The sequence below is a fragment of the Eucyclogobius newberryi genome, unplaced genomic scaffold, assembly GCF_026437365.1.
Source record: "Eucyclogobius newberryi isolate DKJ021-1_F unplaced genomic scaffold, fEucNew1.0.hap1 SCAF_17, whole genome shotgun sequence".
NCBI lineage: Eukaryota > Metazoa > Chordata > Actinopteri > Gobiiformes > Gobiidae > Eucyclogobius > Eucyclogobius newberryi.
Genome location: NW_027315801.1, coordinates 8,380,281 through 8,668,638, shown reverse-complemented (window position 1 = coordinate 8,668,638; position 288,358 = coordinate 8,380,281). Strand labels below are relative to the sequence as shown.

Genomic DNA, 288,358 nt, shown 5'->3' with positions numbered 1-288,358 from the left:
CCCGGCTCAGATCTTTCGGATTGGACCGTCGCCGGCTTATTCCGGGGATAACGTCATTGTCAGCATCACCCAGGGCAACGACGAGAACTACTTTAGCACCCGCAAACTCAACACCTACACGGGCGCGGTGTACCTCCACAGACAGGTGGAGGGGCCCAGGGACTTCCTCATCACCGTGGTGATGAAACTGTGGCGTCAGGGGACATTCACCACGTTTCAGGCCCGTATGTATGTCTTCATCACAGGAACATTGCTCTAACAGCTCTGGAGCCAAGGAAACTATGGACAAGACAGTAATGCAGACTATTGATTATTTAAGTATATCCAATTTGTACCACTAATGGAAGCACACGGTTGTGATTGTATTGTTATATGTACAATATGTCTTCTAAAGAAATTCTGCAGACAGTTTTCTTTTCAGAATACAAGAAGTTATCTTAGAAATCGGGGTACGTGGCAGTAGGATGCAACAATACTGAAAAATTCCATTGTCTCTGCCAATTAATTAGACATTTTGAGAACACAAAAATATTTTTAACAACTTCAACCCAGTAAATATTGGCACGATATTGCTCATTTTTATAATGTTTGCTGTTGTAACGTTACTCTTGGCTGCACAAATAACATCACTATAGCATCTGATGAACAACTCTTAATCTTTTAGGAAGCTTTGACAACATGTTGAAGTAGTTTTAAGGAAAGTAACTGGGTATCAGCAGATACTCAAACACAAGCTAGATCGGTGCATATGCGATTGGGCTGAGAAAAAAGGACAAAAATGTATATACTTCTATCATTTTTCGGAGCTCAATATATGGTATTAGTATCTATGTTTCTTTTTTTATATGTGAAAAAGTACATTTCCCAAGCCTAGGCTGCTAATAGAAAGTAGAAATGTAAATCTCCTTGTAACATGGACAGGCTGCAGGTTCTCTGCTCCACAGCGATGTGAAAACTAGGCACAACACTATCACAGCTCTACTATTTATACATTCAATTAGCTTAATATTTACAATACGCCCAAGTGTATATCTTGCATAAAATGTTTATATCTTCATAATTTATTGCCCAGCCCTACATGTGATGATTGGAAGTTCAGTATAGCCAAAACCCATGATTTGGATTAAAATTGCTTTAGAGTTATAGCTCAAGTTACACATATCACAATAGTCAATCTGTTAGATGGAGCACTTTGTGATCAAATTATTTTCGTTAATTAATTTGCTTGATACTACCATAATAGTGCAGCAACAACTAGATGTTTTTACCACACATCCATCTCCTGTTAATTAAACTTTAAAGAGAGTTGTGAAGAATTACCTGACCTTATTTTAGTATTTTACACTGTTGATTTTACACAGTTTTCTTTTATTGTTTATTTTCATTCATACATAATTCATTGACCTGTGGTAAAACCAGAACTCACTGTATCTGACTATGCTTTTGTGTTTAAGGGACATTACTGAAGTATATGCCACTTAGTTTGTGTATTTTTGTCTATCATAACTTTCTACTTGGATGTAATATATTTTTATGACCTATAAGATTGAACATATTTTATACACAGATTTAAATTCTCAAGTGTGTTTTATTGTTACTCTTAATCATTCCATCTCCATCCCCTTTAATGATCTTTAATGTGTACAGTATATGGAGAACATCATTTTTCTCTCCTGTACTGCAGTAAAAGTATATAATCCGTTCCTGTCTGGACTTGTCCCACAGTAAATATCCATGGCTATTTACATACCTGTTCACACCTTTCCCCTGAACTCAACATGAGCTCCATCCTGTCTCACACAATTGCAACACTCACAATTTATTACACACAATAAACCAATAATCACACTGTCTTGATATGAAACCTGATTATAGTAGTTTCAAATTAATATGAACAACTGTCTACGAGCCATTCCAAGAGATTCCAAAGAACAGACATGAAGTGTGACGCTGCCCCCTACAGGAGGAGAGAAAAAGTACACCCAGTGTTTTTGATATGAATGAGTCAGAATTAAGTAGTAGACTAAAATGAACTCTGAATCAGACAGTCTTACAAATGAAGCCCTCTTTTGGGTTATCTTGTGTCCTAGCAAACCCCCTGCTCTGCCCCAAACATCGGAAAAACAGTATATGTCATGATGACAGTTGTATTGATGAGGCACTCGTATCAAATACAAGGTTAAAGGCCACTTCAACAAAAACGATTGGACTGAATAATGATTCTGCTCCAGTGCTAGCTTTTGACCCTATTGTTATGATACGGTGGAAATGTAGACTATTTTGGTACTCAAGAAATGTATTTATGAGGAATATTTACTTTCACCTGCAACTGGAATTGTGTGATGACAATGATGATGTAGTGTTAGTTTATGCTTTTTAAACCATATATAATACATAAGTTATACAATAATAATAAAAATGGCATTTGGTCTTTACATGGTGAGCACTGGTTGATATATCTGTCCTCTAATTAGCTTTATCTGTCACAGAGGGAGATTAGGTGGTCCCATGTCAAGAACAGTGAATCATATTCTGCAGAAGGAAACTGCTCTCATCCATCAATGATTCAGGCAAAAGTGCAGGAAGTTTCAGAAAAAGAAAAGCATACTGGAGGAATTATAGAAGAGACAGAGTCAGTTGCACTTGTTTTCAATAAACCATAAAATACTCAGCAAGCATTTATGAATAGCTAGAATAAAAAACATAAGGAGCAGATGTTTGAAAAGATTATTACAATTAAAAACAAAACAAAAAACTAAATTGGAGAATAGAATACACTTTTGTCTATTTGTGTTAAGATAGTAGTAACAAAATATATGTTGAAGATGTGTATATTCTTGAAGACAAAAATACAAGGCTCACATCACCAGTGAAAATGTAAAAAAATGTGGTAGGAATATATTCAGTACAATATTGAAGCAGATCGTTAATAAGTTAATAAAGCATGTTTACTGGACTGCATGATGTGTCTGGAGGTGGGGTCCTGGCTGGTGGAGGTAAAGGTGACGTATGTTGGAGGTAAAGAGGGTGGAGAGAGGAGGAGAGGAGGGGTGGGCTGCTCCTCAGACTGCGCAGGTCTTTGATAGCTCAGGTGGTCATCACCCGAGGGCGAACTCTGCGTTAATGGGCATTCTGAGAGCAGACAAGCACAGGCTCGTGCTGCTCCCCTGCTCTTGCCATAAACACTGGGAAGTATGCATCATTAGATCAGACTCTCCTAACTATCTGGGACACTTACATACAGTAACCAGCAGAGAGCGCTGGCTGAACTTAAAGGAGACGTACCAAGCAAAAACTTGTATGAACTTTGTTATAAAAGTGTTCCCTCATAATGTCATTAGTTAACTCAAAGTTGTGTTCTGATTGAGTAATCCTGTGTTGTGCTGCATTTGAGTGTTCAGAAAATGTCTGTTTTCACTTACATCCTATCTCCACCCACATTCTTGTATACTTACCGTACATCAAGCTCCGGGAGGACAAGATGGCGGTCCGTTCAAATCAATGGCGTGTGCTCATTGGTGCTATTTCTTCCGCATTACTTCCTGGTTGTGGAGTTAGCTCTGGGCCTTTCTCCTTGACGCTTTGCGCGCACGCCGACAACAGTTCATAAATGTGTTTGTTGGACTGCTTTTAGTTTAACCTCAGCTCTTTCCCAACAACAAAGGATTATGGGACAGACAGGCCTCGGCTTAGGAGATGTGCTCTTAGTGGGATGAAAGAATACAGCTAGCACAAACTGTGCTTCCTTGGATTAAACTTTTTAAAAGCACATTTATAGCTATAATTATAAGATCAAAACAGTTCTTACATTTATGTGGTCAAAGGCCTCAACTGTATTGTGTTGTGTGGAGACATTTGATTTCCTCAAAAACATTACAGGGAACATATTAAGCTTTGTCTCAGGTATTTCGTTTTTGGGGCAATTGCAAGTACAGAGCAGTGGGCGGGGATAGGGGGTACGAGACATGGCCTGATCCCAGAAGCTAAGCAGGGAAGGCCCTGGTTAGTACTTGGATGAAAGACCGCTGACATGCCAGGTGCCACAGGGGGGTGATGGTACAAACTGTCCTTGGGCAAGACATCCGCCACCCAGGAATTAAAGAGAGTGTAAATGTGGGACAAAATATGGTAAAATGTGCATGTATATCATATGGTGATGATGATGATGAAGGTGTATGTATGCATGATCAGTGGTCAAATCATAGACCCAGGTTCTGTTTTTTTGTGAAGCATACGGTCGATCCATGGTGAGAGATAAGACAGAGCAAAGAAAAGATGGAGAAGAATTTGCCTTTAAGGTGAATACAGGAGAAGTATGTACTGTCGACTGTCACAGTGAGCTGCCTGTGGGCTCAAACCACATGTCATCTTATCACACTTCTGCAGATAGGACCCTGGAGTGAACAATATTGATTTTTTTTTCCCAGCATGCTGCCTTTTCCTTCTCACTCTGACCAATTCACTTCAAATGGACACTTTTCATTCTCTTTTAACATACACACCGACCTTGGGGAACAGACTAGTGTTTGGATTCAAGCCAGAGGTGGTTAAAGGAGGGACTGACCCAGGGCTCTCTCCGGTCCAAACTCCCTGGGTGGGAAGATTTACAGGAGGCCTAATCACAGGTGACACACACACCACAGACTTCTGGACCAATGGGAGGTGAAACAGATTATGCTGTGCCTTGTTAAAAGCAATTTTGACACTTTGTAACGGCAGACATTTGTGGCATGTGTGACTTCTGACACCATAAATTGTGTTTTCTTTCTTGTACCTTACAGAGTCTTGAAAAAAAGAAAGAAAAACTAGCATTCAAAGATAAATGTGTTTGATGTGGTACAAAAAGTGTTTTTTTTTTTGTTAATTGTGTGTTAATTGAACTGCTTGATTAACAGCTGGAACAAAGAAAATCAGGTATAGACAGGATTTTAACCTGGATTAAAGACTTTAAGTGCATCTAATTATAACTGTAAGCCTGACATAACATTTTCTAACTTATACTCCACCTGACTTTTGATTGTGGCTTATTTAAAGGGGCAAGGAAAGACCAAAGAACCACCCAGCCCATAGTTTTGTTTTGTTTGTGGACCATTTACCAGGGCTTATTTATAACTGGAATAAATGGCACAACTTCAGACTCACAGTGATACAAATATGATCTGTTTTCTTTGTGATTCATGGTGATAGAAAAGACCTTCCCAATATACATAAGTGACTGAATTTCACAATATTCAGCAAATGAATTTGCAAGATGCAACAGGCAGTGCAGTGCTTTCATGATGTCTGCATACCAATGTGACCGCAGTCTAACTATTACTCTCTTTATCTGGGCCCCCGCGGCGGCTCAGCTCCAAACTCTGTGTTCTGTTTCCAGGAGAGGTCTTCTTTAAACTGGTGGATCTGTGTTCAACTGTTTATGTTGTTCCCCAAAGCAAAGGCACTTTATCACAGGAGCCCGCTTGTCTCCACACTCAATCAATATGGCAATTTCAGGAAGATTTGACTCATTAGTTTTATCTTCTAGTGTATTGCTAAAGTAGTTTTGCCATGAAATGTTATAGTTCAATTGAAAATCATATTCTTTAAAACAAGCACCAATCATCATGTCAGTCACAACGCTTCATACGCTTGACACAATATCATTACAATGACTTGATTTGTTGTTATTTCTGCCTAATTGTCAAAATTGTCACTGATGCACACACACATATGACTCAGAATCACACGCCCAGATAATAGTTTCAGGAATACTTCCCTTTAGGAACTCGCCAGAACCTTATCTGGGGTTTCAGTGCTGGAGATTTCAGACATCCCCTGACATCGTTTGAGAGACATCTAAGAAATATATGGACCTTTCTGGCTGACAGAAGAAAGACAGAGCCTCAATGGAAATTCTGATCATGTTGAAACAGCCCTTCAAAGCCACACAGAGTGTTGGATCATATGAAGCAAATACAAAGATGAGTGAAGCTGTGTCAATTTGTCCAGACTGTGTAAACTTTACCTAAGAACTTCCAGATTCTTAGGTAAAGATTCCGGGGAAGATTGGTTCATCATTATTGGTCATCTATTACAAAAGGGAGCAACTATGACTCATTCTATTTTTTAGGATTTTGTTTCACTTTGTTTACACTTAGTCAGATTTAACTCTTCCCTAAGGCCTTAGTTATTTTATTACTTGTTTTAAGGATCCGCCGCACTTAGATCATTGATTTCTACAATATGAACACATTTTTTTTTTTTTTTTTTATAAAGTACCCCCGACAACGCAAAATAGCATTAAATTAAATGTAAAAAGTGGTATTAAGTCAAAAGAGAAGAGCGCGTGAAGCAATTTCTTGACAAACTCCTGCGAAAGTCTGTGACGGAGTGGGTCTGTCTCTCGGGACGCGCGCTCTCCCTGGGACCTCGCGCGCCTATTTCCCTGCTGCTGAGCGCCTTTATATCACAAATACACATTTTAAACCTGTTTACCACATTTTCTTCAGCGCGTTTTGCCGTGACTGGGTGGGTGGGGGAGGGTGCACACTTAAGCGTCAGTTCTGTCTGTATAAAAAACGCTAAATCTACAGTTTACAGTGTCTTGGGTAAACCCTGAAGAAAACATCTTTTGAAATTGAAATTATATTTATATTTTGTCCGCCTGTGCAATATATTTCATTTAAAAACCCGTAAACCAAGTAATAAAATAACTGCGGCCTAAGTGTGATGAGTCAACATTGCGAGATAGAGGTGAATGAAACATATTCATTACAATCATCTAATATCAGAATAAATATATCATAATTTAGCATCACTCTGAAGTCCATAGTCCACTGTGAGGCTTGGGTCTGGTCTGGACACTGATTCTTTACCATTCCAAATGCCTTTATAGGGGTCCAAACCTCCAAATAAAAACACATCTGAAAACCTGTCGCTGAAAAGGCTGCCCACAAAACATCCCATTGTGACACGCATCTGTAATTTCAGAGCGTTAACGCACACGTTATTCATCAAAGGAAAATTAAAGGCACCACAGCGCAAAGACTTTATATTATGTCAGTGGTTTCACCTGTCATCTGCCGACCGCCAATGCCGTAATATCAATGAGTCACTGTGGTCTGCCCTGCTCGCCTCTGATCCACAGGTGCACCATCTTCTCTCATGTGGCTCTGTCAGCAAATGTGCAGCTTGTTTTTTCAAGTCTGTGTCTTGCGTTGGGTTGAAATGCTTTGATTGGAGCTATGATTTTTACCTTCATGGAGCCACAAAAACTGTATAATTCCGTTTACTGATCCATATTGTTTGGATTTCAAAACTGGGTGAAGACATTTGTTAATTTGTATATTTTAGAGTTAATTTACAACCAGAATGATCAACTTTATGAGAGGTTTTGTCTATAGGAGTTTTTGCTATTAAGAGTGTTTTTTAAACTTCCTATATGTTATCTGTCCTTTTCCTTTGTATCTACCTGCGTTGCAACAATGAAATTTCCCCATGTGTGGACAATAAAGGATTATCTTATCTTTATTATTAATCGATACAAATTGGAGGAGGAAAAGCTCATTGCACAAACACAAGATAAATATTTGTATAATTTTGTCATCGTAAATCATCCAGACTTCTCAGTAATATTAAATAATTTGCATGTTGATTTGCTATTGCTTTCCAATGTTCCTGATCCAACTTTATCATGGCTTGGAACTGGCAAAAAGACTACAAAAACACTTACATGAATTGTTTCCCATCTCACTTTTCATAGAAGTCCAACAAAGGCGGAACACAAAAGATCGTGTTCACATTGCGTTCCTTCTTTGTAAAACGGCGTCTTATGAATGTGATGGTTGTGTCCTTCCTTTGGTGTTTCACATCATAAAGCTCGTGGTATGCCGCCGCATCTGTTTGACCCCATCTATTCAGTTTCTTTGTTGTGCACTCATTCACATCGCCACAGCACAGGCAAACAAATACGTACACTTACAAAAGAGCACACCTCCGCTATCAGACATCTATGTGTGCGATAACCACTCAGTCCCAGTCTGGCCTCAGCTCTGTGGGAATTATTACATTTAAAAGCATATCATTCGACTCATTTTACTCGGTTTGCTCAGTTCCACCTTGAGATGTCAGGAGGTTGTGCTTCTCTGTGTTTTTAAAGTCGATTTACTTATGCCAGATTTGTACTGATTATTTCTAGCTCAAATTCCTTCACTTTAGAGCTTCACTCCGCTCTGTGCAAAGGTGTGAAGAGTAACCAAACTTTGTACTCAAGTAAGAGAAAGTTACAGAAGTATATGGTTTACAAGTGAGATACAAAAAGTAGTAGGTTCAAGAGATTAAGAAAGAGTAAAAAAATAACAATGCACTAAATCATATCTGAAGGAGCAGTGTAAAAAAACACAAATGTTCACAGTGGGAAGAGTAACCAAGACTCATTTAAAAGTGTTTACACTCTCACATATTGTATTCAGACAGGAGAACCGTAAAAGTGTAGTGTCTGAAAACTACTTGGAGAGGTACTTATGTGTCATCTGAGTACTACCCATTCCTTATTCCTGTAAATTGTGAGCTTGATGTCTCTGTACATTCTCTATTCTTCTCTCTCTCTCAAAAAAAGACGAAACCAAAAGATATTAATGCGAAAATGTATAATTCGAAGCTTTAAAACATGTAATAGCTAATATGTCCACAATTAGTAATTAATTGTGCCATAATATTACACCAAGGGAGGCTCATATTTTCTGTAGGTACTTTTAAGAGCGGAGCACTTCTATAGTTATTTATAAACCCTAATATGGAAATCCTAGCTTACATAGTCTCATTTTGAAAACTATGTTCTTGACATTTGAGCATTTCAGGTGTTCTTGGATGTCCTATGACAAAGATGCCTGAAATGGACCTAAAGCAGAAACTGTAGCGTATGGAAAGTGTATGGAAAGTGTATGGAAAGTGCATAGAAAGTGCTTGGGGTGTGCAACGCGGCGTCTCCTTTGAATCTGATGATGCCGTTTGGATGGTACCTGCAGCGATACTATGCTCAGCGAAAGAGCACTGATCAAACAACTGCCAATATGAAAAGGTGTATTCTCCAGCACCTCAGGCTGTGACAAATGAATAGAGCTTCTCTGGTTTCTCGCTTTCTCGCTGGGGTTGGAAACATTTTTCTATAATTGTGTTTAATTCTATGTTAGGTGTCCCTACACTGCCACACTATTTAGGTTAGGGCTAAGCTGCAGGAGTCTTTCAACTTTTGTCATCAAGGATTTAGCTAATTTGGCGGCATCATCAGATTCAAGCAGCGTACAAAGCGTCCTCTTATATCCTCGCTATGACAAATGTTGCTTTTATGTTTTTAATTGGATGTTTGTGCGATATGCTAAAACCCCCCTCTGGATCATTTAGGCGTCATTTAGGAGTCAAGCGGCAATTGGGAGCCAAGACAGGCTTTAGAGAAATATGCCAAAACTTCAACAACAAAAATCATCGATCAATTATGTTGAAACTGTTCTTGCTCTGTCAGCATTGGTTTATTGCTTTGTACTGTCTCCTTTAAAGTGACGCCTTCAAAGACATTTCAAGGTCTAGTGATCAAAAGAAATTATATAGTTTTGGACTGGCTGTTGGATTCAAGAGCGTATCGTTTCTCCTCACCGCAAAATGGTCCTGGGGTCAATAGGCGACATCACTTTAGTCTATAGTTTAAAAGACAAGTATTATTTACACACAAACAAAGTACTTAATGTCACTCTGGCTTTTCTCATGCTAAAAAATGACATTAAGGCTCCATCTACTGGTTACAGAGGGCAGTACATTTGAGAAAGAAACAAACGCTTGCTTGGCAGTTGTAATGATCCATGTCATAATGTAGAATATGACATCACAGATCAGGGAAATTCAGAACAGAGTGTTTTTCTGAGACTCAGAGTGGACAACAGAGTCTAAACAGAATTACGGTAATCAAACTAGCATGAATGAAGCGACTTGGAATTCAGGTATGTTTTAGAATGTTTTAACTGGTCAAAAGCTCCAAAAAGTAGATTTAACAAAACCTGTGTCCTTTAAAACATTTATCTGTAGAAGAATTTGCTGTTAAACTGTCAGATTGCACTGGACCTATAGCCATATGAAACACAAACTAGTAGAAAGTTTCACATCTTCTCTCTAAACAATAGTTCAACTAAAGTATTTTTTTTTGTCCACAATAGCTTCAGAAAATGGTGCTATTATTCAACGCCACAGATGAGATTGTATTAGTTGAAAGGATCCATTAGTGTATAGTATAGGGCGGCGGTAGCTCAGTGGATAGTGTCCTGTATGAATGTGTGTGAATAATGGAGTGGTGTCTTCATGTAAAGCGCTTTGTGTAGAAAAGTGCCCAATGTGACCATTTATTGTGCGGTTATTTCTTGCAGCACAGAGGAGTTATATAGACCCCAAACTATTTCAGAATTGTCTGAGAACATTGAGTTTGCATGTTCTCCTTGTGATTGGATGGGTTTCCTTTAATAACTGGTTCACTCCATCAAGCTGAGCTATCAAAACCTTTGAATGATTCTAACTCACTTGCTCCACAGCGAAGAACGGGTGAAATGCAGAGGAAATTTGGGAGGAAAAAAGTACTCATGAGTTTCAGAGTGACTTTGAATTAGCACAGATGCCATAGCAAATAACAATTAAGTTATCTATGAACACCACAACATTCCAAGATCTCGCCAAAGAGCCCCTGCCACACGTGTTCAGAACAAAGTAGCCTTTTTGTTTCGAAGGACTTACATTTATATAACATTTTCAAGTCCAGACAATGGTCCAGACTTTTAATTCTTTATTTAGCTTTATTTCAGACACTTACTTGGTCCATAAAGTTAGTTAATGTCAACAGTCAAAGACAGTCGGCAGCATACAGTAGACAGTAGAACATACAACAAAGACAAAGGGGACATTAGTATTTGTAGAAGCTCAGACGCCAGTGAGTCCCACATACTAGAAATGTTTTTTGTACGTTGGTCAGCATAAAAATGAACCTGTAGAGTCTGTGAATAAGGTGAGCACGTCGACATTTACAAACATTTGGCTTGCACTGCTCCATCACGGGACCCTCAGCAGCACAATTCAGTCTGCGCATGCACTTTGTACTCGACCGCTCACACTTTGACCTCACATTGTACCATCGGAAACAGTATCAAGCCACTTTGAAGGCCATTGTAAGAGATTGCATATCACTAAAACAAACCTTGATTTGATTGAGTCTTTATTTGTGCATTTTCCATCCATATGATGCAGAATATGAGCAAAATTCTGGCGCCGCCTCCTCCGTCTCACTTACAGCTCCGCCATGAAGAACTATTGAACTGTGAATTGTTTTGGTGCGGCTTGACTTCACATGAAAGGCCTGTTTAAACTCTCACTCACAGAATTAGTGGGCACTTCGCCTTAGAGCCGAGCTAAAACATCTCTGGGTACATAGAGTTTTGAGGGGGAAAAAAAAAATCGAGCGTATAGTAATCGTGCCTCTACATGCTAGGATTACACAAAACAACTTCCTTTTGCTTCCAAATTAAAAGATAGGATCAAAAAAGCAGATTCTCTGAGCGTGGACATTCTGTGGGATTACTAGTAAATCCTCGTTGAAGAAATCTAATTGCGGGGTAATTAGTGAAAATGGCATCACTCTTACAAAGCTAATATATTTATGATATCCTGGGTAATTATTAGTTTAGTCTGAGCAATGTTATATGAAACTGCAGGTAAAGCTTGTCACCATAACAGCATGTACAGTTGTGTGTATTGAGCTATTAGGTGCTATTAGACTTCTCATTGAGCTTTGAAAACATGTTGGGTGCAGGCAAAGGCCCCTGGGCCAGAGAATGTAGATGTGCATTCCTTTCTGCCTGATTTAAAAGAGTTGTCTCATCTTTTTTTATGCACAGACTCAATCACGGATGAACAAGAGGCATTTGTGGATCAAAACTGAAGCTTTAAATAGATAGCTCTAATTTTAACTAGACCATTATGATCCATGGACATTATATCTTTCATAAAAGGGCAAACTAAGCGAACGCCAAAGGTCGAATAGCAACTGAAATGCCATTGCCAATAACGACTGTATCCATTATTTGAACAAGATTGTTAAAAAGCATAATGTCATGGAGCTATATTGCCGCCATACATATCAATGGTATGATCACTGGACTGTTGCAGGCCTGTACAATTATGTTAGAGATGGGGAGATGACCTGATTTGCATCGATACACCGGCGTGCTCATGTGCGTACAAGTGCGTTGGGAGGAAAGTGATTCAGCAATGCAAGTGGCGACATTACAATGCATCAGACTTTTTATCGTTTTCTCGGTTAATCTAGATTCATCTAAAGCTGACGCTGCTAATGCTAACGATAACGCCCAAAGCAGTTGAAACACGAACTGAACGCTCATGGAGGAGGCTCTATACAGCTAAAACGTTAATATTGACAGCCATAGTATTTGTGTTATCTCTTTGTTGTCTTCACTATGGAAGCGTAGAGCTGCCAAGGGTGCTTAAATAAAATAGGCCAGTAGTTACTTTTTGAACAAAATTTTAATTATAATAAATATATTATTCTTTAGTTTCACATTTTAACATGATACTATCACGTTGTATCGTGATGGTCAAAAAATAAAGAAAAGAAAAGACACTTTTTTTTAACTTTTTAATTTTAAAACGTGATACTAAATTACCAGGAAATTACCTATAAATCAATACATCGGCCCATTGGTGACCAGATCATGAAATCCAAACTTTGTTCAAATCGGGCGATGCACAACTTTTGTTTACATGTTTATTAAGTAGCCCTGCCCACTCAGGCTTCTCTTCTTTTTAGAGACCTCAAACATAAATAATATGGGAAAAACACTGTTTTTATGAACAGAGAGCTAAAACATCACCTAATGTCTCTGTTACTGAGCGTGATGCTCTGTCTGTGGAGGAGTAATATTGCACAAACATTAAAACAAATAAGTGTTTTTTTAAGTATCAAATTACTCGAGATGGAGCCAAATTCAGGATTGCTCACCTATGTTTATAAAGGCACAACACTAAACTGTGTTCATTTAAAAAAACAAAAACACATAAAAAAACCAAGAAGATTCGTGTCATATTGAGATTGGTATTGGAGAAAACAAACTATTAAAAAGATTGGACCTGGAACCAAAAAACAATGTGGTATGAACCGGGATGCATCGCGATTCGAGCTTAGTTCAAATCTAATTGCATCGTTGGCTGTAAGAAATTATTATTTATTTATATTTTTTTATTTATGTCTATTTTGCAATTATAATGGTTTCATGTTGCACCTTATCGCCGTTCCTAGTTTGTAAAATGTTTGTTTTTGGTCACTGACAATGGCAATAAACCTTTTACTGATTTCAGACTTCAGTCAATTAGTAGAATCAAAAAGTTTCAAGTGGATTTCAAATGATCCTTATGAAACATCCAGATGGAGTGGGATTATTTTAAATCCCTGCTTTATACCTCCTTTCCCATAGGGGGCGCTTGTTCACTGTGTTCTGAATCAGATGGATTAATTACAAACTGGGCTGTTGGTTTGTGGTTTTTATCATGTCGGTTAGGTAAGTTTCCAAACATTTCAGCCCCACTAGCAGCAACAGAGACTCTAGAAAGAGGTGATGCAATCCAAACTTTGGCTGTGTGCCTATCATGAAGATGCCATAACACAGATGTCATTCTTGTGGGTGGTCCTTAAAGGTCATTACATACACAAAGACATTTGTGTCAGCTTCAGCCAGGCTTTGAGATTGTGGTTTTATCATGATCTGCACTGTACTTGTGGTCCCTGAATCTCTGCATCATGAAGCACAAGGATCAAGTTTGAAATTCAGCTTTTCAAACTCCACATTGATTTAACATTCAACAATTATAAGGATGTTTTTATTCCTCACTGAGTTACAGATGCTGCACCAGCTCTGATTTATGTTTGCCTGAAGGTTCTGTGCTTAAGGTAATGACAACATTTGACATTCAGAAGGCGTATGATGATATGAATGATCTGAATTGAGGTATTGGATTTTGATTCAGAGATTGTTCCAAATGTTCCTGCAGCTCTCAGAGGCAGAACAGAAGTGACCAGGTGACAGGAGGCTGACCACTGTGGATCAGTCCAACAGCTGAGGTCAGGGTGGTTCTGAAAGTCAGAAGACACTGTGCAATGCAGTGTGTTGCATATGGATCAGTGTATGATATATATATATATAGTCTGGAGCATGTCACGCTAAGTCTGAACATTTAGTCAACCAAAGCACTTCAATCACATGTTACATAGAAAAGAGCACCTTTTACAACTGTTTTTATCAGATTACTGAACTGCTGCAAGAAAACATGGAGTAGCTTTGACTTTAGCCTCATTTAACTTGTTTACACCAACAGGAGCGAGTTTCTCTATCCACACTTACTCGTTTTATGACAGATGACATCTATCTAAGAAAACAATTAAGCCCTTTGTTTTTCTGTCTGCCTCATTGACTTTAATATTGCTTAGTTATCACTGACTTGTCACCGCAGGAGCTGATGACTAATCATTTTGAAAAGTTTATTTTAGCTTCAAACTATAAAACACAAACTTCGAATAGTCTTCATCCAACCTTGATTGAAGGTTCCTTTTCTTGGTCAACAGTGAGATGCCACACCAGGTGACGTGTCCTCAGGAGGGCATTCCTCTGTAACGCCTCACTCGCTCCACTACCCAGCGGTGGAATGTCTGCTCTGGTTAGCGTAACACATTTCCAGCAGGTGAGCGATGGGCAGAGGTGAATAAAGATGAACAGTCGGGGCTTGCCTTGGAATAAACGATGTCACAGAGTGTAATGAGCTGGAGTGTTTGTTTTTTCAATCAGGCATTTTCCCCTCTTCAGATGTGATCATCATACGGTCAGGGACTGTGCTGCGGCATGTTGGCCTGCGGCGAAATGTGGAGCACGATTCACCTTCTAAATATAACATTGTGTAAGATCCATGGTTGAGAAATTAGGGAGTTAGAATGAAGGGGTGTTAGGGTGAACGTCACTGTTGTATGTGTGTGTTTCTTGATGATGTTTGCTATTTGTTTGCCTGCATAAATATCTTCACTCGGTCCAGAAATACACACAATGATTACTTTCTGGTTATTGTTTTTGATGATACTAATTCATTTCATGGATGATTTCATTTAGACTGAAATGGCAAAGATGTTTAGCCTAAGTCAACGCACAAAACATGTTAAAAAATTAAATACAAATCTCTTTAATCTCCATAATAAACATTAGACTCAACATTCTGTTCCAACAAACAAAGCTGCGATGGCAGAAATGTCCACAGTAAAACACTGTCTTTTTATATAAAAGTATTTTCTATTGATTTAAATTTGAGGCAATAGAATTCTCCCAAATTACATTCAGATATTTGATAATGGGCCAAAAAACTGTCACCTCCTCTGTTCCCCTTTGTATATTAATCAGTGCAGTTTTGACATTCCGGACCAGTGGTTCCCCAAAGTGGGAGTCATGATCACTGAGCTGGGGGAATTTGGAAGTAATCATTTTAAAATCATGACAGCATTTATTACATTTTAATAGATGGTTGTCAATTTCCTTTCGCAGTGTCCCGGGTCAGTTGCATGCGGCTCTTGGAACATATTGCAGTTTTTTCATTGTGCTCATTATGCATGTTCCAATTTTTTCCTAATTCAAATGCTCACGCTCACAAGAACAGGCAGGATCCGTGCAAGACGTTATGACATGCACATGACATCAGGTATGCTCAGACAAATCTGCCACGTACAAAAGCTTCACTCACAGATAAACAATAGTAAATAAAGATAATAAGTGCCTTTACCACATTTTAAGTAAGACTTTTAGATTTGATAATGATACTTAAGCATCTTATAAAATTGGGAACGTAGGTCGAGGTGGCGCCTGGGGCTGTTTGGAGCACACCTCTGCACTTTTGGCACATTCCCTCGCCATTCACTGTGATCCTGAAGGAGCCACTTGATTAGTTGATTATGACAGACGTGGTTTGTACAATCAGAGCGTAAAACAACATGTTATTTTATTTCTGATCATGTTTATCAAAGCACAATACTGATGTTTTGATTTTGTTGCAGTTACCAGCAAGTTTTTATTTATTTATTTGTAATAAATATTGGATATATTTGTTGTGTATTTTGTAGTATTTAAACAAATATACATGTTCTCGTTCAAATTCCTTGCTTGTTCTATTTGTCGCCCTCTGCTGGCAACTATGGACTATGACAGTATTTAAAAAGGAAAATTAGCAGTATGGCTATTTTTAGAGCCATTTCTAGTTTATTTTTGAGGAGGTCAAACATTATAGTACATTGGTTAAAATCTCCAAGCCTTCCTCGGGGTGCACAGAGACACATGTGGGTTCAACATTATGTAGGGAGGAGCACAAGGTCCTGCGTCACATATTGAAAAAACTGTCATATTTACAACAATTAGTAATGATAATTACTATCATAATTTGCACATGTAAATACCCCCATTAAAATGTGTATTATACAATATGTTACAATATATACAAAATGGTGCCCCATTAGACAATGAAAAAGACACAGAATCATAGAATAATGCAATACAGCTTTAATAATAAGTGAGCGTACATACATTCGAGGCCCACCTACATTCACAACTTGACCACAGTCAATTGTCCAACAAACATTAGATATTATAAAATTTTCATAATCTCTCCAAAACACGTGTTCAAAAACGTGGTGAAAAGTCTATCTCATCATTTACACCCGGCCAAGATGTTGCCTTCAATGTTACGAACCAAAACGTCTCCCTTTGTAAGAGTCGTTTAAGCCTATCTCCTCCCCTCAGAGTATTTGGAATAGTTTCAGTTGCCATGATTCTGAGGTAGTTGATGTCCTGCTATACTTCACATTCTATGAATGCATAAAATTGTAATAGTTCTTCAACTGTGCCCAGAAAACAACAAATCTATACAGCGTCCGTGCTATTTAATTGAGTTGAAAACTGGCTTGCTCTCGGTGTAGATGCCCAGGTAGAGACCTGCATAGCGGCCCCCGGCAGTTCCTTGTTCTTGTCTGTAAAGCTGATCCTGAAATGAGAAAATATTCTGTTTATGACACAATCAAATTACTTGGAAGTAAACTCTCTTCAGATCTTTGTAAATAAAATTCCAGTGCATGCAGCTCATCTTCATGTGGAATATTAGTACATAGTGCTTCAATAACAAAGAGAGCATCACCTACATGAACATATCTATGGTGTCCTTCAAATAAGAGGGCAGATCTTGTACCAATATAGTCTGTAATATATGTGGAAGTTCCGTTACAGTCCCATTTCCTCTGAGGATTGATCTTCTTGGAGGGTTGTTACAGTTTTTATGGATTTTAGGAAACATACAAAAGCACATTTTCATTCTTAAATTACTGTGTTCTGTGGTGTTAATGTACTAGGATCATCTTGCCATGATTGCAGCCCATCTATACACTGCTCCCCCTCACACGGCGCAGGGTCTGGATGTGCAAACAGTCATGCAGGTTGGCACAGAACTCGGCAGGAATGCACCGCTCGTCTTTTTATTGAATGCATAAATTTGAGGAAGTCCAAACATTGGCAGACAGAGATAACTATTTGGGTGGATTCTACAAAAGGCCAGAGGAGGTAAGTAACTGGATACTATTTCTTAAGTAGGTGACTCAAGTACATTTATAGCATAAGTGTAGTCAAATTGCATTAAAGGTGACCTATATGTAACCTTTCTTCTCATCTCTATGTCATTGTTTTGCTTAGAATGTTTCACAAAATGACCTGAAACGTATTTATCTTGCCTTTTTATTTTAGAAATGAGTCTTTCATACAGGAGCAGTCCATGGTAGCAGGACATTTGACACAAAACAGCTGACTTTTATTCATATTCATTCATTTTATTTGAAATTTAGTACATACAGCCTTGGAAAACAAAATCCAAAAGATAAAGCCGCCTGTATTTTTACTATGAGTTACAGTCAGCTCTGTATTTCTGTATACTTTTGAGTACTATTTCTCCTCTGCAGAAGGCGCTAACCGTTGCCGGTGATTGGTCTGTCAGTGCGGCTCTCTCAGCTGGAATTACTGTCATAGTTGTGAGGATGGCTCTCTTCATGATTAAATAGGTGTTGATACTCAAGCATTCGGCTCTCGACACAATCTGCTCGCACTCAAATCTATCACTACTCTCACAACATCTGTTCGGCTGCAGATTAGCCCTTGTTAGCGCGCATTGTCGCCCGCCGCAAACTTGTTCGATCTCGCTATTGTTGTTCTTGATACAGTTAGATTAATCACTCGGGAGTGCGGGTTTGCCTCACGGACACAGTAGCTCGCTCAAAAACATCTCTGATTGAGCTTTTTCCTGGACTTGCTGCTGCTGCTGCTACTGCCCAAGGCTTGTTTTTGGAAAAGGAGTTTGATTGACTACGAGGATTTGGGGAGGAATCTGTAACAATTTAACACAAATCATGAAAGAGTTGGAGTGTAAACCACAGAGAGGCCTGATGCCAGTGGCACAGGGAGTTTTACGGCGCTTCAAACAGACTTAACGGTTAAACTGGGCCTTTCATGATGTTGACAGATGTGTTAATTGAGAGTGCACAGGTGTCCGTTCTATTTCCACTCACTTTTAGTTTGAGTGATGTCAAAGAAGAGGCTCATGAATTAGTGAATGAGTTCGCAAAACTGTAAATTTAATGTAGTGAGGAATTTGCGGTAATTTAGGTGTTTGTTTGGCAAAGACAAAACAGAACAATTCAAAGTGTTGTCATGTTGAAATTTATGATGATTGAAAAAACATATCAAGTGACATTTCTATTTGAATGTTCCTCCGTGTGGCACTAAGCATTTGTATCTCCATGGAAACAAGCAGACCAGGAACAAGTAACATATTTCCTTTTTTATTTCTTCAATATAAACATCTGCAATTGAATAAATGCTATAGAAATGTATCTTTACACATCCACCAGAAGTGTTACTATAATTAATGATGATGATGATAATAATGATCAGGTTAATTAAATGTCTAAGCCTTGATACAGAACCAGAGCATGATTAAACAACAATGTATGCCTTTATACAATTGACCAAATTGTATAGCAAAAATACAATATGCAAATCTCACAGTACGATACTATCACAATATTCAATTCACCGTACGATATTTATTGCGACATTGTAGTGAGTCTAACCGCATTGCAGATACGTTACAATTTTCTTTCCGTGACTTTGGTGTGACTCATTTTTTGTCTTATTCCAAGGAATAAAGATATAAAAGTTCTTTCCATGTCGTCTGCACTGAAATGGAGCAAAGAAGATCGTGCTTTGATATATAACAGCCCACAATATTATCATGAGATTTAAAATGATCAATGAAGAATATCACAGTATTTTGTTTTTTCTTGCATTCCTACAAACCCATAATTTAAAATCTAACAGTGGTAATCAGTCTAATTATGTAATCAGTGGCAAATTACTCCTCAAATCTTAAATTAGTTACATATGTTCTGCCTTATTCCCCCTTGTCCTAACTCGTTTTATGTCTTGCAGTCATCAAACACAGAAAATGCAATTAGGTTATTTGGTATTTATGTGTAAATTGAATGTGTATTGGTGAATCATGGAATATTTTCTGTACTTACTTTATTTTTACCCTTTATTCCAGTTTAGTTAGCCTCACTTGACATTCGGGCTGGCATGACGATTCCTGCATACTTGTTATTGTTACTTCTTCATTGCTAATCCGTTCTTAATGACACAATCGCTCGCGAGCGCTCATGTTCAGTACAGAAGCACGCACATTTCTGCTGTTATTACTGTGGATGTGGCCACAATCACCCCAGGGACTCAAGTAATTTTTTTCTTCATGTAATTACTGAAACCTGCTCAACTTGCTCTGCACTGCTTTAGAAAGAAGGGAGCGTTTACATCGTTCCCTGATTGTACAGTGTGTCTATAACCACTAACTATTGACAAAACGCACTTGTTTCACTTTCAGTCATTACTTCAGCGGTTGAAAAGGTGCTTATAAATCATCTTGTCTAAATCCACAATTATAACTATTAAAAATGTAAGTGATGGAAAGCACTTTATACAGGTATTTTCCATTAGTCTCATGTACACAAATGTATCTTCTTTTGACAGTGGACTGACAGTCGGCTGTGAGAGGGGCAGTAGTGAAAGGAATTGGCCTGAGGAAACGATCGGAGCGACGGCAACATTCAGTAATGTTTGTGTGTTGGAGCTGATGCACCAGTCGCATCCAAATACTGCGTTTAGAGGAATTCTAAACATCGAAACATGATCACAGGTTTGAGCAGCAGACATCATGACAAAATGACCACACAGAATACAATTTGAATAGTGTTTTTTTATGTGTACAGAAATGTCATCTGTAAGAAATGTATTATTGATGAACAATACAAAAATTAACAAAGTATTATATGATTTAAATGGTCAAAAGTCCTCAAAATGTTGAGCTGAAACCCATGAATAGGGCAAGTTACATCGTCCATTTATACAGTCACTTAACAATGAACAAACCTCTGCAGGCACTGCTGATCCCCAGGTGGGTATTGTGGGTATATACATACTGACCTAACCTAATACTGATGTGCAATTCTGTCATATGTGCAATTGCTGTTGGAATTCATGTGCAATTCATGTGCAATTACTGTGAAATTCATGTGCAATCTATGTGCTGTCGTGACACATATTCATGTGCAATTACTGTCGGGATCACATGCAATGGTATTTATTTATTTGTCTATGGGAGTTTTTATTTATTTATCTTCTACTGAAAGTGTTTTTCAGACTTCCTATAAGTGATCTGTTCTTCTGTATCTACCTCTGGATCTACCTGCGTTGCACCAATGAAATTTCCCCATGTGGGACAATAAAGGAATATCTTACATTGTCTTGCTCAAGGGCACAATGGCAGTTAGTATTGCCTATATCGGTGATCAAATCATCACCGCCACTGAAACAGAGCTAAGGATTGTGGTCTATAATTGCTGGCACCACTTAATAATAACTACACTTTATTAAGCCTTTATAAAGCATTAACGTACACTTAATTCATAGTGAACAAATAGTTTATTCAGAATGATTGACAGTTAGTAACTACTTATTTAATACCCTAACCACACTCCTTGAGCTACTATTATGAATTAAGTCTTTGTCAATGCTTTATTAAGGCTGTTCATTACAAGAGTGGTTATTATAAAGTATTACTGATTTCTGTTGTGATATAGTGGGTTCAAGAGCTTAATGATCATGTTACACATTTATGAACAATACATATACATATAATTATAATCAATTTAAGGAAAAATATCAAATTTTCGAATCTGATGTGTGTGTGTGTGTGCGTGTGTGTGCATGTGTGTATGTGTGTGCGTGTGCGTGTGTGTGCATGTGTGTATGTGCGTGTGCGTGTGTGTGTGTGTGTGTGCGTGTGCATGTGTGTGTGTGTGTGTGCGTGTGTGTGTGTGTGTAGTGCATGTGTGTGTAGTGCATGTGTGTGTGTGCATGTGTGTGTGTGCATGTGTGTGTAGTGCATGTGTGTGTGTGCATGTGTGTGTAGTGCATGTGTGTGTAGTGCATGTGTGTGTAGTGCATGTGTGTGTGTGCATGTGTGTGTAATGTGTGTGTAGTGCATGTGTGTGTAGTGCATGTGTGTGTAGTGCATGTGTGTGTGTGCATGTGTGTGTGGTGCATGTGTGTGTGTGCATGTGTGTGTAGTGCATGTGTGTGTGTAGTGCATGTGTGTGTAGTGCATGTGTGTGTGTGCATGTGTGTGTGGTGCATGTGTGTGTGTGCATGTGTGTGTAGTGCATGTGTGTGTGTAGTGCATGTGTGTGTAGTGCATGTGTGTGTGTGCATGTGTGTGTAGTGCATGTGTGTGTAGTGCATGTGTGTGTAGTGCATGTGTGTGTGTGCATGTGTGTGTAGTGCATGTGTGTGTGTGTGTGCATGTGTGTGTGTGCATGTGTGTGTAGTGCATGTGTGTGTGTGCATGTGTGTGTGTGTGTGCATGTGTGTGTAGTGCATGTGTGTGTGTGTGTGCATGTGTGTGTAGTGCATGTGTGTGTAGTGCATGTGTGTGTGTGTGTGCATGTGTGTGTGTGCATGTGTGTGTAGTGCATGTGTGTGTGTGCATGTGTGTGTGTGTGTGCATGTGTGTGTAGTGCATGTGTGTGTGTAGTGGAGGCCTCATGTTCCCACAGGCCGTTCAGTGCAGAGCCTCCAGGCCTGAGCCGGTGTCACAGTAGACAGGGTTATTGTCAGGCTGCTCTCCCTGTCACAGAAGCCCATTCTTCTCCTCTACAGTGATTTATGATGAGGCTTTTTGCTGCTGTACCACAATGCTCCGGTCTCTTTTGTCCTCTTTGTTTCATCGGGCATTAGATCAGATGATACTTCAGATCAGATTCAATACCTGATACTGTTTTGTTGTACCGGTAGATATTGTCTATTTTCTGCACAGCAAGGGGAAGTAAAAAGTTTACCTTTCACCTTTGTCGATTTCTGTGACTTATTGTGTCAAAATTGTCAATACAAGGGACAAATTTGACGTACAAATGAGCAGTGCTGTTCTTAAAGATGTAACTTTCCTGGTGGAGGGTGTCACCTGCTTGTCTCCATGAAGATATTGCTTTAACTTGAAAGTTCCACATGACATTAAGCTCCTCTATCTCGCATAAGTTCAATTGTGAGTGTTTTATGCTAAAATGCACAAAACATCGCCTCTCCACAGATCTGGGGTGTCATTCATAAAGCGAAATTGTTACGTACGTGATTTTCCATCTTTGTCCAGTTTGTGATATATGAAAAGACAGCAACAATATAAATGAGCAGTCCAGTCCAAAAACTCACAACTTTGCTCTTCGAGGTTTTCAGATGAGGAAGAAAATGAAATGAGCTCAGAGAAATGAGAAATGAGCGAGAAGAGAAGTTTGAAGAAGTTTGTCCTTTCATAAACTCAGAATTTGACAACATTTTTTAAAATAGATGACACCTCCAATCTATAACATTAAAAACTAAATGAAGTATTTAAGTATTGGCTATTTTATTTTGTCTTGAGTAACAATAAATTTAGTTTCTGTCATTGCTGGAAGAAGCTTAGATGTAGAAGCGAATAATAAAGTATATCTGTAATTTTAACATTTCATTTTTCACTTTCAGAAATGAACTACTTACATTTGATTCTGGTAGCAGCTACACATTTCTGACACATCTACTTCTTCACTTCTTCTCCCTCTTATATATTGCGACAGACCTCCTCTTCATCAGTATTGCCTTCGGTGAACAGCAGGGACATTTCTGACTGCTTAGAAAGTGAAAGAATCTAAAGTCTTTACAATGAGCGAGAGTTTGTCTCTGTCTGTTCTGGCATCACAGTGTCATTAGCCTTTATTCTGTTTAACTGAGCCAAGAGGAGACACTCACTAATGAATAGCCCATCCTGAAGAAAGAGTCATTTATATTGCTGGGGTCACTATTGTTAGGACAACAACATGGTATCGCAACAGAATCACCATAAATCACCGTGCTGTGGCATAAAGGTGTAAAATCATTAAGGTCAGAAAACGTGAGATGACTTCTTTGTGTTATTCTTCATCTCATTACCATCTCTGAGACTGACCTCGGAGCGGGACGTCCAGCTGTGCCGCCCGGCCCCGCTCTCAAACCTTTGGCCCCGTGTTGAACCGCACTGTCATTTAGCACTGTCGTATCGGCCGAGCGCTGTTCAGCCCCAACGACACTGGAGACACAGACTATTCAACACCAGAGGGTCCAAAGCACTTGTTCTACGGGAGACACATTGCTTTATCAATTTATTTTTTGTACTAGACTGACGTATACTTCCAGAGAATAGGAATGTTTTTTAAATTGGTGAATAATATAAACTTTCTGGTGATATTTTGAGGACTTTTGCCCATTCAGACGATATAATGTTCTGCTATGAATAGTTAATGGCTATGGCAATGGTGCTAGACGACCCAATTATGATATTTTAATTTCCCAAAAATGTTTTCAATTTTTTATATGTCAAAGAGGCTAATCAACACTGTTTTAGAATGTGAGCTATAATGTTCCACTGTATGGCATTAAACAGATCTAGCTTCATGCAAACAAGCTGGTGATGCTCCCAAGCCAAGTTACAGATCAAACCCTACTGACCGCATCTTTTTGACCAATAATAACGCCTGTAATGAATACAAACCAGATCAGTTTAATGCCATAATGTGGAACATTCCAGGAAAAGCAATAACATCTTCACAAGCAGGTGGTGTACGCTCCATCAGAAAAGCGTTACCTAGAGTATTGTCAAACTGTAAAGATATTATAAAAGGTAGAATATTACTGTACTAATGTCTGATCATGCAGATTGAATGAAGTATTTTTTTCTCATTTTACTTCCTGGCTTTTTGTTATACACATTGTTTTTCTTTATATCTGATGTTGAACTACATGTGAAAATTCAGTGTAGACAAATTACACAAACCAAACTTCCCATTACAGCATGAAGAAGGCAGCTCCATGTGTACTGTGGGTGTCACCCCAATCTTGTAACTAAATATTTTGTATCTAATTATGTGATTTGAAAGGTTATCAGTACATTTCCCAATATTTATTTGACTTTGTGCAGCGATCAAAGGTACAGTAAGACGTCAGCTGGCACACTCATTGTTTACAGCCAACACTGAAGGCAGCATTCGGTGGTTATTATAGTTCAGACATCTCAAGTGCACAAATAAGTCTCTCATTGACCTCAAACATACCCAAAGCTTTGCGTATACTTCACTCAAATCACTCTCCTTCGACAGACTTCCCTGCGATGTGTTTCAATTGTGCGGCGATGTACAGATAACACGATTGAAAGCTTCTCTGGACTTCAAAACACTTTTTTTCCACCACCATTATGGGAGACATATCAAAGTTAGCAGCACATTTCAGAGATCTTTTTACTACTTGATTCCGCAGGTAAAGGTGAGGGTGTTTCCACGTCTTGGCAAAGCATGAGTGAAGAGAGACGCACAGAAGATTAATGATATAATAGGTCTGACCATGCGCTTTAGCTATTTCCAAAACTGGCAGCATCAGTTCAAATTGTTTCATGGCTTTCTGCAACGATACGTTTAAGCAGCGTGTCCAGACAGGTTAGGAGAAGTGTGTGTGAGAGCGAGAGAGCGCCACAGAGACACTGCATTGCAACTGCTTTCTGAACTGAAAAATGTTTGGAAGCTATGACACCATCACTCAAGTACAGAAGGATTGTTTACTTCGAAGTCTCTGCTAATAAAATACGGGAAAAAGCTATTTTATTTTCGTTCACGCTTGTGCGCATGATTTAGAACTTGCTATGCGCTTCTTGCTAAGGTCATGGAGTGCAAGAGCAGTCAAAATGTATGCGATGTTTGGGAATGTTTACTAAAATTCCATGGTTATTTATTGATCACAAGAACTTGGACATTTGTAATACATTGCGATTATTTGCTTTTGGCAGATTCAGACTATTACGCAGGTCAGTTGGCGGGGACTAAAGAGGTTACGTGATGCTATCGTGGAGTGACTGCGTTCTGAACTGCAACAATGTCTGGAAGCTATGACACCATCAGTCAAGAACATGGGAGTTGTTTACCTCCAAGAAGCCCCTGAGCTAGTTTCTGTTAATAGAAAACAAGTTACACAGTTTTGTTCATTCTTGTTCTGTGCTAGTGATGACTTGAACCTTCCTCACTACATTGTGTAAACAGAATGGCACTTCTTATATTAATGTGTGTTACCCCGATTGAATTAGAATATGTTTGTTGCATCACCACATTTTACAGCATTTGTTCAAAGAAACGGACGACAACATGCAAGAGGAGAATCTGCATTGCTTTCTGAACTGAAACATGTCTGGAAGTTATGACGACTCAGGGCAAGCACTGTACATGAAGACACTGTGGGTGAACAACTGTGCTTTTATTATTTTGATAATGTGACTTAATGGGAAAATGCAACACGTGTATCGGTTATGGCAAAGTTATCCCTAGATATGGTATCATGTAGTTTCCCTGACATGTATTGGCTGCTATAGCTGCCATTTTCAGCGCTGTCAGTGTTGATGACATGTTACTTATCCACAATACCAGACCACAGCAAACTGGAATAATCATATCCTCGACTGGAATGGGGCAGGGGTCAAAAGCTGGATCAAGACGATGGCTCGCAGCCGAAACATGTCAAGGAAAATACATCTCGCTAACAAAGTTGTCTGACTAAGAAACACTTGAAATGAATGCAATACCATGGAACATTCCAGGCGTTGTGTTGTTGTGTGGTGGATGGGTATCAGTGATATTTCCAAAGCGTCTCAGAGTCTTACAGGGCTGTAGTGAGCTGGGTGTTTGGGTTGAAAACATCCCGTGGACCCAGGATTACTGTAAGCTGGAGCTCAGGTGACGTCTACGGCTGGGGGTGTGAAGGAAGCCATGAGGGCCCCCCATCGACCTGCAGCACGCTAAAAGTATCATATATGGGTCACTTAGATTGTTTTAAGAGCCATCAAAGCCAGCTCTTCAACCTCTGATCATGTGTTTTTATCATTCATAACCCTTAAACTTAACTTCAACTTCAAAATTCACTATCATCCAAAATAAATAAATAAAAGGAAACCTGTCATTTGTCATCCAATATTTTTAATGTCTATGTCATTGCAATAACCGTGTTTCCTCAGAATTAGTTGACTCAAAGTTGTGTTTTGATTGGTTCCTGCAGGTTTGAGAAATCCGGTATTGTCCTGTGACTGAAGCTTGATTGCTCAGAAAAATCCTGTTTTCACCTACCTCATGTCCCCACCCACACCCCTGTATTGAGTTGTGATTGTTTGAAAATAAGGCCTCAAAGTAAAACACGTATGATTCTAAAATGTCACGTAACCACTTTTCAAAGACAAAAACACATAAATGAAAATCTTCTGTGAGATAACGTGAAATGTGACCATGAAGAGGCGGAGCTTATCAAATCTGCAGTTTTGAACAGGAAGTCAATCAACACGTTTCTATTGCTAAGAGATATTATACTATATTTAGATCAATATTGTGGTTTATAATGAACTGACTGTGAAATGATGATTTACTTACAAGAAAAAAGGATAATATGTCTCCTTTTAAAGCTGTTGTGCACCTTTAATGCCAGAATAAATGTGTTTGCCTGTTACTACATAATAGTAGTACATTGTAGGTTGTGTTGGTAAGCTGTGGTAAAAATGAGTTTAATAAAACAAAAACAAAAAATATATTTTTATTATTGTTGTGGAATTTTGTTCTTATTCACTTTTGTTTGCATTTGTATATTGTTTCATAGGGTCACTCTATTATTGTGCCTATTCTAGCGCTAGCATAAACCTCAAAAATGTCTAGAAATATGGTGACTCATTACAGACAGACTGGTATTTTCATCGTTCGAAAGACAAAAAGTCCCTCTTTGGAGTTGATTGTGTTTTGGGTGATTACCTCAAAGCTCCTGACAATGCGAGAAGCTGCTTTTGGCCCGCCGTGTTTACCTGCCAAATCTGATGGGAAGTCCGATATGGCTCTCTTGTTGCAGGGGAGTGGATTTTGTCAGCTTTTCTATCTCCCCTTCTCATCGCTCACTTCCCCAAAAGGCGCACGGCCGGCTCTTTTAACAGAGCTTGAATGAACTCCTCACTGCAGTATCTCCGGAATCACATAAAGACAACCTTGTGCTCTGCAATTTCAGTGTGCAGCCGCTGCTCAGAGGTGCTTGTGCATGTCTGAACCAGGAGGCAGAAACACAAGTATGGCTGACATAATCATGTGTGAGGAGATTTATGGTCAGAGCGATCAGGAAAAGAGGGGAAGGAAAACGAGAGAGTACGTTCAGTATGTCTTCCCTCTATGTCCAATTATTGTGTTTAGCTGCGTCCACTTGTTTGAGAAAATTGTAGAATGAAGGGACTTGGGTAATGACAGCTTTGTGGATGTATGTTTTAACAACACTTTTACGGCAGATTTTCCCACCCGTGTGCGCTCAGGACTGTCATTCCAAAAACAAGCTGCTATTGGAAGCTAATATCAGTTAAGTGCAGGCAATTGATTATGTTATTATTGGGTGTATTACAGTTGTGGTGATAGGCTGTATTAATCACAGACTTTTCAAATATACCAACATTTAAATATTACAATTACTTTAAATCAACACCCTCCAAACTTTTTGACAACATCATTTTTGCAGTGTGTCTCTTTCTTCACTCAACCAGTCTGCATGGTTCTTCTGTTGTCTTTTGGCCTTCTGGTTATAAAAACTGTTGTTTCATTGTGTACAACAAAACAGTCTCACAATAAAACTACTTTTTTATTGACTAACAAGCAAGACTTAGTCTGGCAAGTGGCCAGTTGGCATATCAAGCATGAAAATGTTAAAAGAAATAGCTCAGCATTCATTATAGTAAAACATAAAACAAGAAGCATCTTGTCTAATATGTTCTTAAAAGTCTGTTCATTCTTAGAGATAATTACTGGCAGGTAGAATCGTGCAGGTCTGATTTAAGGGGTCACAAAGGCGGGTTAAGCGGCAGCAGATCTTCAGCAATAACACAGCAAGCTTCCCAGAATCCCATAAATCCAGCTCCAACAGGTGAGAGGCCTATGAATATACCTGTGCTTCTTATCAACACACTCCAAAGGCTGAGGTAACCCCACTTTAGAGCGACATGCATATTACAGCCCTGCACACCTTGGCACTGTCCCATCACTGTTTATGGGGAAACAGGAGTAAGAGTATAATTAGTGTCCCCTTGATCCTGGGGGTGTCTGAGTTAGGCAGAACTATCAAAGAGAGGGGTGATTTACGCCGCGAGTCACTGCAGATGAAGCTGCTGTGGTCCAGGGCCCGTGAGCTGCACCTGCCAGAGCCCACTGCAGGTGGATTCACAGGATCATAGTTACATGTTCAAGGTGCAGCAAAGCTCTGATGACATCAAGCATGGAAAATGTGATAGCACAACCTGGTTCAAAAGAGCACAATATGGTAAGTTATCCTCCAGCTAAAGGTTCTCCTGACCACGAGCCAAGTCAAGATCTGGAGAAGGATTAAATGCAAAGAACACACAGCCATGTTTAAAAATACCTTATGATGTGCTAGATTATATGTAATATTTTATGCAGAACCCAATCTCTACCTTTAATAGTATAAACCTTCTTCAATATCACACATGTATTTCAATCTGGATACAGAGTGAGATTTGAGTTAAGATTGTCCCACTTGTGGTGGTCAAAATAAAAAAGTGAAAACTGGCGTGATGGGGATAGCAGAGCAGTGGCTTGAGCATGTGGCGTTGAGCAGAGAACGAGGATAAGCTGAGAGGGCAGTGTAGGCCCGGAGGTGAAGCCTGTCCAGGTGAGGGAAGGAGTCGGCAGTCCGAACATTCACTGGAGATCCGTGTCTCAAACATATGCATTTACAAATCATGTTGGGTGAGCTTAGTGTTGGGATACTACATTTCACCTTTCCCACACACAGCAGCTTCCTTAATGTGTCCGTAGCAGGCAAATATGACAAAAGATGAAAGGCGATACCAAGACTAACTTGTTCTTTACACTACAACGACATGTGACACCGCCCATCTCCTGTAAGTTAACCCTGTATTCTTCTCTCTGTATGGACTGTGTTAACTTTGAGGAGGGTGATGATGATGCTACTTGCTACACTGTAAGACAAAAAAAAAAAACAGGAGGTAGTCTGGAGCCAGGTGAAACGTTTTTACACTCCACACATTTGTCACTCCGAGATTACTGGGAGCAGATTTCCGTCAACACTCGCCTCTCGTCTCTTCCCAGTTCCCTGAGAGTGGAATCCTTAACGACTGTGGGCTTTGGCGTTGTTAACATTTGCCTGACACGACGGACCGGCCCTTTTCAGAGTCTGGCCTGCATTTTCTGGGGCCGCGCCGGAGTTGTTGTAGCAACGGGCTGTGCAGGAGCTGAATAAGGCAGATGTGCGAGTCATCTATCCCGCCTGACAGCTTCCCACTCCCCCGACTGAGCAAGCCATCAGCAGTGACAGTCTGCCCGAGTGGCCTCATCAATTACGCTGGGAGCCTAGAATTAAGGCACCACCGCATTCACAGCTACTTCCAGTCTGCAACTAGGGCCCTCAATTAAGCCCCAGGAACTTTCGCCCCTCGCTCAAAGGATATCTCTTTTATGCCACAGACTACGGCCATCAGTCATAGTTAATTTGTAGTTAAAGTTGATGCAAATCTCTCCGACAATGTGTTTTCTGTCCCATACGTTATAAAGCCCTTTACTTGTGAAACAGCGAACAACTTGGTTTCAAATGATAGATAACTTTTTACGAAGTGCTTCTTGGTGTCAGCACGGACATTAAGTCAATTACAATAGTTTGACTTGAAGCTACACGCAGTGGGTATCACACTTTGTTGTTAACAGACCACTTTAAAGGCAGAGGGAGTACTCAGTCATATTTACTCTATTTACTTTGAAGTATTGAAGTAACAGTACTCTTACTTGACTGAAAGTGACAAAAGTATTATGTTGACAGTATGAAATGATTTGTGTTTCTTCCACCGCTTCTTTAGATGTAATTTAGTTTCGCTTATGTGTGTCTATGCTTTAAAAATATTGGATTTTGAGCATTATTTACTCAAATGCATTAACTTAAAATTGTAAATCAGATGTTACGTTCAGACAGTTAACTTGAGTCGAACTTGAGAAGTTGTTTCCCCAAGTACTTTTTTACTCTTATTTGAGTACGGTTTTGGCTACTCTGTTTTAAGGTAACTTTAAGGTAACTGTGTAACTTTTCTGGGGCGAGGTCTGCCATCCGCTTGTCTTTTTGCAGATGTTATTGCTTTGCCTGTGATATTTCAAAACACAATAATGAAATGAGATGGGGATTTCATTGCGTTAATCATTTTCTGTATTCAGTAGTCATGGAATGCAGCACATGTTTTACAATGTACATCTATGGCAAGACAACAGGGGCCATAATACATTACATATTAGCTTTGTCAAAAAGATTAAAATCCAACATTTGTACAGGGAATATGCAAAAGAAAACATAAATAAAACTTTTCATATAAAAATAGCCTTTTACAAAATATACTCTATAAACTATTATTTACCAAAAGTGGTAAGTGTGCTGGCGTTTGATCAGTGAAGTCCAGGGTTAAGCTAAATCAGTTGAAAGTGAGCAATGCCATTGAAGACAGTCAGCAGAGCGGACAGTCTTCTACCTCAGCAGCCGGGCTTCTCTGGACTAGCAGCAAACAGTGGTAAGACAAACTCATGATGGGGTCAGAAGGGCACTTTAAGTATGCTTAGCCATTTTCTGACATCTTTATACAGCCCCGGATTTATCCAGTGAGGAGTTTAAACACATTTAAATAAGATAGAAGTCTCCCAGCATTTAGTAGTAGTCATCCACGTTGGACGAAATCAGTAGTTCATTTACAGAATAAATTAACATTATTAATTTTCTAAATACAGTGTTGTTAAATATTCCAGTTTATGCCATTTGTGCTCGGGATGTGCCCACAGCATCACGCCCGGTATTTAAAATGGCATAATAATATAACGTTTGTCTGTACAGCTTTACGTATGACACTTCAGTGACTTGGATTCCGATCACAGTCATCGATTGTTCCAACGTCCACGAAGATGTGCAAAAGATCCTAGTCAGCCGATAGTCCGCACCATCCAACGACATAAACATCCTCTGATCATTGTTGCAGTCTCCAAATGCCCACAAATCAAATCCATTTAATTTGGCCAATAAATATTCCTCACTTGCACGTGTACACCTCTGTCCTCTCGCTGCATGTGTTGCACTTGACGTAGCAGCACCACAAAAACTTGCAGTTGCATTGCCAGACCCGTGAATACTGGTGCGTATTATACCCCCGTCCGCAGCACATCAAGTCGCACCCGCTAATGTGCTGCATCATAGTCTTGTTGCACACCCTCCCCTGCGTGCCCAAACTGCCCGTCACCGGATCGGCTTCGCAATAGTTTGGAGATTTGTCTATGTAAACCAGGTCTGTATCCATGGGTTTGCGGTACGAGTAGGGCTTTTTTATCTTGAGGAATTTGGGGCGCTTGTGTCGGCTGGCTTTGACGGGCTCCACGTGCACGGCGTGGGCATATTTCTCCTTGAGAATGTAGCCGAGCTGGCGGAACTTGGGGAGGGTGGTCCAGCAGGTTTTGGTGGTGCACGAGCCCGAGACGCCATGACACTTGCATTCCAGGCGCATGTTCTTCTCCAGGATCTGAAGACAAACAAAGTATAAAAGTTTACAAAGAAGTCAAAACAGGAGTCAATGTTAATATTTGCTTATAAGGCTTACGGCATTTATATTTTTCTTGACTGAATGACTGAGGAAAGATAACTTAAGTTACTGGTAGTGAAGCCACTTCAGAGGTTTTCAACACAAGCCACGTCAGAATCAGAATCAGAGAATCAGAAAACGTTCATTGCCATTGTCACTGAACACAGTTCGCAAACATAGGACCTTGTCTCGACGTTAAGGTGCAACATAAAACAATGAATAATAAACTAATAATAATAGCAATCGAGTCAAATATGACATGCATAGATTAAGAATTGACCACTAAAATAAGGTGAAAAAATAAAATAAACTTGTATCAGTGTGTAACATTTACAGATGGTCGGAAATAGTGCAGAAAGTGAACAGTGCGTGAAAAGTATTGGTTGAATAGTTGTTAAAGTGGCAGGTGTTTAGAAGTGTTTATGAGTCCAACAGCAGAGGCAAAGAAACTGTTCTTGTGGCGCCAGGTTCTGGTCCGGATGGACCGTAGCCTCCTGTCTGAGGGGAGTGGCCTCCTGCCTGAGGGGAATGGCCTCCTGCCTGAGGGGAGTGGCCTCCTGCCTGAGGGGAGTGGCTCAAATAGTCCGTGTCCAGGGTGAGAAGGGTCGGCTGTGATCCAACTTGTTCGTCCCAGAGTTCTGGAGACGTACAGTTCCTGCAGAGATGGAAGTCTGCAGCCGATCACCTTCTCAGCAGAGGCACAATGCACTGTAGTCTCTGTCCCTGGCTGTGGCTCCAGCGTACCACACGGTGATGGAGGAGGTGAGGATGGACTCAATGATGGCCGTGTAGAACTGCACCATCATCTGCGCTGGCAGCTTGGCTTTCCTCAGCTGCTGCAGGAAGTACATCCTCTGCTGGGCCTTCTTGATGAGGGAGCTGATGGTGGGCTCCCACTTGAGGTCCTGAGTGATGATGGTGCCGAGGAAGCAGAAGGATTTCACGGTGATGATGGGGGAGTCTGTCATGGTGAGGGGGGGCTGTAAGTTTCCTAAAGTCCACGATCATCTCCACTGTCTTCTTGGCATTGAACTTCAGGTTGTTACTGCTGCATCAGGACACCAGCCGCTCCACCTCGCTCCTGGATAATTGCTGTCGTCATGTGTCATGTGCTTGTAGAGAGTAATAACTTCAATGTTTATTTACATTATGTTAATATTAATAAGTTTTGCTTAATGAATACAATATGCAATTGAATTTTGACAACAAACACATGGTTTCTAAAACATGATTTATAATTTCATTCGAATAGAAATTTGAATAGAAATCAAAGGCCACCATTGTAATAATGGAAACATAGCTTGAAATAAAAAAAATGCTCTTATGTTGGCTTCTTATGCTGGGTTTATACGTCAAACTATTCCCTGATGATACTGACAATATTTTATCATACTAAACTCTGGGTGACTCAATAAATGTACAGGGAATATGCAAAAGAAAACATAAATAAAACTTTTATTTTGGGAAATATCACAGACATTACATTAAATAAACCGACTAATAAAACAACAATCTCCAAATGCGTGGCTGCCGTGTACTGCACTTGAACTCACAAGCATCAAAAGTGCAACTTGAAAGCCTGAACGTGCCTGTCACACTAACTCCTGTATGGTTTAGGATTAAATGCAGCCCCACCACACAGCAGTGTGATGGCGTCCGCACAGAAGCCAAAATAGTGTGTCAGATTTCAGGCTGTGTGTATGTAGTCACACACAACACACAAATGTCAGGAGCAACTGTACAAGGCGTCGAGTGACTGGGATTACAGCTAAACCCTGCGTCGATGACACTGAGACGCACCAGGTCAAATGTACTCCGTCTTTTATGGAAATGCTGGCGATTTCACTCGTCACATAATATACAATCATTTCTTTTCAAAAACGTATATATTTTAATGAATTAAATTAAATGGTAATGGTATTTTTTTTAGTTTTAATAGTTTATTGAACTACTGCGTTAACTATAGGCAATTTTGTCACATTCTCCCTTGAGTATAGTTTGTATTGAATGAATATTAGCCAAGTTTAGCTTCTTGTAGTTTAATTTGTAAAGAAATTATCTGCTTACAATCTTGTCGTGTCTTACATCAAGTAAAAAAAATAATTAAAAAACGCTTTTCCCACCAGGTATTTATGAAAAATAAATACAAAACAAACAACAAACCACCTTGTTTTTCCTGGCATCGCCTAAAAAGATGGCTGGCTGAATCCCGTATCCATCAGCTGTTGTGTGACCAACTCCAGTGACAGCCTTTGTCTACTCTGGACCTCAGGCTCTAGTTACATTTGCATAACTTATTGATTCTTCTAAAATAAATTTAAATGTATGAGCAAAAACACGAGGAATGAAGTCAATTTGCAATTCTACATTGAAGTTGACACATGATTTGAGCTCAAAAAGTCACTAAGAATAAGTCCCAAAAACCTATTTGAAAAGGCCTTTTGAGCCATTGTGCACTCGGACGTGTGAGTGGTGAGAATCAGACTTGTTTGGCACCGGGAGAAAAACAACAGAGAAAGAAAAACAAGTTAACTCTGCTTAAGCCAATTCTAAAGGCTTCGGCAGACATTTGTGCCTCAATCTAAGAACTGTGAACTCTAACGCAGTGGATGACTTAAACTGTGAGCAAAGTAAATGGAATTACATAGCTATTACTATTACTTCTAGTGGAGAGTCTAAAGCCTGTCTGAAAAAACAGTTCATAAGTGGAGTTTCACTGTTGCATTGTATTATTTAAGTGATAATGGCACCAAAACAACACTTACAAAATGAATTCACCAATTTACCTAAGTCTTCATTGTATTAATACTGCATAGTTTACCCAATCAGGTAATGGAGAAACAGAAAGACTAAAAATGACTAAATCCTGAATTAGACATGGTTTTAATCTGGTTTAGACATGGTTTTAGGGTGCATTCCCACACTGGGTTGAGCCCGCTTTAGTCTTGGTTTAGACCTTTGTCGGTTCTACATCGACAACCAAATATAAGTGCTGCACAGCGGGAATAGTTTGAGAACAAATGTCTTAAGAAGACACTCACCTTTCTCCCAACCTCGTTATTGTGCAGGTTCATGAGCGTCCTGGCGTTCTGCTTGACTTCGCGGGCGTCGATGAAGATTTTGGAGAACCCCAGGCCGTAGCTGACGTCGGCGGAGCAGCCTCCCCACTTCCATCCCTGGTCTTTGCTGTAGAAACCCTGCTTCTCCTTGTCACAGCTGCAGTCGCTCAGATTGCCCTGCGTGCACGCCGCTGTTATGGCGTGGGCCACTCCTGCCGCGATGATGGCGTAGGTAAAGGCGGCCTCTTTACTGCCTGGACAGAGGAGACAGAAGAGGGTACTTAATTACATATTTAAAGTACTCATTACTTAACAATATTATGATTAGACATGATTTGGCCCCTGTGCGCTTAAGCTTCACTATTAGAGTTTGATGTTGTGTCAATGTTCCATGTACTGAATTGCTTGTTTGGAAGACGACTTTAGATTTTTTCCCCTCAAGTCATTTGAAACAAGAGCTTTTGATTATCTAGTTTAGACTGTAAACTGTAGAAGTAAAAGGCATCCAAAAATGGCAGAAAACTGAAAATGACTAATTATTAACTGTACAGGGGCCTTTGCTGGACAAGTGTGCTTCGAAGTCTGACCTGGAAACTAAGCAGGATGAATAAGAGGGTTGTTGAGGAGGAAAAGCTATTGATCCACTGGTTCCTGCTCTGTATGCGCTCATAGGGGGCTGACATCACAATATTCAATTTGCTGTTATCTCTAACAAATCATTTACGCACCAGGAAATAATGATGCAGACGTAAAGGTTAAACCAGCTGGATTCAAACAGGGATTCATATACCGTGCTCAGGTTGGACTAGATATCAGTGATATGAGTTCAAAAGAACGTGCACTTTTTCTCAGTCAGATCAATATGCAGTTTTTATTTGTGTAACATGAGAACAAAATCCCATTATTAAGCAGTGATATAGCATTAAACACCATTTTAGACTACATTGTGATTGATTTATCATAAGGGCATAACTGTTACTGGAGTTAGGCTGCACAATTGTGAAAATATATATAAAGATACATAATTAAAAATGTTTTACTGTTGCAGAAGCAGTGCACATTTTTTTCTCAAGAGCATTTCAATTTCAGAATATTGTGAAATATTTTAGACCAATACATAATCCAATCTAATGTTATTGGACTCTATGCATATTAAGTTCCTATGGAGACAGGAGGTATTTCATTTGTTGGGAGAATATTACAGCTCCTCTTAGTCTTTGCAAGTGGCTGATTGTGAACTTTTATATTATTATTTTAATTGAATTGCGATTAATTTACAGTCCTAACATGGAGGCAATTTGGTGAAAGGTCTTATCCACACAAGAGCATTTTGCCCTTGACCCAAATGCAACCCAGCTACCCAACAGTTTGTGGGCAAATGCTTAACCCTCTGCACCACTGATGTTCCTTAAACATAAATACACTACCGGTAATGTATTTTAAATCACTTTAAACAAATACACTTCAAACAACATTACAATGGATAAGTTAATCGCAACAAATTAAATCCAGAGATAAACATTTAATTTAATAACTGAATAATCATTATCTGAACTAAAACAAACTCAAATGTTTTATGAGGTTTTATGACTCAGAAAAAGCAGTAATGACATCACAAGGAGAGGGAAATGTGTAAAGTTAGTGTTTTTCCCCCCATATTTTATCTGTAGTGTACTCAATCCAGATACAGATACCAGTACTCAAGCGTCATCACAATCTGGTTAATTTAGATATATATATTCATATTTTTGGGCAATTTATGATCTAAACAACAAATGAATTAATCAAAAGAATCAACACTATGAATTATTTAGCTACAGCCCAACACTGGAGATAGAAAGGCCAACATTCTCTAGGAATTGATCGTTGGACTGTACTAAAGAGCTTTATAAACCCACTGTGCCACTAAATTCTTCTTTAAAAAAGGTCCACAAAAATGTTGTTTTGTTGTTTGGTGAGGTCAAATTTAGTTCAAACCAACTGCATTGTATGGAAAGGATTTTTTAAGAAATGTAAAGGCAAAGAAGTATGGCTTGCTTTATCTTTTATTCATCAACAGGAAAACTCAATATGTAACTATCTATCATATCGGAGTGTAAATAAACTGCACCAGCCTCTGTTTGTTCAAAATAAACACGGCCTCCTCCTCTTCCTTGTGGCACCAGGTTCACTATCAGACACTGCCAGGTTATTTGATAGACATCTTGGATTTACTCTCTCTATTGAAAACCAAAAAATCATATTGAGGCATCAATTATGTGGACATTTTTACAGGCTCACAGCGGGCCCCGGGCCAAAAACGAAGGCGTGTCTCGAGTTTTGACTACGCTGTTGTTAATTTCTCCCCTGCAGATCTGAGTGCACGAGTTCACCACAAGAGACGGCAGGAATCCTTCAGAAGCGTGTAATGAGAGGTGGAAGCTATATAAAAGACAGAAGACTAAAAGATCAAGACGAAGCAAGGAGCGCCAGGTGATTAGGCTCCTGCCACTTTTGTTTTCGCCTTCATGTTTTAGCCCCTTAATATCAACTTAAGTTTAATGTCAACACACAACTCAAGGCCCGGGTTAGAAATACTAGACTCGATGGCTCTATACTGATACACCTTGCATTAACATGGTGCCTCTCCATTGGTTATTGCCCTCTTTTCAGGTTTAGGAACAATTGCTCCTCTGCGCCGTTTGGGTCTTAAGCGTCTACAATGGCGTTCATTTACGAGAATTGGACTTAATCTGATCAGTGAAACCAATCTATTAGGTATGGCTGTCCAAACCGCTTGCTTCAACTTTTCACTTCAGAGACACACTGACCTAGAGAGTCTGATGGGCTAAAGACACTTAAATAGACACAATGTTAAACAAAGCAGCTTTGTTCCAAAAGCAAAGAGAAATAATCCTTTCTCTGCAATGGCAAGATGGTCCCGAACAGCTGGGCTATAAGGTCTGGGCTATTGTTAAAACCTCTACACAACTTTGTGACCCTAAGTACAAATATGTCTTTATACTACTTCCTTCCTTCGTTCATACTGTCCACACAGCTTACACACACATATATAACTATTACTAAAATTATTGATTACCAGTATCAATTCAAGTCAATTATTTTCTATTGAGTCACAGATTTACAATGTTCTTTAGCAAAGTTCAAAATTCCCTTTCCTCGTAACTGTACTTTTCCATATACACAGGTACATATACAACTTAATAACTCAATATTTTGCTGTACACGCTGATATTGAATCCTGGCTTCTATTTAAATCTGCATTTCTTGAATAGACGCACACATTTCTATTCAAATTGAGCGTGTTCTCCTCTTGTTTTCCCCTGCTACCTCCCTGTACTGTAACTTATACCCGTGGTAAGATCTACATGGTTACAGTGGGACTGTGGCACCCATCACTAGACAGGATAAAGACCAGTGAAAATGTGTCTCCGGAGACTGGGGAGACTTGAATGGAGGAGCTGCCAACATTCACGGGAGCTTTGTCAGCGCGCTGGCTTCAAATGCCTTTATACAGAAAGGCTCAGAGGGGAAAAGAGGAGCAGAACAAGGGCTGATGTAAGTGACACTGGCTTTTATAGGATGCACTTTATTTTGAAGATGCTATATGGATTAGTTAGGCTATAATTTCAACACAAGTGCTATCTGTCTATTGTACATTTTGGAAACTCCAATTATTTATAAAAGTAACAGCAAGTGTTCAGTTTGCTTAGACAAGTACAATTATGTTGGAGAGAATAAGTCTAGTGTATTAAACTGTTATGGCAATGCAAGTTTTGCTGTGAGATGTGACAAAGAATCCAAGGTTAATGCGGCTGTGCGCTTTTTACGCACCAGAGCTGAATAAAAGAGAAAAGGCCAGAACTGTTGCAATCACAATTTACATGCAATTTGAGGTTTGTATATCACACATGAACAATGTCAGAAAACATTTGAACTTTAACAGACAGGCAACATACCCACTTTCAACTCTTTGCCGAAGACAGTCCGCTCCCCGAGCGCAGAGCAGTTCCAGCGGCCGTTTTTGAACTGAAACTGACACTCGTTGATGCCCATTTGAACTCCCTCTCCGATGACGATAATGGCATCGGGGCGACTCTGGCAGATTATCCGCTGTCTTGGAGCCAAACCGGGGATCTTGTTACAGATTATACTCGCACCTAGGGCCACCACCGACGAGAAACCACTGTGAATGGAAGATGGAGGTGACTGAGAAAAAGTACCTTCTACGTCTGTCACCTGCTTGTGCTCTTGTTAGATGTAATTACCATGTGATTTTCAAATGTTTGCAAAGGCTTTGTTAAGTTTTACTGGAATCAGTCTTGTTGAAGGACTATACATTTCCAGAAAGCAGGTGTGCACTTCCCTGCCATGCATGTTGTGCCAAACTAGTCCGTGTAAAATGTAGGCACTGATTTATATTATTAAACCATATTCTAGTAGACCTTAAATAGTAGTATTACCTTGCATTACTTATTCAAACGTATAGCACACTGTAAATGTATTCGTCAGTAAAAAGTTGTGCGTAAAACACACCAAACTCACCCAATTTTCAAATAAACAATCCCTAGACATAGCAAAACTCTTAAAATCCAACGTCGCGTTTTCCGACTCATTGCGGCCCCGTGTCTGTCGAGCTGATGAGTAACTCGTTTATTCTCCGATCGATTCCGGCTCAGGTAAGTCCACGGAACAGGCGATCCAAACTCACATAGGCGCGGTGGCGGTTTGATTCTCACTGTACCGTCCAGACTGAGCGTCCCTGCGCGCGCGGCCCCCGTCCCGAGGGCCTTCTTGTCATCGTGAAGGTGACACAGGTGAACCCTGGGGCTTGTCTCTGTCTCCTGGTTCCTCTGCAACCCGCAGCTCTCGCCTTATATCTGGCTCATCTATCTGGGGCGTGTTCAGGAGACAGGCGCGGGGCCCTGCTCAAGAATTCCGCCCGGGCTGAAGCGCAGTGCAGGGACTCTCATTATTCCACACGTTCACCTTGACTAATTGAGGTGACTTTTGTTTCCCAAAGCGGCGGGGTTTTTTCCCACAGTGGATGGTGCGATTATCTACCAAGACATGAGACATTTTCAACAATACAACAGATTATTTTACATATATTTTTTTTATAATGCCGATTGAGTGAATGTTTTATGGTCATGTAAAAGAAAAAACGAATAGATAGAGCTTTGCAGGTAACATACATTATTTGTTTTATAGATATGCAATACATAAAAGTCACTATTAGGTCATGTGCGGCCCTTTTGCCTTATAAATGCACAGACTACATCATTTATACAAAGATGCCCTACCTGCATCCGTCTGTCCGCCTGTATAATGTCGCCATCTAGTGGACAGTAAGACAACTGACACATTGAACACCGAAGCAAATTGTCCTTGTATTATTTCCGTAGTTCTCCAAAGTGCTGCCGTGGGTGGGTTGGGTCCGGAGTGGATCTAATAACTTCTCACACTGGTGACAATTGAGACGATCATGGATACCTACCTCATAAAAGATTGTTTGATTCATGTTTTCACGTTCCTGACAGAAGAAGAGCTCTTTAGAGCCTCTTCTGTGTGCAAGGTAAAGCCTCCAACGTGCGGAAGTGCTCTGATTGAACTATTACTACCGCATAATCATAAGCTTTATTACTTCTTTTAGGATTGGAAAGACGCTGCGGAGACACCATGGTTGTGGAGGTAAAACTTTGCTAGTGTCACCGTGCAATTAGAACATTTAGTTGGGTAATAATGAAAGAGTAATAATGTCACCTGTTTCTGCAGGAGGATGGCTCTGCAGCGCTGGGTCTTCTGTAACCTCAGACTGGGAGGAGAAGGGGCCCCATCCTGGAAACAGTACTTCCTCCGCCGGTCCCACCTGGAGACAAAGATGAGCCAGGGCAAGACTGGAGGATACACGTGCAAAAGTCTCAGGGGACACACAGGTAAAGAGCAATACTTTAAATACTGACACCCATTCAGTTTAGTCCTGGTGTGTTCTTGGTTTATTCTGGTTTTAAATGGTAAAGTTGCACTAAAAGGCTAGTACAATAGGATGCTTCTGGGACCAGGACTCACCGGAATAAATAGATAGGGGATAATCCTGGTTAAAGGACTACTCAGAGCAGGATAAAGTTGAATTTTCAGATCTGCAGATTGAAAATGTCTTTTGATTTGATTAAAAAAAAAAAAAAAAACATTATCTAGAATAAATCAAAGCTTTGAAAACGTTGAGACTGCATAAAAGTCACTTCAACAATACAAATTACACTGCTAGCTTTGTTATTTGACTATTTATTTAGTATTTATTTATTTTTACATCAGTGTCTATCAAAGCAAATTCCTACGTTGTGACTTTTGTTACAATGGCAATTAACATTTTTCTGATTCTGAAGGCGACGCCTCTGGTCAGATTTGTGCACGGGCTTGCTCATATTTTTTAAAGATATTTTTGTTTGCAATTAAAACTGTTAAATGCACTTTTGTGGAACATTCCAGGCAAAGCAATAACAATATGCACCTTTAACTCTCAATTTATTTACGGATTTTGTCCTGTTTTAATTTACTTTAGAACAGGTTTTACAGTGTTTGGGTTCAGGTCACATTTAGTCCGGGTTTAGTTCCGGTTCTTGTTGATGTTGCCCAGTAAAGTAACCTGCTTCTTGTTGATCCAGGCAGAGTGACAGGGTTGACGTACCTGAATGGCAGTTCATCCGATTGCCCTGACTTCTGGAGCAGCAGCGTAACTGTCTGCAGCTCCTCGACTGACGGGACAGTGCGAGCGTGGGGAGCCAAAAACGTGAGCGCTAAGTATTTTGTCAAAGCGTCAAAACATTTGTGTTCAGCTCCTGGTACAAGGGATGGGTGATATTGTGCACCAGGAATGTGCTGCATGTGCCTGATGACTTGGTTGAGGTTGCACAAAATGTAAATGGACCATCAAATCATAAAATTAACAGCAACAGGGCAGAAATATCACTTTGTACTCTTGTTTGGGTGATGACACAAGATGTTACTGTCTTTCTGAGGTCATTTTTAATAGTTTTGCATATCCTCTATGGCAATCAATTTTGCAATATATCTCCCACCCTCTTTTTATTAGAATTTCTCCCACATTTCTTGCCAAAAGCTCCCACCTGTTTATCAAAATAATACAATTATGAAATATTTTGTCTCCTATAGGGGGAGCTTCTGTGGTCCAGTCCAGCTTCCCAGAATCCAATGACAGACATGATAACAGACCCACAGCATAACCTAGTGGTCACAGTCGACTCTACGGGCCTTGTTACGACATGGCACAGTCAAACTGGGCAGCAGATGGCGACGTTTCCATCAGGATTCTCACACAGCCAGTTACTCACGTACACAATCAACAACAACTGGTTTCTGAGTGTAAGTATGTTTGTGTTATAACTTTATCGTTTATGGTCTGTAATTGCAAAAGTATGTTCTGCTCTTTACAGGTGGGAGGACGTTTAGGATCTGTCATTACGTTAGCGGGACCAGATTTGACTAAAAGATCTACTTTTATGGTTTGTGACTCTTTTCAAGTTACAACGCTCCTAATTTCACCGGACAAAAGGTGGATTATAGCTGGGACCAAGGACAATAACGATTTTAGTGCCAAGGTATCACTCTATTTTGTATATTTCATTACAATACTACATTTCTGATAAACTATAACTATATGACACCTTCTAAATAGGTTATGCACACAGAAAGTTTGACTTCAGAAGAATCGGAGGATGAGGAGCCTCTGTGCCAGTCTTTGCCCGTGGCTGGGTGCCAAGCGGCTGTTTTTATACCGACACAAGCGTCCAGGCTGGTGATAATCCACACAGGGCTCCAGAGCAACAACATCCTCACTGTGTTTGACATCTGCCTCAAAAAATCCAAGTACAAAACAGAAATTATGGGTAAACATCAGAACATAAGAGCTGTATTGGCGTCACTTCATTCTCACTCGCTGGTCTGTCATCATGTCATTAATTATATCATTATATGTTTAGTTAATCAGGTGAAGTCCTTCGATTTGACCCAAGTCAGCGCCGCACAGCTCCTCCTAAAGGCCAAAGACAGCAACTGCATTCTGTTGTCGGCTGGTCATCAACTGTTTGTCTACTCTCTGAACGGAGAACTGCTTCAAAGCTTTTCAGACCACACAATGCCAATCTCTGCCATGTGGGTGGTAAGGCATTTATTACATTTCCTATTTATATTCTTTCATTATTTCCCTTCATAAAATAAGCTTGAAAATACATGTGTTGAAATGTGCAGGACAGTTTCCGTGTAGTGACCGCCTCTCGAGACCTCTCTATGCGAGTGCTCACATGGAAGAATCATAGAGATGGTAAACAAACTCTAGAGGGCCGCTATCACTTACTGGGAGGATCTCACTCCATGTCAAGGTTATTTACATTTATCTCATTATATTCAAGCAATCTAAACATATTATTTTATTCAATTATTACTGTGGCATTTTATTTCAGAGGATTCACCCATGTTGTGTGTGATTACTCCAGCATTGTGGCATCGGTCGAGGGCACGGACGGAGCAGATGTCCTGAAAGCATATTGTTTTACCTCTTAAATATCAAATCGCCACCATCACGGGATGTCAGGATTTTAAATATTAGTGTAACGGTTATTGGGCGAATAAACATTGTGATTCAACGATTATTCATGATTATTAACATGAGCAAAACAACAATAAAATCCTTAATGTTCTTTCTTTTTTACCACTCTTCAAGATGTGACCTGCTTTATGAAGTTTAAAAATCCCTTTACATTTAAGTTTATTTTTTTGAAGAAAGGCTGTTTATGTATGTATGTTTATTATGTAGGACCAGTAAATGGATTTCTTCAGCTAATAAAGTGGAACAAAATCCATATGTTACAGTTTCCTTTTATTAAAGCTTGACAAAAGCATATGTACATGTAAATCTCAATATATTGTGTTTAGAAAAATCTGTATGACATTCAAAACACTATTACGGTGTGAACAAAGGCATTACATAATAAGATGACAATAAACAACAACCTAAGTTTGTCTAAACTTGGTTTTCAGCTGAGGTAAGCAGTCTTCAGAATGACCAGAAGTAAGGCATAGAGATGAATCAGTCTGCTGGTTTTACCTGAGAATGAGAATTATGATTCTTCTTAAATCAAGTTTATTCATTTTATAACTTAGTGGACACAACGTGCTTTGACACATCAACATGACAACATGACATGACAACATATACAATGGCAAACAAACTTCCTAGTACAATTAAAATTAACTTAGAATAACTACCTAAGTAACAAAGTACCGGCGGGGATGCTCTGTTTCGATCAGTGACATTCTCTTCTCATTCAGGACACACTTCAGGACCTTAGACAGTGACTTGTACAGTTCACTTCCCTCAGGTGTGCTGTCTTGCATCTGTTACGACAACAAATATGTAACAGAAAAACATGATAATGTTGATTTTAGTGGTTATACTTAAACAAATAATACATAAATCTTAATGAGCCTAAGCCATATTACTCTGAATTAAAGTTAGTTTAACTTGCGTATACGACTCTTCTGCTGTGTACTGTGCACTCACCCCAGTGAATGCCTTTATGGTCCGATTCAAGAAAGCATTCTCAACCTTTCCCGGTACTAACTGCATATGAGTCATGCAGTCCAGAATACATGTTAGCGTTTCTTGTGCGCCCTGCGAAAAGAAGACACTGTTAGTCTTGACTTAAAGTCTTGTCTAGAGCTTGAATATAGAACTTTTCCATTTTAAATATCATGATTAGAGAGTCATCATAGGAGTTTGAGAAGCTATAATATCAAATTTAAATGCAATCGATACTACAAATATGATATAACCTTCATTTGCCACTTTTAGATCAAGTAACAAATAAAAACTCAATCAAGGCAATAAGAATTTCACACATTTCATGGTTTTAATAATCATGAAATTGGGCTGTTTTCCCTCTTCTTCTGTTGTAATAGAACATACAAACACCAGACCAAAAGGCTGCGGACCACCCAGGACCTTCTTGCTGTTAGGCGAGGGTGTTAACATATCGGCCACTGTCCCACATAATAAAAACACTAACATTTGCCATAGTGACCTCTCTACATGGGCCATAAAAACACCTAAGTCTGCCGTACTATTGATAAATACACAACATTGTTCTCTCCTGACCTGGTCCAGTGGGCTGAGGACCATTTTGGGGTTGTCGTTCTTCGGGTCCAGAGCTTGAGCGACTTCAGCAGAGATGACAGGTTCTCGGAGCTGCTCGAGCCACGCCCACATCAGCCCCGTGAGGATGAAGGGGTCCTGCTCCAGGCACAACTGCTCCCATGCGCCGCCTTGGTTTAGTTCAGCCTGTCAACACACGTTACTGCATTTACACTGCTCCCACCTCAACCACTTTGGCCACACAGGGAACACGACAAGGGAACGTAAACTAATGCTGTTGGCTTACATTTGGAACCAACACTGAACATTCTTCTAAATCAAGGGAATGTTCGTAAATAAAGATAATGTCCAAACTAAAAAAGTGAAATCAAGTCACTACAGTAGTAAACAACATGGTTATTACTAAATATATACTATATAAGCATGGATAAAACAGGATTCTAAATAGGATAAAGTAGATAAATGGATCTTTGCAATAATGTTTCCAAGGAAGAATAATATTATACATACATAATATACACAGTATTCAGAAACTTACAGTTGCTTTACAATGTCATTCACATTCCTACATTCTGTGACTACAGTACTTCTATAGTCACAGCTGCCCTGGGGTGGACTGGGCGAGGAAAGACGGCCACTCATTGCTTGTATATTGAACAGGAGGAACAAATCAGTGATAATGTTCCAATTTTTAGAAGAAATTCTGACTTTTATATGAGGCTAAAATATGTTTACAACATTTGGGACACAGTGATAAAATTGTCATTAACGATGCACAATAGATCGATATCACATTATTGGTTAATATGACGTCGCAGGTCATTCCAAGGCTCCTCATTTGACAGTTTTACTGCTTTATGTCTGAAAATGTAAATACAAACATTTCTGATTGTGATAGTGAATTTCTTTGCATGTTTTTGTCGATTAAGTTTTTATAGTGACACAGTAGCTCTAGTGAATTAAATAATGAACCTTTTGTTGCATTTAAATTGAACTTACTATATAAACTGTTGAAATATTGTTCCGGCAAAATGTTTTGGTATTAAACATAGCAAACACATATACCAAATGTGGCCTTGTTTTCTGCACGCCGACATGGACACGCCAAAACAAACGATAACGACATTCATGACAACTTACCTCCCAGTCCAACACCTTTCTCTTGTGCTGCTCCTCTCCTTCCAGGAACAGGTCGACGGCCAGAGCCTGAGCCACCAGCAGCCTCCGGGCATCCAGCGACAGCTCCGTCTGCAGCGTGATGAAGGGCACCTCAGACACCTCCTCTTCTTTAATCTCCGTCTTTCCCCCGTTCATCGCCAACTCCTTTCTCCCTTCCGCTTTCAACCAAGCCAGCAACCCGCCCTTATTCCCGCCCGTGCTCGTCCCCTCTGATTCACTGCGCTGGATGACTTCTTTCTTGTCTCTCTTAATCTGAATTGAACCATCTTTTTGATGCTCTATGTTTTTGTTTTCCCAGAGAGAGATTGTAGAGCCAAACGAGAATAGAGAAGTATTGCTATTCCAATCTTTATTCTGCACACTGGTTGGCGATTCGGACATTCGGACGTTGTCTTGTGAAAAAGATGTGAAATGCTGCGTTGAGAGATTGAGATCCGTTCCGAGTCTTCTCAAATCGGACTCGCTGTAACATAAACTTTTGCGATGGTAGAAGATTGCCGGTTCGTTGAAATGCCTTGGTAATGTGGGCGTACCCGGCAACCGCATTTGGTTGATGAATATCTCTGGCCCTAAATTCTCTATTATGCTTTGCTCCATCTCCAAATCCTCACTATCGGGGGCTTCCAAAACGTCCTCCTCAATCACTTGTCGATTTTCCGCGATGTCTATCAACAGCTTACACACCAGCTGGATGATCTTGGGCAGATACCGCATTTGCCGCCGCTCGTATCCGTGCAGCATGTGCCGTTGGCGGTGCAGGTACTGGGTGAGCGTGACTGGGTACGTGAGCGGTTTGGCGCACGAAAACACGCTCCTGAGCGGGACGAGAAACTGCACAAACTGCCTCACGCATCTCAGCTGGCTCCGGGACTGGATGGAGTTGGGACGTTTGGAGCGGACGTAAAGGATGGCCTGGTTGGCGGTCATTCTGGTCGTGAAGGTGATGAAACAGGCTATCAGCACGCCTGAAGCGAAGAAGAGCAAAACAATGCATTCATTATTCATTTCTACTCAAACATTTCCATTATTAATCATTATGTTCAGTGTACACAGTGATGGTCTCGCTTGCTTCTTGTTACATTAAAGGTGCACTAGGGGTGGACCCTCGAATAGAAAAGATACATAACACACCTTTAAGTAGAACAGAGCACATTAACTTATTAGAATGAAGAAAAATACCTAAACTGATCTGTGCCTCTTTCAGTTCAGTTCCTAATGTTTATTTGAGCAGTTTGTAATTTCTAGTTGTTTGAAAAGTAATCTATTCGTAACTATGAAATATGTGGCATTTTGTGTCACTTGTTACTTTGTTGTCATGGTTATTTTCAGTACTATTAATAGCCCAGCGGTTTTCAAACAAGTACCTTCTGAATACAATCAGATCCAAACCAGCTCAATAAAATGTATATTATTAAGACTAAACTAAGGCTAATTAAGTTCCAAAATAGGACTAAAATATGATCTAAGTAGTTATGTCCAACAAATAACCCAAAAGAGGACATGAATGTGGATAAAGTTGATTCAAAATGAAGAATCCTAAATGCAGAAAGACTCACGTACCACTAGAAGAAGCTCCTGCCACAGTTTGATAACCACCGTTGAAATATGCTGCGTTGCTATCATTCTCTGAACCGTGCGTGTTCACAGTTAACAGACGTTCGTTAGTTACTGTACCTGTCCTCCCGAGCCCAGCGTGACAGTGGATCGCTACCTTCCCCTCCTGTAGCGCGAACGCCAGGACTTTCACCAGGTCCAGCACCGCCGTGAGGGACCCCACGCTGTAATCGCTCCAGCCAAAGTTATAAAAGTAAACTAGAAATACACGGAGAAGAATGGTCAGTTATGCACCAAATACTATTGCTTTGCATGTTACATTCCACAGTATGGCATTAAACTTCCTCCATCCATGGCATCGAATGATCCACATCACTGTAAACATGCAAGCGTCGCTGTGACCAAGTTACCAGTCAGATCAGTGGAATGCAAGTCATTTTTGGCGATGGCAATAACTGAACATATCAAGTTAAATGCCGTACAGCAGAACATTCCAGGCAAGAACATCTCCATGGAGACAAGTAAGTGGAGAATAATGAAGAAGAATGATATAAGCTACAGTGCAACTTTAAACTACATATATTCAGTAAACGTTGCGTACTGTTGTTTTCCATAAAGACTTCAGGACGATATGAAAATCCACTGTCTGGTTCTAAAGGGTTTCCACAGGAGGCATGTTCACCGGGGATTTGTAGGTTGATCAGTGTTTTAATGCCATTCCTGAAGAGAAAAACAAAAGTGAAATGTCAAACACAACTACACCACAGATATTTATACAAAGTATTTACCTTTTAAACTGATCAATGATGTTATATTTTTCAATGATTTCTGTGGAGGGTCTCGAGCAAGCAAGGATGTGGTCTGTCACCCTAAAAGACAGTTGCATATGGTATATTTAGTTTAGGGTTTCATTTTGTGTACATTGTTTGTAGGAAATCTGACAAATTACACATAAAAAGCTGAAATCTAACCAGGAGGAGTAGAGGCCTTTGACAGCCTGAAGGTCGTCCCTCCAGAACGTCGGGTTGTCATATTTGCAGGCTTGTCCTCCACATCCATAAGAACATTGCATATCGCCAGGGACAACGTAGCGGATTGCTTCTCCAAAAACGGTATAGTGGGATCTGGGGGATCTGACTGAAAAGGAAAAAAATATTTTGATGATTTTTGACGAAGCTAAGATGGTGGAAAAGTTTAATATTGGGGCAGGTCACATAAATAAGCACACAGAACATATTTAACTTTTAAATATATAGTGTGATATCCAAAATATCACACTATATTTAAACGTTAAATAACCAAAATAACCAAAATATATCAGAATACTATCGAGAGCTGTTACAATGTATTGAATAACAAGTTTGTTTGCTTAAATGCATTGTTTTTAGCAGGAAACAACAAAGACCACAATCGTCTGATACATTTTATTTGAAGTCTTTGCTATATCACAGTAATTAATCATACCAAAGACATTTTAAAAGGAAACGCATAGCCACAATTCTGTTAGCCTCTTCAAAATATCACAATCAACATCACAATAAAATATCATACCAAGAGATTTGGATATTATTGCATCCCTACTTCATAATTGCCTCCATAAAATCACAATATTAATCTTGCTGTCAATCTCACAGTCAGTTTCGATAAAACCACACCTCTTTTTAGGGTTAGAGTGATGTAACAAGTGAATAAATCCAATTGGTAAATAATATAAAATATAGCCGCAAGCGGCAATGATCGGCCCTCGCCACGCCGCCGCCACGCCGCAAGAGGAGGGGGCGCTAACGCGCCCCAATTGTCCTTTTATTACATCTACTGCTGAATCTGTGACGCTGTCACATCTTCTCCCCTTTGTTTTACCATCAAAAAGCTATTTTATTTTGAATTCTTGGCAAAATGTGCGGCTTCACTGCTCAGACACCGTGACTCTTAGAATAAAAATGTGGATAACTTTTGATGGTCCTGAAGATGAGTCTCACCAAATTTCAGGTTAATAGGGCTGACGCCCTGAGGGGGAGGAGTTTGTGAAAGTCTAAAGTGTAAACATGTTCTGGCGATTTCCCCATTGGAATAACATGAAAGGTTTCGGTCATCGTTACGGCAACGCCATAACAATTATGACATGGGTCTCATTGACTTTTTTGATGGGGATGCTAAAATTGAGTTGTGTGTCAAATTTCATATAATTTCGCAAAACTAAACATTTAACCTCCATATAAAATCTGTAGGGGGCGCTGTGGCGCCAAATGAATTTATTTCACTTCAAGTAGGTTTAGGGCAAAGAGTTTAACAACTGATTCTAATTTGACGCAATTCGGACTTTATCTGCGCAAACGGCAGAAATTTTAAATATGGGAGATTTCTGAAATTCTAGCTACAGTTTGCGGCTTCGCCGCACAGAGACCGTGAGAGGTATCAATGTAATTTGGATAACTTTTGATGTCCCACTCCTCAGAAGCATTTTCACCAAATTTCAGCTTTTTAGGGCCAACGCCCTGGGAGGAGTTCGTAAAAGTACCACGTTTGGAAAAACTCCGAAGTCATGTTTAGCCATTTTTGAAGCAATATGGCCGACATTTGGTTGGGCAGACGGCGTTGCCGTAATAATATTTTTTACTTCTCTTGTCACCATCGACCTCGGCGCCAAATTTCATGATTCTACGATCAGATTTTTTTTGGGTCATTTCCCATCTCTCAATGCATTTTTGGTACATTTGGGGGCGCTGACGCGCCAATTTTTTTTATTTTAGAAAAGGGAAATAGCCAGAATGTAGAGAGGCACGATTTTTAGAGGTGTGCAAATTTTTGTGACTTTTCGTCAATGTTCACTGGGTGAAAAATAGGGGGGTTGGTCCCGAGAAGAAGAAAGAATAATATTCCGATGCAAAAACAATGTTTCCCATTTTTCAAATATCATAAACTATACATTTTCGGAAAGCGCTCGCGCTTTCCTACCTCATGGTGTGGGTCCCTGGTCACTGACGGGTACTTTCGTTAATTTTGAGTGGGCTCCGCCCACTTTGTGTTTTTGGCCCTCTATACAGTAATAATGTTAAATTTTTGCATTACATGCTTATATGCACGGAACATGCAAGAGATGGGGAACGTATTCGTGAGCTACTTAGGGCAAATGAGTGCTTTATATGGGGCAATGTAAAGTGCTCGTTTAGTGCGCACTTTTGCACGGGCTTCGCCCGTTTACAACGGTAATGTTCCATTTTCCTACTACTAATTAGTATGCACGGGGCGTGCATGAGTGAAGGAGTGCGTCAGTGAGTGTTTGGAAGTGGGCGAGCGCTTCGCGCTCGATTTCGTGCGCACTACGTGCGCACTTTCGCAGCCGTGCTTCGCACGGCCTTACGAGATTAATAGGCCTCTCGCCAGCTTGTGGCGCTCGGGCCTAACAAGGTGTATATATATATATATATATATATATATATATATATATAAGTCTTTCTCTGCTGACTGTTCAGAACCTCATAAATAATTAGATCACCCGTGACTCCTCGCTTAAGGTGACTAATCCCTGTTCTGGCAATGTGAAGGAAGTCGGGCCTTAGCTCTAAAAGGTGCATGTCAGTGTGATTAACTGTATTTCAAACTATAAATGTACGCTAAAAAAGTGTCTCTTATGACTTACAGAATTCCATCAGAGCCCCTCCTGCTGATTGTGCCATTTGAAGTGTCACTCAAGAAGTCAACCAAAGTCATAGCAGAACCTAGAAACACGTCAGATAGTTCAATCAAAGTAATAGATCACAGTTTTATAATACATAGATTATTCAGATGTTTTGTTTTTTACAGTGTGCCAGTGTACAGGCAAGTGAACAGTAGGTATCTTTGTCTACTACTCAAATATTGGTCTACCTGGCTGTGTGGTCAAATTGATAATGAAATACAACTTACCTGGAACAACTGAGCTGAAGCACCAGCGTGTTTGAATAGTCTACTATTCTCTTCTTGATGCCACATTTCTGACTTCAGGCTCTTGACGCTGGCTTGGGCTTCTCTGGAGAGTCAATCTTATGGCTCTTCTTGATGTGATTCGTCACAGATTATCGCTCTGTCGCTGGCTGGAGCGACAGCATGAACATACCCTGTGTGCTCCTGCGTGGAAGGACATGACTTTACTGGTATAATAGATTTGTTTCTCCAGTGGAATGTGAAGAAAATGAAGAGTTAGTTATACCTGAATCCCAGCACAGTATTTTCCTTGTTGTGGCCGAAGCAGAGCGGGTTTATTTTTGACTCCTCCCAGATTAGACTACTATAATCTCATTACTCTATAGGTGTATAACAGCTCACCCCATTTTCTTTAAGAGGACACTGTGTGCTATTGACCACTTAAACACAGAGAAAACTTCTTACATTTCAATTACTAAAATAACTAATAAGTTCTATTGATGCTCTGCCCCATGACCATTTATTTTAAGCACCGGGACAAGCATGCAGGACTAAAGTCATGCATCAGTAGTTAGGGGTGGTAAATAAACACAGATTCAGATTTTTTACCATTACAATATATTACTTAAGAGCAACCAGGTTAGGCTCAAACCTGTTCCACAAATAGAGAGACCTCAGTGACATACCAAGCAGATGTATTCTGATTGGCTTAGTTCTCACCTCACTAAAGCTGGTTAGTTTAAATATGGTGGAGTAACGTAGGACTGGGCCATTTCTTATCCATCATGATATAGTCTGTCATAATTTGTGTTGGGGCAAATTAAAAATTCACATATTGTGCACATACGCTGCAGCTGATTTCCGTTGCTGTGAAAAGAAGCAGACAGAGTTTGCAGCTAAATGTGAATGCCTAAATTAACACTCTGATAACCTTAAACAAGTTAGTACAAATATCATACATGCCACGATTAAGGAATATGTCAAGCTTCAATTATGATGTTGTTATAAATGTTTATTGCAGCTTATCTTTTTATGTCATAATACTATTTTTAGGTCATATGACCTTGCCCTAATGTAGGGAGGAGGAGGGATGTGTGGAATGAGAGATGTAACAATAAGACATATGGATTGATAAACGTACAGACTGTAAGCTATACAAGCAACACACTGACAAAAGTGAAATCCCTTGCACACAGAATGTAGGTGTTGGACAAATATCTACATATTATTTTATTTGTATTATTTTTTGTGTCACTCACCAGTGCCTGACGTGACAGGTCAGTTTCTATGAAGCTCCACAGTGAACCTAAAAACAAAGAATAGGAAATCATGCAAGCTATTATACAAATCAGCTTTTCCACCCCATTAACCTAACACATTCGGAAAAGATTTCCGAGCAAAACCTTAATTTGAGTATATACAACTGAAAAAGGAGAAAAGTAATCATTACTCACATCATCTCAGTCTAAATATTTATGGTAGCCACCAGATGGCAGTAGACACAACTCAAAATGCTCCGTATCAGAATCAGAATCAACACGTTAAGCAAATTAAGACAATATAACTGCATGTGTAGTTACCATAGACTATGATGAATACATATGAACTGCAGCCAGTGAAAAGTCACTGAACATATAACCCATGTGTACACTATTTGGACATGATGCATTATTATTATATAGTAATGCATAATACCATAACAGTCATTTCCTTAGTAATCTATTAAAAAGTGATTCAGACCCATCAGTCTGAAGTTATTACAAAATGTAACGGCATCTGCACGTTTACAGAAGTGAACACAAGAGGGCCTAACGGGGGCCCTCGAGCACCAGTCGCGCATAATAGATCAATGCCATCCTTAGTCGCGTCGCTGATTTCCGCGCTCCACATCGGCACCTTCGCGGGGCACGACGGGACAGTGAGTTTATTTTGCGGCGTCTATAGCTGCGGAACAGTGGGATTGGGCCCCGTGGAAAGACTGCATTTCCCATCAGACATTGCAGTGCACTTGGAGCGGCCCCCGCACGGTAGCTTAGTGCACAAACCGTCCATCAGCTGTTCCCAAAGCCGGCTTTTGTGTAGGATGAGCGCACCGGAAAACGTGAGCTTGAACTTTCAGAACAAGAGGGAATAATGCCTGAACACTCATTAAGGAAAAACATTCAACATATTCATTTAGTTTTATTTGATCACTTCTTGCACATTCCTACGTCAATTCGGCGTTTTATTTGCGCGCAAGCAACATTTAGCGCACGCTTTGCCACATTGTGTTTCGCGTAAAAGGTTGAAACCGGAAGTGGTGCATGCCTCCCCCGCCGCCTTGGCGCTGGTAAGTTTGCTGCGGAGCTGTCGACGGTAAAAGCCGGGGGAGAGGCGAAGGAACAGGAGCAGCCTCAACGATGGATCATTTCTAAAGATAACACCGGACTCTCCCCCCCCCGGAAACGTACATGACCAAAGACACCGCCGCAGCAACGAGAAACGCAAGCGCAACAACCACCATGCAATTCAAATACAGACGAATTTAAGCCGAGCGCCTCTTCTTCCTCAAGGTGAACGCCGCATCCCTCTCGTCTCACGTCGGCTTGAACGTCACCCACAGACGGGCAACGCACCATGTCCGTGGCGGAGCAGCAGCAGCAGCAGCAGCAGCAGCAGCAGCAGCGGGGATGTCTCGACGACATGCCCGGGTGGATGAGGGTCGAGATGGAGCGTCTCTCACGGGAGCTGACCGAGACCACGAGCGAGAAGATCCAGGCGGCGGAGTACGGTCTGGCGGTGCTGGAGGAGAAGCAGCAGCTCAAGCAGCAGTACGACGAGCTGGAGGTGGAGTATGAGAGCATCAGACAGGAGCTGGACCAGCTCAAAGAGGTGAGATGTGCCCACAAATGTGCTTCAGCTTGTTTAATTTGCATGGAGCTGGCATAGAGGTACTGCCCCAACACATAATGTATTGTTTTATTACTTATTTGATTAAGCAACTGTGATCCAAAGCTGTTATTATGTTGCAAGGTCAACTACGTGATATGACTGAAGGATGGTCTCCCTCTGGTCTGTGCTGCACTCCCCCTCCTCCCTTGGCTTAGGGGATCCCCCCACACTCCACTGCCACCTATTATTTATTCAAACAGCACCCTTTCATTGCCTTTACAGCTCGCCATTACCTAGTTTATGCATGCCACCACAATGAAACGTGACTGTTCTGTTGTTTCCTTGTGATTTCTGATGTGATAAGCTGTTCGAGTGCAGTTAATGTTTGATTTCACTCAGTGTGGCAATGTCATTTTCTGCCGGTGATTCACCTTCCCATGTGACGAACCGGTTAACTTCACAGAGGCGGGAGCAGATTTGAATTTTAAACCTTCCCGCTCGGCAGAGGAGAAGTTGGAGCGGAAACCAGACGAGTAACGACCCTTTGGGAATGGAAAGAATGTGTCGAGCGACGAGTGGAGAGATAAAGGAAGTGTGTTCGGGGCAGACAGTGGCCTGACTTGTCCTCTTGTGTTTGACGTCTCATCGGATGTCACTGGATGGCGACAGGGCTTGTCACCATCTTGTGACTGAGATTGACACAATGCTTTATTCACGAGTTTGCTATTATTATCGATTGTATTTAGTCATTCTCCTCTCACATCCTCTTCTGCGCTGGTTCTTCCTGCAAGCTTCAGCTGACTGACCACAGGGGCTGTGTATTTTTGGCAAGGGCCTTTTTCGCTCTGCTGATCGCTCCTACTGTGATTTTAGTCAAGACAAATACTGGAGGGCACTGAGCTCTCGTCGTGTGGTCCCGACTGCTTGTTTGTGCAGAGTTGAGGCCGGCCCGGGGCTGCCTTACCAAGTCCTTGCACACTTTCTTTCCCACGCGTTTCTTTGCCAGAGTCAGAGAGGCCCACCGGTCTTTCAGTGGAATTAATACACAAGCTAGTAAAGGGGAAATAAACCATGCAAGAGATAACCCCTGCTCACTAAATCAAAGAGAAAAGGCGTATTAAAAGAAAGTCTTCAATTGCGATGACCATGTGTGTGTTTTGTTACAGCGCACAAACACACGTGAATGGGTAATAAACTCAATTGTTTGCAGAGCTGTGGCAGAGGTTCATTCCTTTGCCGTGGGGTCGAGTAGCGGGTTATACCGGCAGTAGATCACCAGTGAGATGTCCTCTTTGAAAAGCCGTAGAAATGTGCCTTTATCGCTTGATAAAGATCGGTCTGTTTGGGCTTGAAAAGTTGACGCTATCAGCTTGAAAACACATTCTTCCAGCGACCCCCATGGCTTCCTCTGTCATGTCTAGAGGAAAACTGGAGGTCATATGGAGAAGATGAGCTACTGAAGGCTCAAATTAAAAGCTGTCATGTTGTTTTTTTGTTGACAGACATGTGAATTCTTCTGATAAAACAGAGAATTGGGCAGTCGTTTTTAATGGATTGGGATTGTGTGTGAGATCTGCTGAGTAGTTTCTCTCCATTACCTTCACACTAGAGAAAAATAATGGGATGCTTTATCACTGTGTTGAATATTGTGACTGGTGATATTTAGATTTAGAGGTTGAGATGCATTGTCGTATTTGTACAATTTCTATAAAGGATTTGTGGTTTTTTACTAGTTCTGATAAAGCTGAAGATAACTGTACCCTTTGTGAACAGTTTTAAGTTTTCATATGGCCCGTGCTGATATGATCACAATAAAGATTTGCAATATTATTGTTCTTGCACAACACCTAAAGACATTCTCTACAGGTGAGACTGGTCGGACTCTGTGGTCCATACTCAAGCCTTTTGAACCCCAGTCATCTCCCCTTTAATGATTATAATGATCTTTGGCTTGTACATCGCAGCACTGCTGGAAAGAGTGATAATAGTCACCCTCACAACCAGGAAGATGGAGGAATCCTGTTCGCGGTTGTTGCTTGGTGACGACACGGCTGTGTCCCTTACTTTGAGCAGTGGGTCCAATCTGTCTCCTCAATAATCGCTGCAGATTGACATGTGTTTGTTTTAACTGATGAATGCAGATATTTTCATTAACAGAAATAACCCGTAGTTGTATTTTCGATTTATAGAATTTTTCTCACCTGATTAGTGCTAATTCACTAATGACAACTAGTCGGATTTATTTTCTCCAAAGTTATAACTGCGTATGTTTTTTTATTTTTTTTATTTTACTAATTGTATTTACGCCATGAAGCACCTGTGGATACCGCAGGTGACAAAGTACAAGGGCAGTCACGACGTAAGCAGCTAATGACTTTACACCTCAGGTTGAAGAGTGAGTGATTCACTCAGAGTTAAGCCCCTCACAGGTGACATCACGTGCCACACCTCCAGCTGTTCACACTACCTCAAGACGTCTTTTACATCCAGAGTATCTCAGACCTCTCAGTTTCTAAGTTTATTTTTATGGTGGTTCCAGGGACCACACAGGAGCCGTTTGCACTTGCATGCCACCACGTTTCCAGCCTGTTCCCGTCCCAGCAGCTGCGTTCCTGGTTGTGGAATTCTAACAGACAATCAGCTCTCTAAATATTGTTAAGCCCAGTCAAACCTCCCATCTCTGTGCGCCGAGGGGACGGTCATTGTTGGCTTGAGCCCAGCGGGGTGAACGGGTCTTGGATGTCACCGATGTATAGCCGGTTAAACGCCATCGTTACATAGTGTTTGACAAAGCAGAGACTGAGTGCAGCGTCCCATTGTAGTACCATTTGAAAGGATTGGTCACTTTTGTTCCTGTTAAAAAAGCAGATCACAAAAGGATATATGCCAATGTACTCAACAAAGATATCTGTGGTGACTTTAAGCCCTTTATGTTTGATTCTGATTGGACATTGACAGAACCACAGCTCATGTATGGCTTAGATGACTTTTATTGGACCTTATTAGAAATATGATGTAGACTGGATGTCTGCAGTTAAATGGTAATCTTTTTCTAAAAGGCACTAAATAAAGCCCCAAATCCCCTCCCTTGTAAGTATAAGAGGATGAATCGTAGTCTTGATGCCCAGGCTTATGAAGACAGAGGATCTCTCGGCACCAGTCCTGCACTGGTCTGTCCACTCGGGGACACCGAGGGGCATTTTGGGCACCCTCATTAACTGTCCTAAAATGCTTGATTTTTAATCATGTCCTGGATAATTATTGTCACGAGAAACCAAAGTGTCTTTTTTGCAAGCACAGTGCAAAAACAGTGAGTGATTCCAAAGGTTAGAAGCCTTTTCGACAAGTTAATCCTTTTGGTAAAACCAAGTGGAGTTTTCGGCTAAATGTGCCAAAGAATGTGAGAAATGGCAGTTTACAATATTCACTTTATCTACTTTCATTACTGAAGATGAGACTCAGCACTGTGTTGTTGTGTTATTGATGGAACTACTGTACAATCATTGTGTACGTCATGAGTTACTTCACCAAATATAGATAGTACTCTTCTGTCTGTGTCCTATTGCCCTGTCTGTCGATGTTTGGTTGTGTAGTAGGTCTATGGAAGCCTGGTAGGATCATGAGTTAGACACGGTAATCCAATTAGAAAAGCCCGTGTCCAGATCCGGCAGGAGCACAGGCTAAAAGCAGAGGCAATGATGAGAGTAGAGTTCAGCGCTGGCGGCTGCTGTGGTAATTTACTGTATCATGTGTGTACTTTGTTCGTTTCATACAGTTGTTGTCACTTAATCATCAAGAACCACCTAAAATATATAAAAAAAAATGGAAATCGATTAGTATTTCTAACTTGTTTTTGAGATGAGCAAAATTAGAATATCACATATATTGTTACAGCTATCAAAAATGACTGCTAAACAAGCTCATTACAACTAATTGAGGAAGCTAGAGTAATCTTCCATACAAGAGATATTTTTACCCTTTTTATGGTCCATTCACTTTTTGTGTGATACAAGACATTTACAGGCACATTTTAGAACATTCCTGATGCATTGTGAAATTGTCTGTATATTGTTATAGATTATCCCCCCCAAAAATATCAAAATACAGTAATAATCTTGATTCACCCCTAACTAAATGACATAGTGCTGCTAATTTTAAAATCTTGATTTCTGTTCAGAATGACGCACGCTCGTTCTGTCACACACAACAAAACCTGGAGCAAAGAACATTTTCTAATCTACATAGAGGCTTTCAAACTAAATTGTCATAAAACATTAATAACAAAATGGATTAGGGTGTCTTTGCAAGATAATTAAGATTGTGAATTATAAGCCAAATAAACGTAAGTATAATAGAGAAGCTCATTTTGCAATATTGATTGTGCAGGGTTTATTTGTGTAGGGTTATTGTCTATAAACCAGCTCCCATAGTGAAATAAACCTGGATTTAAAGTTGTTTGTTTAAATAACCTGCCTCATTTCTCCATAATAAACCTTGTAGCCTTTGCCTCTGGGTCGTATTAGAGCATCATATACCCAATATTTTCTCCATATGCAAGACAAGCAGGCCCTGATATGATCCCCGCTTATGACTGGGATAATTAATGTTTGTGTTTACAGTGGCTAGAAAAGTGACCTCCTCGGACTTCCTCCTATTGTGCTGTAGTCAGTTTTTTTTTTACAGTCGGCATCCTGTTTACAGCTGAGGGCATTTATAGCAGATGGGAAGGATATGATGTAGACTTCTGCCCGGAAAGGAAGATTTAACATTCAGTAATCATTGAAATCAATCACATAATTCACCAAAAAATATGCTTTTTAAAATGATTCTTAAAACACCTTGCAGTAGACCACACATTTAAAAAAAATAAAAAATTAGGTAATGGTATAAGATTAATTTATTGCGCTCTTGGGGAAGGTATAATTTAGTTGCCCCTGGGTATATAAGCATGCCCTAAAGACGATACTCTTATTAGCATACATGACAAAAGGGTTTCTTGTGGCAGTAATAAATGGACAGATGGTGGGTGCCGCGACCCCCTCGCCACAGTCACGTGCACTCAATCAAAGCGGTTTGTTCATATAGGACATTTCTTGCATCTGGTATCAGTTTAAGCTTTGTGCAAGAGGTCTGAAAGAACTTATACGTTGAAAATGTATTGTATCATGTGTTTAAAAATACGTTTAGGTGTTTCTTTCTTTTTTTTTAAACTACAACTACTTTTTGACAAAGTAAAGTAAAGTGAACGGAGGTTATATAATGTCAGTCAAATAAATCAGACTATTTAGACATTTTCTAGCATTTTTACTACCATTTATATACTCAATATTCAAATTTTGCATATTTCAAAACTACATTCACAATATTATAAAATGTCACTATTTTTCCTACCCTTTTATATTGACAAGCATTTAGAAAATGTGCTGAACCGTCACAACCATCATTCAACAATTAATGGAACCGTCATGGGGCCCTTTGCTCAGAGGCGTCTGCTCATTTTAATAGGCCAACGATTCAAACAATTTCTAAGACTGTCCCTTCACCCCAGGGCTCCTTCCATCTAACTGTACCAGCGCAGTACAATAAGGAACATATCTAGTGTCTCTCACCAGCACCACCTCACTGTGCCACCAAACTCCCCCCTCCTCCCCCGCTGCAGGCTGCCATTGTGAGTCTAGACTGTGCTTTGAATCCCCCAGGCAGGCTTCAGAAAGAGAGGAATGGTTAAATGGGAGGTGGGTATAGAAGAAGGCGGGCCATGGTGTGAAAACTTGGGGCACGAGGAGGGTATTTTAATTGGATACATGCCAGTCTCTCAGGGGTGCCTGAGAAATGACAGGAGGGGCACTGCTTTGGTTTTCTGTGGGAACAAGCTCGCGTCCTTTTGAGAGGGAAGAATCAGCTGCTCCAATGAGTTTAAAGAGCTGGGGATTTAAATGACTGGCAACACGGAGAATGGAGCTTCCTGCATTTGTGTTGCGTTCATTGTATGTTTTGCGCTTGGTGTATTTGGGATAGAAATGGCTAGAATTCTGGCCAATTGTAGTGACCCAATTATTCTTTACGGTCAAGGTCGTCTCAGGTGTGAAAACTGTCACATTGATCTACACATTTAGCCTTGTTGAGAGGCAAAAAGTCACAGAATGCCTTTCATTAGTCCAAGTGGTGCAGGGGGCCATTAGAGTGTCTGGTTGGAGGAAGGGCCAGTCCAGACCAGGACCTCGTCATTAGGGGCAGGTCAGAACAGCCCACTGGGAAAAGCATTATGGGGCCATGGGATGAAGAATTGTGTTTAAGAACGACACAAGAACCAATATGTCAACATAAAATATGTTTCCCTCTCTTCCCCCTTCCTCCAGTCAATACCACGGCCCGATTGAAGGGCCTTGAATGTGGAGGAGTCCAACATTTATCAAGTAAGCATAATGGCTGCTGGTTTAGCAGAGCTCGCAACACACAAACAAATAGATTTTGCAGCAGCAGGGTCCCCAGCCCCCCGGTTCTTCCTGTGTTTTGACCTCACGCTTCGTAAATGTAATCTCACGTGCTTTGGGTCGTGCAGCTGAGGTGGGCCACAGCTGTGGCACAGCTGCTCCACTCCCCTGTCATTTCAGCAACAACAGAAAGCTGTGTATCTGTGCTAGTCGTCACATGATACATTTATATGTGAACAAGTCTCAAGGACCAGACCAGAAGCTGTGGGTGCTTATCATGATTAGACCTTGGTCAGATACAGCAAAGTCCAAACAGTGCATGGGCAGTTGAGAGCAGCTCAATCAACTCTGTGCAGAATGAATATAAAGTGGCTCTACAGTCAGAGCTGTGTGGCAGAGAAGAGGAGGGGTAGACTCTGTAGCTCTGATGGTGCCATCTGGGCTGGTGGCACCCTCCTGTGATACCTCTGCTGACCGTTGCCACTGTAATTGGCAGTGTAACCATAATGACGTCTGTGCCCCGGAGGCCAGACGTGTGGACCTGGGATTGTTCATCCAGACACAGGCTCTCTGTTTTGGACTAAAGAGGAACTACAGGCAACCTCTGATAAGACTTTGCATTGCAAATGATTGAGGTCGTGAAAACCAAAGCTGGAGCTGCTGTGTGATATGGGCGATAACGAACCCAGACTTAAAGCCAGACGCAGATATGGAGGTGTAGGCTATATCAAAACCATTAAACATATGCAGTCCTGGAGATTAGGTCTTTATCCCCCAACAATACACTGAGCCACATACAAACATGTGCTTCCTCCTGATTATTAACTAGAGTCTCTGTTGCACAAGAGCCAGCAGATTTGAGATACAAGAAAAACAACAATAGTAATAGAATCCTTGTAACTATATCAAAGTGGCTTTTTTGGGCAATTTTACCAGTCCAAATATTCCTCATTACAATATTATTCATGTATGATTTTCAATCTCCTGTTACAACCTTCTTACATTCAGAGTTGGCTCGCAGCCGTTTTTTTCAGTTTTTAAAATGTTTGTCTTGTGAACTTGTGATTGCCTCACATCGGGTGCATTTTCTGTTTGCAGTGGGCTATAGCCTTTAGCACTGACTGCATTCACTGCGCTGCTTTTGAAACCCCACCAGGCTTTCAGCAGTCTTCCCTTAACCAGAGATAGGGCCGACACACCAGGTGCACTCTGGGGGAATTGGGCGAGCGAGTGTGGAGGAGAGTGCGAAGTCGTCCGAGAGTTGGAATAAAAAGCCCTGCAGCTTGGTGCCTCACTGAAAATCAATATGGCTCCGTGCCAAGTGGCAACTCTCAAATATCTCAGCCTCCCTCTCACACGCATTTTAGCACCTTCTTCTGTGGCTGTTTCTTTGTTTGGCAGATGAATACTATGAAATATTTTCCTCTTTAAAATGAAGGGCGTTGGAGTGGAAATTATCACACAAAAATCTGTGTTGTATAGTCATATCAGCATTCACAAATAAATAAAAGATTTTGTACTTGCTTTGGTCTATCGAGTCCTAACATAATGACGCTACATTATCAAATTGCTCTACTTAGTATGTTGCAACTGTAATCATTCTAATTAATTTGCTGCCAGGCGTTATGGAACCAGCACGAACCTCTCATGGGATTGGGTTAGTTCTGCCTTTGATCATAATTTACAGTATTTTTGCAGTTTAAAGTCCGCTGCTCCCACTGCAAATTCCTCTGAATCATTATCTCCCGTGTTACTCATTACAGCGAGTGGCATTGCCTTGAATATAACCGTGTCTAATCAGGAGCAGCTCAGTATGTAAACTGTGTTAACCAAAACAACCACAGATCCATGTGACATACATTCCTCAGGACAATGTTAAACTGCAGGCCAAGGCAAAGACAACAGTGTTTCTTAGACAGTTTGCGCTCAGGAAATAGAGCTAAGAAATGGGACACACAGACAACAACAGCACATAGCCGTCCCATTTTTTTGATTGCATCTAACTTTTTCTTATTAAAACACAACAAGAGCTAGCTATCTTAATTTCATGAACATAAACGGGACAAAAAACAGTCCTGTTTATGCTTAGAAAGTTTCAACTCCGCTCCGAACCACATTCTTTTTCTGACAGAAGATTGGCTGTAGACCGCTCGATTAAACAGCATTTGAGGCTCGAATCAACAATTAGAAACGATTAGATCCATCACTTTTCAACATATACATCTAGACTTACATTAGTATAAATTTTGGCTAAACAAAACAGGACTAAACCCAGTTGAAATAGACGAGCACTTGAGTAAAACCGACTGATGTCTTCATCCTAGGAAATGTATGCCGGATACTGTGTAACCCAATGCCCCGGGACGTCTCTGCTATAGTCAGATGATAATAGTTGTCTAAATATAGCAGCTCAGTAGTGTGTGAATAAAACTCTGAAGCAAGGCTAAAGGGAGACGTCTCTTTCCTTTTATTACAGACGAGAATGGCTGCAGAGTTGCATCTCCTCCACGTGAGTTGCGGCTCACGAGGACGTGGATCGTGTTCAGTGGGTTGTTTAGCGCTTGCGCCTCCTCTCGCTCCACCTCTCCTCCTCTGCAGTCGCCTCCGTGGCCTGCTCCAACACTGACCAGCCTTGTATGAGTAACCAACGCAGCAGCTCTCACTACATCACGGCGCAAATATGCAGCCGCGGACACCATCACCTTCACATCAGCCCACACAAGACACTCAACATGGAGGCATTTCCTGTCTTCTCTTAATAGAAACACTCGAAGCAATGGAAATGTTTTGACTTGAGTGATGGAGATTAAACTGTAGCTTGCTTGGAAATAACTGCAAAATCCAACAGTTGAAAGAAGTTTAGTTCTGTTTAACTTATGACAGAATTAGGGATGTCAAGATTATTCAGTTAATCAATATTCATGAATATTCACGTCACAATATAATCGTAAGAACCAAAAAACAGTAATAGTGATCATTTTAGAAGCAAAATTAAGTATTTTTAGTTCAATCTATCGTCCAAAAAATAGACCTAAACGTCAATAACCTTTATCTGGTGATTTTTGTCAAATGTAACTTTATTTTGTCTCTCAGAAAGGTCAATTTTGTAAAGACGGTCACAGACTTGAGGAGGCAACAAGAATGAATGAAAATTAATGTTTTCACAGTTGATCGGTCACAGTCTGAATAATCGTGAATAATCGCTAAATTGTCACAATAAGCATAGCGCTAAAATGTTATATTGTGACATCCCTAGACAGGATGTATACAAATAGAGCTCTGTGGATATTGGAAGCTGTAGTTGTAATGCTTGTCACCTTAATAAATGACAAGGGATCGGAGTATTAGAGTATTAAGTATTAAATCTTTAGACCGGTCGACCGTCCTCAAATGGCACAGTATAACAGGAAGATGAAACCCCTGTATTTATGGTGATGGGGTTGGGAGTGCTACCACTCAACATCCATGCAGACAACAATACTCTACTATTACTACTATTCTAAAGGATAAATAGCCAGGCGTAGATGTACCTTGAGTTACGATTGGTGCTCTGTAATGACTTTGAAAACGGTTGTTCCGTAAGATCAGATGACAAAGAAACCGTTGGTCCATGTTCTAACTTGTTTTCAACCACAAAGCTGTCGTTTAATGTCAGACCAGTGACAAAGCTGTCATAGCAGCATATAAAAACTTGTGAGGTGTGAACGCAAAGACGGCAAGCAGTGTGTGTCTGAATTAGACCTGATCTCTGGAGAAAACGGTGCTTTGTTTGGTGCTAATATCATCCTTAGCAACCGTGATGCAACAGGATGCATGGTTTCCCATTTTGGCACAGAACAAGTTTGAATTTTTTATTTGAATTTTATCTCAACATCTTAACTATATATACAGCATTCTATACGTAACTTGAATAATTACTAAACAGTTTGTTTTATGGACTTAAAACGGCAAATAGCTGGTGAGGTGATATGCAAATAAAAATGTTTATAGCAATTGTAACTTTGCGGCTTAAATTGTTTTAATAAATTTTACGTGCACAGTAATAAAAAGCTGTTGAATGCATTACTGACTGATGCTGATTTTCTTTTGCTCCGCTGAAGAGGAGAGACTGTGCACTATTGGTCAATGATTCAGTTCAGAAAGCTGCCGTAAGCCTACTATCACATGATGCTTTTGATCATAGCAGTTTTACCATGCTTTGATCAGTACGCTTCAGGACGGGCGTGACTGCTTTTTCAAATACACACACAACAGAATCTGTTGAACAAGGAGAGGAACAGAGGAATTTGCTTAAACGTGTCTGTGATTAGCTTTAAAACGGATTAATACACCATATTTGCATGGATTCTGCAGCATATGGCTCCGGATGAATAATAATTTTGGTGCGGAAGCTTTTTGTGAGATTATAGGCCTGACCGTGTGTGTCCCTCATATGACCGCCCTTAAAAGTAGTGTCCCAAAGCCACGCCTCAGTCAAGCGCTGTAGATTAAAGGCCTGAGGTCAGTAGATTTTGGGTAAGTATGCAGGCTCGCTTGATTGCTCTGCCTTCAATACCACCATCCAGTTAGATTATAACCATGGGATTTCTTTTTTTTATTGAGTTGATCCTCTTTTACTCAAACAATGTTTAATCCAAACTATATCATCCTTTACTTGCACTTTTGGGGGATTAAATTGGCTAATAAAGTGTATAAAGCCAAACTCTGGTATTTGGTCCAAACTGTGGACAGTCATTGAGTCTCTTCCCTTATTTTCAGCCTAAACATCCACAATTTTCTCTGCCTCAGTGGCACGAGACATTACGCCAGCTTCTAACCTGTCATGAATTGGTTTTACACGTTTACGTTAAGTCCTCGCATCTAGGTCAGTTGGACTTGTACGAATTTCCAGATTCCCTTCCTCTGAAGGAATTACTGGGATTATTACAATATGCAGCGAAACCGGGGAAAATCCTGCAGCCGCCCGTCACGTGCAGTTTTAACGGGCTATTAGCAGGTCAGAGGGTGAGCGAGAGCAGAGAGTGTAGCTGCAGACGGGGCAGATACACAAGAGCCTCAGGTGATTTCACATAAACCATAATCACAATTTCCATCTCAACACATCACTGGTGGTTGATGTTTAGACATGTAATCACATATGTGGTTATTTCAAGAAAGAAACTCCTCTCATATGGCCAAAATGGTCTTCCACTGAATTCAAATTGTTTATGGCTTGTGATTAATTCAACTTTTACCTCTTCACGGAAAATAGCTGCCTCCATAAGTACTTGTATTTGTACTTTACTTGGTCAAAAGAATTAAAACGTGATTTACCCAAATTGAAACTCTGTTAGGGACCAAACAATGGCTCATGTATGTATTTGACGGCTGAAGCAATTATTTACACCTCATCACAGCCCAGAGAGCCCAAAAGACTATGACTGAATACATTTCTTTTTTAAATTAAGCCTTACATTAAATACACTTTATTTGAAGTACTACATAACAGTTGCAGGCGCACAACCAGTTTACAATTTGAGAAACAATAATTGATTTACACGATAGTCTCACTGCTCACTGTGTCTGAGCATACGAGAAACAGATCTAACTGGGACAGAAAAGCTGGAACGCATTGGGGAGTAACAGATGATTCTTTCCAGATGGAGAATTTCAACCGCAACGTGAATGATCGTTCATCTGGGATCCTGAGATGAACTGCTCTGGCCAAACCATACTTTTAACTGTGATATTAGAACGATTTCCCTTTAAACTTAACTTGATAAACGTGTACATTTTGGCTCACCACCGTCTTCTTTGCCCCCAGGCGTTCGGACAGGCCCACTCCAACCACAGGAAGGTGGCGGCGGACGGGGAGAGCCGCGAGGAGTCCCTGATCCTGGAGTCGGCCAGTAAGGAGGCCTACTACGAGCAGAGGGTCCTGGAACTGCAGAACGAGCTCCGTCAAAACCGCAACCTCCTCACCAACACACAGTCTGAGAACGATCGGCTCAACACCGTCTCGCAGGACATCAAAGAGGTGAGGCAGAGAGGGAACATCAGACGGGTTTCTTTTGATGCGTTTGTTTTTCTCCAGGAACTCAAGTGCTGGGACATGACTAGCTATGATACATATTTTATGGCCTAGAATAACCTTTTATTGCCCTTGTTCAATAGCAAACATCATTCACTAAATTGTTGATTACTTTATTTAATGCAGTTTGCCCAGGACATCATGCCACAAGATCTTGCAAGATAAAATTGCCATACCGTGATAAAAGATTTACAATTTTTAAACTTACAAAGTGCCTTGGATTTTTGTCTTCGGGAATGACATTTTGCATTTTTTTTTACTCAAATAGACTAAACTGTTTTCTCTTGTAACTCACCGAACACTTAACCTTTCTTGAGAAGCCGTTCTTCCAAAGAGCAGTGCTACAACGACAGCAAAAATATAGAATTATATGAAAACAAAATTGATTATAAACAGTATTGCGTGAGGATCTGCCCTTGTCTCGTTCTTGTGGACCCAATCTCGTGTCTTGTCTTGTCTTGTGGGATTTGTGTCTCGTCCCATTTCTAATCCCATGATCTTTGTTTAAAAGAGCAATTACATGTTGTGTTTCGGCCAAGATACACAAGGTACACGTAGACTTCTCATACACACCTTAGCTTTGTAAGAACATTTTGTATTTAATTTAATGAGTACACCATTCCTTATTTAGGCGTGCCATAGTAAGTGGTAAAAACAATTAAGCTGTTGAGACTGACTTGAAAATTGGACTAGCCTCTTTGCATCTGCTTTTCTATTCAATCCAAGAAGAACCATTTAAGTTAGGGCTGCACAATATATTGCAAAAGTATTGATATTGCAGTATAGGCAAATAACGATATCACAACAAACTAAATATATATCGCAACAATGACAACAAGTTCCTCCTTCAGAGAAACAGAAATGTGCTGTATTTAAAATGGAAATGTTGAAAAAGTCTGATTTTATTCATGAGTTTCCTTATTCACTCTAAACTAGCCTCGAGTTGGTTGTAATTTATCTCTGTTAAATTGTTATTTTGACAAAGTAGATGCACTCATTGATTAAACATGATAGTATATTTGAATTGCAGTGATATTGATAATGCCATCATTTTCAATACTGTGCAGCTCCAATGCAAGTCCTTAAACTAATTACAACCATAATGCGACCCCTAGTCCCAATGTACACAATGCATGACCCCCTTAATTGCCGTCATTACTATATGCTGTGCACGTAACTATATTTGACCTCATTATACGAGACAAGACCCCACTGGACACGAAGCCCGGGGGAAATGGATCAAAAGAGACGCATAGTGAAAGACTGGAGTGCCAAGTCTTTAACCTGATAGATGTGCGCTTTGATCCAACCTTCATCTCGGCAGCCATAATAATAATAATGATTTGGTTTGAAGTTGTGAAAAATATATTCCTGAAGGCCGGTAGCACTCGTGTATACTATAGTTCAGATTCCATGCCACTGTTAAGGGGAAAGCCGCTCGTGGTTGTCGCGATGCTAAAAGCCGTTGACATGTGCCACTCTCATGACCTATTTAGTCTTTCCATAATGCTCTCACACAGAGATAAACCTGTGGGTATTTTCATTCTTTACGTTTATGCATTGATGGTTTACTTCAGCTGAGTCCACTGATTTGCTGTGGGGTTATTCCGGCTTCAATAAAGCGGCGGAAAAGAAGGATAATAGCCTGGCTTAATGCGGAAAGCAAGTCTACGGGAATCTGCATTTCCTTTGCACGAGACAGATGTGAGCTTGGTGTACAGCTGGATTAGGGCCAGAAGTGACGAGTGGCGCAAAATACACATTCCTGCATAATTAGGTTGTTGTAAATTGGTAAATGGTGGTCGTATGGAACAACGTGCTCTTTCAGGTAAATGGAACTGGTGCACAGTAAAGTAATACTCGTATATTTGTGGTGATTGGTGGGAGAAACATACTAATACCACTGGAAACCCAATATCTTTCTGTAGCATTGTCAATCTAGCAATGTTAATATTGCTTGGTTTGTTGATAAGCTCGTTTCATTCAGATTAGCGCTAAAAAGATCGTTATAGTGAGGAATGTAGAGGTAAACATGAGGCCAATAAATACTACAAAAAATTACATTATCATTAATTTTCTCTTAAATGCCTTTAATTTCATGAGGATGGCCACGTATTTGAGGAATTTTAATGGAAAGGCAATGAAAGAAAAGTATGGATTTCAGTGTTGCATGACAATAATCGTGAATAATCATAGAATAATTGTGACGTTTTCTCCGCACAATAACGGAACCGTTTCAAGCACCTACGACAATTAACAAATCAACAAAATTAGCTGTCCTGATTTAGCTCCCAATTATTTCTTCTTCTTATGCAGATATATTTTTCATTGTGCAGCGCGTCCCTACACTACAATAACAGTTATAGCGCTATTATGGCTCTGCGGCCTGTTTGCGGTCCCTTATCTGTAAAAGTGCTGACATGGCTCCACTTCCATGCCGCTCTAATTGGCCCGATAGCAATGCTTGAGTGAGAATGGCCTCGCGTCTGACAATAATGCCGCTGGTCAGACGGTCCTGTTGGTGGTACGAGGAGGAGAGCGAGCAGGAGCCAGAGCAGGGCACTGGTCTGAGCACCGGAGCTGGCATTGTGACCAGGCCGACGCGCACTGAAAAGGTCCTTTGTCTTCAGGGTTTTCAAATTAGCCTGAGCGAAAGGCCGTTGGGGAAAGAATGGGGCGTGAGGATGCAAAGAATGGCACCATTGATGGAAAACGCCTGAAATCTGTTAAGAGAGTAAGAGTGGCCCAGTATGAACTTAACAATAATCGTAAGGTTGTGAAATTATTGACAAAATAGTACAACAGTGGTAATTTATATGTTACATGTTGTTGTAGAGCTGGTTCAGTCATTTCTAATCATTGTGTGTTTTTATTCTACAGCTTGTTTTTTTTATGTTCAAGAAATGAGCATTGAAAACCATGCTTATTTGGTTCTATGAGACAAATTGTTAAAAAAAAATAATATGATTGACAAATAATCTAGTTTCCCTTGTCAGTTATTTTTGTGAAAATATGTATTTCCTGTAGAAAATCATGCCCTGTTCTTTTTTCTTTTCTCTTGTGTTCTTCACTACTCAAAAATTCGAATAATTAACGGCTGTGAGATACAGGTGCATATTTTGCTCAAAATAAAGTTATTTTATTTTTTTAAAGAAGAAGAACATTTTAGCAAATTACCTATGTTTGCTTTTCTACCACAACACACAATACAACATACATTTATTATGATGTATTTTTTTTTTAAATGGCAGATTTGTCAAGCAGAAATATCACTAATGACAGTTATCTCAAGCCACTGTCCGTAAAATTGCTTTGACCATTTCCAAAGCCATGTTCTCACACAATTACTTTTACTGTCTCTGCTGCATCTCTTTTTCTCTGCATTGGCCCCCAGTCTTCAGTACTGCACATGGCACATAGCTCCCAGCACATGTACAAGTATTCTCTGCCAAATACTCCATGTTACCCCTTGGCGTTGGATAAGCCCCTGCTTTGGTTCTGTCTACAGGATTAAAGCTCCTCTAAGAGCCAGTTACAGTGTGAGGAGGCGCACGCTAACAGCCATGACATCATTAAATTAAATCTGGGCCCAGCAGAGAATGAGCTCACACTGTGTGGGACGCTATGAGAACTGATAAAACGCTGTGTAATCTCGCCCAGGCAAACGCATGGTATACACTTTTTTTGAATATTCATAGAAAGATGTGAAGATAAACTAAACAATGTCAGTTGTTTTGGAGATAGTGTGCAAAATGTGATTATCGAGTATAATATGATCATAAAACTAATGTAAAAAGTTTGCAAAAAGGGCTGATTAGAAAAATAATCTTTTATTTAAGGGTATAATGTCCTATCTCCAAGACGTTGTTAGAATATTTTCTTCATGATTTTGAAATATGCCAAGACTTATTGGACATTCATTCTTGTATTGAGTCTCGGTGATAAGTCCTGGTTTATCCTATTTTGGTCTTCAGTTCTGCTTATGCTGATTTTGCCCATTAATTTGTCCCTTATAGTCCAGTTTCAATAGAAATAAACCAGATTAAGGTAAAATATAAAATATATAGGCAACTTCCCAAATACTTCTTTTAAATTATTACAAATAATCAATTATAATTTTCATTTCCATTTACAGCTACTATGGCTGTAGTTGACTAAAGAAATTCTTTGTCGACTAAAAACCTGCCCTGCCGATCGATTAGTGGACTAAAAAGGGAACGTGGCAAAAGGACTCAAAACTATGCACTATCACAATGTGGTGACCACGTAATTAATTACACTCGCCACTATTCATACAGAAAATACTAGAAAACTGTGTATTAATGTATAAAAAGATTAAAGTCATGATTCACTACCAAATCTTCAGATGACTCATTCATTAACTAATAAAAAGCTATTAAACGGTTAACAGTTAAGATGTCTATTTGTCCAGGTGACATTTTCTTTTATTATGCTTGTAATAAATTATACATTTTTTGTTTTTGATTGATTTGATTAATCACATAAAATCTGGTTTAGATTCACAAATATGTATTTCTGCTATAATAGAAGTCATTGTTTGCATTGAATCATGTTACAGTCTCGTAGACTGTATCCAGACAAACGCATACATTATTATAGTAAATGAGAGGGAGATATTGAAATGTTAAACATGATTGCTTTTCATGCCTCATTTGCACCAAGCGGCTTTTCTCCCAACACTTGTGTCTAAAAATCAGGGGTATTTTCTATCATCTATTCATTCATCAGCTTTGAGGATTACACACCTGCCGTGGAGGAGTGCCGTGATGGCTTTAGTTTGAAAGGTTAGCGAGGACTAGGAAGTGGAAATTAAAGTGCGCCAGATGGACAGTACCCTGATTACTGAAAGGTCAAAGTTGAGTAGGTAGAAGCTTGGCTAGGTGATCTGTGATTACTGCTCCTGCCTTTATCTGACATAGTAACATTTAATAAGATGCCTAGTGGGCTTAAGGGTGCCCATGTCAAGTCCTGTATCATTTCTGGTGACAGCAATGCTGAGACAAATCGCCTCCAGAGTGCGGAGCGTGGGGATGGGGTGCAAACCGGTTTATACAGAATAAGACAAGATTTTTTGCTGTTGTTTCTAAAGGACTTAAATAATTGCCGTCTTTGCGATTTGCTAATTGCGACCATTCAAATTGCAATTTTGATTCAATTGCGATATATATGGCTGCCCTACAGTCTACACATAAAAAAACAAGATAGATATGTGTCCATAAACCCCCACTGAGCCAAATTAAGAACTAAACCAGGACCATCTGTCAAATGTAATTAAACCATCATAAAAGCTTTAGTATAAGTGAGTTAAAGACACTTGAATATCATTAATGACTCAAACCAACTTTCAAGAAACGTTCAAAAAAAAAAAAAAAAGTCTAAAATTCACACAATACTAACGTCTTTTGACCACCGACTAATGGCCCCAGTGAGTGTTTTCATTCCGGATCAATATGGACATGCTGGACTGAAAAAATCAATTCACTTTGACTAATGGATGTAAACACGTGCGTTTCCTCACTCGTCCCGATGACCTGAAAATCTCTAATTCGGCTTTATGCACAATCACAGTGAATCAGACTGTGCCAAACCCCACTTTTAATTGTGTATCCAAACGTGTGACCTTGGGCCGGTGTTCTCGCTGCTAATGGAGGCGCGTATCGTCTGAATAGAATGACAATTGCTTGCAGCGAGCGTAAAGATAAAAGCGGATCCTCTTTCACCCACACTGACGACTTTGACAGTAGCGAGAGGCCCCTGAGCGTCATTATCCTCTGTTCCGTGCTGTCTGCGGGTGTATTTGAGAGCGGGGTAGAATTGCGCCACATCTGTGAGTCATTTCTCCTCAAGCGAATCCTGGGACGACTCTGATTTTAACGCAACGTGACGTGACTTTGAGACGTGTAAAGTTGATAAAGTTTTGTCAGGGTGAACTTCGGAAATTATATCTGATACGGGAATATTTCAAACTGGCAACACTGGCCTGTATTTCTTTGATCGTTCAGGCGATTTGTTGGTTGCAGGTAGAGATTGATCGATGATGGGCCGATGGCGATACAGATCTCAGCTGATATTTTTGGGCCAATATGTTGGCTAGATTTTGTTTAATTTTCCCTACCTAAATTGAAAAAACTACAAACCCAATTGCTGTCTAGATATAATGCACTGCTCTACATTAGAATATTGTATATGAGGAAGAATAATACCTGTGGCTATGATGTATATATATTTTTCACATTTTGTGCTGTGCCTTTTTGCACCAACCAATACTTTGGTCCATCTCTAGTTGTTGGTGTCTTAGTCTTCTACACTTTGTTATTACACTACTAATAATGAGATTAAAATCATGAGTGTTTTCTCGTGAGATCCTTGTTGGGTGTGCCAGCGCCCTGTCACACCTCATTTTGGTCAAAAATATGTGCTTGCCAGACGGGCTTTTATGCCAAGACGCTTTTGCCAGTTTGCCAACTTCAGTTGAGTTGTTTGGTTCGTTGCACAAGGAACAGCAATATAAAGACAACATTTACTGCACTGTTTTTTGTCTACCTCCATGGCCGCTAAAAGCATGTTATATACAGCTGTAAGATAAAGTGTCCTCCTGAAGGACACAACCCTTAACATTGGTGGGATTGTACCGCTACTTTTCTGTCGACCCGTCCAACCTTGTGCGCTTTTACCATTCTGCTCTAATGTAATGGTTTGGATTTGAAGAAAAAAAAAAATCACGCCATTAAAACAGACACTAAAAGCACAGACTAATCTTTGGTGGGGACCACATTTAGCTTTGATTACAGCATACATTCGCATAGTTTCAATAAGCTTCTGCAATATTAAAATAGGTGTTTCCATCCAGTGTTGCATTATTTTTCACAATTGATCTTGTATTGATGATGAGAGAGTGACCACTGCACAAAGCCACGGTTGTTTCAGAAATGAGAAACCACTCACTGCATCAGTCAGGTTTAAATATCGTGTTGGAGCTGAAAGTTCATCACATGTAGCAGTTATTCAGAAGGAGTCTCGTACCTGCTGTATTTGCTTAGTACAATCCAAGTCATGACATTTTTTTTTTTTTTTTTTTGCACAGGCAGCATATATTATTGATATATGATGACACAAAACTTAGCTTTGACCTAGTTTCTGAAGTACTTTTGCGAAACATTGAGGCCAGTTGGGAACAAGTTTATTTCTGCCGTTTGCTTTCTCAATGATGGATACTTGATGCTAGAGATGAGGCAGGAAGTCAACAGGGACTGATGTGCACAGCAGAGTGTTGTGGGGGATGGAGGAGACTCGCGATGGTGAAATGGCAAAATGGAGGTCAGTGATATTAGACTCGAGCCGGCAGAGGGGAAAGGCGATAGTATTGAGCCACTTAGAAAAAACATTGCGCACGACTTGTTTTAAGTGCAGAGTGACCAGAATGCAGAGTAACAGTGGAGAAAGTGCACATTAGGATCACATTCATTTGTAGATGTTTCTATAAATAATACAAGCTTGGGCCATATGGAAATCTGGGGCTGCACTTCTGAGGGACGCAGCACAAAGAGTAAAAACCCTAGTAAAGACGCACTTAGCCAAAGTTCAAAGCAGCTTTATTTGAAGTTTGTAATAACATAGGAATACTTTTGCTTGTGTATAGCTTGTACCAAAATCTGAAAGAGAGCTGCAACTGACTTATTAGTGTATTAGTCAACTTGTCAGTGATTCTTTTCTATTAGTCGACTAGTCAAACGATTATTTCTAAATAAAAGTTGAATAATGAAGATTGAAGGCTTCTAGCAAGAGAATATTTACGAAATTACATGTATTATTAATGACAATTCATTCTGTTTTTGACATTTTGATTGAATAATGTTGCTGTTCTTGTTACGAGAGGTATTTTTGTCTGTGTTTTGATATTGGTACGGTAAGTCAATAATTGTTGCAGCCCTAGAACAACTTCTTTTCAATGTTAATCCTTCACTTACTGGAACAACTGCCCTCTTTGATTCAACTTAACACTGTGGCTTATGCCACTACTTTGCAACAGTTTGGGCGTGTATTGCCACCACCCTCGTTGCACACAAACGCACTTCTTAGTCTCATGTGGGGCTGTGTTTTTACTCCCCACGGCTGTCCAGTTTTCACCTGGTAGGGCAAAAGGCTCAAACACTGACCACTTCCCTTAAAGCCTGTACTGACGATCTGTTGGAAAGGGGCCACCTACAATGACCTTCACACCACCACGCCTCACAAGTCGCACAAACACGTCCATTAATAGATTTTTTCTGTGACATGCCTCCAGCTGAGTGGATGAGATTTTATTCCAAAAGCATGCAGTTACATTCGCAGCCCTTAAGCACCTTCTTCTGTCATAGCCCCGACTGCAGTAGTCTCCCAGTGAAAAGGGGTGCATGTGGACGCCGAGTTGAAAGGTCGGGGCCTCGAGCTTGCATTGTAATCTGATTGGAGGAGGATGTTAATCAGTTTCAGGGCTTGGCCTCTATTCATTTGCACCAAACAGCACTGACCCTCCAGCTGAGACTCCTAACCCTGACCGGGGAGGGACCTGGGTAAGCAGCTGGCATAGCTTTAATGCTTCAAAACAAGGCTCAGAGATTAGATGAATAAGAATTAATTCTATATGTTGTTTGATACAGCCAAAACAATACAACCAGCCCCCGATTTAAGGTCATTTTATTCTTTGCTTTGATTTTGCTGTCGTATTAAGAAGAGATTTGTAATGTAAGCTTTTTAATTATTCAGTGATGCACCAACATAATTTTGCACAGCGAGCACCCGCGCTCATTAAGTATGCGTACAGCAAATATGCATATTAATGTTTCTTCAAATGTCAGGCTCTAAACAGCTCTGCCTTCGCCATTAATTATTACACAGAGCAAATAAGGAGCAAGTGGACTTCCTCAAAAGGGATTCAGCAGCATATGTCGAGGGTTACTACTACGGTATTTCAGGTACAAAAATGAGCAGTTATGGAGCAAAACGACTGCTTTGCCATCTATATGTCATTAGTGTAAAAAAACAAACGTATATTTATATATAATGGTCATTGTATAAACGTCATTAAGGTCACAATATAATCGTAAGAACTAAAAACTAATAATCGTAACTATTTTAGATGCAAAATGATTTAACTTTTATCCAATCTGGAACCCAAAAAGTGCACCTAAATGTATAGTGAATTTTATGCAGCCGTTTATATCACAATAACTGTACTTTTGAATCCAGAAGTTTAATTGCATTAAGCTGTTCACATAGTTTTGGGACAGTAATGTGTTAGAATGAAAGAAAATTAAGGATTTCACTTTTGTTTTTTTATGTGACGATAATAGTGAACAATCGTTATATCATTATTTCATCTCACAATAATCGCAACACTAAAATTTGAAAATGTTTGCTACATCCCTAGACCCAAATACTCCGTCTTCTGTCTGTCAGGCCATTCTTCCAAAAGCAGCTTTCCTCTTTTTTATAGTTAAAAAAAATCCACTGATTTTGACATTTTTCCTCTGGTCATACTTATTAGAGTAAATCAGACAACAGAAGCCAAAACTAAGTGTGAGCTTCACAAAGAGCCCAGCCGTTTGTTTGAACCCAAATAGATAGATAATCACTTCAATCATTTCAAGTCCCTTAAAAAAAAACTCCATATTACTCGAGGTTTTAGTTTGACCATTTTATTATTAAAATATCCATATTCTGTCAGCACTGGGCCATACTCATTTCCTCTAGTGTTGGACTTGGTAAAAGTGCTGGTATGAAAGAAAGATTTAGTGTGGTTGTCCATGTGCTCCAGTGATGTGGCTGGTGAGGGGACACATGGTGTTGGCGTGAGAGATAAGAGACCACCTGGACAGGCATTCAGAGGCTAATTGTCTTTTGGCCCTTTTCATTCACACACCCTCTGTCAACTCCCTTAGGGAGTTGACAGAGGGTGACTTCATTTAACTTTATTTAAATATTCAAATCCTGCAAATATATGAATAGAAAAACACACTGTCCAACTTTTGAGAGCTAAAGTTAAGTTCACCTCTCCGATTACAGCCGCCACATGCACAGCAGACGCTCTCTTTGTCCGTTCGGAGGCTGCGACCCACCTGCCGCTGAACGGGTGTCACCTTTCACCTGAGCTTTCATCTTTTAACTCAGGCCCTGGTCAGCGCGCCCCCTCCGCACATCCTGCTGCGCTCCTCTGTTTGGGTGTGGGGTGGAGGGGGCAGAAATGTGTGTGACAGCGTCTTGGGGATTAGAGCATGTGTCTGGCCTGCTTCTTCTGTTTACAACTCCTTTTAAGATCCAAACAAAAGACAACTGGTCTACTTAGGGCGACAACCTGTCCATACTGACATAGAAAGGGCACAGTGTTGTTCCAATTGTATTAACTTATCTTATTCATATCTACTTTCTATTATTTATTTTGCCATTTTTGTGGTAGCCCCTATTTCTAAATCAGTTGACTATTGTCTAAATTATCGATTAATCCACTTACGACCGTAGTTAAAATTAGGCTGTAGTAGTGGTGCCAGTACTAGTAGCAAATGGTTTTGTCTAGTAGTATTATCGGTATGTTAGCGTTCTAACCTTTCTGAACTCTCCTATTTAGTGCTGGTTTTGTTTTTATCTCTTTGTTTTAATTAAATGGTCCTTATCAAAACCATTAACCCATTAAAAGTTTTATTTCATTTCACACGACCACAGCACTTCTCACGATTGAATGCTTGTTGCAATCAGAGATAAGTGTGCTTCATTATTTTTTAGTCCATTCCAGTTTATGCTCGTGGCCCACCGCCCGGAGTGGCACCTCACTGCTTTTTCTCCCAAAAGTTTTTCAGATAAATATATGCAAAACTGTACTTGGCCAGATGGAGGCCGGTTCTTATCCAGGCAAGATTTGGTGGCAACGTGACACAAATGGCCACATTAAAGCGCCACTCTCTGTCCTCCGCTCAGTTCGGGTTACTGCTTTACCGACACTTCCTCTTCACCTTTGTTGTGCAGAAAAACCAGATGGTGGAGCTGCAGAGGAATCAGCTGCGCGATGACATCAAGGAGTACAAGTTCCGTGAGGCGCGTCTGCTGCAGGATTACTCTGAGCTGGAGGAGGAGAACATCTCACTGCAGAAGCAAGTCTCTGTGCTCAAACAAAGCCAGGTGAGAAGCTGTGCCGTAAAGTAAATGTAACGATGATAACAATATTCTCATAGTATCGGGCCTTTACAATGGGACTGTTTTAATCGACATTGAACTTGTGTCTTTCATAATCGTCAATCATTTGCAGGAGATTTTTTTTATCGAGAGATCTAAAGTCAATTCTCTGCAGTTCAGAGCAGAATTCACATTTTGATGGAGGAAATGTGACAATGTTTAAAGGTGCCTTAACATGCTTTTTTCACGTTTCGTAGTCTATCCTAAGTGTATAGTTGATAATAATAAGTGTTGTGCAACACCCATAACATAATAGTTAAGAAATATCACCCAGACCTTGGACCCCCTCACCAACCCGGAAATGCAAACGGCTTGGTTTGATATTCGCCCCCACCCTTGCGAAGAGCGATCTGGCTCCCCCGCCCAACCCGTGACGTAGTCTCAGAGCGCGTGTGTGCCCCGCCCACCCGTGACGTAGTGTTTGCCCCACAGGGGGGGGTGAGGGGGGATGATGACGCGTGCCTGTGGTTATGACGCGGTCTTGTAGCCACCGCCCGTCAGTTTGGAGATTCGTGGAAAGAAGATAGTCTGTAATAGAGCTAAACACTGCGGGAATCAATCGAAAAAACACTCTGGGTACATATATGAAGCACAAATGGCAATGTAAGAAGGTTAAAAGCTCTGAAAAGTCGATTTTGCATGTTATGGGACCTTTTAAAACTGATTAAAAGTGTGTCTTTTTTAACTTCAGAAAATTTATATTGGTTACATTTTTATTTATTTTTTGATAAGATAAAATTAAAACGTGATCACTCAATATGAGGAAATACTTTTTTTAAATTGTTATTTATGTCACCTAGTCCTACTTTACAATATATAGAATGCATTTATTGTATTTATTTCAACTTTATTAATCCAGTAAGTATCCACTGAGAGGAAAACATTTTATTTTTGGTGTTATTCTTTTCTGATAATATAAAATTATCAGAAAAAACAGTAGTAGGAAAATTCCCACAATACCACAAACCTCTCTCACAATATCGCATTCAATTTTGAATGTCAGACAAATACTTCCAGCTTTGGATATCGTTATATTCCCAGAAGTAGTATCCGTCTTCCTGTTCATTATTCAAATCACGTTAGCCGACTGTACTTCTACTTCATGTAATCTTCAACTTAATCAAATGAAGCCCTGCTCTCACATCACAGACCTCCGCCTCCACTAATTATAATAAGATGAAACACAAACATCCTATGATACAAATGACATGCACAAACCACTTTTTTTCTTCTAATAAAAATGGTTCAAAATGAGCACAATCGAAAGACAAAAAGCTCAAATTGGATTTTAATTTGCGACGTGGGCGTTCTTGCTCAAACAGTTTTTCCTATGTTCATGTCTGGGATTATGCGTTTTACATTAGTCACAGAACGTTTTATACAAAAGAATAAAGTCAGCTTTCACTTTTCTCCAAGGCAATATTAAAGGATTTTCCCTCTAAAAGATTAATTAGTGATGAAAATTAAATGGATTTAAACATTGCTGAATAAGATGGACCTCAGTGAAGCGCATAGAAGCAATTTATTAACCTCTTTTTATTGGTGCCATGTTATGTTTCTTTGTGTCCTCATATCCCAGATTCATTCAAAAGTAAATCCGTGTGTGATTATGTCCAGGTGGAGTTTGAGGGTCTGAAACATGAGATCCGGCGGTTGGAGGAGGACACAGGTTTTCTCAACAGTCAGCTGGAGGATGCCATTCGTCTGAAAGAGATCGCAGAGCGGCAGCTGGGAGAGGCTCTGGAGACCATCAAGACCGAGAGAGAGCTGAAGGCTTCACTCAGGAAGGAGCTGTCCCACTACATGAACATCGGAGATACTCTCTACCACAGGTACAAGGCCCAGAGCCCCGAGAGACCACCCAAATGTTCACTGTTCAGACTAAATGTTCACTGTTCAGACTAAATGTTAACTGTTCAGACTAAATGTTCACTGGTCAGACTAAATGTTCACTGGTCAGACTAAATGTTCACTGTTCAGACTAAATGTTCACTGGTCAGACTAAATGTTCACTGGTCAGACTAAATGTTCACTGTTCAGAGTTTAACTGTGAGATTGAGTCTGCGGGGGAAATATTTTCATAACCAGACAGTTAATTTGATTTGAGGCCTTTGGAGTACACGTTTTCTTTCTGTACATCTGTATTAAGCCATTTGATCGGTTTCAAAATGTGTGAATAAATGCTTAACTTTAGATATGGATGGAAGGTTTTATGAGTGCAGTTGGTATCCATAGATCAAGAATTTCTATTTCAAGTTGGAATAAAGAAAAAAAAGTGGATTTTCTTTTCCATTTTATTGTATTATAAATGTGAGACTTCATATTTTATTCAGACCTAATCTTATAAAGTTGTATTTAGGCGGTTGATTCTCAGTGAATGTTAAGCATGACCGTCCTGACTCCCGCTTGTGCTTCAGCCCTCTGAGCATTTCCCTGGACGGCCTCAAGTTCAGCGACGACGCCTCCACTGAGCCCAACAACGACGAGGTGCTGCAGGGACTTGAGAACGGCTTCATCAAACTGGCCAACACCTTCACCGAGGACAACCGCGCCTCCACTCCCACGATCAAGGAGCTGTCCCGCCCCGCCCCGAGCCTGGTGGACGACCTGCTGAGCGAACTCAACATCTCCGAGATACAGAAGCTCAAACAACAGCTAGTGCTGGTCAGTTTTCACATGTAATGATTTGTAACTAGATCCAAAGGAGTTAATATTGTGTGTGTCATTCCATTTGACCTGGCCATGTGGTATATGTGGAAGTGTGTACCCCGGTGGGCCTGTCTGAATTGGAAAAAAGCTTATTAGATTGTTTGAACTAACCAAGAGTAATTTCAAGTGGTTGTTGATGTGATGACGTTGACGGGGATGACCCAGGGTGGTTTTGGAGTTTTTTTCCCTGCCCCGACCTGCTGCTGTATTCAAATCCCTTTAGCAGAGTTAATCCTGGCAGACACACACCCTCTGGGCCTGAAGGCTCTGAACGCAGCAGGAGGTGGCACTGAAGAGTCGCCATCTGCCTCAGATCTGCACCACGAGACCTGTGCCACGCCTGCCCTGGTGCCATGGCAACCAGCAAGCACTGGGAACCTTTAGTGGTGAATGGTGTATTTAAGATTCTTGTAAGATTATGTTTTATGCCTCAAACTGTAGGAAACCCTCCTCCCTTCTGTGTGTGTGAGCGTGCACTCATGTGTCACAAAGCGTTTGGATCTGTCTCCTCACTCTGGTTTTTGACCCTGTGTGTGTGTGTGTGTGTGTGTGTGTGTGTGTGTGTGGTCACATGTGCCACTTTGAGCACTTTATGAAGGGAAACTTTGACAGTTTGCTGCTTTGATTTTGTCTCGCGGTGTGAATAATCTCCTATGCTTATTAAACGGGTCGTTCTGTTAGTTTGTCAAAAGTAACACAGAAACTAGTCAAGCCACTCTATAAGCAGGGCTCCACTGTGCAATCTGGTGTGAGTTTATGATTGACAGCCAGAAAATAATGTGATTAATCATGATTAAATGCAATTAATCAGAGTCTTTTTTAAATCGCAAATGAACTAATTCAATAAGATAATTTAGTTGTATTGACATCTTCCCCATGCTTACTTGTAATCAAGATAAAGTACCGGGTACTCACAAATTGTACCGTATTTCTTGCACAACCATTATTACTATTTAATCAATTGTGACGTTCAAAATGAAACGCTTATCAAAGCAAGAATCACTTTACAAATAACTCAATCAGTTTCAAGTCTATGTAAAATTACCTGTATTTGATCTGTCTGATAATTTTCATCTGGAGCCTATAGACAGTACTATGTGGTCTATTTGTTAGATGAATGCTTAGTGTTTCTCAGGTGCTGTTACTCAAGAACGGTAAAGAAGGCAATTTTATTATATTAAGTATATGGTATTATTATATACAAAGAAGGATCCATGTCCAACCATTTATATTCACAATTTCAGTTATCCTGCTAATCAAATTATCAACTTCTTGACCTGTAGTAATTGTGCATTATAATGAAATGTGTTGTATTTTATGAAACTCTTAAATATCTTGCCGTCTTCTGTCCTGTCAGATGGAGCGTGAGAAGGTGTCGCTGCTCTCCACACTGCAGGACTCTCAGAAACAACTGGAACAGGCGAACGGGGCTCTGTCTGAACACCAGGAGAAGGTCAGCCGCCTCACCGAAAACCTCAACACCATCCGCAAGCTCCAGGCCAGCAAGGAGCGCCAGTCTGCCCTGGACAACGAGAAGGAGCGCGACAGCCACGAGGACGGGGACTACTACGAGGTGGACATCAACGGACCCGAGATCCTTGAGTGCAAATATAAGGTGCGGTTTCAAAAATGTGACTCAACAAAGGAGTTATTGATGTTTTGTGATTCTGAAATATCGGGCTATGAATTTTATGTTTGATTATTATGTGATTATGATTATTATTATATGTGGATGAACGCAGAAAACCTTACAACCAAGTCTAAACCAGAACAAAACCAAGCCAAGATAATCCTGTGTAAATCAGGACTGAAATTGGACTCGAAACAGACTAAACCAGGGCTAAACCAGGGCTAAACCAGGGCTAAACCAGGGCTAAACCAGGGCTAAACCTGGGCTAAACCTGGGTTTAACCTGGGTTTAACCTGGGCTTAACCTGGGCTTAACCTGGGCTAAACCTGGGCTAAACCTGGGCTAAACCTGGGCTGTACCAGGGCTGTACCAGGGCTGTACCAGGGCTGTACCAGGGCTGTACCAGGGCTGTACCAGGGCTGTACCAGGGCTGTACCAGGGCTGTACCAGGGCTGTACCAGGGCTGTACCAGGGCTGTACCAGGTGTAAGGGAACCAACTGGCACTCAAGAAAACCACGCCAGGGCTTAAACAACTTCTAAGTCTCTCCACTAGAAGCACAAATACCACGAGGAATACCTGAATCATTGTTGATTAAATAATTTGTGTGTATAATTTCTCTTATATCGTCTCTTCTTTCCCAGGTGGCTGTGTCTGAGGCCGGGGAGCTGAAGGAGGAGTTGAAGACCCTGAAAGCAGAATATCAGACCTGTCAATCAAGCTACGACGAGGAGCGCACTCGACTGGAGAATGACGTCACCACGCTCGGAGAGAAACTGGCCTCCCTGGAGAAAATAAGTAATACTGAGAGAAACGAGAAGACCAGGCTAGAGAAAGAGCTCCGCAAGGTAATTACCACCACACCTATGACTATACTATCATGAGTGAAGGCGTCACACATGAAAGTATTTTTGCAGCGGCCATATCCAATTTAATGTATTCTGTACTCTAAAAATAGTCCGTCAGTGTTTATTCATCACAAGTGACTCATATTTTTCCTGTTTTTATTTGTCTAGGTGAGTGATGTGGCCGGCGAGTCCCAGGGCAGTCTCAGCGTGGCCCAGGACGAGCTGGTGACTTTCAGCGAGGAACTGGCGACCCTGTACAACCACGTCTGCATGTGCAACAACGAGACGCCCAACCGGGTCATGCTCGACTTCTACAAGGAGGGCAAAGGCGGCCGCAGCAGCCCGGAGGGACGCGGACGCCGATCTCCCATCCTCCTCACCAAAGGCCTGTTCCCGGACCCAGGTTACCACAGCGACGGCTCTCCCCCCGTCTCCGCCTTACCGTCGCCCGTGTCCGATCACCGCAGAGAGCCCATGAACATCTACAACCTGGTGGCCATCATCCGCGATCAGATCAAGCACCTTCAGATGGCCGTGGACCGCACCACCGAGCTGTCCCGGCAAAGAGTGGCCACGCTGGAGCTGGGAACCGTGGCGGACAAAGACAAGGAGGCCTGCATGGAAGAGATCCTCAAACTCAAATCCCTGCTCAGCACCAAGAGGGAACAGATTGCAACGCTAAGAACCGTCCTGAAGGCCAACAAGCAGGTCAGTTCATCCCCTTTGACGTCTGACTTTTGCTCTATGAACTATAGGGAAGTCTTTTCATGCAGTCCAAAGCATTTGCTGGTAGTCTTCTAGTAACACGTACAAAGGGATGGGTTTGTTATCTATTTAAGGGCTATTCAGCTGCTGAAGCAAATGTGGAGCTAGACGAGACGGCAGCGTTATACCGTCAGCTGCCCTCGTTCTGAGTGGATAGAATGGCAAGATTACATAGTGTGAAGGAAGGATCGAACATGTGGTGCATTTTAGTCCTTTTGATTTTGATACCACTGTTATAATGAACATTTTTAGACCGTTTATCTTTCAACATAAAATAATAGTTGTTTCTGTAATGATATCATACAATATTACAGAAACTAATGTGTTGTGGTTATCAGCCAAATATCTGTAAATCACCAAAGTGCAAAAATATACCCAGTTTACGACATTAAGTATTTTTCACTATAAATTATATGAAAAATATTCACTATTATCTACATCTCAGTATATTGCCCACCTTTAATATACACCAGATAGAATACAGTCTAAAACTATTCAGGGAAGTAAAAGTAAAGTAAAAGACATATTTCAATATCAAATGTGTGCAATATACCATATCGTTTCAACACCAGTTTAATATTGTGGGTTTCGATTTCTTTGACAAACTCAAACGTCGCTACACGGCAAAAACTAAATATTGCGGCGGTCTTTTGCTCTTTCTGTTGACTAATAGACCGCCGAAGTTGCTCTAGCCAACCTCAAGAGCAAGTATGAGAATGAGAAGGCGATGGTGACCGAGACCATGATGAAACTGAGGAACGAGCTCAAAGCACTAAAAGAAGACGCTGCCACCTTTTCTTCACTGCGGGCCATGTTCGCCACACGGTAAGAAACAAGCAGCTCCGCCCAGTCCCACCATGTCACTGTTGTCATTTACCAAGGGGGAAAATCACCTACTCACCTAAATATTCACGTCACTGGTATTGATACTTTGACACAGGTATTGCGATATTTTAACGTCGTCATGCATGTTAATGAGGTTGAATTGTTGATTTCCAGTAGAGGGCAGCACTGAGCCTCTACGCAAATAAATGACCCCTTTAAATGATTTATATTATGTATTTATAAGAAGTGGTTAATTCATTTTGGAAACAGGACGTGCCCTGTTTTACTAAAGTATCAATACTTTCACGGATTCAGTATCAGTGTTGAAAAGAGCTGATTCCTTCAATACTTTCACTGAGAATCATTCGGGATCAATAGCAGAAGGTGTATGCAGTAGCTGTTTCTTATTTTATGACTCATCAAAACAGAGACAATACTTTTATGAAATGCCACACAATAAATCGTCCATGTCATCCGTATCAGGATATACATTGTGCTACATCATATTGTGAATCGTGATACTCTCATATCACGAGATCAGACACACTTTATAATTCATGCACACTAAATATTCAGTAACAATAGGGTCAATTTCAGATTAATCTTTGATATCAGTGTCTACCATGTGCTGTCTTAGTTTTATTACTGTATTAATTCTGTCTAATATCTTCTTAAGCCAGAAGGTGACAGAAGGTGCACGGGTAAAAGATCTTATTCAAATATGATGGGGGAGGTTTTTTGCAGTATGTTTTGTATGTCCACGTGGATTAGGTCTGATGACACACTTGCTAATCGTTAGTGATTCTGAGGGGAATGCGGTCAAAGGTCCTAATCCCACCTCAGATCTAGATTACACATTCACTCTGTAGTAGAACAATGCTCACACGCCGCTTGCGATTTAGGATCATTCGGAAATGGTTTACATCATCAAGTTGCTGTATATTTTAACAATTCAATTCTCTATTTTCCCTCATATAAGAGCAATTGACAGGAAGTGATCATTCGTCTTGGTCGCTTTGTTGAGTATTTGTAATTTCCTTTTCAGTAAGACTTCTCTTTGCTTCATTATTTTTTCATTCAGGCTGAGAAGCTGAGTGACAATTTTGGTTGGGAAATGTAATCTTTAAAATGACTCTGGCTTCAAATATATTACTTTAAATGTGTCCGCAATGTCAAAATACGGGCAAATGCTTTGTTTATGTTCCGTTTCCATATTATTACTAAGATAAAGTAATGTTTCCTGGTACTTTACGGTCTGCATCGTGTCATAAAGTATAATTTATTTTATTCAAGTAGTATATGATTGTAATTTCAATAGATTCTGTTTGTATCATTCTCAATATCGTTTGAAACTCAATGTAATCCACGTATTGTGTTCTTGCGATGAATACGTAGTCTCTATATTACAAACCAGGCTGCACATTGTAGGAGGAGAAAGAAGAAAGAAACGCATCATTTTCAGAGGTCGCTGCAGGGGCTGTGAGGGCCACTCGACGCTCTTCACGCAAGTCTATTCTGAAATCCAATCCCGCTGCCTCAAGTGCACTTCTTCAGCTCAGCCCACATACCTGCAATTCTAATCAATTAGTAACAGTAGGAGAAGTCTCCACTCTGCGATATGAGCGCTTCAGGACCAGGAGCACACGGGCAAACCAGTGTAATACTAAACTACTGCCAAAGCCAAGGCCGGTCCTCGTCTTACTGAGATGTCAGAAAGTCGGTGTAGCCTTTTTTTTCTTTGAGTACCACAACGACAATGCAAACGTAATCCACTCCGTATTCAGAATTGTACCCAGAGCTGAGGCTTTCAAATGGCAATGAATATTATTGTCTGCGCCATTATCTCTTTACAGCTCATTTGACATTGTTCGGAGCCTGTTATTTGAATTCCCCTGGTTTGATTTCGTAGTTGACGCACTTAAGTCTATTTACAGATGAGACACTTCTAATATGAATCCTTTAATAATAACGATGCACTGCTCTGTGTCATTTACTCTGCATTGATAAAGATGTTGAAGGCGACTCAGCTGTCGGAGCCTATGCATAAATTACACCAGTTTATAGTATTCTTGCATTGGTATGTAAATTCAGTCCCATATAGGCACTTTCAGGTCACGCAGTCTTCCAAAGCTGAGGGAACTCTTCAAACCAAAGTTTTCCCACACTCCCCCTCTCTCTGCACCCCACTTTCCTACCTTCCTTTTTACTTTCTTCAGCTGCTTCTTTAAAAGGAGAGGGAAGCCTAATGCAGAATCCTAATTTGACAGGCCTTTTATGGTAATTATCGCCCTGCTGGACTGTGTAAGAGTGGATTTGGAGCCTTTGGGCTTTTTCTGCCAAGAGTTTCCTCAAAAATTCTCTTCGCAGAAAGTCTTTGTGCAGGAGTTGTTGTGAGTGTGTTTGCAGCTGCAGTCTCCAGTGGCACATTAACTGTGGCTGCAGCCGCCAGCATTCCTGATACAAGCCCAGGCATGTTCCCAGCTCTGGTTTATACCCACCGAACTATTAATGTGAAAGTCAAGTTCTATTTCAAGGAGATGCATCTATTATACAGGAGATACATCCATTCATTACTACATCATTTTGTTTTTAGTGACCAGATCTGCAATTTAACGGATGTAGCAAGCTGACCTATGAAACGGCAGCAATGATTTTGTTCTGTCCCTCTTTAAATACACATAACCAATGAATAAGATGACTTTATTACCGGAGGGTAATAAAGTCATCTTAAAAAAAAAAAACAGATTTTTCCTGAAATTTAAATTGACCATAGTTTATTTGTTTCTTCTGCTGGTCAACTGCATGTCTGTAACAAAAGGAATTTCCCCTCATTTTGATTCATGTAATGGCCATAATATATACATTTTTTGCAATGTTAGCATTTTTCTAACTTACTAGAACTAAGAAGTCTGCTTATAAAACCAATATTTAACCTCAAATGACAATGAGCAGAGTTTGATTCCAAGTTTGGAACTTTATCTTTACATTGCGGGATAGGGGCCAATGTATTTGCAAAGATCTACACTACCCAATAACTTTAAAGAGCTAAGGATCCACCTTAATTTGTCTCGACTCTGCACCGCACTGCTCACATGTTGTCATTTCCTCACCTTGTCGCTCAGCCTTTTATTCAGATCCGCCCCCTCCTGCGCCTGTATCCGCCCCACCGTGACCAATCCCACGCCCGACACTGAACAGCTGCGGCTCATGAGCGCATTGTGAATCATGTCTTCATTTCTCCATCACATCTCTCGTTTCTCTCTTAACAGCAAATCTCAAGGAGTCAACTAAATGATCTGAAAATGGTCCATACATCCACCAGCCCATGTATTACTATTAAAAGAGCGCTTGTCATCCACCGGGCAGAAAGACTCCATTGTATCCCCGTCCCAAGAATGGACCTCCCTGTATTTTCCCGGGAAAACGCACACACCCTTCTTAAGTTCACAATGGCCGAGCGACTGTGATGTCGGCTGTTGTGTTGGTGGAGGGGCTTTCCTTATAGAGCGCCCCCCACATGGACTTAATGAAGCAGCGCTGATCTCCATTGTAAAGCTGTGCGTCTCACTGGGAATCCAACCCCAGACTTGAAAAGGGCCCTGTTGTTGTTTGTAGGCCGGTTTTGGGGAGGCCAGAGTTCACACGGCGTCACGTGGAGTTCAAACGGAGGCAAGAACCTGGGCTTTAACTGTCATGTGACTAGAGCCAGTCGACTGTCCATTTATTGGTCTTTTGTTCAAACTACAAATGGCATATGTGTTTTGTTCTAACACGGATAACAGATTGCTTTAGATACAGGGAATACATGTCTGCCTGGTGTTTTATTTTTTTATATTTTCATTTTGCCGGTTCATTTGGATGAAAAAGGATGAATAGTTTTTTTGTCGTTAACATGCATTATGCGCCGCAGTCTGCACCGGTCTAACTAGATATTCCGCTTTTTCATGGGGATTAGGTCAAATAAATAATGAGTTGCCAAAAGCCAAGCACAAACTGGCCTTGACAGAGCAGTGACAGTGGACGGATGAAGAGGAGATGATAGAGAGCCATGAACCCCCAGGTGCCTGACCCAGTTTTTCTACCTCTCCATCCTCACAAGGGCAGCAGGAGCCGCACTGCAGGCTCAAAGGAACAAATGTTATCTCAGGGCAAAACATATTCTGCCAACTACAAGCGCTAGACAATTTCTTAATGGTAATGTAATTTTTTTTTATGTTTGTTTTGTTTGTTTTTTTTCATTAATGCTCCAAGATTCCAACAAAGCTGTGAATTTCCTAGATGGATATCGCAAATGTCAGACCTACTGCATTATTTACCTGTTTAATTATGCAGGAGCTACAGGTCGTGTCAATGCCGCGTAAGTGTCTAACGCCATCTGTTGGTGGTTGATGGACATGGTCAAAGTAGGTAAAAGGTCACGTTTGGGTAACGCTCCAGAAATAAATGTGGAGTCAGAATAGAGTACATTTTGTGTCAACAGAAAATAACTTAAATTATTTGATATTCAGTTTATACAAAGCAAGCACACCACATAACTAAATAAAATGATAAATGACGCCCTCTGGTGGCAAATTACCGTTTTTGCATTTTTATTTTTTATTTTCTGTCCATCATGCTGGAGCTTACTAGTTGTTTGTGTGTGTTGCAGTTGTGATGAGTACGTGACTCAGCTGGACCAGATGCAGAGGCAGCTGGCTGCAGCAGAGGATGAGAAGAAGACCCTAAACTCTCTGTTGCGGATGGCCATCCAGCAGAAGCTGGCCCTGACACAGCGCCTGGAGGACCTGGAGTTTGACCATGAGCAGACGAGACGCGGGGGAAACGCGAGCCGCTCTAAAGCCCGCAGCAAAGCCCCTGGTGCCTCTTCCACCAGCTCACATGTAAGTCAGAGTCTCTCCTGCTCCGGCTCAGGACGCCCTGAGCTCAACACCGCTCTGCCTAACGGCATCATGGGAGGTCCCGTGGTGTTCTGCAGTGAGAAGTACAAGATCTACTGCGACTGAGCGGTGTGGAGCCGCGGTGGACTGCAGTGTACAGCCTTAGTGTTACAGAGCCCCACATGCTCGCTTAGCTCCCTGGTGCCGGTGCTCCTTTAGGGACCACTGTGTCTCACCAGCTGCTTGTGTGTGCTGTGTTAACCTTAGGGGAATGCCCATGTACAGTGTGCACTCGACGTCTGGACTGTAGTAGACATTTATGGCATGTGGATCGTAGGGCCCTGCTTGTACTGGGGGCTTTGTGGATTTTCTGGAGTGTCTATTCTTTCCGCTGTCATAGTGCCGTACGTATAAGTTAAGGTGGCAGCTTTTGCGCTTGTCTGTTCCGATCCCCGGAGTGTACTGCCTGGTAACAGCTACACATTACACTCGAATGGGGACGCGGATGTCATAGAAGGGTTCTGTGTCTGCCCTTCAGCTCGCTGTTGGCATTGGTGCTCCTTTAAAACAAGCCCGCTCTTTCTCTGCTGCCTCCAGGACTGGCCTGTCCAGCAGCCCTCTGACGAATCAGGTCACTCTACTATGAAATGTTTACAAGACAAAAACAAGCAACATATGCAATCCTCCTCCAGCATTCTTGCTCGGGGAAGACTAAATGAATCTTACATGATACAAAACCTTATAAGTGGGTTGGAATTGGTTTGTTGGAATAGTTTGGGCAGAAAGGAGCACTTGTGACCACAGGTGTGTTTATCAGGATCATTGTAAGCTGTGATGCTAGCACACCAATACAATAAGATGTGTATAATCGCATGGCTTTGCTGCTGAACACTAGCTTTTAACCACTTCTCTGTTGTGTGTGGTGTGAGAAACAGGCTATAGGCTCCGCACGGTAGAGATACTAATGTGGTGTCTGGTAAAACACAGGAGGGCTATTCTGTACGACCATCGTGTTTGCAATGGATTACTGTATACTCAGAGCCATAAAATAGAAAGAAAAGTTTGACAAATCAAACTCCACACCCAAACAAAGTGCACTTCAGCATTGGTGCCTCGGGTTCTACTCCTATCAAAGATGGATTTACTGTGAACGTAGATGCTAGTTTGGATCAGAATAAGCTGTTTAATGTGGGATAACTCTCAAAAGAGCACAAATCAGAAGGCACCACATCTGGATATTTAAATTGGGACACTAAACTAAAAGTGCCTGTCAGTATAACTCTAACCCGCCTGCCCTTGTGTGTGAACTCGAGCATTTATCCACCTCACTCTCTATTTTTGAAATCATGTCTGTGTGCTGTTGTGACCGGAAACCCTTTGCATTTAAAACCCACTTGTTTCTTTTTAGATGGTCAGCCGCTGGCTCCCTCCGCCTCACCACTCACCCTTTAACTAGAGTGTATTTGTCAGGTAACGTCCTCCCATCCGTGTGCTCTGCCTGTGCGTACAAGAAAGAGTGGCCCTCTCCTGTAGTATATTTTTACCTTTATCACAAAGAGAGGGCCATTCAAGACATCTTTAATGTGTGTGACGTGCATGAGGACTAAACCATGACCTCTTTCTAGTTCTTTCTATTTTTTATAAAAGCTTTAACCCTTTGCGAGCTAGCATTACGCAAATATGAAAATAATATGTGGGGCTTGTGTTTATTAATCTCTTTGTGGAAAATAGACACACTAGCTTTATGATGCTCAAAGCAGGGTTGAAGAAAGACGTTCCTATCAGATTCGTTCCTACTAAAGAAAACGTGTGCTGTGTTATCTTGACGCGACCTAATAAGAATCTTGCAGGATGGATCTCGTGTAGTATTGCTTTCTCTGCAATATGAATAGAGGAATTGTCATCAGCCCTGCTTACGTGTGCGTGTATATGTTTAGCACACAGCATGGAGACTAAGCAGTTATGGGAAAAAACTACAAGAAAGCCTCTTCGGAGGTTAGTCACTGCATTTGAGATATTCTGTTTCTATCAGTTTTGCGCTGATCGAGAAGAGATTTGGAGAGTAGGGGAAGGAAAACTACTCGTGTTAAGAGGAGATATGAGAAATAAGCTAGACATGCTGATGGTGAACTCCAGATGTCTGAAACGGTGGAGAAATGAGTCCAGCGTTTCCAAGGAAAGAAACTTCTGGACATTTGTTTCTTAAGGAGGAAAAATACTAGTCTGGTGATTGGCCAGAGGACATTGATTCAAATTAGCCCCACCCCTTTTTTCCTTGTACAGGCCCTTTTTTTAAAAACAGGGCGGTAGGTAAACCCTTTAGATGTCGTGTTAGAAATGTACTCCAGCCCCTTAAGCACAGGAGTTTGAATTCAGCTCCATCTAGTTTGTAATCAATGTCTGGACTATTCGGGCGTCAACAGAAAGGCTCCTCCTACCTCTGCATGCAGGCTCCGCCCATTTACGTCTTTACTTTTGTCATGTTTTTGTTTTGTTTTTGTTTTTTAAAAGCCTGCATGGTATATATTTGTGTCCATTGACTCGCATGACATGTGAGAAACCCCCCCACGTCCGCTAGCGTTACATCGGTGTGAAATACTACTGAGTTTCTGGCTTCCTCACGTATTGGCTTGGACTAACACCAGCTGTTTATGTGGAGTGTTTTTGAAGTGTGGAGTGAACAGCTAACACAAAAGTACAATGCCGATTTTTATTTAATTTTGTCTCCGTTTTGCAGTAATTACGGTGGCCCTGCACTGATGAGGATGGACCAACACAAGGTTCATTCACCAGTTGTAATTGGGTTCACTACAAGACACTAAAGCCTGTTTGGAGTAAACAAACAAGCAAAAAACATATATTTACACTGATTTGAAAACGTATGCTGCTATTGGAAGTCAAAATGCCATGACTCTTTCAATTGGCCAATGACAACCACCAATGCAAAGCCAGAGGTCATGGGGTCGTTTCTTGATGTCTTAACACTAACATGTTTTGTGTTATTTTTGTTTTGTTTTTTATTTTAATTTTTAATATGTGCACTTTCATCATAGAGCATTATAACTATTGTTAAACTATAGGAAAGTGTGGTAGTACTACGGTTTGTGGATGACTCGGTATCGCTTATATGAGAATAGGAAAACAAGTTGAATTCCTGAAATTTAAATTGCTATAACGATCTCAAACCATGGTTACACCACCAGATTTTATTCAGTCACAGATTTATGTTACATTACTGTTATGATGTTTGTTTATGTTCATTCTACTGCCATACTCTATACAAAAATCCAGGGTGATCAAATTCTGGGGTTTTTTCATATTTATTATTCCTAGAGGAATAGCTCAAACTAATGAAACTTGACGACGCTCTGTCTCCAAAAAGGTAAGTTGTGCTTTGGGAAATCTTCTGTGATGTGATACACTTTTCCTTTGCTTCTTACCGAAAGGGCGTCCAATGAAAAAACGGGATCACTGACTTCTCGAATTCTCTGCAAATGCAAAAATTTAAAGATTCCAAATTGGAATTGTTTCATTCTCTCTTTGTTTTTTATCGTGCCAAATCTTGGTACACCGTCTTTAGGTCGAGACTCGCTCCGGAAGAAAACAAGCCGCCGGACGTAGTTGGTTTTGAGTGCTGTTTTTGTTTAGCCCTTCGTTTCTGACCAGTAGTGCCTTTCATTGTTTCAAGGGAGAATTTTAGAAAGTATTTTATGTTTGTTTTTTATAGACTAAAGCGTTTCAAAATGACTGTGAGCAGCAATAAATGCAAACGAGGGGGAATTTCCGCCCTTTTTCTGCATGTGCGAGATGATAGTTTTCAAACGAGCTCAGTAAAATTCTTGTTGCATTGAATTCTGCAAGTCAGTGATCCGCACAATGAAATCAGGGGTATTAAAGAAAAGGTTGTTTTTTATCAAACTGTGGGAATCATAAGAAGTCCCTTCGGCCTCCTGTGATGTTGAACAAAAGCCTGCAGCATCCGCAACGTGCTGGGCAGAGATCAGCGTGTATTAATGGGAACATATCTAGCTTTGTTTGGTGAAGGTAATGTGATATCAATAGTATTGTTGCAAAAAATGTGCAGAAAGCGCATTTTAACATTTTTTTTCCCATTTTATTTTGTATTGAATCTTTTTTTACATCTTTTTCAGTGTTTTCAGTAAACAGAAAACAGCATAAGCATCAACAAGCTTGATTAGTGCCATTCTAGCCAACGCTCGCTTGTTGACGCGCAAATATAAAGTTACCAATATGGAAAAGAAGTGAAAAGTCAAAGTGCAATTTTTAACAATGTTTTACATCAAAAACGTTTTCTGTTTGCTGGAAGCTACAGCATTGTGATAATGACTTAGCTGTGCAAACTTTCTATTGTCATATTGTGTTCTCAGTATTGATCCATACAGAAACATCTTTATATGAAATTCACCTGTATGTTGGTATTTATTTGAATTTGTCATGCAGTACTGTATTATCTATTATGTGCATTATGATTAGTGGCATAATGTTCCAAGCTAAATGTCATATGCATGTGTCTCCAGTCATGGGACCTTTACACAGGAGAAGCAAAACAAACATGGCCGACGTTAAGGATATATAAAGAAAAAAAGTTTTGTATGAAAAATAAATAAAGAAGTTTGATCTATTTGTATTACTGCTGAAGATATCCTGAGAAAGTGTTTGTTTTAGAGCGGGGTGATGCTGTGTAAGGGTAGTCATACTGGCTAAAATCAATAAAAACTAAGATAAAAAAGGCAAATTCTGTGTCCAAGTGTCTTTATTTATAGATCCATCGCACTGGAAGCCGACAGGGTCAACCAGGACAAATGTGGTGGGCTGTTGTTGGATCGGGGGACTTCCCATCGGACCATATATGGTCACAGGAAGTGATCAGGTTTCACACAATGCACCACAGTCGGGCTATTTTTTACTGACCGAATGAAATCAATGGCTCCTTCTCGCTTCCCATCTGTCTCTGCAATGGACATCCAGAGGGAAAGTAATGAGGTGAAGGTATCTGGGTGATGTTGAGATGTGTATATATTTAAACATCTATTTACATATAGCCTGTCCAGTGATGGGGCATTTGTGGTTTTGGACAGTTCTGATAGTAACACATTTGGGGGGAAAGGACGGTAAAATGCTGCAAATCTATAATAAAACAGATGAAGGAAACCAGGGGAGTATAAGACATTTGAATCTTAAATCATCTTTAAGCTAATTTTACAAGGACGTCTAGGTTCGTCTAGATATTTGTCAACTTCTATCATGAGACGTCTTAAATATAAAAACACATATTGCACTAGAAGTTATCACGTTTCATTCACATGTGTTTTCTATGCGTTTAGATTTTTATCCAAGAACATGTGTCTATTTTCAGCTAAAAAATGTCCTCCACCCTCATCTGCAGTGGCTTTTGACCTCCTGAACAGCCCTGCTTCCTGTTGGGCCTCTGGAGATCAGGCCTTTTACCTAATTAGTGCTTCAACAATGTTTAAATGATTCATGCTCCATTATGGACAAAACAATAGTGCTATCTTTAGAATCGGCTGCAAATGGGCCATTATGAGATGCGTGATTGGTATAAACAGACACATAAAGCATGTCATTTTATGAGCACAACAAAAACATTTACAGCTTCAATGACAAAAAAACAAGTTGACATACGGATCAACCACAACACATGATTTTAGACATTTCATAAAATGACTTACCTCTTCCTGACTTAAAGGTGCACTATGTAACTTTTCTGGAGGTGGGAATACTATCATAAAGATTAGAACAGGGGAATGATATATAGCTTTGCCTGGAATGTTCCACAGTTTGGCATTAAACGTGTCAATATTTATTCAAATCCATGTGTTAAATTAAATGCTAAATTAAATCCTGCATTGTTACTGAGAGCGGACTTGTCTCTCCACAGATTTGACCTGTAACAGGTCATCTCTTTGTTTCCGTGGAGATTGATAAGTTTAATGCCAAACTGTGGAACCCGGCAAAATAATAACTTCTCCACAAACGTTATGAAGGTGCAAATTCAAGACTTAAATTGAAATCCGAACTGCACTTTACTAACAATTTGTTCAACTCATGTACTTTATTTATTATCGTTTTGTGGTTCAAGGGGACTGGAACCACCCAGCAACTGTGGGCTTTGGTGGGGGACACATTTATATGCATTACAACCAATACAGTGTAATTTGCATGGATTAGGAATACACAAATCCCTGTTATTGTGCAATAAAGACCCATAAAAACAGAATGCAGAAGAAAGCCTGTACCATTCTGACATGTTTCCCCATTTGGACCATAAAAACACAATTGTCATTGTCTGTTGTTGACCATCTTAGGCACAGCTGCAACTTAAGATCTCCTAAAATGTCATTAATATTTTACTTCATTCGAACTCCAAACTATTTAACATCTGCTCCTTCCTTTTAAGAGCTGAAGCCTGTAATCAATCACATTAACGGCTGCGTAATGTGGCACTGATTCAGTACAGTGAAAAAGGCCAGCAGCAACTCACCATATGCCAGCTGAGTGAGTGTGAATAGCAGAGTAATAACAGGCCAACACGGTCCAACTATAGCCCAATCTGGGAAATATGTTGGCTCATAATGTAATCCTGATCAGTTAGACACACATTCTGGACATTTCCTCATTTATTTGAACAAACCCCATCAACTTTGACAACAAACCATTGACCGAATACGACTATTTCAGTGGAAAAAGGTTTATGGTAAAGGATGTTGATTGAAAGGACCAGTTAACTGAATTTCCTGTCCATTCTCAAACGGTAATCAAAAAATATGTTGCCATGTCACAATATAAAACTCATGATTATTTGCAATTATTGACATCAGAAAGTTCTTTTTTACTTTTATAACCATTTTCTAGTATTCTGTGACCATAAAATTAAACGTTCTGGAATGAATTACTTTTATTTGGACTGTATGAGATTAAACAACAAAAAACACATGAAACAACAATGAGTACATTTCTCTGTCATCACGTTATATGTCACACAGTTAAGTGAACCCACAGACAGAAAGCATTTTCTCTCTCCGGCCGGTGTTGTGAATTTAAATCCCGACTCCCACAATGTACTGCATGTCCCTCCCTTCTCTCTCATCCCCCATTTCACACTCTCAACAAAACACACTGGGCAACAAAGGCTAAATTTAATGCCTTACTTTTGCTTCTAAAATTGTCACATTATTTTTTTGGGACTTTATGATTATATTTTAACCTGAATATTCACAGACATTGATACACAGAATAATCATCTTGGCACCCTTTTTTACTCTCTAGGTTTTTCATATCATCATTCATCATCCATCATACATGTGGCTGTGGTTATGTTGAATTTTGGTCCCATTGACACCAGCTACAGTGACCACCCGCGAATGAAAGAAATTAATGTCTTTCAGTGACTAATGAGAGCTAACCACTGACAAATAGTGACATCAGCTTCCAACAGTGGCTTTATTGTGGATGCCAGTCTTTTGTTACATCCTGGCCTCCCTAAGCTGCCCTGGCACGGGGAATATGGGTCAGTGGGCTCTGGTTTCTGGCTTTACTCCACGGCTCTATTAATATGCAGGTGTTGAGATAATAGTCAGAGTCAATGGGATTTCAAACGGAGCTACAGCTGTTTCACATTTAAGCTCCTGCAGTATCGGGTTTCACCACCGGGGGTCCCCAAAGCGCAGCTGCTGTTGGTGAGACGTGGAGTTTGTGGTGACCTCAGGCAAAGCTTTATGTGCTTTAACAAAGAGGTTTGTGTGTGAGAAGGTGTGACAAGGGATGGATCCAGAGGAGATATCCATCCAGCAGCTGCTTGAGGCTCTCTGTAAATGGCAACTTATTTTAGACTTTTCAAAACAGAGCTATAAAGCGCTCACACAATCTCCACGGGCGATGACCAATGCAACAAATCAAATCCAATCATCGATACCATATATACATACGGGTTTGCAGTTTTTGTAAATGCAATTTGTCTCTGCAGACTTTGTGATTGTCGTTAGACTTTGTCAGATTTGCGGATGTATGTTTTAATAAGGCTTCTGTTCAAAGTTCACATTCTGTTAAACTAGTGCAAGCATTTCAGAATGTGTTTATAGAGGTCTAAACTACAGACTAAACAGGTTTTACAACAGGACATTATGTTGTTTGCACAGGCTTTAACAATAAGTTCAATAGATAATAAGTTAAAATAAGTTAAATAATGGCTAACTGCGACCATTCAAATAGCAATTTCCCAAGAATACAATAATAAAAAAAGGATTGCAAATGTTATAACCTTTGTTACCAATGACATAACTTTACCAATGGAACACAGCAAACGAACATAGAAGAAGGCAGAGGATGTTGTGTGGCCACCCTCAAGTAAAAAGTTACATAAGTTCATTTTTGAGCAGCAGTTGAAAGACAAAAGAAAGCCTCTGAATTTACAGCGTGTGACTGTGAAGTGAGCTCAGCCTGAAGCATTCCTCAGTCCTGACTCTGATCTGCGTGTCCTCCCTTCTGGCTCAGTCAGGCCTTAAATCTGAGGTCCACTATTGTCCTGACCAGGCCTTGACTTTTACTACTTTTTGTTAACATTATTAACACATTGTGAATGACCACTTGTGATTCATACATAGTAGTCGCTGTTATTAGCTCATTTAATTGCATGTACTGCACTTTCACAGTGTTTTTGTCTAGATTCAGGTGTAACAATACTAAAACAAAAATAAATATATAGATTATTTAAAACAACGGGCATCTACAGTGTTCCCAACCCCCTAAATACCCCCGAAGTCAGGTAGTAGCCAAATAAATCTGTTTTCTAGTAGAAGGTTCTTGGTAATTCCATCCATTTTCTACCGCTTGTTCCCTTTCTGGGTCGCGGGGGACTGGAGCCTATCCCAGTGACTTCGGGCCTTAGGCGGGGTACACCCTGGACAGTGGCCAACTTGTCGCAGGGCCAACACAGAGACACAGACATTACAGACAGTTCACGCTCACATTCATTCACTAGGGCCAATTTAGAGTCACCAATTTTGCCTAACACATGCATGTCTTTGTTCTTGGTAATTATTTCAATTAAATATTTTTTGTTATGATACCGATGTCCAAAATCAGACAATACATTCTTGAATATGTTGACTTATCATGTGCAATACTGTCGATATTCACGTGCAATTACTGTCATACTCATACTCAATAATGTCATATTCATGTGCAATACTCATACGCAATAATGTCATATTCATGTGCAATACTCATACGCAATAATGTCATATTCATGTCATGTGCAATACTCATATGCAATAATGTCATATTCATGTGCAATACTCATACGCAATAATGTCATATTCATGTGCAATACTCATACGCAATAATGTCATATTCATGTGCAACACTCATACACAATAATGTCATATTCATGTGCAACACTCATACACAATAATGTCATATTCATGTGCAATACTCATATGCAATAATGTCATATTCATGTGCAATACTCATACGCAATAATGTCATATTCATGTGCAATACTCATACGCAATAATGTCATATTCATGTGCAACACTCATACACAATAATGTCATATTCATGTGCAATACTCATGCACAATAATGTCATATTCATGTGCAATACTCATACGCAATAATGTCATATTCATGTGCATCTAACGGCTCTAACTCTAAAGAGTTTTTCTATCAAGAGTGTTTTTTTTAAAGCTTCCTATAAGTTATCTGTTCTTTTACTCCTGTATCTACTTGCATTGCACTAAAATTTCCCCATTTTGTGGAGAAATAAAGGCATATCTTATCTTATCTTACATTTACTACAAAGAACAATTTCAATCCCCCCAAGTACCCTTTAATGCTCACGTACTACCAGACTACAGTATATTCACCAAAATGTTTATTCGAGTAAAAGCAGAAAAATGAGAGAATCCGTTGTTAGCTAAATCCTTCTAGATGTGGATTCAGATGCAGGTCTTTCATTTGCACTTGAAAACTCTAGTCTGTGGTGTTTAATGTGGGGCTGATGAGTGCATGACGGCCCATTCAAACTCACAAAGGCTTTTCCTACGTGTCGCCACACCATCACATCACACCTCCCTGTCACACCTCCATCAGTGTAGAACACACTTTTACACAGAATTATCCCCCAATTTCACAGTTGCAATGACTTGGTTTTCCTGATTTTACTATTTTAATTCCATCTTGGCCATGAAAAACAGATTCATTGTTTAAATACACACAGTGCTTTTGCAGCATATGGGGAACTCTACATATTTGTTTTGAATATGCCAAACACAGCATCAAGAAAAATAAAAAAAAATCACCTCCATCAACATTATACTGTACTTTTTTACACCTCCATCAACATTATACTGTACTTTTTTACACCTCCATCAACATTATACTGTACTTTTTTACATACATAGAGTAACTTTTGCCCAATATTCCCTAAACAGACTCAAGGATAGACAGTAATTCCGTACAATTTGAAACCAAGAATAATAAAACACAAAAGTAGCAATAACTGTGTTTTTGATTACATTTCATTACATTTTTAATTCTTTGCATCTTTTTCCATATTGACTAAAGGTTGTTCTTGCTTTGATTTCTTTCTTTGAAGTGTAGCACCATCTCTGAAAGCATATTTAAAGGTGCACTGTGTAACGTTTGTGGGAATGTTAGGTTTATCTTTACCTGGAATATTCCAAATTCTGGCATAAAACGTTCCTTTCTCAATGGAGACAAGCAAGCGACACTATAGTCCAGGTTACAGGTCAGATCTGCGGAGAGGCAATACGATTACATGCTTTTTCAAGGTGTTTTGGAGCCATAAAAACACCTGCAATTGAATGAATACAAGATATTTTAATGTCATACTGTGGGACAATCCAGGCAACCGATACCATCTAATCGAGCTAACCCCCCGCCAAAAATGTTCCCCAGTGCGCCTTTGAGTGGGTGTTGAATGCTGTTGTTTGGCTGAGTGTGCGTCTGAAGCCCCAGGGAGCGGAGGGGAGGATGTATCCCTGCAGGGCGCGGTGCGGAGGTCTGCTTTCTGTGGACCAGCATGCCCCAGCCCAAAGTCTCTGTTCCAAGAGGCGCCGAGAGGGGCTTTGGAAAACACGAGGCACGCAAAAATATTTAGGTTGAATCCGTCTCGTCTCTACTGCTCTACGGTGCGATGAGTGAACAAAGTTTCCTGGAGAATGTAAAATAAATGCTCACACTGCTTTCTTTCTTTCTTTCTTCTTTATTATTGTATGACATTTTTGGCTTTATTTGGCAGTGAAGGGGTGGGGGTAAGGAGCAGGGGGATACATTCAGCAAATATCAAAGAAAGCAATCGCACTACACTTAAATGTGTGCTGTGGCCAAACCCCTGTGCCATTGTTGTTTTAAAACTATATATACTGTGCATTACTTCTGTCCCTGTTGTATATTTTGTGCTTAGTTTAGTCAAAATCTATGTAGGCTTAAATAAGTTTAATTAATTAAATACTATACTCTTATCTGTCCATACCAAACGACTAATGTGCATTTCCAGTCTTGTTTGAATCATACTTTGATTGGATTTCGCACCAAACAAAAACTGCACATATAAATGAGTGAAATACATGAAAGCTGAGCATAAATGTCCACATATGAGGTCTCGACTCAGACAACGAGAACACATGACAATTAAAGGGCCTGCTGTCGTCCGTGTCAGTGGGACACAAAGTGTGCAGCAGCCGCCACAATAAAAGACTTAATGGCGCGTGGCAGAGCTGACACAAGAGTCCGGGAGGTGGAGGGGACGACCTGTAAACAAAGAGTGAAAAAGTCAAGTCGTGGGGCCCATTTAGATGTAAAACAGTCCATTACTAAGCACCTCATCTGGACATGTTAGGTTTCATGCACCAGGCAGTTACAAGAAACAATATCCCGTTGTGAATTTGATCTTTTGTAATCAATTTGTTACACTTGCGTGACTAATAAGGTTTTTGTTTTATTCTTTTGCATCCTGTACTTCACCAGTAGCCTAAAACTGCTGGAGGAAACAACTGAAGAATAATAGGGTGAATATTGCTCAGTAAATTGAGCCTCACATCACATTGAGGTGAAGAATGTATGTTATGTTAAGTTCACACCAGCAATAGCCACATAAGTATTTGGATAAGATGTATTTAGTATATACATGTATTTTTGAACACTGGGATAGGATCAAATGTCTCTATAAATTAAAAATATACACACAAATAATATAGTCTTTGGCAGTTTTTCTCGTCTTTTCTCCATTTCGAGCATCAAGTTTCATTCTGTTTGGTTCAGGTCAATTTTGGGCTTGACCTGAACGGATTGTATTTCTTTCTGTACTACGTTCTGTTTGTTTTACTCCAGCTCTAAATAAAATAAAAATAGATCAATAAAAGACCACCCCTAAACTTCAGGAATTCAATTTAATTTCAAACCAGTTATATTCAGACATTTTTTTTTACCACAACACATGTAATATATGGGATGGGACATGGGAGACTAGTTCTAAGCACTAAATATGTGTCTTTCCTTCATAGTATTCACAGTCCATGTTGTTTTGTACACAGCTGCCCATTCATTCAACTACAATTAAAACAGAGAAAGCCGGGGCAGTGACATGGAAATACTGGGCCAGATCCCGGACACTTTTTACGCACTAGTGGACATCCGCGCGGCATTCTGCTCAAATAAGCCTCATCTTGTCCGTGACGTCACGTGATGTCTCCTCTGCAGTGGGGACGCGACACGCGACACGCACTTTGGGACACTTCGGGACACTTTACACCACACGCAAATGTAAAAGAATTGTGTTCAGAAAAGGCCATAACGCATGGAGAGAGTGAGAGAGCGTCTTTCCCTGGCTCCGCGCGGAATGAATTGGCCCCCGTGAACGCGCATCTGCTGAACGGGCACGCGCGTTTTCTCTCTCTCTCTCTGTCTCTCTCTCTCTCTCTGTCTTTCCCCCTTTTCTTTTTTTTTCTTCTTTTTTGTCTTCTTCTCCAGCGGCTGTGAGGAGAGTTCCAGTGGAGGGAGGCGAGTCCACACTACAGCAGGGACCTGGGGATCCTGTGCGTAAAGAGCGATCGTGTCGGGAGCGTCTTTTGTGAACCATGGCGCGTCTTTAGCGGCGGGACTTTCACTTTGGAAAGCCGGAGACGCGGTCCCAAAACGCGCTCCTCCGACTCCGTTGACTCTGGGCTCTGTAAAGCTGCCTCGCCGACGGATTCCAACTGCTTCAGCGGAAAAAGAAAAAGAAAAAAGGAAAGAAGTTTCTGTGCATGATGCAAGGGGTTTCGACCACCGGTACGTGCGCAAAACTCCACCTTTTCCCATTTTCTTGTCTACACAGAAAACACAAAAAAATAGTTGTTTCTCAGGGGCCACAGCTGCTCTTTCTTTCTGTCTGTCTCTCTTCTTCTCTCGCTTTGGATTCCTATGTTTTTTTTTGGTTGTTGCCAGTTGTCAACAGGGCAGCTGCAGCAGGCTGGGGGCCCCCGCGGTTCCAAAACAAGTCGCGGGTCAAACCGAGGCAAAAGCTGTTCGTCCCGAGCTGACAATGCAAGAATAGGAGCAGAGCCGTGCCGGCCCCGCTCCACGGCCCCGCTACAGACGCCTCCGTGTTGTATATTATGATGGCGATGATAGACCCATTCATTCTCTATCCTCCCATATTATCCAGTGATCGCGGCTGTGGCAGTGACAGTGGGGGTCTTGTGGTGGGGAGGGGGAATTGGGAGTTAAGATATTTAGTTTTGTCACGACGCTGATGTTTTTCTTGGTTTTAAATCCTGTTTGCTGCTGCTACGATAATAACTCTATAATAATGATGATACTAATGATGATAATACTGTCAAACTACAACTGTCTGTTACCAATCAATAGTACCAACACTGTTATTCCACCACCACCACTACTACTACTACTACTACTGTACTACTATTGGTAATGACTATAATCACTAGTATTACGACTACTACTATTTATATAGGCTCCTACTACTGATACCATATAGGAATGGTCCATTCCTATAAACAGTATGAATCTACTTATTTTACTATTACTAATACTCTAGGGGTGAAACAAGCTAATACATTAATCACAATGTATCGATTATTGAGATAATTGTCAACTCATTTATTAATCTATACACAGACTCCAAAGTATTCAAGAGGTTTTATGGCTCGGGCAAAGCAAGAATTACTTCAAAAAGACATGAAAAACCTGTACATTTAGTGGTTTGATCAAAATAATCGTTACTTGCAGCCGTACTATAGTATTTTGACTACTATTTGTACTATTACTACAACTAAAATCATATTATGACTTCTATTACTTGAACTACTTGTACTACTACTACTACTACTACTACTACTACTACTACTACTACTACTACTACTACTTCTACTACTACTCAATAATGATACACAGAAACCTCTATTTAGCCATGTTTAGGACTGGCACAAAGCTTTCATGTGACTGGATAATGGGCCTGGTCTTTGGTTATACTTATTCCTACTTGATCTCACTGGAAAGTACCTGCAACACTTTCCTTTGTATTCGTTTATCAGTTCCATATACAAAGTATCCCTGCATGTGTTGGACTCATGTGCTGTCCACCTGTCAAAGTCTACAATGGCTGTCAGATTCCTCTCTACGTTGAGTCTATTGGGATTTTAAAAGAAATACTGAGTCATACCTTAATATTATGTAAGTTACATTATTATTATTATAGTGGTACTGTGTCCACTGTAGGAGAAAGTGGAGTCTTCTCTAGAGGTGACATAACTGGGACAGAACCTCACCCTGAAGTAATCGCACACTAAAAGCTACTTCATAGTTACATTACCTAAAAGTTGAAGTACTCAGAATGAACGTGGTCGTTACTCACAACAAATAATGACACATTTTTCTTCTACTACTACTACTACGACTCTTTCTTTCTTCTACTGTAGAGCTATTTGCCATTATCACTGTAGCCCCCGTGACCAGTTTTCGCAGCTGGATTATAACTTTGTTCTTCCCTCTCCCAAAATGAGAAAAGTAGCGAGTTACATTGTGGATGATACACGCCCTGACAGAACTGGGACATTTGGCACCACCCGACTAAAAACTACAATCACCACAATGAGTTGGTGTGAAAATCTGATTTTGGATGGTTGAAAACGGGGCTCTACTGTGAAAGTGCTAAAGCTAAACAAAGAAGCAAAGGGGGAGGGGTCGTGCAAAGAGATAGTGATAGAGACAAAGTACTCACTGCTGATACTACGATACTGCGCTGCAGAGGTGAGCTCAGCCGAGAGGGGAGAGTTTGCTCTGGGACTTGGGGGAGGGATCAATTTTTCAGCCTTGTGTCCGTTCTCTCCCACACTCATTCCCAAGTGTGTTTTTTTTTTACTCCCACAATGTCTAGAATCAATCTCTGTCCGCTCTAAACCCCTGTCTTCCATGTCAGGAGGAACTGCATGTACTTGGTGAGTGCATTATTTATTAGTTCCAACAAACACAAAGAAATGAAGATGGTCGTTGAAGAACATCTGCGGTAAAAGTTATGCCAAATCTAAATGTTAATGAAAAGACCAGCATAGATTACACTGTAGTAGTAGTAGTAGCAGTAGTAGCAGTAGTAGTAGTAGTAGTAGTAGTCGTAGTCGTAGCACTAGCTCAGATGGTGCAGCAGCTGGTTTGGTCACTAATTCTAAGGTTGGTGGTTCAAACCCCACTCGTCTCACACCTGGTTCAGTTGTAGACCTAGTAGTATTCGCTCTAATCCTTTTTAACTTGACTTCAGCCTCAGTCATGTATTTGGAAGCTACTCATATTATTCACTTCTCACTAATTAACATCAAACAGTCAAAACATCAAATGCAGAGGACGTTTCTTCTCAAATATTCTCGTCACATCCAAAACAAAAAGGTTTCTCAGTCCTCTTTTTACAAGCAGATGATGCATTTCTCTGATTGGTTGATCTGCCTGTCAGTCACATCCATTGGAAATCGTCGAGACAGGACACGGTTCCAGACTTAAAGTATTTGTTAAAGAAAGCGCTTGGGGTTTTTAAACAACTTTATTTAAGTTTCACAGGTTACATACAGTGACAGTGTACACAAAATCCATATACAGTACATGTCTATATATAAAAAAACATACAATTATATATTCAGTACGTCTCAGGGAAATGAAGTGTAGAGTTTCTTTCTTCTGGGCTCCACTGGGACGTGTTCTCTGGCGGTTGTTTGTGTGTTTACAATGGGAGCCGCCTTGTTCTGCTCTTGCGTCGAGTCAGTGGAGGATCCAGTGTAAATAACTAATTGGAACGAGGGTTTTTGAGTGGAAGTCGCACTTGGGCTGTTGCGTGGGTGAGAGCTGCACCTCCTGTTTGCAGATACAGGCGCTTCTTGCTTCTTTGTGTGTGAAAGAAAGTCGACTGGAGCCAAAGTCGTGAACGTGCAGATTTACTGTTTAGATTGTGTATGATTAACAAATACTATTGGGTCTGTCTGCGGCGGGCCGAGCCAAGTGAAACATCTGCCCTCTCGGTTACATAAACACCACAGAGAGAATATGAACGTCTCCATCTCGCAGACTTTCTCATTGTGACCAGTTTTGCAACAGTTCACAGTTTTTTTTCTTGTTTTGTTTTTTTTAAGTTGTGTGGTGGGAATAGTATCTGTAACAATCATTCACTTTTGTGTCTTGTATTCGTCATTTATGGAGCAGGCTTATGATGACAAGCCTGTTCAAATATCCTGTGCAGAGGCAGTTGATTTATACTTTATTTGATACAATCTTCAAACATATTGCAGACGCAGTGAATGGTAAAACACCAAAAAGGTTAGTTCTGGTTTAAAATTGTGTCTTGTTTGATTTGCCATTAAAACAATGTAAGTATTTCTTTTGTTTATTCAGAATATTGATGATACAGATGGTCATTTATTATGGCCCCTTAAAATGGCCCCTGCTCTTTAGCACTTCTGAACTGCCCTGAACATAACTCAGTTTAATATCACTTTGACACTGGCAGGTCAAGAAAACATTGCAGCGCCTCAATGGGACTATTGTGAAAATGGTCAATTGTTTTGAACCAACAGGAAGTAGAGTTCCTTTTCCTCACGAGAAGGAAATGTAGAGACTATATTTGTTGCAGTGTTTTTTTGCCCCAGTTTTCAATGCTGTGAAACTCAGGAATAGTGTTTGTCATAACTTGTTATAAAAACTCATTTTAACAGGGCTGCAAAGCGGGTTTCCAAAAAAGCACCACGCTGCCAAGATTTTGACAACGATGGTGAAAACATTCTCAAGATTCATTCTCAATTAAAATGATCAGAATTAAACAGTATTTTCTATTCATGGTTGTCTCGATGAACCATAAAAAACATCCATTTGCAGGTTTATGCCAGATGCCCTTCCAAGTTATAATCTTGCATGGACACAAACGGAGGTGAAGTTCAAACTGGTGACCCTCTGGCGGGTGGGCAAGGAGAAGCTAAATTGTTTAAGTATAGAATATTGTATTAAAGTTGACTGTAAACCATTATGTTTATTCTATTGTGGCCAAACCTCCTTGTAAAGGCCTGATCTCATCTCGGAGTGGGACGCTGAGCAGGGCTGGGCCTTGTTTGTACCTGGAGAGAAGACCACTGGGAACACCAGGTGGCAAAGTGGGCCATGCCACATCACCCAGGGCAGCTGTGGCTACGATAGTTTCTTACCACCACCAAGTATGGAATGAATGATTAATGAAAAGCAGTAAAGCCACTTTAAACATCTGGAAAATATATAAGACCAATGCCTTATTATTATTATTATTATTATTATTATAAAATATAGCACATATTGTCCTCTCTCTTCAGTATCTAATTGTCATCATGTCCAAAAGTGAACATCCTGTTTGATAAATCACATAATTATCCCTCTCCATTTTCTCCACTAAATCCAAGCACATGATTTCCTGACCTTCAAACTCACTATTGACACAGATGGTAGTTGCGATGGTCAGCGCTCACTCACAGTTACAGGACTCATGACCACGGCTTTAGTCACCATTCGCCCTGATTTCCTCTGCTCTCTTCCATGGTCTATAGGTGATATGCGTTATGTTATTGAGTGAGACAGCATGACTCTGCCCTTCTCCTCCTCCGGGCCGTCTCTCCCTCTGCCGAGCGTCACATTGATTCTCCTAACACTGGTCATGTGCGTCTGCTGCACAGGCCTCAGAAAGAACTGCATTCAGAGAAAATGTGTGCCGTTTTGTTTTGAGGAAAAGTGGTTAAAGTGTTTGAGAGCGGGGTGGGAAGGAGGAGGATGCAGGTAGAAGTAAAAGTATGATGACACTGGGATGTTATTGAAGACAAATCCTCAATGAAACCAAAGTTAAACCCTAAAAAACTCTATTTCTACAATGAATACTACTGCTGTACTACTACCAGAGTTGGGAAGTAACGAAATACATGTCGCAAAAAAACATATTCTAATTATAACAAACAACTTTTTAACACTACAATATCATGCAACACTCTCTGCTCGACTTCTCTCTTGAATCTCTTGGATTCATCTTATTCTGTTTCATCAGTCTCACTCAGGACTTTCCCAGCCGCTTCACAGTACTTTAACAAAGTACAGCTTTGATACTCCACGACCACGAGGAGCAAAGATATGGAACGACCTCTCTTTTGACCTTATTCCGCACAGCCCACTATTCCCTCTTTTCCACGTTGTAATGGTACTGTCGTTGTAATGGCACTTCTGTTGTAATGGCACTTCTGTTGTAATGGCACTTCTGTTGTAATGGCACTTCTGTTGTAATGGCACTTCTGTTGTAATGGCACTTCCGGTCCAGCTAGAATTCCGTTAAATTCCTTAAATGGCGAAATGAAGGAAAGGTCTTGCTGCTAAAATATGCTATAAAGTAGATTGACTTGTGTGAAATATCCAATGTTCATGTGACCACCTCCAACAAACCCCTTTAAAACACACCCACCTCCACTAAACCCCTTTAAGACACACCCACCTCCAACAAACCCCTTTAAGACACACCCACCTCCACTAAACCCCTTTAAGACACACCCACCTCCAACAAACCCCTTTAAGACACACCCACCTCCACTAAACCCCTTTAAGACACACCCACCTCCAACAAACCCCTTTAAGACACACCCACCTCCACTAAACCCCTTTAAGACACACCCACCTCCACCAAACCCCTTTAAGACACACCCACCTCCACCAAAACCTCTTTAAGACACACCCACCTCCACCAGAACCTCTTTAAGACACACCCACCTCCACTAAACCCCTTTAAGACACACCCACCTCCAACAAACCCCTTTAAGACACACCCACCTCCACTAGAACCGCTTTAAGACACACCCACCTCCACCAGAACCTCTTTAAGACACACCCACCTCCACTAGAACCTCTTTAAGACACAACCACCTCCACTAGAACCTCTTTAAGACACACCCACCTCCACCAGAACCTCTTTAAGACACACCCACCTCCACCAGAACCTCTTTAAGACACACCCACCTCCACTAAACCCCTTTAAGACACACCCACCTCCAACAAACCCCTTTAAGACACACCCACCTCCACTAGAACCGCTTTAAGACACACCCACCTCCACCAGAACCTCTTTAAGACACACCCACCTCCACTAAACCCCTTTAAGACACAACCACCTCCACTAAACCCCTTTAAGACACACCCACCTCCACTAAACCCCTTTTTAGACACATCCACCTCCAACAAACCCCTTTAAGACACATCCACCTCCACTAGAACCGCTTTAAGACACACCCACCTCCACCAGAACCTCTTTAAGACACACCCACCTCCACCAGAACCTCTTTAAGACACACCCACCTCCACTAAACCCCTTTAAGACACACCCACCTCCAACAAACCCCTTTAAGACACACCCACCTCCACTAAACCCCTTTAAGACACAACCACCTCCACTAAACCCCTTTAAGACACACCCACCTCCACTAAACCCCTTTAAGACACACCCACCTCCACTAGAACCGCTTTAAGACACACACACCTCCACCAGAACCTCTTTAAGACACACCCACCTCCACCAGAACCTCTTTAAGACACACCCACCTCCACTAGAACCGCTTTAAGACACACCCACCTCCACCAGAACCTCTTTAAGACACACCCACCTCCACTAAACCCCTTTAAGACACAACCACCTCCACTAAACCCCTTTAAGACACACCCACCTCCACTAGAACCGCTTTAAGACACACACACCTCCACCAGAACCTCTTTAAGACACACCCACCTCCACCAGAACCTCTTTAAGACACACCCACCTCCACTAGAACCGCTTTAAGACACACCCACCTCCACCAGAACCTCTTTAAGACACACCCACCTCCACCAGAACCTCTTTAAGACACACCCACCTCCAACAAACCCCTTTAAGACACACCCACCTCCACTAAACCCCTTTAAGACACAACCACCTCCACTAAACCCCTTTAAGACACACCCACCTCCAACAAACCCCTTTAAGACACACCCACCTCCACTAAACCCCTTTAAGACACACCCACCTCCACTAAACCCCTTTAAGATACACCCACCTCCACCAAAACCTCTTTAAGACACACCCACCTCTACCAGAACCTCTTTAAGACACACCCACCTCCACCAAAACCCCTTTAAGATACACCCACCTCCACCAAAACCTCTTTAAGACACACCCACCTCTACCAGAACCTCTTTAAGACACACCCACCTCCACCAAAACCACTTTAAGACATGCCAACCTCCACTAGAACCTCTTTAAGACGCAGCCACCTCCACCAAAACCACTTTAAGACATGCCAACCTCCACTGGAACCTCTTTAAGACACACCCACCTACACTAGAACCTCTTTAAGACACACCCACCTCCACTAGAACCTCTTTAAGACACACCCACCTCCACCAGAACCTGTTTAAGACACACCCACCTCCACTAAACCCCTTTAAGACACACCCACCTCCACTAGAACCTCTTTAAGACACACCCACCTCCACCAGAACCTGTTTAAGACACACCCACCTCCAACAAACCCCTTTAAGACACACCCACCTCCACTAAACCCCTTTAAGACACAACCACCTCCACTAAACCCCTTTAAGACACACCCACCTCCACTAAACCCCTTTAAGACACACCCACCTCCAACAAACCCCTTTAAGACACACCCACCTCCACTAAACCCCTTTAAGACACACCCACCTCCACTAAACCCCTTTAAGATACACCCACCTCCACCAAAACCCCTTTAAGACACAACCACCTCCACTAAACCCCTTTAAGACACACCCACCTCCACTAAACCCCTTTAAGACACACCCACCTCCAACAAACCCCTTTAAGACACACCCACCTCCACTAAACCCCTTTAAGACACACCCACCTCCACTAAACCCCTTTAAGATACACCCACCTCCACCAAAACCTCTTTAAGACACACCCACCTCCACTAGAACCGCTTTAAGACACACCCACCTCCACCAGAACCTCTTTAAGACACACCCACCTCCACCAGAACCTCTTTAAGACACACCCACCTCCAACAAACCTCTTTAAGACACACCCACCTCCACTAAACCCCTTTAAGACACAACCACCTCCACTAAACCCCTTTAAGACACACCCACCTCCAACAAACCCCTTTAAGACACACCCACCTCCACTAAACCCCTTTAAGACACACCCACCTCCACTAAACCCCTTTAAGATACACCCACCTCCACCAAAACCTCTTTAAGACACACCCACCTCCACCAAAACCACTTTAAGACATGCCAACCTCCACTGGAACCTCTTTAAGACACACCCACCTACACTAGAACCTCTTTAAGACACACCCACCTCCACTAGAACCTCTTTAAGACACACCCACCTCCACCAGAACCTGTTTAAGACACACCCACCTCCACTAAACCCCTTTAAGACACACCCACCTCCACTAGAACCTCTTTAAGACACACCCACCTCCACCAGAACCTGTTTAAGACACACCCACCTCCATCAGAACCTCTTTAAGACACACCCACCTCCACCAGAACCCATTTAAGAAGACACACCAGTGTTTGGTGAGACACAATCGTACAGGAGGGAAAAATAAAAAAAAGAGAAAAAAGTATGACGAGAGGAATTAAATTAGTGAACAGGCAAACATCATATAATCAGAATCAGAAAGGTTTATTGCCATTGAACAGGATTCAAAACTAGGACCTTGCTTTTGGCATTAAGGTGCAACTTACAACAATGACTAATAATAACAGCAAAATATATATATTAAAAAAGGGCATGGATACACATTTAGAATTTACAAATAAAATATTATATATTGCTTACAACTGCGCACATGAGAGTATTTTTCATGTCAAAGCAGCACATTCTCACTTATGTGCTGCTCATGTTTGATCATTTATAAATGATCAATGCTCAAATGATCCTAATGCGTCTAGCAATTTGAGTTTAAACGTAACGTAATGAATAAAGAAAGATGCCAATATTGAAAAAGACCGCCATAAATGCATATTGTTTATAGGAAATTAATGTTGATATTCATGAAACCCAAATGACCACAGAGTCACAAAGTCACATTTGGCCCTTTGAGTCCAGCCTAGAACGTGACAGAGTCAAATGAAACTCGGCCCTGGTGATTAAGTCCAGCTGAACATCACACCTCACTTTGGGTTTGCTTCATCGTCATTGGACTGGCTCTACTGGATCACGTATTAGTGGAGTGAATGTGTTTGAAGTGTAATTATGTGTTGATTCAGACGTGCAGAGGAGCCGTCTGTGGACGTACGGACACTCCAGCTCGACTGGTTCTGACTCACTCACATGTCTCTCCAAGGCGTGTTCAGATTTACAATAAGGCATGACTAAAAGTGTCACCAAAACATGTTTTAACTGCACACACTAAATGTTGTTGTCAACCTAAGTTTGTGGTTCTAGGTTCAAATATGACAATAATGTATTTTTGCCACTTCTGTTGTGACAATACTACAACCGCTACAAGCTCACTATTACTATTATAGCTATTACTATAGCCGAATGGTATATTTATTTGTTTATTTAGTAATATTTATTTATACATTATAACCAAAAACATCTGTATTATGTGCACTTTGCTTTACCATTGTGTGTAACTGTAGTTAGGCCTTGGTGTGGTTGTCTGATACTCAAGAGTAGATACTTAAATTAAAAAAAAAAAATAATAATAACATACATAGGACAGATTTGGACCTTTTCCTTATAGGCTGGCTTTATTATGACCACATAGTAATTACTGAAGAAATTAAAATATTTTGTTTATTAATATGATATAATAATGACGTTATATCATATTAATAATGAGAGTTTTATTATGGTTGTATCAAAAATCAGTGTCAAGCCTTTTCCTTACTATCAAAATACAGTTTTAGACTTATAATAATATTGTGACAAAATGAATGTCAGATCTTCTGTTTTAGTCAAGCTTGGGACTCGCACAAAGAGTAAACTTCTGGCTGCCTTAACATAGATGCTTTACTTTTCTTTAACAAACTCTGCTAAAAGTTCTTTGTTTAAAGCTGTCATCTGGCTGTGACCCCTTTAATGGCCTTTCCATGTCCTGCTCTCTCTGTGTAACTGACAGATTGGGGTGAACTCACAGTGTTTTTTAGACCTCTACTTTGACTTGAACCCAGGAGAATATTTTAAACCCAAACGGCCCTTTGAGACTCGTCTGACTGTTACAGAATGAGACTCAAAGCCTCTGTGAAAATAAAAGCATTATCAACAAGAACACAAAAAGTGCAGTATTGTTTAGGTGCTTCCTCTGAGAGAGAGTTTAGGCATTTAGGCAGTTCATGATATTAAATGTTTGTGTTATGATTATTGTGTGAAGACATATATCATTGACACCATTATTTAACAGTTAAAACCTTACATTTAATGTCTAATAGACGACAGTTTGTCTAGTTTAAAACCAGCTTTTTGAACTCAAACTGCTTAAGTAATATTAATGCAACAAACAGTGAGAGAAAAAGCACTTCACGTTTTTGTTTTGTTTTTATTGTTATAACGTGACCTGAATAATCACCAAATTATCTTGAAACCCCTCGTTGTGTTCTGACCATATTTGCTTCAAGTCAAATAATAGCTTTTTGCGTTAGTAGACTTTATTGTCACCTGCATATTATAAACCAGTGAGAGTAAATCTGCATTATCTGCTTCTATACCAGGTCATAATTTGCTCTAGTTTTTATTGTCCAATATTTCCTGCAAACACACAGGTGACATCCTTATCTCTGCCGGTATTTGCATTCTCACAGTCCCAAGCTCATTGAACTGGAGCAGGAACAAACCCTAAAACCAAACACTTGAAATCAGAATAAAGAGATCAGACAGTCAATATCCCAGCGTGTCCGGAGCATGTGGAGCGGCCATTACAGCCGCTCAGATACGCTCCGAACTGTGAGGATGTTTCTCCTTCACGTCATGTTTATGTTGGAGGTCTCTTGGCTTATAGTCAGTGGATCAGGCCCGACGCTCTTTTAGCAGCACACACAGAAGGAGGAAGTGACCTACTTTCACTAAATGGGACCAACTGTGGAGGTCTTGGAGAAACTCCGTGTCACCCGAAAAGGACATGACTGACTGCACCAGATGATCATCACGAGATCTGTTCAAAAGCATTGTTTGTTGTTTGTCATTTCCACTCGGGGCCGCACAGCAAATAATTTTTTTTCAAGTACACATAGGTTTTTACACCATTATCAAGGCTAGTTCTTTATATACTAATACTACACGACCCATGGCTGTGAGCATAACACACTTCAGTCTACTTTATATTTAGATTTTAAGAATGTTAACACAGCAGCAGAAAGGAGGAGATATAGAGTGTGATAACTGAGGATTTGGTAGTGAATCCTTATCTTTATTACTACTTCTTTGTATTCTAGTTGTTTTTGCATGAACAGCTGAGCGGTTTTGGTCTTGTGAGTGCAGTTTGGGTAGAATACAACTTGAGACTGGAAAGTTTTGAGATCTTTTGCCAGTTTCACATCTACTAATACTGTAGATGTACAAGGGCTGTCTTTAGATTTTGGCTCATCTTGGCACCAACTAACTATTATTAATACTAACCATAGCTATTCAAGCTTATTTCTGTTGTACATTGACAGTTCTGGATTGCATTTTGCCCAAATAAAGGTAGAAATATGGTGACTGAAGATAATGAATATGTACAAATGAAGTGTATTATTGAATGCTGCCGTCTTTGTTATAATGGTGTGTGTTTTAGAGTCATAAATGAGATATTTTAATAGTTGACTTGTCAGGATTATTTCAATTGATCGTTGCAGCGCTAATCTTGAGGTGGTCTTGGCTTGACCCTAGTTTAGTCCCAGTGTAGAGTTTGATCCTGTTCTTTTTCAGTTTTCGTCCATATTTATTTATTTATGATCTTTAAGATGAGCAAAAGGGAAAATCCACAGACAGTTTAGTTTATATAAAATGATGAAACTTGATTGTAAACTACACCTATCTCAACAGAGGTTCTCAAATAGTGGGTCAGAGTGCAACTTGACTAAAGAGTGACACGTTTCATTTTTTTTGGCGTGATTTGTATAGTTTCTTTGAAGTCAAATTGTTGCTCTTATCAGATCAGCTGTGGGCTAAACCAGAGCTACACGCCGCGCTAAACTAGTCCAGGAACCATTTCAACCGCTCATACACAGATGAGAACCGTCCTCCCTAAATTACACTGCATGCAAAATGAATTAGTCGTTGCAACAAAAAAAAACATTTCTTGGCCTAGAAATGATGAGCTCACCAATAAAAGCGGAAACACTAATCTGGAATCAGGCCTTTGTTCCAGCAGCAGGATCTGATATGAGTTCAAAGACGTGGTGCAGTACAGTGGCCCATCACACCCAAAAAGGTCTTTGTCTGTCCCCACTGTCTGTGTTGTCTCGGGTCTTCTGCTGCTGCTGTCTGTCTGTCTGTCTGAGCCGACCTTCCAGATGAGGGGGATTTTCCTGGGAAAGTCATATGGAAAACACACACACACACACGCACACACACACACACGCACGCACACACACACACACACACACACACACGCGCACACACACACACACGCACACACACACACACACACACACATACACACACACACACACACACACACACAGCCTTAATAGTAAAAGCATGTTCCGCTCAGATGGCGTGTGCTTTATTACTCCGACTCTTTTTCTCGCACACTAAAGCTATTGTGTTTCCTCGCTCTGATCAGCTGCGGTCCCGAGACTTCCTGTCCGCCGTGGGGTGAGGCAGGGGCAGAGGGGAGGAAGAGGAGGACAGAGGAAGAGGGAGAGGAAGGGTCTGGGGTATAAATATACTGCAGGAGGTGGAATGTGTGCAGATGTAGGCCAAAGTTTTGGGGTCAGGTTTCATACAGTCTCAGAGCCAAAATCGCTCAGCTTTCCAGGGACTCCACGAGTCACTTTTCCAAGTGGCTGAAGTCAAGAGAAATGGCGGAAAAATCAATGATATTGTGATGATTAAGTCGCTATATACGTTTAACAACATATATTTTTGAAGATACACAAATATGCATGCATGATTCCTATACTGACTGGCACTTTTCACGTTTTTCGGGGGGTTATTGTGCACTGTTTCTCTAGACTTTACCCCACTGGGAACTCCAGTCACATTGTGTAGCTAAGGACGACTCAATATCAAGTTTAAATGTTGCGATTATTGTGAGAAGAAAAATCATGATTTTTCACCATTTGACCAAACGACATTGAAATTCTTTCATGTGTACTCCTGTTGATCACCATTCCTCACGGGCTTTATGAAATACAACTTTCCAAATGAAAAATGAATTATACTGTCACATATTCAGCCTGATACAAAAGTACTTTAAATGTAGTTTGACTTTATCAGAGTTAGATTAAACTGAAATTACTCATTATTACTGCCTATGATTCTCACAATCATCAGCTTTTAGTTCTTAGAAAATATATGACATTTTTTGCGAGAGAAAAAACAACACTATTTTACAATTATTCATGATTATTGAGACTGAGTTCACAAGAGTGAAACTCAATTTTCTTTCATTCTCGTTGTCTAACATGGAAATTGAACTTTTTATGGCAAAAACAGTCAGATACAATATTTACTTTACATTTAGGTATATGTTTTGGACTATAGATTGAACTAAAAACACTTTGCTTCTAACATTTTCACAATTATTATTATTTGGTTGTTACGATTATTTTGTGACCTGAATAATCATGATTATGACATTTTAAGAAACCCTAGCTCTTTACGTCTCCTTTCCTCTCTGCACTATATGGTTAAGGATCGCTCTACCTGGTGAAACTGCATATTATCAACAGAAGTATGGCAATAATACCACATCAATAGTGGGCATGGGATGATATGGAACATTTGTTTGACCAAAATAAATGCGATTAACAAACATACTTTATAATTGCTGACGGTTTAAAATGTGACTCATTATTTCTGGTTATGACAGAAAGTACCTGGCTGTCATTAGTGGCTGTGATAAAAGTGAAATCAGCCGCTCCGTCGCTCCTTTGACAACATTAGCCGTGTGTAAGCGTTTCAGGAGCATTCCTTGTGTTTTATGAGCTCTTGGGTGTTCGCTCTGATTCCACTGTCGTGAGCAGATCCTGCATAAGAACGTCTAAGCTCTGTGCTGCTGCTGCCGCTGCTGCTCAGATGGAAACAAAGTGCCTCTTCTAAGGGATAACATCAGCATGACAAGCTGCAAGATACATGTGTACTTATGTGACAAAGTACTGACGTCAAAACTCATTCTTTGAAAACACATGGAAGTAGAAGCACCTCGAGCTCAGCCAACTTGTTACTGAATTAAAGGTGCACTTTTAAGTCACTTTTCTGATTGTTTTCCCTGGCATGTCCCACAGTATTGCATTAAACTTGCATTTATTCAATTCCAAATGTTTTTATTGCTCAAAAAACCCTTAAAAAATGGCATTCTTGCAGTGAGTATTCTTTATGAAGCGTGCGTATGAGCGAGTTGTCTGTGAAAACGTGCGGTCCGATCGACAAAATACAAACTGTACGCGTCAGGGTTTTCAGAGACGAGGTGTGAGGAGAGCAGTGCTTAAAGAGGAGGAATGAGTTTGTGTAGGAACTTTTTGTTTGTAGTTTGTGCGCACGAGTAAGAATTCCAAGTGAAGTTTTATAAATGTGACCCTTGACCTGTAGCTTGGTCTGGTGGAGATTGATACCTTTAGTGTCATAACCTTCTGATAAAGACTTCTGACCGCTGTGCCCAGGAACGCTGACCATCTGCATTAGGAGTGTTTAGCTGGAGAAACAGTCGGGCTGCAGGAGTAATCGCAATCAAATCGAAAATTGCAATGGAGGCAATTAGATAAACGCAAAAGCAAATATTTGTGTTGAATATTGTGTTGAATTTTGAACAGAATCCTATTATTAAAACATAAATGGCAAATCTAATCACAATTTTACCTAAGGAGCAGACTTTTGTGAATGTGTTCAGGTTCAGGTGCACTTCACGGTTTCCATTAGTGATGGGCGGATCAATACCAAATATCGATATATCGACACTGACAATGGCATCAATAAGTGTTTATACGTGCGCAAAAAATGTCAATACTGTTGCAAAATGCGGTTTTTGTAATACATATTTAAAATGTTTTTATACTTTAGTTTTTTTGCTCATATATTTCCTCTTTTTAAGTTTAGTTCAAGCAGAGGTTGAAAGAAAAAAATCATAGCCAAGGTCAAATTGTTCACATCGAGTAGTTTCAATGCTTTTTAGAACAGAACTCATTGGTATTGGATCGAAATTTATCATACTATTAATCAATATCAAATTCAGAATCAAAAGCAGTGGTATTGCCCATCACTAGAGTTCCCGTTTGATTAGTGAGCTCAAATTCAGAACATAGAAACTGCTCATGAATCAAACCCAGGACACGGATGTCAGAGCCAGAGCCTCTCTCTGAAACTATGAGCTTTAGGCGGGGGCACCACACCCTGGAGTGGTCTGTTAGTCTCTATCAGACAACCTGGTTCTCACGATCACAGCAAAAATAAAACAGCCCTCTCCATTTATAATGTACAAAACTCGAGGTGAAGGATCGTGTTGCATTCATCCTCTGACGACTCTCCATTCTCCAATATCCGCAAGAAACAAGTCATTTGATATCTGCAGTCAATAAACCCGTACACTGGAATTGTTAGAAATAAGTTATTTTTATAATAATTTGTTTTGCCAAGTCTTTATAAATAATAACCATTCCACTACTGAACTGGTTTAATAATGTAGTCTTGTGGATTAATCATAAAAACTCATCTGTACGTAACAGTAAAACTACGTTCACTTTAAAAATACACTTTTGACAGTGAGCACTATAAATAAAACTCAGGCGTGAATTGTTTTCTCATTGAACATAATGAATAGTATTAGATTTGCTATTTGTGTTTTGAAAGTAGGATTCTGTTCACATTTTAACATTTAAATGAGAAAACGAAACAGAGGTTTTAGCAGGTATTATAACACAATAAGAACAGGATATAAAGTTATTTGGAGAGAATTATGTTACTTAAATAACTGCAGTTTTTTGCGATTTGCTAATTGCGACTATTCAATTGCGATATGTCGTTTAGCCCTAGGAATACTTTGTACCTTTCTGCTCTTAAGATCTATGTTCAGCCTCTCTTAATGACCACCATTCACAGCCTCTCACCTGACACAGCTGTAAACCACCCTATAAATGTCTGTGGGCCTCTGCTGATTGGCCCACAAAAGCAGCCTGCGTGCGTTTCCCATGGGTGCACCCTCCGCCCATCACCCGTCCTAATCCTATCTCTGTATTGTCCGATTGTCCGATAGCTCATTTTCCGTCCTCTCCATCTTCAGGAGGAGATTGAGTCAGTCGGCGTGAGAGGAGAGGATGCAGGACGAGCAGAGGAAACACGAGTTATCATTAACACGTTTAAAGCAGCCGCAGCAACACCTTTTGGTCTTACACATCGCACTCCTGCTTCAAGTTTTTCACACTTTTTAAACTTTAGACGCTTAGCACTTCTCGGTGGGCGACAGGCACTGCCCCGGGAGACCTGGAGTCTTTCCCTGGTCTTTACTTTTCAGCCTTTACTGTCCACCAAGTGTAAACTACAAGAATACATCATTTTACTTTGGTGGGAGTTATTTCATTTATCATGTTTGTGGACACTGATTGGTTTTATCGTGTAAAGCAGCGCTGATAACCTTCTTTTCTTTGTATTGTTTGCTTGAGAACAAGAAGGTCTAGTGAAATGAACAAGTTTGTGTTTTTAAGTAAGATTGGATAAGAGGCACACAAAGTATACACATTAATTCAAAATGTTGTACAGAACAAGAGGGAAGAGTTGAAATAAAAGTGAGTGAGTGAATTAAAACGTCATTGTAAGATCACTTTTATTTGTCCCACATTGAGGAAATATCTTATCCGACGTGCAGCTATCAAAATAAAACATGTCAATAACACATTTTCAAGTGTGATATATTGTTATATATATTCAAACTGCTTTATGGCTCTGACACAGTAACGGCAGCTACGGAATAAACCCTTTTTAAAATGACAATATTGTTTAAACACATAATCTGGAATGAATAAAAAGCAGTCATTTCTTAGTTATAACAGTTATTTGTTCAACTATCTACAGCTAAAACCTTATAGTACTGCAAGACAAAAATAAGATAAGATATTCCTTTATTTTTTTCAAATATCCTCACGAATGCAAATATTGTGCTCTAAAAATATTGTTATAGGTTTGATTTATTGAACTATAAGTAATTATTGTGTCAAAGTATAACAAAAACAAATCCAACATATTTGATTTGATGTTTTTGGATATTGGTTATTGATGCAGAGCCAATCCAAATATGTGCACAAGGCAGTGAATATTTAGTTTAGTTCTAGTTTGATTTGTTTGTCATTCGTAGAGTTCAATTGTAAAAACAGATTAAAAACATTTTTTTTTTTCTTTTTCATTCACTTCTACAGATGTTATCAATTCAACTTATGTTGTTGAGCGGCTTTTATTAAGGAGGAATGAAGTGATATTTTGCAATAAAATACATGAGAGTGAACTGCAGACCTGCCATAACCTTTTTGAATGACACGTATTTGTTTTTACAAATAAAGTCTTCATGTGCGAAAAGCTAAAAGTTTACAGTAAAATGCACAACAATCACCTGAACAAACAATGGACATAAGTTAATAAGCAACCAAGAAATGTGACAGAAATGTAAACTGTTTGTATATCAAAGTAGTCAAAGTGATACTTAGATATGTTTTATAGATCTTTGTTTTAGCAGGATTTAATGCACAGCTCATGATCCTCCACTAGATGGCGCTGAGTTCCTGTTTGTAGTAAAGTCAAGCGCACTGAACAGAACAGACAAAACACATCCACACACAGGCTCATAATCTTAATCCATACCATTCCAGACATTGATCAATACTAAAACCAGTATTTAAATTCATTTGAACAAGTATCAATACTGACAAAAATCACACACAAGACAAAATGTGATGTGTTCTTAATAGTTCTATCGTCTCGACTCTTGACTGTTTATTTTGTGTTGAAAACGACATTATGTTGTGTAAAAAAGTGTGTCTTGTCGAGCAAAATCAAGTTTGAAGTGATAGCAACATGACAACACTGTAGCTGTGACAATATCTATTTTCAGTTTTACTATTATTGTAAGAAAAAACCCACACAATTTAATGATTGTTCACGGTTTCTGAGAACGTGACCAAACAGCAGTCACATCTATTAATTCCTGCTGAATAACACGTTACTATTCCTCAAGTTTGTGACCAACTTTCTGAGTGAATTTACTCCGACAAATTAACCAGATAATAAAAAGTACCACTACTTTTAGGTCAGTTGTATTTTATGGATTCTAGATTAAATTAAAAATACTAAAATTTGCTTTTAAAATTGTCACAGTTATTATTATTTTGAGTTCTTATCCGAATAACCTTGACATCACGGGGATTATTAGTGAAGAATTGCATTTAAATGAGATAATGTTGCGTCTAAAACAATAGGCAATGATGATTCTATCCATTATCACGTTTCACAGTGAAATCAATCAATCCTGACGTCCCTATTTTCAGCTGTTCCCTGGTGTTGGCTCCACATATTGTTTTAGGATCAGTGGGGATTTGAACCGGCGACCCGACTCGCTCCACCTGCTCCACCTCTCAACACAGGAAGTCCATAGACACACTTGGCCCGCCACTGAAGAGGTCACTTACGCCCCTGTCGTAATGAGCAGATGAGAGCCACTTCCACACAGATGGATCCTTTTCCTGTCCCGAGAAAGGTTTTATTTTTAGGTGTGTGTCAGAGGTGGGCAATATATCGAAAAATGGCTATTACTGTGAAGGTTGTTTGGAAGAGACACAAAACTGGGGAATTGTGCGTAGCGCTTATAGAAAACAAAATGCAGCAATGTATATATTTTTAAGTGATATTTCTTCATTTTTGTGGGTCATTTTACAGTCCATTCACATTTTGTTGGACCCATAAACCTCAAATAAGACACTAACAGACATGATTTTTTTCCATTAATAAGCTAAAACAGGACTAAACAAGGGGCAAAACCAGAACTAATATCACAACACATAATATCAATGTCGGAATACCTCCAAAAAGTATTGAGATATTCATTTTTGTTAATATCGCGTCATGGTGTCAGGTTTGATTCTATGTGAGCAGCTCATTTTAACTGTTCTAAAGGTCAAAATACAATAAGATAATAACCAGCCTCAGGAAGCGAGGCGTTTTAGTGTGTGTGGTGGTGGCTTTATTATATTATGGGGGACATAAAAGTGCTCACAATCTCTGGTAACGACCTTATGTTGACTAAATGAGATATAATTAAATTTGAGCTCATGTTATCTGATAGTGAGGTGTCTCCCTTTTCTCAGTGATGGTGCTGTTTTGGGTTCACAGAACATCACAATATGACAACTACACAAAGGTATATCCGCCAGGACTGCCATATATATATATGTTGTTCTTGCATATACATATATATATATATATATATATATATATATATATATATATATACATTGCAAATTAAGACTTGCACATTCTAGTTTAAATGTGACTGAAATTATGTAATTAACATTCATGTTGCATAGTAGAAAAAGCTTCAGTTGTAGTCATCTGGACTCAGTTTGAAAAAGTAAACGTTTCGACTCTCATCCAAGAGTCATTGTCAATAACAGAATTTAGGTCGAGAACTCCGATATTAATACTGTTCTGTGGTAAGACCCGAAGAGTTGCTTGTTACCTTTAACACCCCCCAAAACACCACATTTACCACAACTTTGGCCTTATTTGCTGTGGTTAAACCCCTGTGGTGATGTCTAGCCGACAGTCTAGGCCAGGTACGTGTTTGTAGAAAATGACAGAGACGGTTCACTTCTTCAAACAAGACAGTTTGGTGCCGGTGCAGAGCACAAATCTCCACCTGCCAATAGCAATGAACCTTGTAAATATTGAAACATGTAATAGTTTTACATTTTCCAATCAGTGACCCTCTTTTTAAAAAAATGTACAGTTATGGCCAGAATAATAATAATCCTTTTCACTAAACACAGATAATGTTGCTTTTGTGATAGACCAATAACACTCCATTATTCTTTACCCTTTTAAACTGGCTCACATGTGTCTTCTTGCTGTCAGCTGATCCGCACTAAATCACAAAGTCTGTTCTCGGCTGGGCTCGTGCGCCTCAGGCAAACTCTTCTAATGATTTTATCTCGTGAAGCAAAGTAAAGCGTATTCTCCCACACGACTGTAAACGTGCTATTTACAACCGCCTTACGATGAGCAGACAAAATATGACGACTCTGCAGTAATTTCCTGTAACGCTCGACAATCGATCAATCAGTCAATGGCAGACTATAATCTTTGCAGCCATGGCGACTTGGCAGCTCAGTAAACACAGGTAAATAACAACAACACACTTCAGGCTGTTACAATGAGGAGACGTTGTTCTTGCATTCCTGACTGACAGTGTGTTGGTTCTGGCTTTGTTGTCGTCTGCTTGACTGTTCCTGTTGGTTTCAGTCACGTCAGAAGAAGTCAGACCTGGAACTCACGAAGGCGTCGAGCGTTCTCTATTGTCATTTTGTCATAATCACCACGCGTCAGGTATGACAGGAGAACATTTAATATGCATCTATTCTTTATTTGAATGACAGGAAGCGGACATTAATGAACATCTATTGGAGCAGGTGCTAATGTCCTCTGACAGGTAACACAGTAAAACCTGAAGGATGATCACAGAGCCTGTTACTGGGTGAATATTACTGATCAGTGAATGAAAAGCAAGTAAAATACTAAGAAAGAGCAGTGCTTAGCGACATGACGGACAAAAATTGTCAAGATTTTTTTTTCCCTCCTATTGATCGATCACAATTGTTGATTCTATTTTATTTTGTCTTTCTAAAAACAGATACAAATGTAATCAATACAGGCCTTTACTTATTGATATTTAACACTTCTGAACTCTCAAACCACATGAGGACTGTGCACCTCCATTCAAAAGACACAACTCTATCACTGACAATGACAGTTTGATACTTCTACAAATGAGTATCACGTTTGAATATTTCTAATATTAATTAGTATCTGGGTATTTATACTTTTGAAAGCTCTTGGCCAAATACTTAATTGTGACTAGTCGAATATAAAAACGTAATCTTAGTTTGTTATCTGGACTAACCAGGCTCTAAAACACATACTTATAAGTCTTATAACAAAGAAAGTGGCAAATACACAGCAAACACATGATCTTTGTAAAATAAGTGTTCAGTCACCATTTCCATCTTTAATTTGGTTATTTACAATTAAAATAATTGTTTGATTAGTCAAGTAATTAAAACAAGAGTCATATAGTACTTAAATAAGTTGGTTAGTTGCAGCTCTAACTGGTGCGGCTTCAGTGAAAAGGGGTTTGACTGGTCTGAGTTTTGGTTTTTACATTTTAGAGCAATGAATGATCTTTAGTTTAATTTCTAGCTAAACATATATGGCAGTTGTTCATTTCAAAAGGGCAACACATATTCTCCTTCTATATGCAGTTTTACAATACTCATAAAGGTAGCGTTTTACTCCCTCAGCTTGATTTATTCTCCTCGTGAGGAAGTCCCAGCAGTCAAGCGCACTCCCTAAAATTGTTATGTTGCCGACCATTTTTCATTCCGTCTTGGAGGAGTGCTTTTCTAACAGCGCACCATCTATCATATAATGCCACTTTAGTGACAAATGCCCTCAAGAATTGGTCTGGAGCCATTCCCATCCAACCAAGCAACGCAATCCATCACATTCTAACCTTTTCACTCACACTGCTGCGTTCAATGTCAACAGTAAATATATCTTTCTACGCCAGGTCTATCTGTGGCTCACTTATTGACCCACGTGGCAGCAGGATTCTAATTTCCTTCCTTTGTATTATGTTTTCCCTTTTTCCCCTTGCTGCACAGTAATCTCCAGTGAGCCGTTGATAATCGCGGACCATCTGGGCACTGTGGGGATGGGGAGATGAAACAGAAAAGTGTCATGTGACCAAACTAACGCGTGGGTGGACAAACAATCACTGCTAAATGCTGCTTTCATCGATCCAACTGTTTTATTGGGCAGAGATTTGTTATCGGTGAAGTGGAACAATGATGGAGACACGTTAAATGCTACTGTACGTCCTGGAGCTTATGGTTGATGACAGTTTGTTGATATGGAGTTGATCAGGTCTTTGTTGGGTGTTTTCAATTATTATTGCAGTGCCTTGTGCAAATGTGTATAGAGTAGAGGTGAATGCATTGACTCAAGAATGAGCTTTGATTGGGCTGCATCGATTGAGTGGCTAATTGTGACTAGTCGACTATAAAACACGTTGTAGTCGTATTTTTTGACCGTCGCTATCGTTATCTGGACTGTACCGACTCCAAAAGGCACACACAATATAAGGACCAAACCAGGACCAAACCAGGACCAAATCATGACCAAATCAGGAACAAACCAGTACTAAACCAGGGCCAAACTAGGGCCAAACCAGGACCAAACTTGGACCAAACCAGGGCCAAACCAGGACCAAACCAGGGCCAAACCAGGGCCAAACCAGGACCAGACCAGGACCAAACCAGGACCAAACTAGACCAAACCAGGGCTAAATCAGGACCAAACCAGGGCCAAACCAGGGCCAAACCAGGACCAAACAAGGACCAAACCAGGGCTAAATCAGGACCAAACCAGGGCCAAACTAGGACCAAACAGGACCAAACCAGGGCCAAACCAAGACCAGACCAGGACCAAACCAAGACCAAACCAGGACCAAACTAGGACCAAACCAGGACCAAACCAGGACCAAACTAGGACCAAACCAGGGCCAAACCAAGACCAGACCAGGACCAAACCAGGACCAAACCAGGACCAAACTAGGACCAAACCAGGACCAAACCAGGACCAAACCAGGACCAAACTAGAGCCAAACCAGGATTAAACCAGGACCAAACCAGGACAAGTGTGAACTCCACTGTAAGAGCATATATAATAACATATAATATAAGTGCACCTGAACTTGACTTTAACCTTGTTTTGTTAATCATGACACAACAAAAACCTTATTGTATTGTACTTTCACCCTTTCATCCACCAGTGTTTTTACTATAATCTTTCACCAAATCTTTAGCCGCCTTTTCTGTTTGATTATTCTAGCATTTCTTTGTAATTCAAATTAGACCCCCTCTCTATGCCAGAAGATAAGCTTAAATATTAATATTTGATTAAGAGACTCCCTATGGGTAAAACATTAAAGATTCTTCCCGTTGCTTGTTAGAGAAATTTTAAACACGGCTTTGATTTTGGCAACTGCATTTCAAATGAGTTTGTAAGAAAATGGCTGTCGCTTTCACCATTGAGAGCATTGAAGCAACTCTGTGTGACACTTGGAATTACCTGTCACTATTTATAACTGCAGCCCTAACCTTATTTCCTGGTAAAAGCCTAATTGATCTTCATATTGAATCAGTGCAAGTGCATTTCCCCTCAGAGAAAGATGATCCATGGAATTAGATCATCAACACGGATGTCATTGGCCGTGGGATATCGAAGATTTATTCATTCATTTGCTTCCGCTTCATCCTGTTAGGTGTTGTGGGCGGCTGAAAACTCACACTGCTGTCCTGTAGTGGATGCACCCGGCCTGCGATGGAGGGTTGACTCGCATATTCTGTTTTTATTTGGTGCAAATCAGAAGAAGTACCTTTCTATAAATGTACATAGTGTTGGGAAGCACATAATAACCAGTACTTCATTGATATTGGTGATAACCTGTTAGAAGTTGATATTGAGATTCGGTAGATACTCAAAGCCCAAGTATTGATATTATATTGGAACTGAAAACGCTGGATCAGTCTATATCAAATTAGACATTGGCTTATGATGGAGATTTTAAGCCGATAGCTGACTCTAGAATCTATTTATTTATTGGTTAATTTGAACTTAAATCATCAACTAATTGTAGCGCAGTGTCTGATGCACAGTCTAATTCACAGCACTTGTCTCTGTCTAACGTGATAGAGGAAAGCTAACCACTCTGCCGCTGTCCTCCCTATGACTGAACTTACACGTACAGCATTCTTCCATCAGTTGGTGTTGGATGCAGATCTTTGTCGATCGTTTTTATCCCTCCGGTTTTTAGATTCTCTCAAATGCCATTGTCAGCGTGATCCCTTTTTTCCTGAGATTTCGAGTCGAGTCGGGTCAACGTGCAGTGGAATGTGAGCAGGTCTCCATGGCAACTGCTCCATGTCCTCTTCCGGGTTTCACGCCGGCATCGAGACAAACCGAAGTGTGCCGTCGCAGCGGGCTCCCAACTCACACGTCTGAACTTAGATGTGATTATTTATTCATGTAAATGTGTGCTCTTTTTGTAAATAGGCCGGATCCGCAGTGAGCTTTTGAAAAACAGTTGACACATTTCTGGCTACGTTTTTAATAGCTTTGTCACTGCATACACTTGACCTGTTTGTCACACACAGCTAGGCACAAATAAAAGGGATTTGGGCTGGTGCGGCACAGAAGAACATTCACATTAGTTGAGAAATGAAAAGTCGACAGCTTTTGTTGGCGTAAGTTCTTCATTTTCGTTCATTAAATTTACCCAGTTTTGCTTTGCCGACATCACAACATTGGGATCTAGATTATTATTCATTCTTTATTAAGTTTGGGATCACTTATTGACGTCTCTGTTACTCTTCCATTCCCTTCATGATTTCTGTACAATTCTGAAGTTTTGCTTAAAGTTGCAACATGTCACTTTTTTGGCTGGAATGATCCACAATATGCCATTTAGCTTATCTACATTGCATACATTACATCCTGTGAATGAGCTCTCCTTCCCACCGATCTGACTTATAACTTGGTGGCATCGCCTGCTTGTCTCCATGGAGATGGATACGTTTCATATCATACTGTAGAGCATTCTAGACAAGCCATATCTACAAGCAAGTGCAGACTCTCTCCTAGAAAAGTACTTACTGTTGCTGTTTCATTTCTTTCTAAATTGTTGTGAATTCATTAAATGATCAAATAAACACACAATATTTTAAATCTTTTTTTAAACATACATCATCATCAGCAGCAGCAGCGTCTCTTATTCCACGATATAGAGTGGAGTGTGTATTACCATATGGCGCTCGACTGCTGATTACACTGACCATATGTGACAAGGTCCTTCAGTCAGTAGGGCTCTGGAGCAGTGTTATTATTATCAGATGTAATTAAAGTATGCAGTATTAAAAAGCTACACATACTTTAGGATCAAAACGAGACATCAATTTGAACAAGTATTGATGAAAACATTTTTGTATGGATCTTATTATTGAAATTTTAATGTATTTCTTCAAATCAACACTTGATGCAATTGTATTCGCACTATTAGTAGTATTATTTACCTCATCAAATAATCTGAATGGGCTCTTTAAACTTCAATTATCTTTTGTGTGCCCAACGGAGGTAACGAGGAGGCGAGAGGTCCCACATTCCTGCCTATAGCCCCAGTGCGTACATTCCTCTGTGTGGTGCAAAGAAGGCATCAAGCACCACCATGGCTCATTAGATCGCCCACAAAGAAAGGCCAGTCTCATGTGCTCAACAGAGTGGTTTTCCTCCACAGTGGTATCACTGCCCAGGGCGTCTTAAACAAGGATTATATACTGCTTTATTTAACCTGTTCTCAACTGTGGATTGGGCTGGACTAAAACATATACAAAATATGATAATGATGATGATGATGTTAATGATAATAATAATGATAATAAAGCATGTAATATATGTCTTTCGGGTCCAGTTTGAGACATATTCTTGTGCAATATTGTGTAAAACTTTAGAAACTAGATATTTTCTCTGTCCACTTGGCAATGATTACACTAGTGTAGATTCATTGTTGTAATTAGGGCTTAATGTTAATCAATTTGTCAATCATATGCTTGGGAGGAATGGAATAAGACACAATTTATTTGTAGTTTTTCTATTTTTGTCCAACAAACAGGAACAAAGCAAGAAACATGACACAGAAAGAGAACATACACACACACAAATGGCACAAAACATCCTTTTTTTTCTTATATATATGAAGTTCGGCACATCGGTCCCAGTTTGTCCAGAGTTTGTCAAATTGTTCTGTTCAAATTTGTTCTAAAAGTCACCGTTTCCATTTTATGAATGCCAGTTATTATATGTTTCCAGTCCTTGATCGTAGGCTCAGTTATTTCATTTATTTTCTTCCTTACTGACAGAAGTAGCCTTCAAAGGTATCCATGTATTGTGTCCATGGCAGGAGTTTGAGGCCCAAATACAGTCTGAAGTGTGGTGCTAATGATCAAAACAGTCTGCAGTACTTTCTTCATCTTAGACCAATATCTTTAAACAGTCGGACAGTCCCAAAACACAAGGAACGAGACACATTCAATGACACAGGATGAGGTCCACAAGAACAAGATGAGAATTGTGCCAAAGTTCACAATTTGGGCCTCACAATTCTTTATTTATGGTATTTTATATTTTTGCTGTCAATGTATCACTGCTTTTTGTCCAAGCCAAATATAAACACATGGGAAAAAAACCCTCACAATATAATTTTCCGCATGCGTGTACAACCATGCAGCACTTTTATCTCACGACATCTTGTGGCACGCAATTGTGACCCATCCCTAAAGCTCGTTTCTATTTAATCAAGAGTTCTACAGCTATTTTAATGTTTTGCATTGCATGGAACAAATTAAAAGTGTGTCTTGTTTATATTCATGAAATTAAGGTTATTACAAATTATATATAATTATTTGCATTTACAGATATTGCAATAGCCTCAGCTTTAGAATTGATAATACAATGAATTCCCATATACTGTGTTAATACTGAGGAGCCTTTATGTTTTTGTATTGTTATAATTGCATATAATAATTCAAATATATTGCCCAAATTGGGAGTCCAGATCATGATTTCCTCTCAGTTGGTATGGAATAAGCTGTGTAAGATGAATGGGTTTGTCCTGCAGAATAACGTGTGCGTTATGGCGTCCACAAGGGGATCACTGGGGCCCGGTTTGTCCCACAATTATAAAGCTGCTCTATTTCATCCCAAACGGGCCCATCCCCCTTCTGCACGCCCTCTCGTCCTCGCATAAACGCCTGCTATCATTCCAAACTGCCGTGTTGTTTCTATGGTTAGCAATGGCATTCTTGGAACTTGTCCTGCAGTGTCAGCTCGTCCTGAAGGCTAACTCGGAGCGTATAAAGGTGATACGGAGAAATGGCGTGGGAGGGGAATGCTGGTAATGATATGTGCATATGAAGAGGTTTGGGGAAGCCTTTGTGGCGTTGGATGGGGGAGACGAGAGAGGAGAAGCAGCAAAGTGGGTCTCCTGGGAATATACAAGAGCGTCATTGATTATTTACAAATCAAGGATCGCAAATTCTTCTCAAAGCAAAGGAGCAATAAATCATTGGGCAGGTTTGATTAGTTGGAAACGCCGTCTTCAATAAATATTCAACATCTGAGTGACTGGGTGAGGTATTTGGTTTACAGGTGGGCCGACCGCATTCATTAGCTTCCTTTCGTCTTTGTTAATGTTTGGTTGTTCTACACAGAAACTGATAAAAGGTTCATCATAATAAACTTTCTAAAAATCACAATAAAAATAACACAATCAAAGGGGCATTAAACACTTTTTCTTGCAGTAAAGTGAGATTTGTTTTGCCCAGTACATGTAGTAATATAGCCATTAGAGCAAAAATGAGACCGCTTGTGTGCTGTTTGCATCTTATTACCGATATATATATATATATATATATATATATATATATATGTATTTTTATTTTTAATTTTTTCCTTCTAAACTAGGAAGTAATGCTGTTGCGCTGTTAGCATGCTAGAAGTCGTGCTGTAATGGGAAAACTGTGCTATGGCCACTGAATGTCTCAAAACACTTATAACGTCATCACAATGAATAATTAGGACGCTAGGAATGTGTCAATAAAATGAGGAATAACTGTTTCTAACAACTAGTTCTATTTTTCATCTTTTTAAGGAAGTAAAGATCAGATAGAGAAACAAATTGCCTTTTAGTTGCTGTAGCTTTTGGTGACTACTATTCCTGGAATGCAATGAGTTAAACTAATGTGAGCGTGATATAAACCAAATTAAGATCCGTAGCTTTATAGAAGTAGCTCGATATTTTGGAAACACAAATTACAAAATGTTTAGTTTCTGATTATTGTATTACCCTTTTGCTATGTTAACACTTCTTTACTACTTTTAAATATTCTATACCCTGCTATAGCACGCCCTGGTACTCCGCCACACTTCCCCCATCCTTCATTCACCCCTTCTCTCTCTCTCTCTCTCTCTCTTCCTCTCTTTCTTTCTCTATGCCTCTCTCTCTCTCCCGCCCGTCATTAGTCTCCATGGTGACCGCTGGGTTAGGCATTATGGCCCTGGTTGCGGGCTGCTCCGGGCTCCTTTTAGTCCGGACAGGAGGCGCTGCTTTTGTTTGACTCCAGTCCGCTCTTTCTCCGCTCTGCTTTGAATGGAGCGAGGGATCAAGGCTGGCGCTGGCAGAGAGGCGCAGGGAGAGTGGAGGAGAGGAGCCTTTTTTTCTCTTCTTCTTTTTTTTTTTAGGGCTGGGACATTTGTAAGAGGAGGGGGAGGAGCTTGCAGTGTGGTTAGACACAGTGAGAGGCAGTAGTGGCAGTAGCAGTCTTAGTTAGAGCAACACGGCATCTAGACATCTCGTGGACTAAATCAAACTTTGATTTTTTGTATATTTTTTATCCAATGTCTCGACCGGAACGGACGCTACGCTAATCCCAAAAAGTGATGGATTAAATTGGTGAGTGGATTCTGTGGTGCTGTTTGAAATCATGTGTTCTGTAGTACTCAAAATGCACGCCTGCTCTCCCAGCTTGTGTTTGGGTGCGCTGTCTGCCGAATCTAGGCTAATTCTTCCTGCCTTCTGAAATATACATGTTACTCTGCATGTTTTATTCAACTGTTGGAGGCTATTTTTCTCCCACCTCTATACCAACCCCTCAAGTGCATTTTGCATTTGAGCTTTCTTATCTTATTTTGAGTTTCTTGTTTGGATCTGTCAGCTAATTGGGAGTGAAAGCTTTAGCCCCTTGGCATCTTGAAGCACCGGTGTGTAATGTGGTGAGCGGGGAACGGCTGTAAGGTTTTTTCCAGTTCATTGCCCCAGTCTTGTCTCACTGATAAAACCTACCGCCCGACGTGATGTCTCCCGCTGACATTTTTACAACTTTGTGTAAATAGAAGCTCTGCGAGGAGCGGATCGAGCTGGGGTTTGCACAGATTCGCACATGAGATGACCACTAACTGTGCAATGATGTCATAGACTGAGTTATGCCGGAGATATGAGGTCAAGGGAGTGTAATCTGGGATATTTACAATGATAATTACATGTATATACAACCCCTAATTGAATATTGCAATATCAGTATGGTTTACAATAATTTGGGAACTGGAAACTGTGGAATATTGTTCATAATAAAGATACAATGAAGAAACTATGAAGGATTAAACAATGACTTTCCAAGACTAAACCGTTTATACAAGACAAAAATTAAGTTAATCATAATCATATCCGATCGCTTCAAATTTGCATAAACCATTAGGAGATATGGCTCATATTGACCATATTATTTTCCAAATGGTTTTCAGAAGAGAAGACAGACTTTTAAACAGTGCAATTTAACCACAGAAATAGTCACATTTCTTCCTCCAAAGTCTGGACTCTGCTCCAAACCAGATTTCATACTCTCCATTGAAAAACCCACAACCATATAATTGATGATTAGGTGTGACTGAATCTCCATCTCAGTTCAAATTGGTTTAATTGCCCAGACCTACGTGCCATAATTTAACATTGACTATGCCCTTAATTCCTGCTTATTGGGTGTAAATGATTCAAGGAGTGAGAGTAATTACATCCGTCTTCTTCTTCAGTTTGTGCGTCTGCTGACAACACACACCGGTCTGTCTGCCCGTCCTAATATCAAAAGCTGTCTGCATTAAGAGCTCTGGTTTGGCACACTATTATTTCCCTGACTGGAGCGTCTTGTAGTAGGATGTGTGTTTCCATGGCGACCGTCGGCAGCTGTGCAAGGCTGGCTGTGTGGCAGACACCGGAGTCCTCAGACCAATCAATGACCCTTTGACCCAGATCAATGAGCTGTGAACTGCTGTGTGTCGCTACAGGCTGAGATGACACTGAGAACAACCTGCTGCTGCTGCTGTGCCACCAGCACATATGCACTGTGCTCTGGATACGTATATAATGTAATATTGTTTTAAAACTAGAACAAGGAGTCAGTATAGCAGACAATATGATAGGATACAGTAATAACACCACTATGTGATGCTATACATCTCTAATAACATGATAACCTACGGAGTCCTATGTTTTTAAAGAAATACACTTTTTTTTTTTGAAGCTGCACGCACAGCTTGGTCCAAACTATTTTGATAAGACAGCAAAACATGAACATTTATTTTGTCATTTGTTAGGGTTTTACGGTTTTAGATATTGTTTGTATTTCGATTTGTCCAGGACAGTTAGATTTAGGAAATCACTCAAATTACGTGATTGTTTGCATTTATGCCTTTCAACAATTTCAACAACAAAATTGCTTTATAAAGCAAGGATTTATTGTTAATGTACCACATTATCTAAGTGAAAAGTAACAGATCGTGAAACTAGCCCTTAAATTCCTTCTCTAGATTTGTTTATAGTTAATATTTCGTTTGAGTAAAAGAATGGAAGGATTTTTTTTGCACTAGTTCCAAGCATTCCAAGCAAAGCATTAGCCCAAGAGCTTGAGAGTTTTTGGAGAAGTATCAGGTTATATATATATATATATATATATATATATATATATATATATATATATATATATATATATATATATATATATATATATATATATATATATATATATATATATATATATATAATTGAAGTAGACTTCATGCAGCAGTAAACTGTAATGACTGGTCAGGATCAGGAAGGAAGAGTCAGGCGGTCCAGTCCGTGTCAGGGCAGTTTGATGAAGAGGGTTAGTTCCTCTTCTGTGACTTTGGCTGCAATGTCCAGACAGGAACCTGGTGAATTCTGGGAACATGTGCCGTGATGATTCCTGGAGGGTCTTGGTACTTCTGCTCACATTTCGCTGCTCACAGAGGAGGACAGAGTTCTAACGGAATTGATTTTGGACATTTCTGCAGCCTGCTTTTATTCCACACAGAGATGGAGGGAAAAGTGAGTGTGTACACTCAATGAACGAGCTGTAAAAGTGGATGATGTGTTGCTGCATTGGGGGAGTTCAGCTTCCTCAAGAGATACTGTCTTGTTGACATTTCTTTTTTACAATCTCAAGCAAATTTAAGCTGATGACCAAAACATTTTCTCAGATACTTTTACTTCTTTATTCCCACAGAGTCATCACCACGTTGTCTTCAGCCAGACTTCTTATCATGCTTTTATATTATCAAGGAACCTGCATCAAAATGAAGAACAAACAGCATTGAAACGATGGTCTGAGCATATCATCTGCTGCTAGTATCTGTAGAGGGATGTATTCTATGAAAGAAAACACAAACATCTGTCTCATTGATAGAGTTTAAGGATGGACTTTTCTGTGTAATACGTTGCAGATTTGTGTTGCCGTAAAAGTCAAAGTTGTTGTGATGCAAAGTGTGATAGCGTCTAAACCAGTTCTTATTGAAACCACAGTCATCAGTTTTTGTCTCATGGAGGTGCCGCTCAAGGCCGGCGCACAAAGGCCTGCACTGTACGCCAACGAGGAGGTGAAATCAAGGAAACACAGGGCAGTGGAAAAAGCAATGAGTTATGCTCCGGCCCGTTCCTTCCATTTGGACAGGTTTACGTATGGAGCAGGCCAGAGGAATGGATGCCTCTGAGCCACAATGTCCACAGTCATTATTTCTAGTACAGTAGTGCCAGTGTATAGAAGCTGCATGCATGGGATCTCCGCTCTCTAAGAGGATTTGTGCTGCAGAAGTGAACAGTCTTTTCCATAATGCGGCAAGATTCGGCAAGTTTTGATTTGAGGTTCACAAGGAAAAATTGACTTTTTTGAGCATTGTTCCCTCATCAAAAACACACTTGGAGTAGCATTTAGCTGTGTTCTCAAGGCATTCTTAATAGGTGGAGCGCTGAGATCTTCTGCACTTTTGAAGTCCATAAATCATCGCCAGACTCACCAGACCTGAGCATTTCTACCTCAACTCATGTCATGATCACTGCAACTGCATTAGCGTGTTGGAGGAAAGCTAGCATTTGTTTATCTCACCTTTTTAATTTCCTCTGCAGCCAAGTGTTTTTAATTTCTAAAACTTGAGATGCCAAAGTACTTAAGAGCATGTTTAAAAGACAAACTGATACAAATACTGCATAATAGTTGTCTTTTAAGAATTGTGTTTTCAGAGTAAGTTATATCGAGTGACAAATGTAAGAATTTAGTCTTTTATTTAGTTAAAGGCGCACTCTACCACCTCTCTGTAGATGTATATTGCTTAGCCTAGAATATTCCACAGTATGACGTTAAACACATTTATCATTAACACGAGCAGTCACTACTTGCATCCTCCTTTCTGCTGTTGTAAATCCTTATAATCCAAGTCAAATAATTAGTTGACTCATAAAATAGTTGGTCGACTCCGACGTCATCAACCAATGAATCAACTTGATGGCTAAATTACTAGAGCCCTAGGTTATTTATTATGGTGCATTTTCATTCAAAATAACCTCCTGTGGAAAGTCTTGCTTCACATAAAAACCTAAAAGTAAATGTTGAACTTGATTAGTTATATTTTGTATTTGTCTTGCAAATAAATACAAAAATCAGATTCAAACTATTGAAAATCTATATATATTACTGTATATCTATAATTTTCAAGTAGCCTGTTGGGATAACACATTTTGAAGTGTGATAAGTAGTGCTACATAAAGATTAAAAATACTCTTCGCCACTGACACAATAACTCAAAAGCTGTAGTTTTATAAATGTGCAACATTAAGTCGCAGTAACAAATAAAAAGCAGAATGAAACACTTAAGTCATTAGTTAGTATTTATCATTTCTCATACGAGTCACTGATTAGTAACTGACTTTCCCCGTCCTTAAACGGACCATCTTTAAAAGATTATCCCTCTTTCCTTCTATGAATCAAGAGGAAATGCTTGGAGACGACTTAAGCATTCGCAGCTCACGTGGAAAAACCCTTACAAACTCGATACCAGGTCTAAGAGTCAGTCCCATCGCGCTCCATCACCAGAGTAATTACAGCTCCACTTCCTCTGTACCGCGGGGCACCTGGGGTCTTCCTCACAGCTCTCCGAGGCATTTCCTGCAGCATTGGCATCGTGATTATAGGAATCAGCAGAAAACACTGAACGCCAAGTGATTAGATGATGACAACCGTGAATCCAGCAGTGCCACTTTACGCACAGAAATAGGCAATGTGGCCGTTTAAAGAGCAGCTTGGTGCGATTTGGAGTCTGAACTTTTGCTGACACGGACGGGACAGTGGGGAGACGGGGGTGTTTTTGTGTCTTGCGTGTGTATGGCGAACGTGTCCTCACATTGGGCTTGGGCAGTGAGTCGGAAAGGGTTAGGCGCTCTCTTGTCTCCACTCGAGCATGCATGTTGTTTTTATGCTGCATATGAGAAGGCGGGAAAATGACATGCAAAAAAGATCTGAACCGACTGAGTTAAAGCATTGGCAGAACACATCTTTATTCCTGTGCAGGGTTTTATCAATACAACGTACTAAAAAAGATGGAAACATTTATAAAGAACACATTTGCAATTTATGTTTGACAATAGATGTAGTGATTGTGGCATAGCAAACAAATCATGGAATCTTTTACTTTCATTAAAACAATAAAGTTGTGCATAGAGGAAGGTTTATTTGTATACAAAATTCTGTACATGACAAGATGAAATGCATTAAAATCAGAATACACTAAAAATAAACCTAAATAATCATTATCAAATGCATGTTAAAAGAGAAGAATACAGACAAAGTCCTCTTGTGTCCGAGTAGAGGCCAGTCTCACGTCCTCAGTGAGACTGTTTCAGATTTGAATTACATAATTGTGCTGATTCCCCATGTTTAGTCCTGGCTATGTATAGAAGATATGCTAAGAAATGCTAAATATGGTTTATATGTGTATAGGGTATCACAAGATCAAGGTCAATTCATCCAGGATTATGCACACTGTACATGCCACATTTTCCCCTTATTTTTGCATCTGTTTGGGCAAAAAAGGGTTAAACTTCGGTGAGTTATGCATTTTCAGAAGCTGTAATACAAAAAATTGCAAAGCTACAATGAATGAACCAAAAATATTAAGTGAAGTGAAAAAAAAAAGGTTACACCAAAATTATGAGCTACACAGCACAATCTATTTATTATCATTTATGTCAGAATCTGGTTGTGTCGTGTGTCGTCTTAAGGGAATTTTGTCTCATCCTATTCCTAATAAAAACTATTGAATCAAGTATTACAATGAAAAAAATAAATAGAAACTTAAAATAATGAAATGGATGTTTGTCGCTTTACGTCTTGCACAACACACAAGACATTTAAAGGCACATTTCAGCACATTTCAAATGCATTTGTCTGAAAAAACAATCAATATTCATTTTAATTCCATGCATTATAGTAGTATGTTAATAGTTGCAGTGATAATACGAATCCACAATGTAAACTACTGATACACAAGAATATTAGTCATGCAGCCATTGATTTTCAGCCAGTGTGCCGGCGAACACCATGTGCCTTGAGGTATTGCCAGATTTGCCTCGACAAAAAAACAAAAAAAACAATCTTAGTTAAATTAATTCAAGCTTGCATTGAATCATTTATCATAGTGGTGTGTCCTGAGAAACTTCTGAACAAGTTGAGAAAGAAAAACGCCAAATGAAGAGACACAGGGTAAATAAAAATAAATGTACTTTTTTCTTGAATGGTGTAATTTGATAATTTCCCCCAAAAAATCCCCAAAAATGTGTCAGAATGACTCAAAGAAAGGTGAAAAACACAGATTTAGTCGAAGTAAAACAGCATTATTCTTCATTATTCAGAAGAATCAGTCCATTTTTAAATAATTATACTTTTTTTTTTAAGTCGTAGGCCCGTCACATCATTTCTTGTGTTTTTAAAGTCACGTGATGTGGACAATGAGTGATGTCCTCCAGACACCAGTAACACAATGTGACAAGACTCTGCTTTAGGGGAGTCTTTCTGTGCATGTGAGCGGTTTGCACGTGTTAGCAAATCTGAGCTAACCGTTTCACTTACTTTTTCCTCAGGGGATTTAGAGCTAAGAGAGAATCCTTTCCTGCCACATTCTCGTCAGGGGGCACTTTAAATGTCTCCTTGTAAAAGTCAATACCTGCTCACACGGAGAGGCCTGCGCTACTTAAAATACCTTAAATGGTTAGTTCCTGGATAGTCGTCAGTAACGCGCCAAGGGTCATTGATCTTACTCAGCAACAAGGAGGAGAGCACGCTGCTTAGTCATGGAAAAATGCTGTTTTATACCAACTCGTGCCAATTTACAACAGCAATTTGGTGTAACCTTAGTGATAAAGTGTGTAGTAATAACAGTAATTGTGCCAGTTCAGTAATGATAGTATTAGTTGTGACAAGGTAATAGTGGTGCAGAAGATGCTCAGTTAACGGTTATTTTAGTAGTCGACTGGTCAGCGAGTATTTTTTCAATTAGTCGACTTGTCAAAAGATTATTTCTATTATACATTGAGACTTTGTGAATACTGTATAAACCATATAAAGATATTAAGGCTTCTAGACGGAGAATATTTACGTATAAAGTGTCAAATTGTTCATTATTTTTGGACAGAAAATGTCACGGTCTTGTGTTTTAGAGTCTGCATAATCCAGATAACAATTACGATGATCAAAATACTACTATTTTTTATTGTTGACTAATTATGATTTGTTCATTAATAGTTCCATGTTTTTTGGTTTAGTTGTGGGTTTGGTCCTGGTTCAGTCCTGATTTTCATGTGTGAACGTTTCTACCTTTGCCCTGTTGCTTCAGTTCAGTTTTCAGTTTCGTTCTGACATGATTGCACACCTTCCGTTGCCATGGACGCCGATATGTTTGAGGGAGGTTGTAGTTAGTGCAGAGGAAGTGCTGGGTGGGTCTGTGGCTCGGAGCGCTGCAGTGTTTCTGGGCGGGGCCTGTACAAAGGAAACTGGACCTTCATTAGTCTGTACTGCACACCTGGCTTTCATAACACATGCCCCACTGTATTCAGACTGTTGTGGTGTCTTCATGCTTTCTGCCCAGTATTGTCTTTAATTACAAGGTTTATTGTTGAGTTTGATGATGATGACTACATTGGCCTCACAAGCTGACTCAGCGGATTGAAGCGGCACAATGCAGCTCATTACAGGCTAATGCTTCAAGGCTAATGGTTGTGTATGAGCAGAACTGTTCATCAGTCTTTTATCCATCTTCTATCTTTACAGGTGTTTTTATTGCGCCAAACAGGTTGCCTCTCCACAGATCTGATCTGTAATTTGGCCTGGTTGCATCGCCTGATAATTTAATTATAGATTAATTGAATTGAATGGCATTTTGGGGATTAGGGATGGGACAAGAGCTCGAGAGAAAACTTTCCCCACGTGTAGACGAAGGGTTGTCAAAAGTATTGGAAATCTAGCATCTGTGCATGCCACAATAACACATTCTGAATCACCATGCATTGCTACTGGAAACTACTGCAATCAGTTATAGCATTTAAAAAACCTTTTGCCATAGACAGAATGACTCTAAAGCAGGACAATCCCTTTAAAACCCTTTTTTAAATGTACTGTATCATTAAAAGGCATGAGCTACAACAAATAATAATTGCATAAAAATGTATGTATTCATGATAAATATTTAGCCTGAAATATATTGTTTATATATATTGTTATAATTTATTGGAGAATAAATCAATATAGTATTTATCTTGGCATGCCTACTAGTATCTAAACTAGATACTTATTTGAATAAAGAATGATACAGAAAAAAATCAGGACAAAATCAGACCTTTCCTGAAAATATTTAAAACAGCTCGAGCTTTTTCAGAACTAGTATAAAACCTATAACAACTTAACAAGGTGCTTTTATCTTGTGTTGAAAATGGCAGCTTATTGTCTTAAAAAGAGCATTTTCAGTGACAACCTTTGTAGAAAAATCACGCAATGTTTTCTCCCCCTTGTGTTTCCCATGTGAGTTTACAGCCCCTGAGAAGCTGCATTGACTGTAAAAAGTCAGTCAGTTTTTGCTTTTAATTACGTGAAGAATCTCATCTTGTCTTGTTCTTGTCTCATCAAGTTAGATAGTGCACCTTTGAAAAAACGGCATTCAAACTGAACATGAGCTGAATAGAATGAAATGCGTTCCAATCTTTGCTAATGCTTCTTTTGAGGAGCTGAGCCAAATGACATTTCTGACGTCAAACCCGCTCTGCCTGACCTTTCTGTCTCTGTGTGGATGTTGGTTTGAGTCCAGCGTGTCTCAGCACCACAGTGACTCCCGCCCTGCACATCCACACCTTTTCACAGCACATGGGATAGGTAACACGCTGACCTGGGCGGGTGTCGGGACGCTCCACTCGTCAGCAGGATTAGGAGAGACACGCCTTTCATAGCGCTCATCCATCCTGCCTGATATGTGGGGCGTGTCGCGTCTACATCTATTTCACCTTCTACACACGGGTGGAAACAGTGGAAAGGAAGAGAATTCAGAATTTAGATCTGATTTGGTTTTGTTAGATGCAGAAATGTCACAATGTTAAATGTTAATGTTGTGACGAATGATCACGATTTGTCGATTATTCACAGTTATTTACACCATGACCAAACAGCAGTAAAATGTAGTTTCTTTCATTTCAATCTAATACATTACGATTTCTCTCGTGTATGACCAGCTTTGTGAAACTTATATGAAGTTAACTTTTTATGGTATAAATTGAATTGAAATGTATAGCTTCATTTTGCTATTAAAATGGTCACAAATATTACTTTTTCATGTGACCCCAATATTAACAATATTCGATCAAGATCCCTTCTCCTAAAACAAAACACCAGATTAAGTTAATAATAGAGTTGTCAGAAGTATTGAAAAGCAAATATCTATGTTATCAATACAAAAAAAAAACTACATAAAAAGGACAAAACTTGACCTTTCCTGAACAGTTTTAGAACAATACTGAGCTTCATCAGGACAAGTATTTGACCACATGGCAACATAAACATAAAGAATTGCTATTTTGTGTTGAAAATTACATTAAAATTATCTAAACGATTGTTTTTTGTCATTGTGGTTTCGAAATCGAGTTTGAACTGTTTGTCCTGTGACACTAGTTTACATTGACCCTTGTAAATATGACCAGGAGCATTATCTTTAGAGAATAGAATGAAATATGAGCTAATAAACGAGCAAATGTCCATATATTTGTCGAGGTCTAAACTAAAGTCCACTGGGAGGTTTAGCTGCCTTTTGTTCAGTGGGAAGCCTGTTATTTCAGAGCCCTAATTTTGTGGCCGTGGGAGCCATGTTTGGGTTTAGTGTAAAACATTCTGCTCATTATGGCTTGTGTTTTATGGAGAGTGGAATGGACTATTATCCCGTATGTTTGTGTGCTTTTCTCTCTCTGTGGTCGCTGCATCGGAAATAGTTTGGTGTTAGCAGCGAGTGGCCAGAGTGTTGACTTTAGTTAAGTGTTTGGTTTGGCTTGTGGATTAGGAGGAAGTTAAGCGCAGTATGAATACATGATCATTTGTACACGTATGTGGTGGATATGCAGGATTATATAGCTGTGGTCCACACTGACACACCACTTATAGTAGATCAATAACTGCGTCAGCCTCTTTGACTGTTTGTAACTAGTTCTGTCCACTGCAATGATTGGTTAATGCCGCCAGTCAATGCTGGTTAAAATAATCAATCATAGCACCAGCTGACGGACATAGTAGACAGAAGAGGCAAAAATCTCATAAAGGGAAAACTTCTACCAAGGAACAAAACATAAGCACGTTTTAGGCTGCAAAAACCTTATATCTCACATTGTAAAGCTTGAGAAGACACTCAAACGGAATTACAATAACATAAAGCCACTAAAACAAGTTAAAATGAGAGACAGGGATATTCATTGTGAGAATTTAAGAAGCAAAAATGAATAATTTCAATATAATCTATTCAGCAAAAAAAAAAAGGTAGAGGTTTAAAATCATTTAAAACCTGCCATACACATTTTTATTTAAGCCAGCTCATAAAACTAGATGAATGGTAAAACAAATCTATTAAAAATATTTAAAATGTCACTTTTGTTTAAGTGATGGAAGTAATAATCTTAAAATAGAGATTTTCTTATCACAATTTAAAAATATGACATCGTGACACCCCTTTTAAGTAATAAAAAATACAAGTTAAGACGGCAAATAAATAAAACATGTGTAAAATGCTGTTCCAGGCCTGGGCTGCTTCAATGACTCATCATGCAGCCTGTTTTTGACATGACCCCCAGCAGCAATGGAAATAGTTATTTTTTCCTCCACCACCTGCAGTTACAACTCTTCCCCGACAGCATCAACCGCATCGTGTTAGTGGAGAAAGGACCGCGGGAAAAGAAGATGCTGAAGCTCCAACATTCAGTTTGAGCTTGACAGTCACTTTTTTAGGCCTTTGGTTTTAATCCCTGTGAATCGTCCATTGTGAGGGGCTGTAGTTTCTGGGACAGAGGGGTAGTCCTGGCCAGGCAGCTTGTTACAGTGTGTGTGTGTGTGTGTGTGTGTGTGTGTCTGTGTGTGTGTGTGTGTGTGGATTGTCCTAATTGTCAGTCTGTAGCTGCTTTCGCTGTAGTAATGCCTCGGGCTCCTGCAGTATCCAAGCAGAGATCTCCACAAACGTCACGTCTCGCTAATGTCTGACCGCTGCTGTTGTTGTTGATGTGGTCGAGCTCCTCACAAACTCCTGAATCACCAAAGCCTTGCCCTGTTTTCGTAATGTGTCTTAGGCTGTAGTGAAGCCAGGAGTGTTCCCAAAGACATGCCCAGGCCAGCAGAATACAGCTCAGCCCTGCTAATCTGAGTATCTGCCCAAGTGCAGCGCAAGAGGGCAAAGTACACCGAGTTAGGACTAAAGACTAAAGAGTAACGCTTCAATTAGGCGTATGTTAGTGCAGTGAGTGGCATTTTTCAGCCAGACCGTTCTCTTTTGATTCTTTTTATTTTGATGTAATACAAATTTACAAAAATAGAGTAGTAAATAGAAAGCCAGTTCCCTTTTGTTTCTGTCTCATCTGTGCATTGTCCAGCATTTTTCTTTTCTTTTTTTGCTGTTGCCAAAAGTTCATTTCACAGGTATACATCTACTGTTTCCATTGTTGAGTTTTACATCTGAGATACTTAGCATTAAAGTCAAATGTTATGTCGGTTTTAAAGACATGAATGCAGTGTCTCAATCAAGAGCATTTTAACCAGATTCTAGTCAAAAATAAGCAGTGATAAACGTATTTCTAACCTGTGCATTGACCCTTTTAATACTTGAAACATTCATTTTTCACAGAATTTCGTAAAACACAGACGATTTCGCTCACCTTCCGATGCTAAAAGCGTGTCTTACTTGCGTCACTACGATCCGACACACGCCTTCTATTTTTGTAATGTAGATCAGGGCTGTTACCATTGCACAAACTCTTCTTTCCTCTGGCTCAGTGGACGATTGCATCCAAAACACATATTGTACATGAGCTGTTTTGTTCTATATTAAATGTCTTTTTTGCACATGCCACTTCATTTATTCAGGCTTTGACCTTTTATGACAGGATTACCCTATCTGTGTTCTGGTTTGTCATATTACTTCACTGGGCTTCATTCCGCCATAGCGTTTAATTCCTTCCTTATCCTCCATCTGTTTTCCCATCCTCCTAATTTTTTTTTTCAGTTAAGCAATCTAAAAATATCACTACCCTTACCCATGGGCACTGCCAACATTTTTCCACATAATTTGGGTGACCTGCCGTGCCCACTGACCTGATTCAGGGCGAGAGGACAAAGCCTGACTAGATGTCCAACCAAGCGTCTTCACAATAATACAACAGAACACAGCCTGTATTCGTGGAAAAAAATGAAAAAAGAAGGTGGCCTGGATGACTGTGCTCCCTCTGTGTAATGAAAAATAAATGAATATAGCTTTTAATCTAGAGCTAGACGCCCGCACGTCAGGGTCAAATGTGGTGGTTGTCACTGATAAGGGATTTGCTTTGCGGGTCGGAGTTTAGATCCTGCTCTTCTCCGTTTGTGATCAAGGAAGCATCAACTTAGAGACAAACTGCACCCACTATTCGCATTACACAAGCCATTGACAAGATAAGGTGTTGTTTATGTCAGATAGCATATTGAGATCCTAGATATTCGTCACTGTTTTTGTTTCTGACAGTAAGTTTGACACTGCTTCTTGAACTGACATTATTTCATCAAAGTCTTGCATTTATCTGGTTAAAAAGACATAAAACGTGTAAATATTTAGAAAGAAATCTGATAAACTAACCCAATAATGTATTTCACAACATGTTTGGTCAGGGTTATCAGCTTACACACAACATTGTGACAATTTAAACTGTGATTTCACTTTGATTGCGATAGATCTACATTTCTGTTCTGCTTTCATTACTTTTTAAAATACCAGTTTCAGGAGTCATTCATGATTGCTCTCAAATGAGTTGAGTTTCTTGCTCAGTGAAAGCCGCTCAAGGTGAGAGCGCTCGTTACTGCCTCCTGCTGGTGGGACAAGGAGACAAGGCGCCATCAAAGTCAAACGACACGCTGAGAAAACGACTTTAAAGTGGGTCACAAACCTTCTCGGTCTGTGTACTCATCGTTCACTTATAATGTCTGCTTTCTTTGGGACCTAATAAGAGCATGTGCTGTTTGATGTCCATTATAAATCATTACAGAAGAGGCTTGATTGTAACAGACTGAGATCAATTCAGTCCGGGAGCAGAGGTACTTCACATGTAGACAGGCAGAAGACGTGCTGATGTCGGGGTAATGAGTGCGTCTCTACAGGGAGTCTGCTGCTTGTGGAGGAGGGAGATGGGCGGGGGCACAGCTGGGGGTTGTGGGTACGATTTTGACACTGACTGACTGCAGAGACTTGAGTGAATCTGTGTGATCTACTCTCGCTGTAAGGGAAAGCGAGGCTCAAGGGAGGATGGGTAATAATGGGTGTACGGCGTGCCTCCTGGCTGACATTGATAGTGACATTGAGGTTTTGGCTGTGGCTCTGTGCAATTTAAAGTTCATGTAAAATGCAATATAAAGGTCTGTTATCATTCAAACACCATGATCCAAGAAAATGTCAGCATTTAAATACAAATTTCATCCGGATTCGAAATTGTTTCAATGATCTCAGCTATAATACCTCTGCGTGTCCGGCATTTGTGATTTTCTTATGATTCTATTTCAGTTTTGAGTAATAATACCAAATGACAGTATATATATAATTATTTTTATTCTTGAAATGTTAGCGTTACAGTCCAGCCATAACTGCAAATCCAATGTCAGCAAAAACCTACCATTTCTTCTCTAGATTTTCTATTTTGTTGACTGGGTTTCATTTTTTTTTTTATATATAAGCAACGTGGCATATGAGTGTGTGCAAACTAGAGCATGAATCACTTCCAGTATTTGAGATGAACTGGTCGACAAGGTCATTGCATTGTTTCCTTTTAGGCAGAATGAATCAGAGTGAACCAGGCTGTGTCATCATCCTCATCCCTCTTCATGTCTTTCCCAACTTCAGCTCAACTTTACTCTGTAGTCTACTTTACTCTGTAGTCTACTTTACTCTGTAGTCTACCACACATAAAAAGCCTTTTCTCAAACGCTTAGTGAATAGGGCGCTGCGCAAAATGTGAACACACTTCTCTCCTAAAGGTTTGTAATGAAACAGGGCTGAATTTGTCTAAAAAATACTATATATTTTATAATTTCCTATGTACTTTTCTAATATAGAGCTGTGTACTCTACTGTGGAGCTTTTGCAATTATCATACCGTGTAATTTTGGGATAATTATCAAAATCAACCTCAAAACAAGGGCATAGCTTATTGGCCTTCAGTTTCTCTGGATTCTAAACAATAGATATTGCATTGGGTGTGGAAAAACTCCATAACAATCAGCTCTGTTGCTATTACTTCATTGTACCTTCCTCTTCCACATGTCTGACCTGAGCAAACCTTAACATTAACCATAGCCTTGTAATATCAGTGATTAAGACTTATGACCAAATACCCTAAACCCTAAAACATATCAATAAACTAGAAGAACACACACTGAGCATTTATTATTTTCACCTTGTTCAAATTAGCAGTGTGTGCAGAACAGCAATTTGAAACCTGTCATTACTTTGTAACTTACCTCCGGCATACATCCAAAATTGTACCTCTCTTGCTCAGAGCTGTTGAGGTGAAAGTACTTCAAACCATATGCTCTTTGACATAAGTACATTCCTCGAGTTCTTTCTCTTGTCACCAGTAATTCAACTACAGAGTTCAGCTCCTACCACCGACAGCAAAGGCCTCATCGCTGTCAAATACCCTAAAGTCATGAACAGTTTTACGAGCAGGTGATGCCAGCACTGTTCCAGGCTGTAGCTGAAATGCAGCTTTTCTGGTTAGGGACCAAAACATCTCTCAAAGTATTTTTTGTGACTGTGCAGTTTATGTTTCTTACATCACATGTGGTGCAACAACAGGTTACAACAGCTTCATCTGCTGACATACAATATAATGAGCACTTATGCTGACACAACACAGTGTTGACAAGCAAACTATGCCAAAAATGTACTTTTCCTTCAAAAAAGTGAAGGATTTTTTGTTTTGTTCTGTTATTGTGATCATTTTACTATCAAGCTCTTTTGTTCTGATATCGATAACATAATTTCAAATGCTACTGAATGCCATTAATTGTTCTTCTTTTTAGTTGTACTTCAGTGACCACATCAGGCCTTTACTTAGCCTGCTAATAACCATAAGCATCGTAAATCATGACCACTTCTGCTAATAGTTAACAAAACCGAAAGTACACAAGTAAAATAGTTAGCAGTAATAGTGACATTTTCACCCCTCCATAGGAAGTAAAGTAATATCTAGTTTACAGTTTTACACTTTCCGCCTGTGTATTGCCCTACGTCACCGCGCTGGGAACTCGGGAGGAGGAGCCAGAGTTGGATCTGGTTTGGCAGGTGAGCTCACAGGTGCAACTCCTCAAGTGCACCTGGACCCGGCTTTGTGCGAGTGAAACGCTAGAACAGGCTTTGAAGCACTTCCCAGACTCTCTCTGTATGTGTGTGTGCGCGCGTGTGTGTGTGTGTGAAGGTGTGTAGCTGTGTGTCTGATTGTGTGACTGTGTGTGTGACAAAGGCTAGTCCCGGTCACGCTGGGGCAGACGGGTAGGGCAGGGGCAGTTGCGTGATATTGAGTGGCCCGTGGTAGATTCCATTCTTTCACCCTTTGGACTTAGGACATGTGAGGCTCAACACACGGAGCAGGCAAGGTAAACGTCTTGAACCTACACTTTCATTATTACAAAAAGTGTCTTATCTAGAATAAAAATGACAGGAAACTCCTCCATGAGCAACAGAGGAGTGGACAATACTTATGTTTGTAACTGTGTTGATGTTGCCTTGCACCTCCAAATCATCTGCATCATCTTTCAACGGGTCGTGAATTGCAGAGTGGTTGATTTTGAGCATTTTCCAGGCTTAGGACAGTCAAAAAGAATCTTCTTGCACCGCTCATTTAGGTAATTATTAAACTTGTGTCTCAGCTATCACGTTATTTTCACGAGACTACCAAAACCATGGGCAACAAGACACAGTATCTTCTCTTTCCAAACAATCTTTCTGAAAACTGAAACCATATCCTGCAGGCGTTTATCATATATGTGCCACTTTTATTGCATCATGAAGACACAGTGAGGTGCGACTCTGATTTTATAGATTCTTAACACTTGCAATATCTAATTTAAAACCGTCGGAGTCAGCACGCCTCTCTGCTGTATCATCAAGTTCCTGTTTGGTGTTAGACTCTGGCTCATAAGGGCACTGGGCTTTCACTCAGGTAACCACAGTGACAGTTTCCATAGGTACGCCCTCCCACCCGACAACCCTCCCCCCCTCTCTTCCCATCATGCTCGTTGTCTTGGAGGTTTGTTTGCTTTTCCCAAGAAGGACCCCGTCAGTCTCGGGTCAGAGAGTGCTTCACGAGGCGGTCTGTTTCATAGGTCAAGCGTTTCCTTTTGACTCACCGGCTCTGATTGTGGAAAAAAGGTGCCCAAAAAAGCAATTTCAAAGTACAATTTTGACATGAGAAGTGTGTCTAATTTGGATATATATTTTTCGTATTCCACCGTGGAAATGGGAAAGCCAGCCACATGGGGCAGGCGGCGTGTCGGCCCACATTATAGACTTTGAGGTTCTCTCTGCCACTGCCCGGAGCAAAGCTGACAAATACCAAATTAGATGTGCCAGGGACGTGTCCGAGGCCCGCTGCAATTTTAGGCTGTAATCCAGTTTCGACGGAACATCATGTGACAAAATCCAATGGCTTCAAATAAATAGTGTGGTTGTTTAGAAATCATGTTTTGGCATGTGACCTTTTTAAATGTCTCCTGGAATTGTGTCTCTGATCTTGCTAAGTTTCCTTTTGGCAGCACTGACCTCAGCTTCTTTCCACCAAAAATCAAAGGCCACTTTCCTGGTGGAGAGTCTGTGAACCGATTGTCTCTTGTGTTTTCACTTTGCCTGGAATATTCCACGGTTTGGCGTAGAGCTGTAGTCGACGAAGAAATTCTTGGTCGACTAAACCTGATTGATTCGATGTCTAAAGGGAATGACATCTCTACGCTCCGACCCAAACTGCGCCGACGTATTGTATTTATAAGTAAAAGTCAGATTAATCTCACAATTCACTCGCTAATCTTCAGTTTACTCACTCCATCCCTCCATCGTGCATATGAAGCCTCATAAGCTAAATCAAATAATAGTCGACTAAAATTCTAGTAGACTGAAAACATCATTGACCTATTAATTGACGGAATGACTGAAGTCAACTCTGGTATGACACTCAACTTATCTAGCTTCAGAGACAAGGAGAGGACGATACCAGGCCAAGTTATAGCTTAGATCTGTGGAGGAATGAGCATTTTGTTTGTTTTTCTTTTGTTTTTTCTTATCTACATTTAAGTTTATCCATTTTGTGGAACGTTCCAGGCAAAACATTAACATCTTCCTGGAGACAAGCAGGTGGCAGAACCCAATAAGAAAAATCACGTATAGTGCACACATTTTAACTTATTTCCTCTCCGTACTGGAAGCTTCTTACTTCATGTGCAAACTTCTAACATGGGCTCTCGCTCTGAGGCTCATTCCTAATCCTATCCATTCTTTTCACAAACAAAGAGAATATCTTCAATCTTAGGCCTGTTATTTGTTAATGATGTTGTAAAATATCTTGATAAAGAATAATATTGAAGACCACTTCCTGAAACTGATATTTAATCCCTTAGCATATTAAAAATCCAGTAAATAATTTTCCAAACGAAGGTACTACACACAGCATGAACTACAAGAAATACATTGTACAAAGAAACACAAGATGCAATGTGTAAAAGCGTGTTGATCTAAAATAAACCATCCTATACAGCACAAATGTTAGTGGCTAAAAGCACTGACCCATAAAATACTGTTAATTCTGCCATTTATTCAACAATAATCATGATATGCTGCTATACAATGGGCATATTAAGATACAAAGATGAACTAAGAACGACCTCATTTTAATTGCAGTGAATCTTGAATATCTATATCTGTATCACATCATTTTTACTGTAAAACGTTGGACTTTGTTTGTTGTAATCTTAAATGTCAAGCCATTTGCAAATAGACCAAAGCAAATTGTGGAAAGAAGCATGTCTCTGTCTTCCAAAGAGGCCATCATGGATAGATCAAGCGCACAGATAAAGATGTAGTCAGTAATGTGGTGAGCTGATGCAGCGCAGTGTGACAGAATCCAATATGGCTCCCAGTGTGTGCTGCGGCGGGCCCCGGGCCCCGGGCAGATCCAGTGAACCTCTGTGTCTGAGAGATCTACTCGAACACACACTGAGTCCAAGGTCATACCTGGAGGAGCTCATACTGGGGAAATGATACAGCTGCAAGATGGAGTCCTTCTTTCTGTGCTTGTGCATAAAAATGTGTTAGTGTCGTGAGAAGAAATGCCTATATTCAATATATGACGGAAAGGATTTTATCTGCACTCTTCTCTTTTAAAGTCAATTTCATAATGATTATTTATGTTTTTTAATTATTTTTTCCCCAGTTATGTACATGGTAAAGGCTTTTCAATGGTACTCAATATCAATATCAATACCGATCTGTGATGTATATACAGTATATATCATTTTTTTACAACCCTAATCTTGAACATATCAAATAATACATAATTCTTCTTGTAATTTAATTTTATTCTATTCAAAAGGGAGCAATACTTCTGTAATTGAATACTTCTACATATCGTATTCCACCAGATGCTCTTCTTGATTTGTAAATAAATGGTGCAAAAGGAAAATGACACAGTTTTCAATATAATCCAGAGAGTTGGAAATACATTGCAGTTAAATAACACTTCAAGACTGATTCTCTTCTGCGTGCTGTGGTTAAATGTGTCCTGGTTTCTCTCTCCAGACCTCCCCCCGTCCCCCCCGCAGTACCAGAACGGACCACCAGACCACCTGTGCTCCCCGCGGACGCCCAAGAAGAGTCCGAGCCCCAGACCATGTCACGGGAAGCCAGCCCTGAAGCCCCGCCCTCAGCCCTCCCCTCCGGTCAGATCGCCCGCCCCTCAGAAACCTCAAGGTAACCATCACAATACGATTATATCTTCAAGGCCTCAGTAAACACAAATCATCAAGTATAAGATTAATCTGAAAAGAAATCTTAATTTAAAAAAAATGTCATCTGAATATACGTTAAACTCAGCATTACCTGATAACAATATTCAAACAATATTCATCTGTAAATCTAACAGAAATGTGTTTTAGAAGAGGTTTATTTTGAGGTAAAATGTATAATATCACCTGCACACTGTGACCCTGCTGTCACTTTGCCTCAGGGAGAACATGAAAATGAGCTTTTATGTATCTCTGGTCTGTGCAGTATATCTATTGTGCAATGTTTCCCTTTCATCACTTTATGTCCTTATTTGAAAGTCTACAACTTCACTTTTTACTATAAACGATATACTGGATATACTCGATGTACTCAAAATGTTTAATATCTTCAAAATATTATTCACGACATTATCTAAATTTCAATATATACTGCCCACCTTATGGCCAGTAATATTACATTTTAGATATTTTGACATATTATTTAATTTGTAGTTTTTTGTTTAAATGCAAATTTGAATGGTTTTGCAATGGATAAACACAACAATATTCTCAATAATTAGACTTCTGATTATTCATGATGTATTTTCTTGGTGAGAAAGGTCAACTCGTTCTCAGTAAAAGGTGATTTCTTTGGACAATAGTGCCAATTGCGGCAACAGTTTCTCGTGAGGACCATTATAATTCAATCTGACCCACATAACAAAGACTGCAGTGAAATACATATTATCAAAGGATCTCTGTCAAACATTACACACAGAGGAAACGCTGACACCAAAAGCCGTGACAAATGCTCACAGTTCCTAAATCAATTTGATGCAAACTTTTATGCTGTTAAAGAAATTTTTTGAGCCGTACACTTTGCAGAATTCTAGTCTGTCTACCGTAATTTTAGAAGTTCCCCTTTTTGTCTGGGTCTATTTTCTCCTTTTGCTGTTTAACTGCATCGGCGGCTGAGTGCACTAGCAGCAGCATCCTGTTCCGAAATAAGGAAGTGGACCGGCAGTAGCAGCTCGAAGTTTGTCTCGATCTGCACAGCCACTAAATGCTTCTCTCTTGGATTAACGCTCTGGTTTTTATGACATTTTTGCCATTTGGCGACGTCACCATGGCGATACCACTGGGATATTTATGGACTACCTAGACTGCATTCTGATCCTTCTGTATTTGTACGTTTCATTGTTTTAGTGCCCCCTAAACCGGCGCACCTTCTGGCTCTTGGGCAAGACAAGAAACCCAAGAGGATCCCTCCAGCTCCATCCAGACCTCTGCCCGCTCCGCCTCCTCCTCCCAAACCCAAGCCCACCCCGGCCCCCCCGGCCCCCACCGCAGAGTCCCAGATAGAGGTGCAGAAAGTGGGGCTGCTCATAGAGAAGTTTGAAAACTCCAGGTGAGAAATGAAAATGCACAGTTTTCGTTGTGAATGTGACACAGGTGAAAGTAGTAACTCTACTGCTAGTATTTGTTTTACTGCTTTTAACACGTCTAATACGACACTATTTGCACTGCTACTAACACAACGGGGACTGTAAATGCTGTTACCTTTAAAAAGAATAGCTGTTTGTGCTTTTTTTAAATTTTTTTTTTATCAATATACAGTATTTTAGAAAGTGCATTCATGTTTTTCTAATTATTTCTTTGTTTTGTGGGAGAGACCCCGTAGTGAATATTTATCTTATAGCTTTACATCAGTCAAGTTGCAGTTTGTGAAAGAAAATAAAAGTGTAAAATGACAGGAAGTAGTGCTGAATCCCTTTGTCGTCCGAAGCACAGGGACAATTTGCACACAGCTGACAGAATTTTCTGACTCTTGAAACTAATAATTTAAGAAAAAAAAGTTGTTAGAACGATTGTGTAATTTATTTAGATTTTGGCCCTTGTTTACAATACGGTTGCTAGGTAACAGTTGTTGAATTACTTCTGCTAACATCACATCTGCTGCCCATGTCCAACCAATGATGAATTCTACTTTTTTATGTAACTTGAAACATATTCTTACTTATGCTTGTAGCAGTAGCAGATGTTTTAAAAGCTCTTGTGCTTGCAGTCATTGTAGTATTTGTATTGCAATCCCTCCTGAAGTAAAAACATGATTCATATAAGTATAAGTATTTTGACCCTGTAGTAATGCTTGTGGTATTTCTGGTCCACAGGGTTCCCATCCTGGGGGTGCTGCCACGTTCCCAGCTGCACCTGTGCTTGAGGATGGACACTGTCGCCGACATCACATCCTGTGGGCCGGACTCCATTGTCAAAGCATCCACAGACTCCTCCCCCTCCGCGGACCCCCTGAACGCCCTCAGCGACCAGAACGGAGACGAGATGCCCGAGCTGTCCCGCCTCTCCTCGGTCCACATCAGCGACACGCAGCTGGACAACTGCTCCGACGTCAGCGTCCGTTGCCTCGACGACGTGGACCAGGAAGTGGACAATCCCGACGCCACGGACCAGAACGGCAAGATTCCGAACCGGGACAGTGGAATAGACAGTCCGTCGTGCGCCGCAGAAGGGGAGGTGTTCCCGAACGAGGACGCCATCGACGAGGAGCAGTACGACAGCGTGACGGAGACGGAGAGCGTGTCGTGTTGTGCGCCGGGGAACAAACGCGACTCCACTCAGGACGAGGACAGCGATTTGGACGAAGGGAGCAGCGGGGAGATACAGTCTTTGACAGACGCCGGTGGATATCCCCCGGAAACGCAAAAAGTGAGTATACATGCGTTCGCGGTGAGGTCATACAGCCGGGACTTCCCCATAGCGGTCATTTTAAAAGGGGCACGCGATATAGAAAAAACAACACGACTGCATCCTTTTCTACGGCATAATGAGCTACGAAGACTTTGATTCTTTAGACGATAACAGCAAACTAAGGAACACGACAAAGCTCTCATTTCTTGGTCAGTCAACAGAGCAATGTCCTAACAGATTAAGCAGGTTTTTGGCATTTTGGCCTCATCTTTCCTGGATTTCGTATGTAATAGACGTGTTGTTGTGCCCCTTTCAAAATGGCGGACTCGGTTGCCACTGCACAAGTTCCCGGATGTGCGAACGCATGTTGTTAGGGCTGCAAGATGAACGGTGATTGTCATTTTAATGGATGCTAGGGCTCTAGTCGACTAAAGACACGCCGTGTGCAACAATTGATGAGCTGCTCTCAATAAGTATCTCTATGAATGGACCCCGTATCGGACCCGAACTGCACTGACCAAACAAACAATCGCAAGAATTCACACAATTACAAATATTTATACAGAAAAAACTAAATACGTTAAAGGATATTTGTCTGTAAATGAGCAGAATAAACTCTCAAATGACTCCCTCACTCACTCCATGGCTTAAGGTCCATAAAAAAATCATTTGAATCCCAATAAAACAATTAGCCAATGAATAAGAATCTTCAACTGATTAACTGACTAAACAACAAAATGCTCAGCTTTAATGGACACAATTAACAAACTGCAAAGGCCGCATAATTTCCTCCACAAACAACATTTTTTTGCACAGGACAGGGGGTTGCATTATGTGCATACACACGCTTTATAAATGAGACCCCAGGACATCACAGATATCCTCTCAACAAAACCAAGAATCTGTCAAATAGTTTATGAATCAACAGGTTAGAACTTGGTGCTTTTAGAGAAAACGGATAAGATGGAAATGGAAAGTATTTTAATCTCCAAAGCTCTTAAGCCCAGGAGTTTACAACTGACCACTGCCTGAAAAATGACATGATTTACCTTTAGTTCCTCTCTTACGTTAATTACAAGTTACATCATAAGTTCTAGGAATTTCAATCACAAGTTTAAAAGCTTGATCAGAGCCACTCAGCCTTTCATGTCGTGGAAAAACAGCCCTGCGTCTATTATTATCCCAGGTTGAGTGAGTGGTTTCAAAGCAGACCTCATGAAACTGTAAACCATCTCAGCCGCGCACAATTGACTTAGATGTATTTAAGATGTTGCATAAAAAGCGTGTGTCTGAAAGCAGAAGCAGAAGTGTGTAAGAGACATAACCCTGTCCATAGATACAGTTTCAGCTCCGGTATTGATTGTAAGCAACACTCGGGCTCTGAGAGGGTCGGTGGTCTGTGGCGTCTCCCTTCAAGTAATCTTAGTTTGAACAAAGTGCTTGATAGGTCAAACACAGAGGAGTTGGTACAGAGATACTTCAGACTACTGCAGTTTTCCCTTGTACTGTTGTATCCACTCGTTTCTGATCCCAGCTCAGCAGAGTTTGTTTGTGTGAATATCTGACTGCGTGAACACTGGTGATGACAGAGAGGATGTGGCTTTTCTACCCTGCAAAGTGTTATTCTGGTGTGAAAAGTTATAGATGAAAATGTGAGTGAGACAGCAGCTGTAAAATATTGTAACATACAAATAACAGTGTCTCAATTTACCAAAAGATTTGATGAGTTACTTCCACTTGCATAAGTTTGGGCTTTTGTAATAAGTGCACCAGACAAGCAATGTCTGTTTGGTTTTATGTTGTAATGAGCAAATATGAAGCAAGCAACCCTCTGTTCTGTCTGTAATTACTTCTATTCAGAGTATTTGTACTTTTCTAAAAACCTCTCCTGCTCTTCCCAGTGCTCCGAAGCTCAGAAGCTGCTGAACATCGCCAAAGAGCTGCTCCACACTGAAGAGGCCTACGTCAAGAGACTCAACCTCCTCGACCAGGTAACAGCGACACACACACACACACACACACACGCCCGCCCCGCGAAGACACTTAAATACTTCCGGTCTGAATTTCTATCTGGTGAGTGTGCCAGTGGCTTTAGTGATTGAGATCCGAGCTGAGCTGGATTAGAAGTGCCACTGCCACTCGTCTGCTGACAGGATTATTTAGAGCAGTTTAAGCGACATCAGATGAGGAACGGCCGGACTCTGCGTGTTCTATAGTTAGACACTCTGCATAAAAACAGCTTTGTCACCACTGGGCATTGTGCATCTCAAACGATATGCAAAAAAAATATGCTGACTGTTGTGTTGTAGTCTGAAGTGTAAAAATAGAGCCAGTAGAGATAGAAAGGTTGAGATGAGGTCTTTGTCAAGGCTCTGTTCACTTAGACTAAACACACGGTTTGGATAAGGCACATTAGCAACTACATCAAATGAAAAACGAAACATTATATTTTGTGTTTTGATTAACTAGAGCTGCCAAAGCATTGTACGGAAGCATATAGAGAATCCTGTTTTTCCTATACATGAAATAATTTACATTACAGTTTTCATTGGATCATCGTGAACTAGACCTCACCAAAGACCACAGTTTGAAGGTTTGAAGCACAGTTTGAAGCACATTTCTCATCGCTCATGACAAAAACTGGACTGGAGTAAACATAATGTTGCGTTCTGTCTCTGGTTCACTGTTCGTATTGAGCCCGTGCGGTTGTGCTCTTCCTCTTTGTTCAGTGTGTGTAGTTCATCCAATCACACGCTCGCTGGTTTATCTGTGCCATGGCAGACAGATGCCAAACTTCCTGTTATTGTCAAAAAGCTTCAAGATGCACAAGTTTCCGTGGAAATATCAGTTTGCCCATTTATTGCTGTATGTTATTTGTTTGGCTAATAGTTTGTGGTTGAGTTTTGAGCCAGTTTTTACTGCGGTTGTAGATGGCATTTATGACTCCACTCAAAATGTGGAACTGGTGACTTTCAAGAGATATTTTTTACACATTATTTTCTCATAGTAAATCATAGCCTTACTATTTGATTTGTATATTTCTAATGTGCAGGGAAATGAACATTTTAAAAGTGCTCTGAGTAACTATTATTTTGCATATCAATAAATGTGTCAGCAAAAGCTCTGTATAAATATGCACACTGGCTAAATTTCATCTGTTGTCCTAAGGCAGGTAAAAACACTAAACATTCATACAACAGACTACTTGAAATAAGAAGGCATTACACATTACAGACACACATTGTATGTCCACAAATCCGAGGCGTTTCAGACTAAAAGCAGCAACAAAGATTATGCAAAGTTGACTTTTCAGAGATTTTTAACCAGGATATGATGGTTCTGCTCATCATTATCTCACTTGTTGTATTTAGAGTGATTTTTTGAGGAGCGGGGCCTTCAGTAGGGCAGTACTGTGCTGTGATATAACGTTTACAGTGAGTGGCAGGTGGAAATCAATTTTGTGGGCAACATATCACAATCCCCCAGACACTAAACCGTCATGTCAATGCATGTGCCTCAGTGTTTTTGGTTTTTATTCCAACAATGTGAGGTGTTTAATGTCATACTGTGGAACATTCAAGGCAAACAACACCAGAAAAGCACCTTTATTGCTTAAACTAGCCTAAGACCTGACAGATATAAGAAGCAGACAAAAACTCAAAGATGGTAAAATTGGAAAGCCTGTATTCTGTCTAAAGCATGTTACTATGTGTGTCCTATCGTGTTCATGTGTTCAAGTGCTGACTTTGGAATCTCCGCTCTAATTCTGCCTGCTGTTGTTCCCTGCAGGTATTTTGCACTAAGCTCACCGAAGCTGGAATCCCTCAGGACGTCATTACGGGCATCTTCTCCAACATCTCCTCCATCTACTGCTTTCACGACCGGTTCCTCCTCCCGGAGCTCAAAACACGCATCACCGGAGAATGGTAGGGCACTGGGCCATTACACCTGGACATCTGTGACAAAGGAGGGGCAGGACATCACTGTCAGGGCAGGAATAGGCTCAGATTGTGGGTTTGACGGGCAAAAAGGAGAGCATGGATAGTGGTGTATTTTTTATGTGCAAGAAATTCATTTCCAACGTGTAGTTTTGTGCCAACATCAGCGACAAGTAATGTAGATAATCACTCGACACTTGGTTTAACATGATTTGATTAAAAAAAAAAACATTGTGTACAAAGTTGATTAGTGCAGCACATTTTCTGCTTGTGCTCATGTAAATCTACACTGCATCATTAGAACTGAAGGAGAAGTGAATGACCTGCCTTTTGTTCAATGTTGTAGGTGGAATATTTTAAGCAGCAGGTGAACATTTAGTGGATTTGTTAGAGCGTTAAGAATTGAGGCAAGTGAAACATTTGTGCTGACAACCTTTGGTCCAAAGGAAGAAAACAAGTGAATCACTGGGTAATCCATGACCAGAAACATCTCATAAATAGAATAATCAGATTATAATAAGTAGATCTGATTTTGGTGTGTGTTTACACACTGTAACTGTTGTATTTGGTGCAATACATTTTACTCAACTCAACCTTTAACATTTTTGTCATTTTTGTCTTTAAACAATTGGCTTTGGCTTTTGCATAATTTCCGTGTCGCCACCTGCTCATGACACATGTGAACAACTAGAGAGAAATCAGATTACTCCTCTCAACAGCTCTAACTGGCCATTACCTGCACCCTCCAAATCTGATTATTATCTTATTTTCATATAATTTAAGTAATCTTAAAGGTCCAGGAATCAGATAATAATCAGATTTTGGTTCAGTATTCAGTAATATGATAACTCCAGAAAACAGTGCATGTAGATAGTGTCAGTGACAGAAGAAGTTGGAGTTGCTGATGTTCCCTTTTCATTTATTTTATCAGCCTTTATTTAACCAGGTGAGAACCTGTTGAAATCGAGACCTTTCCTCCTTATGGACCAATCAAGTCTAGTTGTCTTAAAGTTATGCCTGAAGTGATTGTTGTGTGTAACTCCACATTTGCTGTGTGTTGTTCAGGGACTCGAACCCGCGCATTGGGGACATTCTCCAGAAGCTGGCTCCTTTCATGAAGATGTACGGTGAATATGTGAAGAACTTTGACAGGGCCATGGAGCTGGTCAGCACCTGGACACAGCGCTCCTCACAGTTCAAGAGCGTCGTGCAAAATATACAGGTACAATTATTCAGACTCCTCTTCTTCAGAAGTATTTTTATTGGTCCAGATATATATATATATATATATATATATATATATATATATATATATATATATATATATATATATATATATATATATATCTGTATATATTGCTTTTAGCACTTTTGTCTTGTTTTATTTTCTAGTCTAATTTCATTGTTTTTTTGTGTTGCATTTTGTCATGTTTAGTCACTACCTTAAGACTTGTTGGTTAAATTTATGTTTAGGGATTACATAGGTAAAAAGTAGTAAAAGGCATATTAAAGACCATACATTTTTTAAAATAAATACTATGCAGTCATAAGTCATTATACTATTTTACTGTACATAAACTAAGAATAAGAAAATGAATATCACTTTAAACCTTGTGTTGTGTGTTGTGTCCTTTAGAAACAGGAGATGTTTAAACCTTGTGTTGTGTGTTGTGTCCTTTAGAAACAGGAGGTGTTTAAACCTTGTGTTGTGTGTTGTGTCCTTTAGAAACAGGAGGTGTTTAAACCTTGTGTTGTGTCCTTTAGAAACAGGAGGTGTTTAAACCTTGTGTTGTGTGTTGTGTCCTTTAGAAACAGGAGGTGTTTAAACCTTGTGTTGTGTGTTGTGTCCTTTAGAAACAGGAGGTGTTTGAACCTTGTGTTGTGTCCTTTAGAAACAGGAGGTGTTTAAACCTTGTGTTGTGTGTTGTGTCCTTTAGAAACAGGAGGTGTTTAAACCTTGTGTTGTGTGTTGTGTCCTTTAGAAACAGGAGGTGTTTGAACCTTGTGTTGTGTCCTTTAGAAACAGGAGGTGTTTAAACCTTGTGTTGTGTGTTGTGTCCTTTAGAAACAGGAGGTGTTTAAACCTTGTGTTGTGTGTTGTGTCCTTTAGAAACAGGAGGTGTTTGAACCTTGTGTTGTGTCCTTTAGAAACAGGAGGTGTTTAAACCTTGTGTTGTGTGTTGTGTCCTTTAGAAACAGGAGGTGTTTAAACCTTGTGTTGTGTCCTTTAGAAACAGGAGGTGTTTAAACCTTGTGTTGTGTGTTGTGTCCTTTAGAAACAGGAGGTGTTTAAACCTTGTGTTGTGTGTTGTGTCCTTTAGAAACAGGAGGTGTTTAAACCTTATGTTGTGTGTTGTGTCATTTAGAAACAGGAGGTGTGTGGGAACCTGACGTTGCAGCACCACATGCTGGAGCCGGTGCAGAGGATCCCGCGATACGAGCTGCTGCTCAAAGACTATCTAAAGAAACTGCCCGAGGACGCGCAGGACCGCAAAGATGCTGAGAGTAAGATGGGGTGCTTCATACTGCACGTCTGAATATTACAGACGATAAATACGGTATACAGCACTTTAAATACGCTAGGTGATGAATAAATGTATGTTCCTATAGTTATAGTAAGTATTCTAGCCGTGGTTAGCTCCTGTACAAGTTGAAAGCAGAATTAGTATTAATGATATTTACCATTATAAGGGATAGTTTAAGTTAAAGTTTAAGTTGTAGTGTAAAGATCCCTTACTACGCCCTCATAATATCCAAAACATCCTTTATCATCATCAACAACAAAAAAAGGTTAGGCATTTTTCTACTTTAAAGTTCATCCCTTTATCAGGCTTTTATTTCTTCTATCAGACCGGCTGGTTGCTATGGCTGGGCTCATGGAAGAAATACAAATATCTAGCGTTGAAGAAGACCGACTGAATCTCTTCATATATTATCAGGTTGTGGCCTCGTTTCTCCAGCTGTGTCCCGCTCTAAGTAGGACATGATAAGGACAAATAACTCTACCTTTAATCTTTGCTTTGGAGATCTCCACTGACTGTTAGCTGCACCAAAAGCAGATTATTATTGACTTGTGTTCATTTGTTTGTTTGTTTGTTTGTTTGTTTCAGAGGCACTGGAGCTCATTTCCACTGCTGCCAATCACTCCAACGCTGCAATCAGGAAAATGGCAAGTCCCAACACATCTTCTTTCCTCAGTCGTTTGTAGAATATGATGAGGAAGTCACTCATCAGATGGAGCAGGACTCAATATTATTTTAATGAAGTGATAATATATTAACATCAGAGCCCATTGTATATTTATCCAGCCACAAGGGTTGTCAAAAGTATCAAAAATCACATACTTATCAATGCTTAAACTAGTATTGAAACTATAATAAACTTCCAATATTTAGTGTTGAAAATTAGCGTTTTGTTGTTTATTCTGGTATTGAAATTGGCTTAGACAACAGAACAAAACAATGACAGCACAACACAATCTGCATATTAAGAATTGGAATTTTGGCATATCCCTTCTCGTTAAAACTTGCCAATAGAGTGTCAATGTCACTTGAAGCAGAGCAGCCGTTACAACATATTTAGAGCTCAAACCGTGACGTGTTGCTTGTTTTGGATGCGTAGCTGACTCTGTTTACCATCAACCATACTTGACTTGTGAAGGAGGTGCGCTTCAGACGGGAAGCTGCCATTTCCTGCTTCAAGTTTCAACAATTTAACTCATTCATTTAAATACACTGGATGTACAAAGCCGTGAAATAGTAAAGTCGGTAGTTTTGTGCTTTATCGATTATTGAAGACCTCAAAGAAATTTCACCATAATATTTAAGTATACAACCTGATGTGATGAAAAATAAGATACAACAAATACATAATATCTAGTTTGTTTACGTCTGTTTAATGGTGTTTTGGACCTTTTCAGGAGAAGATGCACAAACTGCTGGAGGTGTACGAGCGTCTGGGCGGGGAAGAGGACATCGTGAACCCGGCCAACGAGCTCATCAAAGAAGGACATATCAAGAAGATGTCGGCTAAAAATGGAACGGCGCAAGATCGATACCTCTACTTGGTGAGTCCAATATCAGATTTCCGCATCTCTTTTATTGCAGTGTTATTGATTGTGTGGGTTTCTTTCAGTTCAACAACATGGTGCTACACTGTGTGCCTAAACTGCGGCTGATGGGGCAGAAGTTCAGTGTTCGGGAGAGGATTGACATTGCGGGAATGGAGGTAAGCTTCAGTTTTATATTTGGTACAATGTAAATTATGTAGAATATGTTTAAAGGTTTAAAGAAAGTGTAGAGTTAAACAGTCCCATCCACATTGAAGCCGGATCAGTATATTTCCCATTCATTTTTCTTGTAGATTTAAAAAAAATATATATATATATATTAATAATAATGTATTGGAGTCCAATTTAATTTAATTTATTTTCAACAAACACAGGAAACGCAACAAAACCAGAGGACACAAAAAAAATAATAAGAAAAATAAAAGAAGATTAAATTGAGGCACACAAAGTCCAAAAATAAACCTGTCCCATTTAGTCCGAAACAAATTACACATTTAAAGCTACACTGCTAAATGCCTTTGCGTTTTTTTGTTTGTTTTTTAATTTCAGAACTATATTGTGTGTCTCATGCTTTATTTTTTGGTTTAAATTTTTTGGGGAAATGAAAGACATACAGGAAGTGTGTTTTTCAAAAGAGCGCATGCACCAGCTCGTCTTCATTCTTTCACACGTCGCTCCTCATCCCTAATGTGCTTTGCCACGCGAGCCAGAGGGATTTTGATTTATCTGACAAGGGAAACATGATCCAGGTTGAAGTTATTGGTTCTCAGAAATCATCATATGAACCTTTTAATGGGAATTTTACTTCCGGAACTCAAGAGTTGCGCAAAATCTCAGAGATCCAGAATGAAAACATTAAGCTACTGTATCTGTTTTTGTCAGCCAGTAGAAACTCAAAAGCTTATTTTTCTTTCTCTTTGTGTATTTCAGGTGCAGGAAAATGTGAAGCAGAATCTTCCACTCACTTTCGCCATCATCGGCAAACAGCGCTCACTGGAGCTTCAGGCCAGGTACACACTGCACATCTGGATCAACATGTGGGAGAAGGAGGGAAATATGACTTTACAATTGCCATTATTGTTGAGCAAAATAAATAAACAAAATATTTAGCAAATGATTTGTTTTCCTTTAAAAATCAAAATTTCCGGTCCAGTAATATTGTCTGCTGTGGAACACTCCTGGTCAAATGAAGAATTACATCAACTCTATTTCATTATATGGTATATCCTGTGTGTAGATCACGGGGTGTGATGATACACGTTTGTCACCATAAGATATGACTACGACACTTAACACATAAGGCTTGATACAATATGTATTGCAATAGTATATTTATATAGGATAGCAGTACTTAACCCATAATAATTGAAGGAAAAAAAGCTGCTTTTTATTACTAAGTTACTAAGTTATAGTTCATTATCAATAAGAACTGAATTAATTTAACATTTTCAAAGTTAAGTTTCCAAAAGTGATAAACTATCAGTAAATCAGTGTTATTTGTGAGAGCTTTGTGTTATTTGTAATGGTTTGTGTTTAACACACACTATCTGTCCATCGATCAGCACCAAAACTTCTATAAACAATACTGATGGCAACACACTGGCTTACTCTATACTTTAACTTAGTCACAAACACATGTACATGTAACATAAAACCACTTGAAATTAGTTGTACTCTTACTATCAACAGCAAAAGCAGTGAAGCGCTGCAGCTTCATTATAAAGATGTCATTAAAGTACGATACATGTGGGCTGCTGCCCGAGTAGATCAAATCTCACGTGCTTAGACGTTGCTAGTTGATAATTAAGCCAGAGTTACATCACTTAGACACTTGTTAAATGTTCTTAGGCCCACAAGTAATACTACAAATGATTGTTTCTTTGCTTTATAGGACGGCTGAGGAAAAGGAAGACTGGATTCAGGCAAGTGTCTCACACAACATCGTTTATGTGGGAAGCAATAAAGTAGCTGGCTCAACAGTTCAAATATATGTTGAATATAAAATAAATGTACATTATGTCTTCAATTTTTTTATAATTTTAAGTGTGATTATAGCTTTTACAACAATGTACCAGTATACTAACTGAATGATAAATGTCACTCGCGGGTTAACAGGTCAGGTTTGTGTCTATCCTCAGACACTTTTCAGGCCAAATGTAGCTGTGTAACTCAATATTTTCTGACAAACATCAAGACATTGACAGGTTTAGATTATGAAACTTCTGTATGAGTCATATACACTGACACTACCACTTCCTGTGCATAATGAAAGTCTTTCTCTCCCCTCGTGTTGTTTAGGTGATCCGGGCCACCATCGAAAGGCACAAACAAAACAGCGAAACGTTTAACAAAGCCTTCAACAGCTCCTTCTCCAGAGAGGATGACCACATGCCTGACTCACCGGTCAGTCACTTCCTCAATCTATGTAACTTCTTATCTGTTCAATGAGTCAATCCATGCCCCACATTGTATATAATTTATCATCCAAGTGTTTCTATAGAAAAGCTTTTGTTTACCCTCAACATCTTACCATCTTTATAAGTTTGATACTTTAAAAAGCTGCACACAAACTGTCTGGAGTGTCTTCTGTGTGTTTCTCTTATTTTAACACCTAATAGGGACATTTTTAGGTGTATACAAGACTCTTTTTGATCTCATCTGACCCACTTTAGGCCCATGACAGCAGGAGTCAGACCAAAGCAACTAGACCTGTGCAGACTTAGTTGTATTGTAGTGACACCTAGTGGTATGTAGTGGGAAGTGCGTGACTAAAGTGTTCTCTTCTGCAGGGACCATGGAACTCATCTCTGGACTCTGAAGGAGGCGTGCATGAAAGAGTGAGTTATAAAACATGCTAAAGCAATGTTTTATTATGTTGTTACATGTATTAATGTATGAATACATCAGTTTATCATGACCTCATAGACCCAGCATGATTTGGTCTGTTTCTTTGTCTGTAGAAAAGTTCAAAGAAAAAGGAAAAAGAGAAGCAGACTTGTAAAGGCTGCAATGAAAGCTTCAATTTTACCAAACGCAAACACCACTGCAAGTCGTGTGGAGCGGTGAGTGCTGCCGACAGGAGCAGTTGGATTTTAAAAGTGGGAAAATGTTCAGTAAGTGTAAACTGTCCTGTCCTTCTGCAGGCCATCTGTGCCAAATGTTCCAAGAGTCTGGACAACAAGACGAGCCGCGTGTGTCCAGAGTGTTATGAAGCCAGCCTCAGTCTGGAGACTCTGGGCGCCTCCTTAGAACAGAAACGCAAAGTGCCTGAGGTAATATTCACAATTATTATATTTGTGAGCAATATAATCACATATTGACTTATTTTAACATTAGTTTGAACTGTTAGCCAGAATCATCAAAGGATCAAACTCCACAGTGGCTTATAATGGAAGCATTGGAGGTCATAAGGAATTCAGTTTTGATTTGTCAAATCTTTACATATTTTGAAGGTGTGTTTACGTATTACCCTTGGGATAAATGCCAAGGATTGAATTCAAGTAAAAATGGCAGTTGTTAATCGTTAGTCTCCACACCACCCCATACACACTCGTTGGTTGATAGTACAGAGCTGGACCTGAGGGGTAAAATGTGAATCTTTTTATGTTGAATAATGTTAACCATTGTGTCTGTGTCCACAGAGGCAAACATCCCTGACAGCAGAGAACTGCATCCTGTGTGGCCAGCTGCAGCAGCAGGACAAAGGAAAGAGCTGGTCAAAAGTGTGGGCTGCTGTCACCAAAGCTGAGCCTCTTGTGCTTTTCTTACAGAGCAACGGACAGGTATGGCTCTTCATATCATGTATTTATGTAGATGCTTTAGGTCGTGTAACCACATGTGCTTTGCTCCTGTCCAAGGCTAAACACGTGTAAGCCACATGTTTGTACTGCTGAGATGCGAGTGAACTGTCACTGTCTTCTTTAAATCCAAACTTAGCTTCTCAAGAGTGTTGACATGATATATTATATGTTTTTAATGTGTTCTGCAGGAGTGTAAAGGAGCTCGGCCGATCCCTCTCCCTGGCTTTGATGTCAGCGTTGTGTCTTCGTCGTCGGGTGAAAAATCTGAAGTGAAACACGCCCTTCGCCTGACGCACACACAACAGACTGTGGTCCTCGGTGCCCCGGACGCGGAGCTCCAGGCCAAGTGGGCGGAAGTCCTGTCCCGGGCGGCACGAGGAGAGACTCCCCTTGACACCCCCCCCACAGACCTGACTGAACACAGGAAGAGCCAGTAGCGGCCCTCTTGGATGCCCCCTCCCTCCCTCCCGCCCCCCTCTCCTGTGTCTAAAGCACAGATTACTTGAAATCACTTTACCTTGGCACTTTTTTGTTATTCCTCCTGAACGGACCACTCCATCCTTCCTAAACCACTGCAGTCTTATGTTAACGACCACACGCTAAGTTTATCTTTCTTCATCAGACAAGGAAACCTATAGCCACCATCACCACCGTGTGCGTGGTTAGGATTGTTTATTTGTCAGTGTTTTGTCAGAGGAGAGCTTTGAATTTGTAAGTTTTATTTGTAATATAGCTGATGAAATGTGTTTTTTTTCTAAGATGAAGTTCAACATTATGCTATGGTTGTGTCGTGAAGCATTAACTTGTCCGTGCGAATGTTCTGAACGTTTGAATGTGTGAAAGCGGGACGGGGTTCTCCCTCCCAATTTATTGTTATTATTATTTGTATTATTGTAAGTATTGACTGGTAGTGTAAAAAACCCTGTGACACCTCTGTCCTCTTCACATCTGCTGGGAACGCAACGATCTGACGCCCAATGTGTAGCTTACATCCCTGGATACTTAACTGTCATCTGTTATAGCAGTTACCCAATTTAATCACAAATATTATATGTTTTAAACTAATATCCAATAGTGAATCAATGTTTTTATCATAATTTGCATCTTTATTTTAGCATTAAATGATATACAGTTCTCAGTTCTCCATTGAAATCCTGCAGAACTTTATCCTGCATAAATTTAATCCATAAAAAGAGACTTATCATATCAAAGTGACTTGTTCTTTTCTTATTCTTAAAAAACACAAAGATAATCCAAGGATGTCAGCTGCACAGGAAGCTCAGATTGTGCTGCTGGTAATGCGCGTAAGTTCAGAAAGTATTGTACAGTAATTGTATAGTATAGTGCGTGAAGCAAAGAGTAAAGCCGTTTTAACTTAAGAAGATGCAGATATGATGTACTTTTGTGGCTGGCCACCTGACGCTCCTCCCACTGTCAGATCCACTCTCCGTTTGAATGCACAGCCACATGGGTTGCATCCATGTTTCTAAAATGTTTTATTGTCTTGATTTCAGCTGGAGGGCATGGGCCTCTGTAAATCTATAGCATATCTAAACTATCTAAACTTGAGATCCACAAATGTTGAAGCTTATTTGTTAGGTTTCTGTTCCACAAACTCGCCATATAAATCTTTCAATCTCATCTTTTTGGGGTTGAATAATGACATCACTTTCCGACGCTCTTGTATGAAATGTATTTAATAATTCTTTATTTATGCTGTCAAGAGAAGCCGTTGAACTTTGGGCTAGTTTTTGTTTCATGTGTGTATCGACCCAGTGAATATAAATATATCATAAACCAAGTCGACAAATCTGCAATTCGACGTACAAACAGCAAATTCTACCATTTTGACTGGCTTTTCCAGCTCAAGTTCTAGAAAGTTGTGATGTCACGTGAACGCAACCTATTGGATAAATGGCTGCGGGTTCAGTTTCTCAGTATTATAAACATGCTGCAACAATCCAGTAGATTTGACTCAGTTTGCATGCTCTTGTTGGTGTGATGGAAACACAAGTACTGTACTTTGAAAGTCCGCTCTGCCTTCCCCCTGTGCCCTGCTCCTCTCAGCACCAGCCTTTAAGCAGAGTAGCCAAAAAAAACCCTCATCTACATTGGATTTGTGCATGTGAACTCACTCATATTTATATACTGTGCTTTTGCAAACTCCCCCTTTTTATGCTTCAGACTTCATTCTTGTACTGTAAGTGAGCGAGAGTCAACTTTGAGTGGTTTCGATGGACTGCGCGCTGTGGAGCGGCAGTCAAACATATCAATAAACAGATCTTGTATGTGGTTCATCCAGAAATTCTTGTGTTTTGTCCTTGTGTGTTCTCTTGTGAACTACGACGATTGCATTAGAAAGGCTATTTGACAAAAACGATGCTCAGTTTATAAGGATGAAAGAATTAAAGAATTAAAATCATATCCAGTTCCTTTTTCAATTGTTTAATGTTGTGTGAAAATGAAACATCTCGGTGAGCAAAGGTAACACAAGTATTGTAACCGGACAAGGCCCAACTGAACAAATGAACATCAAAATCATGAGACCAATAGCCGTCATCATACTGTACTATTATTCACACGTTTTAAAAACTTCACATTTGAGTCATTTATTAGGGCTCTTCACAACTCCGTCTCTCATTTTCAATACTAAATCGTCAAACTAGAAGCATTCAAGAAAGTGAGCAAAAGATACTCTTAAACTACAACAAATTACAATAAAACAATTCAATGTGAAATTATTTTCTTCAGATTTCTCTTTTTTTAACCAAATGAGCATTCAATAAAAGGGAAAATATGAAAACGGACAACCAGCTCCCTGTAATCACTTTGCATTAGCATTTCAGAGGAAACGACATCAAAACAGCAAAACAAGGAGTGGGAATGTTCACACTATTTAAAACAGAGAGTTGTGTCGGTGCTGGATAACTGTGCCCTCAGTGGAGTTACTGTGACCAGAAGTAACAGACTCTGACCTTATATATGGCCTTCATATAAAACACGTGAGGCCCATTCATACTGAAAACCGAAGCCGTCATAGTCGTAAAGCGTTGCATGTTTTCAGTGGCAGGATTCAAAGTAATAGATCAAAGTGGCACCATTAAAAAGTTCAGTCTTCTCAGTTTTCTTGACCACCATTGTGCCGATGGCGGGGCAGAAGAAACATTAAAAGCAAGACGTTCTCTCTAGGAAGCAGAGTCCGACTGAAACGTGATGTACCCCGAAGAGGAGGCAGAGGGTGTGCTTACAAAACTGTTTGTGCTTCCTTTGCTCTCCGCTTTCTTCACGTTCTTCTGCCCCCGTGAGTCCGCTGCAGCTCCAGGCCGCACACTGAGGCTGGTCCTGGGCCTGCTGCCGGGGGAGCTTCCAGGAGAGTGGTGCCCTCGTCCGTGTGAAGAGCGCTCCCCCTTCACGTCCTGCTCCCCTTTGCCGGAGCCAGCAGCAGTTTTCTTCACAGAAGGTTTGGGGGACCCTTCGGGGGTGCTACCTCGACTACTGTTCCGTTTGTGGTCCCGCCTCAGCACTTGTGGCTCACGCTCAAAGTCTGTGAGCGGGAAGTGTGGCAGGACGTTGTGGTGCTGGTCATAGACATTTGGTATATAAAGAATTGCAGATGCCCGGCGCGGGCTCTTTCTCGGGCTCGGTATGGGCGTTTCATCGATAAAGTTTATCACCTCGTCCCGGCTGAAGCAGCGCAGCTCGTCCTCATAAAACTCCCCGTACACCACCCTGGGCAGCTGCCGCAGAGAGTTGTCCTCAGAGCGCCGGCGTTTGCGATGAGGGTGGTGGCTCTCCTCGTGGTAGGTCACCAGGCTGTTCCTGCGCCTCTCGTGGCGCGGTAAGGTGGAGCTGTAGAGGGCACTCACTATCTTGTCCTCGGTAGAGCCCCAGCGCTGCAGGTAGGAGGGGATCCGGTCGCTGGTCCACATGTCGGTTTCGTCGTGGGAGTATCTTCTTGTAGGGGGCACCTGGAGGTCACACAGATCCAAACAGTTACATTTTCCTTTCGTAACTCGTGTACAATAAAGAAGCCCAGATGTAAGATAATGGTAAACAAGCACAGCTCTTGTAATATCTACAGTGTGTTTGTGGTTCAGGTTCAACTATTACTGCTGTTTGGGAAATATACATTCAGTCAAATCTGGATATTTTGCACTGCTTTTGTTTTGGGGACATTATCTGCTGTAGATATTACAAAGATGACTGCCCATGGTTAGCTCATAGAAACTCATCAGAAAATAACCAAAATGTCTAAAAATAATATGTATTTTATGTTCAAGTACATTTTTGAAGAGGTTATCTGAAGGATTTATGGAAGGAAAGGTAAACTCACTTTAGTTTAATGTAGAACGTTCAAGAGTTTAATCAATTGGGAAAATATTCTGGGAGAAGCTTTGGACTCTTTTAGCTTTATAATGTAGCAACCATATTAGAAAGGTCGGGGTTTGCAGTGGAGGGCGAAGGGTAAGTTTATTCTTGTGGCAAGACATGCAGTTCTTTAGGAATATCTCAAACTTGGTCTCAATGACTATTTGCTCATCTAATCAATATTCTGAAATACAGTTTAACGGATTGTGGTAATTAATGTGGTAGCTACATATTTGACCAGCATGCAGCTATAGTATATAAAGGAGCACTCGAGAGCAGTGGTGGGAAGTAACAAAGTACAAAAAGAAAAGTACTGTACATTTTTAGGATTTTTTTCACTTATATTTTACCAAAATAGTGGGCATGTATCTGTATTTTCTACTTCACTACATCTTTTAAATCGGACTGAAAAGTAGAAAGTACTTTTCACAAGTTTGAGGGATTTTTTAAGATGGTCACATCCAGTGTAAAAAACAAAAGAAAATATGTTTTTTTTATCTCTTCCTGTTTCTACATTTTTTTATCTACTGTATATTTTATTTTATTGTATGCTGTATGTGTGTGTGTAGTAAAATACTATACACTTGAATTAATAATAAGAAATAAGAACTTTATTGAGATTGATATTATTGAACCAAAGATCAGCACAATTCTTTATCAAAACACTTTTTTAAACGGGTACTTCTAAACTTTTACTTCAAAGTAGAGTAGTATAGAAAATCAGATACTAATCAACAGTAAAACTAGTAAAACAAGTACTAATGCTAAAAAAAAAATTACAAGACAAGATTTGACCTTTTGTAAACAGTTTTATAATTATCTTGAGCTTTATCAGAACTATTAAAAGACTACATGGCTTAAAAGCAGTATTTTATGTGTTGAAATAGTCGGTTATCTAAAATACTGACCCAAAAAAAGAGCATTTTAAATTATAATTCAAATTCAAAATCTGTATCGAGAATTGACTTAACGTGAGTAACGTGACAACACTACAAATGATACTACATTTATTTTAGTGATGTTTTGCTCCAGTATCTGTACTTTTAGTTAAGTAACAAATGTGAGTACTTCTTCCACCACTGCTCTAGAGAACAGCAATTGCCGTAATCATCCCTCAGATATCTCGTTGGTCTATTTAATTATCGGAGTAACTCAGGGTCATTTCTGCTGGTTACGATACTCACTTGCCATTCTGCTCTGACAACTAGGCAGGAGAGAGAGGGTTTGTAAAGGTCAGGTCAAGAGCCACAAGACTGAGATCAGCCTGCCCCCCTCTGGCAGCTTTTAGTAAATGCAGGAGAAATAACAGCAGACCATACAGTAGCATTTAGTGTGTTAGACTGACGACTGGACAGCAGAGGGCAGCACAAGCATTACAGTGGACTCAGATGCAGGACAAGGCTTAGAGGATGGAGACAGAAGACAAGCAAATAAAGCTGAAGAGGCTTTAGTGAGACCACTTGAGAAGTGCCTGGAGTGCACTTACCAAATGGAGGCGCTGTTTGCAATGACAACAAGGGTGTGGCGGGCGTGAACCCTTCCATAGGGATGACATGAAACACACGGTGGGTTATCTAATTGTCTTATCACACGTTTCACAAGAATAGAAATACAGTGCAAGGCTAAACTACAGCTAACGTAGTCGTATATAGACACAACAACAATGGATGGGTGATTTGACCATGTGGTGATAGCTACTGTATGCATCGCTGTTTCAAGGCTTCTGTAGAACGTGGCAATGATCCAGCACTGGATTTATGACTCATAAAACTATAAGAATCCCAAATTATTCCGAGCACTAGTGAATATCAAAGGCGGGGTTTTTTTTGGAGCATGCACGGTGAAAGTGCTGTATCAATCCTGTTAACCCTCACCAGTCCAGAGACTCACAGTTTAGTTACTGTTATGGAAATCTGTCTTTTGAATATAAACGATAAGATCGTTTTGTTGGTTTGAAGACTGAAGAGAGGACTCTGGTTTGGCTCTAATGGATGTCATGAAAGTATTGTCCTTGTCTTGAACATGAGCATAAGTTTGCTTTTATAGAATAAGGTAAGACTTCCCTCTAGAAAGCAGCTTCATTTAATTTAAAGCGTTACCAGCAGTTTATTTTTGATTCGTTGCAGAAGCACATTGAGCATGTAATGAAACTGCAGATGGTCATATTTACCAAACATAAGTCAGCCAGAGTGTTCAATCAAGTGTTTGATTTTTAAAAATAGAACAAAAATAAATATGTGATATTTTTGAAGAAATGTAAAATCACAGAATATTCTCAATGATAAACCTTCTGTTCTGTTTCATGCAATTTAGCAATCAAGGTCAATAAAAAGAATTTGACAAGACAAAGAAATTAAGAAAATTAATAAAATATACCTGCAAATACTGCATTTTATCTTCCTGTTGTTCCCTCACTGGATACCCTTGGGACACCCCCCTTTCTAAGGTTGAGAACTCATACTTGGAATTGCGGTCTATCGCCACCATTTCAGGCGCCGCGCTATAGTCATACGGTCTGTCATATATTAAGTCGGCATGAATTCCTCCGTCTTGGCTGTTTTCTGCAAAGTGCAGAAAAGCACCGGGTCAGAATTAGAGAGACTCACAGGACAGACAAACAGACAGACGAGCAGATAAAAGAGACAAGTCAATTGGTTTTGTGAATTCTTAATGGAGGAATTTAGAGTAATTTTCAGTGCAGTTCGATGTTTGGGCTCGTCGCTATTTTTAAGTTGTTTGTATTGGAGGCAGAGAAATACAAAAGAAACCATTTATTCTTATATTACTGCATTCATGTTCATCAAAGATCAATTGAAGATGGTGTAATTGATGAAAGTTTTGAGCAAGAATGATGAAGAATGGCAGTTGGCGAAAGCAGCCCACCCAGCCTGCATGCATGTCAGCAGCTTTGAAAGAGGAAACCGTTCTTATACATACAACTGGGATGAGTTATACAAGGCATGTCCTCTGTAAAAAAGCAAAAAACTGGCAGCGTTAATTATCACAGTGTGAAGTGGTTGTTTGGGCTCAGGTTTCTGCTGGACAACAAAAAGCATTATGTCGGGGAGGGATCAAAGGTTTGGAGGGTAGAACAGGAAGAAGGGGAACGGCTAAAACAGGCCAAATAGATGAAGCAGCATTTAATTTACACGGTTTAGAAATTGGGTTAATTTCTGTGTGATTATCATGTGACCTACTTACGAGACCAGAATTGTATATATTTGTAGGTTTATCATCGCTTTGATCTATTTAGGATATTATCAAGTTTAAGATTAGCCAAAAGCCAATTGCCTTTAAGACACACTAACATAACACATAGTTAAAATGTATTGTATACGTTTTGCGCCCTAATAAAGTAAAAATCAAAACTCCTGATATTAGCTCTTTCACAAAGATGAATAAAAAGCAATAATTGTATGGTCCCAAAGCAAAAAGCCAAAACAATGTGAGCAGTAGAGCTTCATTTTGTGACTCGAGGGAAATATGACCATCAGCATGACCTATAAGTGCTTTTTCAGCTTCAGTACAGCTCCTCCCAACAAATAAATGGAAATGCATTTGCTCTTCTACTGTCTGTGTCTTGGGCTTTCAGGACGGAGATTGTCCAGTTTAAGTGCAATGAAGTAGAACAAAAACAGCTCTGAGCATTATCTTTTCATTTTGGAGACATTGGTTTTACAGCACAGTCAGCCAAAGCAGTTTAGAAGGGCACGACACAAGCAAACACAGAAGAGCTTTTCCAGTCCGGCTGCAGATGGCCGCATGATAGGTCACATGATAACTATGTCCAAAATCCACAACATGAAGACAAAATAATGAAAAAGAAACTATTCAGGCAATCATGTCAGTCCAAATCTGTTTTTACTCTATCAAAAATAATAATAACATAGAGACCAATAGGACTTACAGTGATATTCTGGTTAAAGGACACATATTATGCACAACTTACTTTTATTGAGCTTTTATCCCTGTTATAACAGTGGTCCCTCATCAAAAACACCACAAGTTGGATTTAGGAGTTCTCCAGTACTATTGTTGTGTCCATAAATTAGCTTTTTACTCAAATCACATTAATTGCAACTGTGTGGTTAAATTAGCAGCCAAGCTAACTTTAGTTTATGTCCCATGTCAACACCTTTGCATGAAGTAGATGCAAATAATGCATAATATGTCTTATAGAAAATATTACAACAAATTAAAATATTAAAACTAATTACAAAAAGCAGGATCATCTCAGTAAATCAGTTATGAATCTAAAATACTGTTACAGAAACATGAGCTGCAACAAATAAAAAGCCAAAATAGACACCTTAGTAGTTGTCATTATCTATCTATAATAAATCTACAGCTCAAATCTTATTAATAACTACAGTTAGTGTTGAGCAGATTCTGATATTTTCAGTAAATATCAAGAAACAAAATCCACAAATGATGACACTGGTTTATTATCCCTTTATATATCAGTGTTGAGGCATTTTAACAGTATTCATTTTACCTTTCCCCATCTGGATGAAACCCTGCAGGTCTTTTAAATGTAGAGAGCTGAAACCGAGCAATATTAGTATTTGAAATTTGGAACATAATTCAAAATGAAATATTGTGGAGTGCTGACCCCTTTTTTCTTGGTCTATAGCGATTTCTCATTATATCGACTCCTCGGGCTACTGAGCCACTGTCCAGAATAATAAATCACATATGTCACTGTAATTCCTATGGTCACTTACACTTGAAGGTCACTTTGAGAGCTTATCCATTCAATTTAGGCACAATTGTAATTTTCTTAATTTACTAAATCTTAAATGGGACCACCATCACACCATGAGGAACAGAGAGGGAAGAGAGGCGGGTGCAGGGGGGAGGAGGCAGTAACTTACCTTCATCCACGTCGTCATTGGACATAATGGCCACACACTTGTCCCATACCATGCGCAGGTCGGCACGGTAACGGTCACAGGCCCACAGGAACATGGGTAGCAGGATGGACTGAGCGATGGAGCACCAGAGCACGCAAAGCACCATCCAGTTGTAAGAGTGGTCGAACTTCAGACTGGCGAAGCTAACCACCTGCAAACGAAGAAACAAGACACTTCATCATCAGATCATGTGGGCGATATCGATATGTACAGGATTATCTGTTTTGATCGAGAAAATACTATCATTCTAAAAAACAAAAAGCCTCAAAAGGAACTCAAAATAAAAGTGTACAAATGGTCAAGTTAAAACAAACAAACAATTGACCTCCATTGTCTCTGGTTTATCCCAGCGATGTGTTTCATCTACTGGCAGCAAAGGGAATTACATATATGAGAGGAAACAGGATCAGAGGCAAAACAACGGGCAAATGTAGCCAAGCAGGTTAAATGATTGTGATTTGATGTCAGAAATGCTCAGGCGATGGTTTATGGTCTTAAAAACCATGCAGACAATTCTCGTAAAAACGTCACACATCCAAAATATTCAAAATGGAGTGTTTTTGACGCTCGGAGGGAGAAGACATTTTAATAACTAGGATTCATCAAACAAGTAAAAATGAAGGTAAATGAAGCTTCAGGTGTTTTTTGATGAGGGAACATTGTTAGAACATGAAACTTTTGAAATTGAAAACATGAAACTTTTTGAAATTGAAAACATGAAATTGTTAGAACATCAAACATTCAAATCTTTCATATCGTATGTACCACAGGATCACGTGTTGGAGCATCAAGTTTTTTTCATAACACCATGCAAAGGGCCATCACTCACAAGGAAATATTAACTGTCGGAGAAACTGTGGTAGTTAGGAAGCAAACCATTATCAACGTTTTGGGACTGTCCTGAAATGAACAATGCACTGCAGACAATCGTGTTAATTTAGTCTGAATTGAAATAAGGATGTACTAACCTCAGATAAGCAACTTTTTTGTATGATTCATGAATAATTATGTGTATGTTACAATATGCTGTGTATAGTTATTTTACCACACTTCATTGGTTATTATTATAGTCCTTTCACTTTTTGTGATTTTGAACCTCAATTAAGATGTTTAAAAACACATTGGAGAAAAAATAAGAACAATAAAGACACAAAGCCAAAAAGCAATGCAGTACAACACATATCTTTTCGTGATTTGCTCCATTTCCAGTTAAATGTTGCTTGTAGCTTTACTCTACACTGGCAGGTGTGTTTGTAACGGCTTAAGTGCATCTGTTTGTGACATTTGCTAATAAAGCTTTTCTATTTCTTTCCCTTTCTTCATATTGAGCCTCATGCATTTAAATAGCTCATTACATATGGTCATACAGAGCGTCGCAGGCTGTTTGGTGACTGAAAATATGATGTGTCGTACGTCACGTCCGTTCTCCTTCATCAGTCTGTTGTTAGTCCATCAGCAGTCCACACAAAGGCAGCGCACTAGGTTTGTGCGTCGATGTTTTTATGGTCTTTGTATTATTTCGATTATAGATCTATTGTTAATTAGAGTTGACTCATTCGCAAAGTTCACAGCGGCTTTATTCTTTTAAAGCACTTCTAACAGTGACTTTAAATACACGTGAGAGAGCTGAGTCAGCGTGTTAGTCATCACAGTATAAGAAGGACTTTCATATCCAAAGGCACACTGTACCAAGTGTGGCTGCCGACTAGTTTTATTGAGTGTCTGCATGAGGTCACGCAGACACTATATGTTCTTGTATTTCACGTATTTTTTATTATTATATTTTCCATGATTTTCCATTTAGCCAGTTTCAACTCCTTAACGCTTCAACCGATTTCAACATGTTATACCTCATTGTGATCGCTTTCGCAGTAGTACGTGTATTACTTTTGACATTTGAACAACTTGTACTTTTTGCAGAATTGTCGGATTTTCAAAAGTATTAGTTTTCCCCATTTAAATGAATTTGGGCATTATGAGTGTCTGCGGAATTCTTTAGACTTTATTCTTTAGGCTTTATTCTTTAGAATTTTGTGACGGAGCCAGTTGAGAGAGAGAGAGAGAGAGAGAGAGAGAGAGAGAGAGAGAGAGAGAGAGAGAGAGAGAGAGAGAGAGAGAGAGAGAGGGGGGGGGGGGGAGAGGGGGAGAGGGAGGGAGGGAGATGGGGGGAGAGGGAGAGACGCAGACACTCCAGCAATGGCTTCAGCCATTGCAGATTTTCTAGTTCAGTTATTCTCTTGTTGCTAGTGACATTAGTTTTTTTTAAATATACATTGATACAGAAAAGTTAATGACTTTCTTAGAAGAAAATTGTATGCAACTTTTCGGGTGGGGGCTTGTCTCCATGAATGTGTTTGATGGTTTAGCATTAAACTTATTAAGTCTTGTTGTGCCACTTCAATATGTGACAAAGTTGAAAACTGAACATTTTACAGCGCGCTCAGCTTTAGAGCATGGCCACTATTACACGTTATATTATGTCTTGTCTTCTTTAGTGGAATAGTTTTATTGTTTCGTGTATATCAGAAGAAGATGTTATTTCCTTGGGATGCTCTTAAAAAAGGTTATGTAAACCACACACTCGTACTTCTACTACAGCCTCTTTGTGCTGACAATGCTTTAGATATTACCACCATTGATTAAAACACGTCTTTTGCCATTATATTATGAGAGTTCCTTTTAATCTCAGGTTTGCATTTCTTCTTATTTTGCCAACTTTCAAAAATGATGAAAACACTCCCACTGAGAGAAATCTGCTGTTCTTTCCCTCAGATGCAGTGACTAAAACACGAGGCATTAAGCTTCTCTTGACAAAACGTCTGACATTAAGAAGATTACCATTAAAATGTTCTCCTTGGGTGAAGCATTTGCTTATGCTACTTCCTGCTCTCCTGATAATGGGGGCTGAACAAAACTAAGAGCGCAGCAGGTTTGGCAGTGTTTTCAACTGGCCCTCATAGAAATCCAATGAAACGACTTGTTAAAAAATGAATGAGAACCTGGAGGCCAAATCTGCACTGACACTTTGAAAATGAGCTCGCCCTTCCACTCAATCATAAAGCATTTGAAGAATAGGTTTCCCCAGGAAGCTGAGGAAAGTTATTAGTTCTTTGTGAAGTCTGCAGGTCCATCAAACATGATACTGGGCCTAATCGGTTTGGACTGAGAGGTGAAATGGAGAGAGTTGCAGGAGAGGCCCCCCAACAGCCCATTCTAACTCTTGTGCTCAGGGCTGCAGGACTGCATGGTTTTACAAAAGGCTCAGCTGTTACTTAGCTAAGACTCATGTTGCAAAAACAATCGTATTCTAATATAGTTTTAGAGACATTTTCTTTTGTTAAATGTTTTTTTATTTTGGCTGGTGGGTTTTATTAGATTGTGTAGCATGAAAAAGGTGGGAGAGGGGGAGAACATTCAACACATTTTCTAGCGGCACAAGACAGATTGATTTCAGTTACATTAACATATAAATATACATTTCTTAATTTACAAGTTAAGTTTTTGTTTTGTTTTTTTGCAAAGACTAAACCATGACCAAAACAAGGCCAGATTAAAAAGAAGAATTAATAATGTCCGGATTTTAAACCATATGAAAATGTAAATATTTTCGGTCCTGAAGGCTTTGGTGTTAAATGGGGCAAGAGAGGGAAGAGACATTAGGTCACCTTAAAGGACATATATTATGCATTTGTATTGTTGTTGGCCTTTAAACAGGCTCTTGAGCACCTTTAGCTTGGCATCTCAACAACTTCATGTCACTCTGGTGTTTCCCACGCCAGGAATTAACTTCTGGCTCCATCTACTGGCTGATCTACTAATGATCGTGATTTGACAGCAGAAATTCTCAGATCAAGTCTGCCGATGATTTATGGACTTACATTAACATGTAACAAAAACATTACAGAGGATCTCGGAGCGCCACCTATGACGTCACAGATCGGGTAACTTCAGAATGGAGTGTTTTTCTGAGGCTTGGAGGGGACAGGACTTTCAAACAGAACACAACAAACTAGCGTGACTGAAGCTAAATGCTACTCCAAGTACATTTTTGCCAAGGGAACAATGTTAGAACTGTTTAAAAGCTCCAAAAAAGTCAATATTTAAACCACTACATCACCGGCAAACGCAAGCAAAGAGAAACTTAGCTTTATCGCAGTTAGATATTTTGAGATGTGGATATTGCTTTAATACATCAATCATTTTGCAATCCATTGTGCAGATGTATTGTTTACTTCTAGACTTCTGATGTGAATTCTATATGTGAACTAGCCTCGACAGACAGAAGACAGCAGCGTTTATGCACAGAAACGAGCCTGGCCTACTTAAGCCCCCCACACGCTGACATTAGAGCTGTAATGTAAATAATGTATTAGTGTGGTATGGTTACAGAAGCAGCCCTCAACCCATTTCTTTCAACTCAATTTTTCATTTTGACCCAGTCCAACCATTTCACATGCTCAGTTCAGTGCTCAGGCAATTAACCTCCTTCACACCCACAGGAACCTGACAGCAATAGGCATGTCAGTTTGCACAGTGCATAAACCAGCTCCATCTACTCTGATCATTTAAACATGAGCGGTGCAAGTTGTGACGGGTGACTTAAAGTGCAAGTGTGTACGTGTTTTATTCTGGATAATAATTGTGTTAATTGCTAGTGTAACAAGCGCAACCTTATAACGTTGTAAACCGCAATATTGATCTAAAACAGTAATAGGAACAGGAGGGTCATTTCACTGTAACATGAAAATGACTCTTTTTTTAGAACCCTACAATTATCACTCGGATTCTTTATTTTCTAATATTTTCAAGGGGGGTAGGTGAAAACAGGGCAGTACAGGATTACTCAAACCAGCAGGAATCCATCCAAATACAACTTTGAGTAAATTAATGACGAGGAAACACTGTTGCAACAAGTTGTTTTGACACACTAATCTGCCAAGCAAGGGGTGTATATAAGATTCAAGCACTTTTTTTTACAGTCAGTGGAAGTTCAATCCTAGCTCTGGCCAGTGCAAAGTCCCAGGAATGTGGTCTGTGAGTGATTGTGGTCAAAGAGGTAATTGTCGTAGATGGCAACCATTATTCCACCAGCTCCGGGGGCATGGCTACTGAAGAAGCTTATCCCCAGATAGTGAGAGGTGTGAATGAAGGATGTAGAGTGCTGAGTATGTTAAAAGGTGCTAAAGTCATTATTATTTTCCACTATGACTTGGATTTACGTAGTGCTTTTGTGATAACCAAAGCGCCTCACATGTCATTATTGATTTATACTTGCTGCAAAGAAAAGACCGACAGAAGCCAAGCGGCCAATGTATGCCATCAGCCCCCTGACCACCACCAATCAATGCCCATTCTTACCCATTCTCTCATAGTAGCATTACTGCCCAAGTCATTTTTGGGCCAAAATTCCTTTTTTGTGTCATTCGACTCTCCAGACCCTGTGTTGTTGGCTCAGTCCTCAACCAACCAGAACGTTTTTACAGCCGACGAAATCTTTATACCATCTTTATGATAAGTGAAGGGAGTTTTGTCTATTTTCCCGAAAAGCTTTAAAAATGACATGCAAAGTGGAATTATGCTATGAGGTTGACGATTAAGCCAAGCCGGTGAAGTGTCTTGCCCAAAGACACAATGACAGAATGTACTGGTGCGAGTTGGAATCAATTTGCCAATTTTTGAGTTAGTGGAGCTTTTAACCTAGCTTTTGCTGCCCTCGTCCTTGCACTAACCGGGCCCAACCATGTGGCATTGCATTTTAAATCTGGATCCGTTCATACTAATTAACATTTCTTTAGTCTTTATTCAATGTGAAAGCTCTGCAGTAGCTTCCTCCACTCACCAGTATGGGAAATCCAGTCAGGAAGTCATAGATGAAGACGATGCCGCTGATCAGGTATGTGATCTGCAGCGAAGTCTTGAGCGGTTCAGACCCATCGATAGACGACCTGCGTTTGCCCTGAGCGTCCTCCACCACGATGGTCGGGACGTTGAACTTGTTTTTGTCGGCCTTGTGTCCGGCCTGGATGGAGAAGGTCTGGAAGAGGGCGATGCCGATGCAGATGACGCCCATGGCCACACTTCCCCCGATCAGCAGCAGGAAGCAAACGCCGAAGCCCAGGCCGATCTCCATGACGATGAAGCGGCAGTCCGATGTGTAGAAGCGGTTGCTGGTGTCGTGCCAGCCCACAGCGGGCAAGGCGGAGAGGATGAACGAAACCATCCAGATCCCCATAACTGTGTGTACCGCCTGCTTCTTTGTGTTGCTCAACCTGAAAGAGACGCGATTACCACCGTTAATGCCAGAATTGAAAGGTATAATAAGAGCATCAAGTGTACCATTTTGACCATATGAGGTGAAAAACACAGTTCAAGGTATTTATCAATGGGTTTTAAATGTAAAGTTATCCAAATACTCGTTTCAAAAAAAGGATTATTGAGTAAGTAAACACAAAACAAATCATGGTGGCTAGAGAATACGGTCGGAGCATCTACCAAAGTTCAGGAAACAGAAAACAGGAAACCTATTCAACAGGCAGGAAGTGTATTTAAATAGGCAGCGTCTAGTGTCAAATTTTAAACAAGGGTTTATAATTTGATGCCAATTTGGTGTAGTACACAGTGTGGAATAAATAAAGTCTATCCCATTGCATCCCACCAGTTAAGTTTGAGGAAAGCAAAGTGCTCCAGACCGACTAGTCTTTTATTTATAAATGTCTAGCTGGCCATTCACAGATACTACTGTGGATATTGATAAAATTATTGTCATGGCTGTGTCCTATTTATCATGAGTCAAGACGATCTTGCTGCATATGGGTCACAATGAACTATTCTGTGTATTTTAACTATTCTGTGTATCATCTGTGGACTAGTCTAAACAATCTTAAAGCGGACGTCATAGCGAAGGTCAGGCCATGTTTATCAGACCCAAGCAACAGCGATATAAAACACAGCTAATTCTTGTGACGGGTCGAATCTCAGCTGCAAGACGAACAACACGCTACTGCTTTGCCTGTTTTTCCATGTTTTCATCAAATAAAGAACTTGAGAACGATCCTCGCCTCCCGCAGTCTGTATAGACTAAACTTCGACAGAATTGGTGGAGGATGCGGGTCTCTCATCGTGCTTGGAAAGGAAACATCTGAATTTTGCTCTAAACGATTCTCTTCTGGATGTCGGCTGACGACGCAGAGCGTCCAGTAACGGTTCAGCTGGGAATTATGGGAGAACAAGGACCGAGCCGAAAGAGAGACAAGAGGAGTGGATTGACAGTTTATTTTTGACTCACAATTGTGACTGGGACATTCAACAAAAGTAAGGCAGAAACCTCTTGTATTCATTACAAAAATCTGCACATTGAAAATGCTAAATTTGCCAAAACTAGACCTAAATTTTGTGAAGTATGAATTTAGTGAATGTTAGCTCATTAGTTTAGACAATCAGTTGGACTGATTTAAAGAGGAGTTGGACTCCAAAACACGTTGGACGTGTAAAAGTACGTACAATCAGTTGGACTGATTTAAAAGGGAGTTGGACTCCGGAAAAAATAAATAAAAATAAAAATAAAACGTGGGACGTGTAGGTAACTAAAGGGAACTAAGAAAGCTATTACTTGGCTTAAAGCATTCTACTGACAAGATTAACTACCCTCTGTGGCTAGGTGGAATTTTTATTTATTTAGTTAATTTTATTTTTTCAAGTTTGCATTCTATTTACATTTTAAATTTTAATTTTTTTTAAATTTAATTAATTTTTTGTTCGATTTTTTATTTTTATTTTAAATCTTTAATTTTAAATTTTAATTTCAATATCATTTTTTCCCTAAACATATTTCATTTCATTATTATTCTCATAATTATTGTTCAAATTATAATAATAATAGTTATTATTATTAGTTGTATTGTTTTGTTTCTTTTTGAAATACCACTGACTGCCACACTTTTTTATTATCAAATAATAATAATAATCAAACATATTAAATTAAGATACAGATAAATTAAATAAAATGAACCTTATTCCAGTCAAAATGAATACATTTTTGAAGGATCTTGAAAACACAATCCGTGCAAATGAACAAAACCCAAAGGAAGCAAAAAAGCAAACTACACGAATGAAGAACCTCTTCCAAAAATATGCTGAGAAAAAATTGATTAATCACAGTGATGAAGCTGTGGCTCCTCCCACAGAACAACAATGGAATTGTATTCATGAATATCATCAATCTAAGGTCCTGCATTACAAAACACATCAAATTTGGACAGTGAAAGGAAAAACTGTTGACAAAAAGAAACTGAAAGAACATGAAGAAAAATTATCATTTTCAGTGAAACTACATACAATGGCAAAAGACATTTTAATCAGAAGAGAGAGACTATTTTTGGCCAATATTCAGGTGAAACCAGAAGAGCATCAAACAATCAGAAAAAACAAAATGAAACAAAAAAACAGAGCCAATAAGCGCATCCCTTTTGGCGTGAAAAACAAAGATGAAGACTCTAGAACAGAGGAAGAGAGCGAGCAGACTGGGGTACAAGGTCGACGTCACAGCTATAGTGTCCCCCCACCTCTGGCCAAAGGAGAACTGCAGTGCCCCTCCTCTGGAAACGAACATCATCGCGCATATGCACAACTAGCAAAAGAACTGAAGAAAATTATGACAGAAACGGAACAAGAAAAAACAGCCCCCCACATTTCTACTCCAGCGGTTCCTCCCCTGCAGGGCTCATCCATGGATTTATCTATGATAAAAGGTACAACCAGAACCATACCACTGCTGCCTACGAAACATGCTGTAGTCTCGGGTACTCTAACTATGGTCCCGTCAGAACCCACTCAAGAACAAAGACAGATGCAGGATTTGAAGGAACAGGTGTTAGCTCTGACAACATTGGTTTCCAGCCAAAATCACATCTCCAAATTCATGCTCGAGCAAACAGTGGCTCAAAAAGAACAACTTGCCACCAATGCATGGTCACCACCTGGGTTGGCTTCAGACACAGATGAAGAAAGACGATTACAACGACTACTGGAAGAAAAGGAACGGGAATTGGCGGCTGATCTACGCAGGAAACAAAAAGGAAAAAAACTTGGACAAAAGGGGGAAACAGTCCTAGGAACTGGGCTGAAAGTAAGAAGCAAGTACAGCAGAAACTCCACATTCAAAGAGGAGTGGAACAACAGAAGAAAACGGGTTCAGACCCATTTGTGTCAACACCACATCAATATGTGGTGGGAGCATTCACAGGAATGGTGGATGAGCATGGATACGACAACGCTATCTTGAGTGGAGAACTTCACCCGCTCCCCGTCCACATGGGTCCCAAGGAGGAAGAGGATGAATTTTCTAGCAATGAAGAGGCTCCTCCTCTTATTGCACCTCTCTGAATGACTGCAAGTAACCAAGAAGTGTACCAACCATTCGCATTGAAAGATCTAGAAGGACTGCCCGAACTGACACAAGGTGCACCGGCCTTCCTCAGAGCATTGACCACGAATACAGCAGGAGAAACACTTTGCTGGGGAGATGTGTCTGCAATTCTTATAAGAGCAACAGATGAGAATACGGCGGCCAGGATCCGTTCTGAAGTATCCAAACAGATTCATGCTCCAGTTAGAGCATCCACATCATTTGCCACCATAAAGCCTCAGTTAACTCAGGTACTTAAAGGAATGTATCCCACCTGCCTTCCTGACGCACTGTTGGCTCTGGAAATGAAAAATGGTGAAGACTACTTTACATATAAGCAAAGAGCTAAAGCACAGTTCCATGATGCAACTGGAGAGCCCATACAACCTGGTACTGGCAACACTATCATGTTCTTTTCTACTCTGGTAAAAGGACTACCCAAATGTGTCCAGGATCATTTGGCTGACGTTGTTGGTCTTTACTCAAAGACAGAAAAAGAGTTTGATGCCAACTGCCAACATCACGTTGCTAAGTACCTGAAGGGAAAAAAAGGACGGAATGAGGATATGGAAAAAATGAAAATGGCAAAGATCAAATTACAACTCAAAAAGCTCCAAGAAGAGGTGAATGATAAAAAGAAGGAAAATAAGTCTGCCAAGGTAATGGCTGTGGCAACAGAAGATAATCCAGTGTCAGACAGTGCCCAACAGATTGCTATGGCGGTTAAAATGGTCATGGGACAAGTACAACCCATTATGGCACAACCACAGGCAGTCCCATCCTCCACAGGACCAAAGAACAACACACCTGCTTCAGAAATCATCTACAATCAAGGACGTGAACGTAATTCATTCTCTCATGGAAGAGGACGTGGGGCAGGAGCTGGAAGAGGACAAAACAGGTTCAGCGTGACTCCTGATCAGTGCTTAAACTGCTTTGGAACTGGACATTGGGCTCAAGACTGCCCCCAAGGGCAAACACAAAGAGGTCAACACCAAATGGCCCCAAACCAACCTGGCCAATTTCAAAGACGGCAAAGGATGAATATAAGTCAACCCATGTCAAGCCAGAATCATCTACCACCACCCTTGCCCCTTGTGGTCTCCCTGGTTATAGCACATCTTTGGGCCTTGGGGTGGCACTGTTTCTGTTTTTCACCATTATTGTTATTGCCTGTGTATTGATTATGATTGGATGCTATGCTGTCTTAGATCACTTATAGAACGCTTGATTGCATCTGCTCTTACTGGACAACCCGCTTATCTTTTGACCCTGATTACACACGCTATTACTCTGCCAAACACGAATCTAACTCTGATAGTGACAAGACTCCTAGACTTTTTCCAGAATCTGATTACTACATCCCACCATGTGTTTACACTAACTGGGGATGCTCCTTGTCTCACACCGTTTTATGTCCATGATGGGTTATGTTTAATAAATGTTTTCTTTTATTGAGTTGCGATATTATACAATGATTTAATATGATTTTTAAACAGTTAGTATGTTTTTGGGGGGTTTACGTTCTATTATTTTGTGAGGTTGCGTCTGGCGCCTCTTGAGTGTGATCACATGTGGATGTGATCAAAAGGGGGAATTGTGGATATTGATCAAATTATTGTCATGGCTGTGTCCTATTTATCATGAGTCAAGACGATCTTGCTGCATATGGGTCACAATGAACTATTCTGTGTATTTTAACTATTCTGTGTATTTTCTAATCATCTGTGGACTAGTCTAAACAATCTTAAAGCGGACGTCATAGCGAAGGTCAGGCCATGTTTATCAGACCCAAGCAACAGCGATATAAAACACAGCTAATTCTTGTGACGGGTCGAATCTCAGCTGCAAGACGAACAACACGCTACTGTTTTGCCTGTTTTTCCATGTTTTCATCAAATAAAGAACTTGAGAACGATCCTCGCCTCCCGCAGTCTGTATAGACTAAACTTCGACACTACTACATGTGCTTTTGAATCTAAATAATGCACTGGACTAATACAATAATATCTAGAGTTTTCCCCCTCCCATGTACAGACAGCATATTTTCTTGTGTCTAAATGAATTCTATTACCTAATAAGACTCATCATTTTTTAAATTAAACGTACTTAGTAGGGCCGGCAGAGCTTGAAAGATTTTGTCGCCACAGGACACAAATACAGCCATTACTCTGAGAGGAGAGGCTCAAATAGTCCTGGTTTCATACAGACGCAGATGACCAATGGGGTGAAGTATTTTTAATCAGCCAAACATCCATTTTCCTTATATGTGGATCAAAGTTATTCAGCAAACAGTAAATAACACCAAATGATGGATTCCCAGGGGCTGGTATTGGGACTGCATCCTTAGATTGTCTTGAGTGTCAAAGGAAAAGTGCATAAAGAAACTTGGATAACAGTGTATGGATGTTAGGAAGAGAAAAAAAATCACAGTAAAAATGAATTATTCACAGTTAACGACAAGCTGCACGCTGAACTTTCTATAGCCCTGTTACATTTAGATTCAAAACCAAGCTGCTTTTCAAGTCTCTCTATAACGCCCTCAGCGCCACCTTGATTTTACATGGATAAAGATAACGGGCAAACATGGAAACCAGAACACCGTTATTGCAGAGCTAGTTAAGTTAATTGTAAAATCTAAGATGCATAACTGTTTTTTTATGACGCTTGTATTGCCCTAACGTATGATTGATATATTTGTAAAATGAGTTCATTTGAACCACTACTTACAGCATGGTTATTATGTCCATGCTCACAATATACTGATAGAATAATATACTATCTCCATTTTTAAGATGCTATATTGACTACATGGCCAATTGTGTTACTTTTGTGTTATAATAATTAGTTTAAACCGAATTCAATCCAAATCACATGCAGGGTACGCAAAGTAAATCATGATCAGCTGGCCAGTTTAATCACAGGTCATTTTGTATCATTCTAACCAACAATTTTAATTTTGCAACACATTGGCCGTAAAACAACACCAGGTTAAAATATTCCAAAAAGTGGGTCACCGTTTATTTTAGTCTGGGATGTTGGATTTACTATCACAGGCCACAGATGTCTTCAGATACCCAGAGCTTATGAAATTTTAACTGCAGTTCATATTAGTAAAATGTTGTGTCGGTGCATGTTAGCTAATGAGTGATGAGTGGCACTGAGGGGACCGCTGTAGCTCCAGACTAGTCCTGTTGTCACATGTGAGTAATAAAGCTCGGCTCTCTTGAATGTGCCAGGGGGCTCTGATGGGTTACGTCACCAGAGCTGCTTCAGTGTGTTACCATTAAGAGGAGACAGCGAAAACAGGAGATACAGCAGTCGAGTGCAAGGCTCAAATCTAACGCTGCAGCCAAACGAGGATAAAAATTCCCAAAAAATTGTAACTGACTTGCATATTTTCTCTTAATCAAACAAAGGCAAATGTTTCCTTCTCATTGGTCAGTCTCAGCAATTCCCCCAAGTGGATTCAACCAATTGTGATGATGTGTGAACTTTCGGAAGACACAGATGACTATAGTTACCTCTACAATTCATATGAACTTTTACATGAATCGTGATGAAACAGAAATCATGTTGTGGCTCCAACTAAATTGTGATATAATTTCTAAATCTGTACTTTAAAATCTGTACTTCAAGCCATCATCGTGTGGTATTGTCCCTGAACTGTCGCCCACTCAGCCGGATGAACCAGGAAGTTTGTTAATTAACAGCAATTATGGAATTACAAAAGCAAAATGCTTTAATTTACGCTGTAAAAACAGAACTAGCTGACATCATTTATTTTAAAGAACTGATTGCAATAGTTTTTGTAACTCAAAGAATAAACAACATGTAGCCGATGATAACTGGATCAGGAAACATGTTTGATAAGAACTTGCACATCTGTTTCCATGACAATTTACTATTGTTTCATCGTTTCTCCGTGCTCGGAATGGGATTCAATTTGTACGGTACAGTCAATATTAGATTGCAATATAAAATTAAACTGGAACTGAAATAAAAACGAGTACAATTAAAACAGTTTGAGGCTAAATTTGTGATTAACTCCAGTTTGTCACAAAGGTTGACCTACAGTTTATGATCCAATTATGTATTATGAATATATTCACGCTGGATGTGGTCCTAATCTCTGTTATTCTACCTCTGTATAAACATCAACGTAATAGCTGTAAGATGAGTTCTTTATCCATGACCTGATCTAATGAATCATTGTGCTGTAAGTAGATGTGAACAAAGATGGACGGCGTGTTACATAAATAGCAGCTTCTTGAAAGCAGTAAAACATGTGATTAGGCGTGAACAGCAGATGTCGGGGGAGTCTAACAGGACCTAAACTGTGTTACTTCGGCGGGGTGTCGACCGCCACTGCGAGGTGAACTCATCGTTATTCAGCGCTACTTTGTCATCATCACTTGTGCCGAGAAGCTAATAAAACTGGAAGCTGGAAATGATGGCAGATGTTCAGTCTAGAGGGTTTTCCACGGTGATACCACAAACATACGGGTGAACAGTCGCACGGGAAATGCACTCGATCTTTTAATTCCAAGTATTGTGTGTTATAGGAACAATATCACAAGTTCAGTTAGATTTCAGATTGTTCTATATAATCACTATGGCTGTGTAGAATAGGTTTGAACCTGCAAGATTATGTTCATCATTAGTTTTTATTCCTTAATTTTCTATCGTTATCGAAAAGCCAAATACTGACACAAAACTAAACTAAAAAAAAATTCCACACACAAATAACTTGGCTTTCAAAGAGCGGTTGACAAAATAAAATATACAACTTAAAAAATACAAAGAAAGAAAGAAAACAGCCCGGAAAAAAAGAGAAGTGGAAAAACACCTACAAAACCAAAACTGCAATTCAAATCTACAAATGTCTGCATGTCCCTTAGTCATCCAGGTAGGTTCCATAATATGGAAGTTTTCAGTTTCATTTTGCTATATTATAGCAAAATTAGACTGAATTCTGTCAACTGGACAAACGTTTTAAGAGTGAAGAAGTTTTGCCACTCATCAAATTAACTTCTCCGACTCGCCAAGCCACTTGCTGAATGGCGAAACACTTTTAAAACGTTTGTCCTTTTGACAGAATTCAAACCTGTAGACGTAAAGTGTGAAAGTTCAGTCTCACCTGTAGTTGACCGGCCAGCGCACCATCCACATGCGGTGGTAGGACAGAGACGTGACGGAGAAGCAGGTGACCAGCGTTAGTGTGTAGAAGGTGGACACAAAGACCTTGCAGAGCCCCTCGTTCCACTCGTAGTTGGAGTGCTGCCTCCGGAGGGTGATGATGCAGTACATGGTGATGGGGATGGCCATGTTCAGGATGTGTGTCCCGGCCAACGTGCAAATGAGGAACTCCAACGGCTTCCACTTCTTCTGCTTGGCACTGACGCTCAGGATGCTCCACGTGTTGGCCAGGATGGACACGCCCGAGCAGACCAGCCAAGCCAGCGTGTTGGCGTTGATGACGTCATCCTTCATGTTGGTGACTTCATCCACCATGTTGGAGGAGAGGAGCGGGCCGGAGCTTAGCGGGCGGATGTGAGGAGGAGCAGGACGTGGTGGTGGTGGTGGTGGTGGTGGTGGTGGTGGTGGTGATGATGGTGATGGCAGGCAGGAGGGGAGGCAGCGGAGCGGGCAGCACAGGCATCCTATCTGGAGGAAGGTGTGGTCTCCATGAGGTCAGAGCAGCAGACGGAGGTCATGGTGGTGCAGGAACATGAGGGGCAAAGGGGGGGGGCACGAGAAAGTCTTCAGAGCCTGAGGAGACAAAGTAGTGTGGACTTAGAAACACAATGTAATGCAGTTTTGGAATAAAGCAGTTTTTGGTACCTTGAGAAGGAGAATAAATTGACTTTTCTGAGTAACTCGAAGACAAACAAGATATTTTTTTATTGTATAAGGTAAAACATCACAAAAGATCTGTCAATTAGAGATTAAACTGTATATTTAAAACGATTAAATATACTCAATGTTTTTGTATATAAATAAAGCATTTTAGGTGTAAAAATGGCCAAAATAGGGACATTTAAATCTGAAAAATGTCAAGTCAAGACACAATAGATACAAAACTATACAGAGGGGACTTAAGATATTTTAGTATTTGAGTAAGAGAGATCTTACAGAAAATGTATGTAAAATGTAAAATATGGCTTGTTTACTGGAGTTATATTTGAATAAATCCCACTTGCTATTAGATACCAACAATTCCTTCTGTAGGATTTGTCAAAATGTTGATCATTATGTAAGAAAGCATGTTGAGAAAACAGCCTTTGAACTTATTGTCCCACATGTAACTCTTTGGATGGAAGTGGATTAGATCATTAAATCATGTTTAAGTGCAGATTGGACAATGTTTTGGGGCCTCGTTGTATCTTATTTGCACATAAATGGACACGTAGGACATGAAAAATGTATGAACATATTAACAAAAAGTAATTACATTTACTTTAATACATTTTCTCGGTCAAAATGCGTAACATGTTTGCTCCTATCTACCATTCAACCAGCCGGCTATTCATCTCTGCTATTTAAGTTGTAAACAGATCAAACAGCGACATTTAAAATAAGTATTACATTCAACTTAAAGTACGACAATCAACTCTCCGTACACAAGTCTTAGTTTGCAGCAGAGAATCAGATATAGTAATGGTTTTATATCTTAAGTCTGCACATGGCCATGCGAGGTTCCAGTTGGCTGTGTTTCCAGGTCAGGACGTGGGGCAGATCAGTAGCTCCCCCTGGACGGCTTCTCTGTCTGATAACAACATGATCTCACCTCGTACTGCCGCCCTGAGCCCGTCACACCTCTGCTCCTCCTCTAAGCACCACAAAACCACTGCAGTGTCTGGATAAAACCTGTGGAAATCTACCCTTTCCCTCAATGTGACGAACAATATCACGAAAAACATGTATATAGTATTGCAAATTACCTCATTTCCCTTTCTGCTTCACTCAAATGCAATGAATGTATAGCTTTGTGTGATGATCAGTAAACCATTCAAAGTGTATTATGGGTTGAATATTTTCTGTGGTCACATTTATTGATAATGAGTTTGTGCAGAAAGATGAGTGATGTTTGGATTGACTTAAAAGGACAATGTCGTGTGTAAAACTGCAGCACCACTTTGTGATTAAACCTTTGCTGAAAACGGATCTGACGCATCTTTCTTTCTAAAGATGCACAAAATCTGCCACGTTGACCCTCTGTAAATGAGAGTGAAGTATCTGATCGTGAAGCTTGAGATCACAGGGCAGATTTGAGGAATAGAATGCAAGATTTAATTTATTTCTGATCTGCATGGAATAATACGTTTTCATTTACTTCCTAAGTGAGGTGCTTGAGGCTCCTGAGGGTTCCATGTCCCAGAAGTCAAATCCTGTCAGCACCTTTGGTCATTCAGTTTAGAACTATTGTAGCAAATAAATACAAAATAGGCTATTAAATCCAACCAGACCCTTCCATTTTATAGACACTTTTATCAAATGAAAACCTGCCTCCCAGTGCGAGCCCAGTTGTGTTAGTGATTTCCTGAAGTGGCTTAAAGTAGTGGAAAATAAACTGCTTTAGCCGGTGAGTCATGTGCTCCAGAGGGTTCAGAGCAGCCTTCAGTTAAATACAAGAGTCGTATAAAAGTCCAGCCGCTCCGTCCTGGAGGAGTCTCATCCCTTCAGTGGTGACGCTTACGGGAACTGCTCTTCACAAAAACACAAGGATAGAGGACTTTTTCTCCTTTGACAGCTTCTCTTCAAAGTCAAATGTCAATCAGTATGCCAAAAGGCCCATTGGCAATATTGAGAGACAATAGAATGATTAATACATACATTATTATTTGTTTTAGATAATCCAATGGTTCACTGAGCCTTTTAAGATGCTATGAAATATTTGGTTTTGCATTCTGATTTGATTTTAATTTGATATTTGATTTTGAGTTTGGTGTTGTACAAGATAATATTGCTTTTCCTGATAGGATGAAGATTACGGTTACACTAAGATTACACTGCTCTTTACTTGATTTGCAATCAAGTCGAGCTCCATAAACACTTCTAAGAAATTATATTGCAGGAGTTTTATTACTTTCTTCATCAGTCAAAGAAAGAGCACTGTTGAGTCAGTGACATTAATGTCATTAATGACACAGTTTTCCATTCACACTTATGCTATAAATATCAATGTTGGTTTTGTAATCAAAATTGGTCCAAAAACATTAAATTCAAGTTAGAAACACTCATCTAACCATCAAAATCTATATCTATAATCTATATTTTTCTGATTCATTTTCACAAAGGATTGCATTGTGTACTTGTTGTTGTCCTTGAACATTTGTCACTCTGAGATGAACGTGCTTCCCCTTGTAATGTTCATGTACCAAGCACAGCCAAGTAAAACTCCACCTGCGTAAATCTAACATCAGTGTCATGATGTGTAGCAGAGCTCAGTGCACAACACGATCCAGGTTCTGTTTCCAAACCAGGGCCTTTCTGTGTGGACTTCACATGCTCTTTTTGTGTCTGGACATGTTTCCACAAGGTTTTACAGTCAAAACATGCACATCAGACCAGTCGTCCAGACACAGGATCCAGGCTGATGTCTGGACAGGAGAATCAGAATCAGAATCAGAATCAGAATCAGAATCTGAATCTGAATCGACAAAATTCACAAACATAGGAACTTGTCTTTGTGATCGATGCAACACAAACCAGGCCTGTGACCTTTGACCCACTGCTCCAGAGGCAGAGCTGGAGTGGTCCATGCAGAGAAAATAGTCTTATTTTATTTCATTGATAGACAAATTATACGGTTCTTCACTGAAACTAAATTCTGTTATTTACATTGTCCCACATTATTCCAAGTAATTTACTTTCTTATTCATTTAACTAGAGCCGTTGGAACAAAGCACTATAATTACACAAAGTAAATAGAAAAAGATCACACAGGCTTAATATTAAGGCTCCTGGAGCTTTCCTCATTCCATTGACAAAGTCATTGTTTTGTTGCATTTTACTGTATTTCATTTTCAAATAACTGAATGCTCTATTGCTATTAAAACAGATTGAAGTGATGTTACACCACAAGGAATAATGTAAATATCTATTAGGTAAATGGACACCAATAACTAAATTATTTTAAAAAGCATGACAAATGATTTTCCACAGTGAAGCTAACACAATTACTCGATTACCCACAATCCCCTGGGCCTCAAATCTATCCCAGACTCAAGGGAAATCAGGGCTGATAATTACACACTCACTGTAAAGACCTTCAAACAGCTATTTTTCATGTTTGTATGAAATAACCTTTAAAGGCAAGAATCAGAAATGTACAAATAAGTGACAAGGCTCGAGGTGTTGAGGTGTTCTCAGATTCTAGAAGGTGATCATGTCCCTCAGATGGGACACATTGACCAGATTTCCGGGTTGAATTGGATCTCACTATAAAGGTAGTAAAGATATTAATTCTACATGATTTGTTTTGTGATGTCTGAAACCAGCAACTGGCACTGTAACAAAAACTCCATGGGCCAAAAGTACTCCAATTTGTGTGAATCCAATCAAATAACTAACCTCATAGTCACTTGTGCGGTGCAGATTGTACGTGGGGCTCTAGCATGAATATTGAATGTGAGCCTAACTCTAAGCCCTGGCTTTACAGTGCCTGCCCTGAGGAACCTGGTGACGTTGAACAGGAGCAGTTATGTGAGTCACTCTCTGCAGACGGACACCTGACTGGTTTAAGCGTGTGTGTCTGACGTCAGTGTTGAGCATTTTAACAACACAAAACCACATCCAGCGGCATCGAGTTTCAATAACATTTTTAACATTTGCAGCAATTAAATATGTCAATAAAGTAAAATCTATTCTTAAAAAGAGAATAAATTGTCCAGTTATATTTCTTGACAATTTATTTAAGAACTTTTCTTTCTTTTATTTTCTTTTCCCCCCCTGTTTTAGCAATAAACTCTTTGTTTCTACGTCAGCATAAATCATGTACCTGGATAGCACAGTTCACTGCATCCTCTGGTCTTCTTGCCCTCTCACAACCATTAATCTCCTCTTTGGTCTTCCACCGTGACTCAAATCTGGCATTCTCAGGACAAAACCCTTTGTCTTCACCACCATTCGATTTACTCTCCTCATGAAAATAACTCAAAGGCAATGAATGCATTAAATGTGACAAAACATCATTCACACTCCATGGCAGATTATGTTTGACATCACCAACAAATCTCAACAACACTAACTACTTTGTTTTACAATGACATTATATATTTTTTAGCACTGAATACATTAGCTGCTCTCTTCATTGTCCACTCAAGTACTCTTTTGACAGCCACCGACCAGTGAGCATCATTGTTCAATAAACTTGCATCATTTTGCACAATTAGGCGCCAAAATGCAACATAAATTTTACATCACAGTCAAAACAGTGGAGCCAGGATTAAGCTCATTTTGGCAGTCGGAGATCTGGATTCATCAGCTCAAACAAAATATGTATATTTATTAATGGGCCAGTAAAAGGAGAATATCTGCAAATGTGGCACAAGAGGCTTAATCTTCAGAAATGCAAGCGACGAGTCATAGAAGAGAGATTTTTTTTTTTTAATAGTAATACATTCTTTCTTTGACTGTTTTGCCTTGATGTGGGCGTGTAAATGTTGGGCTGCAGAAATAAATAAATAAATAAATGAACAGACAGGCGGAATTTAGGTGATCGGTTGAGGCCCAATCAAATCATCATCAAAAATAAAAATATGCCAACACAAATGTGTTTGTTTGTGTTGAATCCACAAAATTAAATGAAAGGACACAAAAATAATTTAGTACAATAGATAGAAGAGGCATGTGACCTACTGTAGTTTATTGTTTACCCAACATTAGGCACAACCTTTGACACCTAGAAATTAAAGTTTCAAGAAAAGAAAAATGTCTCTAACTGATCATAACATTTCTGAATATGTCATCAAAGTCCAAAGCAGTAAGAAATTCAAAGACTTGTCCTTTGCATCGATTAGTCAACGTAGTGCTAAAAGCTTCTGTGGCAACGGAGTCCGCCATTTTGAAAGGGGCACAACAGCAGGTCTACTACATGCGAAATCCAGGACATGTGAGGCCAAAATGCCAAAAACCTGCTTAATCTGTTAGGACATTGCTCTGTTGTCAGACCAAGGAATGAGAGCTTTGTCGTGTTCCTTAGTTTGCCGTCATTGTCTAAAGATTCAAAGTATTCGTAGCTCATTATGCCGTAGAAAAGGATGCAGTCGTGTTGGTTTTTATATATCGCTTGCCCCTTTTAAAATGGCCGCTATGGGGAAGTCCCTGCTGTATGACGTCACCGCGAACGCATGTATTGTCTGACCATATATCTGACCCAAAATACACACAAAAGATAATACAATTGTTCAATCAATGACTACAGAGTACACAGTAAAGTACCAAAAGACTGCACAAAAAAGCTCACTCCAAAAACTCACTTTCTGTTTTTGAATCACCCCTGATCTAAACTGTAATCTTTGCCGTTAAAAGAAAAGACAACTAAAAGTATTTTCTCCATTCATCCTGTGTATTTCCAATGGACAGAACTTGGTCAGCTCCCGTCCCATGAGCGCAGATTTACTACAGAAGTCCACTATACATGCTGCTTATGGTCCGAGAGCACCTGCCTGACCGTGTAAACATCGGAGTATATAAAAGCCCGCTGGATCTCTGGGGGGCAGTGTTTTGCTCTCTGACAGTCCACGACACGGCTGGTCGAGCGAGCGGTCAGGCCTCATGCATCACACCTGTCAGGGCTGGGGCGGGGCCAGGCTGAGGAACGTCCTGTCCATTTGCCATGCGGTTAGGGAGCCCTGCTATAAGTCTGATCCAGCTATGGGGCATTTCTGCACAGGTTTTGTTTGGGTCAGTGATATCAAGAATTGGAGATCAGGAACAATACATCAAATTGTATATAATATGGTGAATGTTGTTTTGAAGATATGCCGTCATGTTTAAAGGAAAAAATGCTGCAAAAAGAGCTGATTAAAAATAAAAATGACAAATTTTATGTTTTTTTTCCATCAGTTAAAAAAACAAAAAACTCCTATAATTTGTACATGTGAACCGCTCAAATGTTCTCGTAATATTCAGGAAAAAAGTTACCTCAGATGTATTGTTTTAGTGGTTTGCTTGTTGACGGACCATGCTTTTCTCTGATTGGTTAATCTGCCTGTGAATCACAAAATTGGATTTGGTGGATTTACTTCCAGACCAAAACGTCTTTAGTAAGTATTGTCAAAGCGTGTGGTGTTGGCTGGTCAGGCAAGTTAACTAGGGTATAGGTGATATTTCAGAATTTTTGTGATAGTTTATTCATTTTTCTCAATATTGCTCAGCCTTTTGGAATTAAGGCGATAATGGCAAACAAAACAGAACAAAAAAGATTGAATCAAGAGTGTTAAACATCTGACTTCTGCCAGCCAAGTTTTGAGATGACTCAGTTTCAGTTAATATACTGCGTTTTTTGAGTATGAATTGAATGATGTCGTAATCTCAGATGGTGGGCACGGGCCTGCAGAACTCTATGGGAGATGTACTGTGTTCGGAAGAAATATACAAACTAGAAATCCACAAACGTTGAACCTCATCATTACGTTTTAGGGATTGGGTCCAACTAACAACAATCATGCCTTTGGAGTTGAATAACGGCGCCGCGTTCATTGTGAAAAGATGAATTCATTTTTGTTTATTTATGCAGGCAGAGAAGATGCTGAAATCTGTGCCAGTTTTTGTATCACGTGGACAGGTCCAGTAATGACAGAGATATGAGCCATAAACCAGGTCAACAGATCTGCAATCTGAAACTCCACCATAGAATAGGCTGAGTTCACACGACGTCACAACATTCTTGAACCCTACTGTCAAATGTTTATGTTCATACCACTATTTAAAACCTGTTACCATCCACCTATTTTCGCCCTGTGCACAATGGTTGGACATACCCAAATGGCATTGCTTATTAAAAGAGGATCTTATGTTCCACATGCAAGTGTGATACATCATTAGAAAGCTTAGGCCTTCTAGTTTCTGCAGATGTGCACATAAACACTGTCAGGGCTTCAGAACTTACACTACAGAGGCCCAAACGTAAACAAAACATCCTTTTTTAGTCTCGCCTGAATATTGTCAATTTGTAATGATCCTGAGCATGACATACTTCATTGTGTGCTTATGCTGTTCACTGTACATGATGTTTATCTTGTTGACAACAACTGTGTAAAGTTTCAGATCTCTAGGAACAGGCATTTTGGTGCTGTTGACCTTTTTGTATCAAAATGTATATTCGGAACAAGTGATCCAAATATGTGCCAACTGTGCCAAACTGTTTTATTACAATTTTAACTCCTCTATGATCATAAAACATACATTTTGATGTTTTGTAGGCCACTGATACCAATTATAACTGCTAAAAACAATATATGTGAAAATGTGTAAATATGAGTTTACCCATGAATTTCCCATATAGAGGTTAAAAAAAATAAAAAAAAAATAGAATATTTTTATTTTATTTTTATATTGGTATAATAATACATATATCTAACAAAATGCACGTCCAAAAGGCTAATAAAATCAGAAAACGTTATGCGCAAAATCCTGCCGAGAAATCTGTCTCTTTACAGCCTTCCCGGAGCCTTACGCACGAGAATACAGAAGATTCTGTGTCAATAAGCCCTTTGTCCCTCCCCTCTTTCGAAAGCTAATCTTATTGGCTAGAATAATATGTCATTCAAAGTCTGCTACGTCATTTGCATGCGGCGCTATTTAGATGTAAACAGACTGATCCATGTGCGTCGCAAGCGGCGCATTTTTTTTTGCGGAGGCTGTAGCAAACAAACCCGTGGACAGAACAATTCGTGGATGGTCTCATTCTGTAGGAAACAGTCTGAAGAAAAGAAGGATATCCAATATTATTTTATAGGTTAAACAGGTCATTTGTTATGGACGGAGAAATGCGCCGGACAAGCGCATTCTCGTCCGGCGAGAAACGAAGAAAAGTTTGTTTACTTGACAATATCTCGAAATCGGATAACTTCAGGAAAAATACAAGTGGATATTGTTTTTCAATGATTCCTTACGGACAGACTGAGCACAAGGATGTACAGAATTAAAGCCGTTTCGTCCGTCATAAACCGCTTCTTGGGGGCATATTATTCAATGTAAATCAATGACATATTCGTTTTGTTGAGAAAATAAGCTTTAAAATGATGTATAACTTGCTGGTATTGACCACGGAAATAAAAGTGATGATGTAAGAGAATATTTGAGATATAGAAAATGCTCGCCGGCGGACAGGTGGGTGGTAACAGGTTGGGCCTATCCACATGAAACAATAACTGGCACAAACTTCAATGTCTTCTCTGTCAGCACAAATAAACAAAAGTGAGATATGTTTTATTTAAACTCAAAAAGCATGATTATTGTCAGTTGAAAATCCTTCTATTTTGGATATTTTTATCAAAAACAGTGAATTTTGAGAGTTACTGCACACAGGCCCTTGCCCACCATCTGAGATTAGAACATTACATTTTATGGAGGTAAACACAACCTATTAAGGCAATATGTATAAAGGAATAATAAAGCTCGAGACCAGGGATGTAATTTGATAATAGCGTGACAATTTTAGAAGTAAAATTAAATCTATTTACAATCTATAGTCCCAAAAAATACACCTAAATGTAAACTACTTTTTTCAACAATTTTTTTGTCACATTAACTTTATCCTTTATTTTTTCAGCTTTGTAAAGCACTAAAATTGTATATCTTAACATCGCTCGAGACTTACATGCTTCAAATATTTAGAAAACTCACTTGAAAAGGCTGTGTGAGACTGTAAGAAAATGTCTCAATATACTAGGCCTACATTGTTATTTTCTTTCATGATCAAGTTAGGAAATCAAAAAGCCCAATTTTGTTGTGTTCTAAAACATAGAACATTGTACTTGCAACGCCAATAAATGTCAGTCGTCTTTGCAGCAGTATTAAGGTAATAAGTGAGGAGAAGAAAATATATAAAAAAAAATAAGAAAATACAGAAATATCTTCAAATTATGTTTTAGTATACGGGTTCTCTGTCCACAAGGACAATATTAAGCAACATTTGTATTCATAATTAAATAGCCAAGTTACTGTATGTCCCGAATTCCTTTTAGGTTTTTTCAACATTTGATTTTCTATTTTGTAATTACATGATGTTGTTGTTTTTCCATCTTCAGAGTATATTCTTTTTCATGTGCCACAGCACTGTTGAAATGGGAGGACACTATGAGGGATTAGGTGGAACCCAGAGGCCATCAATCTCACTCCTGCACTGACCACTCATTATGTTCTCCTCAATGAGGGTCTGGAGAAGGTTTCTGACAAATGATCAGGGGTCCGCTGGTGCCCATCCCACAGAAAGATACAGCAGGGAAATTAAAGGCGAATAATATTCTGTACACCCCGACCATTAATCAGCAAAGCCAACTCAACATTGTAGAGCTTGGTAATTTATCACATTTTATAATCTAATTGAGATCCAATTAATTGAAATGGACAATGATCAGATTGGGTCAAAGCAGAGCAGAGGTCAGACATTGGAGAGAGAAATGTGTTTTTTGTGTGGGTTAAATGGCACAATGTCTGGTTTATGCCTAAATTTGAAAAAATGGAGCAAACTAAATCAAATAGAAACTTGTGATCAATCAATAAGAGCCATATTGCCCACGCCAACAGCACAGAGTGGGTCCACAGAGGCAAGGCACGTTTCTTTGTAGAGCACAAATTGTACACAAAGTAATTCAAAGAGTTTTCACAGAGCCAGAATCTTAGGGTGACATCTGTGGATGATTAGTGCATCTCTGACATGTTAATGCCATTTGAACCATCTCAGAGTCTGCACAGAGTCAGGACTAAACATGGACCGGCCTCCTGCTGGTGCCAGAGTCAGGACTAAACATGGACCGGCCTCCTGCTGGTGCCAGAGTCAGGACTAAACATGGACCGGCCTCCTGCTGGTGCCAGAGTCAGGACTAAACATGGACCGGCCTCCTGCTGCTAGCCAGAGTCAGGACTAAACATGGACCGGCCTCTTGCTGGTGCCAGAGTCAGGACTAAACATGGACCGGCCTCCTGCTGGTGCCAGAGTCAGGACTAAATATGGACCAGCCTCCTGCTGGTGCCAGAGTCAGGACTAAACATGGACTGGCCTCCTGCTGGTGCCAGAGTCAGGACTAAACATGGACCTGCCTCCTGCTGGTGCCAGAGGCAGGACTAAACATGGACCGGCCTCCTGCAGGTGCCAGAGTCAGGACTAAACATGGACCGGCCTCCTGCTGGTGCCCAGAGTCAGGACTAAACATGGACCGGCCTCCTGCTGGTGCCAGAGTCAGGACTAAACATGGACCGGCCTCCTGCTGGTGCCAGAGTCAGGACTAAACATGGGGAATCTGCATTTCAGTTTTATGCAGCTAAATTCTGGAACAGTCTTCCTGAAGATGTGAGACAGGCTTCTACTCTGACAATGTTCAAATGTAAGCTAAAAACAATTCTGTCTCGCTGTGCATATGACTGAATATTTTTTATATATATATTTTTAATGCAATGTAATATTTTTTTTTCTCCTGTTCTGTAAATCAATTTGAATTACTTTTTAAACAAATTCTAGTCTACAAATAAACTAAAGCCCAAGTTGGATTCCTCAAATTGGCAGAGAACCTCCTTAAACCTAAAGCGAACGTGTGTCACTGTCGGCCATGATGTCCTGATTGTTCACTCCTAAACAGAGTTCGGAAAAGGTGCTTGGAAGCTTCCTTTCATGAGGCATCCTACAATCCAGCGCACGCGAACACAGCCGATCCCTGCACAGTTTGTAATTAAATAAAGTTTTACTGCCTCAGACTAAATACAACACAATTATCTTCATAAACCCAAGTTTCGAATAATACGAAAATATAAGCTTTTAGGGCCACAGCACCTTCTCTTGCTTGATTTACAGATGGCAATGCAACAAACTGCTACAAACGCCACATGCCATGTTCACATAAAGCCGGCTGATAGCGCAGAGGAACAAAGGACAGCTTTTAGTGAGAATATTTGCTCTTTCTTTGACGGAGTGCTGCTGACGGTGAGTCGGGCAAACATTTAATCAAGCCTGTTCTGTGCATGTGCTTACGTTTTATGCATGTGTGCTTGTGTATTGTTGGTGGTAGAACACGTGCAAAGTTTTCATTGTCAAAGATCGGTCTGTGCGGTTTATTACTTTTTGTTAAACGGCAACAATTTCATGTGCAAATGTGTCATTACTGTTGAGTCAAAACCATTATGATGTGTTTTTTTGTTCTAAACAGCTGTGGGACCATGTGACTTTCCCTCATTGTTCCCGCCGCTGTCTCCAAAAGCAGCTGAAGCTCCTCCTAACCGACCTCACGACCCAAAGGTAAAGGAGTAAGAGGCTGGGATATGGGACAAGCCCCTAAATCAGGGGTGTCCAAACGTTTTTTACCGAGGGCCGCATTTTGCAACTTGTATGGAGCAGAGGGCCACAAACAATCTGACAATGTCAAATTTGAAAGTGAATCCTTCAAAATTTTGCATTTCACATATTTTCCATGAGCCTCCACACCTTCAATAATACTTGTAACATTAATAACAGGTTGTTATGACATCAAAATGCTTGAATTTGTCAATTTTTACTGTAAAAAGTACTACTTTTAGTTGTTTGGACCAACTTAGACGGCAGCTGAAGGGCCAACAAAAATTGGTCTGAGGGCCGCATTTGGCCCCCGGGCCGTAGTTTAGACATGCCTGCCCTAAATGGTCCGAAGCTCTAACCTTAACCAAATGAACCGTTCTTTAACCTAATCTTGATCCTACTTGACCCTAATTGTTAAATAATAATATTATTTAACAATTAGGGTCAAGTAGGATCAGGGGGCATATATGGGCAAAAATAAACGTATGCTAAGATCATGCCGTTTTTTTTGTTTTTTTTAAACCCGGAAGGAAATGCTGAACTTGTATAGCGTCCCCTTGTGAATATTATTATACTGATTTGTCATTGATTTGTCATTGCCCTTAAGTCTCTGATCCTCGCCTGCTACGTTCTGAGAATCACAAACAAGAGTCCAGGAGGTGCAACAGAATTCAGAATCAAGTGACTTTTTAAAAATGTGACTTCATTTTCACTCAGTTCAATAAAATGATATAAAACAATTCGTGTTTTGCAGAAAAGAAATGTTCTGTTCAGTGAGAAAAAATATTTCTGCAAATGATCCAGTGCAAAAATCAGGGGAACATTAGGTGGGTTATGCTCGGATAGAAACGTTGTATGTATTAGTTTGTTTTTTCAGTTTAGTTTTGTATTTGATATTCAGTATTTGTATCGAGACATGTGCACAGATGGAGAGGCTGTTTCCAAAAGGCAGATAACAATCAGAGTGTCTGCTTCAGTTTACCTTCATTAATTCATTTGTACAGTACACTGCTTTCTCTCTTTCTGCTGCTGAAAGACACCTGATACTATTGGATCTTTTCTTTTCTAAATATTGTGTATATATTTGTACTCAACAAAAAGTCAAAAGTCTGCTTCTCCATTAGAATGTTTTGTATATTTAGGGGGTTACATCAAAAATTAGCTTTGATCTCGCACATTTTGAGTAGGAACGGCATGAAATGTCTTACTCAAGGACACATGTGGTTAAAGTGTGACTATCCAATCCTCTAGTGGCGAGCAGATGGTTTAGTTAAACTTTCTAATGGACCATTCCGCTGTTGCAAACAGTAACAATACAAGCTGCTCTCCCCAAATCCCCCAGAGAACAGCAGCACTCTCCCCACTCACTCTAACTCACAAATAATGGACTTACAGAGTGACGTAAGTTGACAATAATAGAACATAATCATCAGCAGTGAATAGAGAAGTCTAAATTAGGAGTTCCCATGTATATTCTTAAAGTTCAAAATATACGGTTATGTTAATTTAACTTCAGGTATTACCTCATTCATTGCAATACTGCAGATGCTCACTAGAGGCACCGTGTTTTCCCGCTACTGCCTTGAAATGTAACAGAACAGACATTCATGTTATGCAAAAAAGGACTGCTTTATAAAACAGACATGGGCATTATAAAATCTGGGCTGTCAAAGTTAATGGATTAACTCTTGTGATTAATCCAATTGGATGTACCGGTATTAAGTTATTTAAACTTGAATTTCAGATTGGCCAATTGTGCTCATAGTAGCAGTGGCTCAGGACCAGACCTCTGCCCACATAATTCTGTTTTACAACTTGCATTCTTTAATTTAGGCTACCTTATATGTGACTTAATGCACATTTCTGATTCAAATACCCTACAAAAGTGCCTTTGAACTCTCCTCTGTATCTTCCTAAGCTGTGTCCTCAGTCCGATCAATGAGGTTCTCCATTATTCTGCTTCTGTTATAGTACGCGCACTAATATTATTGGGATCAGATGATGTAGGGATCGTATTGACTCCTCTTTGATCGATGCAGTGTTCAAGCAAAGGCTTTTTTTTAAGTGGAGTTATATACAAAAATAATGTGGCCTACAAAACCATCCTCTGACAACAAATAAGCTACGTTAAAAGCTATGTCAAAAAATGACTGCTTTGATGGCAACCAAATATTAAAGGACACATAAAATACAACATTGACTTTTAACATGTTACAACATTGTTTCCTCATCAAAAACATACCTGCTTCATTCACACTAGTTTGAAGAATCCAGTTTAGAAAGCCTTCTCTCTCCAAAAACACTCCATTCTCCATTTCCCTGATCTGTGATGTCATATTCTACCTATGTCATGGCTCTGAGGTCTCCTGTGCTGTTTTTGAGTCCATAAATCCAGGCCAGACTTGTTCTGAGCATTTCTGCTGTCTAATCACGATCAGTACAGCTGCGTGCTACATTAGCATGTCGGAGGAAAGCTAACATTAAGCATTAAGGTGCAATGTAGTAGCAGCCAATACAAGTCAAGATACAAAGGAACCTTATAAAGGAATGCTGATTTTGAAGTTGAACAGCTGAAGTTAGGACAGGGGTGTACAAACCGAGGGCTGTATTTTGAAACGTATACGGAGCAACCCGACAAGTGAATCATTAAACATTTTGCATTTGACATTGTTTGGATGCCTCCACACCTTTAGTAAGACTAAGAACACTAATATTACGTTGGTATAACATCAAAATCTTTGAATGTTTCCAATTTTACTGTAAAAAGTACTACTTTTTGACCAACTTGGCAGGAAGCCGGAGGGCCAACAAACATTGGTCAGAGCGTTGCATTTGGCCCCCGGGCCGTAGTTTGGACATGCCTGAGTTAGGAGATGCAAAACATTAGATCTTAATCTAATCTCAAATCTAATACAAAAGTGCAGTGCAGCTTTTTCAGACAGTGATGTGGAACTGGGGTGGACCTCTCAAGTGCAGCCAATCCAAGCTTTAGTTTTGGCTCTTACTTTCTGGTTGACAAGAAATTAAACTATTTTATTGTCGCGCAGTGGTCTCATTTTGTGACAAAGTGCTGCTTTTACTGTATAATATTTACTCATTTAAAAAACAAAACAAATATATTACAACTATTGATTTTCTTCACAACTATTGTTGCTATGGCTCCTGTGTGTGATAAAGGAAATGCATCTCAGCACAAACATATGTTAAGTTCGCTACAGTGTCTTGAATATAAAACGAGGCTGATCATGTTACAGACCACACCCACCGCCTTGAATGCAGGAGCGGTGCGTCCATGCTGGATTTGACCTCCACTGAGTTGGGACGGTGTTCATCTTTATTGAAATGAAGAATGCAGACTGTGAGTGCCTCTCCAAATCACAGCCCTGTAATCGAATCAATCTCATTTTTCTCTAAACTCGGGTTTGTCCTTGGTTCATCCTCCATACTGTATATACATCCATGGAGATATGTTTCAGAAGAGAATGCTCAATATACATTATCCTGCAGTTTTGGTACTGACTTGATGGAGTGGCGTAGTAATAAGAGGACAGAGCTTACAAATAGAATTACTTACTTACACAAAATAAATCCACAGTAGACAACAAATCATCCATATATAAATACTGCTGACTAAGATCTTGAATCAAAATCCAGTCTACCAGTGAAGCACTGCGAATATATGAATATATATATATATATATATATATATATATATATATATATATATATGTATATATATATATATATATATATATATATACATACAGTGTATGGGCACAACTACTTTACCCTAGCTATGTAGTGAAAGTGCATGTAGGAATGGCACAACAAAATGGTTTATTATATGTTTTATTATTACATTATCTACTTGGTTAATGGCTCGCACTATTAGCAATCATCCTCCCGCCTTGCTACAGAATAGAAGACTGTTCTGTTGCAGCTTGGACATTCATTAAAACATACATTCCTCTTGGATACATTTTTACATAAGACAATCAGAGCTGGAGAATTTGCCGAGGTGAAGCGGCATCTGTAAATAATGTCATATACAACGTCTTCAGTCATGAGAAAAGAAGGAAAGACTGAGTGAAGGTCTTTAGTAAACAGTAAACGTCCTCTTTCCCCATTTCCCATAATACCTGTCAAATCCATCACTCCAAAGCTACACATTGCTCTGTCACTGCTAACATTACAGGGCTGATAGTATTAAAAGGTCACACACTGGACTTGGGTGCGTTTGATTTCCCTTGCCCCGGCGACTGAGCTTGAATGAGTGTTTGTCACACAGAGGGTAAAAAGCCGAATTTTCCATCACAAATGTAACCCTAGAGCTCTTCCTGTTTATGTTCCTTTCCCTCTAGCGACAAGGCAGTTTGTTCGCTGGAACCATATGGCAAAGGCTGAGGCTTAGAAACTGGAACACACTTGATATCAGCTGTTTAAAGGGCTACCAATTGCATTTTCTTTCACAAGCACAAGTGCTTAATAATATAAAAGCTGTTTATTTTGGTTTTGAATAAATGGATAACATGACATAAAACTATACTGTTTTGTTTTCAAGTCTTTATTGTGACGTGAACAGATCTAGTAAAAAAGACTGACAATCAGATTCCTGGGTAAACTGCCATTGTGTCCTTAAGCAATACACTTCACCAACATTGCTTATGTGGTGTTTGGGAGATTGGTCAAAAGGGCCTAAAGTTAAGCCTCGCTTCCAGAAATGGTTGACCACCACTGACTGTTTAGACGAATAACGAATAATGCACAATGTAATGTACATATTGTAATGTACAATGTAATGTACAATGTAATATACAATGTAATGTTCATATTGTAATGTACAATGTAATGTACAATGTAATATACAATGTAATGTACATATTGTAATGTACAATGTAATATACAATGTAATGTACATATTGTAATGTACAATGTAATGTACAATGTAATATACAATGTAATGTACATATTGTAATGTACAATGTAATGTACATATTGTAATGTACAATGTAATGTACATATTGTAATGTACAATGTAATGTACAATGTAATGTACAATGTAATATACAATGTAATGTTCATATTGTAATGTACAATGTAATGTACAATGTAATATACAATGTAATGTACATATTGTAATGTACAATGTAATGTACAATGTAATGTACAATGTAATATACAATGTAATGTACATATTGTAATGTACAATGTAATGTACAATGTAATGTACAATGTAATGTAACATTGTAAAATGAGCGTCTGAAAAAGTGCTGGACTAATGCAAGAATATGAAAAGGCCTATTACTGTATATTAAGGAATCGTTCGTATCTTAATATGTTGTTGTTTAACACTTAAGCTCAGATAAAATGATTTTATGTTTTGATTAACAGCACATTGTGCACATTGCGCTGTGATGGTGTGTGTGGGGGTGAAACAGTGTAGTGTGAAGACAGGCTAACGCGGTCGCCAAATGACAGAACCCAATGTGTGACAAACATAATGTCACATTATGCCCCGCACAAAACCCTGATCTGATGGGCTTTGTGTGGCACTAACTGTGAGCAATGACACTCTGAGTGCAGCAACTTGCCATGGACATGCTGACAGGCCTCTAGCAATAAAATAGGACCATTTTGCAAAGCCATTCTTGTTTTTGACGATGTTTAAAAGCTCAAAAAAACATTATGCTATAGGCCCGTTTTGGCATTAGTGACCTCCCCTCCAACCACAAAACTGTTTCTACATCCCCCTCCTATGCTTCGGGAAGCCTCCTTGCACAAGAAAACAACAGTTAAGAATGCTCAACACTGACTTAATGTCTGCTCTGCACATCCAAAATGCACATTCAGCTCAAATAACTTACAGATGGGTGACAAAGTGAGATATGACAGAGAGACAATATAATATTTGGATCACTATGAGATTTTGAACTCAAAATCCAGTGTTGAATATTGCGATTGTTGAATATTGTGGTTGTCCAATTACAACTAAACATTATCAAGAGACTGAAGTATAATATGGTTAGTATAGACCATGGAGAGTCAACCAGAATGTCCAGGAAGTAGCACGATTAACACTTTACCGGCCTATATTATACAAAATAAGAAGTATACCGAGATCAAACCCAAAACCAATTGTTGTTTGGAGACAAGAGAGCTAAATGTGATCACAATTTCAAGTTAAAATCGAACATGTTTGGTTGCCAACTGCCCCCAGAACAGTGGCCTACAGGCAAGGTTTGAAGGATGGGTCAAAAGCAGTGGACAAACAAATGCATCGTTGTACGTGCCTGAAATACCTCTCTTACAGGACAGGGTTACGGTTCTGCATCGTGTCAGACAATTTTACACTCAATATAGTGTCTATTTTTACAGTCTGCAGCCTTCACACCCAAATATCAGATTCCGTAATAAATAATTCATGCTCTCAGCAGCTTCACAGAGCAAACTGGACAAAATATTGATAAGCAACTGCATACTTTCTTACTATGAGACCACTATAAGCATCCTTAGATTGGGTTTTCCCTCTAACCCCTTGCATTATATTGGCAGTGGGTGAAGTGCCACTTATTGAAAGAATGACATAAGCGTGGTAAAGCGTACTTCGCCCTTAATTTGAGTGGATGTGGATAATAGCCTTTCAACAGGGAGATGAGCCATTATAAAGTGAATATAACAGAGAGCATAATCAGACAGTGAACTATATGCGTGACTAGCACTGCCACAACAGTCCCCTAAATGTCAAGCCCCACAATGATATTTTAACAATAAATCTCAAAGGTAAAATGTTGCCATTTCGCGGCGGAAGCAGGAACTATCTGCCGCTCGCATCACTGTTGCCTTTTACGCACTCACTGTTAACTCTTGCATATGATAACGGTCCCGTCTTGCAATCTAATACAGCTCAGTGTGATCTACTAGAATACATGGGAAATGGAAAACGTCTAAGTCACACGTTTTTCCTTTAAGAAGCCTTCCCCTCATCCCTATATCCATCCTGAATGTATTTCCACCAGCACATTCCTCAAAACGGGCCATATAGCAATTCATTGTATTTACTCTTGACTCCAATAGTGGGTCTACTCATGCTGCAAGGCGCCACCTGTTTGGACACTACATGGTTTAAAAACAGCTTATTGTGTTGATTATCAGTGTAAAGGGGATTGAGCTTTTGCGCGTCTTACCTTCTAAACGGGCATCATTGTTGGAGCGTTTGAGAGAAGCTCGTTTTGTGCCAGTTCAAATCCCCCAAAGTGGCTCCGAGCGGCTTTTACATCCACCAACTGGAGCATCAACTTCAAAAAAGACGGACGTGCGAAAGGAAACGATGAACGCGCACGACCACCGCGACTGTGTACTCCTCCTGGAAGACCCTCTGGTTGTTTCACAGGAATTCGCAATCTCTTTTCCCGTCACCGTCGAGTTGGGAACAAAATGATGCGTTTTATATGCCACAAAAAGCGAACGGAAGGGGCAAATTAGGAGACAATGCTGGGGTTTGTTCTTATGTGTTCTGATGCTGGTGATGCGAGCGATGCGCGAGGCATGACTGCGGCGCGCCCCCGTCACAGGCGCGCGCTCGTGCATCAGACGCGCTCGTGCATCAGACGCGCTCGTGCATCAGACGCGCCGTGGCCGTGGGAGTGAACCGCAATGAGAAATAATTCATAGATACCAGGTCGGCATTTTGACAAAGCGGGGTCTGCGTTTTCGCGTTTCGGATCTGAACCGGAGCTGGCGCCGCGTTTGGAGAGAGTTGTCACCAATTTACGCGCTGTACGCTGTTAATTCGATGAGTGATTGAAATTAAATTGCCACTGTAAACTGTTAAAAGGCTGGATTAATGTGGAGGCAGCAAGTGTACAGTTGATCTATTTTTGCTATTTGTAATGGACTGATAAGGCAATATGCGGCATGCTTAAAGCCCATAGTTGTTGGTTCTCATCATAAAGATAAGCAGGCAAAATGAATGGATACAGTATTTTGCATGGCAGTATTTGCAAATAAATAATTGACTCATTCTCAGGTATAAGGGGGCAATCTTTGGATGTGTGGCTAATTTAAAAGGTTACATTGCAGGCCAAAACATTTACTCAAATTTCTGTCTCAAACTCTTTTTTTTGAACCTTACATTACTGATTTATTTAAATTGAATCAACTAACGGGCTCGTTTCGCTTTAATCAATTGATGTGTTTGTGGAGCCAACATCCTTTTTCTCATCTGAGGTGGACTTAAAATGCCTCTTTGTCTGTTTCATTAATCCCATTAGTGCATGTTATTTTCCTGTTATTCACGCTCCCTTCAATGTGCTCCTTCCATTGACATGATACCACTTGTTACATAAGGCTCTTTGGCAGAGCGTCGTCTTCCCTCCAGGCTCACATTGTACCCAGGCAAGAACTGAATGCACAACCGTCCCTCGTGTGTTGGCTCTTTTTTTTGGTCACCATTATAGGGATTATATTCACTTCCATGTATTTACTTGAAGGTTCTCAGGCTTCTCTTCCATTCATTAAAACGGACCACACTCAAATGCTAGCGTTGCAACGAAAAAAGGCCATTGGAAATCTGAGCACAGCGCGGATCGTTCCCCAGGGATGCACAGCTGATCTGTTCAATACTCTGCATTAAAGCTACTGCCCTTCTCCAGTGTCCACATTGTTCATGTTTAATTTGATTCACAAAAACCACTCTGAAACAAAATAGACTTAAATTGGCTGGATTGATTCAAATACGTGCAATCTGCAAGAAGCGGTTCAAAAGGAAAGGAAAGGAATGGAATTATTGATTTCAGTGCTGTGATACCGAGTTATGTAAATGAACATTGGAATCTTTTAACCTTTTGACTGCCATCTGCTTTGGCCAATTCATGTCACCTGTGTAATGTACATAATAGTAGCAAGATGAAGTGGGCAGAGCCTAAACATGCACACACTAGAGTAAAAGGGTAACAGTCCAGAATATATTACTAATTCAAATTAAATATTGGATGTGGCTAATGTTGTAAGGTCAGATAGAGAGAGCAATGCATCTGCCTTTTCAGAATTTTGAAATTCATGCACCAAAAATGGGATCCTGTTGAATCAATAAAAAAAGAGCACATTTAAAATAACCAGAGCTTACCAAAGTGCTGAACAACATCAAGTAGAGCACTAAAAACTGCATTTACAATAGAATAAAACAAGACGTACAAACACATGTAAAACAAGACGTCGGATCAGAGTGTTACTTTCAATCACCTCTAGGAGGATTTGAGAAAAGACTGGAATCCAAACTGCTAAACTTATTCGAGAATCTAAAGCGTTTCAAAACACATTTGTGGAGATCTAAAAACTAAAGGCTAAACCTTTCCTTTCCTTTGCAAATACAGGATATTTTGTTGTTTACAAGGGACATTCTGTCCCCTAAACATCTTCTTCCATATCGTCTTTGATATTTGAGTTGATTGCACCAACACAAATTCTGATTATTCTGCCCCGCCCACTTTTGTCTCTTTCTGCTATAGATTTGCACTTCTCTTATTTTGGCCATTCAGGTTGAGCGAGAAATCCCTTCCTTTACTGTAAGTGGAGCGCGAGGGAAAAGTCTTGATAAACAATAGATTTGTGATTTGTATAAAATGCTCCATGTTCATGTGCACCAACAACTCAACATGGCACCGCTTCTCTGGGCGGCTTTAAAACTGCAGAATGAAGGGCTCAATTATTGCTCGTGGCAACGTGCACAATAAGGTGAATATTATGCAGCTCTTTTTTATTAATTAATTTAATTAATTCATTTTACAGAACAGAATTGGAATCTAATGAAAAATACTGTCTTTCTTACTGTATTAGGCTTTTTTCCCCCTAGAAGTTAGCTAAACTGCAACATAAGATCATTATTTTATATTTTTTTCATTGTAAACTTCAATACTGATCTAAAAGGGCTTAATAATAGAAACAGGTCCATTGACTGAAGAACTGATACGATTTTCAGTAGCATTTTACCATAACAATAAGCAGATTGTCATTTATGTGTTTTTATTTTTGAGTCAGAGTCTTAATTTTTCAAATAATTCCAACTAAATACAGGGATGTGGGCAGGAATTGGCTGTAGGTGAAAACAGGAATTCAGTTGCAGGACAATAAAGGATTACTTAAACATACATGAATCAATCAAACTACAACTATGAGTAAATTATTTAGTAGAATAAATCCCCTTTGAAAAGCCTTACTGGTTAATTCAGCAGACATTTGGCTAATATAACGCCACCGCCCGTCACTCCTGCTTGGCCATGAGTTAAGCTAGCTGACCTGGAAGTAAGATCTAACAGAAGGCCTCCCGCTCACTGGCAGGGTGCCCTCCCGCTCACTGGCAGGGTGCCCTCTCTGCTCCCTGACACTGCTGCTGCTGCAATTTGTCCTGTCCTCTCTGCATTTCTACCTTTCTGTGATGGAGCACCCTGTCTGCCGCTCTACGTCGCTGTGATTTAGCTGTTACCTGCTTCCTGTGGCAGCAAATAGGGAGTTTTCCAGGCTAAACAGAGAACTATAGGTTCCATCAAACAGGGAAACCCAGTTGGCACAGAGCCTGAGGGAAAAAAAAGAAAAACTAGAAGGTTGGGCTTTTTCTTTGAAGGTGATCCAAAATACAAAAAAAGCACATGGAGCTTGTTTGGTGAGTAAGTCCAACCTCTGCCAAGACACAAATATCGACTTACTTATTTTCACCTTGATGTATAATGTGCACACGGGTCGGGTTGCTGTGCCGTGTCTCTAGAGGGGTATTAAGTCTGTAAAGAGCTGTCAGTTATGCATTTTGTCTCCTTATCCACTTGAAAATCGGTTGTGTTTCTTTCGCAGAGCCTAATTTTTCTCAGTGTGGTGCCGACAGTGACAGTATGAAGGAAGTAGACTTGTGCTTTAGATGCAAAAGAATGGAATCCTTTTTGATTTTTCATTATCTGGAGAGAGAAGATTGCCTTAGGCCTAAAATGCATCTCTGGTGTAATGGTCCATAGTATATTGAATGTATTAAAGGAACAAACTGTGTTCAACTGATACTGGGGCCTGTACTATTACAGATATACAGGCAACTTCAGCACCACTGGTGGAAAAAGTACTCAAAAGTGCAGATACAGGAGCAAGAAAATACTACAATAAAAGTATAACAAGCAGAAAATCGACTTCAGTAAAATCTTTTGAAGTCCATTTTTAAACAAGTACTTTAGAGTAAAGAGTAAAAGTATTTCACACAGACTTTGAGAACTGTAAAAGTGTTAATTGTGGTTATTTTGATATACGATTGTGCCGTGGGAGGAGCAGGTGCTGAAGAAAGCAGAGAGCCTCCTGAGACAGCCTCTGACTCCCGACTTTATGATGCCTTCAGGGCCACAGTTCTACCAACTAATCACTTTCCTAACTCTTTGTGCCCTCTACAGTTAAAATATTGAATCCGAATCGCAGTGTTTTTGAAGTTATTTGTATTGCAATATTGTTTTATAAAAGTGAAGAGTTCCAACAGCTCTGCGAAAGATGCTGATAAACTACCTTTGAGATCCATATCATTTTCTAAATCTGAATCAATTCTTTGGTCAACAATAGCATGTATTTCTTAATTTTCGACTTAAATGTATGAATGTAGTTTTGTTTTGGGGCTTAAACTCAAAACCTTTAGGCGCCACTGAATGTACAAAATACAACCCGTCAAACCATATGAAAAGTACTGTCTACGTTTCAGTCCAGATACCTGCTATCAAATGAAGTAAAACTAAAAGTATTTACATTTAAATGACTGAAGCAAAGTACAGATATCCCCCTGTTCACAGGATCACAGCTGTAGCTCAGTTATAAAGGATGTCCCCTTCTATAAACAGATGGTGGGTCAGTGTCTGCTGCAATCGTGCTGCTGTGACAACTTTCCCAAATGCCTGATGTGTCGCTGATGTTTGGAGAGAATGCACGGAATATCTGCCATGTCTTCAACTTCAGGCGACAAAGACGAAGGTTACAAGTGCCATTCACAGCACTACAGTGTCCTTGTGTCATGTGTGTAGACATGTTGATCATTCACAACTTCACAAACAAATCATTGATAAACAATTACATCGCTGTTCAGTTCAAACCTACAAAAGAAAGATTTATCCGTGAAAATGACATCTTCTCCATTTCAAGACGGCACATACGTTTCCATGGTTACCATATTGTAACTATAAAAAAACATCTGCTGCAAAGAAATGGGGACAGTCATGAACACTGTGAATGATCAAGATGTTAATTGAGACTATAGTCCACAGTTCGACACGATGTCTTACCGTTAATCTCATTTGTGCCAGTTAGCTTGTGTTGTTGTGCTGAGATAATGTCCTTTTCTTGTGTCGGTGAGGGTTAAAAATAGCCTCCGTATCCCTCCAGTGCATGTTGAGCCAAACTTTATTTTCTATGTGGAAATAAAAAGCATGTGGATAACAATTTTAGATATTTGGTATCAAAAATAGCCTAGGTTTTCTCTGCTGGTCTTTTCCATTTGTTGCACTCACTATTCTTTGCAAGCATTCCTGAAATAAAAATGTTAGATGTGAAGGGCTAGTCTCATCCACTGTGGGCTTTAGGTGGGAATACATCTGACAGTATCACTCAAACCAGCAGTGCTGGAGGGCAGTCATGCAGATTTACATGTCTCTGTTTAGACAGAGCTTTTACTGAGCTCAGATTGTCTGCTTATGCGGGAGCAAACATCCAACACACTGTGCAATGATCTTAGATGTTTTTGGGTTTCTTCTTGTCATGAGTCTTTGTATCTTGTTCAGTCCCAGTTTAGACCTGAGTAATGTACTACATTTAGTCTCCAGCTGAGGCAAGATAAGTCCTGTTTAGAGAAGTTTATTTCAAGGGAAACCGCTGTAAGATTAGATAAGATAAGATATTCCTTTATTGTCCACACATGGAGAAATTTCATTGATACAACGCAGGTAGATACAGAGGAAAAGGACAGATAACAGATTATAGGAAGTTTAAAAAACACTCTAATTAGAAGATCTCTTATAAACAAAATCTCCTATAGACAAAACCTCCCATTTCCCAACAAGGGATGGAGGGGAAAAATTAGGATGTCCGCCGGGATAACGTGATGATCTCCGGGTAAGACGATGGTTTCCCCTCAGTTTCATGAGTTCTTCCTTTGTATAAACGCACACCAGCGCCGTTCCGTACGGCGGCGGTGGCCGGGGGGCGCAGGGGGCCGGGGGGGCTCGGAGCCAGCGCACATCACGACGACACAACGAAAAACACTCAATAATCCAGCCGAACAAAGTCGAAACAAGTTGAATTAAAGCGATTCCAGTGCGTGTCCCGATCGTACAACTAAAGTAGACTTTTTTTTTTTTACAAAATACAAAAGATAAAGCACAATAAGTGTGAAAAAAGATCGGAGCGTTGCACCGGGCTGCCAGCTGTTGCCTTTGTTTTAACATTATGACAAATGCAAGTTCAGTTCATTTTCATTATACTGACAGACCCCAAGAAATGCTCAGATTCTCCAGAATTCCTTCACTGAGCTGCAGAGGCAGAACTGAATGTGTCAAAGTTTCATAGTGCACCCTCAATAAGAAATGAGTCAATGTAGCATGCATAGTTTTTAGTCATTTTGTCCAAAGATCAATAAAGTGCTCTTAGCTTTGTGAAACCCAAATGTCCCCATGTGTTTCCAATTCAACACAGATTTTGACCTACATTACAACTCAAGGAGAACTATTTTTGCCGACACATATGCAAATGCCCTACATGCTCCGCCCCTTCTCTACTTGCACTCTTCCTGTGGGAGTGTCTGTTTGCAAGCACTTAATGTGGACCACATTTGCATAACGTAACGAGACAATCCTGCTCAGTGCTCCAAACCTCCTGTATCCACTACTGCCCATATTATTATGGCTGTAATAACAATAATTACACATAATTTCCAGTGTGGCTAAATTTGAAACTGTAATTGAATGAAAGAGACTTGGAAATGTCTGCTTCCAATTGTTGATAAATGTCTTTGCCCAACAAAAGTAATTTACCAGGGTAGAATGAGAGATTCTTGCTATTCAATGACCAATTTATGGCAGCATTTAAAAGAGACCATATATAGTTTTTCATAAATTTACTTACAGTATAAAGGAACCATTATTTATCCCACAAAGTACAGGAGGATAACTATTTGAACATCCCGAAAAATCTGAATATCACATCTGAATATCACATGATTTTTAGATAATTTAATTGCATGTTATTGCTGCAAATAAGTGTTTGAACACCTGCCAAACAGCAAGCATTCTCGTTCTCAAAGACCTGTTAGTCTGCCTTTAAAAAGTCCACCTCTCCTCCACTTATTCCTCTGTTTCAGCTTGTTGGCTGCATAAAGAGGACTGTCCACCCCACAATCAGTCAGACTTCAACTACTACCATGAGTGAGACCAAAGAACTGTCAACAGACAACAGAAACAAAACTGTAGACCTCCACAAGGCTGGAAAGGGCCACGGGCAATTGGCAAGCAGCTTGGTGAAAAAATATCAACTGTTGGAGCAGTATTAGAAAATGGAAGAGGCTTAAGATGATTGTTAGTCTCCCTCGAACTGGGCGCCATGAAAGATCTTACCTCATGGGGAATCAATGATGATAAGAAAGATGAGGAATCAGGCCAGAACTACGGGAGGAGCTGGTCAATGACCTGAAGAGATCTGAGACACACTTTCATTCCATTTACTATCGGTAATAAAATACGCCGTCATAGTTTAAAATCATACACCACATGGAAGGTTCCCCTAGTTGAGTCAGGTCCAGGCCCGTCTGAAGTTTGCCAATGACCATCTGGACAATCCAGTGGAGTCATGTCTCCCATGACTCCACTGGTCAAATGAGACCAAAATAGAACATTTTGGTTTTAAACTCCAATCATTGTTTGGAGGAAGAAACAGGATGAATAAAACAATGGCTCATTGCAAACCAGATCTGTCAACACTAACTACACCTGCTCTCTCTGCTGCCCCCTGCAGGCCACCTGCCATATACTAGCGTCTGTGGGTGTTTGTTTTCTATAGGGTTTATATGTGTCTATGGTATGTGTCTATGTACAATCCTTGTTTTTTTATTCCCCGTTTTAGACTGACTGTAACAGCTGCCATGGGACTACAGATGGAAAATGGCCTGTCCCTAAAATAAATAAATAAATAAAGTACCATCCCAAGAACACCATTCCTGGAGCATTGGGGGTGATGCTCTCTCTCTTTCTGTATGATATTTTTGTGCACATTTAATGATTGGGAAAAAATATGAATCCAAAAATATGTACAAAGGGGTTTGTGATCTGATCTTGGATCGTATTTGATTAAACTAGATCTTGCTGAAAATCGGCATAAAAGTGCTGGCAAAATAGTTGCCTTTATGACTACTGTATCTGGAAAAATAGTTTCACAACTTCACTCAAACTCTGGACCAAGAAAGGCAGAGGTACCACAAGGAGAACTGTGGTTAGTGGACATAAAATTTGTTTGCTTTAAAATATGTTTTTTTAAATAATTGAAAACACATAATTGATAACAGTAATTTATTTTCAAATGCTTTTTTCACTCTCACCCAAAAGAAAACCACCTAATTTACCACTACCATCACCGCCTAATTAAGAGAGGATAAAGCATGGCACTAATGCGGTCACAGCGGGTTACTCAGGACAGCATTAATTTGACTGTCATCCAAAATCAAGCCAGTGCTCCCAGTGGCTGCAGTGTCAGCCAAAAACAACAGCTGTCTGACCTGGAGTGTGGAAGTCTATTAGCTGCACAGGCCAATGCAGTGTGACAGAGCCAGGGATGTTGGAGAGCGGCGAGTCTTACAGAGCCCAAGACATGCCACAGGGGCTCTATTGTGTTGGCACAAGCTGTTATTAGAGTGGGCACAGGGCAACGCTGGTGCTGCCAAATATATATATACCAGAGCAGATAGGCAGGACCTGGGCAGAAAAAACACCTGCTTCTTGTTGATTGTATTATTTTATTTAATTGTAAAGGGACAACACATATTAACGAGCATTATGCATGAAAAATGTAAAAGCTGTGAACAACATGGCTAATTTACAAGTCACATAACAGTCACACAGAAGCAAAACCAGCACATTCAAACATACAAACAAACTCACAGTTCATTTGACTTTAAACTGAATCACTCAATATTAAAGAAGATCATTTTACACGTCATGGCATATTTGATATGTTTTAGAGCCTTATGCTGCCGGTGTGCACAGCTCTCTTATAGTGTGTGAGATGGCTCTGTGTTCATGCCTGACATGCTCCGTGAGCAAAGGATTGTTGTCCATCAACACATTTTCTGCTTATTCAGAATCGGGGCAGCAGTCTGAGCATTGGGACTTCCACACTTTCATCACTTCCTTCTACTCTGCCTCCAAGTCAGCAGACGAGCCGCATAGTCCCTGCTGTAGGTCCTAGGTTTTCCCTGGGTCTTCCTCTCGATGGGACATGCCCGGGGCCTCTCCCAAGGAGGCCAGGAGGCCCCTACTACAGATGCCCTAATCACCTCAGCTGGCTCCTCTTGAGGTGGAGGATGCTCCTCATCTGAACTTACCTGATCCTCTATTAAAACGTGAGTGACCTGAAGTGCATGAATTTACCTTGTAAAAGAAAAGTGCAGAATTGAGGTATGTTTGACTCTAAATCCAGCTTCAGTCTCAAGTCTGAATGTAATGTTTCATATGCTCTCTCTCAAACGTGACAAACACAAAGGCAAAGGCAAGGCTCTGCAGCTAACGATTTCCCACTGTGAGAGCGATTCAAACGTGAATTATTTGCTTTTACAAATCTGCATTCTGCAAACCTGTGCCAGTTGGCCACACTATTTGCCTTAGAACAGATGGAACAGAGCTGGCTGCTACATTCGGACCATTTTATCATCTATGGGGCTGCGACGAATGTGAATAAATAGGTTTGTAGTGGAATATTTCTAATAAGCCTCGAACAGATGCTGTGATGCTGGGTGGCGTGCCTCGGATTGCACAGCGATCTCAGAAATACTCTGGCATGAGCGCACCCGATAACCCGCTTCTGATTGTGTTGAACGGGAGGTGGCTATAAATACATTTGTGCGGACTACAGCAGGTTGCCATGGCGACCGGGCTTGTTTTCGTGTCAGGGGAGGCCAGCTGAGCCTTGGCCGATGATGGGCGAAGGGTGTGGGGGTAATAGAGCTCTGAGGATGAAAGGAAAGGGAGATAAAATAAAAAAGAACAAAGAGAGAAGATGCACGGTGGATTGTGGAAGCAGAAATTAATCCACATTAACATTAGGCCTACACATGCACTTCAGGAGAGCATGGTAAATGCGTGGCACTGCAGCATTACTGAAGGTTCATCATGACAACTCATGAGCAGTTAGATACACAACATACTAATTACAAAGCAAAACGTAGTTTTGTTGGTAGCTTGTTGCTATTGTTTTGGAAGCTACTTATAAGTGAATTTTATGGATGGGCAAGCAGACCTGAGATGTTCATTAATATATAAGAGAAAAGTGAAAAAAATAAAAAATGCCATGGTGGCCTTGGTACCCGGGTCTCCCTCAACTATCCTACTGAGCTAAACTCATCAACCAATTGATTACATATACTAGCGTTCTATGTTGTTAAGTGACTGTCTGTATTTCTAATTAAGATCTAATCTGTGGAAACATGAACAGAGCCTGAGCTACAAACTAAGACTTGTCTCTAAAAGATAGTTTGCTTCTTCTCGCACATACGCAGTTAGGGCAGAACCTGCAAACATCCTTAATTCCTACACAGGTTAATTCAGCGTGGTTTGTGCACAGATCCATGGGTGTGAGGCTGTGTGGTCCTCATGCACATGTGCAGGCCTTTACAGTTTTTTACGATTGAATAAACACTCAAATCTAAAGTTTTGCCCAATTATCTAAACCTTACACTCAAGGAGCAAAACTCGGCCTCAGATTTGCACCACTTTAAACACAATAAGTCAGTTCACACTTTGTGCAAAACACACACAGTTATTTGCAACACTGAACACACTTAACGTATGTATTTAGACACAAAAGCACTGACTGTCAAATGACCACACCCATGTGCCAAATGACCACACCCATGTGCCAAATGACCACACCCATGTGCCAAATGACCACACCCATGTGCCAAATGACCACACCCATGCGTGTTTGCCAATCCATTGCGCAAACACAAGATCGCTTAATTGTAGACACACCAATCAGGTTTAAGCACTATAAAAATGCAGCAGGTGAGTTCATCAAACTGAACCAAAATGGAAGGAAGAGGAAGAGTGAGGATGAGAAGGAGGAAGAGGAGGAGGAGAAGAAGGAGGCAGAGGCCGTGCCAGATGTTGAGGTGGAGGTGGAGGTAGAGGTGGAGGTGGAGGTAGAGGTGGAGGTAGAGGTAGAAGAAGAGGAAGACTTCAAGCAGGAGGGGGAGGAGTTTGGGGGTTTATTTTTAGTACTGGATAGAATGTTATGTTCATGAAAACTGGGATTTAAAAAAAAAAAAAATTGCCATGTTGGGTTGAGTATATGGAAAAAATAAATGACATAGTCAACAGCATTAGTCTTGTGTCCTGTGTGGTGTCTACAGTCATGAATACAAGTGTGTGTAGTGTTCACTGTGTGTGTTGTTTTGCACAAAGTGTGAGCAGACATTGTGTTTCCAGTGGTGCAAATCCGAGCCATGTTTTACAAATTCACTGTGTACTTCACCCATACGACTCTATGCACTTAGAAGAAGAATTGGCCAAAAGTGTTTAAGGTTTTCAGCAGCAGTGTGTAACTGGTGTGTAACTGGTGTAAACATGATGGTTAAGTCATTATGCAATGCGTGTGTTTCATATGGTAAAAAAATATGGTTTTGATAAATTAGTGTCTAGTTTTTACAAGAGTGTTTCATTTTGCAAAGGAGCTAAGATGTGCTAATTGGGTTTGTGGTTGTGCTAATTGTGTGTAGGGTTTTTTGCTAAATAAAACAAAACAGTCAAAATTGTGTTTATTCGATCGTAAAAAACTGTAAAAGAAGCTGCATGTTTGAGAGCGGAGCACGAACGGGGCTCTGAACACGGCCACAGAACGCCCCGTTAGGGTAAAAGCAGAACCATGCTTCCCGCGCAGTAATGTCCTGCTGCCTGCAGCGGCCACCAAAGACACCGTGAGTTCAGCCAAGCAGCAGAAGTGAGGGGAAAATGGGATTATTTGGATATATTTTAGAGCAATTTATACAAAGTTGTGACACACTGTAGATTTTGTTGGCCCATCACTGATTGCCTTGATTGCCCTGACCGCATCACTGCTTCTTCCTTATTTTGAACAACTTGTTTGGTGTCTTAGGGATGGACTGTAAATGTTTAATTCACGGCTGCAAAAGACTGAAAAAAACAATTCACAATCTCCAAGGACTTCTGCTGTGGTATAACTATAAAAAGAACTAGAACTCCCGCACTCACACAACAACATTTGTGGAGGACGCCATCACAGCAGAGTAGATGAGGTAATGAATGGAAATTCAAATCAGCTTTTAGAGTCCATATTTGTCATTAAATGAAGCCATAAATAAGAATACATCTTAAAAAGTCATCAGATTTGCGAGCCTCACCAGGCTCGGGTGTGCTTTTAAAGAATTTAGATTGAGTAGATTTCATCTTAAATCGCAAAACTTTCCACCTTCTAATATCATCTAAAATGTCCCTGGAAATGTGAGAAATACACTTCATTATAAAAAGTGTATTTCGACAATTAAAACATGATCTTAATAAAACATCTTAATGATCTTAATAAAGATCTAGCCTCTGTTTAAGTGACAGAGGCTAATTCACTCATGTCACCCAAAAAACATTGATCTAACTTTGTGGTTTTATTAAGCAGTCAAATATACAAACAGTATTTGTGAATAGCATTTGGGGTCGATTTTCTCTTCAAACTGCCCTCTCTCTCTCACCCACGCTTAATAGAATGGCCAATATCCAATCTTAATAAAGATTTGGATTTGTTCTGAGAAGCTGGTTAAACCCTTCTCATAATGAAAACCCAAATCAATGCAGAAATACATTTTGTAGATTAATGTATGGGCTTGACTCACTATTAGTTGTGTGAAGTTAAAGAACTCTTCTCTCCTCCATCTGATGCTCTGTCAGTCCAGTGAAACGCTCTGGTTTCCTTCTGCCCTGGATCCTTTGCACATCCCGGTGCTCAAAAAAAATCCACAATCTCTGAAACTCCAAACTAAAACTCCAAATAATGTCCCACCTCTAGTTTGGTGCATCATGGGAAAGCGTAAAGACAACTGCATGAGCTTTAGTGACTGTGTAATGTGAGATTTACTCTTTTAGAAGGAAATATCCAAAACAGAAATCCACAAATGTTGAATCATAACATTATTTGTTTGAGTTTGGCTCCACAAATGAACAATATTAACTTATGCCATAATTTGTGCTTGTGCAGGTCAACAAATCTGCAATCTGGCAGTTCAGGGAATTCTACCTAACAATTCTTCACTAACCTCCAGAACAATTTTAAACAATAAGGACTCTTGTCTCTTTTCTCCAGGTCAGGTCAGTCCATATAAAACACACACTCTGGTGTTGCAGTGTGAAATATAAAGGAAATCTGTAACTTTACTCTGCTAATTCTTTTACTCTGCCCATATTGTTTGTTGTTTAGTCTTTAGTCATTAGTTTATTCTCTATTGGCAACTTATTTTACTTTGCTTGGCTGTTATTATCATTATTATATATTTAGTATGTATTTATATTATTGCTTTGTGTTGTATCAGATTTGATTTATTGTCCCTCGTTGGGGAAGGTGTCCCCTGTGACCCATCTTGCCTCAGTGTGACCTGTGAGGAGCCTCTTTGGACACATCACCCCATTTTGAGTTGGTCAGGACTACCATAGTTTCGTTTTTACGTTTGCACAATATCATCAAAACCAAATTGTATGAAAATGCTAAAGGCTATATTTACGTAAATATCCAAACCTTGTTCATTCATAATATTTGTGGCTTTTCTCTGTTTGTACAATCTACTCAGTCTACTATAATCCTGAACTATATATACTATACTATATATCCTGAACACTAGCAATACTGACCTAACCTAATACTGATGTGCAATTCCGTCATATGTGCAATTACTGTGAAATTCATGTGCAATTACTGTCGTGATCACATGCAATGGTATTTATGTATTTATTTATTTATTTGTCTATGGGAGTTTTTATTTATAGGAGATCTTCTACTGAAAGTGTTTTTCAGACTTCCTATAAGTGATCTGTCCTTTTGTATCTAACTCTGTATCTTCCTGCGTTGCACCAATGAAATTTCCCCATGTGGGACAATAAAGGAATATCTTATCTTATCTTATCTTATAAAATGAATGCTTAAAAGGATCTGAGCTAAGGCTTGAATCGTGCTTTTACCAGGCTAAATTATGAACTGCCTTATGCTTTTCAAAGCCTCAACAGAGTGTGACATACATTTGATCGGCCGCATTACCTCAAGGCGTCGCTCCTCATTCAAATGCCCTAGAAATCTCTCACACAACACAAGCGCTGGCCAAGATGCTCGCAGGCGTTGTCCATAATCTCCATGGCAGCGCAGCGAGCACACCTTTGGGAGCAGATACTCCGCCTCCTCTTCCCTCCATCTCCTCCTCCTCTCCAGGTACTGCCCCCTTTCCCCACTTCACCATTACACAGTGTTCTAACATTAGCCACCACAGCACACACACACACACACACACACACCCACACACACACACACACACACACACACACGCACCACTACAGCATGGTCCCAAAGCACCCTGTGGAGCTAAAACGGGAAAGTCTAAAAATAGTAACAGCAGCGTGCTCACTGGAGACAAGGCAGGGATGAGCGAATGAAAAGGAAAAACACCTGCGGTCAAAAATAGCCAAGTTGATGCTTTATTTCAGGAAACAAGCGCATCAAAACAACAGGGCATTTTTACCACAACGTGTCTGATCATGGATAATACATAGAATATGATCCCCCAATGCAATAGGTGCTAATTTGTATAAAGGCGCTGTGAGAGTCATACGCTTCAAATCATGTTTTCTGTTTGTGGCCAAATGTGAAATGTTATGATTGTTTGATTTTCTTTCATTAAATAGATACCGTAAATGGACTTAAACGCATTTACGTCTCTCCTTCTTCTGGTGGAAGGTTCTCATACCTGCAGCTAACGAACGCTTAAAAATGGCCATTCGTTTTTAAATATAATCCAATATTTGAATGTTTTGTCCATCACTGTTAAAGCTTAGGCCGTCAAAATGAAGGTATGTGGACTCAAACATAAATATGCAAATGAAACAAGTACATAAATTCTAAAGTATGCTTTTAGATATACATCGTTGTTTAGTGTGGCTATTTATACAGTTGTTTGTATCCGTGAGTTCTCTATGCCAGGTTTTGTTCCCACACAAACAGCAGCTGGTGCGGGTGACAAGATTCAATAGAAATAAATATATATATATATGATAATAATGAGTCAGGAACCCTCTTTGTTTTAGGTTTCTTTTGGCCAGTAAGAAGCTTTATTTCACAGTCAGTCCCAGTGTAGCATGAAAGGGGAATGAAGATTAGGGAGGACATTCAAGAAGTCATCAAAGCAGCTGTGAATGAACAGTGAGACCATGAGAGCCTGGAATACGTGAGTCAAAAAAAGTCAATTTAGCATTTAACGACCTGACCCTGACATTATCTAGTATCGGTGCATGATATTACTTGAACGTTCATCCGTAGACGACCGTATCCGTCTATCTTAAGTCGTTTCTATCGTGCGTCTCATTTGGTGCCGGTGCGTCTCAACCCCACGTTAACTGTTAGATCCAGAAATAGCCTGTCCCCAGTTCTCTCGCGCTTATATAAATAAACATGAAGACTTCAGTGCTCAGTGATCTGTTCAGTCACATGAGCGAAAAAGCAGTTCCACGCAAATCCTTTACCAACACGCACCTTTACAGACGGAGAGCACGGGCGAATATCACTCTTTATGGTGGTGGTGGACATTTTGAAATAGTTAATTATACACAAATGTTGTTGTTTTTTTTTAAACGTGGGTCCACAAGTCGTTACATAAATCTTAGCTAGAAGTGCATATGCCAGGTTAGACCGCACATTCCTCTAAAACGTTGTGAAAATGATCATATTCAAGACTATATGATGATTTCTTTACCCAGTTTAGAATGTTACTTCCTGGTTGGACATGAGTAGCAGATGTGAGAGGGACTTAATAAGTATGGAGACTGATCTTACGTCATTCTCTCAGTTTGTGTTGATCATTTTACAGTCCGGAGCTGGCTGCCACAGAGACTCCATCCAGACACCCATTTATAGTGTTGAGTTAAATAAATAAACTCTCCTGAAGGTTTTTTTTTCTCTTTTTCATAAAATGGAGGCGAATAGAGAAATTACTATGACAACATTTATCTGTCAGTAAAACAAAAAGCGATGGATGCATGATGAGACTTGGTCATAATGAGCGTGAGGAGGACAATGGACGAACCAAAGCAGATCTTTGTGTGAAATGGAAATGGAGTGACGCACGTTCAAAGCATAAATAATGAGTTTATAAATACGTACGGGTGTGAAATGTGTCTCTGGAGCTTGGATTTTGTCTCTCCATCTTTTTTGGGGCTTATTTTTTCTAAGGCATTTGAGACACTGCTATGATTGGACTTTTTTGCTGGGCGTTTCAAGCAGTGGGAGGGGCCTGTGCGAGTTCCTTTTTAGGGGCCACAATTAGTTGACCACAATTTAGAGATTAACTTAGATTACCTTTCGTCAATGCCACAAGAAACTATGCAGTATTTTATTAGTGATATGGCTTATATTTGGTTCTGGAATACAGTTGAAAAATTGTTTGAAAAATTACGAACTTGAATTTTCTGTAAACATTAAAACAAATAATTAGCTCATGACGTATCTCGTGCTTGTAACACTATTGCACTAAAGTAAAGCAGTGGAAATTCATCTTTTGTCAGGAAACAGCATTGCTTTTGACACACGACTACTGGGAATAGTTAGTTGAATAAATAGTCATTTGTAGTAGTCCTGTATGTGTTTGATCGAGCAGAAAAACAAAAAGAGCAGACTTTTTGATTACATATTTAACTATAGTCTAGGCCTACCTGCTCGGACATGACATGTTTTCATAGCTGATTACCTGATACAATAATTTAAAACATGTTTAAGGACTTCCTGTGTCCAGTCGCTGAGTTCTTGAGAAGCACTTACAGTCTAATGATTAGCCCAGGGACCAAACTCAGAGAATGCACTAGAGTGAATAATAATGACCTGCTGTTTGCTTTAAAATGTAGTGCCCACTCCACTCAGAATTAGAACCGCTGCCAAGTAAAATGTTCACTCTGGTCTTTAAGCACTCAACTGTGCAATGTAATGTCCTGCCGCTGAGTGTTCCTAATACAGTGTTCAACATAGAGGTCACGGTAACTTCTGGCATAAGTTTAAAGCGTTTTTTGATCGAATTCAGATGAAACGTTCAAGTTGCAGGATGAAGACTGATGAATCCTTTTGGTCTCTACAAAAGTTAGCCTCCAGTTTTCTAGGAGGAACTCGCGTGGTAAAGCTCACACAGATCTATCTTTGGGAGCCGTACAGAAAGCTTGTTAATGCTTTATTTCTGCACAGCATGGCACAGTTTCGATGCCTTGCTTCTGTGAGTTGTACCTATTAAGAGGCTGACGAGGCCGAAGGAAAGTTGTCTTGCAGATGGAGAGTGTTGTGATTTGTGATCTGTTTGGAGCAGGATGCATTGAACAGAGGAGTGGGCCCTATAGTGTGCAGGTAAAACACATTTACAGCCTCGTAGACAGGGAGCTGACTCAGCCACTTGGGACGTCCTGGGAATACCAACACACAAATCTCCCACGAACAGGACACTGCTGAGTCAGGGACGGCCGCATTTGGGGAAATTAAATGGAAAGAAGAAAACTGGAAGAGACACTTTATAGATAGTAGCTGTAAACACATTTCTTTGTGCACCGTTGCTTTTGTTTTTGATTGTACTTAATGTAATAATAAATGCACTGCGTTTTGTATTATTTCTAGCCATCACTATTTTAAAAGATTGTTGAATATTGTTTGTTAAATCAAAGTTGGGTTTCCTTAATTTCACATTGCAATAAGAGGACATACTTAAATCCATCCTACTGTCTTTCTAGCTCTCCCAAACCCTACATTGCTTGCATGCACATTCATTCATTTTAGGTGCCTGCACAGTTTCAGAAGAGCTTTTTTCAGTGAAGTGAACCTGGGTTGAACCCAAGCGCAGCCAATCGGAGAGCTGCTTTTGGCTCTTATTTTCAGCTTGACGAGAAATAAATTGCTGTATTACAACGTGCAGTATTTTTGTTACAAAATTCTGCTTTTACAATATACTCTTGAAGGGAAAACACAAAATGTACAAATGTATGTTTAAAAAAGCATCAGGTACCCAACCTTTAGAGGTGCTGTAACTGATTATTACGGCCTTAAAAACTTGTAAACAATACAAGTTGATTTTAAATGGTTTGCAGTGGTCAAAAGTTATTACTCACTTTCCACGTACCGCCCATCATGCACCACGATGACTTTATAAGCGCTTTTTACAACTTTCAGAGGCCATTTCCTGGTCCTTGGACAATAAAACAGTCTATAATCAGATGCAAATGGCACACAGCGGCCTCAATTTGACCCCAAGAGCTTCTTTTACAATGTATATGTACTAGGACAAAACACATTTTGCTCAATTAAACAAGCTGGTGCAAGAGATAATAAGAGATAAAATACTGTTTTTCAGAGTTCTTCAAAAATGTCAACTTTGCAAGACCATAAAATGTATGTTGGCCTAAAATAGGCTCAATTGGAATTAAGTTTGACATTAAATAAAATATGTGTCACATGTTTGTGTAAAGAATTCTGGTATGAGACATATAGCATAACTCATTGTCTGTTGTCAATCATATTATGTTTAAGGTGCTCTTTTGGGTTCATTTGCATTTGTGAATCTTAAAATGTCCTTCACTAGACATTAAAGGCGGTATGGACGATTTTTCGGCGATTTGAGAACGCAGGTGGAAGTGCACATGCGCACTCTCCCGTGTGGACTGATACAACACACATGTGCGTTTGTTTATCAGCGCGACAGATCACATCACATCTCTCGTCTCCCGTAGATTTCAGTCCACTTCTGCGTCAGCTCGAACTGTCTTTCTCCGTCTTCATTTTGCCCCGTACACTGAGGGAACTAAATTATGATAGATCAATGCGCTTAGACACACGGAAATGTGGGACAATCCGCACGCGGCTGCAGGTGAGCGGTAGGTGCGTTTTATGATTGACACGTGGCAGAACTAATCGGCAGTCCACGCCACGAGGAAATAAGACTCAGATTTATGCCAAAAAAATTGTCCATTCAACCTTTAACCTTACCGCACGTCAGTGGTAAATAGAACTGTAGGATTAAAACTAGAAATGGAAGGAAAGGAAACAAAAATACCTTCTAAATTATTCTTAATATAAATCTTAATTAAATCTACAAAATGCATGAGTGCACATAAACACCATGTATTGTGCGAGAGCGACTGCCTCAGTTCCAATTGCAGAACATGCAAAGACACAATCTTTTTTTTATCTTCCTTGCCCATGTTGTGAAAATGGATGGGATCTCACCTCAGATTGAAGATCCCCCTCTGCTCCGGGCAACAACAGGCGCAGCTTCAAGGCCGACACTGATCCTGTCTAAACACGTATTTGAGGAAGGAAGGTGGAGATGACAAATTTAGCTTGTATCATAGCAGCAATCTATGTATTGTAAGCTAAAATTAAGTATGAATTCACTAGCAAGGACCACAACCCCAGTTAATATGCAAAGTGTTTATTGTCATACGAGAAACATGACCAACACAAATGTACAGAAATGGATGCCATTTTGGGGCTTCTGGCCATGAGGGCTGTAGGCTCCCGGGCCTCGATACCCCCATCAAGGAGATAAATTAGAAGATTTATAAGAATTAGAATAATTAAAAGCGGTGGGAGGGAGGGGCATGAAGTCACGAATGCTGATGTGTGTGACCTGGATGCTTAAATAGTGTAGCTGCAGGAAGAGGCGTAAGAGGGGTGTGGTCCTGCTCCCAAACTAAGATAACAAACTTATTATTAGAAAAATTAGATTCCCATCCATTTTCCTTATTAACTAAGGTCCATAATGTAGTTGTTTCAGCCCAATTCTTCAAAATGGTTTATAAAGTTTCAGGAACAGTTTTTAAACGGCCTTGTGGTCATTACAGTTGACTAGCCCCAGCAAGATTTCAGACTTTTATCTTGTATTTTCTCTCTTTCTTTGGAAAGTCTATTGGAAAACATTTCCAATTTACATTCAGAAACTTGAAGATGACAGTGACTGTTGAGCTCAAGATCGTCATCATCTCACTCTGATATGGACTAATGCTAATTCATCTATGGCAGTAGATTAACTTATTCTGATTCTATATAGTAGTTAAAAACATTCAAATCACAATTTGCTGCTTTGGTGCTATGGTGAAATGTCACTTTAAAGAAGCTTCTACAGTTCTACAGAGACTTCTACAGAGTTCTACAGTTTAAAAAAAAAGTCAATGCATCCTTTTCAATTGTTAAGCTGATTTAGATAAATTTTGAGTTTAACAATCAACAAAATATAAAATTATGATCTATGTATGTTATAGTTTAATACTATAAACTCAAAGCACAATGTCTTGTAGTCATACCACCAGCAGAACTTTGAATTGAAATTTCAACGCTGTTTCAATGTTGAAATTTCAATTCTGTATCAACATTGATTCAACGTAAATTCAACGTTGAATTAACGTTGAAAATGATAGTTGATCTGACGTTGTTTCAATGTATAGACTGATCAACACGAGCAACATGTCGTTGATTCAATGTCAGATATCAACGTTGATTCAACGTTATTTTGCATCTGGGAAATGTTGAACGTTGTCATTTTTAAGTTTCGAGTCCACAAAGATTAAACTGATTAAAGTCATTTCAAATCACAATATTTGCACCTTTGTCATTTGAGTAATGCCACCACTTTCTGAAGCTATTGAGGAAAAAAATAGTAATGTAGGGTAATAATACTCGTTTCCTGCTCACACATTTGTACCAAGATGTAATGTATATTCTCTGGGACGAGCCATTACATCGTGGACAACACGTGTAGGATTTTAGGTAGTTAATGTTCATATTTATTTTTAAAAGGGGCACCATCTGAAGCTTGTTCAGCAAAACATTAACCTGTACTCAGTCTCATTCTCTAAAGGGAGCACACGATTCATTGACTGACAATTATAATTCTATAAAGATCAAAACAAAGGCTCTATAAACCAGGATGATTTTGTGTGGTTTAATAAACAAAGATATAAAAGCAATTAATGACACATTTGGTTACACAGGCTGTGCCTGGGCTCAACTTAGTTAAAGGAAATGCTGGTATTAAGAATTACGTTTGATTGATTTTGGCTCTAAATGCCACTCTGCAAATATCAGCCACTCTCTGGTCTCACGTGTCCAAGGCAGGCTCGGATTTGGATCAAGGCCTCCTCACGTCTCTGCATCCTTGGAGCTGTCCGCGGCGCTGATCTTTGAGCAGGTTTTAGCGTTTGAATAGTTTGATGAGTCCAATGTTGATTTGTGCATTCTTTGATGGAGATGTTCGCTTCAGCCTTTGGTGAAAGCCGAGTTTGGAAGACAATGCAGCCTCCATGGTGGGGGAGGGGCCCCTGCAGGGGTCCACGACCCAGTGTGTTGTCCTGGCAGATCACGTGCCGAAGGGAAGAAGAAAGTAGGCAGAGGCTCGGTCTGGGGTTTTAGCTGACCTCGGAGGAGTGGCCTAGAGTGGGAGTGACTTTAGCTCTTGGTCAAACTTTCCTCAGTTTGGACGAATTTAACTTAAACCAGTAAAAATGACATGTAACCATCACAAAATACTGCAACATTGTCAATGAACACACACCAATAGCAGGTAATGAGGAAGTATATTAATGAACACATTTCAAACACATTATGGCAAACTAAACTGAAACATTATTTAGTTACAAGTTTAGATCACACAGTAAGCATTAAGTCAGTTTAGATGTGGAATACACCTGAGAAACGTTCCTTTTGGTCTATGGGGGTTAGGTGACATTCTTTTTGTCACTACTGTCTTTCAAAGGTCTTTTGGGACATATGGGTCCCCTACGCTAAAGTAAATTTTGACAGACAAAGGACAATTATAAACCAGGGGCATTTTGACAGTAAAAGGCGAATCAAGGAAATCTTTCTTTCCATTGTCAGATTGTTTTAAATTACACAAATGGACCAAAAAATAAAACTCCCATGGTTTTTCGCTTTTTACTATGCAGGGTCTCAGTCTTCCTAAAAATAAAACAAAACAAGGTTGTTCAACAAAAATCATGGACTAAAGCAGTTCACCCTGGAGAGACTCAGACAAACAGAAAGGACCGTTTAGCAAGCTTTATTACGTGGGTTATTTGGGGCTCAGACCCTGGCAAAAAACATTGCGATCATGGGCACTCCATAATCTAATTGTATTAGATGTCCCCCCCAGGGCCTGGAGACTGGTGGTGGTGGATATGGAGAGAAGGTGCAGAGGATGATTAGGATAGAGGGACGGGGGCGTCAGGCGGACGCGTTGATAGAGGCTGGGGAGAGGTGGCCCTGGCATGGCAGTTGACGCAGATGGAGTTAAGTCTTCCAGGTGAATTTACGCAGGCTACAATACTCTGTAGTCCCGTGCAGTTGCGAGGTCACACTGCAAAGGTCAAAGGTCAGAGAAAAGTGCCACACAAGCCCAGGAGCACAATCACAGAGAGCAGCTTCACTTCAGATGTCCTCTCACTGGAGCTTCTGGATAACAACACTTAAAAACAGAACACAAAGCATCCAAATAACCCCAATACAAGTGCATTAGAAACAAGTTAGATATGCAAAAGAAAACCTGTGAATAATTATAGAAGGACATGTTCATAATATTTGAACCTAGAAGATGTTATTAACCGCCACGTACTGTTTTTGTAAGGAGAGATAAAGAGACATTTACACAACGTTAGTCTATGGTTCTCTAGATTGTTATTGTTGTGTTGCTTTTGATGGCGATTGGCAGTCAACAGAAATGGTGCATTTATCGCCACCAACTGTAGCTGTGTGTCTTCCATTCAAAATGCAATGACAATTTACACAACACAACACTTTTCTAACTGTTTAAACAATAATTTATCAGTAGGGGTGTAACAATGCACCATGCAATGATGAATCATGGTTCTTAAATGTCACCATACGCATCATGCATGCGTCTCGATGCAAAATTGACAGATGCACGCTGAAAAAAACGATAAAATTCCACCGCAGACACGTCCTGATGGCCCGCTGAGTTAAATACTTAATTAAGGGGTTAGGCCAGAGCTTCTCAAGTGTGGAGCGCGCCTGTTTGTAAGGGCGCAAAGCCGTGCCAAGGGGGACACAAGACATTAGGAGAAAAGTGCACAAATATTTTCTAACAAATCACTAAAAGAAAGCTACTTGGTTGGAAAACAAAAAATAACAATATACTAAAAGAAAGAAAGTTTAGAAGAGTTTGACCTCATTGACAACTGGTGAGCTCTTCTCCCGGCCTTAGTCACAACAGACTTTTTTAAAATTATTTCTCTGTTTTTCATTAGGCCGGGACTTACATGTGCACTCTGGAAGTTTGGGAGATCACTGACTGTATAGGTCACAGGTCACGCTGGGCTGTCCTTTCATAGTGTGTCCAGAGAGGCATGTAAACACCACAGAGTCCTTGTATAAGAGGGACGGGAACCATTCAGCAGCACAGCACCCTCCACTTTGGGAGCTGTGCACTGAATCACTATGAACAGAAGAAGATGGGGTGAACAAGGAAAATACAACTTTTATCACCTTTGTTGAAATACAAATGGGCTCAAGCTACAACAAATCAAGATAAGCTTTATCATGCACAGATGTTTAAGTCCAGCTAAGGACTCTGGTCAAGATCCTGGCTGAATATCTGGACAAGCCTCCTCAGGTGTTCACTGTGCGACAGTTTGCATCATTAAAGGGTCTAATGTAGAGGACCTTCCCCATTAGGACGTCCAAGTACTACGTACCCAGTATCAATAAATTCAAACAAGATGCTCATTCGCTTCCTTCCTGAACAGTTTCAGAATAGTCTATCTTTATTAGGACTTATATTAATAAGACTGCAGCGTACTAGAGAAACCAGTATTGTTGTTTCTTAATATATGTCTCAATATATCGGTTGGCATATTTTGTCAGGGACAACTACCACAATGACAAGTGCCTCATGTTAAACCACAGACAAAACAATGAAAACTGAATAGTGTGAGTAGAAAATCAGATTTCAGTGTCGTTAACACGTGCCCGTTTAAAGCCCAAAATGGTCATGTAAGAATGAATTCATGCAAAAGTACACAACATAGCTGCCCATCTTAAAATTAAAAATGGCATTAATAACTTTGAATTGTTATTAGTTACCCTATAGCTGCTTAGGCTTAATCAAACTTTTAAAGGACACATTATACATAATATGTCATTGTTATTAGCCTTTAAACACTCTTGAGTTCAACATGCAATTGTAAAGAAAGTGATTTGACCGCAAAAATGCTCAAAACGAGTCTGCCGATGATTTATGGACTCAAAATCCATGGAGGAAACTTCAGGCGACCTTGTAAACAGGATTAATAGCACAAGTGTGAATGAAGCTAAATAGTACTCCAGGTATGTTTTTGGTGAGGAAAGTGTTCTTTAGGTTTTATCATGTCTTGGTCCTGGTTTAGTTTTGAAATTTAAATTTTGACACAGTTTGACTCTCAAGATTAAGATTTTAGCTTTGATTAAAGAAACTTGCTGTGTCAAAAATGCAGTATAAAAATATTCAAAGATGTTACGTACGTGTACATTGGGGTTTTGTTCCAGACCACTGGCTCTTCTCTCCACAGGTCAGCACACTGTCCCCTGTTGACTTGTGTCCCTCTGAGCACTTCAGCGTCACCTTCTCTAAGTATTTGTACATGGGACGAACATCCACCACCTCACCGTGCTTGATTTCAGGAGCCTTGCATTCAAATGATGTAGGGAGGGGAAAATGTTGGCCAAATTTGAGATATTATTTGACTATACAAGCCCTTAACGTCTGACTCATCTGTGCTAAGAGAAGGATTAATGACACCGCTAATTATACAGGTTTAAACTATTATTTATCTGAAAAAGGTTCATTATGAAAGGAAAACTTCCTTTAAGGTTCAAAAAATCCAAATGCGGTTGAATAATTTATCAATTTCCCTAAAGAAAGGTGCACCAATAATTAAAACCAATATTATCATAATTGGTTAATTGATTGTTTCATTATTTTTAATAAAAAGTTGCAGTAACTATAACGGCTAAAGTAAAGAAATAGAACAGGAAGCAACAAAGTTTTTTTTCCAATAAAATGTTGAGATGTGTAAATAAATAAATAATAAAATACAATAAGAAATACAACTAAACATTGCACTGACCAATAATCTCGTCAAAGGCCTTTTGTAAGTCTTCATTTTCATCATGAATCTGAGCCAAAAACATGAATGTCTGTAACAAGAGGAAAAATATGTAAGTTATTTTTAATGCAATAAATGTATGTGATTAAAGCAGGTTCACATCCTCCAAGTTAAATCCAACTGTTTGTAGGTGAAGCCAAGAAAAACACATTCTGCATTATAACTCCGTTTGGCGATAGTGATAAAAATGAATATCTCCTTTTTTGGACCGTCACTATCCTGATAATGATAATAACAGAAAATTGGCTTATCCAACAGAAATGTGCAAAAATGTGTTCACTTTAATTGTTGAAGTATCAGACAAATGTGAAAGGGTAGTAAATTATAGTCAAAGTGCAGAAATATCTCTCTAAATCTGGAATATTACAACTTAAATTTGCTCCATTTTTATCTTGAAATTGTTTATAATTAAAAAAGCAACCACAATATACCCAATATTAAAATGTTGCTTATCTATTATTGCCCATCTCTGCTTTTCATACAAAATATTAAGAGTTTTAAAACATAAAATACCAAGAACCCCAAGCCACAATATATCATTATCAGTCAGTTTTTTTTTACTGGATTAAAAGGTAAAACATAATTAATAAGCATGTCTAAAACATACCTTAAATACGGTGACTGTGTACTATAGATAGCACTAGTACTAAGATACATACCAAGGTGTTTCTTTCTTTCCTTTGGCCCATATAAACCAGTGACTTCTTCAACAGCTCCAGCTGGAGAAGTTCCAGTATTATAACCTCCTGCATTCAAGTTGTCAAAGATCATGTCACAATTATATCATTATAACAATATTAAGAAATAATTACCATCTGTGAACAAAATGATCACATGCTAATGTTCACTCAAATTTGGGGCTTGTTCCTTTATGACTTTAATTTTTTTCAAAATCCTCTTAAAAACAGCAGAGATTTGTTCCAATCTTGTCGGTCGCTTCAGAACAAGGCACAGTCAGTCACACATTGTCACAAAGAAGAAAACATTACTTTACTTACTTTAACATTTTCTATTTTGTTCTCTGTTTCTTTTGGTGATGGTTTGATAGTATTATTATAGAAAGAAATTAGCAAATAACTAATAAGAATAAAAATCAATAATAATAAACATTAATAATAACAATTAATAATAAAAACGAATAATACAAATTAGTATTAAAAATGAATTATTTTACTCTGTACTAGGACAAAACACATTTTGCTCAATTAAACAAGCTGGTGCAAGAGATAATAAGAGATAAAATACTGTTTTTCAGAGTTCTTCAAAAATGTCAACTTTGCCTTTTTCAGAAATGCAAACATTTATAAAACAGATAAAATCCTTTGAACTTTTCAAGATTAGACCTGTTCTTACAAGTCCCGTCACAAACTTGCGTCATCAAAGTCAAGCACGGTAAAAATACATTTCAAATATCTGTTACAGCAGAAGAACATGACTCAATCATGAAGAAAAACACTTGCAGCTGGAGGATATATATATATATATATATATATATATATATATATATATATATATATATATATATAATGGAAAAGTCTCTTGCACAATTGATTGCTTTTTAATCCACGGGGTTCATGTTTTCTCGTCACAAATGATCCGACCTGGAAAGTTGTTTTATAGTCACAGTAAAAATGTATGCACAATGTTGCAAAGGGAAACTAAGCCAGTGTTTCAGATTTTAAAAATATGTGAAATCAAAAAGGGTTTAAGTATAAAGCGATCTTTTTAATACATTGTATATAAGTGAATGTGTTTGTGGGAAGATTTTGGAGGTTAATATTATTAAAACGAGAAAATATTATTGAAATATTTATAAATAACATGTTTATTTGCCTAAACAATCATCTAGACACGAGATATGGAGTACCACAAAGATTGTGAACCACTGATCTAAGCCCATTTTTTCTAAATATGTTAGTATCCGCTCTGCAGAGACTCTATTTCCCATGTGCCCCTTGTGTTTGTTATGTACTCCCATGGTTGTTTCTGTGTCTCTGCCCCTCACGTGCGGTCAGTCTTCTCGTTACCTTAATTAGTTTGTCCTGCCACTTGTTTGTTTCCCACCAATCACCTGCTTCTCTGTGTGTATTTAACTTCTGTCTCCCCTTTGTTCTGTGTCTGTTCGTCACTTGTAACTCCTGCCCTGCCCCTGCCTTGTTTACCTGCCTTGTTTACCTGCCTTGTTTACCTGCCTTGTTTACCTGCCTTGTTTACCTGCCTTTGTGGAATTTTGGATGTTTTGTGTTTTTTGGGACTTTTGGACATTTTGAGCCTTTGGATTTTGAACTTTTGTTAATAAATTCTAAATTGCCTTGATTTGGACTGCTTTTGGGTTTTTGACCACCGAGATCTTAACAAAATATAATTTAATTGATGCTAAAGTCCAGTAATAAAACCAGAGAAAAGCGTGGAAAAAGTGGAAAAGTAAAGAAGTAGTTGTTTATTTTTTGTTATAAAGACTAAAACTTATTTGTGATAGCTGGTAGTGCAGTGTTTAAGGGCATTGCATATGTGCGGGTTCTTTCTATCACAGCAGAGTCGTGGGTTCAATTCCAGCCCTCAACCCTTTGCCAAATGTCTCTCCTTCTCTCTCCTCATTTCACGCCATAACTGGCCTGTGAAATAAAGGTGAAGGGAAATAATCAAACTTTGCACGGAGAAGGTAGAAGATCATAAAACCCACTGACATTTCATCTTATCGGATATAGAGGCTCTACTTTATTAAGCCAAACGTCTCAAAATGTTATATTTTTGTTTAAATCATGGTCATTGCTGCAAAAATAGCAATGGAAATGGAGTGTTTTATTCAGTTACGATGTTAAATTGCTGCTCCCTTTGCATCTATGTTCAAACTGACTTGGAATTGTATCTTATGCTGTAGTTTTTTACCTAATTACTACAACTACCATGACTACTACTACTACTGGTTATAATTCAAGTACAAAATGGGTCTGATTCACATTACAGTGTCAGTAAATTGTATTGTTGGTAGTGATTGTGATAGTGTTTGATAGTGTTGAGCAGTGTCTTAGTCGTTATCCTGTCGCTGCTGCTTTTATTGAAGTAAAAGACTGAATCATTGTGACTATTTACAACAAACAAGTGTTTTCGTCAGCCCCTCTTTGACAAGCTGTGGGTAACCGGGGAGGTCCAGGGGTGACACCTCTGAGACTGAAGCCAGAAGAGATCACGTCAACGCCTGCTGACCTCAGAGCTAAACTCAAGCACTGCTCACTTTGCAACTCTCCAACTACATGTGGACAAAAAAAGTACTTTTTTCTTATACTAATCTATACTAAAACTAATACTAAATATTTACTTATTTCAACAAGTGTAGGTACTGAATAAAGTGTTATAGATCGTTTTATAAATGGTTTTAATCTACAGACCACATGGTAACATAAAGTAGTTTAGGCCGTAGTTATTTTATTACTTGGTTTACGGATCCGCCGCACTTGGATTATTGATTTATACAATATAAATAAAATTAATTATTATAAAAAATAAAAAATAAAGTCTGGTTGATGACTTCTAAAGGGTAAGGCAGGTTTGATTTATGCCCAGAGCAAGAATTGTACATGACTAGTCCAAATAATTAAAAAAGACAAATGTCAGAGAAAACTTTTAGAATTGTGCTTCTTATATTTTCTGACTACATAAGGTCACAACAGCTCTGATTTTCTTCATTTGAAAAGGGATTTTAGGTTGTTTATCCAATCATGACTTCTGCTTTGGTCAAACATGCTTTATTGACTGACACAAATGTGAAAAACCCCAGATGTAAACAAGTTTGTGGATTGAACGCTGACAGTAATTTTCCATTGTATACATGCGGCCAGTGTTGTCCCACTTAGTTCAAACTTGTTCTACCTTTTGGCTTTTGGCAGCTGAAGAAAGACGTCTTAAGCCAAACTAAATAAGATGCATTGAGGACTGAGAGGTCTGGATCACAAATCTGGGACACTAATCTAAACTCCATCCTTCTGCTTACATACGGGTGTTTTGGTGTATCCCGATAATAGTGGGACAATGTTATGGCAAATACAATAGAATCCAATAGAATCTTTAAACTAAAGTTGAGGTTTGGTAATTATCAGACAAATGTGAAATGTCTGTAAATGAACAAAAGTTATGTTTTAAACGTTCACATAAGTGTATGAGGTGATACTTCTGCATTCTTGTGTGATTTGTATTTCTCTTTTTGTAGCATTTTTTACAGGAGACAATATACTTGATATTCAGATTTTGCATATCTTCAACATTCACATTGTTATCTAAATGTTGATATATTGCCCACTTCTTTGCTCTCGTTTACAATTATATAGTGGAATTATAAAAAACAAAATAACACAAATGGCACTTGGCATCAGCGTTCTAAAAGAAAACCAAGAAAATCAGATGGACAGGAGTTTAGAGTTTTCCTTTCAGCCGTAAAAGCAAAACTCGCTGTTTCAGTCCAGTTCATTATCTTGTCTGCATCTGACGTCGCAAATGATCTAAGTTGACAAGTTATTCCAGAATAACTTCAAAAAGTATAAGCTTTATTCTGTCACAAAGGTGTCAATTTCTGTTGTTGTTGTTGTTGTTGTTGTTGCTGTTGTTATTGTTTTATGGCAGTCGACAGCCGAGTGTCGCATTACCGCCAGACTTTATTCCCCAGACTTTGTCGTAGTCCTAAAAGTTCTAGTAATTCAAGGTTCATTGTGCTATCTTGTTCATTGTGTCACCATGGAGATGTTATTGCTTTGTCTATGGAGATAAACAGCGTTAGGTTACTGGTCAGATCTGTGATGTGGCAAGCCTGCTCTCAGGAAGATTGCACATTTTTTGCCAATAAAAAACATTGATGTTCAAATAAATTCAAGCTAGACATGTTCAGTGGAGACATGCAGAAAGGTTACACAGAGCCCTTTAAAGCTGTTCAACGTGACATGTTTGTGGAGCGATTCAAGGTTCAACGTCACTATCTTGTGACAGATGTTCTTTAAAAACAGTGAGTCAGTCTGAAACGATCAATAGAATGACGTGAACACCTGTTAAAAAGTACTCTTTACATCATAATAATGTCTGAATCTAACGCGTTCCAGACGGAAATGAGAGTGTTTAGGATGGGAATTGTTTATATAATCTCATCTGACCTCCAGGAAAACAACACACTCCAGACAGCGCTTAGTCATGGAAAAACTCTTAAATCATAGCAATGTGTATTTTTCCATCCACCATCAACACAAGTGGTCCTGATTAACCTCACTGACAACTCCAGCAGCAGCATCCCAGACCTAATGACTGAGCGTAAGGAAACATGTTCAAGAGGTGGTTGTACTTTTACAAACTTTGCTATTTGTAGTTTTAGCATCAGTCATCTCTTTTGATTCTGTTGTAAAAGTTTGAATTGTGGCAAAAGTTGTGTTGTGATGCTGTTATGTGATAAGATAAGATAAGATAATATATTCCTTTATTGTCCCACATGGGGAAATTTCATTGGTGCAACGCAGGTAGATACAGAGGTAGATACAGAAGAACAGATCACTTATAGGAAGTCTGAAAAACACTTTCAGTAGAAGATCTCCTATAAATAAATAAAAAATAAATAAAAAAAAACTCCCATAGACAAATAAATAAATAAATACATAAATACCATTGCATGTGATTAAATGTTGTTACACTATTGAATACATAAGTAATGAAAAGTACAAACACTCATTGTGATTGGTACTTTGAAAAGTCCATGTGCATATTATTTGATTTTAACATTTTGAAAACATACACACAAATATTACATTATACTAAGTCACTTTTTCCATATATTAAACACATATTTTGAGCAATATAATAATTGGCATAACTTTTAAATAGGAGCTTTCGGGCTTTTAGAAAATATGTTTTGCAAACTGTTTTTTTTAATCACTATCAGATTCCAAGTGAGTTCCAATTTAATGTCTAATTTGATCAGAAGTAGTAATATACATTCAAAAACACATTCTTGAACACCCTATTTTCAAAAATAGGGTGTCAGATTGTGTAACACTAATAAAATCTGTTTTTAGCACATATACTAATGAGTTTCCAGTCATAATTAAAAAGCCATAAAGCTAATTTATGAATTATCTCTTTCTAAGTTCTTCAACATTAACTCCTCATTTTCTCTCATTATTTCATTGACAGCGTGCCACAGCAGGAACTATGAGCAAGTACATATGGAACTAGTACATCAGAAGCTCACATAAAAACACAGTCATTTCCAGTGCGAAAATCATCAACACCTTCATTTATAAGCAAAGAGGCTTTCAGGAGATATGCCGTGAATACTACGAAGGGCACTTGATCACTGTCAGCGGCGACTGTCAGGGTAATCTATAGGTAACAGCCTGGAAACGAGCAGCACCAAACTCCTCGTCATCGTGTGAATAACAATGAGATGTATCAGGATGCTCTATAGCAGAAGATACATTTCATCAACGATAACCATAGAGCTTTAATAGTGACAAAGGTTTCAAAAGAGCTACAGCTAAGAACGCTCATCTGTATCATTTGTACCGAATTGTATATTCCACTCACAAGTTCACAAATCTGTGCGTGGATCCGATCTGAAACTGAGTCAAGTCCCAAAATGCATTAGTTTTTGATAAGCCATTGGGTTTTTTGTCAATAAAAACAATCCATGGCCTAAATCGAGAGCCATCTGCTGCGTGTTACTTGTCAATAAGGCATCTTGTTTGTTTCTAGGTCAAGAAATCAGTAAATGGGAGGGAAAAGAGCATGTTGAGTGTGGTCCATGTGGGCCAGAGCCATGTGGCATCTGTTTATTGAATATGCTCATTTATTCCCCTGCATTAGACACTTTATTTGGCCCAGCAGCTCGCACTGATGAGCGTTCTGTATTCCTAGCGCCGCACAACAATACGTCTGGTTAGAAGCGGTGTTTTGGGCTCCCAGTGGCCTCTACCATCTGCACTGCATGCTGCTGTACTTATGAAAGGGAAAACATGTGGGAGTTCTGACGGAGAGAAGATCACAAAAGTAGATGGGGGCGAGGATAGTTGATTGAGAAGTGAAAGTTGTTACCACCTGAGCGTCGTGCGATCACCTCGTGGCCCCAATCCCTTGCTGGATGTCCTCACCCTCTCTTCATATTCTGACTGTCCGTAGCTTGATATGTTATAATGAATGGGACAAAGAACATGTAAAGTGTGTTGTGTCAAGTTCACATAACAAATACAAGTTTCTTATCAACCTAGAAATGACAGAGTGTTCTAACTAAAGTATGTATACAGTTTGTAAAGTGTGTGATTGTGTGTGTCTGTGTGGAATTTATAAATGCATTTTTTTCTATTTTTCTATTCTTTATGAAAATACGTATTTGATTTTGTATTTTAATATGGCAAGGTAAGTTTATTTGTAGAGCACAATTTGAACACAAGGCAATTCAAAGTGCTTCAAAGAACAAGAAAACTGCATTAAAATCACAAAGACATGACAGAAATCACAGAACAGTTTAAGACATAAAAGAGAAGAGTGCAAATAGAATCCTTTCAGTCATATGCACAGCTAAATAAAACTGTTTTTTATCTTAGATTTGAACATTGTCAGAGTAGAACCTGTCTCACATCTTCAGGAAGACTGTTCCAGAATTTAGCTGCATAAAAACGGAAACGCAGATTCCCCATGTTTAGTCCTGACTTTGGCACCAACAGGAGGCCGGTCCATGTTTAGTCCTGACTCTGGCACCAGCAGGAGGCCGGCCCATGTTTAGTCCTGACTCTGGCACCAGCAGGAGGCCGGTCCATGTTTAGTCCTGACTCTGGCACCGGCAGGAGGCCGGTCCATGTTTAGTCCTGACTCTGGCACCAGCAGGAGGCCGGTCCATGTTTAGTCCTGACTCTGGCACCGGCAGGAGGCCGGTCCATGTTTAGTCCTGACTCTGGCACCAGCAGGAGGCCGGTCCATGTTTAGTCCTGACTCTGGCACCAGCAGGAGGCCGGTCCATGTTTAGTCCTGACTCTGGCACCGGCAGGAGGCCGGTCCATGTTTAGTCCTGACTCTGGCACCAGCAGGAGGCCGGTCCATGTTTAGTCCTGACTCTGGCACCAGCAGGAGGATGGTCCATGTTTAGTCCTGACTCTGGCACCAGCAGGAGGCAGGTCCATGTTTAGTCCTGACTCTGGCACAAGCAGGAGGACGGTCCATGTTTAGTCCTGACTCTGGCACCAGCAGGAGGCCGGCCCATGTTTAGTCCTGACTCTGGGCACCAGCAGGAGGCAGGTCCATGTTTAGTCCTGACTCTGGCACAAGCAGGAGGACGGTCCATGTTTAGTCCTGACTCTGGACACCAGCAGGAGGACGGTCCATGTTTAGTCCTGACTCTGGCACCAGCAGGAGGCAGGTCCATGTTTAGTCCTGACTCTGGGCACCAGCAGGAGGCAGGTCCATGTTTAGTCCTGACTCTGGCACCAGCAGGAGGCCGGTCCATGTTTAGTCCTGACTCTGGCACCAACAGCAGGCCGGCCCATGTTTAGTCCTGACTCTGGCACCAGCAGGAGGACGGTCCATGTTTAGTCCTGACTCTGGCACCAGCAGGAGGCCGGTCCATGTTTAGTCCTGACTCTGGCACCAGCAAGAGGATGGTCCATGTTTAGTCCTGACTCTGGCACCAGCAGGAGGCCGGTCCATGTTTAGTCCTGACTCTGGCACAAGCAGGAGGACGGTCCATGTTTAGTCCTAACTCTGGCACCAGCAGGAGGCAGGTCCATGTTTAGTCCTGACTCTGGGCACCAGCAGGAGGACGGTCCATGTTTAGTCCTGACTCTGGCACCAGCAGGAGGCAGGTCCATGTTTAGTCCTGACTCTGGCACCAGCAGGAGGCAGGTCCATGTTTAGTCCTGACTCTGGCACCAGCAGGAGGCCGGTCCATGTTTAGTCCTGACTCTGGCACCAGCAGGAGGCCGGTCCATGTTTAGTCCTGACTCTGGCACCAGCAGGAGGCCGGTCCATGTTTAGTTCTGACTCTGGCACCAGCAGGAGGCCGGTCCATGTTTAGTCCTGACTCTGGCACCAGCAGGAGGCCGGCCCATGTTTAGTCCGGACTCTGGCACCAGCAGGAGGCCGGCCCATGTTTAGTCCTGACTCTGGCACCAGCAGGAGGCCGGTCCATGTTTAGTCCTGACTCTGGCACCAGCAGGAGGCCGGTCCATGTTTAGTCCTGACTCTGGCACCGGCAGGAGGCCGGTCCATGTTTAGTCCTGACTCTGGCACCAGCAGGAGGCCGGTCCATGTTTAGTCCTGACTCTGGCACCAGCAGGAGGATGGTCCATGTTTAGTCCTGACTCTGGCACCAGCAGGAGGCCGGTCCATGTTTAGTCCTGACTCTGGGCACCAGCAGGAGGCAGGTCCATGTTTAGTCCTGACTCTGGCACAAGCAGGAGGACGGTCCATGTTTAGTCCTGACTCTGGCACCAGCAGGAGGCCGGCCCATGTTTAGTCCTGACTCTGGGCACCAGCAGGAGGCAGGTCCATGTTTAGTCCTGACTCTGGCACAAGCAGGAGGACGGTCCATGTTTAGTCCTGACTCTGGCACCAGCAGGAGGCAGGTCCATGTTTAGTCCTGACTCTGGCACCAGCAGGAGGCCGATCCATGTTTAGTCCTGACTCTGGCACCAGCAGGAGGCCGGTCCATGTTTAGTCCTGACTCTGGCACCAGCAGGAGGCCGGTCCATGTTTAGTCCTGACTCTGGCACCAGCAGGAGGCCGGCCCATGTTTAGTCCTGACTCTGGCACCAGCAGGAGGCCGGCCCATGTTTAGTCCTGACTCTGGCACCGGCAGGAGGCCGGTCCATGTTTAGTCCTGACTCTGGCACCAGCAGGAGGCCGGCCCATGTTTAGTCCTGACTCTGGCACCAGCAGGAGGCCGGTCCATGTTTAGTCCTGACTCTGGCACCGGCAGGAGGCCGGTCCATGTTTAGTCCTGACTCTGGCACCAGCAGGAGGATGGTCCATGTTTAGTCCTGACTCTGGCACCAGCAGGAGGCCGGTCCATGTTTAGTCCTGACTCTGGGCACCAGCAGGAGGCAGGTCCATGTTTAGTCCTGACTCTGGCACAAGCAGGAGGACGGTCCATGTTTAGTCCTGACTCTGGCACCAGCAGGAGGCCGGCCCATGTTTAGTCCTGACTCTGGGCACCAGCAGGAGGCAGGTCCATGTTTAGTCCTGACTCTGGCACAAGCAGGAGGACGGTCCATGTTTAGTCCTGACTCTGGGCACCAGCAGGAGGCAGGTCCATGTTTAGTCCTGACTCTGGCACCAGCAGGAGGCCGGTCCATGTTTAGTCCTGACTCTGGCACCAACAGCAGGCCGGCCCATGTTTAGTCTTGACTCTGGCACCAGCAGGAGGACGGTCCATGTTTAGTCCTGACTCTGGCACCAGCAGGAGGCCGGTCCATGTTTAGTCCTGACTCTTGCACCAGCAAGAGGATGGTCCATGTTTAGTCCTGACTCTGGCACCAGCAGGAGGCCGGTCCATGTTTAGTCCTGACTCTGGGCACCAGCAGGAGGACGGTCCATGTTTAGTCCTGACTCTGGCACCAGCAGGAGGAAGGTCCATGTTTAGTCCTGACTCTGGGCACCAGCAGGAGGCAGGTCCATGTTTAGTCCTGACTCTGGCACCAGCAGGAGGCCGGTCCATGTTAAGTCCTGACTCTGGCACCAGCAGGAGGCCGGCCCATGTTTAGTCCTGACTCAGGGCACCAGCAGGAGGCCGATCCCTGAGGTCCTCAGAGTCAGAGATGGTTCATATGGCACTAACATGTCCGAGATGTACTTTGGTGCTAGGCCACAAGCAGAGCTGTTTTAAAGTCTCTACTGTGAGCTACAGGAGCCAGTGCAGAGACCTGAGAACAGGACTAATGTGATGGTACTTCCTGGTTCTAGTCAGGACCCGAGCAGCAGCGTTCTGGATGTACTGCAGCTGTTTATGCAATATACATCTCCATCAATTATAGATCAGTGTGGTACAGATTCCTCTATATATAAGCTTTCAAACGAGCCCTCATGGATTCCTGTGGGTCGAATCATCCAAAAAATCATTGAATTTTTCAAATGTATTCCAAATTTCTCCTTTTGGATAGGTTTGTATACATTTGGAAAAAACAAAGTCCCTCTGCAAAATGGAATAGCTAAAAGTGTAACTTATTTACATGTGTTGTGTAATAGAGGTAAATACCAGTGCCGTTCATTCAGGGGAGACAAGGGAGACACGGGAGGCAGGTCCTCACCTGTCAATCTTGGGGGGGAATCGCAATTATAAAATATAATAAATGTTAATATTTGCCATCTGGTATGTATTTTAAACCCCATTTCCATTCAAGTAAGAATATCCGAATTTTTCATGTAACCTTTACTTCCGTTCAAATACAGAGAGGAGGGGCGACCTGATGATTCCTCACAAACTGTGCTGGTGCAATGCAAATGATGTGTCCTGTCTCTCTGTATATAACAAATAAAACACTCTGACAATGTGCTCTGTACTTCCATATTCTGGATAATGTATGAAATGTATTTGTGGCTTCTTCACTCTTTGACTTGTTTATTTCTTATTCAGAATCCAACTTATCAAAATGTAAAGGCAGGACCATGAAATGTATTTTTTTTTGGCTTAAAATAGGCTCAATTGGAATTAATTTTGACATTAAATAAAATATGTGTCCCAAAGTCACTGGGTCACCCGCGCGACCCCGAAAGGGAACAAGAATGAACAAAATGAAGAAAATGAATGAATGAATGTTTGTGTAAAGAATGCTGGTATGAGACATAGCATAACTCATTGTCTGTTGTCAATCATATTATGTTTAAGGTGCTCTTTTGGGTTCCTTTGTAAATCTTAAAAAGTAAAGTGCCTCACTAGCCATGAACCTTACCGCACGTCACTGGTAAATAGAACTGTAGGATTAAAACTAGAAATGATTTGTGCTTAAGCCAATGCTCAGTTGGTGCACTGGATTTCACCTTTTAACGAGATAAAATGTTAGTGTTGCCATTATTGTAAGAAACATCCCAATACAACAGTGTTATCTACTGACACCGTATCCTTTTCTTTTCATTCACAATGTCTAACAAAAACTGTGTGATTAGCTTTATACATAAAACCAAACTTTCTGAATAATAAAGTAATGTTAATGTAACAGAAACAACAAGATAAAAAGCACTTTTCATTGACATTTTTGCATTATCGATTAAATTAAAATTACTTTTTGAAAATGGTCTGGATTATATTTTTTATTTCCTAGAATAATCACAATTATCAATCATCCACAGCTAAACAACAAGTGTATCTGTGAAACAAGGTAATTCATAAACAAAGGAAACAACAATACATTCAAAGCGTATTCTTAATTAAATCTACAAAATGCATGAGTGCACATAAACACCATGTATTGTGCGAGAGCGACTGCCTCAGTTCCAATTGCAGAACATGCAAAGACACAATCTTTTTTTTATCTTCCTTGCCCATGTTGTGAAAATGGATGGGATCTCACCTCAGATTGAAGATCCCCCTCTGCTCCGGGCAACAACAGGCGCAGCTTCAAGGCCGACACTGATCCTGTCTAAACACGTATTTGAGGAAGGAAGGTGGAGATGACAAATTTAGCTTGTATCATAGCAGCAATCTATGTATTGTAAGCTAAAATTAAGTATGAATTCACTAGCAAGGACCACAACCCCAGTTAATATGCAAAGTGTTTATTGTCATACGAGAAACATGACCAACACAAATGTAAAAAAAATCCAATTTACTTCCAGAAACTTGAAGATGACGGTGACTGTTGAGCTCAAGATTGTCATCATCTCACTCTGATATGGACTAATGCTAATTTATCTATGGCAGTAGATCCATTTATTCTGATTCTATATAGTGTCTGTCAGTGATTAAGAACATTCAAAAGGTATTGAAGGCATTTGTCAATGCCAAAGACATATTACAGATTCCTTTACACTGGGGAGACATTTATGTTCCATATAGAAGCTAAGCTTTAAGGTTAGTTGCAGTGTCATAATTTGTGTTATTTTATATGAAATTAAGTTCTGTGCAGAAAATAAATAAATACAATTCCAATACTTAAGAAATTAACTTGCAAAAAAGAAGACCACATGATGGAAATATTCATTTGATTTCAGTTGAATTTTTTAAAGGGTAAGTCACTGTAGACTGCTGCCCACACATCCCCAAACACAGACTGAATAAACAAGTTTAAAATATCCAGTAGCTAAGCAAACAAATAATTTTAGGTGTAGGTCTACAATTCAGTTTGCACTGTTTGTGAGTTGAACAGTTCTTTAATTTTTTTACCCCAAAAAAATGTAATAACAAACATCAACAATGCTGAAGAAGTCTAAAAATAAACCTGTTTATCATCGGGAAGGTTGCAGCCACAGAGAATGTGAGACAAGAAGGACATTTTAGGCCAGAGCCGCCCTGGGCCCCGCGTTACACACTGGCAGGGTGACACTGCACTGTGGCGCTCTTTTGCCCCCGGCAGACACTGCAGCCAAGTGGGGGCAGAGCAGGAGGCGGAATGTGTGAAAAAGCACTGGCAAAGACAGTGCTCCGAAAAATGACAAGAAAAAATGCAATTAGTGCATCGTCCCTAGTGCAGCCCAGTTTCCTCCAGGGCAGAATAGCTCACAGTGGATTTACTCTGAAGTCAGCTACAGATGAAAGAATTAAAGGGACATGGGCATTTTCTGATTGAGGTCTAAACTAGTCAGAGTCATCTGGACACTGTTTTTTGAAATCTGACAGCCATTTTCAATCTGAAGCTTGATTGAGAAGCTAGCATTTATACTCTCCTGAGCTCAAATTGGACCTTCCCAAAGAGAAGGAGTTACAAACTGACTCTAACCCTGTCTTGTCTGCAAGTTTCCTCCTACAGCTTGGCTCTTTAGGGCCTATAGAGGACGTGCACCTGACGTCACGCCGTCACGTGATTCAGTTGTGCAACCTTTCCGGACTCCAAAAAGACACGGAGACACGCACACGGATACACGTAATACACGTACACGCACTGTGATGTCGGACCTTTCTGCAAATTATGGACGTTCTGAATGTGCTGCAAGGTTGTCAGACCCTCACAAAGAGCGTTATTTATCCAAAATTCGTGAGATAGGATGCCCAGACCCGTACTCCCTGCCGAAAGCGATGTTACAGGCAGTGTTTTCAGCGAGTTGCGGCTCTTCGGCAGTAACAGTGACGCTACCCGGACATATACAATTACCTTCGTACACTGCTGAAGCACTGACAAGTTACAAGAGCTTGGATGGCTTTAAATTCTTTGTGGCTGGATGAATTAAGGAACTCTATCTGAAAACGCCGTTTTTATCAACTTGCCCATACTGATCATTAGCAAAGTAAGCAATTTCAATTCAACCTCCCGTCAGCACTACGCTACTAAAATCATATTTCTACTGCCACGAAAAGTTTGCAAAATACAAATGTATGGCTATTTGCTGCAGAGGCAAAAATACATCGCTGCTAGGCTAGGCTACGTGTATCTTTCTGGCGTGTTTACGTGCTACTTGTAGTAGGCTAGGCATTGTAGTAGGCATTATGCACGTAAACACGCCAGAAAGATTGCAGATTTCGGCTAATATTCGAGTCATCCTAGACCCAAGATGGATTGGATGCACCAATCGTCAGGAAACAACAGATGGAGTTTCTTTCTACAGAATCCCGAAAAACACGGAGAGACGATCGAAATGGCTAGCAACCATAGAACGCGAGCACTGGACACTAGGCAACTTGTAGCATAGTAGCAGAGGCAAAACTCTGTCTGTTGTTTCCTGACGATCGGTGCATCCAATTGCACAGCAAGATTTACGCATCTTGGGTCAAGGATGAGTCCAATATCAGCCGAAATCTGCGATCTTTCTGGCGTGTGTACGTGCGTGCTCGTCTTTCTTGACGTCCACAACAGTGGAGCCACGTGACGGCGTGACGTCACTGCATTTCCTGGTCTGAGCTAGAGCAGTCAAGCACCTCATTAGCATTTGACTGGCTTGATTTCTGCCACGGTGATAAAAGGTTGCGATACACACCAGGAAGGTTGTATCTTAGACCTCCATTCCTATTCAAAGAAAAGTTTACTTTGCAAAAACCTTTACTCCTCTTTCAAACCATCCCTTTCCTCTGCTTAAAGGCGCAATGGACGATTTTTCGGCGATTTGAGAACGCAGGTGTGGACTGATACAACACACACGTGCGTTTGTTTATTAGCGCAACGGATCGCATCTCTTGTCTCCCGTAGATTTCTGTCCACTTCTGCGTCAGCTCGAACTGTCTTTGTCCGTCTTCATTTTGCCCCGTACACTGAGGGAGCTATATTATGATAGATCCATGCGCTTAGGCACGCGGAAACGTGGGGACGAACCGCACGCGGCTGCAGGTGAGCGATAGGTGCGTTTTATGATTGACACGTGGCAGAACAAATGATTTATCCACGCCACGAGGAAATCGTCCATTCCACCTTTAATTTGACTTTTGTCAAATGGACTGACTGGGGGTGCAGTACCACCTGTCACCAGATGCGGTGTTGGATAGAATTAGAAGAAATTACAGAAGATTTTTATAAACATTTAATGAAATCTGAATGCAAAGAAGAACTCTGGAAATGTATAAAATTCAAATTAGCAGGTAACTTAAATAAATGCATTAATTCTGAACTGTCTGTTGCTTCGAGTCTAATTTCCCTGACATGTTTTTGTTATGTCCACGTGTATCGTTGTGCTTTTATTATATTTCCCACGTAAGTCTTTAGTTTGGTCTCTGTGTGCTCAGGTTTGCTCTACGAGAGCTGTGGGGCTGGAAGTGTAATGCACTGCGACCTTTGATTTCAAATGGACCGGATGTGCACTTGTTTGATGCGAATCTGGTTTGATAGAGCGTTCCGGTCTCACAAATGAAGCGGACTTAGCAGGAAGTGCAACAGGGTTCGCTTCAATTGGACAAAGTGTGAGAATTACATTAGTTTTGCCAATGTAATTCTCATTGCAGCCTTAATCATTGCAATGAATAGAATAGTCTACATGACTCTGTTTTGTGTGGGCATCTGAACCAGTGTCTGTCTTAACGTGATGACATATTTAAAGTAAACAGGAATGCTGCCTTAAAATATTTGTTGTGTGGATAGACCCCACTTTTTGGAATCATTGAGGCCATTCCTCATAGGCCTACAGACGAATGGGTGCGAATTGTGGTAAATATTTTCATATTTTATTTTTCGTCAATGTAGTTTTTTTTAATTAAGTTTAAATTAAGTAAAACAATTAAGTCTGGGCCATAGTCAATTTGAAAGAACATAGCACATAGGCCTGATCACAAAACCTATTTAAAGTGGCTATTTCCACAAGTGAGATAAAAGAATGTCTATGTTTTATTAAAGTGGTCTCTGGAGACTCAGCACCACCACATCCTGGGCCTTTTGTGCCCTTTCCCCTGGACTTCCCTGTAGCTCCAGCTCCATCCAGCAGTAACAGCTCCTCACTCCCCACCACCAGACTCATCCTCAACAAGCTTTAATCACAGACACTATCAAACCGCCTCCTAATGAGCTGTTACTATAGAAACAGCCCCAGTTAGCTGCCAAACAGTAACATCTTCAGAAAAAAAGTGTATTTCTTAAGATCCAGTGTAACTAATACAAACGAAAAATAACCATTCAAAGCCAAGCTATAACTAAAAAAGCATATATATGAACATTTAAACAAATATTTTAAAATGTCCTTGGTTTAAAATAACCCATGATGAAAATTAACTCAAGTAAATGTTTGCCTGAAAAATACTACTCAAAGAAGAGTTACTAGTTACATTTGATACTTTTGTACAAACTTGATCACTGTTAAATGTTGAATTAACTTGTTTTAACTCCATATTGCCTGAGCTTACAACAATCAGAGCAGATGATGCAGAGCAGGTAAAAGCTGCGTGTTTGTAAGTTTAGAAAGAAGCAGAGACAGAGGTGAGTGGTCTTTCTTTCTGTTGTGCAAATATTTTTTCCAGAGCCATAATACTGAAGCAGAACTGGCTTTGGACACAAACTGTAGTGGACGTAGCCTTTCCAAGAAGTCATCTGTCTCTGGAGCTGACGTTCTTTATGTACAGACAGACCAGCAGAAATGGATCAGAGTCTGAAATGTGGTTGTTCTCAGAAAAGCCTGGCTCATATCCACAACCACAACTTCTCTGTGGATATAAAGCTTTGAAAATAGCATGCTAACATTTATGACTCAAATATTTAAACAAAGCACCATCAAATGATTGCATTACTATTGCACCAATGAAAAATGAATGACCATTTTGTCTATTTTGAATAAATCCTTTGTATTCATCAATTTCAATTCAATCTATTTTTGTAAAGCCCAAAATCACAACAGTTGCCTCTGAGGGCGACAGTGAGAAACGGATTAAACAATGTCTGTGGGAGCGAGGGGCAATGTTCCAGAGTCCTCTGTCCTTAGACCCTCCTTCTTGGCCAGGAAAAAACTACCAAACCTCTTTGGGAAAAAGTAGAAACCTGGAGGAGTTCCAGAGTGAAGGAGAGATCAGACTCTCACAGACGGACGCGAGAGAGACAGTAGAGCTGGAGCCACTCAGGAGGAGAACCAGTTCATCAGGAGGAGAACCAGTTCTTCAGGAGGAGAACCAGTTCTTCAGGAGTAGAACCAGTTCTTCCAGGCAGATGAAGAACCGTTCATATGGAGTAGACACCGCTTCACCAGAAGAGGAGCATCTGGGTCCACAGGTCATCGATGCGTCTATTCCAGTCCCCTCGGGGATCGAGGGAAGTGAGAAAAAGAAAAGGCAATGAACAGACACAAGTGGAATTAAATATTAAATATCGTTTGATAGAATAAGTATTCAAAAGCAGAGGATAGTGCTCAAGCTGCAATACTTCCCCCATAGTTGCTCCTAGGGCAGCGCAGCTGAAACAGTAGGTTTTTATTTCTGTTCCTAACTGGCCTGACCATAAGCCATTTCAAAGAGGATTTTTTTAAGCCTGGTCTTAAATGAAGAGACTGTGTCGGCCTCTTTAACATGGACAGGAGCTGATTCCATAACACAGGAGCTAAACGCTCTACCTCCTACTGTGCTTTTAGAGACTCTTGGGACCACCACAAGGCCAGCATTTTGAGAGCGAAGAGCTCTCAAAATCAGTTTCATTTAGTCCCAATGTCAGTTTCCTTTGGTATACCATTGTCTAATTGTGATATAGCATTATTTGACTGGCCAATGGCCTTAGCGACATGGCGACATGACAAGATAAAACGATAAAAACATTTAGATGTGACCACCATGCCTGGAAGTTTATATTGTGGGGGAGCTCAAGGCACAAATTCACACAAATATACATCACAATTTAGGTGATATGGTGTTAACTGTCTCTGCCCAATAATTATACCAGGAAAAGCCACAAAAAGCCACCCAAAGTATTCAGGCACTAATAACTTCTCTTCAATCTTTAATGCCCTGTGTGATAGTTTGGTCAAATTCATATTCACAGCTGACCTGCCAAAAACTGAAGGTATAAAGTTGTGCCATCGGTAAGAGGCCTTGGGGAAGACCCAGGACACGCTGGATGGACTATGTCTCTCAGCTGGACAAGGAACTTTATTAGGAATTTATTAGGAATTTTAAGACTTCAAAAATCTTCTTTCATGTTGTCATTGTGGGGTATTGTTTGTAGAATTTTGATACATTTTGGAATATGACTGTAACATAACAAAACATAACAAAATGGGGGAAGTGAATACTTTCCAGATGCACTGCAAATAGAACAGTAGCTGCTTAGGCCCAGAAGGGTGAGACGTCTTGATGGGCCGGGAGCAAAAGTCGGGGTGTTTGTGTGGATGAATGGACAGAGAGAAAGGATTGTGGTGTGGTGAGGAGTGGACAACAAAAAGGAAAGAAACAAAATGGAAATAAACAAAGCTAGCAACAAATCCATACAAAATGCTTTTGGCAACAAAGATAGAGTGACCACACGTCCCTATTTACCCCGGGACAGTCCCAGTGTTGAGTCCCAGCAGATGTATCCAAAACCATTGATTTGTCTAGTTTTTGACCACTTTGACACCTTCCAACAATAAAGAGGGGAATATAATGTTGTTTCTTTTGCCAAAATAGAGAACCACAAGTGAGGTGTGAAAGAGGTGTGAATGAGCCATGATTAGACAGAGTGCATAAAAATGTACCTTTTTAGGTTAAGGTTTAGGTCAGTTTGGTAAAGGACGCATAATATGTTAAATTTACTTTTTTACTTTTAACCATGTTCTAAAATAGTTCCCTCGTCAAAAACATGCCTAGAACTTCATTTACGCTAGTCTAATAAATCCTGGTTTGTTCTGAATTTCACCAATGTGTGGCGTTTTCTCATTATGTGACTCTTCTGCGCTGTTTTTAAGTCCATAAATCATTGCCAGACTTGTTCTGAGCATTTCTGCCATCAAATCACAGTCATTACCACCAGTAGCATACATTAGCCTGTTGGAACTCATTTGGGGTTTTTTTAACCTTTGTTATTTTTTTTGTTCAAAAACATGAGATGCCAAAGTTAAGGTAATAATATAAATAATGCATGATATTTGTCCTTTACATAAGAACTGATGTGCAGCACATCACTTCTTTTCAACACAGCACACGTTTTTACAACACTTATTGACTGTAAAGTTTGCCGGCCTGAGTGTTACGTCAATGTAATGCTGAACCAACGACACATTACATTTAAATACATTTAAAGTCAACATCCTGTTCCTAAACCTTACCAAACCTCAACCATAACCATGTTTGTATCTTGTTTTCTATCTTAAATTAGAACCCTGTTCCTAAATTTAACACTTTGAATGACCAATCACAGCAGATCGTCCAGACACTTTAGCATTAAAGTGTGACGAACATTGGCAAAAAAAGAGAGATTGGCAAAATGTCTAGTAAAATTGTATTTATAATCATGTTCACTATGTTTTAGTTCAATCTGACCTGTCATATGCACTTCAAGCCTGAGTGGAAGTGAAGTAACTATGGAAATGTTGAGCTTCCCAAAGGCATTGGGCTGGAAATGCATAGATGTGCTGTATCACATCACAAATGAAATCCTAAGCTCCTTTTTCATGGGAATGCTTTGTTGGTCTGAAAGTGTTTCAAGTCTAAAGTTACCTGTACCAGGCGTTTTCTGGGTCATAAACGGCCCACGCGAGCTACTTCCTCCCAGAGGAGAATAACTGTGATCGGCTCCATTGTTGGGCAATGATTGGTCAAGAGAGAACATATATTTTCTCAAACATACATTTTGTATTCACATTTTAAAAGCATGTTTAGCAAAATAAACAGTATTGTACACACATTCAAAAGAGGGTGTTTTCTTTTCTTTGACCTCTGGCCCTATGTTGCTGTGTCCTCTGCTTTCCCAGGTACTGTGTTTATTGTTGAAAAAGGAAGATTATTTGTAGCTTAATCATAGCAGGAGTTTGTTTGATTTAAACTTTAACACACACGTAATTGACCAGTGAGGGAATGACTGCAGTGCGTTTGTGCTTTTCGAAATCAAATAAAATCTTGTTTTTACATTGCATGTAACGATTTGATATATCACACAAGAATTTTGTTTTTCTCTGTTCCAGTCAGAAAAGTGTCCTTTTCTTCTGTGTTGCTGGATCCAGGCGAGCGGACTATTGGACCCAACAATGCAGTACTACTCTTGTCTATAAACATGTGATCACAAATATTGGAAATGCATATAATCTAAATGCAGGTAAATGGGCCTGAAACCAAAATCACTGAAAGTCATGTCAATGTCTATTTTTTATAAATCTCCTGTAGGAATGTTCACTGCCCCAGTCGGAGGAGTTTACCACCTTGAGATGTTTGTGCTTGGAAACCCTCGTGCAGAGCCTGATGAAGGGCAGGGGGTACTCATGGCCCATGAGAGAGCGGGTAATGGAGGCTGGAGAAGTTGTGTATGTCACTGTGCCTGCTAACTGCAGACTTTACGACAACGAGCACCATCACAACACATTCAGCGGTCAGCAGCTTTATTTTAACCCCTGACAGTATCTAAACCTCTTTTGACCCCAGCGGTGAACAGCAGCCTAAATCCCCTTGTTCTCCTTCTTGGCACAAGTTGATGGAGACATTTCTAAAAGGATTTCTTCAGTTCTTAAATGATCCATCTGTAACTAAACCATGTGTGTTAAACAGATGCTTTGTGTTTGAAATGTTTTATATTTGCCAGAATGTACATTTCCTCATTTCCTGCTAATGTTGTGTGTTCATTGACAATGCTGCAATATTTTGTTAGGATGACATATCATTGTGTTGAAATTAGAACAATAAGATTGATTGAGAGTTACAGCTCTTAAAGTCACTCCCGCTTTAAGCCACACCTCTGAGCCCAGTCAAAAAAGACCACAGAGCCCCTCACTCTCTCATGTAAGACTGATCCAAAAAGTGTCTGAAAGCTGCAGAGTCTGCCATTAAAAGGAGTTGAGGTTCCCCTTTGATCCATCAGAAAATTAATCAAATCTTACTTTTCAATACCAGCATTTCTTTTAACGAAGTTGAGTTGTAACCAAATGTAATTCATTGCTTTGATATTTCTGATTATTAAACACATTTTGGAGATATAATTGGCAGTCAATGAGTCAAAGACCCCCCTTCAGAGAATGAGACTGAGTAGGTATTAATGCTTTGCTGAACAAGATACAAATGGTGCCCTTAACTACGCACAATCCTACACAAGTGTTGTCCACAATGTAATGGCTTGTCCCAGAGAATATACATTACACAGCAAATAAACGTCACAATTATATCCACTAAATGTTTGGAAATAACATAAGCTTACGTCATGAAAATGTAAATTATAGCATATTACGGAATGCATCTAGTTGTGCAAGTAACATTTACAAATTATTGGTTTTGGACAGACTGGGTCCATTGCCATGCCAACTGCTCAAGCTCTACTCCAACCCTGTTCATTCAGCGTCTCTCCATTTAACACAGCTTATGGAAAAGACGTCTGGCCTGAAAGATGACTCCTTTAAGTTTCCCCATCTTAAATCTAACAGATATTTTTTGAGTTTTGGCCGTAAAAGCATGGAGCAGATGCTGTGGAGCAGACTTGGCTCAGCCTACACAAATGCAGGGAGTTATTTTCTAACTTTGATTGGCAGCTGAGTTCCTGAAGATGGTCCTCTGTCAGATTTGATTATAAATTAGTGCATTTTAAAGCACTGACGGACTATTTATGGAGGTGCTTATGTGGGAGAGATGTCCCTTCAGCACTGCTTTAAACATCAGCCAATCTGCTTTAATGTAGGTTTATGTCGTTAATCCCCCACCACCGTTTTAACGACTCTACAACCACCAACACAGATTAAGCTTCAGTTTATAGTCAGAGAATCTTGTATGGATTTATTTACTTACATTATACTTATTCCTGAAACTCTTGACTAAAATAACTTCCAATTCAGTCTGAAGCTGTTTCTGAACGTTTGGAAAACAGAAAATTAACTGGACCCTTTGTGAGCTGAGTTTTGGCCTCTATATATAACAGATCACAAGCTCTGCACAAGGGAAACTCTGATTTTATTACTATTTTTTAATCATTGTGGATTTACAGACCAACTGACCCGGATTCATCCCTGAATAGTTGAATTGACAAAAAATAAGTGGTACAGCTTTCGTTTTATGTTGTTGATGCCCCGCAGCGTGATGGTTCCCTTTAATCAGATGGTGGACCAAAGGGAATAAATTAAGCATAATGTCTTTTTTGACCTGTGAACTTTACAAAAAAGTAGCTGATAACTTAAATGTAATAGAAATTCCATAAAAATAACACAATTGTAATCAAATCAAAACAGTAAATTGGTTTCAAGAAAATTGTGATTGTACTTTCTTGTATATCAATTATGTCAATCCGGCACCATCAAAACACTTGTGTCTGTGTGTTCGGTTTAACGAAGGGGTGCATGTCAAATCTGTTTTACACTAATGCCATTGGGTTCAGGGACCACAGGCGGTGCACAAGCTGGCACAAGGTACGAATAAGATGGAGTCCACGCATTTAAACGGATTACAAAATGGGATGTTTATTGCAAAGTTACAAATGTGCAAATCTTATGTCTGCATGGTGGAAACAAGACAGGGACAGGTAATCCCTCCGAATTGGCTGAAACCTGGAAGGGAGAGAGAGCCAGAGAGCCGCAGCACAGACCAAGAAAGCGCCATCAAGTACAAAATCTATATGATCAGGGGTCACCACATACCTACTTTCTTGCATATCATTTATGTCAATCCGGCTCCTTCAAGAGTCTTGTGTCTGTGTGTCTGGGTTAACAAAGAGGTCCATGTCAAATCTGTTTTACACTAATGCCATTGGGTCCAGCAGATGATTTATCTTATTAACACCCAGACACAGCCCAGAGACTCACTTTGAGATCATTTTATCCCTTTTCCAGCCAATTCTCCCTCATCATTTCCCCTCCGTTCGCTCAGTTTCATTTGATTTATCATCCTGCTCTGCCCTCTCCCTCACCACTTTACCATCTACAGCCTCTGAGCAACAGAACTTCACTTCCTGAACCCTGTGCGCAGCCAGAGACACTTTTATTGGCGGATTCTCATGATCAAAAACACACATTTTCCATTGTCCTGAGCCAAGATGCCGATGCTTTTAAGTGGGGTGCAGTCTCTCGAGGGATGCTATAAGTATTTGGACAAGCTGATGCCAAGTGCAGTGTTGGGACCATCAACTGTGAAGAGATGTCGAAATACGTAGTGTAAAGCCTAAATGTGGTCCAGCGCTGATGAAGTCCAGGCCTGCTCTTTCTAAACACTGTTTCATCAAACTCAAAAGACATTTATTCTGCATCACTCACTAGTCCCTTCTGCTGTTAAGTGTTACATTTATTTAGCATTCGGGAAATAAAAAGGTTTCATTTCAACTGTTCATGTACGACTATGAAGAACATTCTAAAACTTTGCTTTGCATTAGTTGGTTTTCATACTTCAGCTCCAAAATCAACTTTAAACCTGCAAAGACACTGTAGCTCACACTGTTAAAAAAGGGCCAAAATGAAAAGTGTATTAAGTATTCTTGCACTATCTGCTATTCACACCGTAGAGGTCATAACGACGCATAAAAGAAGTTCCTAAAACAATCTGCAACCCATGTTTTTTACATTAAATGGCACACTAGTTCAGCATTATGCACAGCTCTGTGGCCCACCAGGATGACAGGGGAAACAGCCATGCTTATTTTAAGCTTCACCCACAATGCATTTCTCTCATCTCTGTGTATGAATGTGCTTTTGCGTGTGCGTGACCCTCTGTGCCATGTGGGTATGTAGTGTTTATGCAAATGTGTGCCTGACTATGCAAGCACCCACAGCATTATTATGGAAATAGTAAAAATACTTCTTTGCGTTGTTGTTGTTGTTGTTGCTGCTTCATGGTGGATCTGCCTTGGTATGACAGCGAAATCCAACAGCATGATATTGTGTGTTCCAGTGGGCTGTGTACATTAGGGCGCATGTGCGATTCAGCCACTGGGGACAATCATCACGGCTCGTGCCCACACTAGGCAGCCTTTCCCTGGGGGGCCATGACTGAGGCGGGCCTGACGTGATGCTGCCTGACTGGATGTGGAACCTGGATGCTTTTGCTTTCCTCTCTCCTTCCCTCCCCCTCAAACACGAACATTTGTGTAAAATAAACATGAATGCATAAATACAAAGAGCAGACATGCGCAGAGAGAGGCTAGGAAGCACTGAGGAAGAAGAAGCCCTGTTTTCAGATGTGATCACACAAACATGGCTCCACAATATGCACTGACGAAATACAAGGAGAAAAGAATGTACTCCTAATAATATTAATGTAAAAGTGAAGACATTGCTTTGTGCCTTTGACGTGTTCATATTAAAAAAAGCCTAACTATGACATGACAAAGTAACTGTCAAGTGGATTAACTACGAAACCACTATTCGAGGCACATGTGAATTGGTGGGTTTCATTGGGCTCTTGTCATTCAGAAAAAAATCAAACTTCTCTCACCTCAATTTAACAGTGATGTGCTTCACTCTTAAATTCTGCATAAATCAGCTATGTTTTTTTAGTCTCTGATATTTTTTCTTTCTTTTTCCCATTTGAGCAGCCATGTTCCTTTTGATACAAACGGACCGTGTTTGTTCCTGATAATAATTTGTTCCTGGCTAATTCATCTGTCAATCATCTCCATCTGAACTCGTGGAGATGAAACCAGTGACCAGACTGATCAATCTACATAATAAAATAAAGAGAAATCATTCTGAATTTTCCAGAGTCATCTATCTTGAGTTTGAGCCTCGTCTTATGACCTGCTTTTATTGATAGCTTTATTGATTTAGGTAGTTTTTATTTAATTTTATTTTCTATGTTGTTTAATGTACTTACATGTTATTTATGGTTTTAGCTTATTATGTTATGAGTTATATTATATTTATAGTTTTTATCTTAAATCCATTATGTGCAGAACTTGTGCTCTATAAATAAATAAAGTGTATGGATGTTTTAATTACAGGGGATTCTATTGCAAATGTCTGTATAATATAGGTCACTGTGATCTATACTTTAATTCATTTCCTTCAGTCTTTAAGGGCACAAGTACAGACACATGTTCCAAAGACTATTAAAAAGAACATGTACAATGCCCAGGTCTGGATAAGATTAAGAACATTCAAGACCTCCTCCTTTTAAGAGACATTTAAACTTGAAGTGAGAAGTGGCTCAGTGGAATTAGTGACAGCCCTTCAACAAGAGGTAATTACAGAGATATGAACCATAAACCAGGTCAATAACTCTGCAGTTTGACCACAGAATTTCGACCAGCTTCATGCAGCTCAATTTTAAACTAAAGGGTTTTCAGGACGTTGTGATGTCACGTGAACACAACCTTATGTCCCATACAAACCCACACTGTTTATGTTTGTTTTCAAAGGAAATCAAATCCGAAAATGTTGTATTGTGTGACTTTTCTGTACAGTAAAGTAGGGCCATCTTTTTTCCCGTCTGTGTTGGATTCCCTCATTACAAAACAGTCCCTACATCATCAGCAGTGGCGATGTGGGGCTCTGTAGCCGGACGCAGGTACCTCCAGTGCGCCTCTGCTCCTGAGTGGGTTGCACTTTGTGAGCGCTGACACTAAGTCGACATGACACGAGCAAATAATGTCTGCTCCCGTTATCTCTTCTCCCCCTCCACGGCCGGCAGCAATCTTTAAAGGGCCAAACGCTCATTAAAGCACATGCACATACGCAGCCATATGGAGACACGAGGACAGATGAAACATAATGGGCCTTCTGTGGAATACATGCATGTGTCCTGCTTTAAATGTGGATATCACACTTTAAAATGCCATCAGAGTGTTCAAGATAACAGAAAGAAGAAGACTTTTTCAATAGTTAACTGAGATCAGATTGAAATACTAATGATTTTGAGTCATTATTACAAAAAATGTACAACAATGGGGCATTTCCAAAGGAGAAATGTCAGTTAGTTTGCTTTTCTAATATAAAGGAATGCAAAAACAAATACTCTTTTTGAGCCTTGTCATTGTATCTAAGCTTAATAAAAGTATACTTAGTGTTATGTTTGTGGGATAAAACAAACTAAAAATATTGTGAGGTCACTGAGTGAATATTTCAGCAAATATTTGGATTTACCTTCATAGTCTCCTAATGAACATACAAGGTAAAATACAAAAGTAAAGTGGTGAAAGTGGTTTTCATTTGTCAAAACCACCTGGATTTTTTCCTCTTTTGTGATATTCTGAGATTGATCCCAGTGTCTCAATTGAAATCACATTATGTTCCACTTTAATTTTGCCCCCATTATGTAATTTAAAATGTTTATGTTTACAACCTTTTAAGGGCTAAGGCTAAGCTAAATGCTACTACAGTTTCTACTTTTGCTCCTACTTCTATCAACATTTCTAACACTGTTTGTTTTAGTTCTGAATGTGTTCTGAGTATCCAGTTACTGTCTACTATTGTCAAAAATAAAAACAAAAATGAATAATTAGATACTGATTGATATACTATTGAAATTAGATATGTACTTGAGCATGTATTGATGATAAAAAAATTATAGGAAAAAGTTGGACATTTCCTTCATATCTTTAGAATGATATTTGATGATATTAAAGAACCACAAGATATTATTAAAGGAGTTCAAAATTAAAAAAAAGATTATTCAACAGAAACAGAACAAAACCAAAATAACAAAAACATTGTGCTATCAGAATTGGTATTGAGTAGCCAGCCTTTTGCTTTTGAAATGTAAATATCGTCATGACAACACTGTAGTCTTCCACTGCACTCTTTTAAAGTACATTTAACATTGATTACTTCAGCTTTTATTTGAAGTTTGATTCAATGCATCCTTTCTTGTGCTAGATCACTTTGAACTACTTAATGTACAAATCTTTACAAATAAACTTGGCTTTCCTCTGATGCACATTCCTTCCATTGTTCAGTTGAATTGCATTTGATATTAAAATTAATGTGAGGGTAAATCCAAACTGTCTTTTAACACTGTCTAATAGTTTTAATAATGTATTTGATTTCTTCTTTACCTTTAAGATTTTCTTATTTTTTATTTTAGCCATAGTTTTGAGCTAAATTTAAAAAATAAATTAAGTAGCATTCATCCTTATTTGACTTTGACTATATTTAGACCTTCTGAATATAGGATTTGCCAATAGAATTGTGAGTTCTTATCTCAAGTTCTGTAGCTTTAGTTATTTTATTTTATTTTTTCCTAATTTTAAGTAAGAACATTATTTTAAGTAAATGTGATGTTTTATTGGGGTTAAATAGTTAAATATTCTCAAAACAAGATAAATAATACTTACTTCAAAGACTTGTTGTCATGTTGTCTTAGTTAAGATGGTAAGATGTTTTGTTTTGTTTTTTTATTGTTTTATTGTTATTTATTTCATGAGCAATGGTAAATCTTTTTTGTGCAGACATGTGGGACATATTTAGACTTCACCCACAAACCCACAACTCTGTACCTCCTCCTCATTCTCCACGGGCACGATCCCATTCACACACACACAGGGGTCCTCATTGAGAGTGCTGTTAGGTCCATGTTGCTGCCTGAACCACCTGTCATCTCATCTCCTCCGCCTCCGTCAACCTGCTGCAGCCCGGCAACCAGACGACCAACCACTACAAGCCTGTTGCCTGGAAACTGCCATCGAGGGGATACTTCTTTTGTCTCACCTCCTTTCCTCCCTCCACGTCTTATTCCCGCTCCTAATTCATTTCTTTTTTTAGTTCCTGTTGCTGTCTTTTTCCCAATTGAATCTCAAATGTTTTCTTCCCCACTTTATCTGACTCTTGTGCAGCAGCGTCTCCTGAAGTTTCAGATATTACTTCAAAAATCGATTGCAGGCCCATATGATCCGTTAATTTATAATACACTGTAAGTATATCATCAGGTGTGTTAAGACTAGGGATCGGACAATAAACAATAATATCGGTTATTGCAATAAAAATGGTAGACAATAATCGTTGGTTGAACTTTTTCTACACTCGTGATAGTCGCTAACAAAGATAATTGCCGTTATGCCACCAGAATGTACCAAAAAAAGCTTCTTGTCCATGATGTTCTCGTCTGGATTGGTATTGTTTTAAAATACGGTACAGTTAGTTATTCATAATATTAAACTTTTACACAGATAATCGTGATGCAAATTTTAAATATCGCCCAGTTCTGACAACATAGTTTACAATTTCTTTAGGATTTCCATTATATTTTCAGGTTAGGTTAGAATTATAGGTTACTCATGTCTTAAAGGGGACATATTATACAAAAACAACTTTATTGAGCTTTTAACCTTGTTACAACGATTTTATATGTGTCTGCCTGTTTTTACCTACCTCCTTTCTCCACCCACATCCCTGTATTTAGTGTGATTATTTGAAAAAGCAATAATCAGAGTGACACGTATAGAGTTCTAAAATGTCTTGTAACCACTGCTGCTTCCTATGGAGAAATGCCACTATGAAAAGGAAGTCAATTAATACATTTCTGTGGTTTCTTGTTTGTATGTTATTGACCCTAAGTCCGAATTTTTTAATAATCGCACCTTAGTACAGAGCAGTGTGCAGAGATAAGAGGAAGGTGAAAACGGAAATTGTCTGCGCACTCAAGCCGCAAAGACAGGACAATGCAATACTCAAAATGTCTCAAAATACAAGTCAATGATGAGCGAACACTGTGGTAAAAAGCTCATAAAAGTAAGGTTAATTGTATCCTCTTTAACTTACCACAGTTAATAAATTGTTACCAGCAAATATAGGCTAATGTTACATTGAAACTAAACTAAAATGGTAAAAGCAGTTTATCTTTGTGTTGACATAAATTTCTCCTCTGAATCAAATCTATCTCCAGTCTGACATTTCACTGCTAGACTGGGTGCATCACTGTTGCCACTGGCATTTAAGGGTTCAGAAATAACACTAGGTCATCCCAATGTGATCCACCCACCACTGCTTCTCAAGGGAGTCAGTGGACATTTGTCTTTGTCATGAATCATTTTGTGTTCGCAAAAAGAACAGTGGAAACCAGTGGCGTGTGTCAGGGCAATCAAGTCAAGCAGTGATTAACCAATAAAATCTAAAATGGCCGTGTGTCACAACTATATTTAAATTGGTCTTAAATATATTCAGATAAGCCTGTTTTAACCTTAAGCCTGCTGCTGTGACTCACTTTTGCATGTTAGGAGGGTTTTGTCATATGTTAACCACTAGATATTGATAACACCCCGAGTCAGCTTTGCTCATCCATAAAAGTCACTGCACGCCACTGGTGGGAATATTAATGAAATGAACATAACCTATATAAAATAATCTAAAACAGGAAACTAGCTCTGTCTGTTCTAATGTCAGTGCCTGTCTGAAGTGTAATGAACCGTTATTATACAGCACATTTTAAATAGTTGTGCTGATGCTGCTCTCTACTGGTCAGACGGGTGAATTAACTGTAGGGTGTTTCTGAAAGGAATCCAGCTTTCAGGGACGGATTATGGTAATAAAAGTAAATCTATTTGTATGTGGGCTGCCGGCAGATACTGTTGCCCCAATTTTGACCCCTGGTTTCTACACCAATTCATTCTATCTCTGCACTCCTCTCTCTCCTGCACAAGATTGTATATAACATTTTAACACAAATTAGCATGGTGCATTTTGTGTTAAAATATACCATGTTATTTTGTGTACATTAGAAAGTGCTAATCTAACGTTGCCTATAAAACACCGTTAGATTAGCCTACTAATAAAAACCCAAATGCATCCCTTGTGTTATTCACAATGAGGGTATTTTATAAGTAGAAGTCAAGATTGGTTGATTGGTTAGATTAAACGGAACTGTCTTGCATTTATCAAATTACAGTGGATATTATTGCTCATAAATAATCTGGAACGCATGCATTCTAAGCGGGGTCGCCTCTCCACAGATTCAGCCAGTGACTTGTGTGAGTCTGGAGAGGGAAATGTGGACGACACACTTAAGAATGTCTTCCACCTCGACTCTAGAGGGCGCCATAGACCGCACTTTTCCTTTGAATCTGCGCATGATGGAGCCAGTGGGCGCGTTTGACCACAAAACCTTTGTGCGAGATTCACTGTCCAAGACCAACGTCCAAACTGTGTCTGATGCTGGACACGAGCATGTTCCATCCATGTCTGCACAGGATCTATCTAACCAAGAGCTTATATCTTCCCTCTGCGTTTTAGGTTGTTATTTTAGAGCATGCTGTTACTAAGAACTAAACACCAAAACAAAAGGTTAACCAAAAGAAATATAGCCTATGTAATTCACTGTAAAAGAGTGAGCTAGGTTAAGTTACTCGTATGTAAGGGCTATTTTAGCAACAGTTCAGATAAAAGCCATAAGCTTGGAACAAAGGAAGGCAATTTGAAACACGTTACGAGATCGCAGTTTTATTAGTTTTATATAACATATATACAAGACTTGCTGAATATAGCAAAATAAACCATACTTGCCTTGATAGCAATACAATCACATATAACAAATATTATTATATTAAGACTTGCTGAAAATAGCAAAAATAAGATAATCCCATCAGAGATACAACAGAGACGCACTGAGTCTACGGTGCATCTGCCGGACTCTGGCAGATAAAGAACACTGACCCTTGGGGTCTTACTGGGCGGGTTTAGGGCCCTCTCACTCAGTCCTCCGCGAGGACTGAATACACGACGGAAACATACATGCGGTGTTTAAAATAATGCGACGGTCTAAACTTTGTCAACTAAAACCGGACAAGAGACGCGCGTAAAGGCGAGTATACAATACTCAACATCGGAATCACGATGAATATTATTCATCAAAGAGCGGAGTCATCAAAAATCCGTATTTACAATGAGTTTGTTGGACGTGTAGCTTCTTTCAATGTCTCAAACTGTCTTCAAACAGCAGGTGCATCTACCACGGCCTCCACATGGGCTCGGGCACAGCCTGTTGCGGCTGCGCGCTCCCGGGAGCCGCGCACTGAGGCTGGGCTCTGGAGCTGAAGCTGGACTTGAGGCTCTGGAGCCGCTGCTGGATCTGAGGCAGGGTCCTTGAGCTCTGGGCACAGCAGTTCAGGCACGTGGGAGTGAGGCTCGCGGACATGGACTGCTGTACGAAGTCATTGACGCGCTGGCACGCGCTCTGGTCCAGGCTGGTTCTGGGGAGCAGAGCGGTCACGCGCTGGAGACAGGCTTTGTATCCATCTTTGTAGCTTTCTGTTGGATCTGGAGAGGGCAAAACCAGAACGTTAGATTCAAATGATCGGAGTTCACAAGTCCATTCAAGCCGAGGTGTTAAAGAGGACAGAACTTACTTTTGGAGCTAGCAGGAGGCATTTCACTGAGGAATCTCACAGTCATTTCCAGAATATCTGCCTTTTCCAATTTGGAATAACGAGTTTTCTGTAAGTAAAAACATTGATTTAAATGTGATTCCAATGCGTAAAATTGTACAAAGACATGTTTTATTGTATAATATTACAAAAAGTAGGCTACACAAGTGTGATGCTTGACTTACATCTCTGCCTGTGAGTGGGAGAATGAGGCTTTTCAGATGGTTGAGGCTGTCGTTGATCCGAGCGCGCCTTCTTTTTTCCATCAGAGGCTTCAGTGTCTGTTCAATGAGAAATATCGGTTAGTTTCACATACACAACATATAAAATAACGCAACAGAAATGCAATAAAATATCTGAGTCAATCTTTTTTGTTCCAGGCTTACCTTTCTCAGTTCCAATGCTTCTTTTCTTTTGGTCAAAGTGTTTGGCTCAAAGGCCGGCAGCGCGTCACAGCTCATGTTTGGAGACATAGTGCTGTGGGCTTCTTTGGGACGTGTGTTCAGGAGAGGAAGGGCTGAAGGAAGTGTCTGTAACGGCCAGAGCTCGCGGTATTTATCCGTGATTTTAGCGTCGGTCCCGTGCGTCACGGCTACGCCCCCAAGCCAACTTAGAACCATTTGGACCAGTCACAAATGTAATGGAAGCAGCACAAAGGCATCATATTAGAAAGATAACCATCTGTCTAGTTTTTTAATCCACGAGTGACAACTGTGCGGCACGCCAAATATTACAGAAACCGCGGTGGAAATCTGACAATATCTGTGCGTAAAGTTGGACAAACCCTCAATAAACAGCAACACCAACGACATCAACAACGATTTCTCTGTTCAACAATAACTAGTGAATGTTTATCTTTATTTGTGCAGCATACAAACGTGTTTTGTTTTATTTTGTGAACATTTTCATGAGTGCGTAATTTTGCGATGAATGCACGTTACAAGGCACTTTATTTGATTGTTTTGAGGGCAGAAAAGTACAAATTCCCCCAAAAGATTCACAAAAAATAACTTAACAATGTTGTAGGTGTCAATATATGAAAATAAAATATTTGATATACATTTTATGACTTGGACCTTGACTGTAACAGAGAGACATTGCAGAGAGACATTTATTCCCACGTGGTATCGTGTGGCCATGTTGTGTTTTCAAATCAGGTTTTATGTACTAACTTGTATAATATTTTTTTTTTAGATGATATTTTAGTTTTATTTGTTGAAATAAGTGGTTGCAGTACCTCCTTTTGTCAATAGGTGTCGTTCTTGTGTGCTTTGGAGAGGTGCTGAGTGGGGAAACTTTGTTCAGAACCAGACCCCAATCACAAACCCAAGCCACGCTTTTCATGATGACATCTGCTTCATGGGAACAACAATAGTTTTGCATATGAAATGTTAGGCGGTTTTTGCCCAGGGGACTGTACCAGCAGCAGGGCGAAGTCTATGGGAGGGAGAAGGTTTCTGGGACATATGGGGCTGAGACGATTCAAAATCTCCAAAAACACATGATGTTTGTCCTCTTTCATAAGGGTTTCTCCTATTTCTTTGGACAAATGTAAGGTAAGGTAAAAGTAAGGTATGAGGAACAAATAAAGGTTATTTTATCTTATCTTAGTGACAAACATGTGGAAACATGTAATATGCCAGAACTTGGAAATGAGGAAAATTAGGAACTCATCATTGAAATGAAATGTACATTTTACTTTAGAATGTTATACTGTCCTATGACAGCTCATCAAATGCCACAGCACTCTGGGGAACCACGCGCGCAGCACGCGCCATGGTGACCAGATGGTAGTCTGTTACTGACCTCCTCCTCCTCCTCCTCCTCCTCCTCCTCCTCCTCCTCCTCCTCCTCACTGCGCTGGTCAGCCACACCCGCCCTCACTGAAACCTCTGCCTCTGCGCATCATCGGAGACCTGCATCCCACTCTAACCTTCACATAGACAAAAGGAAGAAATACACACTTTTCAAACAGAGCAAACGCACAACATTGAGTTACACACATAGCGTGGGTGCCCCATCTGCGTAAGTTTTAAGTAACATGCGTCTCATGTTTGAAACATGCAGTCTCATTGGGCTTGACTCCTGACGTAAACTGTCCAAGCTTTCATCAGTTGCTGTTAATCAGCACTAGATTGGTCCTCAAAGCAGCGTGCTCCTTACGTATGTGGCGTGGCTTGAGGACAATGAAATATTCACTATTCAACTATACTATCCGGGCTGGAACAATTCATTTTACGCATGGTTTAAATACTTGTTTATGTCACTAAAGACTTATGTCTTGTTATAAATAGCAGGCATACGATTTTGTCCATGCTACTGCCTCAATACTACACAATTACTTATTATATATAGGTCCTATATTTGTTTGTTAAATTTAATCAGAATCGGAATCAGAAAGAGGTTTACTGCCATTGTTGAACAGAATTCACAAACGGAATTTGCTTTGGCCTTTAGGTGCAGCATATAATATTGAATAATAATAGTTGCAAAAAAAGGCATGCATAACATTCAGAATTTACACACAAAAAATAGACTTGGTCTGAATATGACCAACATTATCAAACTAGTTTTTGTTGTTCAAAAACAACTATTTGAATGTCATATGTTTATTTGAACCTGTTTTAATTCGGTTACACATATTCTCCAACTAGATTAGATAAATAAATAAATGTACTGAAACACTAAGGTTCGTCCGTTGTGGTGAGGAAAGGCTTGCGCTCATGTTCAGAGCCACACACTTGCTGCACGCGCTCTCTTGTGTCCCGTGGGGCCGTGGGGTGATGGGAGGGGGTCAACTTTGTCCACAGCATTTTTGCGCTTACGGTTATAGCCCTCTTTTGTCTTTTGGCGCATTTTGAGCGTCGGAAACCCATCTGTGCGGGCCGGATAACAGCGAGCCTTTGTCTGATATTCTCTGATACTTCACGGGAATCAGAAAGCAAGTGGCTCCGAGCAGTGAGGGGGTGGATCGTGTCTTATAGGACATGCATCTTCTGTCAAATAACGGCTTTCGTTTCAAATCTAATAAAAGGTTTAACGCGTACTTCAAATTGACCATATGGAAAGTAAAGTGAAACACAAGAAGCACAAAAGTGCCTATTTATAGTTTGGTTAGAGAGGCTCTATTCTTATGATTTTATCAAACATATGAAACTATAATTTAACTTGAAGATTAAAGGTTGTTCATTGTGATCTAAACAAAACATACATACATAGGACAAACCATGTTTATCTCGTCTCTGGACTGAAAACAGACAGATGTTCTTTCAGGACACAATGGTTTTAGAGAGACAAGTTTGTCATACTTTATTATTTGTATGAGGCTGTGCTTAATTTGAGTAGAAGGCAAAGATAAATAAAAAGTTATCTAGTAAATTTGTATTTTATTTAAAAACACACACCCAAACATTATAATTTGGGCTTAGTCCTTGATTGCTGGTGTGGTTTGAGTCATCCATTTTTTGTAACGCCTTCTTTCCTGCAGCCAAAAAAAAAGGTATCCATTTATTTTGTCCATGGTGGGAGTTTTGAGGCCCAAACACATAGTTCTAAAATCAGGTGGGATATATAGAATATTTATGAGCAACAAGAAGATCCCAAAATACCTGGCAATGGTGAGTTTTCTGGCAACCACAGTTTCTCCAGCAGGTAGAACCTCCTTGAGAATCGTGAACAGTTTGACATGCATTATGCACAAATTTCCTCCAAGCAACCTCCATTGACAAGTACATACACTTTCCCATCCTTCTTCAGTCAAAACAAAATTACCCTCTCTTTCACATTTATGGTATTTTAATGTAATTATTGGCTGTCCAAAGTGTCAATGCTTTTTAGAGGGATTTGTTTGATTTCTTGGTTATAATAACTCCTTATTTGTAAATATCATCAAAAGTCCAATCAAAGGATTTTTTTTTTTTTAAACATATCAAAACTTTTCATTTTCTTCTCCAGACCCTAAGGTGAGGTAAACTTTCTTGTCCCAGAGAGAAAATGTGTCTTTGTCTACATTGCCTTACTACATTACATGAAGCTACACACACTCCACAACATCACACAGATACATCATCCAAACCCATGTATTAGATGTATTGTTCTTTAGTCTCTTGATTGCATCATGTATTTCCAACACATTTTTTTCAGCTCCAATATTTTTTTATTTGCTTTTTGGTCATAAATTGAGGGAGTCCAAAAAAACAATTTATCCATCCATCCATCTTCAACCGCTTTATGCGGGGCCGGGTCGCGGTCAGCAGTCCAAGCAGGGACTCCCAGACCTCCCCCTCCCCAGACACTTCCTCCAACTCCTCCGGGGGGATCCCGAGGCGTTCCCAGGCCAGCCGAGAGACATTGTCCCTCCAGCGTGTCCTGGGTCTTCCCCGGGGCCTCTTCCCGGTGGGACATGCCCGAAACACCTCAGCTGACTCCTCTCGACGTGGAGGAGCAGCGGCTCTACTCCGAGCTCCCCCCGTGTGGCCGAGCTCCTCACCCTAGCTCTGAGGGAGCGCCAAGCCACACGACAGAGGAAACTCATTTCGACCGCTTGTATCCGCGATCTTGTCCTTTCGGTCATTACCCAAAGCTCATGACCATAGGTGAGGGCAGAAACGTAGATTGATCGGTAAATAGAGAGCTTTGCCTTTCGACTCAGCTCCTTCTTTACCACAACGGTCAGATGCAGCGACTGCATCACTGCAGCCGCTGCACCGATCCAACTCTCAATCTCACGCTCCATCCTTCCCTCACTCGTGAACAAGACCCCGAGATACTTGAACTCCTCCACTTGAGGCAAGGACACCCCACCCACCTGAAGAGGGCAAGCCACCTTTTTCCAATCGAGAACCATGGCCTCGGATTTGGAGGTGCTGATTCTCATCCCAGCCGCTTCACACTCGGCTGCAAACCGTCCCAGTGCATGCTGAAGGTCTCGATTTGATGGAGCCATCAGGACAACATCGTCTGCAAACAGCAGAGATGAGATCCTGTGGTCCCCAAACCGGACACCCTCCGACCCCTGACGTGACTGAGGGATTAAGGAGATCCTCAAAGTATTCCTTCCACCGTCCGACGACATCCCCAGTTGAGGTCAGCAGGTCTCCACCCACACCGTAAACGGTGTTGGTGAAGCAAAAAACGATTTATTTAATTTTCTTTATCTCCTGAAATTTTAGAGAAAACTATTTTGTAGAAGGATTCAATTGAAGATTGAATTGGGTTTTGCTTTCTCTGCTTGGCTCATATTCTAAAAAATGATCTTTCCTTTTGTTGTTTACTAAGGTTCCAGGCTAATGATTTAGAAAATGTTGATCCACTATCTTTGTTTGGTACATATATTTTTCTTAACTATTTCCTGTGAGGTCAGATCATCAATTTCTTCTCTGAACTATTTAATTTCCTGTAGCATTTGAGGACACCCTTCTTGCTTGGCATGTTTTTGCAGATAATTTAGCTTTTTCTCCCTTTGTTTCTTTTTAGATGAGGCAATGGCTATAATGTTACCTCTCAAAACTGCTTAAGCAGCATCCAAGATGTTGGGCAGGGAAGTTTCATAATTGTCATTTTCCTCCACATATATTTCAATGTCGTTTCACTTTTTCTCCTCAAACAAAGGGTCATTAAGCAGATTGGTATTGAACCCCTAAAGTGTGTTTTTTCATTTTTCCTCTAATTCTGCCGTAATGTAGATAGGAGCATGATCACTTAAGTCTATTATGCCTATATCTGTCTTGGGGATTTTTGATCTGTCTTTATTGAAAATAAACAAATAGTCTATTCTACTCGAGTAGTTTGTATGTGTGTATTGGCGTGCATTGGAGTTAATCTCCCTCCAGATATCAAGCAGTCATATTGTTCATCAATTTGTGGAATTTATTTATTATTATAATTTTATTCAATTATTTCTCCTTTTAGTGCCCCTTGAATTTGATACATCTGATGTAGGTTGCCCAGGAAGACTACAATCACTGCCACAGATTAGGGTTTCTAAGAGTGTTTTGCAATCATGTCAACAAAATGCTGTTAACATTAAAGGATTCTACTTAAAACTTTCTGATCAGAATAAAAAGGTTTATTGCCATTGTCACTGACCACAGTTAGCAAAGATAGGAACTTGTTTCAGCGTTAAAGTGCCACATAAAACAATGAATAATTGAATAATAATAGCAACATCTATAGAATCAAATAAGGCATGCATAAATTAAGAATCTACAAATAAAAAAAGAGTAAAAATAAACTTGGTCTCAGTATGATTACAGAAATTTACACAGAAATGTACAGATGGCCGGAAATAGTGCGGAAAGTTAACAGTGCGTGAAAAGTATTGGTTGAGTATTGTTAAAGTTGCAGGTGTTTAGAAGTGTTCATAAGTCCAATAGCAGAGGGAAAGAAACTGTTCTTGTGGGGGAGGTTCTGTAGCCTCCTGGCTGAGAGGAGCGGCTCAAATGATCCGTGTCCAGGGTGAGAAGAGTCCGGCTGTGATCCGACCTGTTCGTCCCAGGCCCCTGGAGACGTACAGGTCCTGCAGAGATGGAAGTCTGCAGCCGATCACCTTTTCAGCAGAGGCACAATGCACTGTAGTCTCTGTTTGTCCCTGGCTGTGGCTCCAGCGTACCACACGGTGATGGAGGAGGTGAGGATGGACTCAATGATGGCCGTGTAGAACTGCACCATCATCTGCGCTGGCAGCTTGGCTTTCCTCAGCTGCCGCAGGAAGTACATCCTCTGCTGGGCCTTCTTGATGAGGGAGCTTATGGTGGGCTCCCACTTGAGGTCCTGAGTGATTTTCAATCTAGCTTTTTCCTCATTATAGCACAGAGACAGAACTGATTCAACTACATCATATTAAATACTGATTTACTGAATTTATTCGATCTAAGTGTGCTATTATATACTCCTTGAAAGATTATAGACTTTACAGGTACAAACAAGGAGTTATACAACCAATGAATTAAATTGTAAGTAACTATAATACTCTGATAGAAATATATATTAAGGCATAAAAATCAGAACTTTCATGAGGAATAATCTCTAAATCATATAAATGCATTAATAATCTGGACAGTCATTCTACTAAATAAATTAAGTAAATGGGAAAGAGATGAAGAGTGGGAACACATACTTCTCAATAGAGGACAATAAAATGAAGAATTCTGGAAAAATATATCACTTAGTTTGTAATGCCATGTCAAAGTGTGCACTATTCACAAGGAAATACTGGTTGCTGGAGAAATTCTGGTTGGAACTGACGATTGGACTGAGTTTAAGAGAGCATGCACTGTAGACTGTTTTCTACATTCGCGTCCCACTTGACTTCAATTCAATGAAGTTGGGCCTCAAAGCTCCATGAACATTGTGGACATTTGGAGCATATCTGTTGGCAGCTGGGATGAGGTAATGGATGACTCAAACTGCAATACCTCGCCTCACCTTGAAAGGAAATCAATAACTTGTATATATATATATATATATATATATATATATATATATATATATATATATATATATATATATATATATATATATATATATATCCACAGGCTCTCTTCCTCATCTCTGGTGACTTTAACCACGCTTCTCCCTCTTCTGTTCTACCAACATACACCCAGTATGTTACCTGCCCCACCAGAGAGAATAGAACGTTGGACTTGTTTTTTGCCAACACCAAGGAGGCTTATTCTTCTTCCCCCCTCCCTCCCCTGGGCAGCTCGGACCACAACCTTGTACATCTGAGGCCTGTGTATGAACCCATCGTGCGCAGGCAGCCTGTGGTGTCCCGTGAGGTGAGGATGTGGTCTGCTGAGAGCGAGGAGGCTCTGAGGGACTGCTTCAGCACCACTGTCTGGACTGAGCTTTATGACCCACATGGGGAGGACATCAACACCATCACAGAGTGCATCACGGACTACATCAACTTCTGTTTTGAGAACATTGTTCCCTCCCGGACGGTGCAGTGTTTTCCAAACAACAAGCCATGGATTAACCGTGAACTGAAGGCTCTGTTGAAGGAGAAGAAGAGAGCCTTCAGGTCAGGGAACAAGGAGGAGCTGAGGACTTTGCAGAAGGAGCTGAGGAGGAAGATCAGGCAGGCTGAGGCCGGCTACAAGAGGAGGATGGAGGAGCAGCTGCAGCAAAAGAACATTCAGGGAGTGTGGAGGAGCCTGAAAACCATCTCGGGCTTCAAAATCCCCCCTGCCCAGACAGAGGGGGATCTACAGTGGGTGAATGATTTAAATGCTCACTTCTTGAGGTTTGATCGGTCACCCGCCCCTCCCCCTGCACAGCTGCATGCTCCCTCTTCCACAGCTGGACAATGCCCTGCATCTGTTCCTCTTCGCTTATCTGCCCCGGACCATCAGCTCCCCACTTCGCCTGGACTCACCCATCCCCCCAGCACACGGTCCCCCTGCCAACCACTGACTGTCACAGCAGCACAGGTGAGGAGTGAGCTGAAGAGGATTAAAGTGAGGAAGGCAGCAGGACCTGATGGCATCAGTCCCAGGCTCCTTAAGTCCTGCGCAGATGAACTGTGTGGAGTTATGGAGCATGTCTTCAACATGAGCCTGAAGCTGAGGGTGGTACCACAGGTCTGGAAGACCTCCTGTCTGGTACCTGTGCCTAAGACACCGAGCCCCAAAGACCTCAACACCTCAACAGTCCTGGACCACCTCCGCTCCACCGTGAGCTCAGCCATGGACCCGCTGCAGTTTGCATATCGGTCTGGCATCGGAGTGGAGGACGCCGTCATCTCCCTGCTGCACTGCTCTCTCTCTCACCTGGAAAAGCCTGGCAGCTCTTTGAGGATTCTGTTCTTCGATCTTTCCAGCGCCTTCAACACCATCCAGCCACTGCTCCTGAGGGACAAGCTGGAGACGGCTGGTGTGGAGTATGACCTGGCAGAGTGGATCCTGGACTACCTCACAGACCGACCCCAGTTTGTGAGAGCCCGGAACTGTGTGTCTGACACTCGGACCTGCAGTGTGGGGGCGCCCCAGGGCACTGTCCTCGCGCCCTTTCTCTTCACCCTTTACACTGCAGACTTCAAACATGACACGGACAGCTGTGGCCTGCAGAAGTTCTCTGACGACTCTGCCATCATCGGACTCATCACGGACGACGATGACGCCGAGTACAGAGGACTGGCGCAGGACTTTGTGGAACCACCTCCTCATCAACGCGGAGAAGACCAAGGAGATGGTGGTGGATTTCCGCAGACGCCACCCCACTGCCCCCTCACCAGTGAACATCCAGGGACGGGACATTGAGAGAGTGGACTCATACAAGTACCTGGGTGTTCATCTGAACCACAAACTGGACTGGACTCATAACACAGACGCACTGTACAGGAAGAGCCAGAGTCGGCTCTACCTCCTGAGGAGACTCAGGTCTTTTGGAGTGACAGGGCCACTCCTGAAGACCTTCTACGACTCTGTGGTGGCATCGGCCCTCCTGTATGGTGTGGCCTGCTGGAGCAGCAGCATCACAGAGAGGGAGAGGAAGAGGCTGGACAGAGTCATCAAGAAGTCCAGCTCCGTCCTGGGCTGTGCTCTGGACTCGGTGCAGGAGGTGGGGGACAGGAGGGTCCTGGCTAGATTCACATCTATGCTGGACCATGAGTGTCACCCCCTGCAGGACACTCTCTCCGCTCTGGAGAGCAGCTTCAGTGAGAGACTGATCCACCCTCGATGTGTGAAGGAAAGGTTCCGTAGGTCTTCCCTTCCTGCTGCTGTCAGACTTTATAACAAAAACTGTTAGTACTGAACACTCGCAATACTGACCTAACCTAATACTGATGTGCAATTCTGTCATATGTGCAATTGCTGTTGGAATTCATGTGCAATTCATGTGCAATTACTGTGAAATTCATGTGCAATCTATGTGCTGTCGTGACACATATTCATGTGCAATTACTGTCGGGATCACATGCAATGGTATTTATTTATTCGTCTATGGGAGTTTTTATTTATTTATAGGAGATCTTCTACTGAAAGTGTTTTTCAGACTTCCTATAAGTTATCTGTTCTTCTGTATCTACCTCTGTATCTACCTGCGTTGCACCAATGAAATTTCCCCATGTGGGACAATAAAGGAATATCTTATCTTATCTTATCTTATCTTATCTTATCTTATCTTATATATATATATATATATATATATATATATATATATATATATATATATATATATATATATATATATATATATATATATATATATATATGTTATTTGTTTATTATGTGTTTTATAACTTGCACAAAATGGCTCCAGTATTGAACATGTCCAGATAAGGAATCAGTGTTCATTTACGCTCTGAAGGGCCAGGCTATAACAAAGCATTGAGAATCCCTCATATCCTTACAACAAGGGATTGTTTGGATTAAGGCCATATGTATAAGATTGGATTGTTCACATATTCAAAGGTTGTGGTTGCATATTTTGCAGAGCTGTTTGCCATAGGTGCAGATGGCACAATTCTGATAAATTCATCCTGAAAATGTTCTTTCCTTAAGGCAATGTCTCCATGATCAAGGGGGCACAAGTTAACGATTGGTTAACTGTCTCTGAAGGTTACAATTCTCACAATCGTTAAAATAGTGTGAACAAGTGGATTTCAGTCAGTAGGAATTTTGGTTGGTCAACAAAATAAAACAATAGCCTAAAAGACAGGAGCACTATTGCTATTATATATGCTATTGTAATTTAGAATTGATAATTAGATTCCATTTGTCAAATAGAATAACCTTAAGTTCCATACAATATGTCTAGGCCACTGTACGTGGTTTAAGCAGACAGATCTGTGTTGACAATTCAATGGATCAATGGATGGTGTAATTTCGGAAGTGCGCTTGTTTTTTCAATTGCTGTTTGTCATTGTTTCTGCCTGTGTCACACTGTGAGACGTTTCCCACAGATTTGGCGGTAACTGGAGAGGCGCCACAGCGCAACAATAGAGCAGCAGCTGCAGCTTCAATGCACGGGTGGCCGCTCTTCTGCTCTGACCTGTGGCTTTATGCGTTTGGCGCCTTTTTACTGCTTTCATGTAGCCTACGTGGATTTGGGTTTACACGTAGTGATACTTTTTATTCATATGGAAAGTCAATGTATGTCAAGAAAAAAAACATAGTGAAAATCAACTTCAGCAAATGAGATTTTATTGAATCATATTTGAAACAAACAATAGTTAAATCCCACGTATCATTCCACATCCTTATACCGAACACATAGTGTTTACAGACTATCTTTTGCACAGACCAAATACTTTTAAGTCCCTCGTGCAAACCTCAACATATTAACCCTTGGGGTTTTACAAAAGTGTTGTCTAGTCAACCCGTGCTTTGAAACCCCAAAGAGGATTGCATTTTAAAACTTTGCCGGCGTCTGTGCGTTGCTCTGCTTTTACATAAAACACAACGCGTCACATTTGACATTCAGTGAGCAAATATTATATCTATAAATAAATAACACTGTACAATAATGAACATGTTTGAACAAGTGGCCATGATGTTTCTACCACGGCCTCCACATGGGCTCGGGCACAGCCTGTTGCGGCTGCGCGCTCCCGGGAGCCGCGCACTGAGGCTGGGCTCTGGAGCTGAAGCTGGACTTGAGGCTCTGGAGCCGCTGCTGGATCTGAGGCAGGGTCCTTGAGCTCTGGGCACAGCAGTTCAGGCACGTGGGAGTGAGGCTCGCGGACATGGACTGCTGTACGAAGTCATTGACGCGCTGGCACGCGCTCTGGTCCAGGCTGGTTCTGGGGAGCAGAGCGGTCACGCGCTGGAGACAGGCTTTGTATCCATCTTTGTAGCTTTCTGTTGGATCTGGAGAAAACACAGTATTTGATTAGTGGACATGAAAAGTTGAATAGACGAGCGTGCATAAAAGTAGGAAGAGTATTGGACGTTGACAACAAGAAGAGGCTCACCTTTTGAGGAAGTGGAGGGCAGATCTCTGAGAAATCGAACGGTCATCTCCAAAATATCGGCTTTCTCCAGTTTGGAGTAACGTGCATTGTCCTTTCCGATCAGCGGCAGAATGAGGCTCTTCAGATGGCTCAGGCTGTCGTTGATGCGTGCACGTCTTCTCTTTTCCAAAAGAGGTTTAAGAGTCTGCAAGCAAAGATGCACGTTAGACACTCAACACAAAGGCTCAGATAAAAAAAAAAAAAAACACATATTGATTCAAATAAACTATGGACCAGCTCTTACCTTTCTGAGTTCGTGGGCCTTTTTCCTCTGGGCCACTGTGCGGCAGAGAGGCTGCCGGGCTTCGCTTGTGATGCTTGGGCTCATTTTGTTTCTGTTCGTGCGTGAGGTTGTTCTCGTGGAGCTGAAGGGCTCGAGTGTGGAGCTCTGTGCGGGATGTCCTTATTTATGTGGCTGGAGAGCGTCGGGGGCGGAGCCAGAAAGCGCAATGGTCCGGAGGCTGCCTATGAGGGGGGCCAGGGGGCCCCGTCTGCTGGTATGTGCACAATGATGTTGATGATCTTTTTTTACTTTATAAATTCAAGCCATTTATTTCAACACCAGTTATGTTTGTTAACAAGACTCAGGTTACAAAGAAAGGTATGTGCAATACCTTTTATCAGTTCATGGCCACACGCTATTTTTAATTGCTCTGTAGACACTCTAACCTTTAATTATAGCCTAATTTTGTTTTTATTTTGCTTGTCGTTTTCCTGCCTATTTATTAACCAAAAACGTTTTCATCTTTCACCACCCACTAACCTTTGTGGTTGAGAAATGTCGTTGAAAACCTTTATTTTATTTTCCTAGTATGTATACAACTTAAAGTTATTACTCAAAATCTATTACTGAATGTTCAAGGCGTCGTTTCCACATCCCCCAACACACAATGGACGCAGATCACGTGTCAGTTGAGGAGATGGCAGAACTTTAATGTATTCTCCAAATTAATAAAGCAGAGACCCAAGCCACGCTATGTTTGGATTAACATCTGTGTATGAAGCGTTTTTGTGACGACGATACCTGGGCTCAGTGGGGGAGGAGTTAAAATGGCCGCAAAACCTTGGACACAAACTTGCCAATAAGTATGTAAATGTATGGATATCAAAGAAAATGTTTAGTGCATTTTAAAATACATAAGTTTCTAAATGTTTATCTTACAGGCAATAAAAGTATTTCTGACACATTATGACATTCAGAATCATTAATGCAATGCAGGCCACCATTCCACTTTGTAGTTCTTACTGAATATTTTAGACATTTACAATGATTCATCATCCACTCATATCAAAACATAGTATGACTATACATAAAAACAAATATTGTAGAATTTCACCTAAACAACACGAAAGAGTCTGAACAGTGCAGTTGTTCTCACGCGTTTGGCACGCGTCGAAACGCGCAGCAGATGGAGCTTATCTTTACTCGTGCTCGCGCTCCCATCCCCCTCTTCCCCATCAGCATCCCAGGCACTCGTGCCCCTCACTGCGAGAGACTTTAGAGTTTTTGGAGGGAAACTGACAAAAGTAAAACTGGTGTGCAGGAGTAACATTTAACACAATTAAAAAAACTAAAAAAGTAACAATAGAATTAGAAAAGGATCAACTGCCAAACCTTCCTTTTAAAATAGATATACCAAAGAATTGTGTAAAAATGGACAAGCCTAAATTTCCCTTCTTCGTCTTTTTTAATTTTTATTTTTTTCAAAAATGTCCTTATTATAAATATTTTAATCAAGTTGGAACCCAGGAATATCACAATGGGCATTGTTGTTTCTAGACCCACTGTCAAAATATCCAAACTCACCAGCCAATCACACATGAACAATAACGTTGAAAGGAGACACTTTTGCACAATGCTTTGTTGGGACGGGTTGGTGGACATGTCCCACTCTGCCGTGTATGTCCCCTTTACTTTTTGTGAAAGACGCGCTTTGGTGCAAGCTGCTCGTTGGAGGGAGTTTTGTGGTTCCCAGCCCTCTATTATTTCATACAACAGTATTTGCGCCGTTGTGCACGCGTCCTGCCCTGCCCCTTGGGGCCCCCGAATAACTGCCACCAAGTCCAGTCTGGGAACCAGCTCCTCTGAGCCTATAGTGTGAGATGAGACAACAAAAAAAAACTTTCAAGAGGGGCTTCAGTTGGGAGGGTTTTTGTCCCGGTTTCCGCGTGGGTATCCATCTGTGCAGCCCCCGGGCTGTGGTCACCCGTACTACCAAAATGGAAAGACAGCCTTTATTTTAAGCCTTCTCTGAGGCCCACGCATTTGATATTATATTTGATGGCCTATAACCAAATTACAACGAAATGTAATATTTAGCATACCTCTAAATACAGAATATATCATTTGGTATTATGTTTTATTATATTTTTGTCTTAAATATGCCTTCTAGCCGTTTTTTCTTTTCACCCCCCAAACTCTCATAAATATTTTTTTTTAAATAGAACAATAATAAGTTTTATTGTATCCCCAAATGATCAATACTAGAATAAAATAAAGGAATTTGTGAGTAAATTTGCTTTTTATACAGTTTGAATTTGAGCTGTGAACGGCATGAGACTGACACGAGCCACGGCGCAGAGCAGATGGAGCGCGCGCGCTCAGGCGTGAATCAGAAACATCCTGCGCGGACACAGCGGAGCGGGGGCTGTTCAGGAGCAACAGGGGCAATTATACAGCGTGTCGTGACAGAAACTACATCATGGTTTGTTTCAAGGCTTTATCTTTTGCTTAAAAAAAGCTCAAATACACGCCACATGATTTGCAGCATTATACTTTGACTTTTTTTTTACACCTAAATCCAAAGAAGGGTTTAAAAATAGACCAGCAAAACATAAAGATAATAACAAATACAGAATAATTTGAGATGGCTTTACAAATCAGTTGGAGATAGCTCTTTGTTGTTTCATTATTGAGATAGTAATTCTCATATCCACGTAATGGCTTGTATAGAATCCCTCTCACACCAACTATTGGTGCAGAACATCTTGTTTTGTATAAGTTTGTTCAGGACATGAAATACTGGTTTTGTCAGGGATTTAAAGAACATTTGGTTTCAAAAACATCAGCAAAAACAAAATCAAAAGTAAACCAAAGAGGTATTTGCTGCACTACTGGTAATGTATCACACTATAAAGGCATAGTTTAGTTTTTAGAATCCTGATATCTCCATTGGTTTAAGATTGTTAGTCTAACAGAAACATATCTGAGATGTGAAGACACAATCTCAATTTCGATGCTGCTTTTTAAATTATCCTTTTACTGTTATCTTCATCATGTTTATTTTTATAAAGAAACAGTCATGTTATAGATTAAGAAAGAAGTTTGTAAGTTCTTGTTCAGCACCATGGACAGTGCTCCCAGTAAAGCATCAGATAAACAAACAACTTTTCATTATTGTATGTGTATCATATAATTCATCGCCACACAGTTAGATCACATTGTAGGTGTCGATTGTTATTAAGAGCGTTTACTTATTATTTAGTTAGCTGAACAGGACCTTGTTTCATGTGTTTTTACATATGTGGGAATTTGGATTGGCAGAAACATGACAATTAAAGTCATACCCAAATCCCCATTGGTCAAGCCTGAAGTCAAGTCACTTGGACTGGTCTGTGTCGAATCCGAGTGAAATCACCAGGTCTTCCAGTCAAAGTCCGAGTCATTAAAATAAAGAGTTAGTACAAGTCAAGCCGTTATTTATTGAGTCGAAGTCCACACTTTTGTCCCATTTAACTGTGGTAACTCAGAATCAGAATCAGAATAATGATTATTATTATAATGACAATAATTTGTCAGTGAGCAAAATTCACAAACATAGGCCTAGTTTTGCAACTTTATTTTTGGTGAGTTCATATATTAACATTTTATATGTGATTTTTGTCCTGGTGATTTGTCCTGGTGATTTGATACAACACAAACAACAAAACAATGAACAATAAATAGAAAACAATGAACAATGAATAGATAAGATAAGATATTCCTTTATTGTCCCACATGGGGAAATTTCATAAATTTACATAATTTAATTTCATAGCTACCAGATATATAAAAAATAAGTATGTAAAGTTAAAATAAAGGTTTGATATGTACATAAATAAAATATGTAGTGCAATAAGAAGTGAATTGTGCAGTGAGTGCAAAGTGCTTAGGCAGTGTTGATGTCAAACGGCAGAGGGAAAGAAACTGGCTCAAATAGTCCGTGTCCAGGGTGAGAAGGATCGGCTGTGATCCGACCTGCACATCCCAGAGCCCTGGAGAAGTACAGGTCCTACAGAGATGGAAGTCTGCAGCCGATCACCTTCTCAGCTGAGCACACAATGCACTGTAGTCTCTGTTTGTCCCTGGCTGTGGCTCCAGCGTACCACACGGTGATGGAGGAGGTGAGGATGGACTCAATGATGGCCGTGTAGAACTGCACCATCATCTCCGCCGGCAGCTTTGCTTTCCTCAGCTGCCGCAGGAAGTACATCCTTTGCTGGGCCTTCTTGATGAGGGAGCTGATGGTGGGCTCCCATTTGAGGTCACGGGTAATGACGATGCCGAGAAAGCGGAGGGAGTCCACAGTGGTGATGGGAGAGTCTGTGATAGTGAGGGGGGGCTGGGGGGCTTTGACTTTCCTGAAGTCCACGATCATCTCCAGCTGGACCACCTCTCTCCTGTAGTCCGAGATGAGCCCAATGAAGGTGGTGTCGTCCGGCAAATGTAATTAGTTTTACAGAGTCGTGGCTGGAGGTGCAGCAGTTTGTGTACAGGGCCTTCCAAATTACCATAGCTATAAACCTTTGAACTTGAGCTTTTAAAACCTGTTCATTCAACCACATAGGCTACACATAGATGGACAGTGAAAATGACTTGTAAAGTTAAGGTCCACTTTATTTTTCCAATTGTCCTCTGCATTTGAGCCATCCTTTAATGCCGCAGGGACATCTCATGAGGAGCAGTGGTCGCTGCAGTGCAGTGCCCGGGGACCCATCTGCAGATCCCTGTGCTAGGCTTGGTCAGGACAACTGTATCTGGAACATTTGACCTATGATGCATGTTATGGGTTGATGGGTTTAAGCAGAGCATCCAGAGGAAACCCACCCAGACATGTGTGGAGACATGCAATGGGACAGTAGTTGCAGTGACTCTCCCAGAGTCAAATACAACAGTAATTTCTTACTTTGTTTAAAAAGCAGATGACCACAGACATTACAATACCCAGACCCTCAAACAGTTCACAGTTCAAAGTGGGCATCAAAGCTGCTTGTCCTCAAAAAGATTGGGACGATATTCCAGAGCCTGGTGTTGCTTTGGAATCACTTTTTCCCAAAAGTATCGGGAGAAAGAGGGAACTGCTTCTGTGAACAGCATGACAGTCTTGGATTCGATTCTGAGGTTTGGGGGATTTCTATTTGCATGTTCTCTTTAGGCAAAAACCTTTAGGGTTATCCCAAGGCTCACGAGGTGGGTCCCCTCTCCTGACAGCTGCACTGAATGGGTCAAATGCAGAGAACGAAGAGGATTAACAAAGGCACCTAAACTTTAACCTTAAAGGAATAATAGAGGATTTTTTTGCTGATTTGAGAACTCAAGCGATTGTTAGTCCCTTTTTTTGCATGCGCACACTCACCCCCCACCCTCCTGTTGTTTCCAAGAAGCACGCAACAGCGCTGCTGCTACACGTGCATTTGTTTATTAGCGCGACGGATCGCATCACATCTCTCATCTCCGCAGATTTATGTCTCCTCTGAGCCAGAACAGTCTTTCTCTGTTGTCATTTTTGTTTGTGCAATAGCACGCAGGGAATGTCTGACATGTGGGAGAACTACTCGGCTGTCCACGCCACGGGGAAATGAGACCCAGAATGCGTGCCAAAAATCCTCTATTATTCCTTTAAGCCTAAACCTAAAGTTGAGTTATGAGCACTGTTTGTCCCGTAGACTTTAGGAGACGGGAAAGGAAAGCGTGAAATGGGGATGAGAGAGAAGGAAGGACATGCAGTAAATGTCGGAGTCAGGATTCAAACTCACAACACTGAGGCAGGCTCGACCACCGGGCAGCACGAAAATAACTATTTTCAACTGTGGCTCTGGGGAAAAGCAAGAAGTAAGTGCATATGAAAAAAAATGCAGCAGTTTTGGATTTATGGTTTGGATGGAGCTATGTGTTGATTATTTGTCTGTCTGATGTTTGAAACTACATACCAACACTGGAAAGGTTGTATCAATTTTGAGGCATTTTTCCGATTTGCAGTGCACAGTTATATTGTCCTGATGAGACGTATAGCTCAAGATCTGGGTCTGTCTGCAGACTCTTTGGGCAGTCTGCAGTCACTGATGGCTCCAGACAATACATTTAAATGATATTGAAGACTGAGTCAGACGCACAGCTTTCTCTATGTGGAGAATAAACAGTGATTAATCCTCATCAGAATTTTGGAGTAGCATCTTGTGCCATTTTGTCAACCCCATATACTGAACATGATCATGGGTGTTTAGCTTCCATTGCTGTTCCCACTTCCATACTTCCTGTAGACTCACACTCTTGAGTATTTCTATTCAACACATTGAGCTTTGCAGTTGCATAAAAACAGATTAATTTTCTTCTTGAGGACCCTGCACTCTTAACACAGACCTTTGCTGCAAAAGGGACAAAATTCAGTAACCGCATTTTTGTGCTTAGCAAGATATATCCAGTCATTGGAATTGTTCCTGTGATTAATTATCACTGTCACTACACTAATTTCATCATTGAAATGATTAAGGAAAAAGTATCTTTGGTTAAAATTCACTGGAAGCTAAAGCTTTGGACAAGAAAACAATATAATGCACAACTAGTAAAAAGGTAAGTCTGTGCAATAGTAATAATGTAAGTATTGCATTAAATATTTATAGACACGTTTTACCCCACATGAAGTAATATTTTTAATATTTTGGAAGCTTGCTTACTATGCAAAAATATTGAAGACATTTTTGTTTTAATTTGTCATAATAATGAATAAAAATAGATCATTAAATTTTTGTATTATTTGTTTAAATAGGAAAAAAACAGTAACACATGGCACTCCTTTGTCTTTTCAGAACACATGTTAGTTATACTTTTGCTGTTCTCCCAGGGGAAGACAAACCAAACATCCAAAGACAAACCAAACATCCAAAAAGAAGCTTCCCAAAGCCCAAACCAACGCCATTTTCATAAACAGCTGTCGTCACCGACAAAATGTGAACTTTTTTTGTCTAATGCGTGTCTGTGTCTGGCTACACGACATCACACATCGCGTCTGCGTCTCAGCAGCCAAACTTGTCACATGTCTGATGCTGAGGCACAGCTTCGATAGAGCATTTGCAATCAGTCAATCACGCAACCTATTGTACAGACCCACGTTAAGAAACGAGTATTTAATTATTATAATTTTAATGGAAAAACGCAGGGGACTATATGGGACACAAGGCATGCGTAAACTGTGCGTAAACTGTGCGTAAACTCGCTTTAACATTACGTATTATATACATTTTACAAAAACATCTGTTCATTGATGAAAATTAAACCATTATATATGGTATGCTTTGAAAAAGTAGTGTGAATTGTCTAAAGTAATAAAACGATATGCCCGTGCGTAAAATAAACGTATAAAAAGTCAGAATTGGCAGATCAAGGCTATTTTCCACCAAAGCTAAATTAAATTTAAATCAGCAATTTATATTATTCACATCGAGTTCAAATTAAACATTTGTAACTCAACAAAGCGTCGCCGGTTGCGTCGTTTTCGTCTGAGGGGCGTTAGAAGAATAGTGGTGCGTAATTTGACCAATGAGTAATCAGACACAAACATGTCTAGAAAAGGATTTGAAAACGAAGACAAGCTTATACCAAGCTAAAAGCCAAGCCACACATTAGATGACACATCTGGTGAGGAACAGTTGTTTGCTGCTGCGAGTTGTAAAGGCGCAAGATCTGCGTCATAAAATGTTTTCAGCCAATAGGAGCCACCCAAAGCTTCCATCATTTTACGCGTGAGCCAAGGGAACGCGACGCCTTCAAAATGAGGAACTTGAACGTAAACAACAATACAAAATCAACTTTGTAATTATTTTCTACCAAAACGAGCACGACAAGAATACAGCTCTAAACTCGTCCTGTCCAGTTGTCCAGGAGAGCGATTGGGCGCAGGGACCTCGAGGCTTTAGTGGCGGGACTTTTTGAATATTGTATTTCTAGTTGAGTGTCAGAGCCAATGTGTTCACATATCAGGGGCACGAGAACAGCACGAGCCACGCGGACAAAGGGAGCAGATGGCTTAGCTGCTCCGAGGAATTATTTGTGAAGTTACATGGACACAAGGCCATTAAGTGGGTTCCAGTGGGAAATTACTGCGAGGGGCTTCAATCAATGTAGAAAAAAGTACTGCGAGTCTCAGCTAAATTTGATAAAGGTTGGAAATATAGACGATGCATGTAATGTAAATATATATTAGCTACTGTATGTGTGGAAGCCTTATGTGTTCTAGTTTACCATTATTTGACATCAGCTTTTTCCAACTGAATGAGATCGTTTTATTCTGGTTTAAAAGAGAAGAAATAAACATGTTTTTTAGTATTAATACATATATGTTCTTAAATATATATGTCTTCTAAAATTGTCGGATCTTGTTGTGAAGATTAAAGTACAATTGTGAGGTCAAGGTTTTTTGTTCGTTTGTTTGTTGAAATTAAGTCAAGCTAAGCAGTGTTTTCTTTACATTGTTTATTTATTCCACTTCTTCGTTTTAGAATCAGACGATATGAACTCATATCTTTTAAACGTACAATAAGTTCTAAAGTTACTACACGCACATTAATAAGTCAAATGAATAAGAGAAATCAGAGAATGTAAAATATATATAAAATAAAATGTCAATGTTTTTTCGACATACTGTTTCAGATATAGCCTTGAAGGGGCGT

At 40.1% G+C, this 288,358-nt stretch overlaps 9 protein-coding genes across 12 annotated transcripts in view; 4 read left to right on the top strand and 5 right to left on the bottom strand.

Moving 5' to 3' along the window:
- The window catches only part of LOC140362755 (fibulin-2-like), a 31,639-nt gene extending 29,788 nt beyond the window's left edge, over positions 1-1,851 (top strand). Inside the window, exon 17 of the mRNA XM_072448925.1 lies at positions 1-1,851. This exon is cut by the window's left edge and continues 99 nt beyond it. Coding sequence (XP_072305026.1) covers positions 1-259 — 259 coding nt within the window. The 3' untranslated portion in view covers positions 260-1,851.
- Positions 1,852-30,951: 29,100 nt separating this feature from the next.
- On the bottom strand, positions 30,952-40,418 carry wnt7ab (wingless-type MMTV integration site family, member 7Ab). The gene is made up of 4 exons (XM_072448922.1): positions 39,993-40,418; positions 39,407-39,633; positions 35,430-35,701; positions 30,952-32,328 (listed from the first exon to the last, which is right to left on the bottom strand). The coding sequence occupies exons 1-4, from the start codon at positions 40,061-40,063 to the stop codon at positions 31,846-31,848; spliced, it is 1,053 nt and encodes a 350-aa protein (XP_072305023.1). The 5' UTR covers positions 40,064-40,418; the 3' UTR covers positions 30,952-31,845.
- A 477-nt stretch (positions 40,419-40,895) lies between these two features.
- On the top strand, positions 40,896-44,152 carry fbxw12 (F-box and WD repeat domain containing 12). The gene is made up of 10 exons (XM_072448921.1): positions 40,896-41,022; positions 41,101-41,138; positions 41,223-41,383; positions 42,113-42,237; positions 42,621-42,830; positions 42,902-43,066; positions 43,144-43,354; positions 43,448-43,626; positions 43,716-43,846; positions 43,928-44,152. Exons 1-10 carry the CDS (start codon positions 40,933-40,935, stop codon positions 44,025-44,027), a joined length of 1,410 nt encoding a protein of 469 aa, XP_072305022.1. The 5' UTR covers positions 40,896-40,932; the 3' UTR covers positions 44,028-44,152.
- A 580-nt stretch (positions 44,153-44,732) lies between these two features.
- Positions 44,733-52,531, bottom strand: ptpdc1b (protein tyrosine phosphatase domain containing 1b). Its single transcript, XM_072448653.1, has 10 exons — positions 52,258-52,531; positions 51,992-52,070; positions 49,323-49,488; positions 49,140-49,220; positions 48,953-49,071; positions 48,472-48,609; positions 46,759-47,762; positions 45,622-45,804; positions 45,028-45,138; positions 44,733-44,861 (listed from the first exon to the last, which is right to left on the bottom strand). The coding sequence occupies exons 2-10, from the start codon at positions 52,026-52,028 to the stop codon at positions 44,733-44,735; spliced, it is 1,968 nt and encodes a 655-aa protein (XP_072304754.1). The 5' UTR covers positions 52,029-52,070; positions 52,258-52,531.
- Positions 52,532-54,900: 2,369 nt separating this feature from the next.
- LOC140362750 (protein bicaudal D homolog 2-like) lies at positions 54,901-95,264 on the top strand. 2 transcript variants are annotated; one of them, XM_072448920.1, is made up of 11 exons: positions 54,901-55,125; positions 67,363-67,575; positions 78,649-78,801; positions 80,473-80,687; positions 81,273-81,519; positions 82,922-83,179; positions 83,838-84,041; positions 84,210-84,749; positions 85,480-85,631; positions 90,280-90,511; positions 91,917-95,264. In XM_072448920.1, the coding sequence occupies exons 1-11, from the start codon at positions 54,937-54,939 to the stop codon at positions 91,962-91,964; spliced, it is 2,451 nt and encodes an 816-aa protein (XP_072305021.1). In that variant the 5' UTR covers positions 54,901-54,936; the 3' UTR covers positions 91,965-95,264. The 2 variants fall into 2 exon arrangements, with proteins under 2 accessions (XP_072305021.1, XP_072305020.1); XM_072448919.1 differs by having other exon boundaries at positions 90,280-95,264.
- An 8,491-nt stretch (positions 95,265-103,755) lies between these two features.
- On the top strand, positions 103,756-169,010 carry fgd (faciogenital dysplasia). The gene is made up of 19 exons (XM_072448941.1): positions 103,756-103,839; positions 152,008-152,178; positions 153,399-153,600; positions 154,364-154,916; positions 156,800-156,889; positions 158,688-158,824; positions 159,902-160,058; positions 161,203-161,341; positions 161,947-162,005; positions 162,756-162,902; positions 162,971-163,063; positions 163,836-163,915; positions 164,797-164,827; positions 165,204-165,308; positions 165,695-165,742; positions 165,866-165,967; positions 166,049-166,177; positions 166,547-166,687; positions 166,894-169,010. Exons 1-19 carry the CDS (start codon positions 103,815-103,817, stop codon positions 167,140-167,142), a joined length of 2,658 nt encoding a protein of 885 aa, XP_072305042.1. The 5' UTR covers positions 103,756-103,814; the 3' UTR covers positions 167,143-169,010.
- Positions 169,011-169,134: 124 nt separating this feature from the next.
- Positions 169,135-210,234, bottom strand: gpr153 (G protein-coupled receptor 153). Of its 3 annotated transcripts, XM_072448915.1 has the most exons (7): positions 210,071-210,234; positions 190,530-191,161; positions 181,826-182,255; positions 175,948-176,137; positions 173,450-173,634; positions 172,560-172,610; positions 169,135-170,673 (listed from the first exon to the last, which is right to left on the bottom strand). In XM_072448915.1, exons 2-7 carry the CDS (start codon positions 190,901-190,903, stop codon positions 169,891-169,893), a joined length of 2,013 nt encoding a protein of 670 aa, XP_072305016.1. In that variant the 5' UTR covers positions 190,904-191,161; positions 210,071-210,234; the 3' UTR covers positions 169,135-169,890. The 3 variants fall into 3 exon arrangements, with proteins under 3 accessions (XP_072305016.1, XP_072305017.1, XP_072305018.1); XM_072448916.1 differs by lacking the exon at positions 172,560-172,610; XM_072448917.1 differs by lacking the exons at positions 172,560-172,610; positions 173,450-173,634 and adding an exon at positions 172,258-172,277.
- Positions 210,235-267,022: 56,788 nt separating this feature from the next.
- On the bottom strand, positions 267,023-267,758 carry LOC140362401 (transcription factor HES-2-like). Its single transcript, XM_072448507.1, has 3 exons — positions 267,663-267,758; positions 267,460-267,547; positions 267,023-267,370 (listed from the first exon to the last, which is right to left on the bottom strand). Exons 1-3 carry the CDS (start codon positions 267,741-267,743, stop codon positions 267,060-267,062), a joined length of 480 nt encoding a protein of 159 aa, XP_072304608.1. The 5' UTR covers positions 267,744-267,758; the 3' UTR covers positions 267,023-267,059.
- Positions 267,759-278,602: 10,844 nt separating this feature from the next.
- On the bottom strand, positions 278,603-279,865 carry LOC140362400 (transcription factor HES-2-like). The gene is made up of 3 exons (XM_072448506.1): positions 279,678-279,865; positions 279,395-279,578; positions 278,603-279,290 (listed from the first exon to the last, which is right to left on the bottom strand). Exons 1-3 carry the CDS (start codon positions 279,759-279,761, stop codon positions 278,980-278,982), a joined length of 579 nt encoding a protein of 192 aa, XP_072304607.1. The 5' UTR covers positions 279,762-279,865; the 3' UTR covers positions 278,603-278,979.
- Positions 279,866-288,358: the final 8,493 nt, after the last annotated feature.

What these genes read in the sequence shown, in the direction of transcription:
- fbxw12 (XM_072448921.1), top strand. Translation starts at nt 40,933, where the DNA reads ATGGATACCTACCTCATAAAAGATTGTTTGATTCATGTTTTCACGTTC. An exon ending in ACAACAACTGGTTTCTGAGT is followed by an intron (nt 42,831 to 42,901) that starts GTAAGTATGTTT and finishes TGCTCTTTACAG; the next exon opens with GTGGGAGGACGTTTAGGATC. An exon ending in ATAACGATTTTAGTGCCAAG is followed by an intron (nt 43,067 to 43,143) that starts GTATCACTCTAT and finishes CCTTCTAAATAG; the next exon opens with GTTATGCACACAGAAAGTTT.
- LOC140362750 (XM_072448919.1), top strand. Translation starts at nt 54,937, where the DNA reads ATGCCCGGGTGGATGAGGGTCGAGATGGAGCGTCTCTCACGGGAGCTG. An exon ending in CTGTGCTCAAACAAAGCCAG is followed by an intron (nt 78,802 to 80,472) that starts GTGAGAAGCTGT and finishes GATTATGTCCAG; the next exon opens with GTGGAGTTTGAGGGTCTGAA. An exon ending in GGAGATACTCTCTACCACAG is followed by an intron (nt 80,688 to 81,272) that starts GTACAAGGCCCA and finishes CTTGTGCTTCAG; the next exon opens with CCCTCTGAGCATTTCCCTGG.
- fgd (XM_072448941.1), top strand. Translation starts at nt 103,815, where the DNA reads ATGATGCAAGGGGTTTCGACCACCG. An exon ending in GCGTCGTGCAAAATATACAG is followed by an intron (nt 160,059 to 161,202) that starts GTACAATTATTC and finishes TGTGTCATTTAG; the next exon opens with AAACAGGAGGTGTGTGGGAA. An exon ending in TTGACATTGCGGGAATGGAG is followed by an intron (nt 163,064 to 163,835) that starts GTAAGCTTCAGT and finishes TGTGTATTTCAG; the next exon opens with GTGCAGGAAAATGTGAAGCA.
- LOC140362401 (XM_072448507.1), bottom strand. Translation starts at nt 267,743, where the DNA reads ATGGAAAAAAGAAGGCGCGCTCGGATCAACGACAGCCTCAACCATCTG. An exon ending in TCCCACTCACAGGCAGAGAT is followed by an intron (nt 267,548 to 267,662) that starts GTAAGTCAAGCA and finishes TTTTACTTACAG; the next exon opens with AAAACTCGTTATTCCAAATT. An exon ending in GCCTCCTGCTAGCTCCAAAA is followed by an intron (nt 267,371 to 267,459) that starts GTAAGTTCTGTC and finishes TGCCCTCTCCAG; the next exon opens with ATCCAACAGAAAGCTACAAA.
- gpr153 (XM_072448915.1), bottom strand. Translation starts at nt 190,903, where the DNA reads ATGGTGGATGAAGTCACCAACATGAAGGATGACGTCATCAACGCCAAC. An exon ending in CAATGACGACGTGGATGAAG is followed by an intron (nt 173,635 to 175,947) that starts GTAAGTTACTGC and finishes TGCACTTTGCAG; the next exon opens with AAAACAGCCAAGACGGAGGA. An exon ending in GCAAACAGCGCCTCCATTTG is followed by an intron (nt 170,674 to 172,559) that starts GTAAGTGCACTC and finishes TGTGACCTCCAG; the next exon opens with GTGCCCCCTACAAGAAGATA.
- LOC140362400 (XM_072448506.1), bottom strand. Translation starts at nt 279,761, where the DNA reads ATGAGCCCAAGCATCACAAGCGAAGCCCGGCAGCCTCTCTGCCGCACA. An exon ending in AGGCCCACGAACTCAGAAAG is followed by an intron (nt 279,579 to 279,677) that starts GTAAGAGCTGGT and finishes CTTTGCTTGCAG; the next exon opens with ACTCTTAAACCTCTTTTGGA. An exon ending in GCCCTCCACTTCCTCAAAAG is followed by an intron (nt 279,291 to 279,394) that starts GTGAGCCTCTTC and finishes TGTTTTCTCCAG; the next exon opens with ATCCAACAGAAAGCTACAAA.
- wnt7ab (XM_072448922.1), bottom strand. Translation starts at nt 40,063, where the DNA reads ATGAGTCGGAAAACGCGACGTTGGATTTTAAGAGTTTTGCTATGTCTA. An exon ending in ATTGTTTATTTGAAAATTGG is followed by an intron (nt 39,634 to 39,992) that starts GTGAGTTTGGTG and finishes TTCCATTCACAG; the next exon opens with TGGTTTCTCGTCGGTGGTGG. An exon ending in ATAACGAGGTTGGGAGAAAG is followed by an intron (nt 32,329 to 35,429) that starts GTGAGTGTCTTC and finishes GTTTGTCTTCAG; the next exon opens with ATCCTGGAGAAGAACATGCG.
- ptpdc1b (XM_072448653.1), bottom strand. Translation starts at nt 52,028, where the DNA reads ATGGCACAATCAGCAGGAGGGGCTCTGATGGAATTCT. An exon ending in TCCTCAGCCCACTGGACCAG is followed by an intron (nt 45,139 to 45,621) that starts GTCAGGAGAGAA and finishes TTCTTTTCGCAG; the next exon opens with GGCGCACAAGAAACGCTAAC. An exon ending in CCATAAAGGCATTCACTGGG is followed by an intron (nt 44,862 to 45,027) that starts GTGAGTGCACAG and finishes TTGTCGTAACAG; the next exon opens with ATGCAAGACAGCACACCTGA.